The sequence below is a fragment of the Anser anser genome (genome assembly GCF_964211835.1).
Source record: "Anser anser genome assembly, chromosome: 7".
Classification (NCBI taxonomy): domain Eukaryota; kingdom Metazoa; phylum Chordata; class Aves; order Anseriformes; family Anatidae; genus Anser; species Anser anser.
The window spans coordinates 3774101-3983468 of NC_139727.1; the positions used below are offsets into that span (position 1 = coordinate 3774101).

Below are 209368 nucleotides of genomic sequence, written 5' to 3' on the forward strand. Positions count from 1 at the left end.
TTAATTCCATGTCCATAAGTAAAATGTGTCCATGCACACACAAAGAGAGCTAGGACACAGAGTAGCACAGAAGAAATCCTAGATCACTATTCCAGATTTATCACTGTGTTTTCCAGTAGTAGGAATTACTACTTCATACCACGTTTGGCAAATGTCTGTCATTGTACAACCAATTTAAAGGGCATGGCTTTTAGATAGGAAAAAAAACTCATTTGCTTCAACACCATCCATACCTATCAGATCAGAATATGCAGCGAGAGCATAGGATAGGAAGGGCAGTAAGTAAACACTGCTCCAATTGACTTAGAATTAGCTTAAAGTAGATCTGCTGGAACAAGGTGGGGGGGGAGGGGAATTAATTCAGTGTTCTTCAGTGAATTTAGAATCAAGAGAAGCTCAGTAATAAATGCAGTTTCAATGTTTGACAATGTGAAATGGAGAGACTCTCAAAGAAATTCAGTTGTCCATATAATGCTAAACACAGGGAACCTGAGACCTTGCTGGGTGTTGCCAGGAATTTACCTCTGTACCTGAAGTACAGCTGCAAAAAGAGATGCCTCTCCCAGTTACTCTTTTCTCTCATGAGCCTACAGCCAACATGCCTCTTATCCCTTGGGGTATGAAGTAAAAGGGGCTGACAGTCAGAATTCTGGTTGAGGAAAAAGCTTAGCACAGTTTTATTTTATTCTGATGGTGTGGCAGGAGGAGCTTCCAGAATGCCTTGCAAACCGAAATGCTTCTAGTGATATCCTGGCACCTGAGGAAAAGGCTCATCCAGAAGAAAGCTTGCTGTCCCCCCACTGCCCAAATACATCAGGCTGGCTTGATGAATGGCATTATGTCTCCATATAAACCATATATCTTTAAAATATTAAAAATAGTAATTTGAATGACTATTTTTGAGTAACAGAGAAGTTAGCTAGCACATTTACTTGGGGTTTTTATTTTTGTCAGTTTTTTTGTTTTCAATATATTCCATCTTGCCTTATTGAAATACAAAGGAAGTGCCTTTTTCATTAGGACAATGCCAAAACCTGTGTTAAGTGAGAAACATAGAAGTACAGAATCATGCCCAAGCCCTTTAGCTTACCATTGAAGCTTTCATGTTCTGTTATCTCTAAATCTGCTAGAGATTCTAGAAGGGGCATTCATATTGCCCTAGCAAAACTAACGTAACTTCATGGTGAAAGCAAAGCTGTTTGATACAGTATGTCTTGTCTTCAATGCACCACATGATTTGTACTAGAACCACAAATAGCGTTATCACTGTAGGAAGTTAGGAACAATTACAAATAGAAACACGGCTTTGCAAGTAAAAGTCAATGTGCCTTTATAAACTCAGTTTATCACATATCTCCCATAAATGCCAGACAAATAAAAGCATTTCTGAAAAAAACAGAATTACATTTTATTTCCCATTCCACTTTGCCACCAAGTGGCCATTCCATTCCACACATTTTAATACCTACTTAAAAAAAAAAAAAGCCCAATTGCTATTCTAACTGGTATACTAAATCTTTCTCTAGCCTGCATTGGACTGCTTGAACAACTGCTTTTGTTAGAGAAAAAAAATCAGCAAGAAGCACAGGGAAAAATCAAGCCAATCCATCTTATTCTACACCATGGGAAATAGTCATTTATTCAACAAAAAGGTGTTATGTTAAAACCTAGAATTTTCTGATACCTAAGTAGTAAAAGATACAGTAGAAAATAAGTAGTCACCTCAAACAAAAAGTGGTGTTTAATTTCAGACACAAGTTAGGCGTAAAAATGACTGTGAAATTCTGTATCCATCTCATGCAAGAGGTCAGATGATCAGAACAGTCCCCTCTGACTGTAACAGCCATATATCTTTAAAACTGGCACAATGCAATGTCCCAGAATCATCTAATTACCCAATGAAGACTTTTTGAAAACTCTAAGAAAGAAATTGAATCACAGGAGAGAGAGAGATATATTCCAGATCCCAAGAGAAAGATGCATAGAGCAAATCTTGCAGAGATAAACCAGGTCTGAGAAGGAAAGATGTGCTATAAGCAGGAGAATAACATGAAGAGAAAACTTAAAAACTTTTAAGAGGTTGTTCCATTTTGTTGACTCTCACTAGCGACTGTTAGAAAACGTCCTTTCTGAATTGCCAGAAATGGTATTGTGGTTCGTATAAACTGTGAGACTGACTCAAAACAAGCCACATTTTAAATACATTTTGACACATTGCTGTACTGTACAAGTATTCAATGTGAAGTTTTCTCTGAAGACACCATCAGATTTCCCTGCTGTCCAAAGACAGTTTTTATGGCAAACCTTAATACCCATAACACAAACAGCATCATTCTAAAAGGTTGAAAGCATAGTCTTAGGCCATTTTCTCCAGCATCATAAAATCGTTATCACTGCAATACGCTAGTTGCCAATGTCAGACAAGTTAAGGACTTGGAATGGGAACTGAATTTTTTATTGGGGGGGCCTCTCCATGATGTTACAGTATGTCATCATGGACAAGGAAAACTTTTTGGCCAGCAATGTAACTGTCTGGCATCCACATAAAGAAAAAGCCACAAGGTTTCACAGTTTTTCGTCTAATACTGAGAAACTGCACTGACCTAAAAAGCAAAGAATGTTATCAGTTTACAGTAGAAATTACAAGCAACTTTACTACAGTTCTGTCCTATTGCACTCCCTACACACATTTCCTTCATTCTCTGGTTACCTCTATGAACTGGCTACAGAAGTAGACTACATTTTAAAAGCTAGTCAAGGCCCCTGTCATTTTTCACGTCATATCTTATCACAAATGTTAAAAAAAAAAGTTAAGGCAATCCAGTCTGCACCACCTGCATAGCATGACCCTAGAATTTTAGGTGATGTTTTTCTTGCTAAAGTGTATCAGCCACAACTCTAAATCTCACACCTCTGGAGTGATAGTACCTCAAACTCTTCCTTCGATTTCCCAAAACATTGCTCAACTGCTCTGCTTAAAGCATTCCTTCCCCCTCCCTTATTATCTAGTTCAAACTTTTCCTTCCTTAGCCTTAAGCTATTGCTCTTTCTCCTACCATCTGAGACTAAGCAATTCCCTCTCTTCATTTATCTTACTACCTTGATGATATTAATAGACTATGAGCCAGTCACCTTTACTCACTCTAAAAATTGAGTTCACTCTGCTTTTTGCTGCCCTCCTTTGTGTTCTCTCTAGTTTTGTTTTTTTTTAAAGCCTCCACAAGCATGAGACCTAACTGACAAAGTATTAAAGGTGAGCAGGCCTACATATAGGAGAATATCATTAAAAAACACCTTGCTTTACTATATGTAAGCTATAATGTAAAATGTATTACTATATGTAACTATAATGTAAAAGTGTGAATTCCTACTTCGATGAGTCATGTTGATCCATGTACAAGATGTCCTTTAGATATAAGAGAAATCCCAAATCCCATACAGCTGCCTTCATCTTACCCCTCTGCAACTTTTTAAACAAACTACTGAAACCAAATACCATTAAACATTAATAGGAATTAATTGATCCACTGGGACTGGATAGCTTAAATAAACTTGTGCCTTAAATAAAATTGTGCAAAAAATAACCCTCATAAATGGGAAAACTTGAGGGTATGACTAACAGTTAAATGAATGAAGAAAAGGATATCCCAGAATAATACCACATGATGAGTAAAGCTTTTCTACTATGTATTTTGTCCTGGGAAGTTTATATACAACTAGAAATTTATAAAGCCGCTGAAGATATGTGGGCTTTTTTCCCCTCAAATTATGGGAGGATTATTTTTTTTTACATTTATTTTCTGATCTGTTCTGTCTTGGCTCTTCATATGAATTATATCATTGCGTTCAAATCAGCAGTTTATTATGAAAAATCAGTTGAGACGACCCTCCTCTCCATGTTCGGATAATTAAGGTATCCTAAATACCTAACTGCTAAATCAACTACATCATCGCTTCTTTTAAGTCTCTAAAGGACGTTCAACAAAATCAGTTGATCGAGCTGAAATGGTTCTTTAACATCAACATAGTCTTTTTCATCTATCTGGAGAAACTAAGTGTGAACTACCAAATCAAATGGAAAATTTAGTTATAGATTGTTTCACCCAATTCGAAACAACTAATACATGGGGTCATGAACAATTGGTTATTTCTTCTTAAATATACTTAAGAATACATACCGGATTTCTAATACTTGTAGCTGACTCAATGGTATAACACTCATTTGTATTTAACATATTTTGTATTTAAAAAAAAAAATCAGTCTGAACCTGTATGAGAAACTGAAAAGTTTAGCATGCTGTGTTGGTATTACAGGATTTTGAAAGCAAATTATTTTGAAATAATAAAACAACTAGCCTCACTGCAAGCAAAACCCAGAGATTTTTCAAATAGCATATAAGCTATGCTCTACAAATATTTATCAACTTGTCAGACAAGAGAGGAAGAAACAAGCATTCATTAAACTAGCTTTATGTGCAACATTTCAGCAAGTAATTCAAGGTTAGTAAGTCCAGATTAATAAATCAAAGCAAGTTAATTGCATTCAGATATTGTTTACATTTCACACATACTGCATGTTAACATGTACATGCTCTTATGTGCTTTAATCTGCTTAATGCAACCTTGTATAGTTAATCAGCAGTAGTTCTATGTCTGGAATTCCCTCAAATGAGGATCACACAGCAATTAATTAGTATGAATTTTGAGTAAAAAAATGGAATGATATGAAACTGTAGACCGTCAACAAAATCACTTTGCCAGACTAGTAAAAAAAATTAAACTAAAATTTAACAATATGAAATGATTCTCAGATTTGGTAATTAAAATGCAGCTTCATATATACCCACTTTTCTCAGGTATGTTTAATTATTTTCATTAACAACATATACACCCATAAAGCCTACGATTCATTGGTGAATCACCTGGGACTGGGCCATCCTAAAATCAAGATAACCATCCTGCAATAAAGCTAGTTTAAGTTAGTTTACAAATATACTTATGAGCAAGAAGATTAACAGTCTATTTAGTGTTCATTCACCCAAGCGTGAATAAAAAAAAATTGTTTATGCCATTAAGGAAGTTTAGATTTCTTCAGCTGAACTCATCCATTTGTATATGCTTCCAAAAATATACTACAGAACATATTCTGCAGTGTTCTGAAGTGACTGCATAACTGGTCTTAGCTGATATTTTTCCATCAAATAGCCTTTTTTTTCCCCCCTTTATTTTGAAGGGGGCTTTGTTTTAAAGTATTAAAATTCCTTGATTGAAGAATGATGCAGATAGAAAATAATTTCAGTGGTAGTGCAGTAGGATTTAATTAAAAAAATCCATCTAATGTACTTCTCCTAAAACATTTCCTAAACTTTAAAAACGTAATTCCATTGGTGAAAGTAATTGTAGAACTGGTATGGAAGGAGCATTACAGACATGTCTAATTAGGCTTGAAAAGGTTCTGAACTACGCAGTGATAGAATGCTAGTGGCAGCAAACACAGAAGGCTAAAGTCTTTCTTTTGCTTTTTGCCACCCATAGTGCTAATCAGCAAACAGCACAGTGGAAGGCAATTCCAAAACACATCTACTGCAAGTGAGGGATTTGTAAAAACATAAGCACATTTTGTCTTTGCCCCAGCTGATATAAACACTAACCTGACTATTACACCGTTTGCCCAGTGACTATTTATACATATAGCAGTGGTATGTAATATGTTTCTGCATAGTTTAATTTACAGCGGCATGAAAATTATTAAAAGGCCTATAAAGAATATCGCCTACACTCTACATCAGTCTTCCCTTCTCAAAAGCTTCAGCAGCAGACCAGTGCTAAGGACCCTCTCTGCCCAGGAATCCATCCACTAAATGAAAGTAATGGGTCTGTCTGAATCGTCTAAGTGTTCTCCAAAAAGATGGAGATATCTCAGTGGAGAGATGTAATGCATAAATGTTCTTGTAACTCATCTTTTTTTTTTTTAACCCATCTATTTCTCCTTCATCTCCAATCCACCCAACCCCTCTTTTTTCCCTCCTTCTCTTCTCCCCACTTCTCCACCTTGATCCCCTCCCACAAAAGATACACAGATACTCCCTTTCATTCTTCACTTCAGTGCATAGTTCGGGTTACTCAGTCATGAAAAAAGGTGGAGTTCATTCCCACTGCGAAAAATATGTAAATGCATGAAGTGACATGAAATACAGAACATGCATGACTGCCAATTATTGGGAACACTCTCTAAAGTTCATACTTCTTTCCCCAACCATCACTGTCAGCAATGTTAAGAAACAGAAAACGTCAGTAGGACTGTTCCTTCCCTCTTCCCAAAGACCATGTGTTTTTGGAACTTTGGGGTTTGGGGTGCTGCAGCCTTTGTTTAGGAAAGACCAGGCACATACCTCACACTTCTGTAGCTCACTTCTTTAAAGCACGCTTCACTTGAATTGAATGACTGGTAAATCCCTCTAGCACATGCTCCACTTGAACAAATCAGATGTTCAGCAGATCTGAGCATGATTTCCATAAACAGTGTGCACACACTGCTGCCTTCAAGAGAAAGAACTGCGCTAGGTAGCTCCTTTTCCACATACAGAAAAAACTGTATTTACACACATTTGCTGCTGCTATAACACCAAATCACTGTTTGTTTAGTTTTGCTCTTCCTCCCCACCCCACAATCCAGGTCTAAATATGAATTACAACACATTGAGAAATCAAATACCAGGATTATATATATATATTTTTTTGGAGAATGGGAATTAACTTTAAAATGTATATTCTCATTTAACTTAAATTCTATCCACTAACCTACTCTGCAGCCAGCGACAGTTACTTTAGAAAGAAAACCACAGTTATGTTGCATCAAAGTTTACAAGCTTTAAGAGACTGTTCCAAAATAGCTGCTGAATTACTAGTGGAAGCTTCCTCCTCACCCTTCTTATGGGCAACAGTGATTTTTAATGAGCTATTTAACTAATACATAATTGATTTCCTAGGGTTCAAACAGCCAATAAGTATCACTCAGGAAAGTGAAAAGCTACCAGTTAGTCAAATTGCAATTAACTTACTAATGCCCCTAGGACTTGCAGGCATGAGCTACAGATGAAGTGATGTTATTTGTTCAGGTTCACGTTTTCCCCCAGGTTAAATGTATTGCTGAATCTACTTCAGTTTGTTTCTATTCTGATATATTAGCATACCACTCGATATGGAAATATTTCAGAGGTTATGTTCCAGTTTGTCCATTTCAGGCCTCTAGTTCAGTTAATTTCATAGTAAGCAATTAATATACACAGGAGATTTACAAATCAATTTTGAAACCTGGTAGCTAGAACTACTGATATTATTTCATGATATTAAACTGGCTAACACGTTCTGTGAAAAAGTCAAAATTAGTTTTTTTTGTTTGTTTGTTTTTAAGGAATAATGGGATGTAAGAACAGTTTGTGTCTTGCCCCCAAGCTAGTGGGGAGCAGCTATGTAAAGAGAAATGCACCACATAACCCCAAATGTAACACACAATTGAACACTATGTACTCAGATGAAATTGTAACCATAACGGACATCACAGCTATTATTTAGAAATAAGAAACTGAGAAGTGACATTCAGTAAAATGAATGAAACTCAACCTCAGACTAAACAGCAAGAACATGAAACTCCATCAAGTATTAAGGTGCAAATCATGAAATTAACTGGAAAAGATTAAAAGACTCACTTAGAACATCACTGAGAACAGATGAGCAAAACCATGCACTAGAGGGCAGTCTAGACCTTGCACTGGCTGACTGGGATAGGACAGTCTGCAGTCCCAGTTTTTATGTAACAGTACAAGTTTTAATCACTTGTAACCACCACAGCTGAAAGCATTTGCAAGAGTATGACTTCAACTCTTATTACAATGAGATTTCTCACTACACCAATAATTTCTAATGACCCTTCTGTACAAGATTAAGAATCCTATGTGCATTCATTTTGCACAGATTCTATACTGTCATCCCCCCCACACTCCTCCCAAGAAGTCTCAAAACACATTTCAAAGGACAGTTAATTACTGCCTGTTATGAGGGGACAGTAAGCACAGTAGTGTGAAACATCAAATTCAGAACAAAATTACATCTTCATGACGTCCTTCAATCTAGCTAAGCACTGATTACATACATTTTGTAAATGAAGTATAATAAACAACTCAGTGTATAAGAAAATCAATTGGCAATTTCAGGCCAACTGATCAGTAAAGGCAAATAGCAAAGAAAGCTCATAAACAGACAGGTGAATAGAACTATTTTCATAGATTTATTTGAAAAATACTTACAAAAGCAAGTATGTTTGACACTAAAATAGTTAAAACTTATTCCGTGTTTACAATGGTGTAATTAAGCGTGCAGCATTAACAGTCTTTTCTGTTTGAAGCATTGTTAGTTTGCCTTAAGGAAGTGGGGAAAATTCTGGTTTACCAATGAACAATGTTTCCCTACCACTCCCTCAGCAGCAACTACAGCTGTGATCTCTGTCTGAGATCTCAGCACACTGAAAATTGGGTTTGGTTTGCGAACTGCCAGCCTACCAAGTATAGATTTACTAGAACCTGGAAGGTTGGTTAGTTTTTGTTTCTTTTCCACTATGAAGGAACAAGGTGAGGAAGGAGAGGAAAACAAAAGGATTAGCTTTGTACACAAAGAATTTACCAAAGCTACATTTCATGAAAAAGTCCTTAAAAATGTCTTCTCATTAATGGCCATCTTCCTTCAAAACATGCACATACTTCTGAACTTACCCATAAACCAGTGCCCCTGACATTTACCATTCCTACAGCACTTTTTGCTAGGAGAGGCCAGGACTATAATAGCTAAGATTCCCCATCCAGACAGCAGTTCAGTAGTGTCAGAAAAGAAATACAGTGCAATTAGTTTCCACATATTGTACAGCTACATTTTAAGACAAAACTGGCAGATACTGATTGAAAGAGTTTGCTGTCTCCACATAATCCACACTATAGCAACAGCTATAGACTGTTCAGAGTGACTTATCAGGGTGCACAGAGTAGATAAGACCTCACCAGCCATTATTGTGCATGGTGCCAGTAGCTGTTGCTGCTCGAGCCAGCATATTTCTGTGCGTCTCCGAAGCAGAAGAAAAAGTCCCATCTTTCACATGCACTGGCAGCATTCGTCTTCTGCCCGGCTGAGGGGTGTAGCTGTTTTGTCGCCAGTCTTCATCTGGGGGCATATCAACTCTCCTCGGACCCGGGGCCTTAACACAGGAAGGGGGCACAGGACAGCCTTGAGGGGCACTGGGGTCCCATGAAGGCTCATGTGGCATTCTTAAAGTGCTGTAGTCTGTGCTGGCTGGCAGCCTGCAACCGATGGCATAAGACTCATGCATTTGATGTTGTGAAGGCTGCTGGAAGAAGCCTTCCTGTAAACTCTTGCCTGGCTGGCCAGCATGTTTCCCCCAGAGCGTCGTTCGTTTATCTGGTAACGTGGCTGTTTGTCTGGCAGGGTAGCTCATGTTCAGCCAACGGCCAGAGACATTTGATGCTCCACCTCCTAAAGGCAAATTAACAAGAGGCTTTTGCCCCTGGGAGAGGGTGCCTCTGGGTGCACAAGGGAGACTCCCATAGCTCAGTGCCACACCTGGGTACTCTTCACCTTGGAAAGCTTCACCCCTGTCAGGCACAACCAAAAGTTTCTGGATGATGTTCTTCTGATCTCCTGGGGAAAGATAATAAACACAACACACAAAGGTTGCTCAGTTACATTTTGTGTATTGTTGCTTCCTCACAGAACTTTCAGCTGTGGCCAACATGCAGCAGCAGAAGATAAACTAAACCAGTAATACATCCAGTTACTGGTTGACATGGAATTCTGAATAAAAGCTAACTGCACCCTTTCTAAGTATTCACTTTCCTTTCTGCATTTCCTCCTTATTTTACTTCAGTTACTGTCAGACACTTCACAAGGCAAAAGATTTCTTTAATAGCCATCTCTCATGTCATCAAGGAGAAGCCCATCAAAGTATTTCAATGCTGGTAGATTAAATTGGTTCTGATGTCTTTCACAGGGAAATTAATTCATATGGAAAAAAAATGCAAGAGTTAGTTATTTCTATTAGCACAATTACATGTGTAATTTGCTGGAACTAACAGCTTGTGGAAGTACTCTAATACATGACAAAAAAGTGGTGGGGTTTACTGCTATTTTAGTGCTAAAGAAAATACCTCACAAAAATGTGAATATGATTTCATGTTAAAAGTAACTATAACGTTTCCATGAAGATAATTCACTTTTGTTATGTTCAGTGATTCTGTGCTAAGTGGACAATGCCAAAGGGCAGAGAAGGAAAAAAAGAATGTGTTTCATCCTTCCAAATTTCTGGAGGAATTCAGGCTGATGGTGAAATATCATTAGGAAAGACAAGACCTGCATAGTCATATTTCAGCAACATTTCTCATCATGAAGGAGGATGAAAAGTCCTGTGATTACCTGACAGTTTACGTGCCTTGCCCACCATGCTGGGCATCAGTACATCATGGGGTAGGTGCTGCACCTGGTTTGGGGTGTGCTGGGGATCAAAGGGAAACACAGGAGGATCGTGGGGGAAAGGAAGGGAAGTGGAGCTGGAAGAATGGTGGCTGGTTTCCATTGGCATTTTCCTCATATTTGGTGCTTCCTTTTATCAAATGAGAAAGGAGAAGAAAAAACAAAATGATGAGTAAACACAGAGTTGGGCTGAATCAAGCAACAATGGTGCTGACCCAAGGAAAGGGATGAATTACTGGGAAAAAGATGACATGCATTTGTACGTGAAAAAGAAATACAAATAAAAACTGCATCAATCCGGTAAGGCTTTTACTGCAGTGGTGAGCTATTTAAGAGGATTGTTCGACTTGAATATACCTGGAGATATACATCAAAGAAACTTGGTATATACCAAGATTGAAATATACCAAGGAGAAAAAGAACATATAAATTTATCATGAAGGTTTGGTTCACAAATTGAAACCACAGATCAACAAAAGGTCAGAGTTAGAAATACCATACTACACAAGCCATGAAATCAAATAGGGGTATTTCTGATCCTTCTTATTTTCTAGCAGGCTTTACTGAGAGCTCTGATTGAAGACTGAAGAGATTTACCTGGTGCAGTTGAAGGATTTACCAGTACTGTACCAGTACACTCTGTTAGAAGCTACTCACCCCAGAGCAGTGCTGGCTAAATAGAATGCATACCCTCTCCCCCATCATTGCATAACTGAACATGGTAACAAACCATCACTGACTTGAGCCCAGTGATTAACATGAACAGTGGTGACAGACAGCCATCCTATTGGTTGCTTCTGTTGTGGGGACAAAAATCTTCAGCAGAGGGAGGGGTAGACAACTAGAGGTTTTTGACTGCTTCTGCCAGCACCTCCAGGTATGCATTAAAGACCTCAGTAAAGTATGCTGAGGAGCAAACATTCAGAAGTTTACATACATATTCTTAACTTACTGTACGCAGCAGAAAGTTACAATCACATCAGCCAGTCTACACGACTGATTTCGCAACTAAGACTCTTCTACACTTATTTTGCAGTTGGTTTCCAATAAAAATTTAAGTGTATTTAACAAAAAATAGATCCAAGCTAAACCTTCACATTATAGCTGGTTATGCTACTTTATACTGGTTTATACTACTTCAGCAGAGATAAAGGAGAAGAAAAAACAACCCCACCTATTCTTAGTTACTTCCTGTATGTAACTGGCTGCATGTTATATACCAATTCTAGAATCATCTACCCTTTACGCTTACCTTTTCTTGCTAAAATGCCACTTGCTGAATATACACACAGGAGAGCAAAAACTTTCATATGGCTAGTGCAATCTTTTTTTTTTTTTTCAAGATCAAAGCTGTATTAGAAGTGTTATTGAAAAATAACTAAGTCAAATGAAAAGATTATACTGGATGTCCTTTTATACGGGGCAAGGAATATTAGCTCACATGGTTACCAGCCACAGCAGGTATTACTCTGCAATGACTCCTGAAGAAAATGCCTTCGTTATTTAAATAAAAGCTCATTCTTCTACTAGAAAGAGAACAAAATTCACAGAGACAAACTTTCATCTTGGCTTATTGTTCAAGTTGCCAGCCATCTTGTTCATTAACTACTAAATGTGGACAGGAAACAGCAACTCTACATGCAGATAATGGCTCTTCGGAAAGCTACACATCATTCTACTTACAAAACTGCGAGAAGAGACCAAGGTCTCTTCTCTGTTCGAGACAACTGTCCCACTGAGACTGCGAGCAATGCGACGGAAGTTCTCTGCACTGTACATTTCTTCCTCTTCTGGTTCCCTGCTATGTTCTCTGGTATACGTGACCTGCAGACAATATCACACAGTTCAGAAAAGGCTTTCTGTAACATCAATTTTGTATAGTAACTATAGGGAATTGATCAATACACATCTAACAGACTGCTTATACTTTAATGAAATTCCATGACCTTTCCTCTTTTGAAATCCTTCATTCAAGTCTTGAGAACTTAAAGCAAATGGGTTTTTCTTGATCTGATTATCAAAAATATTATCCCTTATAGCCATTTCTTTCTATAGCAAAATACAATAAAGTACTACAGTCTTCTCATAACTAAAAAACACCAGGATTATTTGATGAGTGCTGGAAGCTTACTGATCTTATGTTAGCAATGATTATTTTCTTTTTCTTTTTACTTGTTCTATATAAGCAAGACCATTTAATGAGTATGGAAGTATTATAGAAAGTATGATTTCCCCACAAAATACTTGTATGAATACATATTCATGTACACTGATATGCAACTGCCAGTTATTTAAACAGGTTCTCCTCAGAAAAAAAGAAAAAAGCATCTTCTTCCCCTCTGAGGTGATGATCTACCAACTGCAGCAAATATAACATTAAACCCTTGTCTTTCAAAAACAAGCAGTGACACAGTCAAAACTGGAAAAAAAAATCTGTGCCCCTGTAAGTGGTAATATCCAGAAGCAGTTATCCTAAGTTGGAACACAAAGCCAAAATGTTCAAAGACTAGATCTTCAAGTTTTCAGGGGGTATGTGATCTCAGAGTCAGAATTTGGATAACATGATTGCATGCAAGCTCCACATAGCATGAATTGCTCATGTTTTCATTAATTAATTCTGAGCTAGACTGCACTTAAAATTCTCTTTAATATTAGTATCAATGATCCCACTACCTTTCTTTTTAAAAATATATTCCACTTCTCCCAACTGTAACTTTTTTCACTCGCACAAAGTGCTTCCTTCCCTTCCCTAAGTACATCTTAGTAAACGTCATCACCTTGGAGACAGAAGAGACAGTGGATCCATACAGATTGCGCTCGATCTCTGCTGTTGGGGTTTTCGAGAGACCCATGCCAGCTGTAGTATGCAGCTTCCTCACATTCAGGTTTGCAGAGACTGGGAAAGAAAACAGTATAATTAATCTCAGGGCTTAATTGTACATTACGTCACATTTCTGTCTATCTTGGCAGAAGATAGGCTAAATACACAGAATGAGAAGTAATCACAAATTCCTGGAAGATCAATACATAAGCTAACTCCCAACAGTGTCAAAGGGAGAGTCCAAGACACTCACTCGTGTTTCACTTGCCCCTTTACAGGGTTTCTAGGGAACAGGGAATTGAACTATTTAACAGAGTTAAGATTTAGCTGCACACCAGTACTTGGTTGATACAGAGGCAAGATGGTTTAGGGGGGCTAAAGAAGTTCCAACTAAATATGAGAAAACACTTCTCTACTGTGAGGGTGACAGAGTGACACAGCACTGGAACAGGTTGCCCGAAGAGGCTGGGGAGTCTCCTTCTCTGGAGATATTCAAAACCTGCCTGGATGCCATCCTGCGCAACATGCTCTACGTGATCCTGCTTGGCAGGAGGGTTGGACTAAATGATCTCCAGAGAGATCTCTTCCCACCTCAACCTTTCTGTGGTTCTGTCAATGGACAGAAAATCAGCCACCAAGCCAGTTACTTGAAGTTACCTGGGATAAACAAGACTGATCACCTTTAAGATCCCCACATGTCCATCTGTTTGTGGCCACCCAATGCTACAGTTCACCAGCCATTCATTCTTCTGGCTAAGCAGCTGAAAGTGCTATTTTTAACAAAGATCACTACAGTTACTTTATTTTAGTGTGCCGCCAACCAGATATAATCCTAAAATTTCCTCAAGAAATATGCAGGTAGATCAATGGCCTAATAAAAATGGTCACAGGGAATCTAGCTATGAAGGAAGAAAAGTGAGGTGGCTGGTAACAACACCCTTTCTGCATTGGGGAGGCACTTGGAGGATTAGGTCTTTGGGCTTTTACTCTCTATTATAAAGATCCAGTAAAGCTTCAGCGGCATTTTCACCATGAATTTGGATGCAGAAGTCTGACAAAAACAGTTGATAAGGTACAGAAAGCTTAAACTGTATTTCCAAATGAAGAAGTAATCCAAGTTAAGAGAGAGAGAGATGTGCTAGATCTACTCAGGTGATTTTCACTTAGTTCATTACATAGATATTTTGTTTTTAAACAGAATTTGCAGAGCTTAGGAAGAAGCATTTGAAAGTCACAGCAAATAAGAAGCAAAGATCTCAAACACAAACTTTAAAAAGATATCTGTATCTCATCCCTCATGATGTGGTGGGAAAACAGGCAAGAAAAGTGTTAGCATAAGAAACAGGGCATGACAGAACTCTGGGGCTCCGGTTAACATTAAAGCAAGCGGGCTCTATCCTGCTAGGTTTCCATAAAGAAGTTCCCAAATGAGTGTGCTAAAAAGGAATACATAAGACCTTCTGATCCAAGCCCATGCAAGAGAGTATCTGTGAGGGGAGATCTTGCCTAATTCTGAAGAAAGAAAAAAAAAAAGGAAATGGCTTACTTAGGATCAGGTCTGCCAGGAAAGCGTAAGATGAGAATTTCATGGAATATTTGAGCTATTGTATAAAAACCTGTTCAAGAGCTTACTAGGGTATTCACTCTGGTCACAGCCTGGCTTGACTTACAAGGAAAAACAGAGGTTCCTACCCCCACAGTTGCAGGGCATGGGGAAACCTGTCTTGTGTATATATTGCTATGTATTTTATTTATACACACATGCACATACTTTGGTATCCATCAAGTTTTGGGCTGCTTTGCATTTGATCAGAAAATTCGTAGCTCTAATACAAAGACATGGATCAAAAAGAAGTTTGTTTCATTTGTGCTAGGCAGAGAATCAATGTTGTCCTATCCCAGCAGGAGATTAGAACAGCTTTAGTGGAAGTGGGGTGCTATCATCGCACTCAAACAGGTATCTCCAGCAATGTCAGAGCTGTTCTCACCAACCGCACCAGAATCTCTTAGTTTACTTTTGGTACCAAATAATCTACAAGTTCTCAGGGATCTTAGCACAGACCTTGTACCCTCAGTGCCACTTTCACAAGTACTTTTCCAGAACTTAATGCATATGTTCCTTAGCCAAAAAAAAAAGTTCAACTCTCACAGACCTAGTAACACTTTTAAAAGTTATTCCCCTCAACCACATACAGACTAAACTCTCAAACACAATACAATTACAGTTAAAATTCACAAGTTTGGAGAACATTCATTCCAGGCATAGGAACAGTTTAATGAGTTGCAGAGGTGATGCAGAACTTTCAAACAGCAAAACTGAGTAGCCTGACCTAAACAGCTGTCTCCCTACTTGAAAAAAGGATCAGTTATTTCCAGATAACAAGATATTAACAGATATTGCTGTTTGCCAAGCTCAACAGCTACTGCAGCCTCCCCAGACAGTACGATCACAGTGCTTCTCTACCTCTACGGTTAGAATGGTTTTAAAATCCTCAATCTGAATCTTTCTGCATCTTTGCACAAATTAATGCCCATTTAATAATTAATTAAACTGACTGGAAAATACACCTTCACCTATAATGAAATACATAGGCAGGTCAACCAAGAAAAACAACTGCAGTATTCTTACCTGATTGGTCAAATGGATACCTAGCACTGTCCTGTCTTCCCAAGAAAGGCCTAGTGGCCTGAGATGCCTGCAGACTAGTCTGATAGAGGGATTCCAGTTCTGAGAGCTCCTGTTCTGTGTCTTGATTCCACTGTGGATGCAGATGTACTGGGATCCTGCTCAAGTCATCTCCAACTGCTCTCTGATCAGAAAGGGATGGACTTCTCCCAGGTACAGGAAGCCATTCAGTATTCTTATTATCCTTCTGAGAACTGTAATACCTAGTAACATTATCCACCCAACGGTCCACAGGCATAGAGGCAACCATGCTACTAGTAGCTCCATCATCCACCTGTTTCATTCCTCCATCATGACAGTGCCTTTCCAGGTAGGATGCAGGGTCTGCTATATTCTGTCCACCTCTTCTACACAGCTCTTCACTGTGAGCACAAACACTCTTAGAAGCAACATGCTGGGCACTAAAACCCTCCAAAGAAACTACCCCATCCCTAATATCCACAGTTGAATATAATTTTTCAGAAGACTGGTTTTTGTTCTCTTGGTTTTGATGGATTAGCTGTCTGTAACCAGAGGGTGAAGGGTTGATGAAAGATTTTTGTATTAACTTTGGAGACTTCTTATCCTGACATACTGCAGCAATCCAGCCTTTTTCATGAGTACCTTTTCTCTGGGAGACTGCATGCATTCTCTGAAACTGCTCTGCCAAGGAGCGAACATGTCCCTTTGTACTAAAACCCTCATATGTGCAATTTCCTGCTGTGCCATGTTCATCCTGTGAGGGTAATAAAATCTCATGGCTGTTTGCTCTGGAGTACTTATTTGTTTTCTGCAAAGGATCCAGGGAGCATTGCTGTGAAGGGGATGAAGTTGCAGGGGTCATTGCATGATAGCCCCCTAAATGATCAATTCTGGGTCGCACTGAAGAGCTTGCAAGTTTGGAACAAGGACTGCGCTGGTTGTCCTTTTCAGGAGATGCTGCTTGTGGTGGATGTGGACAGTGCAACAGTGTAGGCAAAGACCCAGAGTTTACTGTGTTAGCCTTGGATTTGTACTGAGGTGTGAGAATGGGTGTTATGCTATGAACCTCTTCTAACTTGCTGCTACTGCAGCATTCCCTATAGTCTTTTGGCCCTGCGGCTGTAGTGTCAATAAATTCCACACTATAGTGGGCATCATTCTCAGTTCTTGCAGGGCTCTCTGCCAACCCTTGCCTATAGGGAAAAGAGGGAACTTGGTCATGAAAATCAGCAGAAGCAGACTGGAAGTTTGGAGAGATCCTGTTGGATGGACTGCTTTCAGTAGGGGACAGGGAGGAAGACTCTGGATATAATGATGAGTGCAATTCATGGCAGGAAGCAGGTGGGTGGAAGAAAGAACTGGACCCAAATTCCACTTCTTTGTTGGGTTCCAGTGGTACCTCCTGGCTCAGCAGTACTTGGAGCGGGCCAGTCTGTTCACTAAAACACACAGAAGGGTAAATGATTAGCAGTAGTCATTGCTTACATTTATCCCTAGGGTGCAGAACTTACCCTATGCTACATACTCCTCAAAACACATTTTTTTTTTGCTAACTGAATTCTGATGAAGACTTTGTATTAAAATTCAGTAGATACATACATGCTAGTCCTTTGCTTCTAAGTCTGATTTCCTACTATAACTGAACTGCTGAATCCATTTTGTATTTTGAATATTACTTTACTACAGTTATGTTTTATAGAAACTTTCACAGTATTCTTGTACAGCACCCTAGGTACTTTAACCAGCAGATTGAGTGTGTGAGAAGGAACAATTGTAAGAATAGTAAAAATAGCACTGACATAAAATAAAAATTGTTTCCAATGTTAACATCTTAGATTTTTTTGGTAAATACTTTGGACAAGTTCATGATCTGAATATGAACTGGTATTTCCATAACGTCCTCTCTCTCTACGTAACTTCACGTAAAATAACTTGATAAATGGAAGGAACAGGTTGAAATCTCACTCATGTTATCACTGTATTCTCAGCTTTGAGATATTTATCCAACAAGTTAAATAAAGTTCATGTTAAATATATAACCGTTATTTTGCAATAATTTGTATTCTATGTATATTTCTAAATAATAATTTGTATTGGTATATACCAATATAAGACAGTTACATCCTTAAGTCATACACGTCCTTGGCATTTTTCTGCATTTAGTTCAGCATTTTAATATGCAGACCTAAAAAGTAGTTCCAAGTTCACGTCCCTGTGAGGAGACAACAGGCTACAAACAGATCCAACAGAGAACTTGAGGGAACTGTCACATCATTGCTTTGTTTCCTCCTTGAGATGTATAGAATGGAAGTTAACCTTATGAGGACCTAGTTGATGTGTGTAGCAGAATGACCTTGTATGTGACTAATGGCAAGGTTTGCACTGTCTACAATTTTTTTTTTTTTTAAATCAAAATAAGAGTTCAAAACTCTGGCTATAAGTAGATTCTTTTCACTGGCTGCAATATTAATATTTGGTTCAATACAACTTTTGTAAAAGTAATGTTCTTTTCACAAAGCAGCAGTGAGCAAGCACAACATGAACAAAATTAGTTTAGAAAGTTCTGTTTTTTCATTTTCTTAAAATCTGCCAAAATGCATAACTGGGGCTCTGCACTTTTCCTATAAAGGAGAATACAAGGGACCCCGATTGACAAAATGAGCAGCCCTCATTACGTACAATCCAGCTACTGCAGGAAAAGAACATTATGAGCTTGTCTGGTCTGTAAATTAATTGAGTTTTAGTATATAGCTGTATGTGGCATTTTAACAAAAAGAAAAGGAAAAAGGATTCTCATCTGAGATTTCATCTAAGTTTCAGATAATACAGCACATAAGAAAGGAGAAAGGAAAGGAAAGTAACAGTTCAAGAAACATCCTAGAAATCGGACATGGATGGTCTAGTGCTAGGAGGGAATGGCATGGGAAGAAAGAAGGGTTAAACTGCATGCTAAAGAGGGTAAGAAGGATCAGTTATAGCACAGAGTTAATTATGCTAGAGTTGAATCCATATGGAAGAAAAAAATCATGAAGAGATGTTGAAGAGCCTGCTAGGCCAGGCTACAGGAAGCTGGGAAACACAGAAGGAAAATGAAGAATGATAGAACATCAGGGAGAGTAAGTCAAGGTGACAGGATCAGGATCTAGATCCAAGAGCTGTACCACAGCACCACTAGAGAAGTGGACGAGAAAGAAGAGACCAGTGTACTTGACGCTTTTCAGACTACAGTGCACTAAAACATGTTGGTTGTTGTTCCTAATAAAAAAGCAGCTATAGCAAGACTTTTATGATAGTACAGTCTTTTACTGACTGAGTCCTCAAAGTGCTCCTGATAGTAGAGTTGCATGTTATATCCTAAGACCCCCCTCTGGCCAGGTTATCATCTAACGTATTCTTTCTCTCTGTACACAAAACATCAATGCTACAAGGCACTGACTGCTACAATTCTCTGTCACAGCCCACATTTTGAACACACGCACAGTGAACTATTCTAAAAAGACTGGGGAGGGGGAGGAAAAAAAGGTAGTTGACCCTCTTAAAATATGATTTAACCTAAAGAAGAAAGTAATGAGGAGCATCACTGTAGGATTTGCACTATCCAGGGGAATATATATAGTTGGCTACTTATTTTCAGACTGTACTGCTCAGATGCAGCTCAGATCTGGGTCTAGGTGATATACTTGGACTACCTTGTAGACTGGGCCATGGTGCCGCCCTGTGGTGGGTGGCAGGTTGGCGACGGCAGCGGCTGCGATGGCTGTTGGTGCTGCATGCGATCCTGGAGGCTCCGGGCTTTTCGGATACTGATTTGCAGCTTCTTATCGACTAGGGCTCTGCTGTGAATGCTAGAGCTGGCATCATGCATGGCAAGTCTTAGTTTAGCTAAAATGCAAAAGAAAACATAGCAGAAAAACAAACAGAAAAAAGGAATAAAATTGAAAAAAAAAAGATGCAGCAAGAACATAAAACATGGACCATGCAAATACTGCCACACAAGAGATCACAAGGATGCTAACTGTTTCCATTAATGCACATTCAGCTTAGCCAGGTGTCCAAACAAGTTAATTGAAACTAAACCAAAATAAAGTTAAAAGAAAAAATTAATCATGTTTTTAGCCCAACTTCTCATCCCCTTCACACAGGCTCTTTCCAACCCTACCACATTGCTGCTTCATTCATCTTTCCCTCCTTCTGTATGCTCCATACCTGGGACTCCCTTTATGTGCAGGAATACCAAGCTGGGATCTGAAATTCAGCATATACCTTGCTGGAATGGAAGCTAAGAGAGATTTCACAATAGCTGTATATTGCCCTTTATTCTGCAGCCCATAAGAGGCAATTTCAATTTCAACAAATGCACAGAAACTGCCTACCCTGTCTGCAGCCATTCTATACAGACAGAGAAGAGCATGGGGTGAGACAGCCAGCCAGCCATAACGAAAAAAGACCAAAAAAAAGAAATCACATAGCACACATTCTCAAAGGTCACAATGCATTTAAGCACTTCTATGTCCTATTGCTTTTCTTCCTGAGTGTTAGGTACAGCATAGGCTTGTTTGTTTTTGTTGTTTTTTTTTTTAAATCCAAAGGATGTAAAGAGTAGGCTACTGTTTTCTTCCCTATGCTACATCCTCCATGAGAAACAGGGGAGTTTAATGCCCTTTGTAATTTGGCCTGAGGATTGGGAAAAATTGCTAAACAAGGGCCAAGTGGCACAAAGAGTTACCTACGAGGTGCTTGCTGAAATGCAGCATTTAGCACCAGAAAAGACACATCAACATCCCAGTGCTGTTATTGCCATAGCGCTGGAGAGAACAACAAAAACAGATGCAAACATGAAAATACAGAGATGAAGAAGAATAGGACTAAAACCCCAAAAACAGAATGCTTGAAAAAAATAAGATTTTGTCACCCAGCACTTTCTAAAGACCATCTGGATCCCCGTATTGCAACCTGACAATTTAACATGATTAAATATTTCAGTTTTCTAAGATATTAGCACTGCCAAAAGCGCAACAGCTCAAGTGGTTAGAGTTACTTACATATAGCTTCGTTACAGAGAGCCAAAGCTGCAGCACAATCCCCCTTCTGCTCCTGATTCAGTGACTCTTCAAAGATTGAGTCTGCCTCCTGCATGGACTTCTCAAAGTCATCATTCCTCCCTGCAATAGGCAGCACCCTTCATTTTGGTTTCATTCTGCGCAGAACCCTCGTTTGCCCTCACCCTATTTGTGATCGCCAAATTGTTCCACACATTGACTCATTGGTAACAGACCTCTTGCAGAGGCTATGCATATCCCAAATCATCTACAGTAACACCTACACTTTCCTAAGCAGAAATATAACTTGAGCACCCTGCTATACTTGATGCACACACAGTACAACTTCATAAACCAGATTTTTTCTTCAAATTTTTCTTACTTCAAAGAGCTGTACTTGCCTAACATGCTGTTTTCAACAGTCTGAATTAGTATAAAAAAGACAGTATGGACACATTACAGAGCTTTTATCAATTAGAGTTAACTTAAATTTAGAATTAAATTCATTGAAAAATAAATTGGGAAACACAGCAGCTCAGGGCTTTTCTTGTACTACATTATCATAAATTCCCTGCTAGAAATCATCTCTCTCTTCTTCAGGTATCTAATTACTTCCATACAAAATGTCTTCAAACTGAACCTACTGAGATATCCATGGAACAATACTCAGACTTGAATGCGCGTATGAATGCAAAAGATAGTTCCATGAATGTGTCAAGTGCATACACTCAACTGCTGAAAGAGACATACAAAACATGAAAATCTAATTGTCTTGTAGCTTTAGAAGAAAAACATGTGGAAGGAACCAAAAAGATACGGAAAACAGCAATTCTTTTTACACCAATTTAGAAAACAGCACCAGAGAATAAGAATAAATCATTCTTGGACACAACAGGAAAAGATGAAACACTATGTCCTGGCATCAGAACATCCAGTTCTGAGAGGAGAAAATGCCCAGACATGCCGGTGTCATCTATTAAACATTATGCAAGTTGTATCCTAAAACGTACACATTCAAATGAGGCCAGGGAAAACAGAAAAAAAATAGACTGTTTCATTTGAGGGTGGGCTCCTTTTCTGGAAGGTCTCCGTTATGACACAGAACATCAATATCTTTTTTGACCAACTTGTATAGCACACACTATGGCCTGACCTGCTCCCCAGCACCCTTGTGCACAAATGCAAACACACAAATCCCAAAGAACTCATGAAAAGCAATTACTCTGAGAAAAGTGAGATCTGTTAGAGCAGTGAGTTAATCGAGCAGCACATTCAGTTTCAAAATCAAGGCTACTGAGGCTCATAAGCTAGGCCAGTATTCTAGAGTTAGCTTTCTTTGCATGAGTTTAGCATTTTACTTCAGGGGAAAACGAGTCACAAGTGTTCTGGAGTTCTGTGTACAAGCAAGCATTCCAGGCAATCAAGCAGTCTGTTAATGTTAAGCCATTACATCTCTGACTGGGGTGGGGAAAGGCTTAAAAGGAACAAATGAATACCTCCCCAGCTTTAAGGTCAATAACTAACTCAAAAATTGCACTGAAGTCTTTTTGGATTAAGCATTATTCCAGTTCGCTTTCTTCCTAACAATGAAAACCCAAGGTATTTTTGCTTCTACCAATTAATGCAACAACAGATCAAAGATCGGTCATTTCTTGGAAAACCATGCTATTCCCTTTGGGCACGAAAAGGGGAGAAGACAACATCCTCGTGCTCAAGAATAGAGGTTCCCATTTCAATTTTTACATCACTATCATTTGTGTTATGAAGATAAACAACAATACTAATAAAAAGGTATCTGTCTATTATGTTATATCAGAACTTGTCAACTGGCCACTTGCAGGTCACAGCAGAACCACAAAGGATAACCTAGTGGCTCACTGAAAGCACAAACTGTAACAACATTCACAGTCAAACATTCTCATAAAGATTCTCATAAAGATCCTATTTTTCAGCTGCCACTGATACAGTGACATTCTGGCTCTGAGCAGCTGGCACAGCTGTGAGCTGCAGAGTGCTGGCTGCATTGTGCCCTCAGCTGGCACTGTTGTGGGGTGCCCCTCTCCATCCTTCACTTCTGTCCTGTACAACACCAGCACCTTAGCTCTCCTCTCCTACACCAGGTAGGAGAGAGTAGCGTAGGGGTTCCAGGAGGCTTGTCAACACAGGAGACTACAGTGCCTTGGTGGGATTGCCCCAGTCATCTCAGAGGGCAGAGCCTAGGCATTTTACCACACTCCTTGCCTCTGATGGCCACCAAGAGCCCCACACTTACATGCTCTACTTGGTTTCATTCAAACCCTACTAAGTGGGTCACCCCACCATCTCTGACTCCCCTTACTGGCTGATGGAGACTAGGAATAAAACAAAGGTGCTACATGTGAATCCTGTCACCAAGCTCCCTCTGTTGCAGTTCCATTCTTCCAATTAAATTCCAATTAAACCTTTTCTATTGCCATCCCCAGCCAGAAATATGAGGGGACTTGGAAAAGATATCATAAGAGTTAATATTTGGCTTTCTAATTTTTATTTTTTTCTCAATTCTTGTCCCTTCTGAAAGATTTGCATGCCAAACCCTGCTCAGATTTTCAACGCTAGACCAGATAAGCTTGCCCCAGTACTTGTTCCCACCCCTGTGCTGCAGCTGCACAGCTGAGCAGGGAGGGAGAGTGGAAAGTATAAGAGCAGAAACAGGCAGAATTGCTTAGGTCAGTGGTGCTACCAGAAAGAAATGAGAACAAAACAGTGGTCTAAATGAACAAGTTGTGCTGCAGGTGGATCTGAGGCATCTGAAAGGTGCTCATTCCAAGATGCTGGTGGAACCCTTATAGCTAAATCTAGGTATCACTAGTACGTATAACCACATAAAAATGTAAAGGTCCAAATATATACAAACACTATATATTAGGAAATTTCTTGTTATTGTTACGTTCAAGAAAGTACTTAAAATAACAAATTGTTTTCTGTATTCAACAGGTTTGAAATTGATGGTCTTTCACTAACTGAAGGTACAAAATTATAATACTGGGTGGATGGGGAGAGACATATAGTAGAAAATTAAGTTCAAAGGTTCAAAAAATTCAGCACCACAGTCTTGCGAAGTATACTGCATTCGAAAGGTTACCCTGATTCTGCAGCTCATCTAGATCCATGAACCTGCTGGGACGGGGGTTAAAGCCCATTGCTGCCTCCATTTCCTTTTCTCTTTTCCTGCGTAGTTCCTGTTCATGCGCTCTCCTTGCCACCTCCTCTTGCAGTTCATCCAGTTCACTCTTTAAAGGGCCAAAGATCTCCCCGCCTTCAAAAAAAATTTTTGATAGTAAAAATCTCTCAAAGTATTCATTAAAACACAAGTAATGTTAATGAAAAATACAACTGCCATTAGCAAATAGCATACTGACCAAAGGCTACAGAATTTCAGATAAAATCTGCTTTGTTAAATTTTAGTTTTAAAACTCCACCCAAGCTATTTGGTTTCCAATTGCCCTCTCTGCGTCAGTGAGCCTGGTACAATCGTTGCAGTATTGCTTCATGATCCCCTGTAACACAGTCCATCCTTTAATCCACTGACCCAAGAAACAGCAAATGGAACAGAGCAAATCATCAGAAGAGAACCGTAAATTGCTGCTGAAATCGAGACTTTTTATTGTGCCTGTAATTTGTAACCAATGCTATGACAATGTAGCCAGATCATTAGCTTTAGAAAGTAAAACAGATTCCAACTGAGATAGTTTTCATCCAGGTGCAGAAGCAGATAAAAATGAGAGGAAGAAAAAGCTTATCAATGTTCTACTCAACACAGAAGAAATCAGTCTTCACTCTCACTTCAACTATGAAGCATGTTCAGAAAGTATCTCCCTTCCTCCCTTCCCCAGACATTCTCTGGAATAAAGTATTTGCTCAGAAGGATAATCAGAATGTGTATCTGCATAAAAGCTCAGCTTTAGCCCAAACATCCTGTAAATATCCATTCTCATTTGTGACAATTTTCAATTATGAGCTTCCGTTATGAGCAACCATTCTGAGCTTCTTTTCAGGAGTCAATCCTGTAAGTTATTACCAGCTATGCTCAGGAAGACATTTTGCACTGACAGCAGCATACTGAATTATGGGAAAGAATAGGAAAAAAAGTTTACTTAATCAGTTAAGTCAATCTTTGTTGAAAAAGATACCAGAGCAACATGATCAAAGTAATATTCCAATAAAGTTTTTTTTTTTTTTTTTTTACAATCCCCTTTGGAAAACCAAAGTTACATCTTGTAAAACTGTGCTGTATTGCTCAATGTTTCATCTCCCCTTCCTCGTAACTCCACTGTAAAGAAAAGCATCCAGAAAGTAAAGAACAACTCCAATACAATTTATCTTGTGGAACCATGACTACTGAGAAGTACGTCCTACCATTTCCAATGGTGCGTGGGCTGTTTGTCCAGCTCCCAGTTGAAGAATTAGACTCCACTTCCAGGATGCTGCTACTGTGAGACTTGGGAATACTGCGCCAAGCAGGAACCAATCCACCTGCCCATTTCATATGAACGTCCCTCCAAAAAGAGAACAATTACAGTACACAATGTTACTACTATCTTAAGGAGAAATTGTGTGTACATTTTCTATGATCACAAAAAATATTTACTCGCATTTTACTTTTATATCCTCACGGGAAAAAAAAAAAGCCTACCACAGGAAAGTCTTTGGAGAAACAGAGGAAGAGAAAGCAAACAAGGGGAAGGGACAATAATTCTAATCTACCCCAAAGACCACACAATGCATGTTAAAACCATGATCTGATAGATGTTCTCAACTGGTTTTAACAGCTGAATATCTCCTATTCGGGCTATAAACATGTTCGGTTTGTGACTGCATCAGCTGTCCAAGCCAAGGAGAGAAACACGTTATGATGCCTATTTATTTTTGCATATAAATACTGCAAATATGTTACAAGATTTCAGTGAACTTCTCAAACTGACAGGGCCATAATACTGTAGATTTCTGATTTTCTACACAGATTTAAAATAAATCAAATAATGGTTTATCAAAAGGTCAATCATATTGTTCAAAGGACATGCAAAGTTTGATATTTGAGTTTTCAAATCATAGACTAAAGGTATGACTATTTCAGATGCATCATTTTAATCAACATTTCTTATTCAACTGAACACCATTTATTTCCTTCTTACTTGCACTAAGCTATCAATATAAAGGCAAGAAAAGTAATCAGTCTCACTCAGATGCAAGGGAAATCCCTTGCCTCAATAAATTTGCACTATAAGCTAGGACCGCTCTTTTGTGTTGATTTTGTTGTTGTTTTTTTTTTTTTTTAAATGTCCTACATCATTATGTAACAACAAAAAAGAAACAAAGACCTCACTTTAAAAATGAAGTTTGTTAAAATCTACCTGTGGTTGCTTGAGCTTTCAGACAAGGGCATGTCCAGACTAACTGGACTGTTGCTGTTGCGCTCACTGCTTTCATACCCAGACTCCATTCTCTGTATTAGATGAGGATGTTGATCCACCACATGCTGGGTGCCACGGCCTAGTACACCACGCTTGTATCTGACGTTTGACTGGCTTGATCTTGTTTCTTGAACAGCACGTTCCTTCACCTCATTCTCCATAAGCTCTTTACCTGTTGAGATAAAAGAATATAGCCCAGTAGAAGATCCAAGTTTCATAACAGCAAATCATCGACACATTTTTGCTTCTCAGTTATGCTTTAACCAGAAGCACTGCCTTTAATATCACCTAAAATTAGCAATAGGAAGCAGAAAAAAATTTTACATCATCTCTGATAACATTAAGCAACAACCTATTCAGCAAATTCATTTTCAAGTCTCTCCAATTTAATGCTACCATATTCCCCCCAAGTAACAATCAGATGTGGAAAGAAAAATCCCTTCCTCCCTGTAACAATTTGTATTTGTGCAAAATCACAGTATATCCAACTGTGCCTTTAGTATTTCCACTTCATAGCTGTTACTGTACTGTTGTATTTACTTCAGATGCTGCACTTTTTAGTTTATTTTGCCAGTTACAATTCGATGAGGCTCATATATTGTCATTCATGTAGGACAGGAGAACTGGAAAACTTTTAAATTCTTCCTTACTAATCTTACTTTATGTTCCCACTTGCCTCATGTTTACTCCCCTTGTTTTCTTCTCCTGAAGCTGTGTTCTCTTCTCTCTTCATCTTCCCTATAAATGTATGTTCCTTCATGCTGCCAAATTCTTTTCAACCTTTAGTTCCTTCCAGTTATCCCTGTCCCTCTCAAGACTCCAAAATTTCCACAGGTGTCCTCATTAACCACAACCCTGCTGCCAGTCACACAAATCTTTCCCTTCTCATCCACACACAGTCCCCTTTAAGCACCTAAGAAAGGAGAGTAGCAGTTCCAGTAGCATAACAGTATAAAAGACGGGAATGGGTAAACACCTGCTCTCCATACCCTTTACAGTTTCAGGAGCATCCATTTCTTGATAAAGGAGGAAAATAACTGTTACATTCGTTTGCAGACCGTGGAAAGGGAAGCAGGGGGAACATAAGATACCTTAAGTTGTTTCACAAAAGATTCTATTACCTTCAAAAAGCCTGCAAAGCCTAGGACATAGCCTTTATGTACAAATTACACAGCCTGCTGTAGTGCAAAACGGTCCCAGATAAATCATCATTAGCTGCTCTTATACTCACAAGAGAAACTCCATGCTAATGCATGAGGTACTTGCTGCACCACAGTCTGAGCCATCATGCTAAAATAGCAGGAGCCAGAGAAAGTGACCAATAAAAAAGCTACTCCAAGCAATGAACTTCCAGATATTTAGCAGTTTAGCACTGGGTCTGTTTAAGTAGCAAAAACAGTAAAGTTTCCCTTGTAACTTCCCAAAATGTGAAATTTTACACACGGAAAACAAACAAAACAAATATCACACATGCAACATAAATACACACAGAAATTAGCCTTCAAGGAATCAAGTCACCACCAACCTATATGCCATCTTCAAAATTTCACTTCTCAACTTAAAAACGAAGAGAAGACGACTGTAAATTCCACATATTTGTAAGTAAATCTTTCTTTCCAACTGCTTACCTGCCTCTTCAGAGAAGGGACTAAGCTGAGTGTAGCCACAATGTTTCCTTTTGTCTTTACTGAAGATGCTGTCTATATTCAGAGATTCTCTTCTGGGTTTCCAGGTTGGCCGGTACCTGCTAGATGAACTGGATTTAGACTCACTACTGGTACTCTCCACTTCCCAGTTTCGAGAATGTGCAGATGATAGGCTTTTTGAGGGCCGTGTTTCAGCCTGATCCACATTACCCCCTCCGTGAGAGGAATTTTGGGTGATTTGAGAAACTTGCTGTGGTCTGCTGTGGATCATATTGCTCACTGTTTCTTTAAATTCCCTCAGTCGGCTCGTGCTGCTGGATGGTTTGGGGGCAGCTCTGGGAGCTTGTTTCTCCTTCAAGGTTTCTCCTGCAGTTTATAAAAGAGAGGGCAAAAGCCACAAAAACAACTCCAGGTTAAGCCAGCAGCCCTACTCACAGCATCTTTATACAGTCTTTGAAAAGTAAAACAAAAACCCAAACACAAAAGCAAAGACAAGACAAAATGCTAAGATGTAAGAAACAAGGAAAGAAATACACATACACTCTGAGGATCTTAAAAGCATTCAGAAAGATATTGATATTTCAAATAAAATAATGTTTCTTGCCTTCACTGTGGTATCCTGATGACTGAGCCTCATCTACTTTTCGCCGAGACCGGCTAGAACTCCTTTTGCGGTCTGCCAGTGAGCCCTTTTTGGAAATATGCCTCTGATTACACTCACTGTCAGTCAGGTGCCCTGAAAGGACAGAAGAACACATCTGAGATGACAAGAGCCTTTAGACCAAGTGCTCTCTGTGCTGAAAACAGTAGGGCTCTCCTCCTTAGGCGCTGAAGACACTCCAATGCTAACTGGCAGGTTTGGGTAACTTTTCGTTTCCAGAAGTTACTGGTTTTGTCCTGTGGGTGGGGTATACATTCATTTTAAGGTCATAAGCAATACAGCCCCTCCAAGGACCCTGGTTAATGACAGATCATCCAAAGCGAGCGGAAAAAGTTGAGCATGCCTTGTCTTCTAATACTCTAAGGGTGTCACTTTCTTGCTGTCTGAATACTTGGTCAGTTTTAACAGTCACCAACAAGAAAATTGAGGACAGCTTGCTTAACATTAGTCTGTTGAATGAAGACTTAAACACATGAACAAGTCAGCATGTAGTAATAAATTAATGCACATCGCCAGTTGCTCTGCACTAACTGCACTCTCTTTATAGAAGTAATTTGAGTTAGCTTAGGCCACAATGAAGAAGCCTTAGTTGGCTCTCAAGGGCTACACCAGCTAATTCACATCTGCCACAAACTAAGAGCATACACACAAATTATCAGCACAAATCAGCTTACACACAAGAATGTTCCCTTACTCCCTTGCTCATGTGTCCAAGTCCTAGCATTTTCTCTTGCACACATTTGTTCTCCTTTTCCTCACATAAAAGGTGAGTTAAGTGCATATGACAGTTCATTACAAGTTTTCTGTACTGCCATTTCTTTTAACATTATGGTTCTCACACACAGTCCTAAGCCTGCAAGCACAAACACACGCATGGCTTTACTCATGTGAGCAGTCCCAAGCAGAGATGCAGGGTAAGAAGGGAATTTATGAATAAGCTACAAGGACTTCTCTGGCCTTTACATCACCAAATTTCACCTTCTATAGGATGACAGCAGAGAAAAACCCCTACTACTCAACAGTGGATTAGAAGTCCCCAGACTACACAGATGGCATTTCTGAGCCTACCCCTTCTCTAGAAATTAGCACAAAAATCAACAATATTCAAAGCAGATTTTAAAAGTAGAAATCACACTTTTAAACAGTTGAAGAAATAATTCACTTTGACTACAATTGCTAAGAAGATACTATAATATGAGTGGGAAGGAATCCAGACAACAAAAAGCAAGCTACGCAAGACTCATGTTTCTATTCATTCGCAAACTAGAGAGTGATTTTTGTAGCTAAATCTTTAGAAAAAAAGAATACATAAAAGAACTAAGGGAATAGAAGAGAAACACTGGCAACGAAAACAAAATGTATGACATTTAGGTGATTGAGCATGAGTCAAGTCAGCACTTTGGGAGAAATCACTTCCCCCAATAGCATGTACTGTCATACATCTTTTAGGGACTGAAAGAACAGTAGTATCTTTTATCTTGAGGGGAACCACTAGGAGGTAAAAGAAGCTTACACTTCACTAGAGAAGTTGTATACTATGAAGCAAAAACATTTTTCCCCGGAAGTTTGCAACCTGATAGGAATGACTGGCTACCATACAGTAACATGTTAGTGTATTCCTGTCCTGTAACAGAAACTATTTAAAGATATTCAGTGGTGCTGGAGTTAGCTTAGGGTCTGCACAGACAAAGAACACAACTTAGCGTTGTAGAATGAAGGTTGCTAGCTGTACATAAATATTTCTTCTCATTTCATAAACTGTAAATATTGTCATTTTCTCACTGAACATTTCATAGCCATAGAGGAGAAAACCAAGAATCCCAAGTCTGCAGGACACAGACTATGTTGTTTCTACCTGGGTGCTATGGAACAAAGACTAAATCCAATGAAATGCACGAACAGAGGAATTGTAATACCATATATACGAGCTAAAACTTCACACATTTTTTTTTCTTTTATTAAAATAAAAAGCCAGCATTTCCAAGTGCCCAATCACACACCTAAAAAGATGTCCATTGCTGAATACATTCCTAAATGCCTCATCCTCCATGGGTGGGATGGTTTTATAAGCAAACAGTGGTATTCAAAGGAATGTACAAAGGAAAGGTTTTTGGTGGTAGTGGTCTCTGGTTTTTGGAAGGTGAGGAGGAAGATGGTCAGAATATGCTAAACAAAAAGAATGAAATCAAACAGGTTAAGACAGAATGTCCCCTACTCCCTCCCAAGAAAAACTCAGTTGCATGAATAGGGTAGCCAGAATACGCATATTTTTCTCAGCAGCACAGGTTGGCAGGAGCAAGAGAGTGCTCATGCAGCCACTCTTCATGCCCTCATCCTGAAGAACCCAGGTGTCTGAGGTCATATGACCCAATGGTGGTCCTTCCCAGGAGGGTGATGTGGGATAGGGTCCATAAAATTCTGGGCTGCAGTAGTGGGGTAAATGGCCATTACATGAAGAATCCTGCTCTTGCCCAGAATTATTCAATAGCAGCAACTGTTGACAGGTCAATGTGGATGGCTTCTTTATAGCCCCACAGATCAGCATTTGATGACTAAGCAGTTGTATGATTCAGCAGACTGGCTTTTTGGAAAGGCTTTAGGTAGGCAAAAATAAAAGGGCAAAATGTCCAGACAGGTGACTAGCTAAAGGGGACAGACTGACTATAGCTAGGGTTGAATCAGGGAAGATGAGGATGACTGAAATTAGGTAGTGAGAGATGGGCTAGAGCTGGAGGAATAATATAGGACAGAATCAGTAGGAGAAAAAAGAAAAAAGAGGAGAATATTACTAAAAAATTACAGAACAAAAAGTTATAAGCAGACGAATTTCAACATATATCATATATGTTGGCAGCTATCCCACTATCCTCTTCCTTTTTTTTTTATTTAAGCAGACTTATGTGACAAATTTTGTAGGGAGGAACCTAATTCAATCAACTGCCTGTCACTTTAGTAGACTTTTTTGTATATACGTAACACCCTGCCAGCATTTTCAGTTTTGGCTTATCAGAACTCTACAGTTCAACATAAGTTGTGTTTCCTGATCACTCTCAAATTCTGCTCCAACTCTCCCTTTTTTCTCACACTCTACTGAGGACTAATACCAGAACCTACAGTGCTAAGTATTTCATAAAACATTAAAAGTACCTTCAAGTTACCGAAAACCATAGATTACAATTGCTTAGATTTTTGATGAAGAATGTAAAAGCACTGAAGAAAACGTACCTGAACCATTTTCTTCCAGGTTCAGATGTGAAAAATATTTGTAACATAGATGGTTTCAAATGAACTAAAGATGAATACATTATCACAAGACAGCAACTATTTTGCAACTAAAAGGAGATAGTGGTGTGTTAGCTGTTGACACTGCTGCAACTAACAGTTGGTGATTCAACAGTTATGTCATCTCAGAAAGTTTAAGGCACAATAAAATAAGTTCAAATGAATTTAGTAGGTCATGTTTCTGATGCTTGAGAAGTCTGCCCTTGACTCATGCACTACTTTTTCAGAACTGAAGTTAGTACTGTATGCAGAAACTGACTGGGGTCACTAGGCATGAGTAATACAGATCTGAGCCTTCAGACTTCCAGCTAACCTCTTTTCAACTATCTTTGGGCCGACTGTTCAGCTGCTTGAAGGAATATAAAGACAGACTCCCTTCCCATTGCAAATGCTCAGTTAATTTGTCTCCACAGCACAGGCAGGAGAACAGGAACATCTTATGCTCCTCCTTAGTGCAGTAAATACTAACATCATCCACTTACACAGGAAGTCTTTAGTACCCACGTATGGGAGATTCTGGTGATGGAAGTGCCTTTCCCAGACAGCTTCAACTCCTGAAATGAACTAACTGCACACACAACACTTACCAGACTGTACAACGGCACTGCAAAACAGACTCGAGGTTCCAGGATTTTGTATGACAGAAAGAGCAGGTGGATAATGGATAACAGAAATAGTATCTGTAAATTTTTATCTGGCTAGATGCTAGTCTACAAAGGTCAACAGCAGTTAAAAGTTATGCAGATCTTTGTCAACACTACAGTTCATTGCAAACCAAAACCATGGTGGATACTAAACACTGCTCATTATTCTGTTACGGGTTGCATAAAAAGATTTTTTATGGGGCTCCACTGCATTCATCATATTTAATGACAATGACTACTCAGATATAACAGTATCTGCTACCTGTATCCCTGCTGCTTTGTGAATCTGCATCATTCTCCACATTGTAGATGACCGTCCCCTGTGAGTCGGAAGAGAAGTGACTAACCACAGACTCATGGTGTGCCTGTTTATAAGGATAGCTGTCGGTAGAGGAATCTGTCCTGGTATCGCTTGAGATGGAAGGTTCTCTCCCTAGTAAAGAAAGTAATGTCAATTTTCAATCTCTTTAGACCTTTATAAGAGTCACGAAAGGTTAAAAAAACAGGAATAGAACGGAAGCAGCTACATGTAAGTTAAGTGGAAGAACAGAGTACCAAATATGCAAATTCAAATCCCAGAACACCGAATCTTACGGGAAAGGTCCTATCCTTTGGGAAAATAAAGGGGTGTCATACCTTCTTAAAGCTTTTATTTCTTTCTCTCTGGTAACTCCAAATTTATCAAATCTATTTATTATGCAAAATTAAACTATGTCAATTGGCATACCAAAGTACACATTAGTACCACGCTGAAATTAACAAAACTAGTCAAGAACAAAATATTAATAAAGATAACAATAACATCAAAAGTCATAATAATAACATATTTTATCTATTATGAAGCAAAAGCCTATCTAAAACTTCATACTGAGATTATATCTAAAGCAAAGTAACCTGTTTCTTCCAAAGAAGCTGGTGCTGGTCCACTGCATGACTGGGATACTGAAATGGATGAACCACCGTGATTCAATTTCAGTACAGTACTTCTTAAATTCATTAAAACAAGAGAAAAGGACAACCTCCTCCCAACACTTTCATTATACAAAAGTAAAAATTTGAACAGTAGGGAGACTGTTGGCCATTTTATATGTTTTGTATACACTCCAGAATATACGGAATGTTCATTCCATACTTGTTTGTCAGTGGACAAACTAAAGAAAAGCAGAAAAATAAAGAAGAAAATTATGGTTAATTTTGCACACAGCCTGAGGCTGCTTCATATTTTTGGTGAGACCAAGGCCTGTAACCTGATGTCCTACTTCAGGCAATGTAAAAGGTTTTACACTCAGAAAATTCTCCCCACCTCCTGACTGGTTAAAAATCTTGAAGTCTGAGGAAATACAGAACAGGGCTGTTATAGGAAATGACAGTTTCAGAAAGAAAGGTGAATATAGGAAAAAGGAATCAGTGCTATGGAACTGAGTAGTAAAGAACAATTTATAAACTGAAGTCTCTATTCAACAGAAAATCAAAAACATTAAGAGGAACCATTTGGACTTCACATTTCATACCAGCATTTTTGACAATTTTTCCTCCATAATTTGTGGTATCACATTTTGATGTGAATAGATGCATTTATCTGAACCTATCAACAACAGTTCAGGTATGATATTGTGATTAACAGCTTAAGAATAAGCAATTTCAGTTCACTTCTGAATTATGGGCTGTGGATATCTGATAACACTGAGTAGTCCTCAAGTATTTACACTCAGTGAGAGACAAAAAGGCCAATCCAAAAAGCTATATTAGGATAGAAAACTCTGGATATCAACAAGACTAAAAACCAATCCATTCATATTTGATTGGAAAATAGATAGAGTATGACTTTTTCTGGCACATCAACCTACAGTATCTCACAAATTCTTTCAAAAGTTTTGTATCAATGTTGAACACTGCAGACAACATAAGTAAGCCTGAGCAACTCAAGCGTTTCTGAAATGAGAGAGCAGGTTACTCATTGTAACCTTCTGAGTTTAATCTGAAAGAAAGCACATTTTTAAATTTCTTTATATGTATGTATTTTTATGTTCAGCTTCCTGAGGTCATTTCAGAACACAATAATATTAGATACTGAAGAGACACTGAGAAGTAGTGTTAGCTATGTATTTCCTGGAAAAAAAAAGAGCAGAACCACAAGGCCAGTTTACATGTAGCGTATATTGACCTGATACTTGTAGAGATGCTCACAACTGATGGATAGCATCAAAGGCCCTCTCCCCACTTCCTGGTTTTCTTCAGAACAGGAAGATAGGTTTCTAAATTTTAAGGCATCTTGTCAAGTGAGAAGTGAAGGTTTTCTTCCTTCTGTTTTTATTTGCATTTATTTTAAGACGAGTTGGAGATTTATTTCATTACTAGTAGATTGTCAACACACAACTAAGGGGATAACAGATGTTCTCTACGGAGTAGCTAACTTTATGTTTCCTGGTCAACTATTGTCCACAAAAACCATAAAATATTCCTGGAATTACAGTTGTATAAATAGGCTAGTATTCTGGAAAAATGCTGCATTTCTGGTTTTAGTCTCGTCTTACTGTTCTTGGCAACCTATAAACCCAACTCTAATATAGGATATTTTCTCCAAATATACAAAAATAGAAACAATCTTCATTTGCTAAACCATTATAATAAACCTACACCCGGTTTCTATTCTTCACCCTATCTAGATTGCAACTGCCCATCTTTCTCAGAATGTATCTAGAGGCCACATCTAATATCCAAAATTATCCCAGATATTCAGTAAACCAATAGCCCATCAGACCACTACCAACATGCTGAACAGACCAAGTTCTAAGCTCTGAAGCACCTTAGTAGGACACACATTTCTGATTCAATGCACTACCTGTAATACAAAGGATTCAGGAAGCAGAGATATGTTGAAGGCCTCTTTGATAGAAAGTGCTATATATCTGCAGCTGTAGTTTTTTTTGATGCAAAACAGACCATGAAGAATTAACAAGTAATCATCACCTACAGGCATATGCCTTCACCAATCCCTTTTTCCCTTTAGTCTCCCACAAATCAGTTCACATTTCATAGATTACTTTACCCCTAACTTCACTCCTGAGTTTAATTCTGCAGCTTCCTTTCATTTCTATGAGCTTGTGCAACTCAGCTATTATTCCCTTCCTGTTAAAACTGATTACGAATTTATGAACCCAGCCCTTGAAATCATTATTGTTCCTCTCTACTTCTACTCCACAACAGATCCTTCACTGCTTTTTTCTTTAGATTCTTTCTCCAACATTTTTTGGAGAAGTTTACTACCCAAACAATCAACAGAGTCTTGGACTGGAAGAGAAGTTCAGAGGTGAAATACTGGAAGTTCTCTAGATCAGCTTTGACAACCAAAGACCCCCCCAAACAGAAACACACACAGAGCAACATAAAAAAAATCACACAACACTACAGCATAAGGCATAAGCTTGCAGTCCAGATTGCTTACCTGAGTCTTCACTATCATAGCAAGTCCTGCAATATTGCTGTAAATCCACTTGGGGGGGCAAGTCTTGTGTTGACACTGGAGTTCCTCTTGGATCTGCATACAGCAGCAGCAAAGGCTGATAATGACCCTTAATGCATTTTGTCACAACATCTTTCCATTTTGGACCAATCTGATTTGACAACAAGAACAAAATAACACAAGAAAAAGATTGTCATCATCTTCTGTAACAATGTCTACCCCCCTCCTTACTTCAGAGTTCAATTTTTTTCCTCTGACTTTCTTTAATTCCTTCCATAACCAGTATTGAACAGGAACCATCAAGAAAGCTCTAACCACTGGTCACACATTGGAAAACACTTCAAAACTGTCTCATAAAAATAGGCACTTCCATTCCTCTGAGACTCACCTTATCTAAGAAAAAAAGGCACCGTTTATGACACCAGCTAAGAACACATTTGGAACACAGAGGAATCAACTCAACTAAAATCAAGCATTTTGATAGGCCAGGCAACAATTATTATAGCCATATACGTCTCAAAAATCTTCCCCATATACTAATATGGGTTTCACTTAATACACTAAATATCTGCTCTAACAAATCTACTCCATACACAATTATTCAACTAAAGCACTGCAGTACCTATCCTTGGCAGTTTTGCTGCAGACAAATGTGACTGAACAAATGGAAAGATTAGTTTTCCCTTTGAGATTCTGCATGGCAAAACTAGCAGAGCGTTTTCCTCTCTCATGTTTGTGCCTCCATGACTAGAAGGAATAAGAGGAAAGTAGTGCGAAATAAAGCAAAACTAACGGGATGTAGGAACAGTGTGCCAAGATTCCAGCACTGGTATCTGTAATGTCAAGGACCTCATCACGCTTGGTGAGAATTAAAAAAAAAAAGGACAAACAAGTGGAAAATTGGTTGTTGGCAGCAACCATCAGGGAAGTCTGGCATCTAGATACTTCAACAAGCAACTCCAAAAGCAGGCTAAATAGCAACACCACTCATCAGTAAGGGAAAGAGAAGCACGTCAGCTGTGTGCACGAACAAACAATAGGGATTCAAACAACAACACGAAAGCAAAATTGGCAGCCAACAAGTAAGAATAGGACTTCTGAGATTTCTGGTACACTTTCCTGTGAATGCTTTACTTTGCTCACAAAAAGGTACAAAGCTACGGAACTTGAGTAGGAAAACACACACAATTTCTCAAAATCTTTGAAGAACAGTACGGATTTGTATACAAATAGTTAGAAAGATAATCTCTTAGGAATTTGTTGAGCATTACTTTCTTACCTCCTTGACATGAGCATCATCAAAGTACATCCATTTGCGGATTTTCGTTTGGAAGAAGAAGGTAGAATAATGCTTTCCATAGTAACAAATCATTCCCACCAAATACAGCTCTGAGTGCTTTGCTCTGTCATCAGTTACTCTGAAGAAGAGCTTCAAGAAGGGAAATAAAAAAAATGAAAGCAGAAATCAATAAAACACTCAGCATTTTATATACTGCTTTGAGTCTGAAGGCCTCAAAGTACTACAAGAGAGGCAGCAGTTGTTTTAGCTGAGATTAAGAAAACAAGTCAAAGACTAAAGTAATTAAGCAAACCCAGAGATGCAGACCAGGTACAGCCTGTCATTAACTCACCAAATGCCCAAGAATCTAGTCAGTCTTGGAGACTGTGGCCATGCTTTAAAGATGTTTACAACAGTGATATATAACACCTTCTCAGAATTTGAAGTGTGGTTCTACTCTAAAAATGAATACAAGCAAAACTACTTTGCACTGAAAGAAATTCTCCATATACTCTGTTATGCTTGCTGATTATATGAAATACTATTTAAAACTGTTACTCATTCCTCATCACTTTGTAGAAGTAATGCAGTTCTGACAGTAAACAACTGGCATTTATTTTAATTTAAGCTAAGAAGATGAAATGAAGACAACAGTAGGTCAGAAAAATTTGGTGCACACAATGTTTTCTGAATTTAATTGACCATGTTTTATTTAAAAATGCACTGGATTCATTTTTTAGTGTGTTACTGCTTTACTATGCAAGTACCATGCATTCTTAACCACACTTCCATTAACTTGATCTGATTTTAGTTCACTATGCACTGGATAATTTTTCTTCTTCAGCATTTTAATGTAATACCTCAGTGTTAGAATATGGCACAGCCAAGATTGAATATATGAATTACTCAGCTCTAATACAAACTGATATAGAATAAACGAACCCTCTGATATACAAGCCTCCGTATCCCATACACAAGTTAATTTAACCTATCAGTCAGTCACACAATGCAAGCCACCATTTCTCAGAGACTGCTCAGTTTTAAGTTGCTCAGTTATAAGTAACTTCTACTTGTTACAACTACAGGTGTAAATGAAGAGAGGATTTAAACAACCAGAAACTGTATTTTATCTTCAAAAGTAATAAACTTCTGTTCTTTGAAGTGGAAAGTGTACAAATTTATTTTAATAGAAACCAGCACAAACCCCAATCTAAAATTCCCTTGCACTTCTACGTATTCCTTTTAATTCAAACTGTTTTCTGAAGTAATTTTCTCTTATTTTCAAGCACCTTACACAGTCATTTCATATAGCTGGAAACACATGATTACACTAGTACTCTCACAGTTTTTGCGAAGCATTCAGAATCAGACCAGATCTTTGGGTATGTCCTCTATTCAGAGGCTGAAAAGGTAGAGGTGGTGACTTATTTTTCTCAACCCAGCAGTATGGACTATCATTAGAAAGGTTGCATGCTTTTAGGTACTGTCAAATTACAAAAAACTCACATCTCCCAACTTAAGGCAAGTGCCTAGGCTGTGAATAACATCCTCAGCCAGATCAGAGTGGTCCGAGTCCCAAACCAAGCCAATGGTGATGATCTGCGGAGAGTTCATCAGCACACGACGAATACGTATCTTTTCCCCACAATTACTCTGAGGATTTAAAACAAAACAAACATTGAAAATAAACATTCTCTATTTATTATAACGTTATAATAATTATTTATTATAAATAATATTTTTTTATTCTCATTATTTCTTATAACATTAGTTATAATCTTCAGAAAGAAGCTTGCTTTTAAAGCTAACAAATCTGCTTTTAAAGCTAACAAATTTTTCAGTGATTCTTTCTATCCATTATCTGTTGGAACTGTCAGCATCTCTAAAGCATCATGAAAAAAGTTCACCTACTGAATTAAGAAATTATCACAGTAATTTTAGCAAAGAGCGCATCATCTTTTTATTTTTGAGGGCAACTATGAAAAAATCTCTTAGAACTCACTTTCCCCCCATAGCAGGTCATATATGCACCTCTAGAAAAAGATTCCAGAAAAAACATCCAGAAAAAAACAAAGAAAACAAAAGGAAAAAGCTTCAGTTTAGTGACAAGTCAACGATGAGAAAGTAGGCTAGAGATTTTTTGGTTTGTTTTGTGTGGGTTTTTTTTTGTTCATTTGTTTTATGGGTAGAAGACTAATGTTTACATTATATATCAGGCTTTAATATTAAGATGACTATATTCTCACACATTTTATTATGACATATATTTTATTATGACATATTCACACACACAAAGTACAAGCACTCCTGTGGATTATCTCACCAAAACCGACCACCACCACCAACAAAAAAAACAACAAACCATCTCTTTTACTCTCAAATTGTCATCACCTTTGCTTCAACTAGTTAACATAAGCAATTTTTGTAAGACAGGATTAATATGTAATTCTAATAAGTCATGCAAGTGAAGCTTTATTAGTCCAGCCTTAGCTAAGCCTCAGTGAGATTTCCCAAACAAAGAGAGGCAGAAAGGGCCGACAAGCAATTTTACCCAGCTGATTATTTCAGATACAAAGCAGCTCACCTTGACAAAGATCGTTCTAGTAAATTTTCCTTGTTTTAGTTATTAAATAGCTAGACTTTTGAATCTCTTGAACAATAAAACAATATCTATGTGTTTTGTTTTGTTTTTTAAATCATAAGTAAACCACAATTTGCCAATAGCCAAAAAATAATTTAACATTTAGATAGAGACTAAAAGTGAATGTTTCAAAGTTACAAGCTACAGAAGGCTAAGGGGGAGGCAGGCAGGCATAAAATGGAAATGCTTACACCACCCCCAGGGAATAGGCATACAAGCTATTCCTGTTAGAGCCTGGTATTGCTTCACTTCAGGCTCATGAGATGTCAAACAGTAGCATTACACAAAGCAGCAATTATGCAGCTGTTTCCTACCCTACCTATTAATCAATATGTAAAAAAAAGTTTGATGATCACTATTTTTGCATAACTACCTAAGGCCCTAGATCTGAATATACCTAAATTAAAAGGTAGAACAAGATATCAAACTCCTGTTTTAGAAACCAAGCCCTTATGATTTAAAAACAAGAATGTCTTCATGCTTACATGAAACTAATTGTATTTTTCTCAACCCAACTGATATAAGGACTTAGGTCAGCCAAACTTTGTCAGACTTTTACTGCATAGCAGAATGGAACATTTTAAGAACAGTAACCTATGACTATCAATTAGGCATATTCTTTTTAAAAGGTTATATGTCAGTTGAATTCCAATTATCACTCGTAATGACTATAACCTACACTTTCTGGTCAGTTTCTCCATACCCTGAACAGTATGTCAGCCCGAATTCCAAAACAGTACTCCCTCAAGTTTTCTGTGATGATTCTTGCCTTTCACATAGCTCTTATAAATACGCTGCGTAGCCTACAAGCCTTTGTTGTTGGAATATCCTCTGGCAGTGAGAAGCGGCTGTTCTTTTCTCTTCGCCTCTGACCAACATTTTGGCTATATGATGCAAGAACAGTGTGGTCAACAGTATAATTTATTCCAGCTGAACAGTAGTGATGAAGTTGAATGGAATCTTATCCAGGCAAAACAATGGATCTTGTACATGTAATTACAACAACTGGTGCAAGAGTAGTAATATTTGTGTCACAGCACGGTATTACTGAGATGACTCTACAAGAAATAAGTACTTCCTTTCCCCGTGCTCTTATTACAGATGGTACACACTACTTTCACAGAAAAAAATAACACCAGAGTACCTGGACGGATTTTGGGAATACCACTAAAAAGCTAGATAATCTAAACTACTGTCAACATAGAGACATCTCCTATATAAAGATACAGCTTCCAAATTCTTTGTCATTTCTGTTTCTTTAGATAAGATCCCAGAACTTTCTTCATAAAATAAAAGCAGACAATTGCTGCTTCATGTTAGTGTTGGAGTCCTCACCAATTTTCAGTGAGATTGAATGGAAATGTATGATAGATACTTCTAGCAGCCATACAGACTTGAACAGGAGTAGATTGCATGCACATTCCCTGTGGGCAATGTAAACATTTCCGATTTATTCCTTCTCACCACCTTTTTGTGTGGATTCTAGCTCAATAAAAACATTTATCTTTATTCTCCATCCAGGCACTATATCCTTGCCTATTCTTAGCACTTACCTCTAGTCAAGAAAACACTCAGCATCAGCAGTTTTTTCTTTCCTTCGTTGAGTAACTGAGAGGTACCAAAATCAAGTCCAATCACTACAATGAACTAAATCTTGAAAAAGCTCATGAATTAAAAGGTATATGTCAGTGTAATCTATTAACTCTCTTCTGTCCTGTCTATTGTCCTCATAACAAAATTAAGCATACTAACCGGACAGTTTCTCAGGTCTCCCATAGTGCTGGCATTTTGCAGAAGCTCTCCGAACATATCTGGAGTGGGTTTCTCTCGTCTCTCCAGCATACAAATAGCTTGATTGCTTCAGTATAGAAAAAGGACAGGAAACAAAAGGTTAACAGAAATATAAAAACGAACAAAAAAAGCACATTAAGCAAGAATGTTGCCTTTAAATTATGTAAGAAGTTAAGAACCTTAAAATACATAACACTTTTTATATTTAATGTAGTACAAAAAACACCATTATTAACTGTGAATTATGTCACCTGCTATAGTAATATGGAAGAAATAAAACAAGTAAAAAATAGAAAAGGTTTCTAATTTGGCTTAAAACTTACACCTTAAAAACAAGCTTTAGCATTTTGAGAAATACTTAATTTCAAAATGAAGCATTTGTTTCAAAATGCTTCCCCCCTTTGGCTACCACAACAGTGATGTTAGCACAGTAAAGCACATCCCTACTGAGATAACCAGACGGTTATAGCAAAATAGCACAGTATTCAATTGATTTCACTGTCCAATTTAAAAGAAAGTTAAGTACATAAAAAGACTAACAGTTATAGGACGTTAAAACTTAACATAGTTTAAGATGTAGATAAACATAGCATTTTTTCTTGGTATTTTTAAAATAACATCCAACTCAAGAGTTATTGAGATTTTTATTTATATATATATATATATATATAAAAAACACTGAATAACATTTACATCATTATTTTCATGCAATTCTAATAAATAATATTCTAATACACAGTCTCTGCCTGTAACTTAAAGAACCACAGCACGGTGGAATAGCCAGTAGCAGCCACAAGGGAGAATGAAACCTAGCTTTACATTACTCCTAATACACTGCTAGCAGTAGCCTTTAACAGAGATCTGAATGAGAAGAGCAACTAGCAGTTTAAGACAAGCTTTTCAGGCTCACTACTCTCTCAAGGTGGCCAACAAACACAGTTTTTCATCCCAATCAAAATTTAGAGATGGAAACGAACAACAGAATCCTGCCTCTATCAGGTTTAGGCAGATTTTAACTGAAGAGCAGCTTACTAAAGGAAGAGAAAAATCAACTTATCTCCTCTAGCATTCATTCAACAGAACTCTAACAGAGCTAGAGCAGAAGCTCCTTTAATGAAAGGTCACGAGGTCCAACAACTAGTAAAAAGCAAGTGTTATATCCATCTTCAACATTCATTAGAAAGAGGAGTCGAGAAACTAAATAAGGCTGGTCAATCTTGCTCTACTACCTGGGGAAAAGATGGACCAAATGCCCTCGGAAATCATCTCCAGGCATAAGACAAACAAGGTGAGTCAAACCAGTCAGCATGAATTTACCAATGGCAACCACGCATGATCAACTTGATTATCTCCTATCATAAAAAGACTGTCTCTGTTGATAAGGGAAAAGTAGTGAAAAAGTTTCACAGAATGGTTAAATTCTGGAACAGGTAGTCTGGAGAGACCACGGAATTTGTCCTTGAACATTTCCAAAACTCAGTTGCACAAAACCCTGAACAGCCTGATTTGGCTTTGAGATTATCCCTGTTTTGAATGGGAAGATAGACTAAGCATCTGAAGGTCCTCTCCAGTTTTTTTCCCCCACTTATCGTAACTCACCTGTTCGCATACTTAGGTCTTTTAAAACATACATGAGTCCTTGGCACTAGAGTTGTCAGATTCAGAATCATAAACAAGAAGACACACTGATCCATGCCTAAGTTGATATCTTCTGCTCCACTAAGCCCTCATGCTCTTTATCATGGTTATAAAATATCCCCCAACTTCGAACAAACCACATTCCTGACATTTAGTGTTGAAGGTAAAGATCAAATCACAATGCCAGTATAAATAAGAAGCTCTTTTCCATGTAAAAAAATCTCAACTCACCAAAGTGAGGTTGTGGAGATATAATGTACCATCTGGATGAAAGGTAATGGGTCGGAGGTGGCACCACAGCTGGTACAAACACACTAAAGAGAATGAAAATGTAGTATATTGACAAGATTAAACATGCATTTTCTCAGAAATGCTCCCACTTGTATTTATTTTTTTTTAAACCATGGCAATGCATATCTTTGGATTGAAAAATGTGAAACTGAGAATTTATGATTTGTATACAACATGCATCATCACCTCACCTGTTCAAACAAGGTCATTGCAAACTTCTGATGGGAAACACAATGCGGTGCAGTGCAAATATCTTCCTTTGTCTCATCCGCAATGTGGAAGTGAATTCGCATTAGCAGGTTTTCCTAGTCCAAGAGAGAAGTAAAAAAGCATTAAATCATTTCAAATGTAGACAAAAGTAGAATATAAATCACAAAGGACATTATTCATTGCATCTGACATGCTTAAGTACCATTTACAGAGACAGAAGACTACTGCAAATTTTTGAAACCTGCTTAGAAAACAGGAAGTTGGCATTTCTTTGCTATAAGAGAAAACAGCTACCACATCTGATTTTGAATGCTCTATCAGTTAACCATTTATTTTATTTACAGTTACCTCTGAGGATTCTGTCATTGATTATTCTGTCCAAGTCTCAAAATCAATTGATTTGACCAAATATAACAGGTACAGCAGCTCTGCAGTTTTAATATCAGTTGGTTACGACTAACTTCCCATCAACACCAAATAACTCTAGCCCATTTCCATATTCCACAAGGGGTTTGAAATACGGTAAATCCACATTCTGTAAAAGTGGAGGGCAACTAATAAATGAAGAGGCAGACTAAGTTCTACACGAAACAAAAGCTTTGAATGTTTTCTAGATAACTCCATCTGTTTTAAAGCTCCCAGGAGTTCTTGTCTTAAGACCTCCGCTCCTCCTGTTGTTGCCAACATTTATCTGCTGGTGACAGCAGGCTGCTGCCACCTCCTCCAGCAGCAGTTTCCACCACCAGCATAAGTTGCCTGGATGGTTGATCGGCCTTCAATAACCAGGTCAAAATTAATTGGTAGGCAATATAGCTCTGACCCAGTACTGTTTCCTTTGAACTTCAATACATAGCTCTTCCTCTGCCATTTAAATTAAATCTCTGCCTTTAGGGCTGAAAACATTAACTAAGTGAAAAACTATGGAATTCTCTGTCTTGAAGTTTAACCTCAAAATGGAACTCTTACCACTCTTAAGTGTCTTTGTACCAGTATGGTTAACCTAACATGCTTGTGGGGACTCTTCCTATAGAAATAGATGGGCTATTTAGATTTCTCAAGAAAGGAACTGAATCTGAAGTTCCCATGTTCTACTACGTACAGACCTCTGTTAATGTGCTGGGCTACACACAAAGATTTGACATCGCTGTGTTGACAGGGGCTCCTGTATAGGCTCACCTCCCTTATTTCACTTCGAGGCTTCATTGGTATGATCTATTTCCATTTTAAATAGGCCTATTAAACTATACTGTTTTTCTAAATAAACATTCTCTGTCATAGTATTCTACAAACACAGGATAGCTTGGGTTATCATAAGCCCATTTAGAGGGCGAGGAGAAGACCTACAACAGCTATATGAATTTATCATTTCTATAATTCCCTCCAGTGCTACTGTCAAGTTGGGTAGGTACAGGAAGTGAAAGATGTAACATATAGAAAGGACTCCACTCTGAATGGTGCTTTGCCTGAGAGGAGTTAAATGTTGCAGTAGTAAATCTAGCATGCTTGTACATGGATTAAGAATTGATTTGGTTAATAATCAATATGATTAAGAATCTTTGTTAACAACTGGGAGGATACAAACACACTTGGGGCACCCCACAAGCACCATTTCAGAGAAGGAGGGCAGTCAATAGGTCAGCATGACAAAAATACCTCCTACTTAAGTTACAGAAATTTAGGAGACTAAAGGAAGAAAGAGGAAGTGTGGGTAAGAATAAAATCTGAACACAAGAGTTGAGAAGAAAGTTTCAGTATTAAAAAAATGCAGGTGGGTAAACTGAAAGACATAAGATTGGCATAAAAGTCCTAAGTACAACAGTGAGATAACCAGCTTAAAAAATATTGTCAGAAGGTTTACAAACCGGGCAACAGACAAGCAATTGTGTTATATTGCCTGTTTTTTTGTTGTTGTTTGTTTTTTTGTTTTGTTTTGTTTTTTGTTTTTAACACTTTCCATTAGTTAGAGTTTGTGAAAACATGATTTCAGGATAACCAGTAAACAAAATATCCTTTCATCCTTTTGAGGTGATCCTTAAAACTAACATCCTGGATCACTCCCTTAAGTGTTTATACATGAGAAAACTGAATAGTTTTCTTTGAGCAAGAACACTATTTGTGAGGTTTTCACATCATTCCCCATATGAGAGTTTTGCAAAGCACTGGAGAGACTGAAAACAACAACAAAAAACCACACACACCATTCTTATCAAAAATATATACTTGAGACAGCAAGCAGTACATACACAAAAGTTTAAATGTAAAGACTGTAACACTCATATTTCTATTACAAAATCATTAGCGATAATTCTTAAAACATCGTTTGTTTCCCCACTGAAACACTTCAAGCTTGGTGATCTCTGTCTTTTCCACGCCGCATACACTAGGTTTGTTGGAATTCGGATGGGGAGTGGACTGACTGTGTAGTGCAGGTTAGCATCAATGCCTTCAGACCATCTTTCAACTGTACTCACAAAACATTCAGCAGCATCATCCATGATGCCCAGCTGGAATCGTTGCTCATCCTGAAATGTCTTCGCGAGAGCAGTGCGCAGGGCATCAGAAGGCAGTACCTTCTCACTGCTACATTGAAACTGGTTGAAGATACCCTAATAAGAAAACCAAAAAATAGTTGTGTCACTGTATTTTTCAAACACATGACCAATAAGTTATTTGAAAAGAAACAAGAAATCTTTAGCTCACTTTCATCAAGCAACACATGTTTGTATTGTACAGGGACTACAAGAGACAATACTAGGAGTTTCTCCTTGGAAAACATATCTATCTTTGTGGTGTTTCCCTTCCTTTCATTTCGAAGGGCACATATGCAAAGAACTATGGGTTGGGAGCCTAGGGGCAAATTTTCCTCTATGTTCATCACCCTTGAACATTCTCCCAAAGCAAATACAACAGACATCAAAACATCCACATTTTTTATTCCTATTTCTTCCTCTTGATTCTTTCATTCCACACCAATGGCTTTCTTATACATGACTTCTTTTTTCTTCTCAGTCAACTTTTTCCAAACTTCTCAGCCCACCCAAAATATGTTGCTTGCAATCCTGCAGGAATTTACTTTCCAGTAAATTCTTACCCAAGTGAGTAAGAATCAGATGATGCCTGGGTCAGCACAGAGGAGGAGAAAAGGCACGACCTGAATAGCAGCTCCAGCGTGTGGCCAGCTGTTCTCTTGCTGCCATACAACTGCATTTTCATACCTGTAACTCACAGCTCATCTGGGTAATCACTTGCAAGGACAAGTAGTTTAACAGAGATGCATTAGCAGCCGAAATGCAGGTCATACACAAGAAAGTTCAGCACATATTCCCAACTGACTAAAATCCCACTTTTATTGTGTGCATGTGTAATCTCCAAGAGATCTTCTGAACAATTACTTCATTTTTGTTTCACCCTCCTAAAAGGACAGAAAGATTCTGTACGCAAGATCCTCAGTTTAAGTAAAAAAAAAATTCTAGCCCTTGTTTTCAGACAATTCTTACTCTTACAACACACTATTCCTTCTACCTCATTTCATATGACAAGCAAATATTTTCAGCCAGTATCAAAATTCTGCATCTATTTCCCTATAAAATTTCCCTCACAACTTCCCTAAAGAGTGCAGAAAAAGACTGCTCCTACTCCAGTAAAAAGAAAAATAATCTTCAATTATACACTACTTGGCTTTTCTGCCTTCTAAACAAATCAAACAAAAATGAGAAAGTTAGCCTCAAACCAGTTTGAGGATTTATTTTTCTCTCAAATCGATCACAAGAATCTGTAGTGATGTTCATTCCTGTGGGATTTCCCTAAATTACTGAAAGCTTCTCCCCAACATACTGACAATTAACATTCATTGGAAATAAATAACCTCAACCTTTTTCTCCTTTAACTAACTATTTGTATTTGTTTCTTATCAGAAAGTGAATAGTAAACTGCGAGAAGGTTTGCCAAGCTCTGCCACCTCATCTGCTTTGAAGAAGCTGAAAAAGTGCAGAACACGTCAGTCACTGCACAGCCCAAACAAACCAACCTCGGTGTCTGCTCCATCTCTGGCTGTAGAAATCACAGAATTTATAGCACTGACACAAAGATAAAACCCACATCTCTCTTTACTGCTTCTTATTTTTTTAATTTTATTTTGGCAGTGCTTATGGTGCTTATTCATAGGTGAGGGACCATTGTGCTGAAGACTGTTGCTCTTCTAATACTGCATTTATTAGTGGAAAATGAAATGGAAAATGGTAATGAAAAGAAGGCTGTGAGGCAATGAAGTCTCACACTTCATCAGTTACAGACAATTCCTTTCCTCAGCTACCTTGCATATATACATACTTATACAAAAATGGAAAGAATGACAAAGTCTCTGTCCATAACAATCCTGACTCCAATTTCTGTCACACTGATAAGAGCAAGTTTCATCTTTCCTTAAGAAATTTTCTCATTTCAGTGGACCTCAAAAACAGTGAAAAATAGTTCCATCCTACTGGAACACTTTTCATTAAGCAATTTAAAAGCACTTGAAAATATTCATGACTGTGCTTTAGAAACACATTCATTCTGGTTATCACTTCATAGAACCGGTCTCACTTCATAGAACCGGAAACTGATGCACTTGTCTAGCAGCTGGCATGCAACCTAACTGCGGGGAGCTGATGGACAGGACCCGTTTGCTCCAACGAGAGCTCTGAAATAGCTCTGAACACTTGGCAGGGGGAGAATCAGCCCAGGCTTCTAACAAGGGAAAAGGAGAAACCATCAAGCAAGCAGACTAAAATCATCTTTGAGAAAATAATGTATACTCTACTTTTACCTGCAACGTACCCTGTAGTTAACACAGAGATTCAGTAAGGAGAACGTGATCCTGATGCTTATAAGCAACTGTTTTAGAGTTATTCCACAAGATCCTGCAGTTTTAATTTTTGTAGTTTTTTTTTCACTGCAAAATTGCAGCCTTCACAATTAAAAATAAAGATTATAAAAACAAACAGAAAGACTTTCATTAAATACAATAGCAGAAAATTGTGAAACCTGTTACCACCACCACAGAACAGAAATAATTCAGTAACAAAGAATGCTGTAATGAATTTTAATATGTAAAACCAAGCAGCAGAAGTTCACAATACTATATAGAAGAATGTATTTCATGATTTTTAATGACATAGAAAACAATGGTATAGTCTTTAAATTTTGAGGACTAAAATATTTTTTTTAAAACAGTGAGTAATTGGGCATTTTAATCTAATAAAGATCAAATCTTACTTTATCATTGCACAGCACAGTTTAAAACACTTTGAAACACAGCACAGCAGCTTGTAGGAAGCCCTAAATGCACCTGCAATGGAGTCAAACTCACTTTGAGCACAAGGTTTGGTGTTCTCTTTTTTTTCTTGTTTGTTTTCTGCTTGGGGAGGTGCAGAGGGAGACAGGGGAGTTGTTTCCCTTTCTTTTCATTTCTCAAGATAGGCTCTTCGCTCCCCTTTTCTTCAGAACAGGTCAGTCTTGTCTCAGCCTTAGTGGACAGGTGTGGCATTTCCTGATGTTTCATCATTTTAAGTTAACTAACTTGGATCTCTCTCCTTAACTTCAGATCTTGCCCTTGAGTTACACTGTTAACCACTTATATTTGCTCCATATACAGTCTGGGTGCAGACCAGGAAAGTACTGCTGGTCCTCCTACAGGAGTTTGGATGACACCTCTTCTCCAAGTGCTTCTGGAACTTAATGATAGCTTCATATATAAAACATTCAAACTTAATTCTCCTTCAAAAACTTCTTTCCCTGATAGCAAAAACCCCACTAGCATATTCACTGCACTGAAGTTCTCTTGCAATGGCTACATTCCGATACAGCTGAGAGTATCCTTTACAGCCACAATATGAAGAGACATCACTAAAAGCCTTATGAATAAGCTAAATTTTTCCTATTTTTACTAGTTTTCATTAAAACAAATGAAGGCATCAGAACTGAAAGAGAAAAATATACTGGCTTAAATAGAACATGAACAATTCGTAATATTGAATTAACAGCAGTTCGTTGATTTTTATACTGATGATCTGTTCTTGGCATGAGACAAGCCAATACAGAAGAGCATGAGAAAGGGATTTGTCAGCCAGGAAGTTTGCATTCTAGTAACATTGTGTTCCTGACATCTCTATAAAGAAAAAAAAAAGAAGCCTGTGTCTCTCCATATTTCCTTCCCTACAGATCTGCAAAGGTCTGGAAAGGACAGCGCAGACAGCAGAATTGGGAAGCACAACTGTTCCTTACAGAAATAAATTGCTGAAGCCCATCTAGTTGCATCTGGTCCATGCCCAAGTACTAAGTCAAGATCAACTATATTCTTCACATAGCTGATCTTAGGCCAGCTTGCTGTCAGATGCATCCAAATCTGGAAATTCCTTAACCATTCCAGGCAATCTATTCTAGGTCCTCACTTGATTTATTGCCATTCAAAAGGCTTTTTTTCTGGTTTCTAACTGGAAGCTTCTTGTCCTTTTTACCACAGCTTTGGGCTGCTGGAACCTGTCTGAACAAGGGCTTGCAAAGTCAGTGTTCTCCCAGAATCACCTTCTCCACTTTGGGAAGTATGGGGATCAATACCAACTTTCTAAAGCTTCAAAGGAGAACAACTTATGGCTTGAGATAATGAACACAATATTATGGAAAGGCTGAAATTAAAACTTGCCTTTCTGTTTATGACTGCTTGAAATTCACATGCAAGATCATAAAACGAGTTGTGCTTCATTTGGTTAGAAAACAAGACAGTAATTAGTCTTCAAGATAATCCATGGGATTGAAGTTTCAGACTTATTTTTAAAGTTGTGAAGCTGAAATACCTGTGAATCCTGCCACCTCCCCCCAGTCTAAGAGATCTGCACCAAATCATCTCTAACAGTGCTTGCAATCCACTGTATCCCTATGAAAAAAAAAGTATTCAATTTGGGGGTACACTGACATCTGCACTATGTATCTGACCAGACTGATGGAACAAAACCTCCACTTGATGCACGTGTACAAGTGACTTCTTAATCCAGCACTCAGGAGCCTGGTGTAAAAATAAATTGATGACTGAAGACAAGAGGCAACAGCTACTGAATCAGATCAGCGTCCATGCACTGTAAATTTGAGTCCTGTCCTTGGCAGCCTTCTGAGAATCAATTATTCTCTTCCAGCATTGAGCAGAAGTTACTTCTGGATGCGGATAGCATTCCAGATCTAGCAGCATGCATTTGTTTCAAAGAAAAAAACACATTCTCTCCAAATGCTTTAGCATTGCCTATGTTAAGTTTCTGCCTTTTAGCAAAAGTTACAAATATTAACATGGCCAATCGTTATCCCATTGCTCAACACATCAATATTATTCTTGCTCTAACTCAATTGAAAGTTCTTTGTTTTAAATTTGTTTTGTCTACAATACCTAACCTCACATGTAGAGCATCACTCTCCTCCTGCTCAGTACAGCAACCTGTTTCATTAGAAATTCTGGCTGCTAAACTCACTTTTCTCCCATCCAACCACATCAACTTCCACCTACCTTATTCTCACTAGCTCAGACTTCTTCCTCATTGTTTCCTTATATTTGCCTTCAAGAGCGCAAATAATTCTAACCCTATTTGTCTCTGGATCACTTTCTAAACCTCCAAATCTATCAACCTAGACCTCCTTTTATTCCTTTCTTTTACAGTTTATTCTACATTTTTACTCACACCATGTCTATTCTATGTTTTTACTCACACCATGCCCTAAATATTAACATACCACCCCCCAGTATGGACTGCAAAGTCATGCATCCCCTGGCTACTAATAAGATCAAATAAAAAATATACTTTCATCAAGTTTTGTTTAAGAAGATGCCAGGAAAAGCCACCCAAGTCACAGAGTATTCACAATAACTAGGTGACAATTGATGAAGATTTATAAAAACTGCTTAAGATAAAAATAAGCAATCATTACTGGAAGTATTTCCTATATTTCTGATAGTGTTGTAGCCCAAGATATACTAAAAAAGCACAAAAGAAGAGAACAAGATTTTTTCAGCCAACTTATTACTGTCTCAACCATGTCATGAACTTTTCAAAACAAATCCTTCAAATAGGTGACTAATCAGACCTATGAATTACTGCAATTCCAATTCTTTAAGCATTCTAATATCCTATTGTTGTCAGTTTTCACCTCTGAAAACAATCGTTTCTAAGCAGAAAATTCATATTCTTCCTGTTTTTGCTGCATGACAGAATTACAAAAAGAACAGCTCTGTTGGAATTTATCAATCAATAGAGCATTCTTTCTTGCAAACTACAAAAAACACTCTGTCCTATATCCTGGCACCATAGAGCTCCCAGCACAATCCCTGGAAGGAGAACAAACTCTGTAGCATGCCCAGCACAGTGGACGGATTTCCCCCTTCCTGCCCCCTTCCAGCTGTAATAAACAAACACCACAGCAAAGTAATGCTCTAGAAAAAGGAAAACAAAACAGAACACAGTAGATTTCAACATTAATAATAAATTAAAAAGCTGTTCCAGTGTTACAGCAGGCAAACCACACAGCGGTAAGGACAGCTAGTGTACTAAACAAATAACCTTGAATAATGCCACAACATCTCAAGGAACAGTGTGTGGGATTCCAGTACAGTCTCTGCAGCTCTTCCTTGTATTTTACAGCTGTAGATGCAATGTTCGTTCAAAATGGCCAACAAATGAATGTCTGGAATGATTTCAAGGCTCACTTTGTAGCCACAAACAAGCCAGGTAGCTTAGCAAGTTTTAAAATTACTTCAAGAATTTATGTAGTAGATGTCTTCAATGTGGCACAAAACTAAAATGTGGTTTGATATCCAATAACAAACATCACTGTCCTGTGATCCCTCATTTTATAAAGTAAAATCACAAATAATATTTATGGGGCTAGCTGAGCATTTACAGTAAATACTGTGCATGACATCAGAATCCCTAGAAAGAGCTGCAGCAAGCCAAGCAAGCACAAAAAAAATAACTTCTTTAGTGTTATTCAAAGGCTAAATTTAGCCTGGTGAAGACTGTCTTCCTCTGAAGTCAACGGGAAGAGTGTCTCCTTTAGAGCAACCATTCCAATCAGGGAAGGAGCACAAACCCTCTCTGACCAACACAGAAGGTATCCTGCGAAGGCAAACGGAGAGGAGGAGTGGCAAGTAGACTATTTTCCCCAGGTCCTGACCCCTTCACAAGCTAGGCTGGAATCAGAACATGCCAGCATGCTTTGGAGAAAAGCAAACGCATCCTACTCCATCCTTGCTCGCTCTGGCCAGCATCTCGGGCAGTTCCACCTGACAGCATGCAAGGCTAGTTACCTCTCCCCAGACCCTAATGGGACATTCTCGCATGGTATAGAGATCCAAATTCTTGGCTTCCCACTGGATCCAGCCATATCTTCTCCCTCATCTTAGCAAAGCCTAAGGCAAGATTCAAGAGAAACAGGATGTCAAAGAGCTGGAGGCTAAGCTGACATTACCCTGGCAGGACAACAGTTAGAGGGTTCCAAAGCAGACAAGAACAGTGGGGCAGGGGAAGAGATGAGCAAGGACGGGAAGGGCTGATCCTGCTGCAGCAGGACAAAACACTCCTGGTGATGCCTGCAGTAATAGGTGCGTATTACACACATTATCCCATTTGTCACATATAAGTTTACACATACTGTGTGTGCCAGGCAGCGTTAACATTTTCAGGAGAAAAACAGAACAGTGAGAACCACTTATCCAGAGGGCAGCAGAGGACAAGTAAGTACTTTTCAACAGCCTTTTGGGATTTTTGGTTTTTCATGTACTGCTTTGCTTAAGCAGTTTATGAAGATGAATGCAATCATCTCCACAGTCTGGGGCTATCCCTGGCACATTCCTTTATTACTTACTATCCCCACGTTTTCAGTTGCATGCTCGTGAGACAAGCAACATTTCTGGTATTAGTGGAGGTTTCATTGTTCTGTAGTTTTCTTTGCTTGTTGGGGGGAGGGCTACATCCCCAATTTCAAATCGAGTTAAGTGACACTCTTTATTACACATCTTTATAATATTTGAATTGGTAACACTGATTATTGGGGAAAATTATCGAATACTTATGTACAAATATCAACATTTTACACAATTTAATTACAGTGGAAACTTGACATCACTCAGAGAAAAACAGAACTGTGAGATGCTAAGAAACATACAGGAACCAGGAGTAAGACAGTTCTGTGACTTCTTACAAGCAGATTTCTGCACATTTTTTCCCTTGTATAGTTTTACAATAAGTATCTGTAAACATTCTGAGGGTTATAGAATAGACTCAGGTAGAACACTGGTATTTACCATAAAGAACAGAATGCAGATAGAAAACATTATAATTTTGGTTTGGATTAAAGCCTGTTGGAATTCATTTTTTTCTTTGTCAAGTACTCATTACTGCCCACATTCAGAAGTACTTGTCCAGATGATTGTTGATGCATTTCTTCAAAATTTTTCATTGTACACTGAGTTTTGTGAGCTATTATAATTCCACACGCAGCCAGATTTAAGTTGTCTAAAATGTGCAAAACACCTTCAGGATTTAGCACAATGCAAGGGCTTTGCTGAAAACGGCGTTGTAACACCTTGTGGCTGAAGATGGCATTGGTAGGAACTTCAGAGAGGAAACAAACCAAAGTCCTCAAAGATGCTTGTGAGCAAGAAGAGAGCAACATTTTTTTCAAAGGCTGCATAATTTAAAAGTAGGCATATGGCTGCTGGCATGCGATTTGTGAATTCTATCACTCTACCTGTCACTTAGAAGTTTATAATGACATACTTTTGCTGTCTTGCTGAAGTGTGCAGTAAGAATTTTATCAACAAAACTAAACACACTCTGACCCAATGCATGCTTTTAATACATATTCCAGAGATTCTGCCACCTTCCAGTCTTACAGAAGCGCTTTGCCCTTTTGTACTGGTACTGCTAATCCAGAAGCATCTTGTTTCACAGTTCACCTTTCTGTACCAGCTAGATAAATAAATGTTCATTCTCTCCTCTTTCACATGGCTTTTTTTCCCCTCCTTTTTCAGTGCTCTCATGTCAATTAAGACTTCAGCTACTATCTCTATTAGCCCAAGCAACTCCAGCTCAGAGTTCACTTGACTTTCAGTCAAATGGCAGAACCTGTCAGACTTTTGGTATCTCCTTGCCATATCCTGCTGTTAGGTTACACACCAGAATAGCAAAAACTTACATAGATGATCATTTCCCAAATCCTCTTCTTTCTGCCCTCAGCTACCAAAGAATGCCAGCAATCACCTGGCAATACTTGAAGAAATGATCCAAAAATGAGCTTCAAATCATTTATCCCACTGCACTTCATGAACTCAAACCAGATCATGTCTGTCTTGGCCATTTCACTACAAGGAAGAGGATATACTCAATATCTATCTTTTGTCTGCGTAGCTGTATTTCTCACTTTGGATGTTCTATCCTGCTCCTTACTTACCATAACATCCTCTTCTGAAGATACCACTGTAAATATCACCCTGTCTCTTCATTTCAACAGATGCGTTGATATAGATTCCCCTCCAAAAGGAAATTACTTTTTCATGCCTTAAGAGTCTCCTCTTTGCTATTCTTTTGCAATGGAAAATCCCTTCAAAACAATCAAAAACCTTCCTGGCTAACTCATTTCAAGTCTGTCTCTCACCTTCACAGTCACTTATAAGGAACAAGACAGCTGTTATAGTACATCACCTGTGAACTTCAAATGATCTTAATTTAAACCTTGCACTCTCTATTTTGACATATGGTAAGACATGCTGTCTCTCTTTTTCATTTCTGCACACAGAATTCATGGCACAATAAATTCTCCCACAATGAATTTAAATATTTACTTAAATTTTACCATCCGTTTGTGATCAAAGAAAATGTCTCAGTACCAGTTTCAGAGAGAGAAATCACTGCTCAGGAACATCAAAGGTAGTTTTTCCCATCCTGTTCTGATTATGTCTGTTTCTCTCACCAGGTAAGAGGCAGCACTGGGTTTACAGAATTTAAGAAAGAGAACACAAACCAAAACAAAACAACAGAAGCACTAAAAATTAATGGGTAGAAACAAAGGGAGATGTAGGAAGTACACAACAGTACTTTGAATCAGAACTAGTATCTATATTTGACTGTCCAGGCAGCATCTGTGACAGTTACTGTATCAGCATCTAAAACCAGAATTGATGTTTTCTAAAAAAGAGACCACAAAGAGTTGCACCTTTTGATGCAGACATCAATATTTACAGTAGAAAATACCTTTTAGTCTTACTTAACCAGAGCTTTGAACAGAAAGGCCTTCCACGCTGACATTTAAAGCAGGTCTAAAGGAAAGGTAAATTCTGAAGAGCATGTTAACCATACACAATAAAATATATATAAACCAAATGACAAATTAGAAAAAAGCACAGAGAAAATAGACGTTTTACTGCCTGAAGTGATAATTTCAAACAGAGGCTCATGATGATCCACACTTCACTGATGAGAGCCCTTTTTATCTGTAACTTCACCTACAGTATTTTCACAATGTAGTGGAACATATTTTAAAAACAGTACTATGAGTATCAGCACCCAGCCACTAATCAGATTTACCTTCGCTCTCACCGATTTCCAGATGCATGTTAATTAAATATTGGTGATATGTTACACTTTTTTTTTTTTAATAAATGAAATTTATTTCCAACCTTTACCTTGAGAGCACAGAAGATGCAAGAATCACCCATACACTTGTGCGTCGTGATTTGTCGGAAACTGCGGCGAAAAATGTCCAGGTGCCAGAGAACCTGAAACACAAAGAGGAACACAAATAATTTTATGAATATGCTGCATAAAGCTTTAACTAAAAATGCACGTTAAATAATTCTGAAGCACATTAGTGTTAATGAATGTCACTTTTAACACAGTGTGCCTCTTAACTATCTGCAAGCTGGTATTTTCACCTTTCTTTCTCAAGAACTGTAGCACTCGGGAATTAATTTAGAGCAGGACATACTTCTCAATTTCTTTTCACATGCTTTTAGACTAAAGACACGCTGCTTTGCCTGTGTGGCATTGCCAGCTCCAACTGCAGGTGCCCTGACTGCTCCCTGGTGCTTGGGCCACACTGAGCAGTTGCATGACCACACTGCGAACCTCAGCAGAGGTGTCAGAAGCCCCAGCAGCCATGCAGGTAAGCTCCTTGCACTTCACTCCTCCTCCCCATCAGCCTCAATGTTCTGAGCAGAAAGGCCACGTGTCAGAAGGAGCACACCAGCAGTGCATATCTGCACAAGATCTTGAAAGTCAAAACAATAAATTACTAAAATCCTCTGTGCCCACTATTATCGTTACTAAGTGCATTTACATCCTGTGATGACTGGTGGATTTCTAACCCTAAGTAGTGTGGGTAGTTACTGTGGTAATGATCACAGCACATAAAAACAAGCAGGCTTCGTACACCCTTCTAGCACCAGCGCAAGGCAAAGTTTGCTGTGATAGCACCAAGCTTTATCGCTGTTTTACCGCCAAACCTGTGCAACCATCTAAATTTCCACATGTACAGTAGCGACATTACTGATCTGAGGTGCTTCATAGTCAGCTCTTCGTGACTGCTGCTAGCTCTTTCAACTTCAGCTAACAGCAACTGGGCTCTCCTGCAAGCCCTGCCCTCAGTACCACCAGCCTGGCAGGGACAGAGGCTTGTGTTGAAAGAAGCCCTGACCATCTGTGCCAGGCTCCAGACGGAATGGGAAGGTTGAGGCTGGCATGTGACTGACTAAACACTTCGTTAGCATGAGCAGAGGGATCATACAGCTAATTCTGATTAATTGGTCCAGTACAATGCACTAAAAAAAATGTACTGTGCTAAAAAAAATTGTACTGCTTTCGAGAAGTGTTGCTAGCTTTAACAATTTCTTAACTAAACCGTAGCACCCAAATGTTACCTTCAACTGTATTATGAAATCAATCCATCTAGTGAATATTTAATCTGTCAACTCTCCCAAACCTTCTGAGTTGTGAGGGGTATGTTTGTACTCAAACTCTCCCAATACTTAAGGGCCTGGGAGGCAATGTAAACCTTTGAAGCATCTGATCACATACAACATTCCTGAAGAGCTACTACAGACTCCACAAAAAAAAGAAATAATACATTTAGGAACAAGCCCAATTTTTCAATGTAATTGCCTCTGGAGTTTATCTTGAATGTTCATAGAAATACTTAATAGTAAGGAGCAACAACATTCAAGAGTCTCTCAGACTCGCACAGCATTAAAAAAATAAGATGAAGAATAGAAGTAAATATTACTACAAAATGATAATCATCTTGTTTTCTGTTTTATTTGTATTCAGCTTTAACTATAAATATTTCTGGTGTACTATCTCTCTTGAGCTTCAGAAGGAAACGGCTTCTGCAGCACACTGCAGGCCAGGTCACACACTTCGCTATTTTATGTATGCTGTGTGGCTGTCATTAGGCTCCACTTAGTTCTGACATAGGCTTAATAACTCAATGTTAGGAGGCAGCCAGTGATTACACCTTACAGCTTCACAGAACAATACAGCACATCACTGGAAACTCCACTTGTGAGCACTTTCCTTTGTACCCAGTCCTGTATTTCCTGGCACGTTAAGCTGTTTGAGGGTCACGAGAGTTTTCATTTGTATTATTTGTATCACCAGGGTATCTTGAAGCCTGAAGCTAGCTAAGAAGCTAATTTTTCCCATGGAAAAAGACAGTGACACAGTCTGTACTACACAAACAAGTCATAGGAAGGGAAGGAGCCTGAAGTGGAGAAAGGGTTTGAAACCCTTCAACTAGAAGGGCCGAAACTCAAACATTCCAAATATGCAAACAGTAACAATGCAAGCAGAGCAGCCACTCCACCACATTTTGACAAAGGAAAATTATTTTTTTCTAAATCAAAAGTACTCAAACATCTAAACTAAACTACAAATTAGCAATTAAAAAGAAAACTGGACTGCGTAAAAGTATCCTGTACAGATACCATCAACCCTTGAACTTGTTTGGATCATCAAAAATTACTTTAAGGAGTAGACATACTGAAACCTATGCAATATTCTCCTATTTTAAAATAAATTTTCTATGCATTCTCACCTTTGGTTGAAAAGTTTGTTACAAGTTTGCACAGAAATGACTCGGTGTACTAAGTGATTGTGCAAACGCTGTTAATTTCACCAAGAAAAACTGAAAATTAACAGAGCTGTTCTGTAACACAACTAATCTGCATTTCCCAAGTTAGCTTTCTTCTACCTAGACTCACAAACAATTACGTAGTCAAGCCTGGCTGTACACATTGCACAGCACAGAAAATATTGCAATAGACAGAAAGAGATGACAAAACCAGTTTGCATTCTGTGATCTTACCTGTAGCGCGCTATTCAGGAAGCAACTGTTCTGTCCCGGTTCATTGCTCAGACCTTTACTGGGTGCTATTGAGGTTGTATTTCGTGGAGTGAACATCCCCTGGACATTCCCCTGACCCACAGAAAAGTAACTTCTTTTCCAAGACATCTTCCAGTTTTAGCTGTAGAACATGTAGGTTTTGGCTGGTACAGTGTTTTACTAGATAAGATCTTCCCTTTCATTCACCAAAATTCAGAACTGGAACAACATCCAATATTCCGTAATTTATTGTTTAAATGGAATTTATCTTTTCTTCAGGACAGAAGCAGTTTGTTTCTTTTAAATCCAGCCCAGGATGCTATTCTTCATTTGATGCTTATGTATACAAAACCCTCTTTTACAAGAAGCCATGTACAAAGTTTGCAGAGGGAAGGATTCCATCGTCATTCAAGTTCATCTGTTATGCTGTTTCTCTCTTTTCCAAGTGGGTAGTGACTTCAGGGAACAAATGGCAGATTAAGGAGGTCCCTGAATCAAGAGGAGAAAAACAACAGCTACCTCCCACCCCCCTCCACCCTCCCCCCAAAAAGCACTTTTTCTAATTCTTTTATAATCCTCCCACAGAAGATGGGAAAAATCCAATTAGTAAGAGAGCACTGAAACCAAAACTATAACAAAGTCTTTGCAGCTCCCTTTCAGTTATTTCTGTCTTGGGTGATGAAAGAGACATTATCCTCACAGCAACTCCAGAACTTGAGAGCGACGAGCTTTAGAGTAGCAAGGAGCCTGATACAGTTCTCTAATTCTGAGTGCGATCTTCAGAAGTTCCTCCTCCTGATCCTCCTTTTGCAATCGGAATGCCCAGCCGTGCCAGAAAGCTTGAGAGAGAAAAATAATCGAAGGCTTGCGTCATTTAATTACTCTCTTGGTTTTGTGGTGTTCTGCCAAGACCAGTGTTGCCTCACCTCCCACAACACACTGAATCTTCTGAGACAAAGCAAAAAATACAAGCCTTCCTCCACCCAAAAAAATAAAATAACAAGGAAAAGAACGCAGAATTATGAGAAAAGTATGTTAGAGCAAGAGGGCTGACTATGTCAGTAGAGTTAAGAAGGAAGTTAGATTTAAGAAGAGAAAAAACATTCACACAAACATCATGCTAGTGTTCATACATATCCTTTGCAATCCTTAAATATTACATATCTTTAAGATCTTAGTATTTCAAATAGTAGTGGGAGGATTTTGTGAATAGATGTTAATATACTGTCCGTGCTAGAATTGGGATTTTCCACCAATATTAGAACACTGAGATGAAGACAAGTCTCCGCACTGACTCAGAAGACCAGAGCTGTGTTCAGAACAAAATACTCTCCATGATTTATTAACCATAGACAGTGATTTCATATATATATATATATATATATGCACACACACACATAGATATAAGTTGCTTAACCGAGGTACACTGAATACACAATGTCTTCCAAGAGACACTGATGCTTATGAAGAAATAAGCATCGTTCAATAAAAATTGTTCTTCCTACCCTAAGCTCACTTTTGCCCTTGTCTTGCAGGGAATATAAAAAAAAAAGAATTTGTTCTAAAAAAATCCTATAAACGAACTGCAAGAATTTATGGTCATTTTAAAAAAAAAACTTCCTGCAAGAGTATCCCACCTCTTTCCCACCTCTATTTACTTTACAGCCAATAGTGTAGCATTTTTGTGGGACACTGCCAATGAGGTTTAGGATTACCCCATTATTGATAACAGAACAACAACTGAATATACCTAGCATGAACAAGACAGCTCTATTCCACATGTTCTGAAGTAATCGCACCACAAAATAAGTACATGCAAAATTTGTGCATCCGCAAAAATTAACTAAGAGTGTAACTCCTTACAGAGATATCCTGGGTATCTGTGAAGGCACATTTTTCACCTTCAACACAATAATAAGTCATCCACCTTCTGTCAAAACACAGAATTTCCTTAACATCCACGGATGTCTTACAGTAGCCTAACCCACTCCCTTCTAGTAATATTTTGTTTGTACTTCTATTAAGCAAATTCTACAAATATTAATGAAGTCCCAGTGTTGCTGTAAGGCAGGCAAACATCTACATACAGATGAATATTCTTCCTGGTTGCCAATATGCCATGCAAAATTTTCAGATGTGCTTGCAAGCCTGCAGACATAGTCCATTATCATGCCAGTCGTGCAACATTCCTGAGCACTGAACATATACAGGTTTCATTTCAAAGCAATTTCAGCCTCAACCCCCCTTCTCTTTGCTCAATCCCTTAATGAATCACGAGCCAAACACACTGTGTGAGGTAATTGACTTTCAAGCAACCATTTAAGAACCTCTGTAAACCAATGCTACTTGCAATAGGTGCAGCACTAAGCTTGAGCTGCAAGAGCCAGGAGCAGGATGCCACGGGAATGGGCTGAGGTAGGCAGACTCTGTGCTAACTCACAGAAATTCCCCGAGCCAAGCACTCTTCCATCCCCTTTCCACAACACCTACAGGAAGATGGAAAATACAATCCACAACACGCCCCAGAAGCACAGGAGTGAGCAGCAGTGAGTAAATACTCATGAACTTCAAATCAAGATTCTGCTCTCAAGCTGGGCTATAAATCTTCAAGCCAAAATGTCCCAGCTATTACAAAATGAATATATCTTTCTATTGATTTTTATTGTCTTGGGACCAGAAACAAATTAGAAGCTTTTTATTTTGCCTGTAATCACAAGGGGAGTTGCAAGCTGGCAGGACTCTCGTAGTAATCACGCAAGCTTCTTGCATTTGTACAGGCTTAGCAGAACTGACTTCTTAGCCTACATTCTCCATGGTCTTTCATAGGGAGAAGTTCAGTCTGCTCATTTAGCTAGATGGCTGTTGCAGAGCTAAGAGAATATGCAGAAAACATTCAATCCAGTAACCACCCAGTTAGGGCAGAACCACATCTCTGGAGATTAATGGCAGCTTCACACTTGACCAAACACTGTAAACTTACCAATATTATACAAGAGCTACAAAATGGAAGCCTAATTAGTCTGAAATATATGTATGACAATATTCATATGGATTTACAGATCCACTTAGCCTCTGTTCTATCATGGAAATCACAAGAAGGATAACAAAAAAAGCAGGAAAAAAGAACTTAAGGAAAAGAGCAATCATCACTATTAAAATATTCTGCTCTGCTTTCACCAATGACACAGCCACCACCAGAAAAAAAGCTAAGCCTCTTGTATTTTCACCTCACAATAGACAATTCCAAGAAAAAAAGAAAAACAAACCACCAGTGGTTTGTAAGGAAATGGAAGGGCACTGCCACACAAGCTTGTCCGCAGGCGAAGGTGCTCTCTAAACATGGTACTTCTCCCTGATATTGTGTGAACTTGAAAACGATCCCAACCACAAAACTAAAGAAAAACAAATTTACTCTCTGAAATGAGATAACAATAACACGATGATATACATGACATGTTTCAGAGAACTGAATAGTTGAGTAGAAAATACTTTCACATATTATTTCTGATTAATGAAGTTTTTGAGCAAGACTGTTCTCCTACTAAGGACACAAAAAAAGAAAAGTTTTTTTTTAATAGGACAAGGAAAATCCCTATAATTCAATTGCTAATGAGGTTTCCCAGCTTTCTCTAGCATTTTAACATTAGGGCACAACAAGTGCAGCTCCATATAGCTCTTACATTACAAATGAAAGTTACTCAAAACCTGTAGCTCCTGTACTATAGCTCCATGTGGCATATTGGCATAACCCCAAGCAAGTGAGTTTGAAGTAAAGGAGAACAGCAATATCAGATCTGAGAAAACTGTTCCTATAGAAGACAGATGATTCTCAGAGATGATTCTCATTGCTGGAAATTTTACTAGTACAGAAGTATGACCAAAACAGGAGTGCCAGATGCAAAAACATAAACGATGCTCTTGGTTCATTACTCAAAATGTTATCTTAGAGACACAATGAATGGAGGCAGACAGCCTAAAAAGCTTCTAATGCACTTGAGTTTTGTTTATCATATGAAGAACACTATTCACTGGAATAAAGCACAAAAGTAATCCAGCCAGCATGATTAAGTAAATCTAACTAGATCCCTGAAAAGTTGCACAGACATAATAAAATTGTTATAATAAAGAGTAAATCATTTATAAAGATTATATATCATTTATAAAGATTATATAGATCCCTCGAATCTCCATCTCCCAGACAGCAGCAGGCTCAACAGACAAGAGGAGCGCATGGGAGCAGCACTCGCGTCGCCTCTCCAGCAGTCCATCCCTGGAGCAGTGCTGGCCACAGCTCAGCACATACCCCTGGCCTGAAGAAACCTGACAGTCTGTCCTTGGGACAACAGGGCACAGAGCTCTCACAGATGTGCCAAAGAAGAGTTCAGGTCCCGATTCGTTCTTATATTTATTTGCACATCACACAAATGTAGCATCTCAAGTTGTATCCTTCCTTCTCTGGTGAGGTCCCACTATTCTACTTTGTATTAAGGCAAAAAAATTGCCACGTTCCTCTTATTTCAGCTTCATATCTCTCCATACGTTTTAGGCTACTGCTCGATGAATCATTCCAGGCACAAGGCAGAATTAAAACAGCCAAATTAGGAAAGGAGACGCTTCCATTTAGTTCTAGGTATGGCTGAAGCCACCAATCAAGTATTTATCACACTTAGATAAGATCAGAGGTCCAGAATTTATTTTCAGTGACTTATGTTTCTACATTGGTGTTTTCAGAAAAGAACGTGCTCCTACCAACTTTTCAGGCAGTAGAGACCGGATTACTGGTGTTGAGAGTAAATTGTCCTTCCACACACTAAAAACAACAATGAAAGCATAAACAGATGAGAAATGGCACGGAAATCCCCTATTTTAATAGTTTTCGTAACAAAAAAGAGAATTGTCCAAGATAATGCATTTTGGTGGAAGCTCTCACCCAGCTGGCTCCCAGCAGGGTCCCCTTTCAGCATGGATGCAGGGGAACAGCCTCCTGTCCCCAGCCCCATCCCAAGGCATGAGGAAGAGCGCTCTCACAACCAGAGGCTTGGCAACTTTATGTTTAACTGAAATGATGAAAGCATTTGCTAATTTCTGCATGAATTAAATTATATTTAATCGCTCATCAACGTTAAGACCTTCATTTACAGTTCAGACCTCCCAAAATATCCAGCTAGGTATCTCAGTATGTGCTCAGTCTTGAAGGTGATGAGATAAAAGAGGGATAGAATAAGTACTCATTAGCTAATAGCCATAAGGCTGGATGAAGTAAAGAGTGAGCAGTGCAGAGATCTTATAGTAAATATCCTTGACAGAAGCCAGCTGCCTCAGTACCAAGAGGAGATCACGTCCTCTGGAGAACCTCTTGTCTTTTTGAGTTCTGCAGCTAGTTGGAAATACTGGGCAGATCTCTCTGTGCACCTAGAAGACATACTGTAACTACTGAGAAGTGCAATCATTTCCATTCATCTCCATCCCCAAGAACTTTCTGATAGCACAAATGGGACAGAGAAAAACCTTTCTGCTTTATGTATGCTTTTCCTCAGTCTTGATTGCTGTGCCAGGAGAAAGAGGAAAAAAGCCTGCAAATTCCTTCTATCTTAAACGGATAACTTAATTACAAGGCTTTACCTTTACTTCTGCCTACAGGGTTGAACTGGGAACTGACAGCACAGCTGATGCCCAGGACATAATCATACTGCTCTTTATTATCCTTCATTCTGCTGTTGCACAATTCCTTATCTGCAAAGCGTTGTCATACCTTTACAAAGCTCTGAGTATCAGCTGGCTCCCAGGAATGACATGAGAAAACACATTGGGAGTTTCTGTGAAGTTCAGATGAATGCTCTTCCAGACACCAGGGAAGCGGTTCACTTACCAGATACACGGCAATTATCCAAATGCTAGGCTACAATTTGCTAGTAAATGGTATCAAAATGATCTCCAAGTAAAGATTAAAACAAAAAAACAAAACTACCCCAGATCCAAAGCTGGATCCGTTACAGCATGAGGGCATGACGAGCCATGACAAACACTGCAGACACAGCGAAAGACATTTCTCTGAGAGCCTGTCTCAAGATAATGGAAGCCAATTGGGAAGGGTCTCAACAGAACAGCGAGCAAACCAGGCTGGCACGTGTCCTTGATGAAAACTGCAGTAATTTCAAGCACTACCACTTGTATTTGTACAGCCTACGAACCGCTAGAAGAAACTGTAGGCAGGACACTGAAAGGGCCCAAGCTTCTTGGGATTACCACTCCCTGAAGCAGAACCGTTGGCATTTCTGCACTGCAATACAGCTTAATATTTCTACAGAGAGAGAAAACTGAGCGCTCTTTTTAAATGAAGAATATTCTTGTACTGACTTTCCAAACCAGCAAATAACAGGAAAAAACAAACCCACTCCATGTTCCTGTTAACAGCTGACACCAACAAGGGGTGTGGAGAGACCATGTGCTGCAGAAACACCCAAAAGTGAGACTCTGCAAGCCGCTGAGGTCAAGCACAGCTTTACACTGCATGAAGGTGGTTTATTCTTTGCAGCAAGCAGCGCTGCTTGCCAGCATTTTAGAAAATTATAGTGAACTGTGTCTTAATACAGTCTAACGAAATACTGTGAACACTCATCTAATCCGAACCATTTGATTTAATCCCAATAGTCAGCCAAATCTTTTTAAGAGCATCTCTCTCTCCGTTTAAAAAAAAAAAAAAGTGGCAGAATGCCATGGGCTTTGAACTGCAGATGGCTCAGTGACGGTGGATGACTAGAAACCTCCCCCTGCTGTAGCTCAACAGGAGCCATCCTCTGCTTGTCCCCAGCTGTCTGGGGATGCTTCTGCGGGGTTATAGAGGCTCGGTGGTCATTTCTGCAGTCCTTCCTGGAAGCAGTACATCAGCTGAGAAACACCTGTCTTCTGTTCCAACCTGGGAACATGCAGACTTCTGTTCAAAATAGAGAAAAAGTATGTATCTATCCCATATAGCTACAGAGAGAGAAAAATAGGGTAGCCAGGTCCAGACTTTCATAAAGCAGTTAACTGGACCCAAAGTATCAGTGGCTCTCAAACAACTGGACAAGCTATTAAAAACCTTCCAGCAAAGACAATGACAACCATTAAAAGGCATATTGTAATAGAAAAGGTATTCAGAGCTGTGTTTATTTATAAAGATAAGCATTACAGCCTTTTCTGATCAAATATAACTTCACCTGCAAGATGATCTAGAAGTTTCAGGACTACCTCACATTAGAGACTGCAGTTTTTAAAAACACAGTGTGGGATAACTGAACAATAAAGGGCTTCTGCTGGAAGACAAACAACAAGAGATGAGAGGTCATAACCAGAGACGCAAAGGCCATGTTATTTACTTTGTGTGGGCTTATTGCCAAAACACACTTCGCTCCCTAGATAAAACCTTTACTCATATCAAAAACACTATATTAATAACCAGTGATCTCATGCATCACAGGACTTCCAGCACATGCGTTTGCTGCAGAGTCAATGAGAATGGAGGCAGGCGGATCCCAGCTTGGTATCCTCCTCCCCAGCCCCTTTGGAAGCATCTTGCCCCCCCTTTCTCTTATGCAACCCAAAGGAGCTGTTATCTCAACAGCTTTTCTCTGACACTTGAAGTGGGAAGGAACAGACATAGGTAAGAAAGTCATCTAGCCAGAAGTAAACCCAAACAATTTCAAAATAGGACTCCAGAATAATTTGCATTCCCTTCAGATCCTCACTCCGCAGTTGCCCAGCTCTTTAAGACTGCTGCACATGGTAATAAAAGCAGGCATCTGAATACAACTGCATGGAGGAGGATTTCTTGAAGTACTTACCCTAAGTTTCAAATCACCTTCTACATGAAATGGAAGTTTACTCTCCAAAGATTGAATTTAAAAAAAAAAAGCCCTGTATTATCCATGTTCGACTTGGTGCTGGACGTTTCATAACAGGAAGGGGAGAGTGAAACCAGCTTCTCATCCCACTCCATATGGAATCTGTGGAGTTAAGATAAGCAGGGAAAATACAGCAGCTTCAAATGTTATGCAAGTGCTCAAAATCAGTAAAACATCACCATTCAATCCTGTCTAACATAGAAAATGATGACAAATAGGAACAGGACAGCTGTCAACTATACGGTGAAATGGAAAGTTCTGGTTTTATTCTAGCGGATGCCCAGACAGCCTCCTTCTGCCCATTATTTCCCTCCTAAAACTTCACCTAGGCTTTCCAAGGGGGAGCTTCAAGACTAATTCAGTATTTAATTCAAACTCCAGGTACAATCATTTTCTTCGCAAAATTCTGCGTTTTACAGCCATATGCCCCAGCAGCAAGATTTCAAGGCTTTTTCTTGTGGCACCTTTATTCACAAGCAAATAATCTCGTCCTTCCAATAATATTACTGACCCAGGAAAACAATTATTTTCTGCTTTGACTTGCAAAGTCTAGCTCAAGAATGACTAAAGAGTGCCTACAATAACATTCAGTAACACAAGGCTTCATGACTGAGAACTTCAAATCTTAAAGTCCTGCTGCCACTCTTTTCCTGACCTTGCAGACTTTTCCTGTTAGGCAGCACCACAAAAATTTGCAGGAAAAAAAAAATAAAATAAAATCAGCCTCTTCTAGAACAGCTACCATGCTATAACTAAGAATTCTCCTGTCTATCTTCATATCCCTTTCCTTCCTTAAAGGAAAAGTCATTAGCTATCAATCCCAAACCACCTTCTGTTCACATTACAGCACCACGAATCCCTCTACTTCACTAACCTGTTTCATTATACTTCTATTCCAGTAATGTTTGAAACAGCTGAATGCCTTAATACATACACATCCACACAGAATAACCAACACAGGTAAGCAAGGTACGTATTTCCCAGGGAAACAGGCAAACAGAAGAACTCCAGCACCACCAGTAGCTGAATTTCAAAGGAAAGAGAAAATGTAATAAACAAAGGCACAAACATGCAGACAGCAGCAACAGACTTTGACCAGACAGATGGACAGCCTTTAGGTGGAAATTAGTCTTTGCAGTGATGTATTAAGAACCTGAAAGTTAAACACTGCAAGGCACTGTCTTCCCCAGGTAGCATTCAAGGGCAAAAAGACACCCAGGGAAGAAAAGAGCCTCCTCTGTACAGAGGCACAATGGACTTTCTGACACCACTGCCTACAGAAGACATCTCCAGAGGGTGGGCAGACACGATGCCCACCTCTGTCATGATCAACAGCTGGGGGCCAGACAGCACACTTTACAGTGAACGCATTTAGGAAATTACTCCCTATTTTTTCTTAAGGTCAGGATAGCTTGGGGTATTAAAGTAATACTTATTCTCAACCTATTAGATGAAACACAAAATGCAGTGAATCATCCCACCATCACCACTTATCACGATGGCTTCTAACACTCACTTTCTTGCCAGACTAGTAACGTACCAAGGTGCCAAACTGAAGCAGTTCAGAGGAACTCATGAAGACAAAGCATAGACAGAGCGAAGAAAAAGAACAGCAGTTTAATACTGGAACAAGCCATAAACACCTTAAACATTTAAATCTTTTTTCCTGCCTTGCTAAAACTGACAAGCAGGAGTGCTCCAGCACTGCAGAGCATTACATGGATTAGTAGTTCCACATAAAGATATAAAACAATGCACCCGGCATCCACAATATGCTGCTTTTTCCTATTTTTTTAAAGCAGTCATCTGTGCTGTACAACTATAAATAACACTTGAGCAGAATCACGAGTGTGCATGCACATGCATAAGCACTTAATCTTAACTTGGTTTTAAAATCATTATTTGTTAGTTTAGAAAAATAAAGCATAACTAACAAGAATAGAGAAACTCATTTTCGCTTGATTTCGCCTTGTATATGGAAGTGTTTTTCTGCAAAAAACACCGAAACCTTCAGAACCTGGATAGGAACAACACTTGAACGGATCACAAGAAAAAGCTTTTACTGAATCAAAACGTCCTGTCTCCCAACGGTGGCAATTACCATATGGGAAAAGTAAAGCAAAAAAAAGGCTGGGGGAAACATATGACTATGTCCTGTACCTTACCAGCAGTCTGGAACAGGCAAAGAGAGGGAGTAGAAATCAAAGACTGATTCACTGTTTTCTATCAAAGTAGGAGACCTGATTCACTGTTTTCTACAAACTAGCAAAATAACACATCTGATTAGTGGATTGACAGAGGAAAAGACACTTTTTGCAAGCTGGTGACTTCTTCCTTTTGTAAATAGGAAACAAATAGACATAACCAGGCCTCCAAACTTCACATTCAGAACTCGCACATAGGGCTCTGGTCTGCCCCTGGCAGACAGGGCATTTGCAATACGTTGCCACAGCCTCTCTCCAAGGCCTTTGCACCCCAGGATCAGGCCCATCTCACTGCCCCCTGAGCGGACAGTCATGGACATATGGTGCCTCTCTTCAGCTGCAGTCCTGCCCGTTACTGTCTCAAAGCAAGCGCCCATTTTGTACAAATCTGTGTTAGAGGATAAACGACAAATGAATGCACAACAGCCCTGAACTCACAGCTAAGTATTAAATGCAGACAAAGTCACGCAATTATACCCACAAACCCAGAAAAGGAGTTGCTGTATAATACGATGCACAACTATGTCCAATACTGGGAATTTTTCTCTCATTGAGAAGCCCTACAAATAGACAATTTATTTTGCCTAAATTCTGATTTTCTATTAATTTAAATAATAGATTGTTAATAAACAGGTCAATAAAAACAGACCTAAGCATTCTTAGTATAAATCTTCTAATATATAAACACAATCATAACACATTTAAAACATGACCATTCTGCTAATGAAAGACAATCTGGACCATAATACCTACAGTAGTTTCTTCTTGTAAGCAAACATTTTTATGCTGGTAAAAGACATTGACAGATGTAGTAAAATAAATATTTGGAAGACAAAAAGTCCCAGCATCTATTTCTTAAGCAGTTGTAAAAAAAAAAAAAAAAAAGGCAAAACAAAACCAAACACACAACTTCAAATCCAGTTTAACCTACTTCATTTTGTGAAATTTGCAGTAGACGGCTAACAAACAGGCAAAATATTTTCTTCAACTTTCATATATAGTATATTAGTCAGAAATACACTTCAGAAACTAAAATATTGCATAATATGAATAGCACACATTGATGGAAGGTTTTATGTGTGAAAAGCAGATTATATCCTATAAACAAGATTTCTGACATACAACTCCTTTATTTTATGTTAGAACTGGAAGCAAGTAAAAGCTGTAAGATTTCAAAACAAACTTGTACAAAACTCCGACCTCCTTCAATGCAAAATCTGAATTCAAGATTCTAATACAATTTTAAGATCATCTGTATTATCCTTACCAGATGCTACTATTTATGCAACTACTTCCATGCTGATTTTAAAAACTTATACAACTCTTTCCTTGTAGATTTTAACATCTTAAAATCTTGGGATCTGCTGGGGGGGGGGGGGTGGATAAAAGCAGCTGTTCATTCTCTAAAACACAAAAACCGTGAGAGAATTACCTTGCATCAAATACAGACCCATGAAGATGTTGTTATTGTTTTCATTTGGAAAGATTATTTCATCTTTACCAGAGAAATACTGTGACACTACCAAATGCAAAAGGGATTATTCTGTGTCCTGGAGAGATCCACAAAGTATGAAAGACACTCTTGTAAAATACAAGCAGGCTCTGTCCTAATGGATCACAGAAGCAGAAGCTGTGCAAATGCACTATAACACAAGCTGAACAGACTAGCTGGGTGTTGGGGTAAGAAAAAGAAGAATGATGTCAACAGCTTTGATTTATTTTTGCTCTGCCTGGCAACGAAATGACACTGCTGAGAGGCACCAGAAGCTCTCTACAGAAAAACAGAAAGGGCTCAAGAGGAGGTAGATACCACAAAAGGAATCTCTGCACATTATTTGTGGATTGCTCACTGGTAGAAGGAAGTGAAGAGACAGTTTAAAAAGTCCTGCATTTGCAATTAAAAGACAACTGTTAAATATGAAATTTAAACAGAATTCTGTGGGTACTCTGAGAAGTTATACTTTTAACCAACCAACAGGTGTGGAAAGACACCCTTAAATAACTTTGTCATTGTTATTTTAAAACAGAATGAGAAAGAACAAGCTTGAGGATACATTATGTGCCCCCATACAAAGAAGGGAGGCCTGGCCCAACAGGCCTGCAAAGTACCTAGGCAACAAGTTTTTAAGCCTCTGAATTCAACACTGAAAGAGTAGCTAGAGAGAACTGCAGCCTTGCTGAACTTCAGGCAAGATTGCAGCCTGGACTATAAACAAAAGGATGCTGACCTTAAGAGTTATAGTGTAACTTCTTTCAGCAGAGGTTAGAGCATTTCAATGCTGCTGCAGGTTTTTTTCGTGAAAAGCAAACAGTTACTTCTGTTATATCCTCACACTGATCCCACACCAACTGATGAAATCACTTTCAAACTGAAAACAAAACACCCCTGGCTGAAACCTCCTAACTTTCCAGTGACCACTATCCTTGCTGTAAAGTTAAGCACAGAGGATTGCAGTTTCTAACTTAGTGCACCCCAGAATGGGTGAAATATAGGAAGGCACAGAGCTTTAAACTCTATGTCATTCTGTGTGCTGGGTTCATCTTTTTTCTCCCCTGTAGAGTGAAGTACCCAGCCTAAACCGGCGTCTCATTGCTTCAGAGTACCCCAGGGAATGAGACGCTTTGGGGAAAGGGCTCAGGCAAGACATGACAGCAGCTCTAAGGGCTCTTCTGCTCCACCACACACAGCAAGGGACAGCGATGTGGCTGGTCTCAGGATGACACCGTTTATGTAAGTGTTCACTTTTTTGCTTCTAACTGTGCCTGTGATCCTTGAAGAGTATGGCTGTGCCATGCAGCACCCTTTGGGGCAGGGACAGAGCCCCGTCCTGCCCTGTCCCCCTGAGAGAGGTACCAAGGATGCTCAGAGGAGAGGGGGTTCCAGGGGCTGCAGGTACCACAGGGCACAGAGATGCCTGAGCTGGCCTCAGACATAGCACAGCATTTCTTACAGACATATGGGGCTACTCGGTGACTGACAGACTGGGAAACAGAGCCAGTGGGCAACAAGAAAGTTGTATACAACAAGCACAGCTCTGCTTTACGCCCCGTAGTTCCCCAGAATTTTCTCTTTTAAAAAAGCTAAATTTCTAGTTCTTATTTAAATAAAATTTGGCCTTGTCAATCTTAAAATCCTTTTGGGGGCTCTTCACAAAAGGCTTAGGCCCCTCAAACCTGTGGAGGACTCCACGTGCTGCTACAGCTACCCATGGCGGTCTCTGGGGCTCGCTGCAGCCCACAGCGGCCCCGCTGCGGCCCACAGCGGCCCCGCAGCCTGCATGGGGCGCAGCTTTCTCCTTCCAGTCACAACTGCACAAACAGCTAAGCCTCACGTTGCCCACACCTACTCTTGCCAAATCCTTTTAAGACAGGACCCCTCAATATGCTCCAGGCCCAGGTCTCCAAGCATTGTAACCCGCACAATGCAACTTTGTTTCCCCATGATTCCCCAGACAATACGCTGGCAACAGGAAAAGCTGCTGAGGAGACAAAGCTCCCCCACTTGCCAGAACAGGGTGTGAGGAAGATTAGCAACTTGATACAGCAACAAATGCAGATCCAGAACACCAGCGAGACAGCGAAAAGGCAAAAACAAATACTGTTCTGTTACAAGTCCTCTCCCTCAGAATAACCAGTCTTCACAGAACAATTACCTGACATCTGGAAAAGCAACATCACTAAAAGCTATCCTTATCAAAGAGTTAGCACACCATGATGGCATTTTCAGTCACCACATTAAATGCTGTGTTGAGAAATCACAACTACTGAATTCCCCTTCAGTACTAGAAGAAAGCATTCACACGCACTGTTACTTAACATTATTCTTATTATGCATTGCTTAACCAGCACTACAACATATCCTGCTTCCTTATGCACACCTGTAAGGGAGACAGGAAAAAATACAAATATTCTATCCAGCTTAAGAGCTTATGCATCCTTCCTCTGTGATTAATAAATCATACATACATATGCACGCACACACACAACCAAGTGGCTGACCTGGAAAAATCTTACGCTTCTGGCCAATCAGGCCTAAAGTCACTCCATTTGAAGCTAAACTACTCTGAGTTTGATCCAAAACATGCGATGTTGGGTACATTCTGTCTGTTAGCCTAGAAAGAAATCCTTCCGTCTTTTTAGCACTTATTTCTTCAGTCCCCTCAAGTTCCCCAATTCCAATATACTGTGGTGACGCAGGTACTCACTGATTAGGACAGAAATTGAAATATACACCCTCTTATGGAACCAAGTACATTATAAACTTCAAGAAGACTTGTGGAAGTAAACATGTATTAATTAATCAATTAAAAGATCATTATTGTGATTCAAAACATCCAAACCTGAAAAGATGCAACTGGAAAATGGGTGAAACGCCATGGCTGTGACAACATTGTTCCTTGCGAGGAGAAGTAATCTCGTCCCAGAGCTCACATCTGTGACAACTCCCAGGAGTTAACAGCAACTGATTAACATCACTTAGCTCTTGGTGGAGTTGAAAACTGCCATACTGAAAAACTTTCCCATGTATATATTTGTTCCAGCTCTCTTCATTTTGCTTCCCGATTACTAAGAAAACCTACTCTTTTTTCTCACATAAAAGTAGTTTGCTTCTGTTTATATCTATTCAGAAGTGCTGTAAGAGTACAATTTTCTCCATTGCATTGCTCTGACTATATTCCAGTATTTGGTACACCACTCCCTGCATTCACTTCTAAGGGCCTTTGGATCTAGCATAAACTTGACTTCTCAATTTTTAAGTGCATGATTAAATTCTGCCCCCATATTTGATGATGCCAGCCTTCACTAGCCATTTGTTAGACTTTAAAGCAAGTGCTTCTGTTTTCTCTCCCCCGGAGAAGATGGAAACATACCAAAAACATCTACAAAGCTATTCTGTTATCCTCCAAATCATTCCTTTCCTGCAAAGCATAGAAAAGCTCAGCAGTTAGGCAGCAGGTGTGCCAAAGCCATTGTTCATCCTGACAGCCACCACAGTCTGTTTCCTTTACTTCTCTAGCTGTTTATCATGTTTCTCTGGCCTTAGAGTGGGAACTCTCTAAGCTGGAATCAGCCTGTTCTGTTTTGTAAGGCACCTAAATCAGAGACTTGAGCCTGTAGGTGTAACTACATTACAAATGAACACAAAACACATAAAACACTATGTCCAGAATGCTTTTCCATTAAAGCACAAAATTATTGAACTGAATTTTTGGGAAGTTTTGTTGTTTTGTTTTAAGAAAAAAGCATAATTAGTGATGACGACGTTCCTAAGGCTTCTGTAACTCCCATGAAGTACAACATGCTAGGAAGAAAGACCCACTGAACTTTCTAATAATGCAGATGAATGCAAGCAGCTCCCTGATGTGCTTCAGTTTGCAAATCGTCAGATGGGCTGGCCTCTGTCCTTTCAGGCTAATTCCACATTCAGCAGCTCATCACGCAATGGAAATCTGACCTTGTATCAAAGGCAAGTTCATGCTTGTCTTCCTGTACAATTAGCCAGAGGTTGTGATACAGCGTTCTTGCTATCTGTGGGAGGACAGGTGATTTCTGGGGGGTGACATTTTCTATGGACAAATGAACCAGAAATCCCACTGCCACCAAAGTGGGGAGGGCACTTCCCTCTCCACCCCAGTGCTTGTGGGCAGGCAGGCCACATCCCTGCCCTCTGGATCGCAAGAACAAATTCAGCTCAAAGAATTAGCACTTTGAGGAGAACAGGAAAAGAGGAGAAGGACTTGCTTTATTTCCTACGAGTTTCATGAGGTGAATTAACTCGCCAAGAAGCTGGAGCTGGGGACAAGGGAAGAGAGCAGTGTTCAGGAGCGCGGGCTTCCACGCTCGGCTCCGCATCAGCTCAGCCCACCCAACTGAGAGCCACCTCGGCAGCTACAATCTATGTCTAGCAGCCTAAAACACTCAGGGATTATACAAAAGGTATTCCTTCAAAAAAGTCTGGGATGCATTTGAACAAGCAGAATTTTTTTTATTATAAAGAATGATGAGCACTGGAAATGATATATAGCTTTTTTTCCCTGTTCCCCCCACCTCCAGTGACAGATTTTAGAACTGGATTTATCATTTGGTGGAATTAAAGCCTGTTTACTGTCACCAAATTCATGAAAATGGTTTGTGCATTTTCCAAATCTACAGATTTGAACAAAGATGCATCTCATGCTAAAAGCTGCAGCAAGAAGTATGGAAGTCATGGTAGAGTTCCAAAATTCACATAATAATTACTGTTTATTTTGGAAACGAGGCACTTTTATAAAAGGCAGGGAATCAGGAAAGCTGCCAAAGTAAGTCCTTACTTTCACAAATCAACATATTAAAAATAATTTTAAGAGCCCTACCTATGTTTAATACCTCATTTTCTTTCAAACAGAATTCAAGGTAACAAGTAGTGGGAACCAAAACTGCATCCATATTATGAAAAAAGCAGTCTTAAGAGCTTCTGACTAGGTATAGCTATACTATAAAATAACTATGGGAAACAAATTGCCAATTGTCACTCCCTTCCAGTTGTCACAAACATTGAGGTGCAAAGAGATTTTGACTGGCTTCATCTTCGCATTTATTATGGATAGTACTAGTCATCAGAAGCTCTGGTACGATGGACCCAAGGCAGCTTATGGCTTAGAAAGTGCATTTCAGACACGCACACATAAGAACATATATAAAATTTACACATACGAAACAGCATTAGGAAGTAGGGCCTGAACATTCAAATGCAAATTAATGACAAACTGAAGTAACACTGCTTCTTTGCATCTCAAAATAAGACAATCCACACTGAAAAGCAGCATTTTCTACTTTTCAGTACCATATATAGATGAGCATTCCTGTGACAACTTAGATTTAATCAGAAAAAGTAGTCACAACAGTGGCGACACTGAATTTAAACAACAGATTTCAAAATTAGTAAGACCTACCTTTAGAAGCCAGTTTCTATTGTGTAAACTCCACATTGGTATTGCAACAAAAGCTGGAGATCAGAGCAGGCTGAAAAAATTCTCAGAGGACATTCTGTTAGAGTAACTGCTCTGAGTAATACTTACAAGGAAAAATTATTTAAGGGAGGAGGAAAGAGCTAGAAGAGCGTGGGAGGGGACAACCTGCAGATTCAAACAATAGGAAGCTGTTAAAACAAAACATAAAAACCCAAGGGCCTCTGTCAACACAGGAAAGTTCCATTTGAAAAGCATTGCCCCCCGCTGCCACCTACCAGGCAGGCAGCTCTGCCAACAGAGATAAGACCAGAGCCTGCTTACTAACAATTCATTTTGGAAACAGGGCCATGAAAGAGGGAGGAAAGTTTTACAACCTCCTTCATAAAAGAGATGTGGCTGGGAGGAGGCAGAGGAGACTGGGCTGTAATGGATTACTTCTATTTACAGCACCCCCTGCAAAGCAGGGCTCACCTCAACCAAGTGTGACAAATGAACTGGCAAAGTTCCTGCAAATTGTTTAGTTAAACACGAAGGATGATTTCTCATAGGAGGGGTTGATAACCAGGAGTGACATGAAACCACTGAACAGAACAAATGAGAGGACTCAAAGATTGCATCAGTTTTGTTCCCTCGGTTTAGAGCACCGTGATTCCAATGCAAACGTAAAATCAGTCTTTTAAAGAACAATTATTGCAGGACAATTCCTGGAACCATCTCATATGTTTCAAAACTAGATATTAATCAAGAAAAAAAAAAAGGAAGCTTGTTCAGAAAAACAGCTTTCTATCCCAGAAACCTACCACAGACTCAGTTATTTAAGCTCTGAATCAGCATTACTACATGATTATTCTCAAACTCTTACAGTGCAGCTCCTGGGACACTGATGCCATCCACATTCAGCATCCATTTCTTCTTCTAACACGGTCACATTCACAGCACAGATAAGAGGAGTTACAGTGCATATCCAAGACCAAAATAACTTAAAAGAAAACTTTGGTTGTGTTACAAAAAAACAATGCACCCCATTGTCTTTCTGTCCTAGCACAATATAATGCTAACAAACAGAATCAGATTGAAATATAATAACGCCTTGGACCATACAAGGTATTGAAGATACTATCCCCACCGGGACCATTTACCTAACAAAAACAAAAAATGTAAAAAGGAAGCAGTTGGAATACAATTCAGTCATTTCACCTTAAAAACAATCCAGTCTTGCAGGATAGAAGAGGCTCAGCCAAGTTTTAACCATGTCTTTCCATAACGATGCAGTTTTGGTCAGACAAAAACAGGATTAAGAGCAAGAAAGGAAAAATATGTAGCAAAGCACAATACTCTAAGCAGTGTTTTACCTTGTGATACTTCTGTATACTCCCCTTAACCCCAGATTTTAGATTTGCCAACACAATTCTCAAATCATTTTTGAAGTGTCCTAATAGTGGCACAACTGTGAACAAAACCTAGTACAATATTTTGAGCCCAGCATGATTATTGAATATGTTCTACAGTTGCATACGTCATGTTAACTCAATAGCACTTGTTCCTCAAACAGCTTGTTTGAAAGAAGCCAAACCACTTAAAAGTACAGTTTATAATATCAACACAGACCTTTTCCAGCCAGAAATCCTCATTTTTATCATGCAAGAAGAACAACTGAGCCTCCCTGGTGTCTTGCACCATTACTTGGATCTGCAGGTTTCCTTACTAAGAGTTAGCAAGTCCATCCTTTTAAGCAGCATTATGTTGAGGGCTCAATGACCTTAAGTTGGCAAGCACCCTTGCAGAGAAAACACTGGTCTCCATGTTCCCTTCCTCCTCCTTATCCCACAGAAGGAAGCATTTGCCTATTCCTCCTCAGACACGCAGGGACCACAGAGAGCCTCACGTGACTCCACTCATTTCCTCGCTGAGGTGGTGTGGGCAAAAAAGCACGGCAGGAGCACCTAAATCTGTAATACCAAAGGATTTGCAGTACCAATCTTTACAAGTTTGTTTCAGCCTCAGTTTCCATCATTTCAAAACTCCCTTCTCAGCTCCTCCTAAAATGCTTCAGGCAACCAGACATACTTGAGTAACAACTATAAGTATGGATCAAACTGAGGACCTTTTCAAACACCCACTTTTATGCCATTTTATGCAGAAACTTGCAGTTACCGTCTAAACAATTCCGGTTCTTCAATATTTCAGTGACTAAAGAAAGCACGAGAAGTATTTCTAGAACTGGTCCTGCTTTCTGCTTCCGTCACACCTAAAACTCAAACTTGAAAAATCACAGCGGCAAGGAACAGATAAGGCTTTTCCTGCTAAAACAAATCCCTCTGCATCATGCAGAAACCAGGACTTCACTCCCTACCGCCAAAGGCCAAACAGTTGAGGCAGCAAGCAGGGTTCCACGCCCCACCAGAAGCCAAGGGACACTTCCCTCGCTGGAGTGCAAGAGCTCTCTGAGCTTACAAAAGAGCTCTTCCAAACACACTATCTAAGCATCTGACTCACTGCCACCAAACGAAGAAAGAATTCATAGCAATTACCATATTTCTGCACAGAACGGGGGGGGGGGGGGGGGGGGGGGAAGTGTTCCCACTCTTCCAATGTCATTTCACCTAAATTAGGACAGTACAGCAACCCTCAAACAGCTCTAGTCAAGTACAGCAGGCCCTAGGGCTATTAAGACCTGATAGCAATGCTAGCAATTATGTAATCAACCACATAGTTGCCTCAGACTGAAATAAGGCAGGAAAACGAGTGAAGATAAAGCAACAGAAACAAACATGGAATCTCTCTCCCCATTCCTTGCTTTTCTGTTTGTTTTAAAGATCAATAAACTGAGAAGCAAACATATTTGCAGACAATCTCATCTATTAAATGTGTGTGTGCCTACAGCATCCATTCACAGTTGGCAAGATAAACAGATATTGTCTAAGAAAATGACAAAAGCATATGTTAAAAAAGGTCTTTAGAAATGAGGTATAGACAACAGAGCTGCATGTGCTTTCATTTTGAATACTGACAACAGTCCTCTTCCCAATGTCTGCAAACTCTCTGGATTTCAACTCCCTTCTGCCATTGCAGATCACAGAGCTTCCTACCAAGCAAAGACTACGGTAGCCATTCCCTTCACCCCTGAAAAATTTTCCAGCATAGCACTCCCACTTGTAGAGCTATAAATGTCAGCACATTTAGTATAGTTTAAGTAACGTAACTTTGTCTACATGGAGACATTTGTCAGGAACGAATGATAAGGGGGGAACTCTACACCACCATGCAGATGTAGTTTCTGACTGGTTTCAACGAGCTGGTTCCAGAAGTTCCTGACCACCTTTCACAGCTCTCATTCCTGGTCTCATGCATTGCTGTTCTGCAGATGGCAACCTGTGTAGGACCACATTACAAATAGCTTCATGAGAACACTCTGGGTTAAAAATAACTAGAAAATAAAACGTTGAAGGGGTCTACTTTTATGATCTCTGTTATTCAGAACACAGAGCAGCCCTACAGTAAGCAGCTTCAACTAACCCAACTGAGACTAGCAAACTGCCAGGGATAGAGACAGAGAAAGAAGAGTTAGTGCAGCTTCTCATATCATCTTTGCTACCAAAGTCAAGATACTGCAGAGATGTGCTAATTTCTTGCATAGGTAACTCACAGCTGCTACCAGGATGGATCCATTCCCATCACTTGACCCTTCTGCTCCCCTTACGCTCGGACTAAGCAGTCCACAGAACAAGCTAGTATAGAGAAAATCTGGGAAAAAAAATACCTACCAAAGGAATGATAGGTTTTATCTTTTCCCCTCCATCAGCTAGCTCACTCAGAATTCAGAGAGCAGACCTGGGAAGCAATGGCCTGAAGTCAAATATTCCCTTACCCAGATAACAAAGCTGCCCCTCAATCTGCCTTCAGATGCCTGCACAGCAGTCAGCGACACGGACAACAGGTGTGGTGGTTTCTTGCAGTGTAGGAAACACCAGGCAGTGTCAGCCTGTTTACCTTCCCCAGCCTCTCACTCCCACTGCTTCCCAGCACAGCACCATCAGGGAGCCATGCTGTGAGCCACCTGCAGGGCAAGAAGCCTGGCACCAGCTAAGCAGGGAGGGGAGCACTCAGCCCAGCCCCTTCCCAAAGCAGCCACAGCAAAACTGCATCAGGTTAGCATCAAGCTGCTCTTGAGGAAAAATCAGTTCGAAAATACTGCTGTAAACAAAACCCCCGGTTAATCTTTTCTAACCTCCTTGTTGTAAGCAAGCCAACATTTTGTTGATTTGCAGGACACATCCCCTGGAATTTTAAGAAATCTGATTGCCCCCTTCATTGAAAAACGTTGAGGTCAAGAAGGTTAATTCGGTGAAGTGAACACAAAGCAGCAACCACCAAGAATTATTTATTTATTTATTTGTTTGTTTGTTTGGGGTGGGAGGAGGGCTGGTTGAGGCAGGGAAGCTGGTCTTGCCACATCAGCAGTACATTTTTCAAGAGGAGGGAAAAAAGCCAATGAAAAATCTACAGCAGTTGAACAAACTTCAGGGCAATGTGTTCAAAAATATTAGGCAAACACATAAGCTGTACTCAGCTGACCTTCTCCACATGGCAGGACGACTGTTTCAATACTGTCTGAAGGGGAAAAAAAAAGCACGGTTTACTCTATTAGATAGCCTTAAAGCCAAATGGAGCCACTGATAAAAACGCATACGGCTTTCTGCCTTGCCATTTTAGCAATTCTTTTATTAAAAACAGGTTACCTAGAGCTATTAAAGTCACTTGTAAATTGCAAGATGAGCAAAAAGCTTTTCTGCTGCTTCTCAGTATTTCTAAAGAATAATCAAACATACTATTGCCTTGCTAGTTATCAACAATCAAAGTTTTCAAGACTACCATGTTATACAGAGACTGGCTAAGGTGTGGCTGTACTTTTTATGCCCTCCGCTTTCCCTCAGCCTCCCAAGCATTCATTCTGATCCTTGCACAAGCCATTCCCATGTGGCAACACAAGCGTTCGAGCGGCCAGAGTCAACCAGGTCAGGGATAGCACTGAGTGGGTGGAAATACAGGCCACGGCAGTTTTAAGTCACATCTGTTCTTCAGTGCTCCCTATGCTGCCCCACAAGTATCTGTGTAGGATGCCTCAAAGAGGTAGTACCAGCTGAATTGTTTGAGAAACTGTGGTCTGTAGTCTAAATCAAAACCTAAACTAGCTTTAAAAATCTGCTTGGGAGCACTGAAGTCGGAAAGATTCCTTAATATGTCAAGTCCAATCCTTGGCTACCAAGAGCACTATCACTGCAACTCCTTGTCAGATGCTTATGGTTTGATTAATGAATCTGGCCCATTTACAACTTTAAACGTAAAAACAGTCTGCATATACTTAGTATTTTCCTCTTCTCACCTTTCTTATGTATGTTTTGAAGGCAGAGAGCTCCTCATTGAGACCAGTCTTCCTTCTGGCAGATGACTCAAAAGAACAAATAAATACCAGGAGAAAGCAGCAAAGCCTGAGCACTTCATTCTGAGCAAATAGACCCTGCTGGCAGATCCTTCCACTCCTTAGGTCTAGGAACTCCTACCCAGTGCTCCACAGTAATTCAAACTACAGCGCTGGGAGGTATGAGAGGCCACGAAACAGCCACGGTTCAAAGATTAAAGAAACACATGCAGGAACCAAAATACCACTCTTTATGATACCGAGGAACCCCCACAAATACTACAAATAACTACATTCTTCTTGCTACTACACTCAAAAACAAATCCAAACCAAAAAAAAAGCAGCTGCATTGCACACTTAATTTAAGTGACTCCAAAATGCAGTGTGCTACATTTAATCCACCCTGGGTTTTGTGACTTCCACTTCAGTATGTGGACCAGAGCCAAAAGAGTATTTTATAAATATCCAATCAAAAACGGATGGTAAAAGGTCTTCTTGACAACAAGCAACACACTAGCTCACAGATGCCTGTTAACCAAACAAACCATTCATTTTTATTTTTTGTCAAAACACAAGCAAATCATTTCAGTGAGTGTGATTCTCTGCCACACCAAAGCCACAGACAAGCTTCCTGTCACCTGCACAGGTGGAACAGACAAGAACCACTGTTTTTACAACCTAAAAGACATGGCACAAAACCTGTTACCTCATAGGAAAAGGAATTTCCTGTGGTTTAGATAAGACCCTGAGACACAGAGGAACTAATTTACAGTTTAACCAGGTCTGGAATCAGAAAATACCTTTCCTCACATAAAACACGCACGTGGCATTGGTTCAGTGTAAATGGAGCAATAAAGCCATATCTGCTTTTCCCAGCATCAAGTTCTTAGGTATGTTTGTGACCCGAAATTGAGGCACCCAACTTTGATACACCAGGATCTCTGCAACGGTGTGGTCCTTGACTGAGGCTTGCAAAAATGTCTTACGAAAGACGACCGTGCAAGATTGTTTCAGCACTTCCATCAACTCAAACTGATGCTTTTCAGGCTCTTTTCTGACACAAAAAAGATGATGACTGATTGGAGGTGGAAGATTCACTTTGGGAACTTACTTATATCTGTATGACACCAAAAAAGAAAGTAAGCTCTCCAGCAAACCCTCCTTGTTTGTTCCCTTTGATATTTTAGTTCCTCGGCTTATTAGTTTACTTTTGTATCACTTAATTTAACGACAAAAAAAAGATCACGAAGACATGGCAGCAAAGAAGGCAATCAGACTCATAAAATTTTATCTTAGATTGTTTTACATTTCCTGCCCTAATTATTTTCCTTTGTGTCTTATTTTTAGTGTTTGTCCTATAATTGAACCTTGGCAGACTGACACACAGTCAGGATATATGGCACAGAACTCCCAAAAGCATTCAAATCCGTAACGCGATATTTGAAGGGCTGAAAACAAAAGTCAATGACACATACAACTCCAGGAATCTCTCCAATCACTGAATAAATATTTTAAAACAAATTGTAATTTGCAACTCATAAAAGTAATTCCTCTATAAAAAAAAAAAATCAGCTATTATAAAGAGGGGGAATAACAGCATTTCTTAAGTTATCTTTCTTTCCATCTTGAAATACTTCATGTGTTTCATTAGAACAGCCACTATCTCTTAAATTTGTATGCACCTACAAAAGCTTCTGCAGATGCTTAAAATCCAGTGATTTTTCCAATTGCATATACAACCACACATATGAGTTTTACTGTTTGTTTCACAGCTAGAGAAATGAAATTGGCTTGAGATGCTGAAATATCAACAAGCTTTAAAGTAACATTTTCAAGGAGGGTGGGAAATGGCTAAGGGCTTCCAGAAAAAACAATGTGCCACTTGCCAAATTTCTATGGAAAGTCACATCTATCACAGTAATAGGTGCTCTAGTGAAAAAAACTATACTTAGCAGTTAAGGAGATTTTCAGGTAGAAAAGTAATTGACCAGATTTCACTCTGTAGGCTAATCCTCCCATGTCCTGCATGACTTACTTGTTCACCTTTGCCTGGCAACCTAAATTGCATCACATCTTGAGTACGCAAATCTGCTTCTGACAGAACACTGGTATTCTCTACATAGGTAGCGTAAAAAAATTATTATTAATTAAACACTAAAGCAACATGACACTCAGAGGTTCCTCTCCCCTAGATGTGAGGAGCACACAAATCACAAGTATGCATTAATGTATCTAAATAAAAAGACTCCATTGGTCTTAAACCATGACAGATTAACACGCTTAGCCCCTCAAAGAGCCCACTATTGATACAAATTAACTGGGACAACGTAGATCTCAGGATGAGGCCGATCTATCCATTCAGGATGCCCACTGCAAAGAGCAATACAGAATACCAAGCAGAGTATGAACATCAGCAGCTAAATATAGACACTAAAAACATCTTCTGTTGCATACTGATTAGATTGAAACACTGTCAAGGCAGCTGCTGAAAGAAACCTGCAGAAAAGATGAATTCCTAGGTATATATCCAAAGCTAAAAATAGCAGGTATCGCAAACAATTAGATATGGCCATACATTGAAGTATTTTTTTTTAATAAGGGCTTGCTCCAGAATCCTGCTCTGCAGATTTAGCCATTAAGTCTGCTTTGGAATAAATTAGATGTGGTAAGAGATTAGGACCTGACCTGTGCCTTTCCCGTTTACGATTTAAAGAGAAGTCTTAGCCTACATTTTTAGCATAAGAATACCAGAGATACCTTCAGGTAGCCAAGAGACAAACCTGTGAAAGCCTTGCTTCACTTTGTCACATCCTTCTGCTACACAAGACAATGAGAGGTCCTTCTGCCAACCTTATCTTCATTCAGTATTTCCCCTGAGCAGATTTTTTTCTAGTATTCCTTTCCAACAATTTAAACATATCTAGTGAAAAGCGAACACGAGGTCAGAAATGAAAACTGCAAATATGAAAGTCTGATTAGCATGGAGATTAAATGAATCTTTAAAAATAAAAATTTCAACGTCCCTGCTACCCTTATTGAAAAAGCAAACACCACAAAAAAGGCCATTGTCAATTCTTTGCCTTTAACTAGCAAATGCAGCTCCTGGGCACGGGAAGATTTCCTTGGTGGGAACTGTACATGAGCTTGTGCATTCCCACCTAGCTGGTGGAGGGCACAGGGGTCACCCTCCTCTAGAGATAGCCTACCAGCTTCCCATTGGCAACATGGGGAAGGCAGCTGTAAAACACCTCACAGCCCTCCTCATGCTCCAAACTCCTGCATCTTGGACCACCTTCACTCACCGAAGTACCTTGAGCTGTATTTAAAACAGCAGCTCTACCAAGGACAGCAGGTACACAGCACGATTCATCACCCGGAGAAGCAGCAGCCGTGAAGGCAGTGCCTGGCATACACCTGCTAACTCAGCAACAGCTTAAACAAATAAATGTAAGCGGCACATTACGGAGAAACAGGCAGAGGTGCGGGTAGAAGGAAAAATGTTAAAAAAAAATAAATGTTTGCAAATAATAAAGCTTGGGTCTAAGGAGCATATCCCTCGCGTGGCGATACGGCAGCAAGCACGGCGCCGTAACGCCGCAGAGAAAACCCACCCAGGCTGCAACGGACCCGCAGCTACACGGGGACCCCCCGCGCCCTGCCGCCAGCAGCCCCCTGCCAGGCTTCCCGTCCCGGTGCCGCCCCAGTCGCCCCGCACTCACCGCGGCCGGGCCGCGCCGCTCCGCCCCGCACCCACGTGCGCAGCCGCCACCGTTTCCCGCGGCGCACTGAGCGCGGGAGCAGCAGCCCAAGCCCCGCCTCCTGCCCCGTGACGTCACCGCCGCGCACCTGACCAGCGTGGGCAGATCGCGCCTTAAAGGGGCGGCGGGGGGGGGAGCGGGGCGCTGCGCGCCGAGCCCGGGGAGGCGCGGCCGATCGCGTCCCGGCGCCGTTGGACTCCGCCACCTTCCTGCCAGCACCCCAACCGCGCGGCAAGCACCGCGCCACCGAAACACACCAGCCCCACAAGCTCAGAGGGGATGCTGGGGACCCCAACTGCAGCCACTGCGGCGCTTCTCTTTCTCCCCGTTACCGCTAGCACAGACTCACTGGTCTATACTGGCTAGCAGGATTAATCACCACATCCTCTAGCTTCCAGGGCAACTTTGCACAGATCAGTTCCTCCCTGTCTGCCTCAGCCCCTCACCTGTCAAACATCAGCCGTCCAGCCTTCCTTTCACCATTCGCACCCATGCTCTCAGTGCCAGCCCTTACACTTAGGTATCAAAGGTGAAATCATAACAGAACAAAGAGCCACTCACCGTCCAGCTAATCTCACAAAGGCTTTACTTAGCCTTCTGCAGGTATTTCCAAGCAATTACTTGATTCTGCAGACATCCCACATCTTAATTTGTTTCTATGCTTGGGTTCCACCACCAATTACACCAGCACTCATCAAGATCAGTGCTGGCCTTTGGAAGGCTTGCAGAGCAGAACACAGGTGGGTACAGGCAGAGTTACGCTTTGAGACACTATTAGAGCCTCACGTTGAAACTTGGCTTCTTGCTTTGGTAATAAGGAAGGTAAAGAGATACATCTATTAAAATATCTCAATTACATTCAACTCTCTTCCCCCCCTCAAATATTATTCATTTTTTCCCTGACATTTTTAGGCATTCAGAGGTCTAAACATTTTTTCTTGCTCAGATTCTTCCTATTTTTTTCCTCATTTCACAGTAATTGTAATATCTGTGTTCCTGCTTTACAAAGGTCACTGTACTAAAGCTAAGCTCACTATACTAAACGATCAGGACTATCTTTCTGAAAATGGTGAATGTGATATGACGCTTTCTGCACTAGAATTTCACATATATACTAATTTCAAACTGTACATGGACAGAAGTCATATGATAATGCTCTATTATTTTTTTTTAAGTAGTTACAGCATCTGAATTAAATAGTGTTTGTAAACACCGAATGTTAAACACCTTTAGAACTAGGAGATACCATCCTCAGCTCTCTAAGCTATTACTCAAACAGTAAAGAAAGTTTCCGTAGTTGCTTTTCCATCTTTCATTCTAAACTGAGAAACAGCATGGAACAAACAAACTGTTATACCTACAGTGCAATTACAAGAAACAACACTTGTCAAAAGCTAGGCTAGTAATTTGATAGTGCTAGTTTCAATTCAGCATCTCACTGTCTAAAATACTAGTGGCAAACAAGCAATGAGGTTTTATTTTAAAGTATATTTAGAACAAGTTATCATAATTATTGATAGCATTCAATGTGGAATTTACACAGAATGGCCAAGGTTGGAAGGGACCCCTGAAGATCACATAGTCCAAAATGTATTTAAATACATTAATGTATTTTTCACCCTCAATGAAAATACATTTTAATCACTTTAAAATGTCACATTAAAAAAAAATAAATAAAAACACCACCACCACCTCAGTTGATTGTTACCCATCCTGTCTGGTGTCCTTTTGATCACCAAGCTCCCACCCTCCCAGTCGGCTGTGCAGGTCGAGTTGGAGCCTGGAAGTCAGCTCTTCACAGCTGACAGCTCAGCTATTGTCTTCAGCATGTTTGCAGTGCTCTTGCTTATCCAGACTACTGTGTTGCCTTCCTGTTGCTTTCCCCTAGAACCAGCTATTAAATTAAACCAACATTACACATATTCTAATCCAACACAGCTTTCCACTGGCAATGTTAATATTAAAATCTTAATAATTAAAATTACAGTTCAGCTCTGTTTTGCACAGCGAGATCACAACAAAATCACTTCTAGACAGACCTTATTCTAATTTTATGTAAATAACGTTGGATTTTTTCCCCCAACTTTCAGTAGCCTAAATAAAGTAGATGCCATTTCAGAGCGCTAGCTACTAGGTTTCTAACATAAGACGTTCCATTTATTTTTATTGCAAGGAGACAGTTCAAACTCCACTTTACAGTGAAAATGGGTGTATCTGTTTCATAGTCCATGCTTATGCACATAAAAATCCTTGCATGGAAATACTGCTGAGGAGTAACAGAGCAGTACAGGTTAGCATGGTGGTCTGTACTCAAGAAAGCAGGCAGCACTAGAAAACTCCAAGTATTTAAACAATTTGCACAGGACTTACTCGTTAGCCTTCATTTGTCACATCAATCACCTATAGTGTTTCCAAACAACAATGATTTTACAACAAAGATGAGTCACAACTCATTTTGGAAGTGTATCAGTGCCCACTGCTCTGCTAAGCATTGACCTTCCTCTATTTTATTCAGAAGTCAAGTTCGTTGCTCGAACAGGAGATTTTTTTGTGCCATCACCACATTGTGGTTTTGGATTATAATTGTACGAACAGAGACTTCATAACACCATACTTAACTTACCCTTACAAATAAAGCTTCTATTACGTATCTTAATGCTGTAATTCTACAAAGAGAAAGAAAAATGCTAGGCACTTGAAAAGGACCTCCAACAGCCTAACCCAGCACCCCATTGTGCGCAGCATCCTGCCTGTACCAAACAAAGAGAGATGCAAGGAACTTTAGTTGGTCAGTCGTAAGTTAATAATTACCTTCTTTTCCTTAAGTTAAACACAGAAAGTGCAACATGATGTACCACAAACAATAAGGCAGATGGTCTGTGTTCGCTCATGAGATTTTCTAAAGCAGCAAAGCGAGGTACAAGTCCAAACCCATGAAAAACTAAATGATTTAAGGCACCCGCATTCCAGCTCTTTAAGAGAAAAGAAAGCCCTGAGTTTTCTGACCTACTTATTGCTAAAACAAACATTTCTTCCTGCTTTCAAAAGCAATAGGTGAGATGCAACATGAAATTATTATGTTTCTCATTTAGATCTTCACGGTAACATAAAAGCTTGGGTTTTCCCATGTGTGTCCCACACTACTCGAACGCTTAAATTATTTTTTGTCCTGTCTCCAAAATACAGTTTAATGAACTAGAGGCTGGGATCCAATTAATACTGTATTTGTTCTTTCACACTGGCAAGGATTCTGAGTTCTGGAGAAGAATTTGCTCATTAAGTCCTTTTTTTTTTTTAAAAAAAAAAAGTGTTACATTTTTTCTGACCAATTAACTTTTCTGTCAGTCTAATATCCTCATTGATCCACCAAAATACACATTAACCATGGAAACCTACCCTTAGGTTTATGTGCTTGGGAGGCAGAAACATAGGGAACAACTTTGCCACACCACCAACCCTTCGCTGCTGTTGCGAGCCCCTCCATTAGCCATGTTTTTCCATCGCACACCCAGAAGCATCGGCGCTGCTTAGAGCTGGTTAATGAGGTTGCAACATCTTGCATTTTCTGCAGTATGGTATATCCTTATTATACATTCCTCCTCCTACATAGTTGTCTCATCCTTCCAGTACCAGCAGCACACACTATTGGCATTCTCAGAGACTTGAGCATTTTTTGGCTTACTTTTCAAAGATAATTTTTATCACCGAGTGTTCATCAGCAATAAACAGTGTTACCTTGCATTCCATCACAGTAATGATCACACATACTCCAAGTATCTACATCACTTGCTAGATTCATACAACCAGCTCTAAATTTTAAATTTAAAGTTAGACTTTTAAAGTAAGATTTAAAAGTAAGCTGGTTTTCATGGTTCAAAAGCATACCATTTAAATGCGACCAGAACCTGGACAAGTACAAAGTTGTGAGTTTTTCCCCACCTATTTGTCTGGAAATTTGAAAGCTAGTGACGAACATATTTAAATAATCAATACTACCTATAACTTCCTTTGTAGATAACATGAACATAAACATCCAGCTTGAAAAGCAAGATATGGGAATAGGGAAAAACATTAGAGGATGTTGCAAGATGCTGGGCCCCTAAAGCTTCCCTGTCAGACACCTCCCTTGTTGTTAGGCATTGGAATAGGCTGCCCAGGGAAGTGGTTGAGTCACCATCCCTGGAGGTCTTGAAAAGATGTTTAGATGTAGAGCTTAGTGATATGGTTTAGTGGAGGACTTGTTAGTGTTAGGTCAGAGGTTGGACTCTGTGATCTTGGAGGTCTCTTCCAACCTAGATGATTCTGCGATTCTGTGATTTAAAGGCTGCTCATCACCTCTTGTCCAGCTGTCTGAACTTCCACGTTCCCACACAGAAACATCTCAAAATGGCAACATAGTAATAATAGTACAAATGAAAAATGGCAAAAATGTAAACTGAAAGCAGCACATAGTAAGTTATTAGACAGAAGAAACATTGAAATGATGGAATTTCCTTCATATTTACTTAAACAAAAACCTCCATTAAAGATTGCTTGAAGCTGACACAAATTCCATTCTCAGGCACAGAACTCAAGTTTGGCTTGCTACACTGCACACAGGCTGTTGGCTTTGACTCATGCAATCGCTTATTCCTCTCTGAGAAAATAAGAACTAAAATTGCAAAGCAAGGTAATTTCCAACCGTGATGATTAAAGAAGTGTGTTCTAGGGTATAATAATGCAAATACAGACTTGAAGGATGCTAACAACACATGTTACAGCCTCAGGTAACTGAGGCTGCGCTCATTTCTCCGTGGAGAAATATACAATGCATATTGGGAAAGATGTCATAAACAAAACAATTACCTACAGTACACTCCTTGTTTTCTTATGATAATAACACATTGAGTCCCCAGAGTGCTGGACTGGCAACTGAAATCATTATGAAAATGAGGAAGAAAAAAAACAAAACTATTAACTATGCCTGTCAAGGGCATAACGTAGGAATAGTGAGCTGAAAATCTTGTATGGTATACCTTGTACTTATGGAATGAGGTACCAACACAAACAAGATGAAGGCTACTGACTTGGGAGACTTTCAAAGCGTTAGGACTGGCAGCAGGCAGGCTGGCTGCACCACAGCTTTCTCTGGTGGATACTGACTCAGGGTACGTCATCTTCACTTACAAAATACTTTTTTAAATCACTAATATGAAAAAATAGTCAAGAAGCATCCATATCTAGCGTGCATCGGTTTAAAAATAATGTTATACACAAACACACACACACAATAACACTTTGCAGTTCTCTTCCTGGGGCTTGCACACCTCTCTCCCCCTCACTCTAATTATTTCTGTCTTTCCTATCAGGCCCCATTTTCCAAACCTCAAATCATTTGACTACTCAGCTTCTGTTAAGCTGCACTGAATTTTCTTGATGGGTTTGCCCGAACTAGATGCAATACTTCAACTGAGGTCTTCTCTGAGATAAAAAGCTTATTTCCTATGTTTTACAGGCTGTACTTATTTTTAGCCCTCCTCATATAACATTTGTCCTCTTATAGAAGTAGGAATCGTGGAAAGTTGTCTTCTATTTACTTATTCCTTGCTCTGTTTTTGCATATTTCATGATTTCTGTAGAATTTCAAATTGCCTCTATCTATTTCCTAAGATTTTCTCAACTTTCTCCAAACACTTTTTGACTCAGAAACTTGTATCCTATACATCTGTACTCCCTCCAAGTTCAGGGGGCATTTTTAGTGAAAGAATTTTTTAAGCACAATCGCTCTCTATCCTATCACCAAGGTCATTAACAAAAACACTGAAGTGAACCAGAATGAGAACATACCCAGCAGACCGTGCTGGATCCGCATTCAATACAGCCATTTCATTCTGACAGACGATCATTAATAACCACCCACTGGGCACAGTCATCCACGTCTCGCACCTACCCTACCATACTTGCTTTCAGGACGTGTTTCTTCACTTCTTTATAAGATTATTGCATGAAACAATGTCAGAGACCTCACAAACATTAAAATACTAATGTTTGCTCTTTTCTCGTCAATTCACGGATCTTATTATCACATTACAGAAGAAAACTAAATTGGCACAACTATCTACTCCTCCTAAATTTGTGGTGGTTGTGATTCATGTTCTTGCTGTCTCTCAAAGCCTGATAATGTGTGCAAGAATTCTGTACAAGGATTTGTTCAAAACACTGAAGACAGAATAATCTATGATCTCCTGTCTCCTCCTTCCCTGCCTGTCCTGTTCATTTTCAAATCTTCCAGCATCTCAGATAACAGCTAGTGGTACTAAGGGAGCTCTGGGCACTGAGGGGGGAAAAGGGTTGCAATTTTTGGATGGTTTTGGTGGTGGTGGATGGTGTGGGGTTTTTTTGTTTGGTTTTTAATATGTCAAAGGATGAATTTCATCATGTACAACCTAATAAACTACCCAACTACTAAGAAGTATGCAGAAGGCTAGCTTCAGACTTGCCATCCATCTTAACCGTCCTCCGTGCTTTTTATTTTCTCTGTGTGCTAACTGCTGTTCACTTCTGTTCCTCTTCAGCTAATGTTTTGAGAACATTTTCATAGTACATGATTCAAATTCATCTTACATGACTATGCTGCCTATCAAAAAAATAATAATAAAAGTCACATCGGAGGCATGCATATTTAGGCAGCTAGGAACACCGAGTGGCAAGGATTGCTCACAAAGCACCAGTGCTGTACAGCTGTCTGCAGGCAGCACGGGCCCCACGCAAAGGTTTAACAAGCAGCAGGTACTTCTAACCCATGCAAAACCACTAGCAATTGCTAGTTCAAAGGCCATATAGAGAAAGTCTGCATTAAGACAGTAAAACTAACAGAATCAGAACTCTGCAATCCAGAGCTGCAATCACATCAGCCCAATTACAGGGCAGACCAATTAGCAGACCATTTGTAGCATAGCTTGTGTCCATTATAACATCCCTGTACACACAACTAGGCACCCACAGCCGGGTTGGATGTGCCAGTGTGGGTACTTTCTTCACATACACACATACTGAAGCAAGGATTGCTAATACAAACCAGATTACAACCCGACACCGATGATACTTCAGATACTCTGGCTGTAGCAATGTATTTATTCTGACAGCACAGTGCACAAAACCAGAGAGCCTTCAGTACATTCCTACATTGTTACACCACTGCATTTAGAAATGTTACTTGCTGTCATTACCCAAAATCTAACTACATAATAATAGAGTCTTATTATAGAACATGGGTATGTGGCAACTTAAGATTTACACGTTTGATTTCATTATTTTAAAATAGCAACAGAGCAAGAAGAAAAAAAGTTTAAGATGGCAGCAGCTCTGGTGCAGCTCTGCTGATTTTTGCTAGAAGACTAATACCTACGTTCTCCTAAGCGTACTGTAGGGTATTTATCATACACCCAAATTGTTTATTTCCTTCTCACAAGAATTATACAACAATTACACAAAACAGAAAACTGTTTGTTACCTTCTGTGGACACTAAGCATACTCATAACCTTCTAGTTCTTCGCCTTACTGAAAAAAAATCTCATACCTAGCCATATGTACCAAAACAAGTACAATAGCTTTATACAGTTGTAAATTAATAAAAATGGTTAGAATAACAAAAGCATCTCAAAATTAATTAGTTCCCCTAAAGTGTGTCCAAAGTTCATCTGGCACACTGTATAATTTTATAATAATAATTCATAAAAAGCAGAGAAAAATCTGACAAGTTTAACATTAAAGGAAAAAGACTGAAAAAACTACCTGTGTAGGCTAAGATAGTAGTTTAGTATTTAACTTTTGAGAATTATCTCATTGAATCTAGTTAATAGTACAAATACTGATGCTTTTAAAGAGGAAAAAGCCATTCCAGATATACTGTTTTGCCCACCACAGAAGAATGATGCTAAAACAGTGATTTATCGTGACTTAACATGACCTTGACCATCAGCTGAAGTGTATGAACTGACTAATGCAGTTCTAGTCCAATTATGCTGAGAAGCAAAACGTGTTAGTATAAACTACTAGTGAACTGAGCATAGATGCTCAAGGGAAGTTTTGGATAATATACTAACCAAAGACAATTTACATTGCAACAGTTCACTGATTTACAGCTAACCACACTTTGACAAACGAAGCTTTAAGTTATAAGGACAAGGTTATAAGGACAAGTATTCAGGCTTTAGCTGATAGGATTTTAGAGGTATTTGGTGTTGTTTTTTGTTTTGTTTTGTTTTTTTCTTTTGTGCTAGAGGCACACTACAAAAAAAAAAAATGAATGTATTGGAAACCGGTGGGAACGTTACAAATGAAATGGTTCTTTTTATGGATCCTGCTAGCAACACTGAACACTAATCACTATTAGATAACACTGTACTGGCCAATTTGCACTAGGCTGGCATTCAGTACATTTTGAAAGTGACACTAAATAACAACTGGTTTAGATTTTCTTTTAAACGAAATAGATGAATTTCTCTTACTTCCATAACATAATAATTTCAACCGGGAATTCAAGAACTTAATGTGTTGAGGCAAATTAACATGGTGAGAGGCATACCTTGCAGATTTGAGTTCCACTGCTGCTTCATGTCACACCTATTTCCATCCATTAAAAATAACAATAACAATAATAAAAAAAAAACTGATGCAGGCTCCTAACATTATCTTTAAACTTGGAAAAACATAAGAGCTCTCTCCTACCTAGTTCACTACCTACTTCACGATTAGCTTCTCTGCTGTATTCATAACCACACTGGAATTCAGTCCAAATACACATTTAGTTTAACAGTTCTCTAACAGGAATGGAATGGGTACTACTATCTGTATTCAGCTGTATTCACAATGCTTGATTACACTTGGTTGTAGCTCAGTTTCATTCTGTCTGTGCAGTCAGAACCCATAACAAGAAGTAGTCACTGCTAATTAATCTATGAAAATTAGTCTTGAAATTAATCTTGAAAAGACTGAAATATGCAGGCCAGCTTCTGAATTAAATCTAATTTTGTCTTCTCTATAGATATGCTCTTAAGAAACATTAGCAGAATTATCTGCTAACTCATAAGAACTCATTGTAATGCAGTTTCATTATGTTACTTCGCACATCCTCCAAGAACTTCTTTCCTCCCCACAAGAAGAAATTAACAGATTTTAGAACTATTTCTGTAAGAAGGCAGACAGCGCAAGATCTGGTTGCTGTTCTCACTGAACCAGCGATGCGACAGCACTGGAACAGCCAGAACACCTGAATTCTATTCCTGGTTCAGCACTAACATCCTCCGACAAGCCAAGCCTCTGTGTCCATCCGTTCTGCCTACCTGTAACACCGTACTAAAGGAAAATTTGTTGTAATCACTGGACTGAAAGACTCAAAACAGAATTACAGTGAAAAAAACCAAAAGGTGAAAAATATGCTGAGAAATTAGCTCATCTCAATTACTTTGAAATTTCAAACAGTAAAAGGAACACTGCCTACTTACATAGCAAAGATGATGAATAAATCCTCAGACACTTGCTCACCAGGGAAAGCCTTGTTTCTGGACATCCATCCCAACAAACAATGTTGCTGTGCCATATAAAGTAGCCAATTCTCATTCCATCAAATTTCAGCCTGCATAACAGCAGCGTACAATTTTACAGTGAAGGCTGGAATGGAAGCTGAGGTAATAAAGACACAGTGGAAAACTAATGCTGTAGTGGCCCAGTTCTCATTCCTCTAAAAATTTTAAGCGCTGTCATCTTTTCCATAATATCAACCCACCCATACTTGCTCTTTGAACAGATAAGCTGAACCTAAAGGCATTACGAAGCAAAATAAAAAAGTGCATACTCCTGTCTTACGCAAGAGCCTGCACTTACCAATGAACCGAAGATGCCAACCTGCTCTCATTTGTATTTACTTCCCCTTAGATGGGTCAACAGTTTGGCAACTTAAAAGCTGGATACTTTGAAACTGCAAAGTTTAAACTGATTACATTTATGAAAATTAGATCATGTCCATAGCTCTATTGAAAAATGTGCTTATATTTTACTGAGTAAACAACTTTTGCCAGTGTTATTACTTCTGCAGACACATATGTTCATTATCCCTGCTTAATTGGGCACAGCAAGAATTAATCTGGAGCCTGGGCAAAGACAGAAGAACTTAGACAACATACTGTCTCACTAAAACCACCTTCCACCAGCAACCTAAAAAGCTGTGCCACCCAGAGCGCTGCAGGATCATTAGGCACAAATTTACTCCCAGTAAGGGCTGGCCTCCCCCACAGAGAACAAGGCTGCAGTCGAACACTTTTGATAAACATGCGAAAATTTGTATGCAAAGACTGTAGATCACACGGTCCTGTATACTGACCTTACGGATACCTTCCTGGAGCACAGAAAATTAACAAGTGTTTTGTGCATAAAGCCATTATCCTTCTAAAGGTTGGCTCTCGTAATTCTTGCCACCGCAGCCCAGAAATATTAAAGTAGAGACAAAAAATACATAGCAAAAGAAAATGAAAAGAATAGACAATTAGACCTGTTTTCCTGATTCCCTTCCTATGAAATTGCAAGCAATTCTGCATTATTTCACAATAATCTGGAAAGTAAAGAAGTCATGAGGTAACAGGTTTAAAAACAAGTATAGAGAAACGGCTTTACAACACATCACAAATTGTGGAATTCCCTACCACAGAAAGTTGACTATGTCAAAACACAATTTGGATCAAAAAGATTAGACTTGTTAATGTAGCACAGGCCCATCAGAAACAACTGCAAGTTATTGTCTAGATGCAGGTTTCAGTTCAGGATATCCCTAAGCTACTGCCCATTGAAGAGATTAAAAGTCAAACAACAACAAAACACAATGGAAGACACGTTCCAGACTTGCCTTGGTTTTTATAATCTTCCTCTAGGCACTTCTTTATGTCACAGTTGATACAGCTTGGCCAGTAGGAATGAGGCAACTCTAGCCAAAAGCCCTTCTTGGAAAAAAAAGAAAAACAAAAACAAAAAAAAAACAACAAACAAACAAAAACAACTAACTAGCAAACAAAAAGGCATAAAAGCTAAGACAACAAATTAATTGTCAATTGATTTCTGGGGACGAAGAATAAGAAAGAGTTGACTCAGGTGAAGAATAAATTTTTTAATGAGGCAACCAGACAGGGACCCCAAGCAAAGTTTCTGCCTTTATTAACCATTCTTCCTGTTGCCAACTAGCAGCCTACCAATGCAGAAAAACAATAAAGGAAGTATGAAATGAAGTTCAAATACATGGACCCTGGTAGCAACAGGCATAAACCTAAACTAAGAGAACGATCAGCTACAACTCTGTCATTAAAACCAAGGGCAAGGAGGAGGACAGAACCCCATAAAAGCAGAAAATGAAGTGATACTGGAAGGCAGCCAGTAGGAAAAAAATGGCATGGTAAAAGTTCAAAGCTTCAGAAATGTAAAATAAGTGAGCTGAAAGAGAATCCCAAACCCCTTATTGATTACTACCAGAATAAGAATACAGAATAAGAATACCACACAAGTTGTTCTATGTTTTTCCCTGCATTTTTCTTTACCTCACTTCAAAGAATCTGGAGGAGCTGAGTGAGCAAGCTATGTCACCGTGCTTCATAAAAGAGGCAGACCCTGTATAAAGTGCAAACGCACAAGGTGTGGAAATTTATCTCCCAATTACTTAAGTAACAGGTATTGTTGCTTTTTATTAGTACATCTTGCAAATTTATGCCATTCCAAAGATGCATGCTAATACTTTGCCTAGCAATTCTACCTGATTTGGTCTGCTACTAGGCAGAGTTATATTTCTGACCAAAACATAACAGCTACATATGCAGCTGAGTGACATATAAAACCCACAACACTCAGAACACAAAGCTTTCAATGCTGGCATCCTGGCTGCATCCAGAAATCAGAAGGTACCAGCAAACACATTTTCCTGTTACTTCATTCAGTGGGCAATTCACAAGTCAGAAGCTCACAAAGCACAAGAAAACAGGACTGATTGCAGACATAAAAATGCCCTTTTCTCCAGTCTTGTGTTGTAGTCTAAGGCTGCAACAGCCACTGATGTCACAGGAATTCTCTCCAGAGAAACTTCTGGCTGTAAGAGAGACTACTCCAACTGTGCAAGCAGAAGAACAGACATCACTAAGACAACAAGTGCTGTTCTGCATCATCCTTCTCTAAAATCCAAATAATTTCTCCAGTACCAGTATATACTGATGATATCCTAGAGCAACAGAGGAAAAGTATCCCTGATGACAAAAGAATTTCCAAAACCATTTTGCCTTGAAACTACATGAAGATACTGGTATTTCCTCCAGGAAGACATGTTTCTTTACTAAAATGTCACACGGGTTTTTGGCACTGGTACAGTTTTCTTTCTCCAACTTCCAAAACCATGACTTCAAAGATAACAATCTGCCAACAGGGCAAGAAGATAAACAAGTTGTGACATTAAGTCCAAGTAAGCTTGGAGAAAGGCACTGCATTTAACATTGCTTTTTCCAAGAAAAATGCAGATAACAGGCAAACAGACACAGATGCTCAAATTCCCCCTCTCCCTTCAAATTCAGAAATCAAGACATAAGTAAATGCTGTTGAGACAAAAGAATATTGTTTTCCCTCTCTAAAGTGATTTGGATAATTATAGCATGCAAATAGTGCTGAGCACTTCAAGAACTACTAAGTAATTAGATTTTGCAGGTATAATTTATTCTGAAAAGCAAAGACATGAGAAAAAAATTGATGTGCATGCACCTATTTCACCATTAGCTTCTTCAGGAAAATCCTATTATAGAAATCTACATGTTTCAAAAGCCAGAATTCAAGTGATGAAGTATTAGTTCTGTCTAGACTTACATGTGCAGTGCTCCATTAATATTATTATTTTTTTACTAGATCAATAATAAAATCATCTCTGGAAGCTGATTGGAAAAAACAAAAAACAGCTTTCAGGAAGTGTGTGGACAGAAAATCCCTCTGTAGGGCAATGGGAAGTGCTACCTATCTGCTGCTACTACTGCAAACAGGCTCCTTGTTCATGGAGGAACTTGCGGCATACGGCGCTCCTTCTGAGAAAGTACAACTGCTTGTGAGATGAAAGATTACGGACAGATCTGCTCAGCGTAACAGACAGCCTTCAAGTCCTGAGCTAGGGAACCTATGACAAAGTAAAATCCTGTCTTTCATTAAATGGACTGAGGGTTTATCATCCTTCTGAAAAAGACCAGGAGTTTTTCCAAATTCTCTTTACAGGTTGTCGTCATTTAGTTTGATGATACTCTCCTCTACATTCATTAGGTTGTTGTATTTTTTTTTATTTATTTTAAGAACAAAGAATATTGGCAGAAATATTAAAACCACATGACTACACACCTAAGTAATAGGAAAAGGCAGAGTCAGGAACTTTCTAACAATAATTTCTACACTAAAATTCTATTTATTGCCTACCTGACCACTGTCCACAAAAGGGAGGGGAGTTGTAGATACAGTCATCGGGAGGGGAAGTGAGGAGCAAACTATTCCTTGAACGACTTCATAATTGTCACCAACTGGGTGCAGTCCAAAACAAGTGACAGGATCTGTTCCAGGCATTCCCAGCAGGAAGCCTCACCAGCTCTGACCTCAGAGCAATGCGCTTGGCAGTGCCCATCCAGAATACTGCCGCACAGCACCGAAAGCTCTGCTAAGACAGGCCCCGAACCTGGAGGTGTCCTTAAAAATGCCCAAGTGAAAACCAACTATCCGATCTGCCTCCAGCACTAACAGGTAACACTGAAACGTAAAATGGGTTCTTAAAACAAAACTGACCTCAGGTGAGTCTAGAACAAGTTTCATTAAGAAAAATATCCCTACTGGAGAAGTAAGATTTCTTCCTTCCAAACCCCTTCTGTAACTTTCAGCTGGAATTAACCTCTTCATAAAGCTATAACACTTACACTATAAAGACACAAATTATGTTAGTTTCTAAATGCAAATCTAAATTCTTTCATCTGAAAAGGCGTGCAAAGCAACTGCTAGTGCTATGCTTTCAGAACATAGTTCTGAACATAGTTCTGAACAGTTAAGTCTCCCCATAAACTGGTTGCAATTAAACTAAAATTATCTTTAGCCTCTTTTTGCCTTTGTTTATAACAGTAACACCAAAAAAAAGTTAGTGGAAGGAACAAGCTCAGCAACAGGAACATGTTTATAGTACTTTGGTGACTCCCTGCTTAAAAGCTGTGCTAAACTCCTAAGATGGGTCTGAAGTTATGTTTCAGTTTTATTAGGAAAAGCATTGTGCCAAGTCTCTTACTCTAATTTTTGTGTGCACTATATCAACGTTGTGGTACATCCTACCAACAGATGGAATTTATTCTAAATAGTATTTTGTTCTAAGTGTCAGGAACCTCCAGTTCTTGTACAGAAATGGTTTTCTCACTCAGGTTCCTCTGTAATTTATTAAAAACTAGAGCATGAAACTTCATAGTTTGGTTAAATCCTGTGTGCAAAACAGCTTAATCTACATTAAATCCTCACAGAAATATGCTTCAAGGCAGGAGTTAATCTGTCTGTGGCCTCAGCCACCACCCAGGACAGTTGGACAGCACTTTCTCAGCACTTCTGTTCTTCCCAAGCCAGTGCCTCTAATTCTTCAGTCTCACATGATTCTGTTCTTCAGGAAAGAATTTAACAAGCGCTCAAAACGACCAGCTCATGCTGTTTGGAAATAAGAAAGCCAAAGAAGAATGTGATGAACAAGTAAATCACAATCACAGAACAATTAAGGCTACAAAGGACTTCAGAGGAAGTGTCTAGTGTAAGCTCATGCTCAGAGCATGAGATCAGATCAAGCTCCTCAGGGCTGTACCCAGTTGGTTCCGGAAATCCTCTAAGGATGGAGACTGTACCACCTCTCAGTAAAATGCAAGATTGTCTTAAAAGAGGGGAAAAAAAGTTTCTTACAACCAGTTGGAATGTCTCATGCTTTAGTTCATGCCCATAAATTTGTAAAATATTGCTTCCTGATACAAGTTCCTACTGCCTGATTAGGAGTGATTTTCTCAAACCTAATGAGGTTATCGCTGTGACTGGGCAAATGAAGACGCTGCTGTGTCCTAGTTAGGATAGAGACCTATTGGCACTCCCATATCAGCTCTAGAGGCAGGGATCACACAGTAGTGACAATCTGATATGCAGAAAACCAGGAATTGCCTTTGAAAACTCTCAGAGCTCAGCAAGAACTGCATTACCATTGTTATATTGAAGTAAGCGTTGGAATTTGAGTGTATTAAATACTTAAGGTCATTCACAACCATTAGCAATTCCACACAACATGTATATAGTCATTAATTCTCATCTTAGCATGACAATACGGGCCCTGGCATTTAGCATTCATGTCGTTATTCAAACTAATTCCAGACAAGCAGGAATAAGAAGAGGAAGGGAAGCTCACAAACAATCTGCAATATTGTTATACTTTTATAGTGATACCATCAAAATAAACTGGAAGGGTAGAGACATGAGGAAAAAGCACCACAACTAGCATAGCCATTTTCAAACCAGCCAGACATAGCTAAGTCTGAGGTAAAACAATATAGACTGATGTTTCATGTTTACTGCTATGAAAATCCAAATGACAAAAGCATCCACGGCTGTTTAAAGATTTTATGTTTAATTAGAAATTGTATTTTAAGCCTTAGATTCCTGTTCAAACAATCTTACGTACTTTTTGATTTACTGTGCATACACGAGATAAAGTATCTCAAAGGTTAAAGGATTCATATGTCATTATCAATGGATTAACTCCTGTACAAACAGTACGCAAACTCCTTTATCAGAGGAAAAAGGTGATATAAATGTGTAACTGATGCTTGAAATTACCTGATGCTTGAAATTCTGCTGTATTTTTTACAGCAGAATGAAGCAACTCAGTTGGGCATGACACTGCAAGAGTCATATTTTCCACCTTTTCTCCCCCAAAACCTCACATATACCTTTCCTGAAAAAGATCTTGCCAGTACTGCTGCTTCTACCTAGAAGCATTCCCAGTGCTACACAGTCAGACAAAGCAACTTCAACTTGAAAACGTCACTCTTTACCCCTAGCATAAAAAAGCTCTCAGTTCTGCTAGAGCTGACAGGACTCCACCATCTTTTGTCTCTGAACACCACCAGTTCCTACCAGAAAGAGGAATGCATACAGTGAAATTGCCCAGGTATCTTTTCAGCCTGCTTCTGTGACACCTGACAGACAGGCAGAGGCGAACTAACTACAAGCAAAAGGCAAGCAAAGAAAGGCAATGGAGAAGTAGCACAGGTTGATTTATGTGATAATGATATTGCTGAATACAACTAAAAATTAATAACAGTAAATGGACTGATTGCAGAACTAAATTACCAAGTTTAACTACCTTTCTATATCTCCCAGAAAGGAAGTCCTTTGCTTTAAGAAAATGCACTTACCAAAATGTATTTCTTCTCAAAAGATGACTATTTCCAGATCAAACCCACAGTCTGAAACCTACCAATCTGAAAGGAGTAGATGATATAAATACCTTTCTGCTAACAGGAAGGTTACATTCTCTACCTGCCCATTCTTTCCTAAACCAATGCATTTTTAAGAGAAGCCTCTAAAACAATGCTTTAAAAAGCCTTTCCAGAAAAATTAGTGTCTAGTCTAGAGAATTTAAACAAATTAGGAGGACCTTAAAAACAGCAATTTCAGTGAAAACTGCTGTTCATCCTGCAGCACTGTCAGGCTCACACTGCAACATTCTTCATTGTTTCCCTTTCAAAAAAAAAAGTAATTAAATCTATATTTCAAATCTACACAGTATCCATAATCAAAAGGACCTAAGTTTTTTATTGGCGTCTCCTTTTTTTAAAAAAAAAAACTTCAAAATATTTACATGAATTCTCCAGATATCATCTATTATATATAAGATATAAGGACTGCATAGATTTGCTACTAACAATAATAATATTCATAATAGAGAACACAGACGAAGTACAGTGAGCATTATACTTTATTCATTCCAAGTTTTATGAAACTTTGCTGTGTGTTTATTTGCACATCTCAGGTAGAGTATAAACAAAAAGCTTTAGAGAACAGGCAAAATATACAATTAACATTTTTTATTCCTATTTTCTTTCCCTTCCATGACCTATTTTCTTGAATAACATGCAGATCTAGTGAGGACATTAACCTGTTTCCATGTCATAGCAAAGCTTGTGTACCAATGTGCATTAGCTGTTGTTTATTGATCCATTTATGAATTCATTCCACTGGGAATACCACCAGGAGGATTAGAAAGTATTTTGCTGTGCTATGCTTTGCGACACTTCATTGGTTAACTATTTCCCAGAATATATTTTAACATTTTGTGGAAATACTTACAGGAGAATCCTCCTCTTCAGTCTCCCACATCTGAATCACTCACATATTTTTAGCCCATTCATTACTTTCAAAAGTCAAATTGTAATAAATCACATAGAAGCATAACATACAAGAATTACTTTGTCTATTACAAATACCAGTTTACATTTTACCAACTGCTAGAATTAGCAAGCTAGCTGGTCTCTGCTCAAGACTGTAAAACGCCAAATCAAGTTTCATGCACACAGAAAAAAAAAAAAGAAATAAAAGCCAGTTTCCTCTTTCCCAAAGACATCTCATCTGCAAATTGTTGCCCCCACATAGTATGCAACGCGTGCTTCTGTATAGATGTGAATGAGCCAAACTGTACCATAAAAGAGAATTCTAGACAAGACACTAATCTGTGATCATTTTTTATTTATTACAGATCATCCTACCTGCCTCTGCCGTAAGTATAATTAACCTTTGGAACAGCAATTACATACTGCTTATTTGCAATGTACACACTCATAAAAAAAACAACAGTCTTTGTGCTAAGAGGTGTTTATACCATTTTGTGAGCTTAACTACTTTTTAAAAATAGATGCCTACAATAAACCCACATTCACTGTCCCGATTTAAGCAGGCAGGGAAAGCAGCTGAGCTTTATAGCTCCAAAAATTCAGACTGTTAGAGATGACAGGGGAAAGTAATTCCAAAAGCAGGAAAGTAATTCCAGCCTTCAAATTTAAGGACTGCAAGCTTGACCAAATCCACACATCAAATGAATTCTGGCAGAATATAAAAAGCCAGGGCATACTGCAAAATAATTAAGGAAAAGATAGCTGTGGTTCATGTCCTGTCACACTTTTACAGCCACCTACAATTCAGTGAAGTTTTATCCACAACATAAAATGGTATCATTTCAGGCTTGGAGAGACGTTCAGAAGAAGGAACCACTCATAGTTTTAAGTCTAAGGTTTAAAAACCCTATTCTTCTGATTGAAAAAAAAAAAAAAAAAGGACATCTGACATTTTGCTTTTAATGACAGAAGCCTTAAAAAATCAGTGAAATGCAAAGGAGTGGCAAAAAATGACAGAACAGATACTGATCACAGCCTGTGGACCAGAAATGCTGTGCAAAAGAGGAAGATGTTGCTCTAAGTGGGGTGCTCTAACCAAAAAAGAGGGAGGAAACAAATGGGACAAAGGAAATGTTAGACAGCATGATCATATAAGCCTCATTTCAGTAATAAATGAGGCAGCCAATTACATTTTTCTCGCCTGCAGAAACATCTGACCAGTATCATTTTTCTTCCAACACCTCTTTAATCCATTATCCAATTTCCAACATTTTGAAATAAGAAACAAGAGATAGCAAAAGTAATTACATTCCTACAGATTACATGAAAATTGATGGTCAGGTAAAGGAAAAACAACCAATTTACAATTTTGGTGAGGGGGAAGTAGAAGAATTCACCCCTTGCATATTTGATTCGTCAGCAGTTCAATCAATACATAATGTCCACAACAATGTTTCTTGTTATGGAAGACAATGGGGTTAAAGACTGGAGGAAAAGGGATAAGGAGATAAAAAGACACAATTGAAATACACAGGAATGTAATATCATTCTTTCTGCAGTTCACTGAAACTGACCCACAAACAGTAACTTGTTTTAATAGCTTTAAAAATTGAGAATAACATGGACGAGTATTAAATTTATTGACCTCCTCCCATTAAGTAGGTTGCCTAGAAACGTCTTACCTCAGAATGAATGGAGAAATGAATTGTGTTCTCCTATCCACATATTTCAAACATTTTGTAGAATTTATTTCACGAGATCTATGGAATAGAAGTCATTTCCCCATTATGCTTTTACAGCATTGAGCACACTGTAGATACTCAATGAAGAATAAAAAAAGTTGATATACGACAATAACAATAATACACCCTGAAAAAAGCTTCCATAGATAAATACAAACCTGTATACAGCATGCAGAAGTGTTGGCGTGATGACTCAGCTGCTAATGTATTCCATTTACGTTCATTTTCTTAGCAGCAGCCTGAAGTTATTAGTAACTCCCAGGATGCTACTTAGCACTGTGGATTCGTTTTCCTGTTAATGGTAGCAATGGGTTCCTTGTTAATGGTTTTAAGATAATGCTGGATTTTACCATATGGTTGGGTTTGTACGAGGGTTTCTCATGAAAAGCCAGAGAGTGTAAGAAATTGTTGCTATATTTAACTTCAGTGTCCTCACATGCACAGCAGACAATTGGAACGGACAGTGTTCCAGCATTTACAAGTGCAAAGGATGCTCGATATTTACTGCACGTTGTGTTTAGAGGACTACAGGGACTTTGAACAAGAGAACATATGGATAGATCAGAGGGCGGGTAATGGAATGATAAGCTTTTCACCTCTAGGTCACTGGTTCGAAACTAAACTGGTTGGTAACAAAGGAAGCTACTACTATCCGACAGCTCTGGCTTTTATAAATTGATTTGCCAGGCTTAGTGCAGCTCTCACCAAATTCAAAATTCACCACTGTAATTTGCATTCCTGCAAATAGTTTCACCCCAGCAAAGTAACTGAAACTTGAACAGAGAGAAAAGTAACCTTTTAACCTCTGGCCCCATCTCCAGACCAGGGAGTGCAAGAGGAACGGTGAAAATTACACCGCCCACAACGCAGCACATCATTATATGGATAAAGATGACCTGCCTCTCAGACAGTCAAATATAACTGCCTCTTTACTACTAGTGTTCAGGGCTTTTAATACTGAAGAAGGCAAGTAAGAAGACACACCAACATGGAGGTTTTGAAAATAAAATTTCACAGTGTTGCATAAAGATTTCTTTGGATATCTCACTCAAAGATGTATTTCCTAAGTCTAAAGATTACGAAGAAAATGGTCAGAGTGCTCTCTGAAAGCAACACCACAACTTTAACATCCACTTTGTTATAATGCATTTGTAGCCAAAACATTTAAACAACGTTTGTAAGAACAACAGGGACTTCAGTTTTTAAGGTATTTCTTCACTGCTTTGTTAGTAAATTTACGGATTAGTCCAGAACAGTGCATAACTTTCTGCATGCTTTCATAATTTGAAAAAAACAAAACAAAACGAAAAACAAACAAGCTTTCAGCCTCAAAACCCTTCTTCCTTTGCCTCTTAATAGTTTGACAACAGTCACAGCAAGCGTTTACAGCGTTGCAGGTTTACTGGATGATAACTGCTACAGAGGTGAATAGAGACACGAAGTTTTAACGTAGCACCTTTATGATCGCCTTTACTTCAAATATTTAGGGTATCAGACAACAAGGTCTACTGGATTTTTTACATTCTGTGAACACAAAACATTACCTGTACATTAAAGACCACAACAGAATACACACAGCTCACAAATCTTGTAAAGTGCTGAAAAATCAACATATGAAAGAGGCTCCTCTGTTTCTGGCAGCTTTCTTGTTTTCTGCTAAGTTGTTGCTAACATACTGAAGTTTTTCCTTCTTTTTTTCAACACCTTCAGAAACAGAACATTTACACTAACTTTAAGAAAGCCACAAGAAGTTCACTTCCCAACTGAATGACTGCACCTAAGTTCAGCAAGCTGAATATCCCGAGGTGGAAGGGACCCACAGGGATCATCAAGATGGCATGTGGTCCACTACTACAAAATCAGAATCATGTAACTAAGCGAGACCCTATTTCGGCCAAGCACTTCTCCCGTGTCCCACAGACAAGGCCTGGTGAGATCCCCCTAACAATTTAACTTCATCAGGACACAGCACAAGAAATCCCACGCATCAAGTGATATAACACAGAGAAGAGATAGAAAAGGAATAAACTGCTTGCTCAGCTTGCTTGTCAAGACACACAAAGAGACCTACATATTGTGTAATATGATTTAAAAACTGTCCAGGCTGCAGCCAAGAGACATTTCTCATAGAAGTCTCACATACAGGGTGCAAGCCTTGGAAAGGGGGCTCCCTACAGATAAAGACCAGATCTTAAAGACTAAGCCTATTGTTTCACTTGCAGTTAACAGGAACAATAGAGAGATTTTTGTACAAGACAAATCAAAATTCCTTGACAGTCAGTAGCAAGATTCTTGCTGCTCCTCTCTGCCATCAAGCACTGCGTATCTGTGCCAGGAAACGAACTTCAGTGATGAAAATACACAATAATGCTGGAAGGGTGACTGCAGCTGTTACTGATGAAAAGAAAGAAATTAAAATGCCAAGTTTAGACAAAGGCAAGAAGTGGAATATCAGTGAACAAAAAACTGAATAAATGTGAGGGGAATATATGTTAGGAAACCGAAGAACATTTAAGTAATTTACATTTCAGAATGTTACATGAAAAAATGAAACAACTAATAAGTTTTGCAAGTGTTAATAAGCGTGTCCATTACACTTATTCATTATGAACAGTAAGTTATGCACACAAAAAAAAATAGCTGTGGCTTTTTATTACTCTTTCATCCTCCTGCCTCAGTTTGCATTTTGTATCATCTGCTGCACTTTGCATAGTTGCACTGCACCTTATTTGGGACAGCAGTCCTTCACATTGATGCTTATCTAGCTGTCAGATACAACGGAAACTAAATTCTGATTGGTGTGGATACAACCTATCTTTAAGTAACGCTGTTTATGAAGCTCCAAAAACTGAAAAATAAGAATACTTTCTCTCTTATGTACTCTCCATGAAAATTCACTTAAGAAGGCTTAATGCCTAATAACAACATCAGGACTGGATAAAGAAGGATTTAAATTCCCATTACCCTTGTTTAAATGAACTAGTGAGTACAGTACCAAAATAGATTATTAACCCAAAACAGAGAGAAAAACCAATATAAACCTACCTGCACTGACTGAAAGAGATAAACTGAAATGCTTTCACAGTCATCAGCAGTAAAATTTCTAAATTCTCTAAGATAACTGCAAGTTTGTCTGTACCGGACAAATGAAAAACACCCTTTTCCCATACCCCACCCCAAGAACATTGTGGCAAAAGGCTTCCTGACTGGCACCACAGAGCTGAGGAAAAAAAAAAAAAAAACTCTCCTGTTTCAAAACTCTCCTGTTTCATTCAGTATGAATGATATGCACAGTGCTTGATTAGATATACTCCTGATTAAGTGCTAGAACAGAATTTAAGGAGTATCCTGTCTACTGAAAGCATTATTATTTCTACCACTTTCTAAATAAGAATAGATTTTAAAGACTCATTCTTTTTTTTTAATTTTTTTTAAAGTCCGTAATATATTTCTGGTCATTATTTTTAAAAGCTGTCATGTTCCAGTTACATATTAACTCACCAGATTAGTACTCTGCACAGCAACATTTTCTTTCACTCTAGAAATAAGCATGCTTATCTACGTTGCTATTGTTTTCCAAAACTGCTATTGAACTTCACGTAAATTGCAGTACAAAACCTTTCAGTCTTGGATTTACTTTTCAAAGCCTGAAGAACAGCACAAACCTAGAGAGGTTTGTTTTCATTACATACTTCATTATTTCAAACTACATGTGAGACTGCATAGTTATTTTTCCCTGAATTTGGCATGTATGCTTTCTCCACGGATTGTAACACAGAGAATTCGTTCCAAAACCCGAAAGTCTCCCTGGATCCCTTCCACATGTGCAAGCAGCCGCTGGCACAGGCTCAGTACCAGCACTCTGCCGAAAAGCCAGCAAAAAGCCCCTGTGCCTGCAACGCCTCGGAATAGGAGGTGTGCACTGGTAGAGCTTATAGTTAGGACGGTAATCCCCACGAATCCCCACCCGTAATCCTCCTACTGAACCGAGGGTTTCAAATGAAATGAGATCCTGGAAAAGCGAGCAGCTTCTGGTTTTAAAAGAAAAAAAAATCATACATACTTTGCCTTCCTCGGGCTGCGTTGCAGTGACCGCGGCACCGGAGCTCAGCAGCGCCTTCCAGCCGAGAACTTCCCCGTGAGCCCAGGCTGTAAGAGCAGACAGCCAGCGGTCAGGACCCGTTTTGTTTTAGGGCGCTCTCGGGGTGCCGATTTCCCAGGGGACCCGTCACCCCCCGCTGCGGGATTGCTCCCCGCAGCTCCGCGGTACCCCTGAGGGGACGGGACAGGGGGAGGAGGAGGCGGCAAACCCCGCGTATCTCCGTGCGGAGAACCTATGGCACCTCTCTTCCGAGAGCCACTGAGGGGCGACGAGCAGCACCCCGGGACAATCGGTCCCCACCTGACAGCACCACATACCCGCCACCAGCCGCCCTCCTCCCGCTGCTATAGCTACAGGCAGCCGCCGCAGGCGCGCTCTCGCGAGAGCCGCCATTTTCCTGCCACGGCCCCGGGCCGCGCCGTCGGCGGGCGCCTCCTCTCGCGAGTGCGCCGAAGGGTGGTGGGGATCGGGCGCCTTCCCTCACGACAGGGCGGCGGCTTCAGTGGGTGTCCTCCTGTCGTGTCTTGTTATGTCCAGGGTCAGCCTGACCCAGCCAGCCTACCCTCACAGCTGGGCCTTCAGCAGCGCTTGCTGTATAGAGCTGCCTGGATACAAACGTCTTTTTTTCGCCGGAGGGAAAATACGTGTGCTCGCAGAGCGTGTGTAATTCCGAAGGATTGCAAAGCGCGGTGTGTGAGCGCTGTGGGACGTGCCTGAGGCCGAAGGGAGCAGGCCGCCACGTTCACTGCTACTAAAAGTTTGGGTGTAGTCCGTAGTAGAGCTGGATTTATTCACAGGTTAGAGCCATAGCATCAGCAGCATCCATTCAAGTGATGCAAGCATAAATTAGATTTTCACATGGTCCGGGAGAATTTGAATAAGTTCTTGTATAAATTTGTGGTTTTACTTTCTAAGTACTAGACAATGTATAAAATCAATATTAAGCTCACATTCCCCAAATTGCATTAGCTGCACTGTGCAGTATGTGATTTTCTTGTTACCACCACAGCATACCGGTAAAATGCTACCCCTCAGGCAGCAGTAGTTCTGGGGATACCCAAGAAATACATTCCAAGCTTACTGGAGCAAATTCATTTCCTATCAATGTGGGATCATGCATGTAAAGAGAGACTGAAGATGACTGAGTGGAAAGTCCCTGAAATGTCCATGTTTCCACAAGTAATTGGTATCTTCATGCTAGTATTACAACCACCTGGATAAACTGTAATTAATTACTCAAAAAGAAGCATGAAGACACAAGGGCTAATGCACTTTCTTTTGTGCTCTTGTATTTCAGTGCTCTCAAGGTCTCAGAGATACTGTAACAGTCCTCAGAGCCATGCCACCAATTCTGTAAGTTCTGGAATGAGTTCTTTCTAACGAGTTGTTGAGCCCCGTTTTACATATAAGAAGTGAGTTGATGCATAATGTTATATATTTAAAAGATGTATTTCTGTATGTCAGAATTTCCAACTTCAGGTAATTCAGGTATGCCTTCAATAGTGTACCAGGGGCATAAAGTATGTCTGGAGGACTGGAACTCCTTTTTGTTCTGCACTTAAGAGTGTACTAGAATGGTGTGTACAGGTGTCTGCCGTTGGTAATATGACATCTCTAGCACTACTGAAATAATACAAAAATATTTGTGCATTTAGAAAGATACTTGTTTATTTGTTGTGACTTCATACCCCATTTCAGTTTTTTGCTTTGGGAATCAAGCCAAGCATATTGGTAGAGAGAGCAAATAAGGAAGGCCTCAACCCTCTCTTGGGGACCAAAGATAATTAAGAGAAACATTTAGAGAGAGCAGATATAATGAAGCCCTGAATCCATGCTAGCTTCCAGCCCATTAAAATATGGCTTTTTTTATAATAGAATATGGAAGTAATTATTCATCTGAGCCAGGCACTGTGGATTTAGACTAAAGCACTCTTCAGTGTAATTGAATTTGTACAGCATCTATGAGCAGGGGAGGTCCTGTGTGATATGGCTCACAGATTATGGCCAACTTAGGCTGGCCAACAGGCAGTTTCTCATTTTTCTGTTCATTCTCCTTCCAGGGGCCACTTTGTTTTCCCTGTGGTGAGTGATGTATAATGAGATTGCTGCTCAAGGCAGGAACTTCCTTCCCCCAGTGAGAAGGGAAAGTCTGGAGAGTCCTTATTTACCCTTTTGTATAGAGGGATGTTATGCAAAAAATGCTTTGCGGTACAAACAAAGCATTGCTTAGTGGGTAGCCTTTTTCATTCCTCAGTGCCCTCCTTGTATTGTTTCTTCTCCCCAGCTCGAAATGTAGGGACCTGGAGTGAAACAGCAGTGCTTCCCTTGGCTCATATCTGCACCAGGGAAGAGTTCAGACATTTATCAGCCTTTCATAATGTCATGTCTTCCTTGTCCAGATTTCCAAAAAATAAGCATTCCCATTAAGTCCTGTTAGAAAAGCAAAGAAGAAAAACTCTTTTGGGTTGATGGTAAAATAAGAATTTATGACCATAAATTAATCTCTCCTTATTTTATGCATTTATTTGTTCACTGTGGACTTTTGGAAATGTTCGTTATAACTCTGGCTGGAGCTATACTTCTAACCTTTTCTTGTTTTTAAAGGAGAGTGATCATTGTCTGCAAATTTATCTGTGCCAATTCTCTCTGAAATTAGACCAGATGGAATTTGCTTTAAATGAAAAACAGATTTTTAAAACTAAAACTCTTTGCACATTTTTTTATAGTTTATCAGAACAAAAAAAAAAGAAGAGCCTGCATGTTTTCTTTAAAAATTAGAAAATACACATTTTAAGTTTTGATATAAAATAAGTAATGTTTCTAAAACATTTAATTGAAAATTAAAGGGTGAGTTTATATCTGAGATTTTTTTTTAATCTGACTGGAGTTTAGGTTGCCTTTAGAAGCATTCCTTCAGGGTGATTTATGTGGTTCTCTCCCCTTTGCTGCATATGTTAATTAACACAATATATATCTGAGCAAGTACTTGGACTCATTAGAGCATCATTTATGGTCTAATGTAAGCAAAAGATCGTCAGAGAGATGACAATCCCTCTATGTTAAAGACAGACAGAATAAGAGGTGCAGTGCTAAGGCGCTACTAATTTATTATGCTAGCTGAAGATACTTCTACTAGTAGATAAATGATGCCGTGAATATAATTAAGTGTCTTGAATCCCATATACTCAGCAGTTCAAAAAAGTTGTAGGGTTCCACAAAATGTGTGCAATCTTGCTTCTGCATGCATCTGCAAATTCTGCTTATCTGTGGTCCTAGTCAGGCACACCTCCAAGACAGACCGCACAACTTGTCTAAGCTAGTTTGTAAGTCGCAATTTGAGGATTTTGGCCTGGAGGAGATTGCATATAAATGTATTAATGTGCTCTGAGCCAGCAGTTTGGCTTGCAAACTTTTCTAATATGCATCCAAGAGGAGTTAGCGTACAAGCTGCTGATGAGCAGCTGTGGACCCCGTAAGTTGCCAGAGAAGTGCTCACACCAGCTTGCTGTGCCAAGGGACAGTCCTTTGGAAGTGAGATGTTTGCCAGATGATCACACCTGTGGCAATCAGTCTTTTGTGGAAGAGAGCATGTACTTTTGGCAGGACAAGCTATGTAGGAAGAAAAAAGCCTTAGTGCCATGAATGTTCAAGCCTTGCACCACAGATCAGTGCTCCCTCTGCAGGGACAGCCACGTGTAAACCTCTTCGCTCCATAGCAGAACAATTGTTTTCAGGCTCACTGTCTGATGCCCGCATGGTGTAGAAGAGGTACAAATGCATAAAATGCATACATACATTTTGTATGTGTGTAAAATGAATATGTAACATTTTGTATTCACATAAATGCAAAATGAATACATACTATTTATTCACAGGATGATTTTAAAAAGCCAAACAAGACAAAGCCATATTCTACTAACACCCTGAAAATGTTTGAGATTTTATCTGAGAGTCCCTAAGCCTAATGACAAAGCCATCTCCTCTAAATGCTCTGTCAATAACAGCATCAAATGTAATTCCCAGATGTTAGTTGTATAAATAATTTCATCATTACCACTAATGGCAAGCGGCTCACATGAGACAGTCTATTATGAGATGCAAAACCTTTGATTAGGGAATACATTGCAGTCAAATGGAAGATCTGCACAACACAGAAAAGCATGCCAACCGTGCCACTACCTGCCTTACAATTTATGCCATCAGATATAACTTCAGATAGATTTTAAAACACATCAGTGCATATTTATGGGTAGTAACACTGAGATCTGTTGAACACCCTTCTTCTACATTAAAAGTATGCACTACTTTTTTTACATGTTTTCAGTATGACTTGAATTCTTGATCATACAAGTTGCGTTACATGAGAGAAACATTTCAGAGCCTGGAAACTTCAAGATAATATTCCTAAAAATGACACTGTAAATAACTACAAATGTCAGGACTTTTTGTTCTGAATGGAAGATCTGAATGTCACAAAATTCTATCCAATCTTTTTTTCATGGGTCAGCCCCTTTCTATTAAACACATTTTTGACTGCTGTTCCATGGAATATAAGTTTAAGATAAAATAAGTTCAGTACATCGTCTATGAGGGGACTGTATGCTGCCTGTACAAGAGGATGGGCTTAATAATTTATTAGGTCTTTTTTGTCTGTGACTACTATGATCCTGCTTAAAATCAGATGACTGAGCTTCCATTCTGCAGCTTCCAGTATGTTGCGGAAATCCACTGTAATTAAATCTTATAAAATCCTCTTATTCCCCATATAAATAATTCTCTGACATAGGAGATTCCCCTGAGTCTACATCATAGCCCAAGGAAAACAAAGAGCAGAAGCAGTTACTTACATTCTCTTAAATATTTGATCATTTTGGACAAATTTCTGCACTGATTACATTAGTTGCAAGCCTCACTGAAATTAACAGTGGTACCAATGTTTTTTGTGACTGAATTTGGATTATTGATTTTTCTCACTTTTAATATTAGTTTGAGCAATGACTAAACTAGCGTATATTTTGAACTATATAAACAGCAAGACGATAGTTGTCTGAGTTGTTTTACAAAGTGAAGTGTTGGATTTCCCATTTTGTACTAGAAGCAAAAGCACATAAAACCTGCTTTACAGGGTTTAATATTGAAAGTGTGCTGGCAAAAGAAGAGCTATATGCCTCATTAAGCAGATTTACCAAAAATGAAGGATCCTCTTAGCTTACAAGTATGAACTATAGCAATATTAGTAATAATTTGTAATGATACAATACTTATTCCAAGCACATTGCCACTTCCTATCCCCATTTAGGCTTTGAGATAAAGAGGCACACAGACAAAAATTCTTGTGCAACAATACCTTATGAACCAGAGAGTGCTTTGGGAATACACCCAGTCCTTTGACCTACCTGCTGAATGATGCTGCCTCCCTTGTATGCAGAAACTTTGAAACTACACCACCAGAGAGCACTGTCCTATTTCTGCAATTACCTTTTCCTGCATGTTTGAGGACCTGTTTTATTTAGTCTTTCTTATTTATTTACTTATTTTTAATTTAGTCATTTGGTTTTAGTCTTTTATTTATTTTTTTAAGGGGAACTTAAACACACATGTTGTGATTATATTGGAATTCCCTAACATTTTGGTATCATTTCTCTGTATCCACCAACAGCCCACAATGCCCTGACCAGCCTGACCTGCAACCTCCACCCCTCCTATGGTCCAGAAACCCCATTTAAGCTTAGGCCTGGGCCTTTGGTCTGTCTGAGCTATGTTGTAGGTGTCCTGGTCTGTATTCTTATCTTTTGGGTGGAGACCTGTGCTGTAGCTTAGCTTGTCTTCTAGATGGACTTTGGACCCACAGTGTAGCCTGTGTCCAGCCCTCTCTTTTTTTGTTCTTAACTGGGCACTGGAACAGGCTCCACAGGGCAGTCATTACAGCACCAAACCTGCCAGAGTTCAAGAAGTGTTTGGACAGCGCTCTCAGACACATGGTTTGAGTTTTGGGTGGTCCTGTGTAAAGTCAGGAGTTGGACACAACCATCCGTGTGGGTCCCTTCCAACTCAGGAGATTCTATGCTTTTATGCTTTTGCTCCTGACCACGCTCCCTGGATGGCCCCAGTGCCTGATTCAGAAAGGAAATAATTGTGGGAAATGTATTTTCAACTAATTCCTGGATCTATTTTATCCAAAGAAACAAAACAGGTTTGAGGATTTGTTTTCAACTCAGACTTCAAGTACTGTGTGGTAAAAGTACATTTTTGTTTTTCTTGAAGTCTTTTTCAGAGGATCAAAATACCACCTTTATATTTTTAAATTTAATCACAACAATGAGTTCTGGGAATGTCTTAATCATTAAATAGGACATATAATAAATGTTCTCTAACTATTTCAGCAGAATGAATGGGGAAGTACTCAATCATGACTTCTGCAGCTCAATGCCATTAGCATGATTTTTAAGAAATCTCAGGGTATCCCTGGCAGACTGGCCCTTTTAGAGGGGTGTAATAAAGCCAACCTCATACCTATACAAACAATAAATATCAAATATCCAATTGTAGGCATTTCTAAACAAGGAGGTAAAACTCCTAAATTAAAACTACTTCAATAGAAACTATCCTTGCAAATAAGCTGTTTAGTCCTGTTCAGCCGTTTAGTCAAAGAAGACATCCAGACAGGAAATTCCAACCAGTCTCTGTGCAGGTTGAGCCAGGGTACAGTGGTAAAACGGTTGTCTGTATGTTATGTGTCAGAGTGCAAATATCCATGAAACAAAGCATTTTGTGAAGGAAAAACAATGTTCTTCATTTGTTTTCCACAGTGCCTGGCTTTCTTTCTGTATGTGTGGCATCGATACAACTATTACAAGAAATGGAATAGATTTTTTGAGGCTGCATATTTGAGTAAGTATTGATTGTGGTGGGTGTCAAAGTATTTCTGGTGTAGTTAAGACTTCTTACTGCTTGCTCTGGAACTTTAGGCATCTCACTTGGGTGTGCCTCTGTTTCCTCCCAGCCCATTGCCTTCTTGTTCTGTCTATATGAAAAACAACTGCTTGAGCATTATACTCTGGAGAACTGGGGAATTTCAGGTGACGCTGAAATACTTTAATCTGTCTGTTACATTTACAGACCAACTTGCTACTTTATCTCTGATGATATTATGATTACCCATATCATTTCCTTACAAAATAATCACTCTTCATCAGTTTTGAGGTCTTTATCCAAGCCACCTTGATATATACCTGCCTATCTTATGACCATGCCCATTAGTCCCATATCCTTCTTCCCATGATAGCAGACTTGTTGTGAGACTGAATCTTTTGTTATTGCTAATCCCCAAATAGATACAGCAGTATTTTCAAGAGAAAAAAGTTTTTTTTTTTTTGCATCTTCATGTTTTATTACTTGTTAATATATGACAAAACAAATTTATTATGAAGCAGACAGGCAGCATTTAGCATTGCTAAACAGAAAGACTGTTCCTAATTTTGCCCTTTTATGCCCTGGTGAATAAAAAGCTCCTTTCCCTCAAACTGTTTCTGATACAGATTAACATCACAGCAAAGATTAAGTTTAGAAGCTACCAGGAGTTTGTCAGGGTTAAGGGCAAAAGAAACAAAGGACTCACAGGACTAGATTTGCACTTTTCACCTCCTTACTATCAATTTGCAAATAGAAAGGGCTGAAAAGAAAAAACAGAAAGACTTTGGGGGCAGGGATTTACAGCTCTTCTGTTTCACCACTTCTCGGCACATTGACCTCAGTATGATACTCAGAGGACTCTCCTGAAGGCATCCAAGGTATTGGGGTTCTGTTGAAGGAGGGTCTGTTTCTGAAATTTTGATTATATAACATGATAGATTCCGGAAGCAGAGGGCAAATATCAAACTGAGGCACCTTGAAAGTCATCCGTTTGGCTGCTTTCTCATAACCCCCGTAAGGCATGGCAGTCCTGGCATAGGAGAACAAATGGAGTTAGTGCACAAAACGTAGGTAAACAATGGGACTTAGAAAATAAATTTATTGAGAATGTAAATTTTACAACTGTTGCAGTTAACTGGCCAACAAATCCTACCCAAATACATACATAACCATTGCCTATGTGCTAAAAAAGATTAAAAAAAAAAAACACGAACAAATCCTCAATGCTCCTGTGTACTTCTTTAATCCCTGCTACATCAACCTCTGTACAACTATACACCTTTCACACCTGTTGGTATCTCATACATGTTGGAGGCAAAGGCTGTGTTACTGCAGAATCGAGTGGGATTTGGTTTATCCTGGGCACTGATGTCCTGAGGCTATGTAAGTAGGTGGCAAAATAGAAAGGCTAACAGAAAGTTGATGCTGCACTAGAAAATCTATCAAAGTTTTCAGTCTTATCAGAAGCAGCAGGAAGATCCTTATTCTTATCTCAAGTACTGGAGGTACTGATGGCTTCTGATGTTAGGTATTTTTCGTGAACTCTTGAAATTTAAATGGCTGCAGTAGTAAGTTGTGGCATGCCAAATCTCCCTGGTCAAATGTGGGGAGAAAGAAAGGGAAATAGGATTAAAGTTGTCTTATCCTGCTACATAGGTTTCCTGTCCATAAGGTGAATTCAAAGCTCTAGCTCTTAATCTGTCTTCTCTTTGTAGACCTCCAAGCTTTTCACCCACAGGAGATTGCAATAAGCAAAATGACATGAAACTAATACTTATTTACATTGCACAAGACAGGAGAGCTATATCCAGGCCTATTGTGGTTTTTCTTCATGCAAAGTAAATGGAATTCAATATCCCAGAACACTTACCTGTTAAAAGATTTGTAATGGGGGAAATCAGCTTTGGGACTGTAGGACAGTAAGTCAATGGTCAACTGACTTTTATCCTCAGGGCCAATACCCATTGCTCGTTCCCAGGGGGAGATGTACGTTTTAAATATAGTGACTTTTTTGCCTCCTGACTTTCCATCTGTAAACAGAGGAAAGTAAAACACTCAAGTTAGATGACAGGTACTCCAAATACAACACCTTTCTATACTCTACTACTGAAACTGGGGCACCAGCTTTGTCTTTCTAGATCCTTTGTAACTCTTAGATCAAGTCCTAGAATGTATGGTTAGATTTCTCTTAAAAGAGACTGTTGTGGGCCACTTCCATCATTATCCACAAAAGTAGAAGTACCACAGTCTAAGAGCCACTCATTCAGGAACTTGCATTAAAGCATATACTTGAAAGCTAGTTTTTCATTGTTCCCTCTAGTTGCTCAGGTAGAAACCTCTTCCTCTAAGAACAAATGTCTTATGTACATCATCTCTTCTACTACCTTAGGGGAAATTTTTATGCAAGGCAAAATGCTAACTTCATTTCACAGATTTATATTTCATGGGGATATCCAGAAATATCAAAGCAGATTTTCATATAAAATGCACACTCTTCCAGAATGTAAATGAAAAACCTTGGATTTTACAAGTCACTCAAAGTCACTTACAGAAGCTGTTCACAGTTCCCAAGCAAATTTGCTTTTTGTTGTTAAAATGCCACAGGAACTGTTAAAATAACAATTTCACCTGCTGATTTTTCATACAAGAGATTTGATTCCAGGGGCTTCTGGCCAAACTAAATGGAGGGTAAAATTATGCAAGGACTAAAATCAGTGAAAGATATTCTGCCTCGTAAAGATATTGCTTCAGTTCACTAGTGATGATTAGCAGATAACATTTAGAAATATTGCTGTTTCTTTCTTACTATTATCTACAAAGTGCTGTTCATTAAAATTAAAACTTTGATTTGAAATTAAGGTTGATGTATGCACAACTGATGTGTCAGGTCAGACTACTGAGCTAAAGAGCTATGGCTACTGTCTCCAGTACTGGTCAGTATGAAACCCTTCAAAGGGAAGGTAGAGCCCCCTATTATGTATACTGGTGTACTGCTGTCTCTATTTCAAATCAGGAGCTTCCCATCATTTCTTTATTTCAGCCAAAGCAGGTATTTCTGCTTCTTGCTTATGAATGAGCAACACAGAAGCATGCAATCAAAATTGTCAAGCTAAAGGCAATTCAACTTTTCAGACTTTGCAATGCAATTTAATTTGGGAGAATTGAGATATTATTCAAATTCATTTACTGGTCCCTAAAATTAAGGCTGCCACAAGGCCTGATAGCTTTATCTATTTCTTGCTATCTATTTCAGAGAGATACTTGCCTTTCTCAGTACCATCACCTCCTTCTCCACCACTTCCAGCTGATTCCCCTGCATGCTCCCCTTCGCCATCCCCAGGACCTCCTTTGCTTCCAGGCCTAGGAGGAACGGCGGAATACTGCTGCTTACCAGAGCCATGCTGCCCTGCCGTCACTCCTCCTACCATCCGCCCATGGGCATAGCCATCAGCATCTTCCCCATAATGCCCACCCGGTGGGATAAACTTCTGAAAGTGATCCTAGGGCAGGAAGAAAGAGAGTAGAGGTCCCTGTTACGGGGCATAGTCTGTTCACACTTACAGGCTTGGGTACTCCTGAGTCCCTGCGGTCTGACTAGCCTTGTCCTGATTACAAAACCAGTGGCATAACTTTGTGTGAGTTATTCTCGTTATTCAGTATAGGAGCACTTTCAGAACATCAGCAAAGGCAACTGAAGGACACCTTTTCATGGGCACCTCGTAGTCATTTTATATGAACAGGGTGAGAAGAGGGGGTTCTGCGTACTGTACCCAGCAATGATCAGTATGAAATACAGGAGAAGGAAATGCATTATTTGCTACAGCAGCTGAAGGTCTAAGCACATTGGTCAAGCTGTGGGAAAGCAAGCTGGACAAGAAATAGAAAATGTTTTCTTGTGGGAGCTAAGTGTTAGAAGGCGCCAGAACAACAGGATACCTGTGAAAACATACAAGCCTGCCAGGTAACTGCCAATAGGTCTGTTTTCCATACATATGAAGGTCTGCATAGAGAGAGGTATTTACACATTGAGATTTACACTAAAGAGATAGCAGCCTGGTTTATGTCTTTTCTGTTGGACTAGGGCATTGGCTATAGGTACACAAATGTAACAGAAATAAAGCTGAAGCTGACTGAATCTATGTTTCCTCATGCAGCAATTCTGCTTGTGTAAATTCCTCTCAGGCAGTCTATGGGAAGTGCCAGTCTCAGGGCTCCCAAACGGTTAAGGCTTTCTCCAGGCTCTTACACCTAGTACAGTTTAGCAAAAAGAAGCTTTCCAGGCTGTAAACAGGCTTCCAAGGCCAGCTGTTCAGTCAGCTAAAAATAGATGAGAAGTGAAAACCCCACAAGGCTCTAGGCAGAATTATCTAACCCTCTGCTCCTTGTGTCTCGAGCAACAGTGTCCAGGGTTTCACAGCAGGCCACCAGGCTGCAACCCAGGCAAGGAGCCAGCTGCAGGCTGAAGTGGCAGAGCTGGTGCCTCCAGGGCCTTTAGGGACTGCCTGTCCTTCTCCTAGCTGTAGGGAATTCCCTTTTTAGGAACAGTGGAGATAATGTTTCCCTGAATGTCAGGAAGCCTGAGAAGGGAGAGGATTGTGAGCACGAAGCTTAAGCTGTACACAGGATCTAGCAGGGCAATCTGTTCAGTTATGCATGGGAGCTATGTAACTGTAAAAAGGCAAACTGAAACAAGGATTTTGTTGTTGTTGTCGTGTAGGGGCCAGCATGAGGTTATTCTCAAAGCTTAATATATATGGAAGGTTAATGCTTCTACTGATTTGCTCAGTAATTTCAAAGCAGGGTTTGCATCTATTTTCCTTCAAGTTTCACCCATGCTATGTGCCATTCCTCAGAATTAAATACTTATTTCTTTTTTCTTCTGCTAACTTACATTCACTCTCACAGAAAAAAAAAAATCACAAAGCATAAGCATAACATGAGCTACAGTAAAATGGGCTGGTTTGATCTTGTGTGCAATGGCAGTATTTGATGTGACCAGGAAGGGGCATCATTGTCATCTTGTGTTATTTTAAATTGCAATATTATCACTAAGCAGTAGTGAAGTTTTTCTGAAACACAAAGTGTGCCTCAGCAAAGCCACACTTAAATACTATTTAGATGCAAATGAAATCATTTTGCTGGGTCTTCAGCCTAGTTCATGATTCTTCATGGACCTACTGGGTCTATGTTCAGGAGACATCTCCATTCAGATAGGAAAGACCCATGGAACATGTGTTTTCCATGCAACACCCCAAGTCTACTCACCTGCTAGAATAAAAGTCTTGTTTTCTTTACTTTTGGCTATCACAATGGATTATCTTAACTCAAATGTACATAGAAATCCTCTTTTTATATAACAGAAGGCAACAGCAAATTCATCTTTTTGAAATCTTGATCCTTGCTGGCTTCAAACAAGCTCACTCCAAGACAGCATTGCTCAGGAGCTGTGCCTCAAACAGGAGTCTTAATGCAGTCAAAGCTGGGTAAGTGCAGCTTTATCTTTGGTATTTGCAGCATGCCTCTGGTCAGGGTGTTTGGAGTGAAGAGAGATTTTACTTGGGTGGAATGCATGGCTCATGCCATTGGTAACAAGCTGTGGAGGTTTACATATATGCATATTCACATCACAAAAGTGACTTCTCAGTTAGGGTTGACTGAGCCTGTTGGTGGAAGTCCCAGAAGAGAAGCCCAGGAGTGTCAACTGAGAAGGCTGATAACCCTTTCCACTTGGCCCAGGGGACAGATCACTGTCTCTCTGTGGTAAGGTCTGCCTTGTCTGTGTGTTTCTGGAGGAAGCGGACAGTATCAGTCATCTCTGGACATCTCAAAACCCACTCAAAGAAAAGAACAATTGTGGCAAGTTCATCTAATACATAGTCCCCTGGCTTGCCTAAAAATTATGGGCTCTTGTCTTTTAAGTTATCACTAGCAAGAGCCTGATCCTGCAGGCTGAGTGCCTGGATCAGATGAATTCTGAATTCTCTAGGGCTGCTCCATGTGTCTCATGAAAAACAGATGATGAAAGATGATCCAACTAATAGAGCTGAGATCTCTAAGTATCTCAAGGCCCTGATGTCACTGCAGGCAGTCCCCAGGAGGAGACACCGTGTGCTCCCCATCAGCTCCTCGCTGTGCCCTAAAGAGAATGATTGAGGCCACCAAATGTGTTTCTATTTCCACCTCACTGATAAAGAGCTTTCCAAAGGCTTGATGCCTACGTGGTTACTAACACTTCTGAAGTTACCATGACCGCGTCCTCTCAGTAGCAGCCACTCAAACATTCCTTAGTGGTGGGATGGGTGGTTTAAAATTCAGACACTTGAATATGAGAGTAGGGATGGCTGCATAAGACTGCCTGCTGTTTTTATCAAAAATAAGGTAATGAGGTGCCCATCACACTTTAATTTGGCATTGCACAACCTTAAACCTGTGATTCACTTTTTCAAAAAGGGTGAACATAAAAAGTAATCTTAGCTGTTAAAGTATCTTAAGCTATTTTTTAATCACGTTCCCCCAAGAGGCATAGTTTAGTTGGTTGAGCTGCTTTCTATTTCCAGCTCTACTTCTGACTCGCTGTTTAATCTTAGGCAAAGAATTTTTCATCTCTGTGCCTGAATTTACCCATCTAAATAATGATAATTCTTACCTAATGCTACATAAAATTATTTATATCTAATTTGTATATTTTGTATCATCTTTGTCACATTGTTGATGAAAGTAATTGTGTTTCTGAATTTCTGAATTTCACTCCAAAGTTTTCTCACAGTGCTCCAACAAATGGGTGGAGAAACAATGGCTCCTCCTCTCTGTCATTCTGCTTTTTCCGCACCAGTCACTTCTTGAGCAAGAAGCCAGCAGACTTTGTGTTCATTCTTACATAGTTTGCGGTGTAGTTGGGACCTCTAGGTCTTCTGCACTAATTCGACTCCAGCACAGCAAGGCTTATTTTATTAGATAGAAAAGTTACACCTCGAGTGGCTCACTCCACTTAAGTCACAACATGGGAGGTCTCTCGTATCTCAGCGTGTACTTATTCTGTAAGGTTTGTTCAAGAGATTTAATATTCCCTGCAGAACAGACTTCTAGAAACAGTGCTTTTTCTAATATTTTCTCCATAAGCCTACCTCCAGTGATTTTGTTTGGCTTTCTGATAAGTACATTAAGCAGCAAACTGTCATTGGTTCATGCTTGTGCCTTAAACTGAGTATAATAACTGCATGATAACTTTTCTGTTCCTCCATCTAAGGATGGAGGATGCTTTCATTCACATACTGTATCATGTCTGGCTATTTAACATGTAAGATCTGTGATGCAGGTTGTTTGTGTACTTTTGTCTGCTGTGATGCACCACTTTTGGCATTGTTACCTCAGCACTTCCATTTTCTACCTGCCACTTCTGCTTACTCCTCTGGGTTCTTGTTCAGCAGCAAAAAAAGATGCAGGGTAACTCCTGCCATTATCCAGAAGAACAGGAATCCGATTCGTTAATCCTTTTTTACTTCCTATGTTTTGTGTCACACTGGATATCTTAACTGATCTGAAGAGACCTCCTGACCTGAAGTCCAGCAGAAATTACCTACCAACATATTGCTCAGCTTGTTTTCATACAAGCATTGCCAAGATACGGCAACTGCCTCTGTTTAACTGGTGGGCTACTCTGAGAATGTATCAAGGTGGGTTTTTTGTTTGTGGTTGTTGATTTTTTTTTGATGTACTACTGCTGCTAATTGCCTCCCCACATATTATGTTACCTTTGTAGTGCTTTAAATTTATGATATGGTAGGTAAAGCAGACAGAAAAAAAGTACAGACAAATCAAGTCTTTCTGTAAGATGTTTGCTGCATGCGGCCCAAATCAGGCCACAGATTTTGACTATCAGAAAGACTATTTTTAAGGATCCTCATTAGAGGATAAACATCATACCAGCAACATCCAAAAAGAATAACTGTGGTTTTGTTTTCAAACAGTTTCTACCAATTGATAGCAGGAAGGTCTTAGACGGAGGTTCCCAAAGCACAAGTGGGATCTTGAGATGAATTACAGCAATAACAAGTGGAGCTGCAAGGCTAAGAAATGCAGTTTCACATGATGTTGATGTATTTGACAACAAATAAATTAGCGTTATGAAGTGGAATAAAGGCCTATGAACTGCTGATCTAATTTCTGAACAGTAAAGTGGGATTTAGGAGACCCAGAAGTAAGATGAGACCCTCTCTGTGATACTGGGTGATTCATTAATATACCCCATGTCTCAGTTTGACCTTTAAAAAATGGGTGTAGTAATTTTCTTCCTGCTGTGGTCGGTCAGATGCTACAGTAATAGAGCCACAGCTAGCTAGGATTTTGTAATGGTCTTTAGTCAGTAACAAACTGCATCTTGTAACTCCACAACACGGTTGATAATGTCCTCAGAGGCACGGAGTGAATCACAGTTCCTTCAACATAGTGGCACAGCATGGGGTAGGGAGAAGAAGTCCTTCTTTTGATTATTAGCCAGGGCCAGGCAGAGCCCAGCTCATCCAGCATGGTACCAAACAAGGAGAACTTCACAAGAACTCTCCCTGTTTGACAAGATACCACTGTGCTGTAAGTGTCAGACTCAGTCCTCCCTAAAAACATCCCCTTGTACTGCATACTTGCAAGAGAAAAGGGACAATATTGAAAATTGCTACATAGTAGGTAGTGCATTTCATTGTGCTCACATTGGTAACGTTCAATTGTTTTGACTGGGGGTTTAGCTACAGTTTGCCTTTAACTGGATGCATTGGTCCACAGGAGTGATAAGAGAGGGAGTGGCAGGTTCTCACCTCTGTATGGGTCTGTCTGGCATTTATGCACATGCAATACATATGTTTTCTCTGCTAGAAGTAAGGAGAGTGACCTGGTTGCCTGGTGTGGTTGTTTGGGTGGAGGAGGAGAAGGAGGTGGAGGAAGGAAGCAGGAGGGTGGATCAATGACACATGACTGCTGAGATCTTTTCCCATGTGTGGAAGGTTTATGGCTATAGCACAGGCTATTCTGGGACCCCTTATATGGTTTGGATTTATTTTTAATAACCTTTCTCTTTGTCCTGTTTTTATATTATATTACCTTGCTGTTAAACTTTTCCTGGGGGGAAGAAACAATCTGTACTCCATCCCAGCCCTTTCTTGCTCTGCTTTGGCCTCAGAACTTTTTCAGACAGTTAACAAATCCATGGTATAAAAACAAGAAACAAACCACCAGCTTTAAATCCCTTCGCTGTCCCACAGCCTTGAAGGCACAAGGACTTCTTTGGGACAAGTAGCAAAGTACATGAAAATTAACTGAGAGGAGGAAGTGACTGGAAGAAGCAGTAGGAATTCTCTGCTCTGCCATTAGCTTCCTCTCACAGTTCCTTTTTGTTTAAGCCTTCTTTTCTGTATCATCCTTTGAGCAGAGCCATGAGCAAGGAAGGAAAGGAACAGAGAACTAATCAAAAATTACCATCAAAAGGGCCTTTTGATAAAGTGATTGGGTGCTAAGGTCAGGCATTGTCCTGATGGTTTGGAAGATAACAGTGAGGCCACAGATCTGCTGCCATTAGCTGCCTGTTAGCAACCAGCCCCTCTGAGGGGATTGCTTCGTTGCTGAGATCTCTCAGCTTTTATTCTTGCTGCTCTGGCTGCCAGTAAAGGTGCTAATTCATGCTAGCTGTGATGATGAGAACAGTTATCCACAGAAACAGTGGATGCAGCCTGGCAGAGCCCTTGCTCAGAGCGCACAGGACAACCAGCAAATGGTAACAATCATGTTTGTAATCCTGCTAAAATGGCCCTGAGTAAGGGCAGTACAGCAGACTGAAGTCTTCCTGCACTGACTGACAGAGATTCATTACGTGTACCATGAGCGTGGAGAAAAGAGAGCCCTGAAAGTGAGTCGTGGAGGATTCTAAAGCAGAAGAGTACCAGCTCTTCTTTGGAGCCTTTGCCATTGCTGTCATATAGCAAAGCCATGAAAAAAATCCTAGGCTTGTTAGGGTATTGTCTAACCCCCAAATACATTTCTCCACAACAAAATGTCTTAACAGTATTGCTCAAAGTGCAGGGGAGAAGGGGTTTTCTTGCAGAAAAAATGTAGAGGTTCACTACAGAAAAGGTATGGAGTGAATGTCAGGTGTGGGTGAATAGACAGAATGAAATAGGAAAAACAATGAACAGAGAGAAAGTGGTCGTCTTCAGCCTTTGTAATCTAAGTCTTGGAGGGACCCAGTGTCTCTGTTAATACTTCAGTGCCTCTTTGTTTTTGCATATCCAGTTATTCATATTCAGGTTTGCATATCCAGTGAGCTCGTTTGTCACAACTCATTGACTTTGTATTTCTCTGATTGGACACCTCTAAGTGACACCCTCACTTTTTTGGAAGTTTGGACTTCAGCCTTTTTATTCCATTACGTTATTATTTTCTCATTCCTCATGTGATCCTCACTGCAGTCTTCAGACTCTGACATATGAAGTTGGCCCTCATACATTATAGGAGCTCTGAGATTGCTGAGTATTTATAAAAACAGCTTGCATTTCTCTAAGGTTTTCATTCAGAGAGTTCAAAGTTCAACACACCAGTCATTCTGACATCCCTTCTAGTAGAGAGCTGGTTGAAGAGAGGAACTGCCTAAGGCACAAAGAGATGAAGAAACTGCACGAAGTCCAGCAACACCAGATATGCTTGCTGTATCTCTGGTGTGTCATCCCTGATCTGCAATCTGACCTACTGTGACAATTTTAATGATTTATTTCAGGCATCTTTCCACATCCTGCTTCCCAAATTGTCATTTTTATAAGTCAACTACAAAGGTCTACTTGCTGCTTTTTAAAACATCAGAGAGCTAAAAAATAGTGTGTTTTCATTTGACAGAACATTATCTTCAGCTTGACTTTTATTATTTTGCTTGAGTTTCCCTGGACTGGAAAACAGATGCCATAAAGGGATAAAACGACACCAAATAAAGTTTAAAGAGCATCAGAAGATGAGATGCTGCATCACAATGTGTATGAACCTGAAACATTTTCTATTTGTTTTACTGAACTCCTGACAATCACGTGAAAGGGAAGTTTCCATTTGTAAAAGTTTAAGTATCTTCAGAAGACCTTACTGAAGAAAGTTCAAAGGTTAACTAACAGAACTATCTCATGGGAAAGGGGAAAACAAGATACCATATCTTATAGGGAGATACTATAGAAAAAAAACAACCATAGATTCTAGCAAGTATACTGCAGTATCTTCTTAGAGCTTTCTGTCTGAATTTTCCTTTACAGAGCTTCTTGCAGAAATGAGCAGAGGACTCTGCACAGTAGGAAGAATAGAAGTGTATCCTAGGCTAAAAATAAAACTGTACCCACTGGTGCTGAAGTCAGACCTGACTGGATCATTTCCATCTTGCAAAGAAAAATAAGGGAATGGGTAAAACAACAATTACTCCTGCCCTGTGCAGCTATGAACACCTGCTGTACACACAGTACTCCCTCTTCACTCAGTACTGGCTTTTCTCATGCTTTTATGTGATACCAAAGTATTTGCCAAAGGAAATTAATACTACTGCCAAAAGGAAATAAAATTTGTGTGTTCATATATATATATATATTTTTTTTTTTTTTCTGCACTCCTTTGCCAGTGGATCCCTCCCTTGCCCTTGCACATACGGTCAGACAGAGAAGAGCTCAGGCACTTTCTATTCCTATTTCCCCTGGGTGTATAGAGCAGTTTTAATTTCCAACCTACCACAGAATTGTCGGTGAAGGCATCAGGGTTATTCTCATAAATGAACTTCTCCACCCTCAGCTGTCGTAATTTGAACATCTTGGATCCTTTGTTAGTGAGGAGAGAAAGCTCTTCTAGCATCACATCTCTGGGGATGCTGATCTTCTTCCCCAGGTTCAGCTTGGATACCTCTTGTGGCATGTCTACAAAACATATGAAATGGGACACTTTAGGAAGTACTTTAGTCCAGCTCTCTTGTCTATTGCTTCCCAGCATCAGGGACTTCAAAGCAGCCAAATTCTCTTCTAAATGAAGTTTTTAGGAAATAACCTATGCTTTTTTTTTATTATTTTTACTGTGGATTGCAATCAAGACATAAGGGTGCATGTATTCCACATGTATCCCACATCTGAAGCATTTCAGTGCAGCAAAATTTATTAGTATTGCCTCAAAATGTGCCCCTGGCTTGTCCAGTTACTGCCCTATACTCCCCTCCTCTGGAGTGAAATGAGTGGCAGTCAGCTCTTCAGATAGTGCTGTCACACAATGAACAAAGACAACTCTGGCATGCTTTGGTTTAAACATTATCCTGTAACCATGGCAAGATTTAATGATGTTATATTATGTTTGTTTGTTTTAAGGGGAACTTTTGGAAGGAAAAGTGGTTGAACTTCTCTTCAAGACAATAGGCTGGTTACTGGATAAGTCCCTTTCCATATAATTTGGTACCACCAATTCTCTGTCAGAGCAATGGATTCAAATATTTTCAATGTAAAAATCTTGCAGAAATGTGGTTAAACCTTTTCATCCTGAAACAAGCAACTTTTCTACTTTTCTTTTTTAATTGTGTGCATGTCTGTATTAAGGATAAGACCACTTATCTGCCTTTACTTGTAATTTACAACAGAGAATAAATCTCCCTCCTTAAACTGGTATAAAATTGGTATAAGCCCATTAATTTTAATAGACATTCTTTGAAGAAATTATCATTTTTTTTTTTTTAGCAAGCCAATCATATCTGACACTATTTCCTAGAGCAAAAGGAAATGCCCTTTAATGGAAAATTGGATTTTTACTTGCTCGTTTACATGAATGCAGGATTAGGGATGAATAGAAAAATAAATACGTGTACCCTAATAAAGAAGTTTCAGTAGTCCTTTTTGGGAGCTGAAGAAAGGGCCAGCACTGAATTACTACTTTACAAAACCTCTGAAAACATTTCCCATGCTGTTAAAAGTAGAGAAGAAGATCACTGTTAATTAAAAGTCACCCTACCCAATACACATGTATTCTGTAGAAAGAGAAGTGTCCCAAGTCATATTCTTCCTGCTGTGTTAACCCTACTGAGAGATTTTGACTTTTTCCACTAATGAGTGTTGGAATCAAAGGAATTCTCTCACAAAGAGGAAAAAGAAAATAGAGGCAAAGATTGCAAGAGAGAGATTAACGTAGAATATAACTAGGCACTGCAATATTGATGCCCAGAAGTGATCATATTCTCTTTCCATTCACACTGATACGGTGTATACAACACATTTAATAGAACATTACAGAATGTGATGTGGCTGAAGGCTGAGCTTTAGTAATATTTGCGACCTCTTGGTATGTTCAATGCATATCTTGCTGTAGGAGTTCAGTCAGATATGGTGTGAAATTTTGAAAGCTGAAATTTAGGTTGAAATCCAAACAATTCTCATGTGTGCAGTTTTGTATATCTTACCTTCGTGTGTCAGCTTCCCAATGAGTTTAGTGGACTTTTTCCTTTTAACAGGAGCAGGAGTCCCTGCAAGGGGCATTCCCACAAAGTGTTCTCTGCTTTGCTCTAAACACACAAGGAAATGGAGAATGAAACACTGGAAAGTTATCTCTTGCCTCTCTTTTAGCTGCCATCTACAGTTAAGAGACACCTGGTCTTTGTTTCACACACAGGTTCTTTTCTATCCCTTCCATGTGGAAGAGGTAGCAAATGGTATCATCCTATGCAAAATATCCTGGTGTTCTTTGGAGACATAGTATTATGACACAAAATATGACAACTGGTCACAGAAGAAGCATTGCCATCCAAAATACACATTATAATTGCAACATAGTCTCCCAGCACCTGTGCGTGCCACAGTGGTACTCTGTTACCTTGTGCGGGAGTAAGTAAAGGTCAGTTTGAAAATTTGCTACCATAACATACTCTAATAGCATGCAGTTATCATTCAGTGGTGGTATATGCTTTTGTATTAAGATGTTGAGTCTGTCCATGAGTTATCTGGGAGCATTTTGAATAACGTGTTAGTTTGGTTTAGATGTTTAGATAGTTCTATTGAAATTAGAATATTTATTCAGAACCCCACCATACTGCAAGTCCTAAAAAAAAAAAAAGAAATCCTGTGTAATTCTAATTTGTTACAGAAGGGCTGAAGAAAGAAGGCACAGGCAAGCTTGTTGAAGGAAGAGTTGTTCACCCGAGTTGTTTGAAGTCACTTGCACCTGTATCTCATATACTGATCTTATCACATATCGTTTTGGAGAGTGGGGGAGAGGAAGAGGGAGATTTCTTCTGGTACACTGTTTTCCATCTTTGTCCCCAAATAGGATAAAAGATGTATGCTTCAAAGTCAGGGAAAGTTAGGAGAAATCTCAGCAATTTCACTTCGGGCAGCTTTTCGCAGTCCCTCTGGGGGTTATCACACATAACATGAGTAGGGCCAAAGTCTTGCCTTCGCTTTAGCACTGTCAGTGCCCAAATAGCAGCATATAGGGGGACAGATCCTCACCTAATACAGTGCAATGCAGATGAAAAAGAGCAAAGGTCCATTGGCTTCCTCAACAGAATACAGTAACTGATCATCTCCATCCTTGTGCCTCTTTGCATCTTTAGTTGCTTCACACTTCAGAACTGAATAGACTGAACTATGAGTTATATTTATGTACCTATGAGCACATATATATATATATATAAACTAGCAAGCAAACAACTAGCTCTGGGAGTTTGTGCACTGCCCTTGATGTGATCAAGACATTTTTATCTTCTGTGTATTTTGCAGTTTTATTCCACTGTTGCTCCTTTTGCAACGTGATTTTCATGTGATGAGGTGATGATAACTGCTAAGGCAGCCCAGCCCCATCAAACCAGCTTCAATCACACTGGCAGATATTCTCTTGGATTATTTTTACTTTCTGATTTCCAAGCTTTTCTTTTTCCTGAGATGCTGCCTGTGTAGTTCACATCACAGAAGAGCCCATCCTGGTGTATTCCCAAAGCAAGTGTAAGCAGGTGCAGCCATAAAGCATGCACTGCACATTCTCCTCGAGCAGACAGACATCTGCTTGGCTATTTAAAAGAAGCGGGCCCTGCTTGACAGGAAAGGGGCAATGCTGCCAGGAGGCAGGGGGGTTGGAAGGTTATGGCCCATCTGATGGGTCACAAGACTGGCAAAACAGAGGGAAAATCATATGCGTGCCCCAGATGTGGTCTCCTTGGGGCAAGACAGGAAGGGCTGGCACTGTTAGGGAGCCGTGCCCTTCCAGCACACCCGTTACCGAGGAGCAGTGACGGCAAGGCTGTCCCGTTCTGCTGTCCTTCACCAATCCATCAGGACTGGGAAGTGGAAAACCTGCTCCATGGAACTGGTTTAATGTAAGGAAAAGGGCAAGTCTTCCATACGGACGGGGCTGAGAGCCACACTGTGACTCTTCCTGCTACTCCACCACAGGGGAGGCTGCTGAAGCCTCAGTCCCCAGCCTCCCCACTGTCCCATGCATAAAGCCAGGGCCACAATTATCCTTTTCTCCCCTGAGCCTTATCCCTCAGTGCAATTCCTCTGTCTTTCCCTGCATGAGTCTTTGCAGCAGTCATTTTCTTGGTTTTGTTTCAAAGTGACCTAGTTTTTACCCTCTCCAGCCCCTGCCCTAAACTATTTTTCTTTGAGGTCAACTCACCTCAGGCTTGCAGTGCCCCGCTCAGATCAGCTCATGCGCCTGCCCCACAGCTCGGCAAGGGGCTGCTTCCTCCCAGCTTGTCCTTGGGTGCTGCTGGGGAGGCTTGTCCGGCAGCCCTGCTCGCCCAGGGGGCCTGGGTGCAGGCAAGCTCTGCCCAGCACAAAGTGCTGATGCAGAGTGCTGTGAATTTGACTCCTGAAGTCTGCTTGCACAGGCATCCTGTGGTTATTAATAGCTGACAGTCCAGAGCATAGAGTCTCAGATAGCACTGCCACCAGCCCCGAGGAGAGGGGAAAGGAAAAGGTTGCTCCTTGGGCCTCCTGCAGTCGCTGTCTCAGTGCCCAGGAAGACCAGGCACCCCATAGGTGCCTCACTCAAATCAGTATGCCATTCCTCTTCCTCCTCCTATTGCATTTTAGTAATCCTTTCTCAATATCGTGTTTCTCAGCAATGCCTCAAAAACTCTCTGGGGTTTTGCTCTTATTTACATGTTTCTTCTGCCCCCTCCTCACTCCATCTTTCAGCTTGGCCTCCTCTAGGCTTCATACACAATTCCTAAAATGCCAGGCATTCAAGTAATGCATCAGAAAGCAGAGAAGTAAAGTGATCGTATGCATTAACCAAGAAGTAGTGGCAAAACCACAAAGTCTAGAAAGCTATTTAGAGAGTCTTAGGAAGTAGCTGTGCAAAGTGTATGGCAAGCCCAGAAGAATCAGACAGCAAGGAAACTCATTTCCTGATTCATGGCAGAAATGGGGTTGATTGCCTGCATTTTGTGTAGCTCTGTGCGTGCCAACGATGCTCCTGCTTTAGCTCCTTTGTCTGTGAATAGGAAGTAGACACCTATGGGCAATAAACAGCCTTTATACCCAGCTTGGAATCAGGGCACATATGGCAATCTCCTAGCCTAAAGTTTCCTGTTTTCGCCTCACTTGTATCCGTGTAACTACTATGTATACCTCACATTGTGCCTGTAGCACAGCACTTATTCTCCCCTGGTCACATCCACTGTAACACCTTACTATAAGTTTTCCACTGTCCAGAAGAGCACTGCATCCTTCACTGAATCCAGCAGATACACTAGAATGACCCATGGGGCTGGGGGACCCAGTTTGTGCCCCTACACTCCTATGCTGGTCAAATACTACTGTCCCAACTGTCCCGCTGCTGTACCTCACACCCACCACAGTGCAGGTGGCCACAGAGGAGCAGGTCTCTCTCTCTGCTCACTGCAGGTTGTACAAAGAGGAATATTTTGTCACCACATATATTTCCCTTGGATTTGGCACCGTGTCGGGCATTTGCCCAGGGTGAGCAGGCACAATGGGCTGATGATTGCTTAAAATCAGCAGCCCTTTGCCTCTCCTTTCTCAAAGGCATGAGATACAGTTGCCTCATAGATTTAAGAAGTTTCTGTCTCCATTTTGATAATCAACTAAGAATTAATGTGATCTGTATTATGAGGTAGGAAGCTGAGAAGTGCAGCTACCATTATATGGCACCTTCCTGCAGTCACTAGAATGATGCTAAACTCTGCCTCCTCTCTACTTGCTTCCAGCAGCTGTTTTCAGACCATTTTATAGCTGCTATATTATTTCTTCAGTCATCTCCAGCACCTTCATGAGCACAAATTACACCTTAGGTGAACAATCTGTGCTAGATGGATATCATAGGGAAATGTGTTGGGTTTTGAGGCATGGTGTAGCTCTAGAAGATGTTGTAGCAGGGAAATATGTGTTTATTCTTCCCTACCACAAAGCACGACCTGCTACTCCTCTGCTTCCTCCCATGCCAGTGGAGGGATGGTCCTGATGCAGGCAGAAGAGCTGTGCAGGATGGAACGGAGAAGAGGGCCTCAAGACTAGTGGGAGATCAATGGAAACCCTCTTACAAAACTCTAGAGAAAGTAGGGAAAAGCAATAGGAAGGAGATGAAGGGAAGGTGTGCCTAGTGCAGTGTCTGTGGATCTCAGACAGGATACAGGCAGCAGTCTTGTGTCTGACACTTAAGCACCAAGGCACATCTTTAACTGAGATTCTCACCTCCTACTCTAGCTTCAAATAAAATGGTATGGCTCCATTTTCAGTTGCCAGGCTGAGAACTAAATGCTGCTCATTCTCCTCTCTCTGCACAGTTTCTCTGAGAGATAGAAATACGTAGTTCACTAGTCTAGAAATGTCTTCGGTGGGCCTAGCAGAGACTGCACTTGTGCCCTGCCACGATGCCAGGTTCAGCAGCTCAGTGGCTTTTTCCATAGGTAGTGTTGTCCCAATCTGATAGCCCTGCCGGAAGTAATAGGATGAAAACAGCATAGCTAAGAAGTAATGTGGGACTATTACTCTTATCTTATAACCCACTCATGCTCAAGGCTCAGACTTATAAATCATTACAAGACTTGGTTGATGAGTTACTTTTTTTTTTTCTTTTTTTTTTCCCTGGATTGTGGTGAGATATGGGGGCTAAATTCAGTCCTTGCTTGAGTGTGGAGCTTCCACTTAGGTCAGTGGTAATAGTACCTGTCCTGCCTTAAGGACATTTCAGCACTTCAGAGAGGAGATTTTAATCATACAAGGGACTGTCTGTATTTCACTGTGACTACCTCCTTCTTTCCAAATATATGCTTTGCTTAAGTGGCTTTAAGAGCAGCCTGCACAAAGCTTTGCTTTGTCTGACCTGTATCTTCAAAAGTTGTTTATTTTTGTGCTGAATTCCCATGCACCTAATTTCAAATGGGCAACTTCAGAATATTGATACCTGTAAAATCATTTCAAGCGCAGCAGATGAGACCTGTCTTGTTCCATAGTGCTAGATGGACATAAGTAGTAGCTAAGACAAAAGTCATCAGCAGGGCTGTCTCCTGAGCATGTTTTGATCATGTGAAAATCTGGCAAGCAGAGTCAGTCTGGCAAAGAGTCTTCACCATTTTAGTTTTCCAAAGATATGGAGTTAAATATTGACCTTGCTCCCCTTTCTCCTTGGAGCCCAGGACTGTTATGTGCTGAAAATATTCATAAGCAGTAGATTTCAACACAACTTGATCTGTTCTGAAAAGAACATGCAAAGCTCTTGGGTTGGCTTTTGTGGGGGAGGTTGCTTTTCATTTTGAAATGCATATATATATGTATATTGATCTTTTAAAATATTTCATATACGCCTAATCTCTTCCACTTCTACACAGACAGCTGGAAGACTTGTCAGTAGCTTGTAGCAACGCAATAGGAGAAATAGTTAACACCCGGCTCTCTCCTGCCATTAAATGGGCTTAGTGCTTGATGAGACGTAGGTCTGGGACAGAAATATGTAGGATTTGATCACAGAGCTGTGTGTTGGAATAGCTGGGTACCCATGGTGTGTTACTCGCTGGGCAGCCTGTTTGCCTGCATGCCCCACGTGCTGCCACCCAGGAATCCCCTCCAAGTTGCAGCAAGCCTCCCACTGCCAAAACTTCCTGGCATGAGGATGATATTCTCCTCTGGTATGTGGCATTAAGAAACACCATATGTGAATGCCAAAAGAGGTTGATTAGGAGGGAAGGATTCCCTAAGATTTTAAAGCCTCCAGGTTTAACACCACATCAGGTGAATGCCAAAACTCCAGATAATTTAGAGAACAGTGGCAACATCTAGTGGCCATTGAAGCTATAGGTATGTAGTGCCTGGGAATATCCTTATTCTTCACACATGCCACGTACCTGCCTAGCTTTGCACTTTGTTGGACACTTCTCCTTCCATCTAGTAGGAGTGTTTGGGGGTAGGTATCCCCCCCTAGGCACCTTACTATTTTCTACTTTTAAAATACTCTCTGAGGAGCACACTGGAGTCCAAGTTCATCCCTAGCCTGCCACATAACTGTTCAGTAATCCTTTGGCTTTGCTTTGGGCCAGTAGTCTCAGGGTTGGCTCCCCCCCCCACGTTTGAAAGTGTTTGTCTGATCCTTCTGACACGGTCTGTTGTGAGACGAAGTGACTCTCACTTGAGAAGGTTGTAGAGGTTAACATGGAATTTAATGAGAGCCCTGGACACAGAAACTGTACTGCAATGTGTCAAACCATCTGGAGTAGCTCGTAATCCTACTTTGTCAGCTTTATTAAGCAAAACAAGATGCAGTCCTAATCTGCAGCTTGTGCATCTGTAGTCTTATCTCTTTGGGAACTGCACTTCTGGTTGGACTTGAAGCCCAGGTTTGGCATCAGCAGACATTGCTGCCCCTTTGTGTTTTTTACTGTCCAAAAATCAATCAGAAATAGGCTGGATAGTCCCAAGACCCACCCCCAGACACTGTGTAAGGGATGCTTCTTAGCAGTTAATCTGAGAAACATCCCCAAAATGATACCTGGACAAGTGTCCAGTCTGCAGTCTAATCCTACAGCTGACCCCAGCAGCTCCTGCAATGCTCAGGAATTGCTATATGTGAGTGACATACATCTGGGAAAGTAACGCCTGCCAACACGTGTCCTAAACTGAGTACAATGAACCTCTCAGGACCCAGAAACTGAGCAGACTTTAACATGAATTGAGTTAGGGCTGCAGCCTGAGGATGTAGTGGGATATATTTGTTTTTCTGACTGATTGGGTTTCCTGATTTCTCAGTTTATGTTAAGAATACATTGAGTAGTAGTACAATGGGGGTTTGTACGTGGACTTAGTGGAGCTGACAAACTGTTAATACCAGATTTATAAGAAGAGGATAGTAGCAGAATCCCCTAACAAGGATTCAGGAGCTAACAAATGAGGATTTAGGCTAAGTCTGGAAAAGGTGACTAAATTAATTTTAGGTTGTTCTAGGTGTTTTGTCCCATCCCTTCACTGTTAAAATTTGGACTCATCTTTTGCTAGGACAGGGACTGTTATGGCAGGGACAGCCTAGGACAAGAGGAGGTTGCTGGGCCAGATTTCACACTGACAGGTCCTATCTGCACGATAACTGAGAGAAGAAGAGGTGGTTGGGATAGGTTTATAGCTGGCACCTCTGTAAACTCCTGTCTGGATTTTGTTCTGTTGTAGGCATAGATCACTGGGCTAGAGCAGAGCAGGGCTATGAATGGTTATGCTGAGGGTGAACAGGTACAGGCAGAGCTGATTGTAGCACCAGGCTGTGACACCGCCCCTAAAGAAATTTCTTCTTTGCCCTATCAGTATGTGAGTGGTTTATAAACCTTTGTACCAAAGTTTACATCTCACTTAATTTTTGATTGTTTTGCTTAGGTATTTTTATTACCAAGACATCCCATCTTTTTTTGGACTCCTTATATTCTCTTGGCCTTAGCAGTAGTAGTATTTTGTGGTGGTACTTAACTGCATGTGATGTACACAGCAGTCCTTTCTTGGTGCTAAGCAAAGAAGGTGACAAAATGCCACGTGTAAAGTGCATATCACAAGTTTATTCTTCTGCACAAACAAATAGAAAGTGACTGTAAATTGCAAAAATGACAAAACAGAGATGGAAAAAAGTATTTCCATAAACAGAGACGCCACCTCTGTTCTCCTTCTGGGGTCACATCTTCCACCAGACAGAGCACTGCTGTGAGGCTCCCATCTTCAGAGCACTGACAAGTCTCCTCTAAGAAGAGGGTCTGGTAGAGTATGCTGGATGGTATAGCAGAAGGGGAGTGAATTCTGTCAGAGGAACAATCTTGGGTTATTCTGTGCTGCGTCTGGTGAACAGTGACTCCTCGTCACACCAGTCTCTTTTGAGATACTTCTTCTCAGCTGCTGCAGGATCTTGAGGTTATCTCTGGGAAGTGTTGCCATATATTCAGAGGGAAGGGAAGCCAAGATAACCCCCAAGAATTGCCATAGCTGCAATGTATAACCAGCAGCATGCTAGAGAGGAGGCAGTTTTAAATCAGAGCCCATGCAGACGTCTTCAAATTCTTACCTAAGGGATACTGGGGTTTGGCCTACCACTGCAGCTCATAACTTAGCAGGTGGGAGCTAAAACTTGTCCAACAACTGTTTACATGTGTGCTTGTTCAACAGCTGAGGAATTAGGAATTTGGAGAGGCTCAAGACAATCTTATATGGTTCAAAAGTATTCCTTGTAACCTCAGCTATGACCTTTCTAACAGGCAGCCACATGATTTTCATGAGCAGACACTAGTAGAGCTGCTTGAAGGCAGCAGTTGTGCAAGTTTCTTCCCTATACCTTAGCAGATGCATCTCAGTATTAGTTCTCATCTCATGCTACTTGCAGCCACAGGCCTTATTTGGGATACTCCACAAGCACTGTAGGCCTCATCTGCAGCACCCTCTGCTTCTGCAGATCCCATTCTGTCCTCAGCACAAGACCCAGAAAAGACTAGGAGAGGCTGATGCCATCAAACTAGCGTTCCTTCCAAACCTAGCTTTGAACCAAGGATGGTAGAGGTGAAATGCAGGATCCCCCTGATGTTTAGTATTAGTTCTCCTATCAGACCTAATGTTTTTTTTCATCTCCTGCCCACTACATTATCAGAAATTATGGGCCAAATCCAGTTATTGCACTCAGGTCCTGCCATGTAACATTCCACAGTGTTTGGCCATCATTGTTTGACTTGCATCAGTGTCTCCTAGAAATCTGGAGCAGCACCACCCAAATACAGGCCAGATGCAATCTCCTGAACATATTAAAAACAGACTTCTCTCTTTTTTTTTTTTTTTTTGTTTTTCTTCCCAGTGGCAGAAGGAAGTTCCTGAGACACTCAGGTCCTGAATGCACTTGATCTTTAGGTCCATGAGGGACAGGAACACTGGAGTAAGATTCAAACTTTCAGAGGTTATTTATTCACTGCAGAATTATCCTGAACACCCTTTCTCTGGTCCACATAACCCCTCTCTACACCTGAGTTCAGTGATGCTTTCAGCCTGGGCAAGCTGGTCTGTCAGTGACATCCAGCCAGCACTCCACATGGAGATTACAGACAAAGCTTTTGCAGCACTACCAGTCCTTTAGTTCCTCCCCACAGGTTTCCTAGAAAAATGGAAGACTCCTTCTTCTTTCTGTGGGAAGAATTACAGACATTTATCTTGCTAGAGCACATGGCAATATGTGCAGCAACAATGGCAATACAGTGCAGCACAGGATGAGTGAGAAAGCAATCATCCAAGTCAGGTTTTGTAGCATGGCTGCTCCCCCTCACAGTGAAATGGATTCTGGTGATCTGAGTTAACTCTGCAGTGATGACTTCTCCTAAGACGTCCCCTCTAGGGCTTTCCAGGAACATGGACCGTCACCTCATCACTTGAGGTTGACTGCTCCTCTGTTATACAACCAGGTGCAGCACCTCCCCTTTTATTATTAATCACAGAATCACAGAATCGTCTAGGTTGGAAGAGACCTCCAAGATCATCTAGTCCAACCTCTGCCCTAACACTAACAAGTCCTCCACTAAACCATATCACTAAGGGCTACATCTAAACGTCTTTTAAAGACCTCCAGGGATGGCGACTCAACCACCTCCCTGGGCAGCCCATTCCAATGCCTAACAACCCTTTCAGTAAAGAAGTTCTTCCTAACATCCAACCTAAACCTCCCCTGGCGCAACTTTAGCCCATTCCCCCTCGTCCTGTCACCAGGCACGTGGGAACTCAGGGCATGTCCTAAGTTTTTTTTTCTCCAACCTCTCCCATGGCTGAAAGTCTTCCAAGAGAGTTGTAACTGCTGTCCTCTTTCCTCCCCAGCACGCTCATCCTACATTCCAGGGCTCCCAGCAATGTGCACTGCAAACACAGGCCTGCAGAGCGAGGCCAGTCAGACATGAAGGATTCAAAGGGACCTTGCAGGGTTGTGTATCGCTTTTTCTTTTCTCTCATTCCCTCCCTCTCAGGCTTGTCCAGGACTAGAGTTGCTAGCTGGGTTCTCCTGCCCACTTTGTGAGGCTGCCACAAAAGAGGGAGCAAGGGCAGAAAAACAAATGTTAGGGGGTTGTGCAGACTAGAGCATAGGTGAGGGGCACATACACATGCACAGACCCTACTGATAACCTGAATTCTTTCTTGGGAGAGGGAATGCTTTCTTCTTGTATACTTTTGGTGTAGGGATTAGGTCTGAGGCTAGCCTGAGGCAATCAAAGAATACCAGTCCTATTTCCCCAGCACTGCCAGCAAACTGAGCTCTGTATGTGTGTGTGAGAATGCAGTTCCTCTGGGAATCTCAGAACACTTCAGTTTTTATCAATCAGTCCTGAGGATACTTAAATCATTTAGTATGAAATTCCATTTGTGACTCTCTTTCCCCGTACTCCACTCTCCTGCTGAGACTGTCTGTTAAGGGGCTCCATCTTCCAGCTCAACAGAGAGTTTTCAGGAAGTTTTATGTCAAGACCCATTTCCAATCTAGCCACTCTTCTGTCCACTAAACAAAAAGCTGAAATGCAAATGCTTATTCAATCCTGCCTCCTTTTAAAGCCAACTTTACCTTCTCCCACACAATCCTTCTTTATACGTACAGCATCTGTATCCTGTTCCAGTAAGACTAATGCTGCAGGGACTGCTTGGAGCCAACCAGCCACTGCCTGAGCTTAGCTTTGCCCTTTGTATATCTCCAAAAATTAATAGCTCCTTCTGTGGGGGACTTGTGGTAGCCCCACCAAGTCCATTCAACACCCCTCTGGCATGCTGCTCCCAGATCTGATGGCTGAGTTTCGCACCAGCTAGGATGACTGTTTCTTTCAATCCCCACCTGGCAACCAGAGGAACAGGACACACTGCCTACATGTGCATGTGCAAACCCCCCACTCTACTCTCTTGCCTCCTTTGCGATGGAGGGAGATCTGGCAGAAGTGTCCAAGGCAGAGCCCCACTTCTCCTTTCTCTCCCTGCTGACTGCTACTGTGTGTGTGTATGGGTGTGCCTATGCACAGACTCACAGGCTCTCAGAAAAGCAGTCTAATGGGGAAGGTAGGACTTCTGTTTTGTAATCCTGTCTCTAACCCTTCCTTCCTGGAAGGCTCTTGTCCACCAAGGCCCCTCATTCAGGGTTGACTCCAAAGACCTCGGTAGGAAACCACTGCATGTCCTCATTGAGACAACACCTGCCATTTGCCCTCTCCAGACGGGTTTTGCTGATGCAGTCAAGTTCCCAGTCCGTGTGTACCACACATGCCCTCTCTCCACATTCTTCCTCCATCTGTAGACACAGCCATAAGCCTTGCCATGAAGCTGCCCATCTGAGACCAAGGGGAGGTTGGGGGAGAGGGTGGTGCAGAAGGGGAGTAATTTTTTTTTCTCTTTTCTTCATTTTACATCACTCACCCCAATGTACTGAGCTGACATGAAAGACAAAATGAGCACTATCGCTGTGGGGCCATGGATGGGATGGTAGCGGTGCCTGCCTCAGTGGTGGCCAAAACTCGGCCTCCACACGTTGGCCTGCATCCCCGTTCTGGCTGCTGAGAATTTGGGCCTGGCCACCTGAAACCGAGAGGCTGAGGCAGGGTTTGGGGAGGGCCCCAGGCTTGCCTGACCAAGCTCAGGGGAGCTCTGGTATGGCTTAGGGGACTGGCTGAGCTCCACCTGGAAGGGCGCTGGGGTAGCAGGGGCAGAAGAGGCCATTTCTGTTCTCCACACTGGTTCATCCAACATGGTGGCTGAGCGGGGCACAAGCACAGTGGGTGCCATGCTGCCTGAGGCTGGCGCAGGAGCCGGGGTGGAGAAGCGACGAATCTCCTGGGTCTTGGCTGTTTTCACTGGGACCTGCTTGGCCACGGTGAAGGACGAGCCAGCCTGCTGGGCTGGCTGAGCAGGAGACTCCTGCGTGCTAGGGCTTGGGGGATCTCCAAAACAGAACATGGCTGACTTTAATTGATAGGGCTGATGGCACATGAAATCGATGACCTTGAGCCCTGATTTCTGGCCAGGTGCCTTTTTCACTTTGCTCTCTGCTTTGCTAGCCTGAGACTTGCTGGCTGCCAGAGGATAGAAAGGGGAATGCATTGGGTTGTAAGCTATTGGAGGGGGAGCCCGGATGTTGGGTGAATATTTCCAGGACGAAGGTAGAGAAGGGGAAGGAGAAGGGGTCCTGGGCTTGGACTCCGGCTTTGGCGTTGTCTCCACCACAAATTTGTCCATGCGGCTCTGGCGTTTGGCAAAGAGCTCTGCCCCCTTCCCTTTAAGCTGAGGCATGTCGTGGGCCCCATTTACCAGTCCAGCATCTTGCTGCTGAGGCTTTGGAGCCACTGGAGGTGGGGTTTTGAACTTGCGGCCAGAGGACTGCATGAAGTTGCAGGCCTCAGCACCCAGGCTGAGGAAGTCCTCTTCAGGCCCAGACTCAAAGCCTGCCCCAGGGTGGTCACCTTTTGGCTTCTCATCCAGGTTCTGCACCAGAGACAGGAGCTCGGGGTTGGGTGAGTTCTTCTTCTCCTCAATCTTACTGAACATGGGCTTTTTGTTGCCCCGCCGGCGAGCCTCCTGCAGGATGCCTGTGCGGGGAGCCGGCACAGCAATCCTCTGCTCCCTGGAGGTTAAGGGCTTGGAAGGAGGCCGTGGCGTTGCTGGTGAGGTGGCAGGAGAAGGCTGCACTGGCAGTGGGGAGCTGGGGTGCTGCAATGGTGCTGGGCTGATATACAAAGACAAAGAGGCTGTTCCAGGGGCTTGTGGCTGGGATGCTGCAGAGGCCACCTCCCCTCCTGGCTTTGAGGGAGTTGACAGAAATATAGAGGCAGTGGATGTCCGGGCAGTGTTGGTGGAAGGCTTAGCCTCTGGAGCGCTTCCTCCCGCTCTTGGCTGTGATTCTAGCGGTGGCGTTGGCCTTCCTGGTGCAGCAATATACAGAGATGTGGAGGAGCTCACTGGACCGTGGTGTGCTGGCACTGGGGCACTGGCAGGTGATCCTGGAGCCTGAGGTGAGAAAGGGGGAACCGCTGTGCTTTGCCCACCCAGGCTTTCAGTGGTTTTTTTGGGTACAGATGGCCTGAAGATGACAGAGGATGTCGCTGGGCGTTGGCCAGAAAAGCCAGGAGTGAAGGGCCGTGCAGATCTGTTGAACATACTGGCTGTGCTTGCAGAGAAGGGGTCAGGGGTGCCGGGGGGTGGCTGGAAGACAGTGGGGCTGGAGGGAGCCTGGAGCGGAGCAGGCAGAGTGGCTGGCTGCTTGCTGGGCACTTGCACACCTTCCAGGTGGATGCTGAGGGGCACACTGCTTGTCTTCTGTGGCACAAGCATCTCTCCATTCAGCATGCCTGGCTGCAGCTGCGCAGCTGGGGCAAGCTGGGGGCTCTTCTCTGCAGGGACTTTCTCTACTGTGTACTTTCCAGCACGTTCCCTCTGCTGCTCAAATAAGCGGGCTCCTTTACCCGAGGCCTCACTCAAACCTTTTTGCTTCTCTTCTTTCTGCTCAGAGTCTGACTTGGACTTTTCAATGTCCAGGTAAGTGTTGTCCCAGTCTGAGTTATTTGTTAAGCTTCGGGCATCAGAGAAACCTTCCTCGTCAAATTCAGATTCACTGGTTGGAAAAACTCCGTCTTCCTCCTCATAGGAGCGGTCTTCGTCGACACTCCCAAAGCTTACCAATGTGTACTTCTTGGCCCTCTGCCTGCGCTTCTTGAACATCAGCACCCCCTTGGAGTGGGGGTTTGGTGCATCTGTCAGCAGGGATGCAATGGTTCTGCACTTGGTTTTGGCTTCTTTCACATTCTTCTCTTGGATGCTCTCGTGGCGGTGGAGCTCTGCAAGAGACAAAGAGAGGCAAGCTCAGAGCTCAACAAGAGGCTGGATGGGCTGAGATGGAGAGTGATACGGCTATAGGTATTCGAGTGATTGTACAAGAAGACACACTGTCACCCCCTGCCCTTCCTTTTCTTTCCAACCTTTGCTGATAGTATCTTTAGGACCCATGATACAAACCCATGTTCAGTTTTCTCTTTCCCTGCAAACACAATCAAAAAAGTTCATACAGGTGAACTCTCCTTACTCCAAAGATACTGGAGTCACAAAGAGCTCAAGAGGCACAACTGGGGCCTGAGCCCTGCAGTGCCAGCTCTAGTCAGAGTACCTTGCAGCAACACTGTGCGTAGGGCTGTTCGCTGCTCCCTGCAGCAGCCCCACAGCAGCAGGAGGCATGTTTTCACCCTTGCTGCAGTCCCTTGCCTGTGCCCCATGCCCAGCAAGGAAACAGAGCATATGTTCCCGAGCAAGAATCCCAGACCTCCACGACCGATCAGCCAGGCCAGAAGGAATCCACTTACACAGGCTTGCCTGGAAAAGCCAACACCTGTTGGGACACTGGCATGAAAGGGTGGGATAATCATTTTCCACCTGCTCTGCCAGTCCAATGGACAGTAAAGCCCCAGGGAGGAACGTTGAGTTCTTTGCCCGGCATGCAGGGAAGTCGGGGTGATCAAGATTCAACAGAAAACCAAACTCAGCTGCCCTATGGAAAGCATGGACTTGCCTAGAATTGGTGTTCAAGTGAGAGAAATTTGCACTAAACTTGCACTGAAAAAAATTATGCCCTGCTGAAGGTGGGGGGAAGAGAGGGCAGGACAGGACAGGACAGGACAGGACAGGACAGGACAGGAGAGCTGCAGGCAGTGCTGGCGGATGGTGTTAAGTCAGGAAAGGATGGAAGCTGCTCGGTCCTCTTGGGATCTCACTTTGTTTCATCACAGAGCATTCATTCAATGAGGACCAGCTAATGTGGCAGTTATTTGCACTGGGGGACAGCAGGGGAGAGGGAGCTTAGCTAGGAAGGACACTAGCTTTCCTGGGGGCTGCAGATGTCCCCCAAAACCTGTCTAGGCTGCACAGTTGTGGCAGATGTCATTGTTCTGTACTGCACCAGTTTAACCACAGCAGAAATGGCCTCCCTCTCTTACCCATGCTAAAAATAAGGAGTTGCTCTACAGAGCAGTCATTCTTCCACAAAGCTTAAGGTAAAGACAAAGAAAGACTCATCTCAAGGCCTGCAGCAATTCCAGAGCACATGCTGCTGCCTTGTGATTTCAGCAAGGGGACTTCTCTGGTTTGAAATCACCTTACTTGGGTGCTCAGTCCACTCTTCCCCTTTGCACCCAGAAAACGAGAAAAAGCAAAATCAGTGCTGACCTGAAAAAATGGCCCACCATTTGTATTTACACTTGGAGAGTGAAGGCTGTGTGCAAAACTTTCCTTACATATTGACTTTTAGCTGAACCAAGACTAATGTAGTGTCCAGGATTTTGTGGCGATGTAGTGCTCTTCAGCACAGTTGTGGATTTGCCCTCGAAGATCTGCTGCCCATGATGGAAACCAGTTACAGTCCCTGAAGGTCTGTCCACTCCACTTAGAAGTCTGCATGCATGTGTCTGGGGGTTTTCACAGTGGAGGAAATAAGAGAGATTTCTTTCTTTCTACAAGGATCCAGTCACTACGCCTCACCAGGCTCATATTTTGCTTCTAAATTTACAAGGAGGAAGAGCATCACTATAGAATCTACATCAAGTCCAGACTATGTCAACTCTGTGTGAGTGACTCAGAGGAAGATTTCTGGCATCAGGAGCTAACATCCAGGGAGCTACACCATCCAAAGGGAGTGTCTGTGCAGCCCTTCTGGCAGCAGAGCACCATGAAAGGGCCCAACTCTAGCAAATATAGTTAGAGAAAATAGAACAGTAGACAGTCTTGGTTATGCCTCAACCAACTCTTGGGCCAGGCCCAGCACTAATGTCCACGTACAGCTTCCTTAGGAAGTTGTTCTGAACTACTCTGTGCTCTGAAGCAGCTGGAAACTGAGGCCCTCTGGGACCTGCAGCTTGCCTCCCTGTTCTGTTCTTCTTACATCCCTTCTTATAAAGGCTAAAGCACATAACAAATTACGCCCATTCTCCCAACAGAAAAAATGATCATGGTATTCAAGCTACAGTCTCCCACAACGGTTTAAGAAAAAAAAGGAAAAGAGAAATCTTCCCAAAATGACTTGTTGAAGAAAAAGAACAAGAGTGAAAGCAGAATAGGGAAATGAATTGGGAAAAGGGAGGAGTGGAAACAGAAGAGGAGAAGAGAGGAGAGGAAAGTGAAAAGGAAGAGAGGAGAGGAGAGGAGAGGAGAGGAGAGGAGAGGAGAGGAGAGGAGAGGAGAGGAGAGGAGAGGAGAGGAGAGGAGAGGAGAGGAGAGGAGAGGAGAGGAGAGGAGAGGAGAGGAGAGGAGAGGAGAGGAGAGGAGAGAAAAGAAAAGAAAAAAGAAAAGAAAAGAAAAGAAAAGAAAAGAAAAGAAAAGAAAAGAAAAGAAAAGAAAAGAAAAGAAAAGAAAAGAAAAGAAAAGAAAAGAAAAGAAAAGAAAAGAAAAGAAAAGAAAAGAAAAGAAAAGAAAAGAAAAGAAAAGAAAAGAAAAGAAAAGAAAAGAAAAGAAAAGAAAAGAAAAGAAAAGAAAAGAAAAGAAAAGAAAAGAAAAGAAAAGAAAAGAAAAGAAAAGAAAAGAAAAGAAAAGAAAAGAAAAGAAAAGAAAAGAAAAGAAAAGAAAAGAAAAGAAAAAGGACAGAGAATAAAAGAAAAAGAAGAAAAAGGAAAAAGAAAAATGAAAAAAAAAAGAAAAGAAAAAGGAAAGAAAGAAAAAGGAAAGAAAAAGGAAAGAGGAGACATCTGTACCTGCATAAGGCTGATCCAAGCTTGAGAAGGCAGAGTCCAGACCTGGACAGCTGGGCATGTCACAAAGACCGTTTAATTCACAACTCCCCATAAACAGAGAGAGGCAATGAGAGAGAAGCAAAGCAGTTCCCTGCTGGAGCAGAACCAAAACTCTGAGGTGTCCAAGCCCTTTGCTATCAGCTTCACAAGCCTTTTAAAGCCTCTCTTTTTTCTCATAGGCATTGCTGCCTAAAGCCATGAGGTCACTTGGTCTATTTTTGTCTTCTTAGCTTCATCACTGGGCAGTGTGATGGACATTGTCACCTGGCATTTAAACAGCCTCCTTCTTTCTTCCACTCCCTGGGAAGAGAAACTCTTCTTTTTTCTTAAAATAAATCTCTACTCTTACTGCTTCTGTGGTGCAAGCTTCAGGTTAGAAGCTGTGTTTCTAAGCAGTGCCTCAATGTCCTGCAAACAAACAAGGCTAACACAGTGCTCATGTCCAATGTGGCAAGGCAGAGAAACCCACCCAAGAGGAAAGCAGCTTTCCTTCTCTGAAACCCTCAGAGAGCACTCAGCTCCAGGCAAATATAAAGAACAAAAGAGGTTGGAGGAGAGGTTTTCTTTTCCTATGTACATCAATTGTGCTTCGTGTCTGAGGAGTACCAGTCCATTTCACTGATTCCTGTTGTATGTCAGGACTGAGGAATATTTAACAGAGGAGCATTAGGATCCTGAGTACCTGGTAGTGAATTGGTTTAGTTGAATTAAAATGGCAAAAGCTGTTACCTACAATAATGAAGAGTGTGGCTGTGCCCAGGGAGGGCAACAGAGGGTTTGGAGGCCAAAGAGTGCTGTTTTGGGAGCACCATGCAGTGCTCCAGCACTGGAGACTGAGGGGCGATGAAAGATGAGTCGATGATAATAAGGACTGCGGTGGACAGAGGAAGGGAACAGAGGGTGCTGGGAGTCTACAGATCTCCACAGCTGTAACCCTGTGAGCTGCTCAGCATCTCCCATGCTTTGGCTAGGTCTTGTCCTACTGCCTCTTTCTGTACACAAGCAATAGGGCCTAGGAGAGAATCCCAGAGCTGTAGCTGTGAGACACTGCCCTATGATCCTCCCATACAGCAGACGTACAGCCCTAGCAGTACCTTAGCCCAGGACTTGAGCGCACCATCTCAGGTGTTAGTGAGTTTAGAAGAAGGAAGGTCTGATCATGCCTCCTAAAATCCATTAACAATTGCTGAATGCCAAGAAAGCCAATTTCCACAGGCAGTGTTGCTGTAAGAGAGGCCTGACATGCCTCATACAGAGGTTTTTACAGCAAGAGCAATGAAAGTGTCTCAGTCGCTTCTTCTCTGATTAATACTTACACATACAGGGATACAGTCTCTTTGAAAAAGCCTTGTAAAATCTGATACATGCAATATGCAATTGGAAATGAAAATATGGCTCTGCAGTGCTGAAAAAATCTCTTTCAAGAACATTCAAATGGAATGGATAAGAGAGTTAAGAGAAAGGTTATAAAACTCATACATTCTGCTGGTGTGGTGGACAATTTCTACAGAAAACTTTTTGCTAATTTGTAGAGCACTCAAATTTTGTCCCCATTAAATTCTGCTGGAATAATACAAAAAAAATCTATTAGGCAAAGCCTTCAAAGACTTTTCTATGTACTGATTTAACTAAATTTCACTGAAGAGGATTAAATTAAATTGCTAATTACAATAAAGAGAAGTGCAAAAACTGTAGATCTTTTTAAGATTAGGACCCACTACAAGAAAGCATTGTATCCTCAAGAAAACTACTGAACAAGGAGGCTTACATAATGTCAGATACTGTTCATGTTCACTAGGAAATAAAGCTGCTAAATTTTATCACTAAAGACCAAATTCTAGAAAAGCCAATACTACAGAAAATAAGCGTGTTGCTAATTTCAGATATAAAAAAACTATTCCTGTGTGATGAAATACTACTTTGTCTACTATTTTTTCATATGGGATCAACTTCAATTTTGTTTTTCCAGCTATTTATGTTGGGCAAGGTCATTTTTCCATGGCTAATGTCGCAAATATCTCAGTAAGTCATTAGAGGATATAGACATCTCATGCTCTTCGTATCTGGAGTCCTTTCAAAATATGATTTGAATAGGTTATACTGGCCTTCCAAGTATTTCCCTGTTGAAAGCCAGCCTTTCAAGCTACAACTAATGTTTGAATTGCAGAATATGGCAGAGAACTGTATATTCTTTTACTTAAAAGAAGTGGTGTAACTCTGGGGACAGTAAACTTATTTCTCATTCTTGGATGTTTGCACACTTCCATCACATAAACTGTGCATAATATAAAAGATTAATACTGGCTTCACCTCCAGCTTAGCATGGTACAGACAAATGCTGTGGTCGTACTGAAGTCTGCAACACTTAAGCATGTAGCTAGAGTTAAATGTACAGTTAGGTACTTGTGAAACCAGTGCATTTTCTTAAATGGCTAGTGATTTTAAGAGTTACTAGTGAGACACTGCCCCACTACAATCTGCTGGTGTTAGAAAGACATAAATCAAGCTTCTTTACAGGGGAATCAACAGCTGTGAGAAAAAATGCGCTCAGTCCCTTAGTAGATTTTTGACCATTCTTTGCCATTCTTTGACTCCCACACTGCTACTGAAGAACCCTGCTAGGCTAAGAAGGTTCAGAGACATTACTATGCATGGCAGCAATTTGTCTCTGTATTAGTCTCATGGTATCCTGCTTGTTCACTCAAAAATCTCCCTCGGTTGATTGAGAGTTTGACTTTTTTTCCTGAGCTAGAGGGAAATGTGTCCTCAGAGCAAAAGGCAGCACACATGGCTGGCTTCCCTCTCACACTTGGGCCCTGGATAGCCCGGATAGGCCCCTACGTAGCCTTCTACAACAACACTGCCAAAGAAGAGCTTGCTTTTTGCCAGGACAGCAAGTTGAAAGTACTAGTGAATCCGTCTTTTGCATTTTTAGCCTGATTTCCTAAGAAGGGTTTATGTGGTCACACTGCAGGTTTTGTGTTGTTGTTTTTGTCTCTTTTTGTTTGATTTATGTGATTCACCCTAGAAGCTTATGAGCTCATTTGTTAATTTTAGTCTGAAGTCACAAAGATATGAAGCCTCCTATGAGTTACGTGAAAATAGGTGGCTGGACAGAGGAGATAGACCCCACCATAGGAAGCGGAAAGCCTGAGTGTGGTCTTCATTAGGCACCAAAAACTGAAGAACACACAGAAAAGATTCTAAGTTCCCATTTTGAATATGAGAAACATCAGGCAGATTTGCATTTAGTAGACATGAGAGAATGAGATATCAAATATGAGATATAAATTAAAAGGACACCAGGATCTGTTCATTCTGCTGCTCACAGATTTGCTTGATGTCTGACAGCAGGATATTACTGACTCATCTTCCCTTTGTCCTTCAGTGTTTCCAGCATCCACTCTCTGGCAAGCATATGTTCACCATCTGGGTCTGTGCACTTGATTAGTCCTGTATCACTTGTCATATATTTTGTTGTCTAATTGATCTTAGTCCCTTTCTGCGACCTGTCAAGCTCCCACCTCATTCTAAAAATCCAGCCTTCCACAAGACAACTGTACGTACTTGCCATGCTTTATGTCATCTGCTGATTAACACACTGCAATCTCACTGAATCCTCAGGCCATCCATTAAAAATGGTATTACTGCCATTTGCTGTTACTGCTTGCTAGGTACAACACACTCAAGAGAAGCAACAATATTTAAAAAGATTCACTAGGAAGAATTTGCAGTTGAAAAAGCAGATAGAAAGACAATGGTGGTGGACCTGGGAACGCTTCTGAGCTCCTCAGTCCAGACAACCCACCTCCCTCCCCCTGTTCCCCACACACCTGGGTTTCTGTGGGAAGAATGACCAGAGAAAAGCTGCAAGGTGTCTGAGCCAGGTCCCAGTTCTGAGCAACAGCAGTTTAGGGGCTCTGGGGTGCCCCGCAGCACACACTGCCTGGTCTGTCTGGGTGCAGCTGGAGGACAAGATCCACTGGCAGAAGAGGGGAGGGTTGGGATTTTTAATCATCTGTCTTTTTGCCAGTCATATAACATTGAGGTGGAGAGGACATTTGACTGACATACGTTGGTGTTTAAAGCTCCATGGATGAAAATATAGAGGTAGTTCCACTGGATTCAGAAGCCTAGTGAAACACCACTACCAACTTAGCCAATTAGCTACCCTGACATCATGAGCCATTAATAGGTACGTTTTCTGCTCTATACTTAGCCAATTGTGTAGTCACCTTACAGTAGCCCCTTCTCTCCCATATTTCTCTAGTTGGAAAAGTCATGTGGAACCGTATCAGATATCTTGCAGAAGTCAACATACACTGTGTCCACCTTATTTTTTAAGCCATAAAGTACGTTGCCTTGTTGAACAGGTCACTGATAGGTGTCTTTTTGTTGTTTTTACTTTAGTCCATGTTTTTTTTACTGATCATTTTGTTTTTCACAAAGTGTGCTCAAAAGAACTACTTCATTCGCCTCACTGAAGCTAAACTGCTAAACTTTTTTTTTTTGTCATCTCTAGAGCCAATGCCTGTAAGAAGGGTGCTATTCTTGGTCCCTTTTTCTGAGTCCCTCCCCATTATCCCAGGATATTAACAAAGACCTGAGGGTTGTCCTAATACAATCTTCGCTAAGACCTTACATTTCACCTGCACAGAGGATATGATTCAGCCTTGTCCTTTTCAGTATACTCAGTGTGTCAAGATATGCTGAATCTTCTCCCCCTCATTCCTGCTCTTCTTTCTTCTACACTGAGGGCCAGATCATTGGTTAATATGAGCGGTAGATACGCTGATGACAGTGAAGCTTTATGGATTTCACAACAAACTGATCTCCCTTCCTGTGATGGATTTAAGGGAAACTGCCGAATTATATTTGTCAGGTTCACAGTTTTCTCCTTCCTAACTATAATTTTCTCTCACTCTTGTTGAGCAATGACCTATGGCTTAATTACCCCTTGTCAAAGTCCTTTTATGCCTCGCCCTTTTATGTCTCTCCCTCCCCCATCACTATCATTTTTTCTCATTTCAGTGTTGTCTCTGAGTAGCTTTGCCTACTTGTCCCAACCTTTTCAGCAAGTCCCATATCACTTTCAGACATGATGGAAATAAAATTAGACAGGAAGAGGAATTCTTGTTGCCTGTTTGCATTTCAGTTTCTTTCAACTCAGCTCTAAAAATCCTGGAACCTAGAAATTTTCAGACAATCTCTGCTCAAGCAGCTAATACATCAGCCTGAAAATATCACCTCTGTGCTTTCGGTAGAAAATATAAACCAAAGGTGTAAGCTCAAATGACATACTCAAGCCTAAAACTAGATGGAGAGGGCTCCAGATGCACACTGTTTATCTCACTGCTGTTTTCTTTAATAAAAGCATTCCAAGCTGCAGAGAATTCAAAACTGAATGTTAATACTAAATGGTAGATTCATAAGCAAAGGCAGAAAGGCATGCAGCTAGATTGCATACACCAGTGTATGTAAACTGATTTCCCAAGTGGAGGCAATTTCTAGTTCAACGCATGCTGAAGTGAGGTCAGACTCTCCATCAGTGATTCAACCATGGAGGCTGTTGTTCTTGTTTTCCTAGTGGCTGTCTGCTTACTGAGTAGCAAAGACCAAGGGTTATTCAGCATTGTTTCATACTGCAAGCAACAGACCTCCTGTCAGATCAATAGTTCAGGTGATTAATCTTAATCTCCTGATCTGAGCAGAATGTTTTTCTGTTCTACTTTTATGCAGGTAGAATGGGAATCTTTTTGGTCTTCTAGATTGCAGTGAATTACAAAACTATTAAGCTAGCCTACCAACGATGCAATTATTAGACGCAGTTGTCAAAGGTGAAAGCCAAGTAGAAAACATGGAGCAGTAAGTTCAAACTGCCATTCAGATACTTTATCTTCTTCACAACTCCTGTGGCCTGTATGCATTGTAATCGGCTGGTAGTTGGCTTGTTGCTTACACACTCTCTGTGGAGAAATGTGACTGCACTGTTAGAAGAGGTAATTTGTGTGGCCCTCCAATGAATAGCCCACTTATTTATAAGCATCCTATCTCAGCAAGTGATGATGTTGTACGTCCACTTTGAACAAGAAGGATTTCCTTTTCTGATATGGAATGTAGTAACTTTGATGAATGTGTACCCACAGCCAGGCCCTTATAAAGCAGAAGAGGAAATTTCCCCACCCATTTTTCCCTCCCTTTCCTTGCCATACATGGAAAGACTCTTGAGTCCTAAGAACTAAAAATAGTCCAGTGGATAAGTTTAAATTGAGATATTTTGAAGCACTTCTTGCACTGACACAAATTCCTACAGTGTGATAGCAAGTTAGGACTAGACCACTGTCGTGGTATGCCTGTCTTCTGCCAGCAGTTGGTATTGCCAGTTGGGAGAAAGCCTGAGCCCATTGCAGACAATTGGGGATGGGGGTGAAAATACAGTGCACCTCAAGGAGCATGGGTGGATGAGGAGGGGAGGTCCTGGCTACAGAAGGATCCCAAGCCTCTGAGAGTGGGGTGAGCATTTGTGCAGAGGGGGACACTGCAGGAGCTGTGGGGAACCAAGGGTCCTCACTAGCAATTGCTTGTAACATCTGTAGTGTGAATCTCCCTGCCACAACCCCCTGCTTTTTGCTGACTTTCAGGAACTCATTCAGATTCCCCGCACTTTGGTGTGTGGCTCTCCACGCTGCCCCACTAGTCTGCATCAGCAATGCTCCGAGTGGGTTTTGACCAGGCATGTTTGAGTTGTGCATCCTGTGGGAAGCTGGGATGATGTAGGGGCTTATTGCACACGATGGAAAAAAATGAGTCAACAAAAATGTGCAAACTGTGAGACAGCAGGAACTCTGGAAAGAGGCAGGCCCACACCTCACTGCACTGGCTGTTGCCTGAAGGAGCTCTAAGCCCTTGCACCCTTTTCCATGGTAGGAGAGCCATAGCACAGCAGCTGCCTACACACAGGGCATCCTAAGGTGGCACCATCAGCTGCTGTCCCCTCCTCCCTGAGCTTCTTTTGTTCCATCCCATCCACTGCCAAATCCTCTTTTGCTGTCTGTACTCACCACCACACTGTGTTCTGCTCCCAGGGTCAACCCCTGGGCTCGTGTGAGTAAGTGAGCTCCATGTGTTCCTGTGGCACTGCTGCCAAAGCAGGTGTCAGACAGCAGTGTCACCTCCGGTAATGGCCACGTGATTTATATCCTGTTAGCAAAAGCAGGGAAAGTAACTGTAGCTGTCAAAAGTTGGTGGATTTGATGAAAAAGATGTGTGCTGTAGAATTGTCAGTCAGACACAAATTAACAGAAAAGGAATCAGTAACAATCGGACTATAAAAGACTCATCGTCCTTTATAGTGAAGGCAGGAAAAAGAATGAGGGGAATATGGGGGGCATTTTGTAGTTTGATTAATGTTCTTGAGGACGGTAGGCAATCAGCCCAGATCAGAAATTTACCTGCAATTCTGTTTGCCTGAGGTGCAGGGACAGGTAGGAAAGGGAAAATGTTTCTGTAGCTTAAGAATGACAATGAAAAGTTAAAAAGAGTAAATACAAAGGACAAGAGAAATACCCCCAACACTGGAATTGGAGAAAACATCACAGCAGGCAGAGAAAGCTGCAGGAGTACATTATAGAAAGAAAAGGGTGAGCAACCTGTTAATGCTCCCAACAAACAAACAAACAAAAGGAGGGAGTTATTCATATTATGGTGCAGTGGTGGGAGCCATGACAAAGAGGAGGTCAGGGCAAGGCAAGGAGGGTGTGCTGCGCAGGTGCACTGGGATTATATTTAGAGAGGTGGTGCTCCAAAAGGCAGATATCTGATTAGGTGCCAGAATGGCTCTCACCTGTCTACTGTGTCTACACCAGGTCCTAGGCTCCTATGACCGATTGTCCAAGTCACCTACCTTACTTGACTCAGTTTTTAAACACTTGTTTAGCTTCTGAACCTTGAGCGTGACTTTGCATTCCTGCTTAGCAAAACCCAGGAGTACGCCTGTCCTGAGAAGGCTGTTGTGCTTTGGGTACTGCTAAGGAGGGGCAGAGAAACAGAGCTTTAAACTCCTCTGGTTCCATGGGAGCCTGAGGCAACTGTAGGAGCTAAACCACTGTGTGTCCAAACACCCTTGCAAGGCCAATTGTTTCTGGCAATACGTGCAGTGCCGGGTACCTCCAGTGTCTCTGCAGGCAGCCTCCCCCCAGGAGCCAGTGCAGCTCTGCGGTCATGCACCCTCCTGGGTTTATTGCAGGTGTAGGTGCTCCTTAGCTCTGCTCCCCATGTAATGAGCACCTCCCATCCTTCTTCCCTCCTTGCTTCCATCCTTCCTAGAGTTGCTGGCTGCTGATCACATTTTTTTTTAATAGGTACTCTTGTCCAGCACAATCAGAACATAGAGTTTTGCCTTCATAATTTCTGCCAAGATTCCTAACCCAAGAAAAGGCCGAGCTGGCCATGTGAATTGCCATCCATGGAAGAGCAGCTCTTACATAAGGACACCCATGACCAAACCTAATCCAGAAGGGGGGTGAGGGGTGGAGGGGTAATAGGAGAATAAAATATTATCTCAGTGTGTAATGCTTCTAGGAACCCTACCTCTAGCTGACAATAGAGTTGCATCACCTTCTGCCATGGGGTATTATTTTGCCATCAGAAATACTCTGCATTAAATACGTGGCTTTCCTGGGAGCCTTCTGCACTGACGCTATCCATGGAAATAGGCCTTGATGTAAAGCAATTGCTTATCCACTGCTGGGACTATCAGGTGGCAGGGAGCAGCTGAACATGCCTTTCTCACCATTCACCTCATGCTTGTACATTATTCAAAGGGGGAAAAAATAGCCTCAGAGAGGCTGAAATCGTTGCTTTCTTTGCTCTCCTAAGGAAAGTGAGTGCTAAAGACTAGAAAGAAATGCTGCAAGGCACCAGGTCTGTTACATTGCCTAGCGGGGCCTGACACAAGGCACCCAACTGAGTCCATACCCTCAGTACAGGGCAGAGCAGGAAGCCAGTGCCCTGCCTGAAGGATGCAGCCTGGATTTGAAAGTTACCTCTAAAGGACCAAGAAAAAGAGAGGGGAGTGGCTTAACAACCGCCTTGCAATATTAGCTGGTCTGGGGAAAAGATGCCTTGCACTTGGAGCAGAGAATTAGAAGTGACAATCTGGGTGGTTTATCTGAATCAGTCTGATAACTTTTCTAAGTTTCCCATTCTGTCCCTCAGTTAAGTCAGCTGTTTGAAACCTGCTTAATTTCTAGGCTCAGAGAAGTCAGTTAGCCACTCATACTGTGCACTGAGATACTCGTATGAAAAAAGCTATTGATTACTTTTTATTTAATATTGTTGGGTAGATCACAACTGTGAAGTCGAATAACATCTTACCCTGCCTTCGTGTCTGGGTTTGAAATACAACGTGTAGCAGAAACTAGGAAAGATATCCACAGTTAAGGTCACTTCAGGTCTATGACCCAAGTACTACATGACACTTTTCAGTGCTTTATTCCACCTGGAAAGGTCTCGAGTTCCTACAAGGACCTGTTGGAATTAACTGATTGACCAGCTCCCAACTGCCCTTGCTGGTTCCCCTCTAAAAAGACATCAGCTCTACCAGGGCTCACCAGCTACTGCCGCTGCACAGTTGTGTGGCTGCAGCTCCTAGAAGTGACTCCTACACCCCCGGCCCTTTCTCTCATCTATTGCTTGGGACAACTTGGGTGATCTAGACCCCAGTGCCAAAGCTGCAATAAGAGACCCCTGTCTCTGCAGGGCTGACTCGACTCTTGCTTCTTCCCAAGCTAGAGGAGCTAAGCCACTTTGCAGGTGTGAGGCTTTGGAAAGGAGCTCAAGCGCAGGAAAAGGACGTGGGGTAGTGGCAGGGTGCAGAGGACTTACTGGCCTGCTTGGCTTTCTCTGCGTATGTGGTGGTCAGGTCTTCATCAACTGGGTGCTCCACGGGCCCCACCATGGGGATGAGGTGGCGCTCCGCTCGGATAGCCTTGGTGGCGTGGGGCAGGAGCATCGCCTCCGGCGAAGGCTCCCGCCCCTCTGCTGAGGGTGGCCACAGCGCTCCTTCGCTCTCTGAGAACGGCGTGTCCGTGCGGCTGCCGGGTGGGCAAGCAATCTCCCTCTTGGCCACCCCACTGGAGCTGGCCACCTCAGCTCCCCCCTGCGCAGCGGCCTCTGGTGTGCTCTCATAGCCACTCTGTTCGGACAGGGTCACCTTGTCCTGGGGCACGTCTGCCTTGCTGTTGGTGCTGCCGGGCGGGGAGCGTGGGCTCTTCTTGCGGGCCCGGCGGTGCTTCTCCTGGGCCACGTTGTCGGCATCGCTGTCAGTCTCACCGTAGTAGGCCTCGCTGTCGGGCGGGGAGGTGAGGCTCTCCAGGTGCCTCTGTGCCCTCCGGGGCTGTGGAGGCTGCGTGGTGGCCGGGGCTCCTGCTGGCCTGGAGCTCAGCAGCTGCGCCGGGGGGCTGAGCGGGGACGGCGGGGAGAGCACTCGCTGCCCCGGGGAAGGGGACCGCTGCAGCCGCGGGCCAGTCTGGTCCCCACCAACTATCCTGCAGGAGAAGGAAAAGCACTGAGCGAGGTGGGGGGAGCTGCAAGGAACCCCCCTGTGAGGAGAGAGCACACTGGAGAGGGAGGGCTGAGGGCTAAGCTGATGTTTCAGGTGTCTTTCATGTGGCACAGATAGATACCTACAGGGCAGGCACATCTCTGACATCAGCTACTTGCTCTCATCCTGATTTTCTCTTTCATGACCTCTTTGAAAACCAGGTGTTAAACACTCGAAAATCAGAATGTCCTGAAAGCATAAAAATCTACCCAGCTTGCTTAATCAGCTCCCAGGCATTTCTCTTTGGGAGGTAAATTCCTGCCCAGCAAGCATTCCTCAGCACAGCTGGCCGTGCCCACTCAGCCTGCCGGGCAGGACTGCGAGGTGGTGCCCTGGCTGTCACGCTGCCCTCCAGCTGCTCCTGCTCCTGCAGCTGGAACTGCATCTCAGACCTGTGCCAGCTCTGCACACCAGGGCATCCCCCAAACTGCTCCAGCAGTTTAGTTCTCTGAAGGAAGAAGTCGGTGCTGTTTGCTTGCCCAGCCTTCTAGATGGGAGTAAATAGCAAATACTTAGAAGAAAAGGACCCAAGCACTCTGTGGAGGTAGGTGAGAAGATCTGTGGCCAGCTCACTGCAGGCTGCTTCACAAGCTAGCTGCCAGTGTCTGGATTTTGACGACTGCGTTGCAGACATGCCAGCCCAATCCATGCTGGCATTTGCCTTTGGCTTAGACATGGCAATTCCAACCTGTGAGTCAGCTGGAAGGATGACTGGGGTAGGAGCAGGACAGACTGGGACAGTCAGTCCGACTGCTGACTGCCAGAGGGAGAACTGGCTCTGCTGATGGGAAACAAGCCAGCTTTGTCCTCCCTCTCCTCAGGAGCAAGCCCAGAGTTCAAAGGCAGTTTGATTCTGGACCACACAGATGGGGTGGGGAAAATCCTCCATCCCTTGCCAGAGTCACCAGGGCTTGTTGGATTTATAAAGGAGCCTCACATATTTGCCTTTTGAGTATGCATACTGGGAAGTCAGGTAGAGTATGGCCTCTGTAAAGCTGTGGAGTTCATGACTTGAATCCCAGTTCTTTTTAAACCAGCCTCTGAACTGTGAAAAATATATATACTTGTCAAATGTAAGACTTGTTGTAAGCTAAGGGTGGGACAATTTCTCTATTTATTTTTTCTAATAATATTTGTATTATGAACTCTTACTGGGGAGCAAACACAAACCTCCCTAAGCAAAACAAAGAAGTCCTTCCTCATCTTTAAACACTTGATCAGATAGCTGAAAATCATTGCTGCTTATAAGCCAATTTCTGTGGTTCTGCACTGTACATTCAGGTCACAATCTTCCTTTTTCTTTTCACACACATTCCACACCAACAGAGATACTTTCTTTTTCAACAGAAATACATACAGCCCTGCATACTGCAGTCATCCAGCCACCTCTCCTCTCTGAAAAGAGCTAATTGGTGTTTTCCTTGGGAATATAGATATAGATTGGGAATAGAGGTGTGATGAGAAAGCACTATTTCATGATTCTCCAGTACCCCAAAAGGAAGCCAACTTCATTGATTAGTTACGTTATTCCCAAGCCATCTGATGTTGGCTCCCAGAGGGCTGATCTGTGTGCCCTGCGAGAAGCCTGCCGTTGTCACATTGCTAATTCAAAGAGTGCTAATTTTGGTCCAGAGGAATTTGCCTGGGCACCTGTTGGCTGCAGATGGGCTCCAGTGGGGTGAGATAAGGCCTTGGCAAGGAGCCAGGTGCTATTCCAGCCACCTTGTTCAGGGCTCACTCATCCCACTTAATCACAGCAGTACAGGGAGAGCACATCAGAAGGCACTGTAGCCTTCCCCAAAGCCAAGGGAAGGAGCCTACATGTTCTTGCTGTCCTTCCTTCTCTGAGCACTGCCCACCTCCACCCCCAATCTACAGATGCCAGCAACCAGGGTGGCTGTTCCTCCCCTCTGCCTTCTCAGGGCTGCAGAAAATCCCATTTCTCAAACACCTTCAACAGGGCCTTATTTCCTGAGGGCAGCTTCTGAGTTGGCAGTGGTGTGGACTAGCTGGGACCTCACACAGCTTTGCTGCCGTCGTCTTACCTGATTCATTTACAGCTTGTGCCTCATCTAACGTACACTGAGGCACTGGACTGGCTTTAGCACAGGAAGAAACAATGAAGTTATTGGGACCATTTGTGTGCTTAAATTTGAGCCTGATTTCTAGTATTCTGGAGACTGGAGCTCTCACCGGAGATAGTTCTTCCTGGAGAAAGGGACTCACCTACATACCTCTGAGCTTTGTAGAAGTCCCTGTTGGACTATAGTGGTCTGCTGTAGCAAATACTGAGGTAATTTTTGTGTTACTCTTTGTCCTGGCTCAGTTATCCAATGCATCATCAAATCCATTTCTACAGAATGAACTGGGTCTCTGTTAATTCCTGACTTGAATTGTCCTATGTCAACTGTTTGGTTGTAGCCTAAATTGCTCACTCTTAGCAGCACAGTCCTCACACTGGAAGTATTTCCCTCCAGCCTAAGGGGCTGGGACATGGAAATCTGGGGTGAGTTCAAGACCAGTGCTAGGCACTCTGGAGAGCAGCACAGAGAATGGATGACCACATGTTAGCCATGCGGAACTCCTTCTAGGATGGCTCACAGAATAGAGAAACCAAAGGCTCCCTGCCTGCCTTCTTCCTGCCAGGTGTGGATAGCTGCTGTGCTGGGTGAAGCTGCTATGCTGCCTGCACTGTCTCAGCATGGTGCTGGGGAACAGGTTACCTTTTCACCCGGATGTTGAGCATGCCATTGGAGGAGTCAATGATCTGCATGGCAGTAGCATGGGAGAGGCCAGCACACGACTTTCCATTGATAGATACTAGCACATCATTTTCCCACAGGCCTCCACGGCATGCTTTGCTTCTCTTTCGGATCTGAAAAAAACAGAACAGAGAGGATAGGGATGAAAGTCAGAACGGCAGCTCTTTAGGGCAGTTGCTTGTCTCCTGCTGACCCTTTTATTGCTCCATCCCTGAAAGAATAAAATAAGGCCTAAGACTACTGTGCTGCCACTGTGATGGACCAGTCCCCTGTGCCTTTCGGCATCTGCATTTGTGGTAGTTCCTTATTCCCAACTCTCCCTGTACGTGGCTGTGTGTCAGCATTTCAAGCTGTACCCACTCCTGTGATTCTGTGGTGTGATCCCTGACACACACAGAGCCCCTGCAGATGCCGTCCTCGGGGAAGCTGACATCGGGAAGAGTTGGGGGCTCTCTGGCACTTCCTGCTGTCAAGTATTCCTGCTCGAACGGCTTTGGCCAATGTATTTCTGGACATCTGCATCATGCCATATGGTGTCCTGTTACACAAGTGTAAACGTGGAGTAAATCTTTAGCCTTAACAGGAGCTGTGCGAGATATGCGTTGCTTTGTCTGAGAAGGGAGTCTGGGGCTCTAGTTCCAGACCAGTCCCTAACCTGGCCTCTCGTGGCCATCTTACACCAAATGTTTCCTCTTCCTTCTGTTCTCAGTTATCCGACTTATCTTCTGTATCTCAGTTAAACTTCTCACTGAAACCCACAACACAGTCTAGCATTTCTGTTAGAGCAAGCAAGCAAACCAAGTGCCCACTTGGCCTGAAAACACAGAGCTCTCCCATGTAGGTAAGCAATGGGACAGTTTTCTTGTAGGACAGCTTGGCACCCATAATGCACTCATTTTGAACGTAGAGGAATTGCCAGACAAAAACACTGCATGAGAGCAAATCGTGCCTAAATTCACTAAATTTGTAAATTCTTCTAGAAATTTTATTCAGATCTTGCAGTTAAGTGAGAGATAAATCAGTGCAGAGCTGTTTAACAGAGGGTGCAGCGATCCCTGAAGAGAGGTAATGTGCAGCACGGCACCTTCTCCCATATCTTAGAGTTTGCTGCTTGAGCAACCAGACTCGGCCATAATCCTCTGAGGGGCAAGAGCAGCACTCCTTGCGGGTCAGCCTGTCAGCAGAACTGGGAGGTACTGGGGATGAAGATGGAAAGAAGGGGGATGCACTCTGAGTTGTCTGTGTGTTCACTGGCACTTTATCACCCTGTAGCCTCTCCAGCTTGACCCCAAATTTTGCCTCTGTTCTTAAAATAGGGACTCTCTCATTGCAGCTGCCATATCCATCAGTCTCTGTCATTTTAGGCCTTTATCTCCCTCCTTGTTAATAAAAGCCAGGAATGAAAACATGTGGGTCTGTAATGAACCACTGCTGAAGAGCTACTTTTCTGCTGTTACAGTACAAATATTGCTTCCTGATACTCCCTCAAGGTGCAGCTGTTAACTGAGAAGAGATAGCAGACTTGTTTTCCAGTGCTGCCTACTGAGACTGCAGCTAATGCAGAGGGTTAGGGGGCTGCAGGGAGGGGAGAAGGAAGATGTCCCCCTGGTATTCCTCAGAAGGCCAACTGCTGCTCCGTGCCAAGTGCCTTGTGCTCAGCACTGGATGGGAACACACTTGCTGAGTACCTCTCCCAATTTTGGAGTGAGGGAAGTGAGGGTTAAAGACTGTCAGCAGGTGCTGAGAGCATTCTTCACATCCCATCATACTCTTCCATGCTCACTGAAACCAGCTGGCCATGGGCTGCTGACCACCCAGCCCAGAGCCGTTCGGCCTCACCAGCATCTCGCCAGCCTCTGGTCCCTCGGCACCGCAGGAACCTGCCAGCGAGCACTTGGCACTCCCAGGTCAAGCTGCACTCACGCACAGCCTGCTGCTGCTTCAGCGCGCTTAGATCAGAGCAGGCTGATGGGATGTCAGCTGCCCCGTGTGGGCTGAGCAAGGTGGGCAGGCAGTGCATGTATTTTATGGTTAGCACACATGCCAGCCCATCGGCTCTGGCTTGGTCTGTGCTCGGACTTTCCCAGGGTGGCAGGAGATCCGCAGGCAAAAGCTGCTCTAGTTACTCCAGTGCTGCTGTGGGAGCTGCGAGCTAGCTCTGTAATCCAGGAGGAGAGGTCTCCCTGTCTCCATTCCTCCTTGGGAAAACATGCACAGTGTCCAGCCCAGGAAGAGACCTATAGAGTCTGAAAATAGCATGTAAGTGTTCCTAGCTGTCAGTCCCCCACAGGTTTATAAATCCTTCCCCAGAACTTTGCAAATTTGCTTCCCTGGGGCAGAGGGAAACATCCTGCTCACAGCTTCATTTTAATGACGACTCCCACCCCACTGCATTTGCCAGAGAGGACAGCAAAGGGATTAAAGGCAGAAGGGGAATGAATCTGCAGGGAGACAGCACACCCCGCAGAAAGGACAGGACTTAACGCACAACCACGTCCGCAGGCTGCAGTCCTGCTTCATTACTTCACATGAGTGCCAGCACAGTGCTGTGGAGCCCTTCAATGACAACCGGGAGCCTGCACGTCTCACGTCTCACTCGCAGGGAGGGCAGCACTGAGCCCTCGGCGTGCCAGGCCAGGCTCACTGCCCACCCTGAAGGTCAGGCTGCCCTCCCGCTCGGCCACTTGTTGCCCATATCGGAAAGATGCCCTCTCCTGGGCGCCCAGCAGCCTCAGGAAGCGGCACTAATGGAGCTCTGCACAGGCTGCAGACAGGGAGGACGGTGTCACCCAGCAGCTCTTTGGAAGAGGATGGGGAAAGGATGGGAAAGGAACCCTTCCGTAGGGATGGGACAAGTGGGATTTCAAAGAGAAATCCTCTCTGCTTTCTGAAGCAGATCCCTCCAGCACTTTCTTGTGCAAGTGAGAGGCAGCAGTGAGGGACTCTGAGAAAGCCAGGGGTAGCTCCAGGGGATTACACTACCCAATCTGCAAGGATTGGCCTTTCCCTTTGGAGGGGAAAACCCCACAAATTCTCTTCTAACCACCTATCTGGTATACTTTCCACTCCTTGCCTCAGTAGACACCACCCCCTCCCCATTGCACACTTTGGCTCACTTGGGAGAAACATCCTGCTTACTTTTCAGCTGGGTTTAGAGAATCCCAGTATCAGGGCCTTACTAATCCATGCTCCTCAAAATACAAATCAGTATGGAATACTGGAACGATAAAGTAATGAAATACACTGACACAGAAGATTGTCCCTCTCACTGCACTCACACCAAGACTTCTGTTGTGACAAAAGAGCTCTTGTCAGAGAGGTTTGGTTTTCTACAGCACCTACATACGTGCACATATATACGCCTGTTTTCCTTTATGCTTGTTTTCCTTTATGACATCGCCCTGTTTCTCTAATTGATCATATTGAATCAGATGGGAGGGAAGGGACAGAAGCAGCTGAGGTCAAAAAAGGAAGAGTGAAAGCAACAAATGACAAAGAAAGTAAGAAGAAAAGGTGTTGATGGGAAGGCCAGTGCTAGGAGAGGCTGAGAAGGCTAGGACTGGGGTGAGGCTCTAGCAGAATTTTCTCAGCACAGCCTTGAAGAGACAAAAGGATATGCTGCTCACTGGACATGTTTTGGGCGAATTCAGCCTAGCTTTCGGGAATGCAAGGGAGGAGGGGGTCAGATACAACTCGGCAGCATCTGTCCTTCAGTATGGTCTATATTTAGGTAGTGGTATGTGGGGGGTGAACACATGCTGGGATGCTAAGAATAGAGTAATCCTGATAGTAACTCAGTGGCTTCCCATCTTGCCTGAGTACAGCCCATGGAACCTGTCTTCAAACTCTGCAACCACCCTCCCTGCTGGCCACAACCCCTTCCTCATAAAAAAAGAAAGATGCTGTGGGTAATCAGAAGTGGTTTGCAGAGCCTTTCAGGAATCAGCTCTAACAGGTACATGCCATCTTCACCCTTGCCTCCCCAAGGCACTTAACACCTCTCTCATCAGCAGAGCTCAATCTGTACAGCAGGAAGACAAATTACATTATCCTAAAATCTGCCCAGCAGCAACTGAGCAAGCTCAGGCCAAGTAAGAGTTGTACGTTGACTACAAGTGGTCTTTCTCCTTCCCCTCTCTGATTGCATCTCACATCGTACAGCTGTCCTCCTTTCCCACAGCAGCTACAGTGGAGTAGTTGCACCCCATGGCAATTCGGCAGCATTTATATTTTATTTCCAGTCTTAAGTGAAATGTAGTCGTGTCACAGGGTCCCCAAGGAGGAGTAAGAGCTGCCTTGTTGTAGTATGAAGCAATATAAAGAATTACCAAAGGGGAATGAACTCAGGCAAGATCTGAAGAGCCAACCAACATCAGGGTCTGCTCCTCCCAGAACTTCCTGCTCAGCTGAACCACAAACACAGCAGCTGATAGCTGCAAGAGAAGAAGCAAACACCCTCCACCTCTTCTTTCAGCACATCTGTGTTGACATCATTTTGGTTACTGGAACAGTTTGGTTTTCCTACAGGGCCAGGGCCGAATCTTTATTTGTGCAAGGAAAAATACACCCCTGTGGTTAAAGCACTAGACTGGCATCCAGGAGGCCTGGATGAGTTTTTGTGTGACCTTGGAGAAAACACTCACACTGTGAACTGTAAATGACAGGAGCCTAGAAATCAAGAAGTTTTTCAACAATCATTTGCTCTGACTCTTAAATTTTCTTTGTCTCAGCTGCCCATCTGAACATAAAGATCCGGTAAGATACTATTTCTATACCTTGCCTGTTAAGGATACACATAGCATCATATCTTTGTGTTAATGCTGTATTTTTATTAGAGGAGAATATTTACTCTAAACTATTATAACTACACTATCCATTACAATTACACTTCTTTATTTTGTTCCAATAACTTCCAATAACTGCCCAAACACCTTGTTCCAGGTTAAGAGGTGGCACTGGATGCCTTGCATCTTGCTAAAGCAGGTCCAGTGTCCCTGCAGACCTACTTCAAAGGTCATCCACAGTGAAGCTTAAGCAGAGGGTGTTGTAAGTCCCTGTTTAAGGAAGAGAACAGACATTTTCTGGAATAATAAATGAACACAGCAAGAGAGGGTGGTAAAAGAATGTATCTTGAACGCAAGGACAGATTGGGTGGTTTCTGGGCAAGGGATTTGGAGATGAAACCTGGTGGTGGCAGAAGATGCTGGTGCTAGACAATCCACTAAGTGTGTACAAGATTCCTCTAGCCTGTTACCACCTAGAGTGCACTGGTGAGAGGGATATAGCTATCCCAGTGTTGGACAGAGAAGACATCTTCAGTGCACTGGGCCTAATTCTGATTTGTACCAGTGGGTACAACTGATGCAAAACAAACACAGGCAAGCAGGGGCTGTTAGTTTTGCCTGTCTGTTGAAACCAGGCACCTTAAAAATGTATTTTGTGCTGATATTACAAGGGAGAAAAACAGAAAACAACCCCAAACAATCTACCTTCTTTGCCTAAGCAAAGCTTAGCATGGAGCTTGCTGTTGGGAACAAGTGCCTAGCCAAAGTTGACTGCAGGTAGACAAAAAGAGGCTTTATCTCCATGGCCTTTTCTTACTTGATAGAAGAGTGGCTGAAAAGTGAGTGAAGTGTTATACCACTGACAAAGAATAATGCCACATGTACTGCAATAGATACTAAAAGTATTTGGTAAGCATTTCACTTTCAACAGAGTGAACCAGCAGGATATCAAGGGTTTTTCATATGAAGCACAGATTCAGAAGGAACAGATAGGTATGTCAAAAAGCAGGAGTCCTGGTGCCCACATCTAGCTGCTGGGACAAGAGATGGGAGTGTTCAGAAGAAACATGCTCACCTATTTCATGTAGATCTCTTTCTAGATGTTCAACCTTCTTACTCATGAGATAAAAGATTTTAGATCTAAGGGAATTAGAGCTCACAAGCAAATCCAGCTACCAACATTTTACAGTGTCAGGCACTGAGCCAGGACAGGAGTGAGAGGGCCTTGAACACAGGGCAGAGTCATCCAGAGACATGGCTTCAGTCCACCAGAACAAGATGCTCTCAACCTTAGCACTATGTGCTGGTGCTGTGCAGTGAGGATAAAAACACTTTGAACAAAACCCTTATTCGGAACAGAGGACTCTTTTTAGTTACTATCTATCGTTGAACAGATGCAGTCTCAAGTATAATATGCCTCCAAAGCATTACACTTAGGCAGGGCCAACTTGAAGATGACATATCTACTATTATTTTGATAGAATTAGGATACAATCCAAGTCAAAAACCGTGTCTGTAAGAAGTTATTGTACACAACATTCATCATATTTGCAAGTGTGGGCTACCGCACCAAAAGACAGCACTCATTAACCTTAATAGAACCTCTCTGAAATTGTCTGAGACGGATGAGCACCACACTTCTGCAGCTCTGTGGCCAGGACAGGACCAGCCAGGACAGGAAGGGATTAGACAAACAGCCCTTTCACCTGAAGGATTCAGAGAGACTTTGGCACAGAATCGTACCTGTAGCAGGTTGAATAATGCCAGCAAAATGCTTGTTAGTGTCAAACCATTGAAATGGTCCTTGTCCCACCTTTGGCTCCGGCCAGCTAGTGCTCTCCTGAACAATTCCCAGGCACAGTTTGGGAGCTAGAACAGGCCATTGCCCATGAGCAGATTGCATGTGGCCACCCTGCTCAGGAGAACAGAAGAGTTTTAACTGCTGGGCATTGCTCCATGCTATATGGCTCCATGGCCTCCATGCCAGAGTGGTCCCAGGCACATTTAACGCACCACGTACAGATGTAGCTGGTGTGGTTTCCCCACAGCTGCTGATAGTCACCTGACAGACATGCTTCCTGCCTGCTAAAGCATGAATAGGATGCAAAGACATAACTGTCCAGTCTCTTCACCTCTGCAAGGAGGAGACTGGAAGCTTTTCTCACAGTGTCCTTCAAGCAGAAGTCTTAGATGAGCCGTGAAAGCAAAAAGCATGAGGCAGCACAGCTGTGGTCACACAGCAGAGAAGAAATGATTCAGGAAAGTAATGTGTGGAGGACCAGAAGACAACATCCATTTTTTTCATAGGCGTGACTTCATCATGTCCCTTGGAACACGAAGGTAGGCAGGGGAAAGAAAAGATTTAACAGAGTGAAATGGCTTGAGGAGTGAGAGAGGAGTACTATACCAAGGGTTAAAGATTAGCTGACAGCAAGTGTAGACTAAAAATCAACTTCCTAATTGTTTTCTAACTATCACAGACTTCCCAATCAGACTGGAGAGCAATCTTTCAGTTAGTGTTCTGGAGGGAAGAAGATACATCTAGTACCCTACATTAGGGTGAAATTGATGAATTTGTGAAGTCCTTCTAGTCTTGTTTTAAAATAAGTAGATAATGCCACTTAGCATTTCCTGTATCATTTCACTGAATAAAAGCTCTTTTTGGTCTAAACCACAATCCTGTACTCCACAGTAAAGACAGTTTGCAGGGAATGGCATAACCAGTGATCCCTTCCATCCACACAGCCTGCTCTCCGTGCTTGACAGGGAGCGCCTGTATAAAGCTACTTCCCTTGCAGGTAGCTCCAAGCCCCTGGTGATAGAGAGAATTGTGAACCAGATCCTTGGCTGATACAAATCAGCAATGGTGATTTGCAGCTGCAATAACACGGTTTTCTCTTTTGGCCACCTTCCTATGATTATCTTGGAGGTGCTATCCCCTCATCTCTGCTGGGAAGGGCAGAGCTCTCCTTCCAAGCTCTGCACCTCGCTCACTGCCGTACCGGTGCTGCGCTGAACTTGCAGCTCCTTGGCCACAGCGCAGCCCTGGAGCCCCTGCGCCCTCACAGTACATGGTGACTGCCGGGCTCCTCTGAAAGTCCCACCGGCACCACAGCCAGCTCTCCTTCACTAGCAGCCAGTGGTGGCACCTGTCTAGGCACTGACAGGCCATAAAACATGTCCAGGAGCACTCCCAAAACTGCCTGAGTAACTCCTTCCACAGCGCTGCCAGACGTACGCAGCCCTCCAAAGCCAGCATTAGTGACTGCTATAGAGAAGGCTGCCAGTCACACCTTCTCAGATGTGACGTTAAATGTCTGCAGGAACACATACAGACCTGCCTGTCCACCTTTCACTGTACGGAGGAGAGGCAGAGAGAGTGTTTGCAAATCTGCAAGCCATCAGCCCTATTTGGGTTGGAGCTGGCAGCCTTGAGCAGGAATAATGTCACATGAGCAAAGGCGAACGGGACAGAGCAGCCAGGCCATGTGTCACAGTGACCAGTGGCATGGCATACGGCAGCAGGGCTCTCTGTATCTGGCAGAGGAGACAGTAGAAACAGAGTATTTGCAGCAGAGAAACACACAAGAAAGTAGAGATAGGTAAGAAAGTGGTAAAAGGGAGGTTGTCGTGAACTGCTCTTAAACAACAAAACAGTTGTTGCTTTTAATAGCTATCCAGTCCTGTGGTCACTGCTTCCCCTAACGATTCACTCCACTGCTGCAGAGTATTTGTGCAAAAGTGGGAACTGAAAGGAGCCTCCTGAGTTAAAAGGGCCAATCCTCTGTTGTTTCACATGCCAGGCTGTTTACTCCAGCTCATAACCTGATTTTAAGAGGTTTTCAGTTGTTTGCCTGGATTGGAAAGTTGTTGCCAAATCTCCCTGGTTAGTTACCTCTGGTCTTTCTGTGCACACTTGATCGTTGAAAATGCTGTCCTATATTTGAACAGTGTTGCTGGTGTTTGCCCAACATCTATTTGTAGACAGCAATCATATCTCTCAACCTTTGTGCTAGATGAAAGAAGCCTTCTCTCCCATCCTTTTCTATAGCTGCTCTACCTGAAATTAATTTTTTTCAAAGTGTCTGGCACCATAGGTGTGGTAATTCCAGTGAATTCTCACTTGTACATCAGACAGCAACATCAATGCCTTTCTGTTTTGGTTAAATGTAGCTCAGCTGACGCTCATTTGTTTGCCTTTTTTTCAGAAATGCAGCATTTTGCTGGCTCATTATCCTCTTGTGATGCACTAATATGCCCAGATCTCTCTCCTCTACCATCAGTACCTCTTGGAAAGCTTCCCGTTTCCACTAATTTCTTCAGTAGTACTTGTGGACCAGACTAAGCTGGAGGTACAAGTGTCTTCTGTGCTTTTTATAGTAACTAACTGGGTTTCCCTCTAATGGAATAAATCTTGTTTCGTAGAAGACTCCCTACAGGCAGTACATGTACTTGTACCATCTTAAAGCTGCCCTGTTGATCCTAAAAATGATTTCCCTAATATAGCTCCATGTTATGTTTCTGCTTTGGCTGATGATGGATTTAATGCTTATGTCCTATCTTATGACTTCTCTCAGACTAGCTATTTCACATTTTATTTAGTTTCAAGTGCATTTGATGCACATACCGTTAGTGCAAAGAAATCCTCCAGGATCTGATGGTATTATTCTCCATTACTGTACGCTCTTTTCAGAGTGGGTGAACCTTCTCATCGTTATAGCTTTCCCTTGCAAGGTATGCTGTAAATGTCAGGAAAATGTGTTTTTGCTTCAGCCTTTCTAAAATAAAATTCTTGCCATCTGTGGACACTTTTTGTTTCTTACTTCTGAGCTTATTTTCTCTTTCCTGCTGTTTCTGGCCAAAGATCTGTTGTGTCGTGTTGCTGTGTTGTTGTGTTGCTACCACACAGCCACTGAGCTGTACAAAGTCACCTTTGGTTTGGTAAGGGGTAGTGTGAATTCTCATTATCCTTTATCTGCTTCACTGGGTAAGAGTTAAAAGATTCATTACAAATGATAATAAGCTAAATGTGAAAGCACAGTAGTTCAACTGATTTTAGTTATAAGGACATTGCCGTAACTAAGAACAGATAGAGGTTTTGTTTTCCTTTTTGGGTTCTTTAATCTTATATTTTCCCTATATTTGTTTCTCTAGTTCCCCATATTTCAATCCTTCCTAATTTTTGCAGAATTATTCATGTCCTCTGTTGATCCTTTATCCTGCTGTGTATCTACCTGCTGAGCATATTAATGTCTGTTGCTTTTTCAGCTTACTCATTACTAAGTTGATATTTTAATATAACCCTAATTTAAAAATCATCTACTCTTTTCCACTGAGGGTTCCCCAGACACTAATAAATTCTCTTTTGCTTCTTCTTTTGCCTCACCCTCCACTCCTACCATATCTGTTTTTACAAGACTGAACTGTTATGGTACCACCAATCCTTCATATACACATCAGACATTTTTTAGCACACAGACACTGCAAATGATTGTTAGGGTGGAACAAAATATTCAGTGTGTGCTTTCATAGGAAAGTTTAAGACAAAAGGAATAGACATATGCAGTTACAGATCTGGAACCATGTAATCAGTAGAAATTAATATTAGCATTTCAATCTTGCTTATGTTATTTAAACTTGAGCTTTTTCGTCAATACCCACTGGGAGGGAGAAGGGAAGGGAAGGGATACAACAGGCCTAAAGAGTTTTCAGAAATAACAGATATCAAGAACAGGAATTAAAGTGATTGATCATTTGATTGATATCAATCAGATTGAGAATAATCTTCTATATAGAAAAACAATAAAAAGATGATGATGTAAACATTAGAAAGAAGAAAGGCAAGAGGAACTGTGACTGTGTAAAATGATCATTTAAGATAATGAATTTTCCATGGATTTGTAATACAACAAAGAGTGACTCAAAACGGGAAATCCTACTTTGTGCAATATTTAGTCTTTAGAATGTCTGACTGCATGATGTTATTGGATCTTCATTGGGAAACAGTTGAGATTTAATCAGACAGGTAAAACTAGTTGTTCACAAGTAATTATCTGTTTATGTATAGGGTAAAACACCAGGACTGTCAATTCTCATGTACTTCATAGGGTATGCTGATAATCAGCTGGGGTGAAAGAATTTCCCTTGGCATTGCATTACTAGAAAATTAGAAATTAGAATTAAAATTAGAAAATTACAATTTCCTCTGACACACCTGTGTTGCAAGAAACACAAGGGAGACAGGAAGCAGGAGGTGGACTGACCATTAACCTTGTCTGGTATAGCAATTCCAGTATTTCTACATAACTACAGTGTAAATCATTTATATATAACTTATTTGTTATATCTGATTAATTTCCACTCATTGGGCCCAAATAAGTTTTTTATCTGCTTAGGTCTTCTTCAGCCAGAATGGTACAGAGAAACAATTTGATTCAACATCCAAGGGTAAGCATCTTTCCTTAGTGCTACTCCTATGATTTTTCTAGTCTAAAGTTTAAATTGCCCTAAACGACAGCACTGGAATCCCCAGAGACACCCAACTGTATCCACTCAAGTATTTTCTGGTACCTCCAGGATATTCGTGTCTGTATCTTCTTTCATATTTTCTACAGATTCATCCATGTTCCTGTTCTGTCCTTCCCCATTCTGTCCAAATAGATTTTGCTCTAAGAACCAAAGCACTAGTAACAATTTCTGTTCTGATAAGACAAAGTTTTCTTGGCTTATAACTTCTCTTTCTCCCCAAGAGTACTTTCTTTGACAGCAACTAGCTTACTAATAGACCCTTCTCATTTATCTAACCTGTCTTTCCATGCATGCACAACATGTTCTTCACCATACTAACAAACACTCTGTTATTTGACCTTACCTCCACGAGGCAGGCTCAGTCTCAGTGACACCTCCCTCTGACCACATGTCCCAGTGCTGTGCAGTGGCTCTGATATCATGGAGTGGAGGCTGAACAAAGCAAACTGCACATCCACAACTCAAGGGTCCCAGCTCTAATAAACCAGTGGAGCTCTAACAAACCAATACAGCTCTAACAAACACAGTACTGCCCTCTTTCTCTGTGTGATATCATACGGCCACAATCCCTGGTCAGGATTCCTTAGTGTTGGGACCATTCCCATCTTTGGCTCCCAGAAGATCCAGACGCTGTTAGAGGTTTGGCAGATGCTTTGCAGTCAACATTTTGGTCCAGACTCCATTCTACAGGTGTCAATAGCAGAATCCTAACTGCAGAAGAATGAGGAGTTGATCTTTCAACTCAAAGAGCCAAAACCTGAGATTCAAACTTCTGCTCTCTGCCTGGTAACAGAGGAGTCAGGTTACTCCCTGAATTCTGGGGGTTTATTCTCTTCTAAGCATTCTACATTCAGATAGGACCTTACTAGGTTCCCAGTAAGGATCCATAAAGCCTTTCTTTGGAGACTGATTAAACAGTGTTGCCTCTATGACAGTTAGTGTTTATGGTCACTGGGATGCCAATAAATTCTGGATAATAATAGCCCCAAACAATAATTGTAAAAGCAGTCCTGCATGAATGATTTATGCTCAAATGGATTTGTATCAATTATATTTTCCATATTTTTTTCCTCAGATTGAATATATATATATATTTGCATTGTTAGACTTAAGGTACAACACCAAGTTTGGGATGAAATCTAGTTTTAGTTAATATCTTTCTGGAAGTGCTACTAATCCTGGAGCAATATTCCAGTCACCTTAAGGTGCAACTTGGTCTGGGCACTGGCTAGTTCTTGCTGCTGTTCTTTCCCAAGTACTCTTTATAAGACACTCAGTACCTCCTTCCTCTTCAATTCCAGTTTCTTGTCTATTGAAGGAAAACAATGAGTCAAAACAATTCTGCAAAATTTATGTGGCCAATGAAAATCCCATTTTGGTAATAACCACCAATTCCAGATACCTGTTTCAAGGATATTGCTTCTCTTCAGCACCTGAAGCTTTCTGAATATGTTAGTTTTCCTACAGATAATGTTTCTTTATGTTAGAAATGTCTACTTCAGGGCCAAGCTACAGGGTTCCAAACAACTTGATAGAAGTTACAGATAAACACTCCCTGACCTAGGAGCACAGAACACTTCATTTTAAAATTCTCTGTCAGACCCACAATCTACTTAAGGAAACAGAAAAGGTTGGACAAAGCATTTTTTCACGCCTGCTACTGGGTGCCTTCCAGCGAGACATCCCAAGATATCATTGTGTCAAAGCTAATGCAGCTGTTACGAGCTCAATAAACAGAGGCCCTTTTTTTCTTAATTTTTAACCTACTCAGTCGTCTTTATGTAAAGAAAACAGGGACAGCTGTTGATCAAAATTAGTGCAACACAAAGCTCGTATTTGTTCCTTTTTATTATTTCACCTCTCTTCCAAACAACTGTTTTTCTTCGGTCCTTGAAATTGAACCCGTATTTGCTGCTTAGAGTATCAAAAATACTTCAGACAGTATTGAGAAAGCTTTGCCAATGTAAGAGACCCTAAGAAAAGTGCATCTATTTTGAAAGCTGGAAAATAATGAAGTGTTAGAGACAGTTTAATTGAATTACAAATACGGCTTCTGCTGCTTTGACTTCAGTTGCTTTTAATTTCGTTGGATGCCTTACACAAACACTGAAGCCTCCATATGTGAATGTGAGCCCTTTTTCTTGGATTTTCACTGCTGTTCAACCACTGCAGACAACTGGGGGTTATTGCACAGGTTATATGTAAACTGTGTGAGCTATCCGACTTGCACTGAGAAAGCAAGCAGATCTTCACCAGACACTTGTCTATTTCTGCCTCAGTAGCATCCGTTTCAGGACCCGTATCCCACCCTGCGCCCTGCCTGACCATTCCACCCAAGTTTTCCTTTTCAGACCTGCTGTCACAGTAAGGAGTTCCTGTGGTCCTTACTGGCAGTGAAAGATGCCTGCCTCAGTAGAGACACCTGACTTGAGCAGAACAACCCTGCCCTCTCAGTTCGCATCTTGAGGTCCTACCTTGGACACTTGAAGGGGTTTTTTCTGCTCAGAGCCTCCTTGCAGCCGGAAGCCCCAGGGGGCACCTCCAGACAGCGTGATGAGCATTTCTTCCTCAGCTCCCATGACTTCTGCGCTTCAGATATTTTGTCTTCCCAATGCCAAAACAGACTCCGGTTCTTAACAGGCAGTATTTCCCCTTCCCATCTTCACCATTCACATTACGACTCCCCAGTCCCCCAAAGGCCCTCTCCTCACTTCTTCCTTCAACTTCACGCACACCAGAGGAGAGTGGAGACCGTCAAGCCCAGCCTTCCCCACTCTTCTGCGCTCCCAGCTGCTGCCCAGCCTATGATTAGACATTTGATTCTGCTCCTGGGAAGGGGCCAGCGCCGTCCCGCACACGTGTCCCGTCAATCTCCCCCTGTGCCCCTCGGATTCTTCGCCAGAGCGGGGCTGAAAATAGCTCACCCCTGGCCCTGCACAGCTCGGGCTCACACTGGGGGCTGTTCAGTCAGCACTTTTATTTCCCCGTCCCACCCCAAATACAAATCCCAGAGCCGCGCAGCACTCGTTGACAGGACGGTTTGGGGCAGGGACACACCTCGGGGACACCTTTGTGCAGGTTCAGGTGACAGCCCCTGACCCTGAGACCGAAGCGGGGCAGCCGGCAGGCTCCCCGCTGGGGTCCCCTTCACTGCCCCGTAGCCAGGGGAGCGGCTCCGGGCCTGGACTACTGCTCAGGCCCCCAACGCCCGCCGCCATCACGGGGCACTCTCCGGGCCTGGCCGCCGCCGTGACGTCAGCGCCGTGACCGCGGGCGGGGCGCGCGCTTGAGCTCCGCCGGCGTCAGTGCGCGTGCGCGGCATCCGGGCCCTAGCGGGCGGGGCGAGGCGGCAGCTGAGGGTTGGTGGGGAGTGCGGACGTGGCAGGCGGCGGACGGCGGGGCCGGCGGCCGGAAGCGGGCCCGGCAGCGGCACCGGCGGTGAGTGGGGGGCGGGTGGGAGGAGGCTGCGGGGCCGCCCGCCGCGCCGCCCGCCGCGCCCCGAGGTGCGGCCGCAGCTCCCTTCCGTGCCGCGGGGTCGGGGCCTGCCGGGCGCTGCGCGGGGCCCGCTCTGCCTCCGCGCCCGGCCCCGCCCGGCCCCGCCGCGCCGTGCTCCCATGGGGGCCCCTGGGCTCCCTCCCGGGGGCTGGGCAGCCTTGCGGGGCCCCTCTGCACTGCGGGACCGGAGCTTGGCGGCGGGCAGCGCGCGGCCTCGGGGAGGCGAGACGAGGGGAAGGGGAGGGAGGCGGCCCGGCCGGCAGCCCGGCGGGGCCTCGGAACGGAGGCGGCGTGAGGTAGGCTGTTGCTGGCCGCCTCCGTGCGCCTTCAGGTTCACTGGTGTTGTGTCGCTGCAGCCCGCTTTGGGTTTTATGAGCGCTGCGCTCTGCAATGGGATGCAGGTCGGTTTCAGTTCTCCCTGGTCTTGGGCCATAGCTCAGCATCCACTGTGTGCGTGTGGCGATTTCGCTCAACATCCGCAGGGCTTCGTTGGCAGCTGTCACGCTGTGCCTAGAGCCCTGTCTAAACTTCCTCACGCTGCGGCAGGCGAAAGTTGTGGCAGGAACACAGGTGAACTGTTTACACCAACATCACAAGTGTCCGCTAGAGTTGTTAACATTTCTTATGATAACGTATAGAGACTTTCAGTTTGATGCACAGCATTAATTTTCAGCTGTTAATGCGATAGTTTCATAGAAAACATTTCTAGTTTCTTTCTGTTAAAAGGTTCCTGAGTAAACGGTACTAAAGGTTCAGGGAAAATGTTAGAGGGGGAGAAGCTGCCATCTGACGTACAACACACAATGCCAGTCTTCGTTTACGTGCCAAGTCACATCCATAGAGCGAGGTGGCTTGTTGCAGGTGCTGTCTTAGGCTTTAGCCTTCATGATGTGGAGTTGTTCCGAGTGGATCTGCAGATCTTTGGTGTTGATGTTTTTTTTTCCCTGTCATAGAATAAGTAATCTGGTTATGGGATTGTTAGAAATACACTTAGCCTAAAATTCCCCCTTAGAGGAGACTTGCTGTACACTGTCAGCAGAAGTATAAGCATCTCCTATTTTGTGTGGGAGAGGTTCTCACATCTGGAACTGTCTATTTCTGCTTAAAGCTGTGCTATTCCAAAGAATCCTTTATGGCTATAGACAGTGTGAAGTGGAAAGTGATGAAGGCAATATTGCTTTTTAATTTGCTGGGACAGTCACTACAGGTTCTAATTTCATGGCTAAACGCTGAATTCTGACAGAGAGCAGATGTCTAAAGGATTATTTCTTTAATGAGTTGTTTAATGCTTGTACATTTTTGAATGTTTTCTCCTGCTACTTACTGTAGGACTACATTTTCTTCCTGTAACATTTATTATCAGAAGGGTCAAAAATCCAAGAAAGAATCGGTAGTTGGCTAAGGAAGGGCAAAGTACAAAGAATGACTGAAAATAATCAACAACAAGGTCTCACAGAACAGACAAGGTGGATGTTTCTTGTTATTTAGGTTTGATCTTTGTTAGCAATGAGTTGTGAAGATAAAGCTTGTTTTTACATGTTCAGTGAGGTTCATTGTTAGCGCAGAGATTGTTATACTATGAACCGGGCAGTCATGCACCAGGAAAAGCTAATTGTGAGATTTCCTGGTTTCCTGTGAGTGATAGGAATTGTGTAATGCATATTTGCATAGAGGAAGTCAGAGTATACATGCTTTGGGTGAAAAATGGGCAGTGTTACAATGTATGTGCAGAAAGGTTGTGTACCATTATAATACTCCTTTGGCCTTACTAGTTACTTACCTGTTTGTTTGTTCTTCCTTCTGGCCTCTTCTATAAACTTTAAATGACTTTCAACTTTTCCTAATCAATTATACTTGTGCAGAGTTCACCGAAGTGTAGTCAGATGACTTCACACATTGTAACGTGTACGTGGAGTTAAAGCTAAGGAAGGAGACAAATCTTTCACTGTCTTTTTTTGATGGGTTATTTCGAATGACTTTTGCCCCTACAGGGCTGCTTTTTAGGAGCAATGCCCATGACTGAGTGTTTGTGAATTTTTTTTTTTTTTTTAGAGCTTTATTCCAGAGGTAGAGATGTAAATCAGTCCTACCATTCAACTTCTATCAGTTTTATCCCCTTTTTTTTTTGACTTAAAATTCTAGTGATGATGATAGGGATTGGAAATAGTGGTAGGCTTAAAGTCAGGTAAAGACTAAGACTTTTAAATTCCATATTCAACCACTTCTGCAATCTTGTAACTTAAATTTTGTCTTGGACCTTGCCCAAGATGATGAAACAACAAAATAGGGTTTAAAGTGGCTCTTATTTAGAAGAACATGGAGTGATCATACCTGAGAAGTGAATGACAGATTGAAAGACCTTTTCAAAACAGTCCAGGAAGGACTGGCCTCCAAAATTCTGCACCAGGACCTGTTGTGTCAAGAAGTTCTAGCAGCTAATCTATCTTTTGTTTTCCTGAAAGTCTTTGGTGAAAATACTGAGGCTTCTGGACTGGTGTAATTACATTGTGAAGTTTCATTTTTATAAGTGGATGTCTTACACCTCTTGGGAGCTGTCAAAACAGATGTTTTTGTCTCGGAGATTCAATTCCCGTAGTGTCACTTGGGTTGATTTGGACAAATGTATGGGATGCATGCTGCTGTAACAGCCCAAGCACTTCCAGATCAATTGCCAGTCTTTGGTTTCCAGGATATGAGCTTTTTTTCCAGACTTCTCTGTCGAAAAACAAGACAGGAGCTTCTTGGATCTGAAGAAAGTCAGGTATTCAGTGAGTGCTTGTAGAGGCTATCATAAAGTTGTAACTGAAGAAAAAAAAGCAAGGATGTCTGTTTTTCAGGAGAGTGATCTGAGAATGGCGTAACTTTGCTACTTCTCCAGAAAGTTACAGCCTAGATGCTTTAGAAGCCCTGTAGATAATATTCTGAATTGATCTGTGGAGATGCTAATTGTTCCCTTCTGTCCCATCTTTTGGAAGAGGTTTTGTTATATGTGGTCAGAAATCAAGTTGGCATATTTCCTTCAGTTCCAGGAAAATATAACAGGCCATGCTATCCTCTTTTTTATTTTTTTTTTTTAAACAAGGATCAAGTCTCTCCAGAAGTTGAAACCAACAAGGCTTTTATTTCTCTGGGACCAGTGAAAAAAGGACTAGCATCTTTCTGAAGAAAAATAATTTTGCTGTACACACTTGGTTTAGAAAGCAATCAAGAACTGATGACATCAAGCTTCTCAGTTTCAAAAGGGAATTAAGTGAATGCAAACCAAAAAAAATTATGAGCTTGCAGTTTGCAAAGACTGCGGAGGCTTGCTGATTGAAACACTCATATGAATCACCAGTTGTTTTTTTTTTAAATAGGCCATAAAAACTGAACTGTAGTCTTTGTTTGGAAACTAAGGAAATTTAAACCATTACAAAAGTTAAAGATCTGTTCCCAGTATTACTGTGTATTTTTCTCCCATCAGTTTGTTGCTTACCAGCTTTGGTTGTCAGTCTTATTGAACAGTATCCCAGTATAAATTTTAACTGTGTGCACTGACAGTATTTTGACCAAAACGTCCATGGTCAACTGCCTTTGTACAGAGGAATAAAAGGAAATGACAGAGTGATGGCTGTATGTTCTGCAAGAAAATTATTTGAGTTATTTGTAGTAACATCCAATTGTTGTCATAGTATTTACCACTAGCATCAGTCCTGGTTATTGGAGCTGTGTGTATTGTAACTTGTGAGTAGTAATATCTTAAGATGCTATCAAACATCATATTACGTTTGGCTTAGTTACAGTAATGTGTTACCATGTACAAATGAATGTCCTTGGTACTTCTGTCAAGTGGAACAGCTTTCTTTCTCCATTTCTCACTGTATGGTGTACATATTTCATTCTTTCTGTCGTCTTTCTTCATGTCATAAGAAATAGAGCATAAAATCCTCCCTTTTCCCACTTCTCTTCGAGTGACCAGCTTCTAATTTATGTACACTTTTTTTTGGATGCAGGCAAAATGAAAGCTGTTTGATAAAAATGACTTGTACTGGGGGAGAGGGAAAATGGATTAATTCAGTGACAACTCTTTTCTGCCTTCTCAGAGGTGGATACTCCTGGCCCTGCCCTTCATGATATTCCATGCCGGTTATGAGCAAGCATGCCACAAGCCTTACATTTAGAGCAGGTTGAGCAGCCGAGATAAATGAAGCAGCCTTGTCCGCAGTTTCAACACCAAGCTAATTCTCGAGTCTTCCTCTTCCTTTCAGCTCCCTCTTTGACCCTCTGCTGCTACAGAGCAAGTGTCAGTTTGTGTTGTGGTGGAGGTTGGCCTGTGCTGGTTGTCACGTGGCCAGCTAAAGGTTTGAGGTGTATCTGCCTTTCTCTCAGTTGGGGCGCTTTGGAACCACACAAAGGAGATAATTACCTAGTTCTATTTTACATAGAGTCTATCTCAAAACATTTTTCTCTGGAAAATTTGTATTGAATGAGCTTGCCTGTTGGTTTCAGTATTACTGAGAAGATAGCAAGAAGCAGAGAATACTTTCAACCCAAGTGGGAAATGCTGATGTTCACAGGAGGGAAGGGGAGAAAAGCTAACAGGAGAATAGTAAAAGGTCATCGGGTGGGGTCACCTACTGAATATACACTCAGACCATTAAGTCAGAAGTTGTTTTCTAGGGACACCCTTGAGGTTTTGCCCCATTGTGCTTTGGAGAGAAATAGAATGAAAGATCGATCTTTTCTAGCACTGTTATAATTGCTTGGGCAAACCTGCGATATGTTCAGGAATATCCACACTGAGTCCTGCAGAGTTTTGTAGGTGTGACGTGTAAAGAGTGTCTTAATGATTATAGCTCAGGAGGTGTCTTGCAGGATGCTGCTGCTTATCCTGCAGCTTTTCCTGGAAGAATGACCTGTTTGTAGGAACAGTGACTGGAAGCCAAATACCTCACAGACAATCCAAGAAGCGATAGTGAGGGGCAGGGAGAAGAGAAAGCAGCCCTCCCTCCTTCCTCAACTCCAAGTGCTGCCTGTATGTTCTACCTCAGGTAGAGGAGTTCTCCCTTTCTTTAACCCCCAGCTTTGCAGGAGGAGCTGTCCTGCTTGTCTGGTTGCACTGGACAAAAAAAGGATGTGGGTAGGTGTGTGATTGCAATGTGGTACTAGTTGCCTGTCTGGGGAGGAAGAGGTTAACCTTTGGGGAGCTGGGGAAGGGTGCCGGTCCCAAAGTTCAGATTTCCTGGCCCCATGGCTGCTCAGGTTAGACTGTTCTGCAGAACTAAGTCAAAGGTGGAGTGGGAAACCTGAATCTTTAGCAGTGACCGTCTTGCTTGCTGTAATCAGAAGAAACAGAGTTAGAAACTCTGCAAGCCGATCAAAATTTGCTGTAAGCTGGTGTAAATGGCGTTATATGTTACTCTCAACAGTAAATTACCTTTAAATATTAAAGAAAAGTTTTTCTAAACAAAAGCCTTCTCACTGCCTCTGTGCAGCTTGAAAAATAGAGATATAAAACTTAATTTCCTTTCATATAAAGTTAACTATCTGATTTTCAGAGTAAGTGTTGGCATGCTTAGCATTAAGACTTATTGTGTTTACTAGCTCTAGGAGGTTAAATGTTGAATGTATGGTATTATGTTAGCTGTCTTCTGTAAAGAAATAGATGTGTGGTGTAAGATGTGTTTTCCCTTCATATAATATATGTGGACCTGAAAGAATTCATTTGTACATGGATGGTTCTTACAGGTCTGTAGTTATTTTAGTACCCTTTGCATACAATTGTTGTGCCAGTTGTTGAAATTATTCTTTGGCATCATATTTTTGATAATGTAAAAAGTCAACCTTAGCATTAGTTCGCATCCTGTAATCCATGAATAGGCAAAACAGCTCGGGTTAAGCTGTAGACTCCTCACTGGGATTTACCTCAATTGGCTGATGGCTGTTGCAGATGTATTTGTCTCCTCTGTGTTAAGATTTACTATTTATCTTTAATGTGCAAGTTCGTCGTGGGGTTGGGGGTAAATATAGTTAATCACTTCAGCTTGCATTTTTATATAAACTGAAGTCTTTTTTAATAAATCAAATTGCTCTCCAAACACAGATATGTTTACGCTGTTACTGCAGATACAGTGTTAGCTGAAGGGGGTAACAGTGACACATGGAGCATCCAAAGGAGAACAGGGGATGCAAAAATGTCCTTGAGACTGCAAGGGAATCTCCTGCCAGTGAAGTCATTTGTGTGGCCCTTTCCAACTGAAGGGATCTGTGGTTTATCTGTCTGCTTGGTACCATGGCTGTAAGAACTGCCTACTTGGTTTGGGGTCTCCTAATGTCATTTCTATTTTTGTCTTTATAAAGCTAGAGGGCTTGGGAATACATCTATTAAGATCTCTTGCATAGCTTTGCTAAGAAACTTTTCTTCTGTTTCTGACACTCTATTTCCAGTCTTACACTTTTGTCTAACTTCCTTAGTGACATCTTAGCCTGTGCTGCTTTTCTATTTCGAGTATCTTTCCTAGATGAGCATGCTGCTTGTGGAATATGCTAGGTTTTTGAAAATTATGTATACAAGGACTTTAAATCATTTGCTGTTTGAAAACTCTCAAAATTCTATGTTGTCCCTGTTCAAGATACTTTCAAACACTTCAAGAAGCAGCCTGTGTGGATACTGTCTTACAGCAAGAAAGCATGATCTAGCAGGGTAGCATAGAGCTGAAAGATGAACTTGTGAAGTGTTAGTGAAGTCTTATGTTAAGGAATCTTTCGTCTAAGTCATGAAATGTGTTTTTCATTGGTCTGGTGATTTTAGAGGCAGAAGTAATTTGTAAGGTGTCTCAGGAAGCTTGATATCTGATATGGAGTGACAAAATCTTTTTTTCTAAGAAGCTGATCAGAAGTCTAACCAGTACAGAACAGTGAGTAAGTTGATTGGAAAATTTCTGAATATATTGTTCTCTAGCTCTTGTAAAGCATTTATCTTACTTGAAAAACTGCTGTGCAAGAGTAAATTGCTCTTAACATTTTAACATCGCTAGTGTCTCAGGATCTCTCATTTCTGTGAAAACAGTAGAGAAGTTGGCCAGTTCGGTTTTATGTCTGCTAAAAGCCGTTTTTTCCCCCCCTTTTTGCAGGTGAGATTAGTTTGGGGATGTGAATACAATGAGTGTAAACCAGCAAACTCACACAGGGCCTCCTTACGGGCAACCTCAGCCTGGATATCAGGGATACCAGCAGCCTGCCTACGGAGGACAGCCATTGCCAGGGGTTCCTCACTCGCAATATGGAGTTTATAATGGTCCGATGCCAGGATACCAACAGCCAGTTCCTCCACAAGGTACTTCTCAGTCAAAACTTAATGAATGATAACCTGTGAATTGTTGCGTGTGGATTTTTTTCTTTACACTTCCTATTGTTTGCTTTTATGGTAGCAGATATCTTCTGTATGTAGCTTGCATGATGTTAAAAATCGTGTTCTTTCTGTATATGCTCAGGTTATTGATCTGTCACTTGTCTGTTTCAGTAGGGCTTGCTCTTTTCCTAATAACTCATAAAATTAATGTGTTGAGAAACATGGCCTAGCTTTTTTCTGTATGCCCTTGCCCCATGGTACTGAAGCTCTTGAATTGAACAGTATTCCTGAAGAGGTCATGTTGAGGGGCAGTGGTTGATGACTGTTACATATTTATAATAGAGTCCTCGTTACATTACCGTGTAGAAGGATTAGTGCTCTGTCTTGAAGGATGTACATCTCTAGATATAAAGCATGTTTGGAGCTAGTTTCTCTAGTATCTTTAAAACCAATAGAAAGCTTCTAGACATGTGGGCATGCTAATGTGTTCCAGAACTTTCTTAGTTCTGCAGGATCATGTCACTTGTTTAGATTTTTTGGGTTTGAGTACCTAAATTGTACTGAGAGATGAACAGTGACTTTAACATCAGAAATGTAGAGGAGAAAATACTCGATTTTTGCACTGATTTTCTAAGGAAAGGAAGTGTGTGCTAATGGTCTCTGTGTCAATGAGAAGGACAGAACGGCCAAAGTGCCTACTGCTGAAGTGAAACTAACTCAAGTGGGAGACTAAAATTTGCGTACTAAGAAAGAGACTTAAAGGTGAGCTAAGTGGTTACCCTGGATTTTTTTTTTGTTGGAGCTAAAAATGTGGTATGCTTAAGGACTGGGGTTATTCAGTTTTGCTCCATCTTCCTCTTCCTTCTTTAATTCTATTCCTCCCCTTCTCCCAGTGAATCTCTTCCAACAGCACTCTTAATCCATGGGTTTTGAACTAGTTTCAAAGAGGGTTTAAATTCCTATAAAAGTGATGAAAATCAGAGCTGGGCAGAAGAAAAAAATCCTGCTTCCTGGAAAGACCTAGGCAGAGCTATGAGCGCTCTGTTTGGCCACTCAGTGTAGATAATGACCAAGTAGTGTTTCCTGCCCCGTGGAAGGAATGGGGAGAAGCTGGACTCTCAAATCTCAATTGTCAGGTTGCACACTTCGTACCTGCTCTTGTAAATTCAAGATTCCTGTGTTTAGAAGGAAGGAATGCAAAATTCAGAGCACTAACACAATAACCAGAAGTTGACCTTTTGTTAGCTGCTGAATATGAGATCCAGCTAGAAATGAGAGGCAAACAAACAATGCATTAACAAAAAGAGCAGACAGGTGATAGTGACAGTTTCTACTCCCATCTTTATCATGTTATGTTCATTGTAGGTCTTTGCAGCAAGATTGGTTGTAACTACATAATGTAGAGGGGAGAGAATTCATTTCAAAAGCGCTAGTGTGACAGGAATTTAGAGAACACTGAGGGGTAGAAGGAGAACTGCTAATGCTACTTTGTGATCTCAAAGTATTTGTCTTAAGGGGGTATTTGAGAAAAAACACGGCAAGAAGTGCTTGGAGGGACTGAATGGAGAAGTGTTGGCAGCAGGTGCCATCCTCAGTCAGGGAGTCTTCTTGTCTGAGTTACATGACAAACCCTAGCTCTAACTGATGGAAACATGGAAGTGTTGTGCCAGTGATGCTAGTGTTGCTCAGGAGCAGAAGCGGAGTACTGCACTGCTAGCTGAGAACAGCAGCTTCCTTCTATGAGAATGTTGAAAGAACCAGGACAACTTTGCACAAATTTTTCATTCAATCTATCAGTTCTGCTTTTGATGAGACTGTACAGTTGAAAGTGCAAATACGGTTGTCTGATTACTAGTGATAATTAGGTTGCTGATGGATTATCATACATAGACTCGGTTTATGACACTTTTTACACTTGTGTTCATGTTAATATATAAACTGTGTTGGTAGTGTATGTGGTAGAACAGTGAGCAGTATAGAGTATGGGATAAATAGTAAATGCGATATGGATTTTATGTACATGATAATTTCTGCACAACAGACTGTCCTCAGCATTGAAAACACTGTCTCTTGGTGCTTTCTCTCTGGCTTGATTTACTGGTGTATTCTGTCTTTCCAGGTTGTTTTCCTTCCTTGGGGTTCCCTTCGAAGGGCTCTCCTGTTTCTTTCAACTCTGACACTTCTCTTGCACCTAATTTCATAGGTAAATGGTGTCCTTTCTGTGGGAGCGTTTGTGGCATGCCACTCCTACTGTGGGGAAGGGGTGGTTTTCTTAACCATCTTCTGTGCCAAGGTTCCTTTCAACATGGGTGTTTATCTCAAAGGTGTGGGTGTCTGATTATTCAGGCAGAGGTGGATGGGACACCTCCAACTCTATTTGTAGGCAGCACTCCAGAAACATGAATAGGATATGAAGAAATAATTCTAGTAGAAATCCCTTATGCGTGCAGATTCACAGATAGAAAGCAGTCACAAGTCAGTTTTTAGAGGTTGATTTCAAAACCTGAATTGGTCCTTGCAGGTTTTGTCAAGAAGCCTTAGTTTAAAAGAATGTAGTGTCCTGCTTGGGAAAGAACTAAAATGTGAGGTCTGAAATAAAAGCATTGTAATGCAGAAATGAAGAATCTCCCCAGCTACGGGGAATTTGGTCTTAAAAGTCGTGGGATCTTTATAGCTTGGGTTTTAATTTAAGGGGAAAAAGTGTTTACTTTTTTAGATGCAGCGTAGAAGCTAGGGATAATTATGATTCAAAAGCTGTGGGTTGAAGAACGTAATGTTTTTGCAGAGGTAGCAATGAAAATACAAGAATTAGAAACATTGCAAGAAATCGTATTATTTTTCCTTCTTTCTAACTAGTGGTATTTTGAAAGAGCTATTCCAGCAGTGTCTATTTGTTTAGAAGAATAGGGAGGCAGAACTAGGCCAAGTCCATATAATCTCAGGGCTTTGAGTAAAATCACAGGCATTTCCCATTATGCTGTCATCTGCCTCTGTTTTGAGGTCTGTGGTGAGTAAGGACAGTATCTCAAAGGTATTGAAGAGGAACTTCAAGATTCCTCAAGAGCAGTGAACCTTAAGATGATAAACCACTAGATATTCATACCCTTTAAGTGATTTTTTTCCAGTGGTTATTTGAGCAGTCTGTGCTAATGGTTAGAGAAGTATGTTTGTGACAAGGACTAGAAAAGAAGACTTTTGAAGCTTTTTCTGAATTAAACATGCATTTGTCAAATTGTATGCATGTTAAAGCTGAAAAAATATGTAAACAATGTAAAAAAAAAAAAGGGAAAAAAGCGTATTCTTTCAAAGACAAAAGATGACAATGCCAAACAGTTTAGATGTACCGTGAAATGAAATTCCAAAACAAATGAAAGTATATCAAATTAACATGAAAAATGTTAAAAAAGACATTCAGAAATAAAAATACCACAGAAAGTGACAACATAAAAATGGTTAGGGATCAGGAGATGCTTGGCCAGAGAAGCAGTAAGACAGAGGTGCTATAACAGGTGCTATAAAGAAAATGTTTAATGAGATAAAGGTATATAAAAATAATAAATTTATCTGGAAATTGAGTTCTGAATCTCAAAATGAAGTGCAGGACGAGGTTTAGTAAAACTTAAAACCAAAGGGGAAAAAAAATCAAAAGCTACTGGTCATTCATAAAAGGTCTAGCTAACTCCTTGAATTTACTCCCACAAGCTTCCTAAAATGTACATGTAACAGGTAAGATAAAAATGTGAGTTGAAACCTCATGCTTTGGTGAGTAAATTACGCGATAGAATTGAGAAGTGGCTTCTCTTATATGTTTTCTATTTCGTAATGGTTCCTCACAGGAAGGCTTCGGAATCCCTTCTGAACTTGTCACGCTGTCGCAAGACACAGCGTTGTCTATGTGCTGCTCTGGTCTTCTCGCAGTTTAAGGTGTTTGAGTCATCAGTGTTGAACTGTACCCCATATATGAAATATGTTCCATTGTGGTTAGCAGGCGTGGTCACATGGCTGTTCTATTTAACAGCATTTTTTAATTTAATATTATTAAAATAGAAGTTTATATTCTCTCTTTTTTGGAAGTAAATGCTGCTGTATATCTGTTGGCATTGTATCCAGCATTGTGTGGTCTGGAAAGTGACAAGACTTAATTTTGAAGCAAATAGGTTTGGTCCGTGACTGAACCAGTTCACTTTGAAAAATGAGAAAGTATTCCTGTTACCCTGCAACCTTAAGAGGCTGGGACTGGCCCTCTGTGGTGGTCCCTGCTATGTTGTGTATAAAAGCAGCTGGTAGAACTCAGTTTTTCAAAACTGAATCTATTTGCATGACACACTTACCCCTTAAGTAGAGAAAACTGACCTGTAATGAACATTAGGTACCACTTAAATACTTTTCATACTCTGGATAAAAAATAATTGGACTTGGAGGGGGAGGAACCTAATACCTTTCTGACAAGAACACGGTTGGTTCTTCGTCAAAAGATGAAGTCCTTTTTAAAAGAACTCTCCATGGTGCATATTTTGTACTTGATGTGTGTGGGGGTGTGACTGGTGACAATGGCTAAAAATACTTGTTTTCAGTTTTGCTACTAATATGGTTGTATAAATGATTTGCTGCTGGAGTAGTGTTGATACATCAATTTGGCCATCACTAAACTCCTTTTCCTCCTTTGATTTTTCATGGTAGCTGGTTGAAGCCCTTGTTTCTGTGAATAATTTGATTTTTTTTTTTATGTCTGCAGGTTCGGTAAGAGCCCCTTCAACCTCTGGAACATCTCTTTCTTCTGGTCACCTGGGGTACAGTCCATTTGGACAAGGAGATGTGCAGAATGGGATTCCAGCTTCAACAGCACCAATGCAGAGGTATACACAAGAAAAGAAAGTTGTAGCAAAAGCCTACCTTGGTAGACCTAGGCTATGTCTAGACCTTTTAGGATATAAAACAAACTAAATGCAATGTTTTTGCTGTGGTGGGCATTGACTTTTTTTTCCTTATTGTTTTGAATCAACATTTTACCATAAGGAAGGATATTTGTTAGAAAATAGGAATATCTTTAGATAAAAAGGTTATGGAAGGATATGGGTCAGTGACTGGTTGATCAAAACCACTTCTCCTCCAAAGACCCTTTTTTTGTGGTAGTCGTTTTCCCATAAGGAATTTCCTGATTCCCATGATCTGCCTTGTTTGGAAACGATTGCATCCACACAGTAGCTGTATTTGGTTCCCTGGCAATGTGAACTAGCCTTTCTGGAGCATGTTGCTACCTGTTACTACTGAGTAATTCCTTAGTATTGGTTCTGTTTTTTGTTGTTTTTTTTTTCCTCTTGTGGATCCCTGAGTTGTCTCCATCTTAAGTTCTTGGCATCTTCTCTAGAAAGATATTGCCATTACCCATGGGGTGAAAGGGGCAGCAGTCCTACCTACTGATTACTAGTTGGGGGGAAGGTGGTTGGTTTTTGCTGCTTTCTGGTTAAGCTGGAGAGTCCAAATCCTTTGAACAACAGAGCCTTCTTAGATACCTGTGCAAGCAGTATTGTTTCTTACCCTGTAGACTCCCTTGCAGTGTTTCTGATTTATTATGATAACTAAAATGGAATTAATAAAAAATATTTTGAACATAAAATTTGTGTTTTTAAGAAGCAACAGATTTTTATGATGAAACGGGTTTGGATCTATGCAGGATATGTAATTATTTTTCAGAAACGTAGCTACAGTGCTTAGTTTTTAGTTCATGTATATTATTGACCCCTAGCTGGTGTTTATATGGTAGAACAACTTATAAAGGCATGGGGAATTGTAACTGCTTGCGTAATGGACGACCCAGTGAAGATTCTCATCTCCCCTCTCAGGCCGCCTGCTTCTCAGCCGTTTCTGCCAGGCTCAGCACCCGTGCCTGTCAGCCAGACATCTATGCTCCAGCAATATGGTCCACCTCCAGCCAGTGTACAGCAACTCAGCAATCACATGGCAGGGATGACAATTGGCAGTACTTCAACCTCTGCTCCTCCCCCAGCTGGACTGGGCTATGGTAAGGTTTCCTCTCCCTGAATCCTGAAATGTATTCTGGTTGTTGAAAATAAGCAGCTTAGACTGTGAGGCAGGGGACAGGGCGGGGAGGGGAAAAGAAGGCACTGAAGGAACTGTCAGGTTTCGTATCCGTTAGCTGTTTGAATTTAAGAGTATGATCACTTAAGGTTTGTCTCTGTTAGTACTGGAATGTCCATCTGAAGATGAGAAAATTATATATATATACACACCAGTTGAGATGCTCTAGAGTGAAGGTGTTTTGAGTCTTCTGTGATCTATTTGGAATTAAATATTTTGAGGATAGAAAAAAATGATGGTAACGTCCTCTTTTCTTCTTAAAAGGTCCCCCAACATCGGTTCCCCCAGTCTCAGGGAGCTTTAGTGCAACAGGATCTGGTCTCTACACACCTTACACTGCGAGCCAAGGACCCCTTCCTCCCAGTGTGTCTCAGGGTCTTCCTTTGGCACAGCCTCCCTTTTCTGGTCAACCAGTATCAACTCAGCGCCTGCCTACTCAAGTCCCTGGTTTTGCTTCACCTCCATCTTCTACAGGGATTGGACCTTCCTCTTATCCTCCTACCACAGGTGCCCCAAGGCCACCTACCATGCCAGGCCCACCGCTGCCTGTGCAGACAGCTGCTGGACCGCCAACATCACAGCCTAATCATGTATCCTCACCACCACCACCTCCATCAACTCTGTCAGGGCCTTACCCAGGGCCTCCCATGAGTGGCCTCCGTGGACCACCTCCTCCCACTCATCCTCCTCAGCCAGGTTACCAAATGCAGCAGAACGGTGAGTATTTCTAGTGTAGGAATTTTAAGTTAGGGGTATTCTCTGTGTGCTGCAAACTGAGAAACAGCTTTCAGGTTTGTAACTTGCAAGCTTCTGGCTTCACTTCAGAGCTTCCCTCTTGTTTCCCTGGTGTGAAGGACAAATCTAAGACAAAGAGTAGGATTTATCATTCTAAGCTATTTGTCATGCAGGTTTTAATCAGGTTAATGTAATTAAAAGAAGCCTAGCTTACTTGGCCAAAAAAGTGTTCAATGCTTAGTGCCATAATAGCACAAAAAATTGTGGTCAAATTGTAATACAAAATTAAATTTGATGACTGCAACCTTGTCTTTCAAAAGTAGAGATTTGAAATCCTGAAAATCATTATTATAGTTTTTAACAATGTGCACACTGGGTATGAATATACACTGTGTATTAGAGGAGTGTTATACATTGAAAAGGAGTTGCAACTTTTTCTTCTTTAATTCACAAAGCTGGATTTTTCTCCTTGTAAAACCCTTCACGTCTCGTATGTGCTTAGAAGTAATATCACTTGAACTTTCTGGATTATAAAACAGTTTGGGCTGATTTTTAATCAATAATGTTTGCAGATAGCTAGGATAAAGTAATCATGTGCAAGTGTCAGGATTGAAAATCCTGTCCCCCACATGCAGCCTTGCACAAGTAGCCAGGTAAATTATTTGTTTAAACATCTGTCCAAATTGCTATGAACTGTAAAAAGACTCGTGGGGTGAATCACAATGTTATTCCGTAATTGACTGGAATTGTGTAATGTGATGTGAAATTACTTCCATGAGTTACAAAACAAAAGAAGTTGTCACGTGCTAACTTATTACTGTGCTTTCAGGCAGTACAAAACTGCCTGAGAGAAATCCTTGCATAACTTGAGTTTGAGGCATTATGGGTCATCCGCTGGCTATTTGGCTGTTCTGTGTGCGCTTTCTATTAGGTAGTTCTGCAGCTCAACCTGAATATTCATAGTACATGATCTTAATGCATGTTTTAATCATATGTTTTAAAACTAGTTATGTTAGTCTTAAAACACAACGTTTCTTTAAGTCTGGTTTTAAGGAAGACTGTGTCCGTTTATTGGATCATTGATAGAGATGTACTGAGTTGAAACATTGATAAATGTGTTTAAACCTAATTGACTGAAAAGCGTGTAGTTTCCTGTTGTAACTTCTTGTTTGTTTTTTTTTAAGAAGACAGGAAAAATGGGAGGTGCTTGATGAGGAATTGCCTAATGTTAGCTAATGTTTGATTCTATTGATTCTTTCTTGTAAGGTTCCTTTGAACAGGTGAGGGGCCCCCAACCAAACTATGGAGGAGCTTATCCAGGAACACCAAATTATGGAAGTCAGCCTGGACCACCACCTCCACCAAAGCGCTTGGATCCAGATTCCATTCCTAGCCCTGTAAGCCTACTTTGTTCTTTAGTGTGAACTCTCCCATAGTGTCTTTATGTTAAACGAAACTGACAAAGTCCAGAGCTGAAAGCAGGTTTCTTCTTCCAAAGAACAGCAGTATATTTTCCTGCTTGCTTTTCTCTAGTATATCCAAGCTTCAGTCATTTGTTATGAATAAGCCCAGAAGACTAAAGAAAGGCATTGCATGTGAAAATCAGTGCTCTAATTTCTCAGGTGGTCTTCTGTACCGTGTTATGGTTTATGTTTTGGAAGTCCTGGAGGGCTTTGATTATACTTGCTTGACCACTTCTGAATTCCTGCTTAACTACATTCCAAGGTGAACTAATTGCTGGTTTTGAGGTGGCAAGCTATGAACTGTATGTTCCAGGTTTAAAGTATGGTTCATAGGAGATGGTTGTAGTGCTTTTCCTTTCCTTTTTCTTCTACTCTGTCAAAGAGCTGGTTAGCTTTCTTTGTGTCATTAAGTCAGGACACTACTTCAGTCAAATATGGGCAACTTCTCAAATTAGAATTATTTTTTAGAATGGAGTCTCTGAGAAAAGAGGAGCAATGATGTGTGATGGTTGACAATGATGAGTAATACTAAGCCTGGGAGCATTGTTGCCCCTAGTCTGCTGTGCTGTTCCTTCCACTGCTCCTGATGTTGTTCTGTCTCAGAAGGCTACAATCATTTGATAACAGGAAGCATTTCCAGGACAGTGCTTAAAATCAGTTTAATTAAAAACTATAAAAAAAAAAATTAGTTTTGAGTTACAGCTGAGATTTTGACTGTTGCTATTCAAAATTATTGCTATTCAGAAATGGTGAGCTGTTCACAGACTTCAGGTTTATGCAAGGCTTGGGACTGCAAATTTTTTTACATGGAATATAAAAACTTGTAATTGCTTGTCTGCTTCTCTTCTCTCCCACTAAATGAAATCTTAAATGGCTTGTATCAGTTATCTTCATTTCAGCATGTTCTTAAAACATAAATCCCCAATTTCTAACCGAAATGAGCACGTGAGCCACTACGTCTGTTAGCAATGTGTTCGGTGCCCAGGCCCGATACAACCTCAAGACTGATTTTTAGGTTCAGTGTATGCTGCAGAAGCTGGTGTTTCTTGTTGCATGAACCTATGTCCAAATACCTAATTCCAGTGCTACAAGTTTGGGTAGAGAGAAGTAACACTGTTACTCTTTGTTTTATTATTCTCTTCTCTTTTTTTTCTTTTTTTTGTGGCACTCTTTATTTAAAAAACAAAAAATAATAAAGCAACTTAATGAGCTGCCACCCCAGCAGAAACCCAGGCACAGAATAGACCCAGATGCAATTCCTAGTCCAGTAAGTGCTGTATCTATGTCAATTGTAGTCTGTGTGTTGGTGACCATCTATCTGTGCATGCCTGTTATCTGACCTTCACCTCACTAACCCTCCATCATTAATCCTTTATCCTTTCCTTGCTGTCTTCTGTTTGCCTTATCAAAATGAGTAGCATAACACCACAAGAGGTTGTTTAAAATCTTCTCTTCTGTGATGACTGGTGAGGCAATAGAAAGCAGATCGTTGCAGAAACAGATCATGAAGAATGTCTCCCCTTTACTTTTCTGATCCTTAAAATATCTCCGTCAGGTTCCAACTGGCATTTTCAGTGTAAGCCATCGGTATAATTGTCCGTATAGCACATCCCATGTTAACATACACACAGCATGAGCCTTTGTAGCCGTGTCTTCTACCAGTTCTAAGCAGAATTTGATTACAGTTCTTGTTGATACCGGTACTAGGCTAGTGCTTCGAAACTCTAAAACTGAGGAGAAACTATTTTTGTTTGGATGTTAATTCCTGTAAATCTTAGTTGACTAATAAGAGGTCTGGGGAGCCATAAACATTCTTCCATTATCTGTGCTCATACATAACCATTACATTTTGATTTTGAAAATAGAATGGTTATGTCTAGAGAACTCTACCTAAAGAAAAAGCAGCTACCTTTTCCATTGGAAGAAAAAAAAAAGCAATGACCCTTGTATCAATTCTTCTTTGTTTAACCAAATTTGGTCATACAACAGCTACAAGCAGTGAAGTCACAAATGTCAATCAGTCTGTGGGCTTTTGAGCTAGAACTAGATTTATCCTAGAAGTCACTGTCTGATGCTATGGGTGGTGTTTTTGCTGGCTCCTTGGAAGCCATAGTGAGAGGGTAGAAGTTTTGCTGTGCAAAATTTCGCATTTTGCGATTTGACTCTAAGCAAAGGTATGTGTGTTTGGTGGCAAAACAGCCGCTGGCTTTAGTGCATAGATTCAAGCACTGGAATGGTAAAGGTAGTTAAAAACGTATAAGAACAATCTTCTGTTCTTATCAGTTTTACTTGACTAAAATATCCATGTGTTTCTGTTTTCTTAAGAACATTTGCATTAATGAAGAAATTGAAATTGTAAGGAAGTTACAATTTTTTGGCTGTTTTCTGCTTTTGTGAAGTTTAAGCTTGGATCATTTTCAGCTCCAGTGAAACTTCACTTTCCTCATCCCCAGAATTCGAATCATAAATTCTTGAGCACTACAGTGCAATAAAGATTTACAGTTGAGCTGGCAAGCATGTCCTTAGGTCAGAGCTGCAGTGGATGAAAATAAATGCATGCTATGAAAGCAGTGGGAGCACAACAGAAAGGAGAAGTCAGGTCATGTATAGAACTTCACCCTGAGGCTTAAAGAAGCTTCTGATTTTAATTTGGCTAGGACTAGTAAACGGAAACACTAGCAAAAAAACCCTTTCTTGACCTAAGTTTGCTTTTTATGAGTTCAGATTATGCCTTAAAACACAAAGTATGCTACTACTCAATACTTGGGGAAAATACCATTTGTATTTTTTTGTTAGTCATTCAGTAATAATTGAAATCCAACTGAGAGGTGACTGCTTGACAAAACCTGCTTGCCTTAGACCTCTTATTTTTAGAGCTAGTGATGTTTGCCTCAGGTTCCCTTTTCACTGTCTTACAGATGCAAGTTTTATATTTTATAGTACTTTGAAACCAAGCCTCCAAAGATTAATGTGATGTTTTATTCGATCATAGATTCAAGTGATTGAAGATGACAGAAGTAACCGTGGATCAGAACCATTTGTCACCGGAGTAAGAGGACAGGTCCCACCGCTTGTTACTACCAATTTCTTGGTCAAGGATCAAGGTAAAATATTTTTAACAATGAATTCAAACAATGAATGCAAGCCTAAAAAAGTGGCAGAATTGTCTTTAATCATTCAGGTCAGAACTGAAATTTACTGGTAATATCGTTTGAATTGGACTGCAAACAGTGTCTTTAAGTATGAATGGGATGCCATTTGGTTCATGGATTTTATAGAGAAAGAATTTAATCTTTTTATTTCCCATGACTTTATTTGGAGATTTTAAGCTTCCTTAAAACTTCAGAATCCATTTCTGTAATCGAGTGCTTTGCTCTTCAGCCAGACTTACAAAATCAAGCACTAGAAATGTCTGAGTTGAGATCTTTGCCCGTAGTAAGATTTAGTCTGCAAAAAGAGTGGAATGGGAATACTTTAGAGGTGAAGTTGATATGGAGTCAAATTCACTTGTTTTGAGTTAAGGGCTTTTATTATGCTTAGTTAGTTGTAAAGAGGCTTTTGGTTGGGAATTAAGTTTTATGTCTTTGTTTTTTTTGGATACATTCTTATTCTGTGACTCAGCAGCAAAACTGAAGCTATCTTGATTTCTGTTCTTAATATAAACTTCACTGAAATTTGTTGGCATTTTTTCCTTTGTTCTCCAGGTAACGCAAGCCCCCGCTATATAAGATGTACATCATACAATATTCCCTGCACATCAGATATGGCCAAACAGTCCCAAGTTCCTCTAGCTGCTGTCATAAAACCACTGGCTACCCTACCCCCAGATGAGGTGAGAACTGTATGTGAAGTCACACATGCACTGTATGCAATCTGAACTTGTCAGGAGAATGCTATTAGATGTTCGTATTTTACAGATAACCTTGTTTGACTTACGACAGTAGGCATGTTCAAGTAACTAAGCCTAGGTAAATGTTGGTTCTCTCACAAGTGTGTGGCAGAGATCTGTAAGGCAAAAGAACATTGTATTCAAAACATTTAATATTTTGATTGCTATGAGAATCTCAGCTTTCTTTTTTGCAGTAACTGTCGAGCATCATTCTGACCAAATGACCACAATACTAGGATGCTAATAAATGTGTGCACTTTGAGTTGATCTCGATTTCTTTCTTGGTCTACAGTATTGAAATGGTAACAAATCACTGATATTGTTTTCTAGGATATCAAGTTGTGGAATTGGATGAGAATGTATCAAGCAGTGCTGGTTAAGCTGCCTAATGTTGTGTCCATGCACAGCACTGTGTGGGATAACTGACAGCGTGAGACTGAGTTCCAGGCTCTGCTGAACTGCACTTGAATTTCTGCACTTGCTCTGTGCACCTCTTGTTTCCTTCTAGGTGTCATATGTGGCTAGCTAGCCAGCCTTTTACCTACTCTGTCTGGTTGCTGAGAAGATAAAAGCTTTGAGAATATGAGAGCTGGAAACTGTATTAAAAGTATGGCAAATACTCTGGTTACTGTGTAGCATTAGTTTACTTAGAGCAGTGACATAAAGACAAATATGCTTGTGAAATTTTAATATGTTTGCAGTGTTCTCTGTGTTGTTAAACTGAACTTTAACATCTCATGAAGAAAGGAATGTTTTCTGGTGTTTAAGGGTGGTTTTTGTTTCATTTGACTAATGTTCCTAAACTATGATTTGGATTCTGAAAATTAGTTTGCGATAAAACTGAGTTCTGAATTTAATTTCTGTATCTGGCTGGAGTTTAAAAGGAGAGTAATAGGCAAATGTGATCTTTCTTGAGAAACCTGGGGTCACATTTTCAGACAAGTTTTACAAACTAGCTATTAGCTCTCATGGTGTGTTTATGCTTTGAACAGACACTTGTGATATCCAGAAAAAACATGTCTAGGATCGGAAAATTGTCCTGGAGTTTGGTGAGCTTCCAGTATTAGGAAGTTCTTTATGGCAAGGGCAAACTCCCTGTGGAGGAGCCCTTCTGATAGATGTAGGCTCAGCTGTTGAGAGCAATAGGATTGTAAATAGAGCTAACGTTTAACATATCAGTAGTAAGAGGATAAATAGGACTGGTGAAAATGCAACATCTGGATAAATCTAGAACCTGTGAAAATTTCAGCATCTGGTTGCGAGATACAGGGCCTTTGCCCTATGTTAATACACAGTTCAGAAAGGAAAACTTGGGAGTTTTATAAGAAGTATCTGTGTGCCTTCTGGTAGTAAGTGGTAAGTAGCAAGTTATGTATAGTACTGCTTATTTTGGCGGGGGGGCTGGGGGGGGGAGAGGCTTATTGTGTGGAAACTTAATACTAATATTGCCTAGAAATCAGAAAACTTGAAATTTTGTTTCCTTGGAGGAGGTCAGCCTAGTGGGTAGGAACTGAGACACACAGGCAGCAAAGCCATTGTATTGTCAATAAATGACTAGTGGGGGTGAATCAGAAATTTGATACATCTGCAGCATGAAGAAGAAAGAAGCATCAAGGGCATTTGTTCAACTTACGCTCAAGGAATACATTCTTTCTTAAAAATGATCAGAGGTTTACGGTGCCTGTAAGAATTAAAATTGAACACCTTGAATGTCATACTTTAAAAGTAATTAAACATCTTGAGCTAGATTCTTAGTTACTGAAAGGTGTCTTGAACTGTGAATGTAGCTTGTAGCTTGCAAAAGCTCCGTCTTAATCATTTTAAAGTGCTTTTGCTCATTCTGAGGTTAAAAAGCTGAAGAAGTTGCCAAGCATCTTACTCTGGTTTGGCTGCAAAAAGACTATATTGCCAGTAATAGTTGAAAAATGGTCTCGCTACATGATAGCAAGTCCTTTAAAATTACACAGTGGTGTCAAGACAAGAAGAACATAAGGATATGTTGTATTTCATGGAGGACTTCAAAAATAAGTTTTAACCATTTAAAATTTTTAAGATAATCTGGGTGCTTTAAATTCTTGAATTTGTGGAATGTAGTGACTGGCTTCTATTTTGTGTAAAAAAAAAAAATTGTTTTTTTATAAGGGAAAAACATAGGAGGTAAAGAATTGTTTTTAAAAAAAAAAAATCAACCTGGAGTGAGGTGGAAATTGTGTGTTCGCTCCCATGATGTTATCACAGCTGTTGTTTGCATGGCTTCAGTGTCCACTTGGGATCCATCTGTGCTGTGCAGCGTGGCTTTCCTGCTAGAGCTCATGCTCCTCAAGCAGGCTACTATATAAGGTGGTGCAACACCATGCCCAAGTACTTCTTTGTGTGTAAGTGGGATAGCCCATTATTAATGACTGCAGCCCACAAAGGAACTGCTGTGTTAAGAGCTTGAGCTGAAAAATACTTGTAAAATACTTGTTCAGGCTTCCCCTGCACTTTCTCCCACAGCTGCCAAAAATGCTAAATTCTATACAATTTACAAGGAAATAGTTTTAAGCTTTGCAGTATATGTGGTCACTTATTTCTCATCATCATGTGACCTTTTTATTTGTTTTTTTTTCCTGTTTCCACAGACCCTTCCTTATTTAGTAGATCATGGAGAATCTGGTCCTGTCCGATGTAATAGGTGCAAGGCCTACATGTGCCCTTTTATGCAGTTTATTGAGGGTGGAAGGAGGTTCCAGTGCTGTTTCTGCAGCTGTGTCACTGAGGGTAAGGCTTCTTCTGAAAACTAGCCTATAGGCACTACTGTAGTGATCTTCAAAAAAAAGATGTGAAGAAATGAATCTTAATCATGTTACGGTCATATCTAATGTATATTATGCTGTAATGTGTTTACTGTTGGAAAAAAAGATTAAAACATGTTCACTGCTCAGTTATTAAATGACGTTCAAATTAAGCAGGTGCTTATGTTTTGTAGTTTTATCATACCAAATGTTTTAATGTGAGGTACTTGTTGCATGATGTATAGTGTTCTGAGAAATTATTTGTTATTGAGATGAATATCTAGTTAGTAGCATGAGTTAGGATTTTGTTCTGGCTCACAAAGCCTGTTTGGACACTGCTTAGAGATGAGATTGTAGGTAAATCTGCTACAGTTGAATAGGAGTATTTAATATATGCCAGTTTATCTTCACTGCTCTTCTAAATCAATACAAACATGCTCCCTCTTAAGCAGAAGTGCTTAATATATGTGCTTATAACATGATGTCTGTAGATCTGGTTTGTATGTACAGTGGTAATGCGGGGTACAAGGAACTTGTTTTTGAGTGTTTCATTTGGTAGTACTGATGGCTTTTAATGGACTGTTTGATCTCATCACCTCAGTTACGCTGTACAACTGTTTGTATAGGTCCATGGCAAACCAAAATAGGAAGCTGACTAGGGCTAGAAGTGGTCAGTTCTAAAAAACCAAAAACTTCTTGATTTTTTTTTTTTGGTCTGCATGCATGCGTTCCCTAAACATTCACTCAGCAGCTGTATGAATGGCTGTACCTGCAACAACTGAGCAGGTGTATAAAAGGGAGGGATGATACAAGATGTTGTGAAAATCTAATGTAGTTGTACCTAATGCTTCAGAGCAATTCCTGTTTTCTGTGAAAAAGAAATCAAGTAATTAGCTTGTACTGGATGCGTACTTAGAGAGTAGAGAATGATATCTGCTTACATATAGAGTGTTAATGGTATCACAGTGTTCTTCAGAACTGTTGAAACTTTGATTGTTTTGAATAACTCATAATAAAAGGAGGGGCTCAGTTTTTTGGTATGTCTGAACTGTCTCAGTAATAGTGAAGCCTGTAGCTTGTCGCAAATTCTATTGCAAGTCATTTGTTACTACTTTTACAAGTAGCAACAATTTTTTTCTCCTTTGGACTAAATCACTCTCCTATTTTCTCCTTTGGACTAAACTCAGAAAACTCAAAGTGCATGTTGCAGTGATCTTTCTGATATGAAATACCAAATCAGAATGTAAAAGATTCAAGAAAAATACGATAGTGACTGTAATGTCACCTGGTGCATAAGACAAATTGGAAGCAGTTCATTTGTATTTCTTGGATTTAATGATACTTTTAATTGCATCAATATTTCTTGTAATACTTGCATGGTAGCACAGAGGTCTAGCTAGCTATTTTTCCAGGAGTTTTATTTGAACCATCTGTGACAGTGCTTATCATGGTTTGTTACTGAACTTCATGTTTTTTCCTTCCCCAGTGCCACCTCACTACTTCCAGCATTTGGATCACACTGGCAAGCGAGTAGACTTCTATGATCGACCTGAGTTATCATTGGGGTCCTATGAGTTTCTGGCAACAGTTGACTACTGCAAGGTACAGTAGTATGTGTTAATTACTATGTTTTGCTTTTAAATAAAAACCAAACATTTTCTGAAAAAAGTCATCTGCTGTATGTTGAGAGATACCAGAATTTGTCAGGGTACATAGCAGTGCTCCATTTCAAGCACAGTGCACTTATATTTCTGTTAGATGGGCAGGAATGTGAAAGTAATCTGAAGAAACAATCACTTCTCATGAGTGAAAAGTACATGAATACTGTTAGAGTTTTGACCAGCATTTGTTTGTCCATGTTATAGAGCTGTTGTGGTTTGCGTTACATGGCCTTAATGTGACTTCTTCCCCCTCTTCCACAGAATAACAAATTTCCTAGTCCACCTGCTTTCATTTTCATGATTGATGTGTCTTACAATGCTGTGAAGAGTGGCTTAGTGAGGCTAATATGTGAAGAATTGAAGTCACTCCTAGATTACCTGCCCAGGTATGTACGTGTACTATTGTAGCCAGCCGAAACGGGGGAAACTCACTTTCTCCTTTTTAAAAAAGCCAGGGGTTTAAAAAAAAAAAAAAAGATAATCCTGTCAAGCTTTTGTTTGCAGAGATCAAGCAGGACATCTGAGTACCTTTCTAGCTGAAAGATTTTTCCTTCCTTTTGTTTTCTCCTTTACCCCTTATTGTGTTGGATACTGTGTAATGATTTTGCCATCTACTTAGAAGTATGTCTCTTACAGAGAAGGAAACATGGAAGAATCAGCCATTCGAGTAGGCTTTGTCACTTACAACAAGGTATTACACTTCTATAATGTGAAGAGCTCATTGGCACAGCCACAAATGATGGTTGTCTCAGATGTGGCAGACATGTTTGTGCCACTCCTTGATGGTTTCCTGGTGAATGTGAACGAGTCCAGGACAGTTATTATCAGGTAACAGAAACTGAATTATGTTGTGTAGAGTAAACATTTTGTTTGGTAGACTTAAGTGTTTCATTTAAAAGTGTCATGTTCACTGCTTATTTGTTGTGTTATGTGCCTAGAAGTCACTACAGTGACTTCTTACAGTGTTTTCCTATACTCTTTGAGAAAAATTCATAGGGTGTAAGGGTTTATTTGGCTTCCAGACCAGCTTGGCAGAGGCTATATGTAATGGGATTTGGTGCAGAAGTGTATTTCTAGGGGAGGAAAAAAAATAAAATGGTGGAGAGTGAAAGTTGTAGGAATACTGAATCATTATCTTTAAGACCAGGTAAATTATAAACTAAAACAACAAAGGTGTCTGATTTTGGTTCAGTGGAAAAAATTGAATGAGCAGGATAGAGAAGGTAAAATCTAGAAGGAAAGAAAGAAAGAAATTAACAAAATTTTGGCAAGCTATCTAACACTATACTTGAATTGCAATTGATTTATGGTGTTTAGGTAAGTAGGTTTTGGGAACTAGACACAGTTCATGTTGTGAACGAAAATTACCTGCCTGTTCTGTAGTGCATTAACAAGAGCAAGTACAAATCTGTGAGTTAAGTCTATTAATCTTTGAATAGCACATAGGATGTTTGGCAAACAGAGGTGAAGTGTTGCTAGTCTCTCATAAGAGTTTACCTAACAATATGCATTGGAATATATTAAAAGAGCACAAACAGCTATTGAAGTATGAGTTTTTTCACACATAAGCAATGGGATGGCAAATACTGTGTTTAAAAAAAAAAAAAAACAAACATATCTTCAGAAAATATAGGCATGTTTAGGGACTTCTGTTTAAACCACCTCAGTCTCATAGGTCAACAACTAATTAAACTAAAACTGTGGCTTTACCACTTCTATAGAATCTTCCTGAATTCCTCCTTTTTCTTTGCTAGTTTGCTGGACCAGATTCCAGAAATGTTTGCAGACACCAGAGAAACAGAAACTGTTTTTGGACCTGTGATTCAAGCAGGACTGGAAGCGCTGAAGGTTGGTAATTGCAATGTCATAGCAAATTTTCAGTCTGCTTACTCTGAAGTTCATGTTCCATTATTCTCTACTAAGAGTTCTAAAGCTTTTAGTAAGTCTCCTTGTGGTAGATGTGCTACATATAGTCCCTTGGCCTGTTAAAGTGCAGATACCTCCAGTTCTTTGTAGCCAGCTATCTCTTCTCTACATAATTTTTTTAAAGCATTTTTGCTCAGAGTACAAGAAATGAGGCTTAATCTTGGTGACCTGGCAGCATTTTTGCTTTGAACAGTTTCCAGAACCTACAGAAAAGACCTTCCAGTGTTAAAACCAGGTGCTGAACTCCTTCATATGTAATTTAGAAGGAGTTCTGTAACACGGTGTCTTTCTAATCCTGTGCTGGAAGCTCTGGTATAAATTTAAATAAAAGGAGAGAATGCAATCTGTTGAAGTTGTCCATACCAATGTGTAAAATTTTATTACATACCAGTAAAATTTTCCAAAAGTTCTTCCATTCCAGTATTTCAGGTAATTGCATGTGTGACCTAACTCAGACTTGTATGTATTGATCAAATGGATTTCCTGTATGATTTCACCCAAATCTGTTCTTATAACTTAAATTTGTCTGTCATATAAGTCCTTAGAAGTCTCCCCTAAACTCAGGTTTGGTAACTATTTCAGTCAAGAAGCAATTCAAACTACTAATTGATTGCTCACTGCTTGTATTAGAGAAAATAACCTGCTAAATATTGGCTGGAGTTTACAGAGACTATTGATTTAAAATTAATGATCTTTTGAAAGTCAGATTGACATCCTTTTCCATTTCTGTGACTTGCCTTATTCCCACAAATTCAGTAGCTGTAAATGAGAGAAGAAAGCAATCTAACTCATTTGTGCAAAACTTGTTGTAGCTGAGTCCTGCTTTTAGAGAATTTACTGCTCTTTGTCTCCTTAAAGCCAGACCTTTTCTCCCTGCCATGGAGCTAGCACAGGTCCAGTAGAACTGAAACTTCCTTTTCTGTAACAGATCATCAAGCTGTGCTCCCTGTGATGGGTACCACTGATGTAGCCAAGTGATTACTGAGCCTGTGTGTAGTACCTTCTTGACATAAAGAAATGAAGTAATAAAGATGCTTGGATGTGTGTTCTTGAATCACATTTTGGCCTGAAGGTTTTTATTAAATGTTTCTAACTTGAGCAATTTCACCCCTCTCTTCTGTAGGCAGCTGAGTGTGCTGGCAAGCTCTTCATTTTCCACACCTCTCTGCCCATTGCAGAGGCCCCAGGGAAGTTAAAGAACAGGGACGATAAGAAACTGATCAACACAGATAAGGAGAAGGTAATAACGATGCTTATGATTCATTTCTACATTATGCTCCTTATGGGATAAAGTAGCTCTGAAGTATCACTGAAAGAATGAGAAGGGTAGCATGCAGTGTAACCATCACAGCTAATATCTTTTAACATTACACTTCATTGGCTGTTCTCAGGCACAGCTGTGTAGAGTTGACATCATAAGAATAGCTCTGGTATAAGAAGAGGAAGTAGATCTATATTCTTATACAGGATAAAGTACTATAGATGATGTGTTAAAGTAAACATACAGAATTTAGGATTAATGCAAGATGTGTAGTAATTTTTATGACATTACAGTCATTTTCAAAGGCAGGGTCAGGAAGAATGTCGTATAATCAGAATTTCGCAGAATAGAGACTTGAAGTGTTACATCTGTTTTTTTTCCTGTGATTATAATCTGCCTCTCACTTTCCTTCTCTTAGCACAAATTTTTGATCTTATCTCTGATTTCCTTTCTTAGACTTTGTTTCAACCTCAGACAAGCTTCTACAACAACTTGGCTAAGGACTGTGTGGCCCAGGGCTGCTGTGTGGATCTGTTCCTATTTCCAAACCAGTATTTGGATGTGGCAACACTAGGCATAGTAACTTACCAGACAGGAGGCTCCATTTATAAGTATGCATATTTCCAGGTAAGAGCTCCATTGAGTCAGACTGGTATTTGATTTGAGTAAAAGTTACTCTTTAGTTGCCAGTTCTTTTTTTGTTGTGTAAATCATAGCAAACAAGTACTTCTTGGGAGATAAAAATGCTACTTCAAGTTTTTCACCAAAATGATTTTGTTAGCTTTGTCTTTACACAATCTCTGTGAACAACAAGCTATGCTGTTAACTTTTAGCATGACATTATATTAGTATGGCACTGAGCTGATTTTTAGAGTAAAACTGCAGGTGGTGTCTTTTTTTTTAATCGTGATTTATGGAGCAGCTCTGATTTATGGTGAAACATGAATTATTGATTGTGTTTTAGCTGGAGACAGACCAGGATAGGTTCCTGAATGACTTGAGAAGAGATGTCCAGAAAGAAGTGGGATTTGATGCTGTGATGAGAGTACGCACAAGCACAGGTGGGTGTTAGCATGAATGAGTCTTAATAAGTTCACTGTTTTAAGTATATCACATGGGAAGTAACAGATTTTTCCCCTAATTTAAAACTTTTGAGATTAGGCTATGCAAAAAGCTCTCTTACAGCTTTGAACTTCTAAGCACTTTGTCAAGAGTGAACAAAAATTCCTGTTGAAATCTGTCAAGATAATTAGTGTCCCTAGTGACAGGATTTTCAGGGCGCTACAGGCTGTCTTGTTATTCTATTGAAAAGTGCAGCTCATTTATCATGTATCCTTCTTTCATAGGCATTCGAGCAACTGACTTTTTTGGAGCTTTCTTTATGAGCAACACAACTGACGTAGAGATGGCAGGTTTGGACTGTGATAAAACCATCACAGTGGAATTCAAGCATGATGACAAACTGAGTGAAGACAGTGGTGCACTCCTTCAGGTGAGGCAGGGAAGGGTGAAGGCTTCCATAGAAAAAGGAAAGCAGTTAACAATTGAAAACTGTCAACAAAAATGTATCAAAACAAGAACCAAAGACAAACTGCAGGAGTGTGCCAGTTGCAGAAGAGGATGATTTTCGCTCTAAAGCTGAATTATTAGACACTCAAGGAACTGTGCATTCTTTATGTCATTTACTGTATCCCTAACCTTTCAGAATATATGGTCTCAGGGTGACCTAGAAAGCTTCAATCCACAATCTGTTTTCAAAGACAACTTTCTGTGATACAGACTGCTAACGTTTGCTGCCTGTTACCTTTCATTGACTCATTCTTAGCATATTCTTTTAACTTACTGTGCAAGTCCTCTACATAATCTTCTTGTCCGGACATCTGAATCCTGATTTTTAATGAGGTGTATTCAAACCCTGCCTTTCTTACTGTAGCAGGACCTCACTTTCCTATATCTTGGCATTTTTGTCTTTTGCAGTGTGCTCTGCTATATACAAGTTGTGCTGGACAGCGACGACTCCGCATTCACAACCTCTCACTAAACTGCTGCACGCAGCTTGCTGACCTCTATCGAAACTGTGAGACAGACACACTCATCAATTACTTGGCTAAATATGGTAAGACTAAATATGGCAACAAGAAACATAACCTCTAACTGTGTTAAAATGCCTGTTGTCATTCAGTGACACCTGTTTAGTCTTTTTGCATCAAGTGTCAGGTGGCAATCCTGATGTTTCACTTATCGCAGCTTTGTGCTCTTTCCTATAGTATTGTTGTTTAGGGCAAGAAGTACAGATAGAGGATGTAGGCTTATCCATCCTACAAAATCTTATCTATATTTTTTAAGAGGTTTGTATTGAAAGCTGTCTGAACTCATATTTATTTTTGGACTGGTTTAATTAGTTCTTCTGACTTCCCAATTTTTCCTCCAGGAATAGGAAACGGTGGCCTCTGTTTATGAATATGGGTTAAATATAATACTTGTATGTATTGTACTCTTAACCTTATTTGTACCTATGATTCTAAGTGTGTTTTAAAGCATATGAGAGATGGAGAGTAGAAGTATATGTAATAAGAGGGGGGTAAATGAGCTTCTTTAGACTTTCAGTAGGAATTCATCTCTTTCATTACTACAAAAAAAAACAACAACTTAGATTTGTTTTGTGGAAGTAGTGTTTTTTTACTGTTCATGAGCAATCTCTTGATAGCTGTCCATTTCTGTCCTTCCTTTCTGTGCAGCATATCGTGGAGTACTGAACAGCCCAGTAAAGACTGTCCGAGATGCACTGATTAACCAGTGTGCCCAGATCTTAGCTTGCTATCGAAAGAACTGTGCTAGTCCATCTTCTGCTGGCCAGGTAAGCACTAATGCTTTAAATTTGAATCAGGGGCTCAGGTATTAAAAGGGACTGTGAGCTTCTTCCAGAGAAAAGTTTTGCACTATTGTTGCAGGTCCACATTATAACTACACTGTCAGTTTTCACTTCTCACCTATGAACCACACTGTTGGCTCATGTTAGCCTTGTTTTGTCGAGCATAAACTTATTCAGCAAGAGAGCTGGCCAACTTCTGTCTGCTTCTGACTTGTAGCTGATCCTCCCTGAATGCATGAAGCTGCTTCCTGTGTACTTGAATTGTGTGTTGAAGAGTGATGTCCTTCAGCCTGGTCCGGAGGTCACGACAGATGACCGTGCCTACATTCGCCAGTTAGTCACATCCATGGATGTGGCAGAAACAAACGTTTTCTTTTACCCAAGGCTTTTGCCCGTGGTGAGTAATTCAGGTTCTTAACACTGGAGACTTGCTGTTGTCTTGACTTACCTTAAGGACTGGCATTTGTATTTTATCAATGAAAAGTAATTTGAGAAGTATTTGGGATCTGCCATCTGTTAGGATACTTCATTTAATTCTTTTCAGTGATAGGTACATTACTGCCTCTTGTGAATTTGCTGAGATCTTCTCTGAGGCGTGAGCATGTGACAAGAACCTTTTGATTCTTTGGTAGTCTTTCAAAAATCCTAAGCCATCTTCTAATTTTATGTAGTAATTTTAATTGTTGCAGGGAAAATCCACCTACTATTCTCACTTTTCAGTAATATAGTTGCTGGAATAACAGTAAATACCAATTAGTGCTCCAGGAAGCAATATCGGAACTACAGAATACTTTCACAGCAATCTTCTGTTCTCTTTTGCTAACCAAGAGTTTGTCATCTGCTTCTGTGTCATGTTCAGTAAGAAAGCTAAGCTAAGCAAATCAATACTTCAGTCTGAATTATTGCAGTATTACGAGTCCTAGCAATTGGTAAACCACTGGGGTCTTAGTGGCAGAAATTTTCAGAACTTAATATGGTCTTATTTTATAACCTTGATTTTTTTTTTACTTCACTCTAAAACAGACCAAAGCAGATGTTGACAGTGACTCCTTACCAGCAGCAATCCGCAACTCAGAGGAACGTCTCTCCAAGGGTGACATATACCTGCTGGAGAATGGGCTGAACATCTTTGTGTGGGTGGGAGTGAACGTGCAGCAAGGCCTGATACAGAACCTCTTTGGAGTGTCATCCTTCAGTCAGATTAGCAGCACTTTGGTGAGCTGGGAGGCAGTGCGGGAGATGCTGTCTATGATAATCGCTCAATAGTTAAAACAACGAGAAAGAAAGTTGGGAAAAATTTAAAGATAGGTTCTTATTACTAACAATGAGAAGCACAGATATGTGAAACTAGTGGAGACATCCCTCATCTGGGCATGTTGACATTGTTTTGGCTGGCTTTATTTGACAAGCCACATTTCCACTGACAGTAAGGAGAACAGGTGATACATAAATGGGACTAAGAATTGACCTTCATTTCTGATGCTATGCTTTATTTTCTTTTGATTAGCTGAGGTCAAAGAAATTTTATGCTAGTGGTGGTAAATATATTTGTAACGTTATATAATACGATGAACTGCTGAGATTTTTTAAATTGCACTCTATTTCTTTGTCTAATGGGAATTGAATGTCTTTAATTTCAGAATACCCTGCCTGTCTTGGAAAATCCCTTTTCAAAGAAAGTACGATCTATTATTGACATGCTTCAAGTGCAAAGATCCCGCTACATGAAGGTAAAAATGTTGTCCCTCATTCATAGCTCTAAGTCCCCTTCTTTTACTCTTACTAGAGCAGGTGATACCAGCCTTATTCATGTAAAGGCTAACACTGAGCTTACTCTTAAAACTGTGAGTCAAACATAAGTTTTCAAGCATCTAAAAAAACTTCAGGTGTTAGTTTTGGAGTTCTGTGTTTAACGTAGTTCTAAAACTAGAATTATTTCAGACTTAATATGCTACTGCACAGACCACATACCATGTGCTATTTTCCTTCTAAATATGACTGAGACTTAATCCAACTTAATTATAGAAGTGAAAACACATAAGCAATATATGCAGTGGTTCTAGTTACCTTCGTTGTTTTTTTAGCTTTTTTTCTCTTTTTCTTTCTTCTGGAACATTAATTCTGCTAACTATCCACTATTGCTTTTGTTTGTAGTTAATAATTGTGAAGCAAGAAGATAAGCTGGAAATGCTCTTCAAACAGTTTTTGGTGGAGGATAAGAGCCTGACTGGGGGAGCTTCATATGTGGACTTCCTGTGTCACATGCACAAGGAGATTCGGCAGCTTCTGAGCTAGAGGAGGGAGTGGTGCTGGAACTCAGCAGTGACATTTCAGCCTCAACTAATGACCTGATCAGAAGGCCCAGTGCCCTTAAAAAGGACAACGTAGAAATCTGTACAATTCCATAATTTTTAATACACATTGCATAAGCAGAAATCCGTTCAACCTCTCCCAGTCCCATATGAGAGAATTTTTTTTTTCCTGGTGAGGGCTAAAAAACAAACAAAAAGGCCTTTGATACCAGGTCTTTTACTTGTATCTAAATTGTTTCCTGTGCTTGGCAGGAGTTCACTCCCCCCCCCCCCCATGCTCGCTAATCCTGTTGTAATGAATGTAGTTTTTTTTTCAGTTCACTGTACATGATTCAACATTGGGTGAAAAAGCGACAACTCTTCAAAATTTCTGGTAGTTGCTGTGTGTTTGTATGGGCGCGTGTGCATGCTCTAAGTGTGAAGAGGGTGCCCAGGTTGGGAGGACAGGAGGCATGTCAGGTGATGGTAGATAAAGCAGCCAAACATTTTGCCTCTTTCTCTTTTTAGAGGGAAACGTGACGTTGCAGAGCACAAATGTATCGTGTGGCTGTCTGAACCAGAAACCCTTGAAAAAAAAAAAAAGTGGTAAGCCAGGAGGCAGGAGGGCAAATTTCTTTCCACAATCTTCCCTGTACTATAAGTTTCTGTGCAGATCTGTACTGGAGGAATTAATAGTTCAGTAAACAACAATAACTAGCTTCTGAACAGCATAGGGGTAGAGTCAGAGCTTCCTGTTGGTGTGAGTGGTGACTCCTTTCCTTCTCATTGCACAGCTCTGTGATGTCCTACTTGATCCATGTTCCATGGCCTCTCTTCTTCTGCAGAGCTTACCTGTCTATCCAGATGGTGATGGGAACAAAAGCCTCTTAAGGTTAAGCAGAAAATACTTTTAAACAAGGTGATGTGTGGGAACTGGATGAAAAGGAAGTGGCCATTTTCAACTACACTATTCTGAATCGTAGTAAACAAGCAGGAATATGAGTTCTACTGATGCAAATTTGAGACTGCTTTGGACCCTGTATTACAAGCTTTGGACCCTGTATTACAAGGAAGGGGATACAAAAACAGATTTAGACTGCACTGTATTAAGTATTGCTAGTACCTGATTTCAGTTACTGGACGGGATTGGGGCCGTAGTGAAGAGTTTTATCACTGGATGTTTATGCCCTCCCCTATTCAGCCTAGCGATCAGCTTGCACGAAACCTTTTTATAAGCCTGTTTGTTAAACTAAAATACCTCAGATTAGTCCATCCATTTTGGCCACTCTATCACTCCATTCTGCACGGGTGAATGAGAAGACTCCTATAAAAAGGGAGCGAGTGTAAATCAAATTCAGAATCCTAAGGGCTTTGATTATTCGCTTTTGAAAGGGGGCTTGTATATTTTAGCTTGAACACTTAACAAGTGTTCCTAAAATACCCAGGAGTTTGAGCCACCAATAGTACTAAAAGTGTGGTTGGATTAAAGGAGATATGACCTGGGCTTGACATCTCGAAGGAAAGCCCTTGTTTAGATCAGAAAAATACTTGACTGTGGTTTTAGTTCCATATACTGTAGCATGTATATAAATCCATTTTTCTTCTAATGCTGCTAGTTTGTCTTCCCTCCCATCACTACAGAGAAAGGGGAGTATGAAAATTGTAATGGAGAAACTTTCACAATGACAGAACCTTCCTCATTTTTGTATGAGTGTGGCTGACTTTTTACTCCATGTATTGCCCTCCAGCCCAAAATCTAGAGGATTTTTAACCGGGGGTGAGGGGGGAACAACTTCCCAGGAATATAAGGCTCAACAACCACAGACTTCCACAAATACTAATTTCTAGTATTAATATTGGGGGGTGTGGGGGTGGAAATGAGATCATAAATGAACCTTTTGTTTTCTTCACTTGTTTTTTCCAATGCATCTTTTAATTTGTAAAGAAATAAAAATATATTAAGATGTATTTTATGTCATTGTTAGTAAATAAACACTGCTTATTTTTCCAAACCCTGTATTTTGCGGGAGGGAGGAAATGGGAAGGGCTGAAGTCTAGCTAAGTGGTCCTTTACAATCCAATCTTTTGCTGACCAGGTTCAGTCTTTTGTTTTCTTATTCACAGTGAATGACGGTAAGAAATTCAACAAGAGCCAACAGACAAAAGGCGTGCTGTTTAATCTCAGTGTTACTTTGCTTAGATGAACAGTTTTAACTTTCTGCCCCTTCTGAACTTTCATTTTGCAAAAACTTCCTTTTTCTGTTCGTTTTTTTCTCTAATTGGAAAAGTGTGTTACCTTGTGACAATGCCAGCTTGAAGACTTCTGCAGTCTTCATTTTTCAGAGAGAGAGATTTCCTACTTCAGAGTCAAGATAACAGGGAAGCTGTTTTTCTTTTTTCTCCTGTTTCTTGGGGTTTGATTTTTTTCTTTTTTTTTGACTAATTGCAAAAATAAAGTTCAGACTGAACTGGCAGTGCAGCTGGACTGTAGCCTTAGAGCATTGATACTGTACACTTTATTGATAACCTTACAACAGTGTGTATGAAAGCACAAGACAGTCATTGCTATGAACATCCAATTATTTGGTTTGCTATGGAATATTTCTCAAATTAGTCTCATACAGAATGTGCATTATGTTCAGAGTCCACTACTGGAGAGATAACGTTGCAATAATGATGGGCCTTGTGCATCTTGTACCTCAATTTTGGAGTAAATTGTGCTTGCAGGAATCTTTGTGGTAGTACAATGTGTATGGAGATTGCCTTGCTGAGCCAACGTCTACTGGGATTGAGCCCCTGTTCTGCTGGGATTGAGCGAGTGATGGAGCTGATGGGGGTGGCACGCAGGG

The 209368-nt window shown here is 40.8% G+C and overlaps 4 protein-coding genes and 1 long non-coding RNA gene across 18 annotated transcripts; 2 read left to right on the forward strand and 3 right to left on the reverse strand.

The window, feature by feature from the left end:
* Positions 1-8270: 8270 nt before the first annotated feature.
* Positions 8271-109390, reverse strand: USP54 (ubiquitin specific peptidase 54). 8 transcript variants are annotated; one of them, XM_083845129.1, is made up of 24 exons: positions 109232-109390; positions 108876-108961; positions 59412-60268; positions 56737-56829; positions 46508-46642; positions 44018-44131; positions 43767-43849; positions 41859-41964; positions 38972-39118; positions 37466-37615; positions 36169-36337; positions 32986-33156; positions 28741-28872; positions 28119-28502; positions 26431-26662; positions 25436-25575; positions 24162-24335; positions 21044-21163; positions 19691-19883; positions 15984-17440; positions 13311-13429; positions 12217-12357; positions 10477-10663; positions 8271-9705 (listed from the first exon to the last, which is right to left on the reverse strand). In XM_083845129.1, the coding sequence occupies exons 3-24, from the start codon at positions 59556-59558 to the stop codon at positions 9047-9049; spliced, it is 5253 nt and encodes a 1750-aa protein (XP_083701255.1). In that variant the 5' UTR covers positions 59559-60268; positions 108876-108961; positions 109232-109390; the 3' UTR covers positions 8271-9046. The 8 variants fall into 8 exon arrangements, 7 of the variants coding, with proteins under 7 accessions (XP_083701255.1, XP_083701259.1, XP_083701254.1 ...); XM_083845133.1 differs by lacking the exon at positions 109232-109390 and having other exon boundaries at positions 59412-59918; positions 60130-60268; positions 108876-109224; XM_083845128.1 differs by lacking the exon at positions 109232-109390 and having other exon boundaries at positions 108876-109224.
* An 86-nt stretch (positions 109391-109476) lies between these two features.
* Positions 109477-127379, forward strand: LOC310902910. Of its 4 annotated transcripts, none has more exons than XR_014587117.1 (6): positions 109477-109711; positions 110212-110267; positions 115724-115805; positions 121187-121309; positions 123370-123499; positions 127100-127379. It is a non-coding gene; the product is annotated as an uncharacterized lncRNA (long non-coding RNA). The 4 variants fall into 4 exon arrangements; XR_014587120.1 differs by lacking the exon at positions 127100-127379 and adding an exon at positions 123794-127090; XR_014587119.1 differs by lacking the exon at positions 127100-127379 and having other exon boundaries at positions 123370-127090.
* MYOZ1 (myozenin 1) lies at positions 116277-135634 on the reverse strand. The gene is made up of 6 exons (XM_083845166.1): positions 131472-135634; positions 129262-129363; positions 127563-127744; positions 119092-119326; positions 117697-117856; positions 116277-116856 (listed from the first exon to the last, which is right to left on the reverse strand). Exons 2-6 carry the CDS (start codon positions 129335-129337, stop codon positions 116625-116627), a joined length of 885 nt encoding a protein of 294 aa, XP_083701292.1. The 5' UTR covers positions 129338-129363; positions 131472-135634; the 3' UTR covers positions 116277-116624.
* Positions 135635-136831: 1197 nt separating this feature from the next.
* Positions 136832-173866, reverse strand: SYNPO2L (synaptopodin 2 like). Its single transcript, XM_083845139.1, has 4 exons — positions 173198-173866; positions 159373-159524; positions 155932-156593; positions 136832-143112 (listed from the first exon to the last, which is right to left on the reverse strand). The coding sequence occupies exons 1-4, from the start codon at positions 173300-173302 to the stop codon at positions 140783-140785; spliced, it is 3249 nt and encodes a 1082-aa protein (XP_083701265.1). The 5' UTR covers positions 173303-173866; the 3' UTR covers positions 136832-140782.
* Positions 173867-174020: 154 nt separating this feature from the next.
* SEC24C (SEC24 homolog C, COPII coat complex component) lies at positions 174021-208531 on the forward strand. 4 transcript variants are annotated; one of them, XM_083845135.1, is made up of 24 exons: positions 174021-174161; positions 181331-181533; positions 186284-186404; positions 187392-187570; positions 187912-188364; positions 189649-189779; positions 191044-191112; positions 192838-192949; positions 193550-193677; positions 196356-196494; positions 197995-198110; positions 198431-198555; positions 198806-198997; positions 199924-200017; positions 201219-201335; positions 201813-201983; positions 202321-202417; positions 202703-202848; positions 203334-203472; positions 204095-204213; positions 204446-204625; positions 205252-205443; positions 205869-205958; positions 206383-208531. In XM_083845135.1, the coding sequence occupies exons 2-24, from the start codon at positions 181359-181361 to the stop codon at positions 206521-206523; spliced, it is 3426 nt and encodes a 1141-aa protein (XP_083701261.1). In that variant the 5' UTR covers positions 174021-174161; positions 181331-181358; the 3' UTR covers positions 206524-208531. The 4 variants fall into 4 exon arrangements, with proteins under 4 accessions (XP_083701261.1, XP_083701263.1, XP_083701262.1 ...); XM_083845137.1 differs by having other exon boundaries at positions 188155-188364; XM_083845136.1 differs by lacking the exon at positions 191044-191112 and having other exon boundaries at positions 174022-174161.
* Positions 208532-209368: the final 837 nt, after the last annotated feature.

What these genes read in the sequence shown, in the direction of transcription:
- SYNPO2L (XM_083845139.1), bottom strand. Translation starts at nt 173,302, where the DNA reads ATGGGAGCTGAGGAAGAAATGCTCATCACGCTGTCTGGAGGTGCCCCC. An exon ending in AACCCCTTCAAGTGTCCAAG is followed by an intron (nt 159,525 to 173,197) that starts GTAGGACCTCAA and finishes TGTTTTTTTCAG; the next exon opens with ATCCGAAAGAGAAGCAAAGC. An exon ending in CTCAACATCCGGGTGAAAAG is followed by an intron (nt 156,594 to 159,372) that starts GTAACCTGTTCC and finishes CTTCTCCTGCAG; the next exon opens with GATAGTTGGTGGGGACCAGA.
- USP54 (XM_083845129.1), bottom strand. Translation starts at nt 59,558, where the DNA reads ATGTCTTGGAAAAGAAGTTACTTTTCTGTGGGTCAGGGGAATGTCCAG. An exon ending in ATGATGCTGCTGAATGTTTT is followed by an intron (nt 44,132 to 46,507) that starts GTGAGTACAGTT and finishes CTCTTGGACTAG; the next exon opens with GAAAACCTGCTAATGCGAAT. An exon ending in ATCTCCACAACCTCACTTTG is followed by an intron (nt 41,965 to 43,766) that starts GTGAGTTGAGAT and finishes TCTATACTGAAG; the next exon opens with CAATCAAGCTATTTGTATGC.
- MYOZ1 (XM_083845166.1), bottom strand. Translation starts at nt 129,337, where the DNA reads ATGCCCCTTGCAGGGACTCCTGCTCCTGTTAAAAGGAAAAAGTCCACT. An exon ending in CCTTCACCGACAATTCTGTG is followed by an intron (nt 119,327 to 127,562) that starts GTAGGTTGGAAA and finishes TTCCTGCCCTAG; the next exon opens with GATCACTTTCAGAAGTTTAT. An exon ending in CATTACAAATCTTTTAACAG is followed by an intron (nt 116,857 to 117,696) that starts GTAAGTGTTCTG and finishes CTCCTATGCCAG; the next exon opens with GACTGCCATGCCTTACGGGG.
- SEC24C (XM_083845135.1), top strand. Translation starts at nt 181,359, where the DNA reads ATGAGTGTAAACCAGCAAACTCACACAGGGCCTCCTTACGGGCAACCT. An exon ending in CAGGACTGGAAGCGCTGAAG is followed by an intron (nt 200,018 to 201,218) that starts GTTGGTAATTGC and finishes TCTCTTCTGTAG; the next exon opens with GCAGCTGAGTGTGCTGGCAA. An exon ending in ACCCAAGGCTTTTGCCCGTG is followed by an intron (nt 204,626 to 205,251) that starts GTGAGTAATTCA and finishes ACTCTAAAACAG; the next exon opens with ACCAAAGCAGATGTTGACAG.